The 288,358-nt window shown below is 37.7% G+C and overlaps 2 protein-coding genes across 4 annotated transcripts; one reads left to right on the forward strand and one right to left on the reverse strand.

Annotated features, from left to right (window-relative positions):
- The first annotated feature begins 51,187 nt into the window (after window positions 1-51,187).
- Window positions 51,188-121,456, forward strand: LOC149813237 (uncharacterized). Its single transcript, XM_089991976.1, has 5 exons — window positions 51,188-51,321; window positions 63,249-63,367; window positions 92,949-92,999; window positions 93,673-93,724; window positions 120,854-121,456. Exons 2-5 carry the CDS (start codon window positions 63,251-63,253, stop codon window positions 121,045-121,047), a joined length of 414 nt encoding a protein of 137 aa, XP_089848102.1. The 5' UTR covers window positions 51,188-51,321; window positions 63,249-63,250; the 3' UTR covers window positions 121,048-121,456.
- A 1,128-nt stretch (window positions 121,457-122,584) lies between these two features.
- Window positions 122,585-231,112, reverse strand: LOC149813238 (protein Dr1 homolog). Of its 3 annotated transcripts, XM_089990748.1 has the most exons (7): window positions 230,895-231,112; window positions 191,200-191,424; window positions 173,626-173,698; window positions 173,401-173,490; window positions 171,347-171,441; window positions 122,979-123,047; window positions 122,585-122,887 (listed from the first exon to the last, which is right to left on the reverse strand). In XM_089990748.1, exons 4-7 carry the CDS (start codon window positions 173,483-173,485, stop codon window positions 122,732-122,734), a joined length of 405 nt encoding a protein of 134 aa, XP_089846874.1. In that variant the 5' UTR covers window positions 173,486-173,490; window positions 173,626-173,698; window positions 191,200-191,424; window positions 230,895-231,112; the 3' UTR covers window positions 122,585-122,731. The 3 variants fall into 3 exon arrangements, with proteins under 3 accessions (XP_089846874.1, XP_089846873.1, XP_089846875.1); XM_089990747.1 differs by lacking the exon at window positions 173,626-173,698; XM_089990749.1 differs by lacking the exons at window positions 173,626-173,698; window positions 191,200-191,424 and having other exon boundaries at window positions 230,895-230,911.
- Window positions 231,113-288,358: the final 57,246 nt, after the last annotated feature.

Consider the following 288,358-nt stretch of genomic DNA (forward strand, 5'->3'; position numbering starts at 1 on the left):
TTTGAAAATCAATTTTGAAAAGTTTAAACCTCGAAATCTGGATTGACAATTTTAAAAATCCGGAGTTCTGGATCTCAAAATGACATGTTGTGCAGTGAAATGATGCAAAGCGTTCATGCAATGCTATGCAAAGACATGTTCTATGAAATGTCATTCTGAATTTAGGATTGGAAATTCTAGCTTCTTGTCAGGAATGGGATTTTGAAAATTTGCAGTTTGAACATGTCTCTGAACCTAAATATAGAAATTTTGAGGCTCAAGAATGAAATTTTAGACTTTCTGCAAGGTCTAATCTTGGAAAATGACCATTTTGCCCTTCATTACATATGAAGAACTAAAATATGATGATTGAGGGCGATGTCAAGAAGGTGAGTGAAAATTTGGGGTGTTTACATGGGTGGAGTACAAATACTTTTTGTAAAAGAAGTAAAGCATGAAGAGATGATAATAGATAGTTCTTTAGGCCATGATATAACAGATGATATAGTAAAATTTTACGTGAGATATAATAGAGTGTACAAAATCTATGATATATTAAATGATATAGTAAAAATTTATGTGAGAACATAGCAACTAGATCTTCTAGAGAAAGGTAAAAGAACCAAAATAAACATTCGATTTTAACTATTAATTTGAAAAGCAAGAGTTCTCATAAACTAATATGTTTTCATGTTGAAGGTGAATCAATTATTCGTAAGGGAAGTTTTCACAAAAGGACAAAAATAATAAAGGGGTTATGAGATGAGTGATGTGAACAATGTTATGATTGCTCTTAATATAATTAGTTTTTATGGATATGAGTGAAAGGAGATAGGACAAGAAGTCATAATGGATGTGTACTTGACAAGTTGAAAGACGTAAAGAATGTGTCTTATAAGATTTTTAAAGTATACGTGAATATGGAAATCTAGTTTGACTAACAAAAATCGATAAAAAAAAACTTTTAAAATAAGATTTTAAGAAGTATTATAATAAGTGTGATTAATTTATAAATCACTTAGTTTGCATATTCCTAGTTCTCTTCTAATTTGTGTAAAGTCTTCATGTTTCAATGATTTAGTAAAAATGTCTGCTAACTGTTGATTAGTGGGTATGAATTCCAGTTTAATTATATTGTTTAAGACTTGTTCTCTTAAGAAGTGTTTTCTTATTTGAATGTGCTTAGTTCGTGAGTGTAAAATAGGATTCTTAGATAAGTTTATCGCACTAGTATTATCACAGAAAATAGTTGTATTTTCAAAATTTAAACCAAAATCTTTTAAGGTTTGTTTCATCCAGATAACTTGTATACAGGCTAGGCTAGCAACAATGTATTCGGCTTCAGTAGTTGATAAGGATACACAGTTTTGTTTCTTACTTAACCATGATACAAGTGAGTGCCCTAGCATATGACATGTTCCACTTGAGCTTTTTCTGTCAGATTTACTTCCAGCAAAGTCAGCATCGCTGTATGAGATTAAATCAAATGTAGATGATTTTGAATAGAATAATCCAAAATCAACTGTGTCTTTTAAATATCTCATTATTCTTTTTACAGCCTTAAGATGTGATTCTTTTGGATTTGACTGAAATCTAGCACACAAGCAAACACTGAACATGATATCTAGACGGCTAGCAGTTAAATAGAGAAATGATCCTATCATACATCGGTATACCTTTGTATCAACAGACTTACCATCTTCATCTTTGTCCAAATCAGTAGTAGTGTTCATTGGAGTTGTTTTTGAAGCAGTTGAGTTCATGTTGAACCTCTTCAGAAGTTCACGAGCATACTTAGATTGATTGATGAAAACTCCATCCTTGGTTTGCTTAATATGCAGTCCAAGAAAGTAGGTGAGTTCTCCCATCATACTCATTTCAAATTCTTTCTGCATGGACTTAGAAAATTCTTCACAAAGAGTGCTGTTAGAAGATCCAAAGATGATATCCTCTACATATATTTGAACAATTAGGGTATGATTATTCACTATTTTTACAAATAATGTAGAGTCTGCTTTGCCTACAGAAAAACCAGTTTTTAACAAAAAAAATTTAAGTCTATCATACCAAGCACGAGGTGCTTGTTTTAGACCATACAGAGCACGTTTGAGTTTGAAAACATGATCTGGATATTGTTCATTTTCAAATCCTGGAGGTTGTTTTACATAAACTTCTTCATTTATAAAACCATTTAGAAAAGCACTTTTAACATCCATTTGATATAATTTGAAATCCATATAGCTTGCATATGCTAAAAACATTCTAATAGATTCAAGTCTAGCAACAGGAGCAAATGTTTCATCGAAATCAATACCTTCCTCCTGGTTGTATCCTTGAGCTACTAGTCTTGCCTTATTTCTTATAACATTACCTGTTTCATCTAGCTTGTTTATGAAGATCCATCTTGTCCCAATGATTGGATGATCCTTTGGTCTTGGTACAAGATCCCAAACTTCATTCCTTTGGAATTGATTCAGTTCTTCAGTCATGGCTAGCATCCAGAACTCATCAATGATGGCTTCATCAATCTTCTTTGGTTCAAGTTGAGAAATGAATGTCATATTTGCAATCCGTTCTAGCTGAGCTCTAGTCTGAACCCCCTTTGTCAGTTCTCCCAAAATCTGCTTTTGAGAATGATCTTTGATATCGACAAAAGTTCTTTGATGATCATCTTCATTAGACTTAGCTGTGTTATCTAAAAATAAATCTGTACTTTCAACATCATCATCGTTAGTTTGCTTATGAACAGATTGATCAATAGATTCACAGAAACTAACATGCATAGATTCTTCAATAGACTTAGAACACTTATTGAAAACTCTGTATGCTTTACTATGACTTGAATATCCTAAAAATATGCCTTCAATAGATTTTGCATCAAATTTATCTAGGCTGTCTTTTGTGTTTAGGATAAAGCATTTACAACCAAAGACTTTGAAATAGTCTATTCTTGGAGTTCTGTCATAGAATAGTTCATAGGGAGTTTTATTTAATAAGGGTCTAATGAGAACTCTATTTGTTATGTAGCATGCAGTATTAACAGCTTCTGCCCAAAAAGATTTAGCAAGATTATTGTGTTGGAGCATAGTTCTAGCAGATTCCTGAAGGGTTCTATTCTTTCTTTCTACTACACCATTTTGAGGTGCAGCTCTAGGAAAGGCAAAGTTATGAGAAATATCATGCAAGTTACAAAATTTTTCAAAAAGTTCATTTTCAAATTCTCCTCCATGGTCACTACGGATTTTAACAATAGAACAAGATTTTTCATTTTGTAATTTTTTACATAAAATTTCAAATTGACAAAACGTATCACTTTTGTTTTTCAAAAATATCACCCAAGTAAATCTTGAGTAGTCATCTACAATGACAAAAACGTATTTATTGTGATTATGACTAGCTACCCTAGAAGGACAAAAAAGATCCAGGTGGAGAAGCTCTAAAGGTCTTTTGCTTGAAATGATATTTTTTGATTTGAAAGATGATTTAGACAGTTTTCCTAATTGACATGCATCACAAAAATAATCCTTTTTAAAAGATATTTTGGGTAACCCACGTACTAACTTATCTTTAGCTAATTTAGACATGTATTTAGAATTGACATGACCCATTCTCATGTGCCATAGATGTTGAGAGTCATTATTAGCTATGAGGCAATGTTCTGTGATGTTTTCTAGGTATAGTTCATATATATTATTTTTTCTTATACCTTTTAAGATAATATTTTTGTTGGTGTCTGCTATAAGACAGGCATTATGATTAAAGCTAACATTATAACCTGTATCACACATTTGACTAATACTTAGAAGGTTATGTTTTAAGCCTTTAACCAGGAGAACGTCTTTGATAAGAGGTTTATCTATATTTCTAATATTACCAATACCTATTATCAAACCTTTGTTGTTATCTCCAAAGGTGACGGTTCCTCCTTCCTTTTTATGAAGAACAGCAAAGAGGTCTGAATGTCCAGTCATGTGTTTTGAACATCCACTATCTAGAATCCATCTGTTCTTCTTATTTGGAGCCTGCAAATCATCAAGTAAAATTTCTTTTTGGTACCCAATCGGGTCCCTTTTTGTTAGACCTTGGAACCCATATCCATTTGGATTTGGGTTTGTCTACAACCTTAGAGGAGTTAAAAAAATTAACTTTATAATACTCCTTATTTGGTTCAGACGACCTTTTCATAAAAGTGATCTTTTGATTTATACAAGAAGGCTTGTTGAAATGAGAGTAGCCAATACCATTCTTGTAGAAAGAGACTTTTTGAGAAGATAGGAGTTTATCCAAGTTCTCTTTTCCTTTAGTAAACTTGAAAACCGTTTTCATAAGGTTTTCAGTTTTACTTTTTAATTCTAAAATTTCTACTTGCAGATTTTTAGTCTTGAAGCTAGTAGATAAGATTTCAGAAGTAATAAGAAGATTTTTCTTTTTCAACTCAGAGTTTTCACTACTGAGTTTTTCATTTTTCTAGGAAAGCTCTAAATTTTCAGATTTTAAAGTTTTATTTTTGAAGCTTAATTTTCTAGATTCTTCAAATAGTTCTTGAAAAGCATCTAGAAGTTCTTCAAAGGAAAAATCAGAAATTTCACTTACAGAGCTTTCGTTTGCCATGAAGCACATGTTTGCAGTTTCAGCTTCATCATCACTTGACTCTTCACTGGTGGATGGTTCTGAGTCATCCCATTGAGCATGCAGAGCCTTTTTCTTGAAGAACCTCTTCTTTGGTTCCTCGGTCTTGGACTTTCTTTTGAGAAGGGGACAGTCACGCCTCAAGTGACCTGGCTTATTACACTGATAGCACATGGGATCTTCCTTAGGATCTTTTCTTTCCTTGTGCTTGTTTGGAAGCCGGTTCCTTCTCATGAAGCACTGAAATTTTCTGGTTAGTAGCGCAATTTCATATTCTTTATCTGAGTCTTCATTCTCAGATAGAGCTGGGAAAGCTAGAGTTTTCTTTATTGGTTGTTCTTCTTCCCTTCTTTCTTTCATGTGGACTTCATAGGCCATAAGATTGCCTATTAAGTCGTCCAGAGTAAGCTTAGATAAATCTTGAGCTTCTTCAATAGCTGTAGTCTTTTTCTCCCAATCAGTTGTGAGAGATCTCAAGATTTTCTTCACCTTTTCGGTCTGGGAATATGTTACACCCAGAGATTTCAGATCGTTCGTGATGTTGGTGAATCTGGTAAACATCTCTGTGATGGGTTCATCTTTGTTCATTTTGAACAACTCATATTTTCTGACAAGAGATGAGATTTTGGCTTCTTTTACTTTGTTGGTTACTTCATGAATAACCTCCAAAGAATGCCAAATATCATATGCAGATTCACATATAGATATTCTATTGAATTTGTTCTGATCAATGGCACAATATAAGGCATTCATAGCCTTTGCATTTAGGTTTGCCATTTTCTTTTCTTCATCAGACCATAAGTTATAGTCTGCGGATGGAGATGTGTATGGATGCTCAACAATTTTCCATACAACAAAATCTATGGATTTGAAAAATATAGTCATTCTGCACTTCCAGTATCCATAGTTGGAGCCATTGAAGAAAGGAGGACGAGATGCGTGTTGACCTTTAATATCACGAGCATAAGAGGTAGATGCCATTTGTGCTGGAAGACTTGTTATGTCGTAACCAGCAAACCTGCTCTGATACCAAATGAAATTCCACTAGAGGGGGGTGAATAGTGAAATACGATAAAGATCGATAAAATAAAATAATCAGGCAATAAGGCACAACACATAAAACACAGAGTTTATACTGGTTTGGTCAATACCCAGACCTACATCCAGTCCCCAAGCAAACCACTTGAGTTTTCCACTATAACATCTGAGTCACCGGATAAATAGTACAACACCCTCTTCCTCAGAGGTCTTCTTCTCTCAACAGAGAAGGGGCACACCCTCTTCCACAGAGGTCTTCTTCTCTCAACAGAGAAGGACAACACCCTCTTTCACAGAGGTCTACTTCTTTCAACAAAGAAGGAAAACAGTGAATAACAGAGTTACAATACTTCCTATAGAACCTTCAGAATGATATGAATGCACGAATGAAGAATTCTCAGAATGTTCTGTTTGTCACTCAGAGGATACTCTTTGTCAAAGAGCTGGACTTGACTTTTTCTCTTTTCTTTCTTTTCTTTTTCTCTTTCTTTTTCAAGGCTCTCTTTTCAAATATCGAATAGGAATTTTTCTCGTTGTAAGCTCACATGTCCATTCCATTCCCTTTGAATAGTTTATTTGAGTGTGTTTATATAGCTTTAAAAAAGTAGTCGTTATATTTTGAAATCGTAGCCTTCTTGAGATGTGAAATGATATGTCATTTCAAAAACATCTTTAGAGAAATTCGAAAAAGTCTTTTTTCATAAAAGTAAAATATAGGGTACACTAGTCGTTGTAAATTTTTTAGGTAATACATATTTTATGTAAAAAGTCTATTTCTTACAATAGTACATTGAACGTTGGATTGTGGTTTTGTCTTTATCTTATTTAATGATTTGAGGTACATAAGTACTTCTTTACTTTAAATGAGTGTAAGTACAATGAGTGCTTTGAGATATTTATTTGTACATAGTCATGTCAAGTGTTTTCTTTATGTTGTGGTTTTCAAAGTCTTCAGAGAGAATGTGGACTACAAGAAAGTCGACATTCTTGAGAAGGATATTTTAACAAGGATTTCTTACTGGAGGTATTTAATTGCTATACAAAGAGAATGATGACTTCAAGTAAGTCGACATTCTATGGATTTGTAAAAAGGTAACTAGAGTCTTCTCAAAACCTTTAGCCGATTTTCATGTTTTGTCTTTTACCCATATTTGAAATCATTTCTTTAAAGAAGGTAACTAGAGTCTTTTTAAAAACATATTATATTTGTTTTTCTTTATGTAGCCGATTTTCTGTTTTGTCTTTTTACCCATATTTGAAATCATTTCTTTAAAGAAGGTAACTAGAGTCTTTTCAAAAACATATTATATTTGTTTTTCTTTATGTAGCCGATTTCATGTTTTGTCTTTTTCCTACATTTCTTTTCATGTTGTCTTGTATATGATGTAAGGTACAATTATTACATTTTAAAATCATGTCAAAATACCTTTTTTCATAAAGGGTTGTAAGAAGGTACAATTATTAGTTTTCAAAAAGGAGCTTTTTGAAACTATCGTATACTTTTATGATATAGTTTTTATGAATGAGTATGTAATATGCAATATGCATGTTCCTGAAGGTTCTGTTACATATGACTCTAAAGAAAAAAAATCTTCATCTTGAGGTAGCCGATCTCTTCAGTTGATCTTTAGGAATGCATGGCTCATCAAGCTTTTTCTTCAAGGAGTATGTTTGCACTAGTTGTACTTGAATAGGAAGTCTCCATCCTTTTTGGGTGAGATATCCTTGCATCAAATACTCGTTAGATTTATGGCAAAACATATTCAGTCATAATATAACATTTTTCAAGAGGACATATTATCATATCATATAAAATCAAATACGACAGTGTATCATATTATGTGACATCAAAACAGAGTTTCTCAACAAAGGTGCATGAAAAGAATTACCCCATGCATGACTTGGAGTTGGCAGTAGTGGTCTTTGCATTGAAGATTTGGTGCCACTACCTTTATGAGGAACAGTTTGAGGTTATGTCTGATCACAAGAGTCTCAAGTACATATTCACGCAGCATGATTTAAATTTGAGGCAGTGTAGGTAGTTAAAGTTCTTGAAGGACTACGATTTCTCCATCGCTTACCATCTTGGTGAGGCGAATGTGGTGGCAGATGCGCTTAGTAGAAAGGCGTCGGTCACAACAGCTAGCCTAATTGGACGCAGTTGAGATCTGGTCGATGAGTTCGTCAGATGGCAGCCTTTTGTGGATGACTCCAAATGCATCCTTTATGCAGGGATGCAGGCATGACCAGAGATCATAGATCAGATTGAGGAGTTTCAATCAGCCGATCCGGATTTTGAGAAGTTATGCGAGAGTGCCCAAAAGCCAGAGACACAGTTTCGCTGAGGGGAGGATGAAACCATCATGTTCGGAGACAGATGGTGGGTTCCAAAGGCATTGCAGGAGGAGCTGATGAGTGAAGCTCACATGTCTAGATATTTCGTTCACCCTGGTTCCCCCAAGATGTTTAAAGATCTTCAGAGGACTTAGTCGTGAAATGGGATGAAGCGGAACATCGTGGAGTTTGTGTCCCAGTGTCTCACCTGTCAGCAGGTGAAGATCGAGCACTAGAGACCTGGTGGACTTCTGTAGCCACTTGAGATCCTAGAGTGGAAATGGGATGACATCTCGATAGATTTTATCATAAGGTTGTCGAAGACCCGATGACAATGCGATGCCATTTAGGTGATAGTAGATCGTTTGACAAAGAGTGCCTATTTTCTTCCGATCAAAATCAGTCAGAGCTTGGTGTGATCATCGCAAAAAAAATTCCTTTCTCTCTCTTATGGTTTCTCTCTCTTCCTTCTCTTTTCCTTTTCTAGCCAATATTTTCCTTCTTTTTGAAGGGAGTAAAATAAAAGAAAGAAAAGAAAGAGAGTAGAGAAAAGAAAAAAGAAAGAGAGAAGAGGAACTATTTTGCGCGGTCTCACTTGACCTTAATTTTGAAAATATTTAGCAAATAACTCGCCTCCGTTTTGAAATATATTGCAGGAAAAAAATGGAGAGACGGGATTTGCTCGTCGGTACGAGGTTCGACCATTCCTGGCGCCTTTATCAGGGGTAATCGAACCAAGGATCGAATCTATGCCTTTTGCTTTGCCTAAATATAATCTAAGAATTTATTCTAACTCTAAATGCACAAAGAATCATACTTGTGCAATGCAAGGATGTATGCTCTTTTGAAAAGAATATTTTCAGAAATTTCCAAGTATTCTGAGATGAACTTGGTAAAGGAGTGAAGAAATGATTGAATCTAACTTAGAACTTGAGATAGATCAGAGAAGTTCCAAGTTGAAGTAAATCAGAGTTTGGAAAAATAAATCTTGACTTCGAGAAAGAATGATTTAAAGCTTTGAAATAAAGTTTCAAAGTCAAAAATGGACTTTGAATTTAATCATGGATTTAGGAGAAGAAGATGAAGTTTTGAAGTGATATTGAATTTGAATCTTATAATGGATCTGAGAGAATCAAATGTATTTAAAAATAGAAATGGATTTAGGGAGTTCAAATGAGATCTGAAAATGGACTTGGATTTTAAATCCAGATTTTGAAGTGGAATTGGATCTTAGAATGGATTTAAGATCTGAGATCCGATGTAAAATTGGGTTCTGGATCCTAAGATAGATTTGGATCTGAAGTCTGAGATCCAATGTAGAGTTGGACTCTGGATCCTACAAGGAAATTGGATCTGAAGTCTGAGATCCAATATGAATGTTGAATCCTGGATCCTAAGATGGATTTGGAGTTGTTAAATTCAGAAGATGAACTTCCAAGTTTGAATTGAACTTTTAAAAAAATGAAATTTAGAATTTGAATCTTGAATATACAAATGAATTTCAAAGTCAAATTAGACCTTGAATTTTGAAGTTTGAATTTGGAATTTAGAAGATGAATCAAGAATCTCAAAGTTAAATTGAACTTTGAGTTTGATTGGAGTTTTGAATATAAAATGAATTGGAATTTCAAAGTCAAATTGAACTTTAAAATCTGATTTGAATTTGAATATAAAAAATGACTTTGAAATCTCAAAGTTAAATTGAATTTTGAAAATGAAAGGATGAATTGGATTTTATAAGAATTGAAGATAGATTGAGGAAGATATTTACATCACTTGGAGTTTTTGAAAAAGGAATTTTGAAAATATGATGCAGTTCTATCCTAAATGATGAATGATTTTAAAGAATTTTAAAATTGGATTTTGAAAATCATATTTCATTCTTTACATGAATTGAAATAAGATGGAAAATATAATACATCCTTGACTATGGTCATTGAATGTATTATATAATAATCTGTATTTAAATTCAGGTGAAGCATAAAACATATTTTTGTGCTTTTATAGAGTTTAAAATGAAATTAACTCTCAATATACCCTGACTATGGCCATTGGTATATATTTTAAATCAATTTTAAGTTAAACTCTAATAAAAGAAGGAAATATTTGAAATATATAATGATTTTTGAAGAGGATCCAGTGTAGATCAGTGTTATTTTATAAAAGATAAAAATCCTAAGTTTTGTTTACATCCTGACTATGGCCATTGATGTAAATCATCAACTTAGGATTAATTACCTTTTGCAAAATGGTGCACGTGCCATTCGTGTTTCACCATTGTGAGATTTTGGAAAACAAGCAATCTATGATATTTACAATGCTCATTCATTCTATCTAGAAGCTGGAAATGTAAATTCTCATTAAGACCTAATTTATTACAATATGTAAAATTGAAAATATAAGTTCCCAAGAAATGGCATTTTCCACATATTCCCTGCAAAAACATTTAGTTAGTATGAATATAGAAAAGAATTTGCTCATATATGGATTTCAAAGATGCTGATGGTGAAATGCTCATATATCGAGATATTTATGATGAAAAGGAAAAAAAATGATATATGTATACATGCCTATGTGTATACGCATTTATATACATAGGTACGTGTATATATATATATATATATATACATATATAACATATACAATACCTTGAAATAAGAAGAATGAGAATTGGGTATACACTCATACTGTGTTGCTGAATTGAACTGTTCCAGTTTATTGATATTTTGAATAGACTACAAAACAACTTTTCCAAAACATATTCAAAGCTGATTTTATGACGAAATGGATCTCAACAGTTGAAACAGTAAATTGCAATCAACTTATTATAATAAGGTAAATCAATAAATCTTAGTAATGAGTCGAATTGCAACAAATCTATCTTTACGACTGGAATTCTGCAATTAGTAACATTTATGAATGGACCTCGATAACATCAGCGAGTTTATCTTAACAGTACTAACAAATTGACTCTAATCAGCACATCCAGGTGCTTGTGCAGTGACATGGAAGATGAATGTTGGGATGGGGTTGTAGCCACAGGGTGCTGAGATGCAGCCAGTTGCAGCAGCATTCTATATTACAATAGGTGACCAAATGGAATTACAGTAGTGTGCACACACTACTGTGGATATCAAAAGTGTAATCATAGTAAGGCCTAAAATATTACTGTGGGTGACAGCATGGATGCATGTTGCTGTGTAACAGATGCAAAAACATACAATATGTGGCTGGAATGAAGGTGGGGTTGATGCCATACTGTAGCCGTGGAATGCAATGGTGACACAGGGTGCATGTGTAGTGAGTGGTGTGAGCTACAAGCACATCTCAAGAGAATCGACTGCTGCAATCAATTCAGATCAGTTGGGATTTCTATAAGGTAATTTTATTGTAGTCCAACTTTACCTTGTGGGAACCCATATTTTAAGATTTAGCCATTAGAAAAGGTAATCAGCAGTAAAAGAACTTCTGCAAATTGATTGTAACGAATGGACAACATACCTCAAGTGAAATAGCAGAGATCAATAGGAAATGACTTGATATGTATTGCCAGGTGAAATGCAAGCTGCCATGTTATGATGTTATGATAATGCCTTTAACATCCTGACGCCATACCTTACCTTGTTATGCAGATATCAACACAACAATCAGAACATATATAAATTATAAATAACTTTGAAAACTGATTCTTTGGAATCGCCTGCTCTAATCAATAATTCACAAGCACGGTGAATTGGCTTTTATCATTATCCAGATATAGCAGAAATCGAGGCCGATATTCAATCTGGACTATGCATCATGAGCCATGTTATCTTCAGGCTTGCAGCATCCCTTTCTTCGACGTACCTGACTTATTGATCCTCTATCGACAAGGTTAGTGGATATGATCACTAAGAGACAGCGGAAAAATCAACTATAGTGAGCTCTCCAGGAGGTTGAGGAAAATTTAATCAAGTTTGATTTGCAGATAATATACAAAGTACCGACATTTAGACTAATAACATGATGAGCAGTTCTAATATATTAGCATTGGGGAAAGTAATGCAAGGTGACGTAGACCATCAACCAACAAATTCACTGCACCCGAGTGAACTCAGAGCCTTAGATTTCAACAATTTTCATTCAGAAAATATACCGAAAAAGGAAAAAGGCTTGTGATATAGGTTGTACCATCATGCTGCAATCTAAAGGGACATGAGTAGGTACTTGAAGATTTTCTGTGTCAGTTGCAGATTGGACCTCTACAAATTCAGAGCTTAAGGATCTCACTGTTAACATATTTTTCAATTTATCATTTTTGGTATTGAACTTACCAGCATCCAAAGGAAATTTACTTACAGCATTAAGAACATGAGCAGGTTCACTGTTCTTCTTTATAAATTGTATCCAGCTCGACAAAATTCTCCTACTGCCTGACAGCAAGCTCTAGTCGGTTAACATTCAGAAGTCCATGGTTTCCCTGGATAGAAAAGGAATATGACATCTCCTTGGGAAGTGTGATGTCAACAAATATTTCTCGAGGCCAATGCTTATTGGCATTCTCTTCAAAATAAAGATTGACGCGATAATCAGATCTAGCATAAAACTGAAGTGTCAATGAAGAAAACACGTTATATCCCAAGAACATCCCAAAATAGTTAAGAAACTAAATAGGGTAGATGTTACCATTATCATGCATGAAAGACATATTACTATGACCTAATTTGCGATCCTCGATTGAGAAATTGATAGCTTCGACTATCTGACGCAGGGAATAAGTAACAAACATAAATGATGGTAAGATCATAATACAATCACTCAAGCCTAGAGGACTGAATCACACAGATACACAATTGTAAACAGGGGAGGTAATATGATACATAATGCTGATAAGAAGCAGACAATATTTATAAAACAAATAAAATGTTGATGATGATGTTGGGTGAGTTTGCAGAGGGAAACAAGATTTATTAATGAAATTAAGAGACACATTGAATAAAATGAAAGATCGTAACCTAGATTTTATGATAGAGCTAGATGACAAAGAGATTGGTGTCTCTGTGAATCGGGAATCACTAAGGGAACATCCATAGCCTGGTTTTCTTTATGGCATTCACCCTGCATGTTTCCTTTTATATCTCAGTTGACGAAACTTCAAACTCAAGTTTCAATGGGCTCACAAGAAAGGTTCAAACCCACACGAAAGTGCTGAATATGACAGAGTGAAGGGGGGGGGTACATGGCACTAATATACAGGAATTGTGTATATTTTTAGTGTGTTTAGAAGTGATTGAATAGGCATTAGGGCGATGTTCTACATATGAGGTATTTAGTGGAAACTCAATATCTTTGACCTTCTACATGCAACTATATACAAGGGTTATGTGAAATGATGAATGCAACACAGAGTATTGTATAATGCAATATATATGAATACAGAAATGTGTAGATGTTGCTGAATCTAAGTGTTGTTGAACATTGCAGCTGGTAACAATGAGGTGCAGAGGCAGTACCTGATTAACAATAAGTGAGGAGTGATGTAGAAAATGTGTAAGTGGCTTCAGAAATCAAACAATTGCTAGCACATGACAGTTTCTTATTACTTCAATTTGCCACCAGAAATCATATTCTTGGCATCAACCCTGCTTTCCTCGGGATCTATAAATCGAGAATCGTGGCTGCCACACAACAGGGGAAACCAATAATTCAGTAAAAAGCATTTCAGTTATTTGGGAAAGTATAAATTAAGGACGTATCTGGAAGAAAAAGTCCTCCCAATTATGCCCAGGTTATTGTTAGAGAGAAGGTCGTCCACTACATCAATACCTACTTTGCTTGCAATGCCTGAACATTTATGTAGAGCTCCATATGACAGCCGAAACCATGAGATCTTCAAGGGAATCTGGTGTGACATACACATGCGGGAACATACTGGTATATACAGATATATGCTCCTGTACACGCAATCTATTGACCATTTATTGTTTAATAAGATGATGAACCAGGAACTCGCGCACAGATGCAAATCACATCTTATCCAGTCTCTTAAAAGGCTGATAAATCTTCCCATATACTTATTGCTAATAAAATCATAATAGTGCAGGATAAAGCAAATGGCGACACAGGGGAAGTAAGGCTATCGGAAATCCATATTACAATAGATCAATATCTAATAGCAAGTAAACAAGCATGAACGCAATACAGAGAATCAGAGAACAACCAAGAAAAGGATATAACTAAAAGATCAATCGAAGGTACACATTAGAGTAAATAAGGAGAAAATCTAAGGTAAACAGGAAGTCAAATCATAACAGGCCATCCAACCGATCCCGAGCAAAGGCAAAACCAAGGAGCGATAATCAACACCTATACGGAATGTTTGTGCCGTATTGATCCTGGATGCAGAATATTCATACAATGAATGAAAGTAAAAGAATGATATATTGATTACCTCATCGATATGGATATTAATGCATGATGGCCAGGGTTTATATAATATGATGATGAATGGGAAGTGAAAGGAATGAAGGAACGATGTTACACAATCTTTGACAGGGAAATGTCGGATGGATGCATATGCGAATTCCATGAATCAAAGGTATTATCAATAAAAATGGTGAAGGAAAAGGAAAACAAAGGGACATTAAATCTAAACAATATAAATCGAGATCTACATTTGTACAGATTGAAAGAAATCGAAAAAAAAAACTGTACACAAATGTTGGGATTTCTTATCTCGTTGATATCACCATATGTAGGCCGATTCTGCTACATGCAGCTCGGCACTACAACGGAGGCTTTAGAAAGTTTATTCGGAGTTTCGAAATGACAACAAAATAAGTGAGAAAGAAAAGAAAAGAAAAAGAGATTTAACTCACCTCGGCTTCAGAAGATATGCGGATCAGAAAGAGGCGATTCCTCCACTCGTTGTTGTCGGGTGATGTTTTAAAGGAGATGAATGCTAACCTGCAATGGAGGCACCGTAGAGGGGATTGATGGCAGCTGATGGCAGAAGAAGCACAAAAGGTAATGGATTCAGAGATGGGGAAAAGAGGTGAAGGCAGAGGGGTCGAAAGCGGATGGAGAAGAAGGAAGAAATGGGGAGATGAAAAGGCGATAGTGAAGAAGGAAGGAAGATGCTGTGGTGAAAAACGGATGATCCTTGAAGGTTTGCCTCTGCCGGTTCTTAAAGAAGAGGAAGAAGAATCTCGAAGGGCTTCGGTTGTAGATGGGTGGAGGAGAGAGAAGTTGTTGCAGATTAGTGGTCGAGAAAGGAGGCGGTTGGTGCGATGGGCGAAGCCGAGAGAGAGTTTGAGGAGAGGAGCCATGGAGGAGTGCGGCTGAGGGTTTCGAGAGTGAAAGAGAGGGGCGTGAGAGAGGCGTTGTCTTCCTTATTTGAAAACCCTAAAAAGTTTTACAATGGGCCACTTTTATTTTTAAGATTTTACAAAGAGAGGCTTTTTTTAATATATTTTTGCTAAAAAGGTATTTTCATGAAACTCGATTTTCAAAAAAAAAGTGTTTTAAAAAAAAAGATTGTTTTGCAAAAATGATGGTTTTCAAAAAGAGGTTTTTAAAAAAAAAAACTAGTTTTTTGTTTCTTTTCTTATTTTGCATTTTCCATTTTTTTGTATTTTTTTTGAAATAAAATCTTAAAGTTTTACGGGAAAACAAAGATTAAACACTATTTTTTTGTATTTTTCTGAGAAATATTTACAAAAGTATTTTTCTGAGAATTTTTGACCATTTCGGGGAAATTTCTTCAGAAGAATGGGTTTGGACCCGAGTTTTGAGAAAATGTTCGAGTCTTGGAACTCGAATCAAGAAATATAACGCAATAGATCCAAACGGATGCCCGATGGACTGTCCGAGCTATTTAAAAACTAATTTTGGAATTTTCTGTAATTTTAATTTAAAATTTGGATGATGAGACTCGGATTTGGATCTAGACAATGGATCCAGATCTGAAATCAATTTAAACATGTAAAATAAACTTAATTTCAGTAAAATTTGAGAAATGAACTGGAATTTTAGATTTAAAAATGACTCATTTGCTCAAAAATGAATTTAGGGGCAAGAAGAGAATATTTAAAAGATTTTGAAAAATTTGGGGTGTTCACAGATGCCCCTCTTTGCTACTAAGCCGGTTGAAAGCCGAGCTTAGTGGCAAAGAAAACACTCCAAATTTTGAAAAATGCCCCAGTCAGCAAATCTGAACTGGGTGTGGAAGAATTATGGCTTTTCAGGCTTAAAACCTTGTCCTGAATTGCTTGGGGGGACGAAATCCTTGACAATGATATGACTGAATGATAGAGATGAGGAAATCGTGGTGGGACTTTGGGTGAAGATCCCGAAATGATGAAAGGATTTCGATCAAGTCTCATGAATGAGGCGAGATCAGCTTTTTGGAATGACTCAGGCTTAGCCCTTAACCTGGATGGGACGGAGATATATCAAGATAACCTGAATGGGGAAAGGAATATATGAGAACCTTGATGGGACATTTTTGGGAAAATGCCTCGTGAAATGAAGCTCGAGTAAGATCCTATCCTGGATGAATATACAAAGCATGGATTCCTCGATGGGAAGAACCAAGATGGGACTGGAGGAAAACATCTCGTCGAAACGAGGGAAACTCGTTGGTACGAGATTCAGATTTAACCAAAACCTAAAAAAGGAAGATACCTTGAGGTACGAGGTTCAGGCTTAACCCTTAACCTGAAGGGGACGACCAACTGGAATCCTCGAGTGAAGAGACCAGGATAGGACCTTCGGAGTTTAAACGAACAAATCCGAAAGGGGTTTGCGAAAGGAGGAAATGGGGTTCCCTAAAGCTTGGAAAAGGGATGATCTTGGGCGTCTCATGGCTGAGACTGAAATAGCTTTTGAATTTAATGACCTCTCGCAGGAAGTGCAGGTTTTGACCCTTAACCTGAGTGGGAACAACCATACGGATTTCTCAAAACCGTGATGGGACAGGAGAGATACTTCAACTGAATGGGGTAACTCTTCTGGAAGATATAAACAATGCTAGGTTGCACCAAAATGGATATTGAATATTTATTTCATTCTTAGAATATCTAGAAAATTTTGCCAATAAGATAAATTTATAGTTGACTTCAATGCTTGAAAATGTTCTCATGTGTGCAAAGATATTCTCTCTTTTACCTAGAGTATTTCCTCCAACGAGGTTAACTTCTTGGTTTTAAGAGTCAAATTCAAAGTTTTTAGCGGTGATGATTTTCTTCAAGGAAGCTATCCATTTCCTCGGTATGAGAAGAGAAGAAATATTCTCAATTTCATAAAAGCAAGTAGTGAAAGGATATTGATAAAAGAATTTCGCATAAGAAAAGATGACTTCTGACAATTTCGGCAGTTTGATATCTGGGTGTTTTCCCATGATGATCTTTCTTTTGCACTCTTTTTGAGTCATTGAACTTTTTCGGGCTTTTTACATCATCCTTCATTTTGGAGATGTCCTAACTTTTCTTTCTTTTTCAGGGAAGGGTACGTCACAAACTCCTTCATCTTGGAGATGTTCTGATCCTTCATTTATCTCAGGAACTATATTGAGGATATTGGCTCAAAAAGGTCTTTTAGAGGATAGCAGAAATCAAATATCATTTAGGGTTTGTTGGTAGGTTCATCACACTCGCCTTCATCTCGACGGTGATCTGAACTTTCCCTGGAAGGATCCTTCACAAATTCCTTCATCTCGGTAGATGATCCAGATCTTCTTTGGCCTCGGGGTCCTGCTCGCCTATTCGTCTTCATCTTGACGACAATTGAGAGATCCCTTTTGCCGATATTTGATTGCAGCTTTAGAAATGAATTAAGTGGATTCTTTTTGTAGCTTAGGATATTTCCACTGTCTGATTGCCAGAAAATTGTCTTTAAACACGCGCCATAGTCATGATCAATATCAATTCGGTTCTGGCTTTTCAACATCATCGAATATTTCTTTCGCCAATCATACCGGGGAGATTTCTTTCATCCTTTTGGTTGATCAACAGGGAAAAGATTTGAATTTTATCCCTTATTCGCAAAAAGTTTCACCTTTTTTGGAAAGAATACTAGAGGTAACCTGAGATGATTCTTTTGTGAAGTAAGAATATTGGAATCAACAAATACTTTTAGCAAATTGGCAAAGTTTTCAAGGATCCTTTGTGAAATAATCTCTCAATATAAATTTTGCCGAAACCTTGAGTTGAAACTTGAGAAGGAATATTTAAATTTTTGTTTTGACAGACCAGCTCGAAAGCAGGATTTTTTTTGGGAAGTACCAGCTCGAAAGCAGGATTTTTTGGAAGCACCAGCTCGAAAGCAGGATTTTATTGCCCGACCAGCTCGAAAGCAGGATTTTTTGGAAGTACCAGCTCGAAAGCAGGATTTTATTGCCCGACCAGCTCGAAAGCAGGATTTTTTGGAAGTACCAGCTCGACAAGCAGGATTTGATTGACCGACCAGCTTGAAAGCAGGATTTTTTGGAAGTACCAGCTCAAAAGCAGGATTTGATTGACCGACCAGCTCGAAAGCAGGATTTGATTGCCCGACCAGCTCGAAAGCAGGATTTGATTGACCGACCAGCTCGAAAGCAGGATTTGATTGCCCGACCAGCTCGAAAGCAGAATTTGATTGACCGACCAGCTCAAAAGCAGGATTTGTTTGACCGACCAGCTCAAAAGCAGGATTTGTTTGACCGACCAGCTCGAAAGCAGGATTTGTTTGACCGACCAGCTCGAAAGCTGGATTTTGATTGACCGACTAGCTCGGAAGCAGGATTTGTTGCTTGAAATAGTAAAATGATTGTCATTGATAGAATTGTGACCCGAAGGTTTGAAAAATGATGGATTTTTGACGAGATTGTAACCCGAAGGTTTGAACTTTTGATATGCATTGATGAATTTGTAACCCGAGGGCTTTGAAGAGGATAGATGTGAAATGAGATTGTAACCCGAAGGTTTGAGATTTAATAGACGTGAATGAGATTGTAACCCAAAGGCTTGAGATTTTGAGAGATATAGATAAAATTGTGACCCGAAGGCTTGAAAATGATATGCTTTGATGAAGTTGTGACCCGAAGGCTTGAAGATGATAGACATTGATAAAATGGTAACCCGAGGGCTTGATAATGAAAGACATTTGATGAATTGATAGACATTTGGTGAGAATTTAGGATATAATAGACAATGATTCAGGTTTATCCCTTAACCTGAAAAGGAAGAGGGAGATTTTTGAGGATATACTTGAGACTTGAATTTAGAAGAGATATGACAAGATTTATGATTTATGATCTAGGATTTAGATGGACCAGCACATTTGGCTGTATGCGGTCCAATTTTTAGGATTAACCCCTCGGGAAAAAGAATAAAATTTAAACAGATAGAAGGAAAATAAAATTTTGATGAAATATTGATAAACAATGGAGAAAATTTTGAGGGAATTTATTTACTTTGTAAAAGAACTTTCACAAGTAGCACTTGTTGCTCCTATGAGTTTCTCAGGATTATCCCTTGTTCTACGAAAGAATACCTCGAATGTCGAGGTTCAGGTTTATCCCTTAACCTGAAAGGGGAAAGAATAGAATTTAAGAAAATTAATATAAATTTAGAAAATCAATTTGATGAAACTTGTATTTGCAAAAATGAATTCTCATAGGTAATCATTATTGCCCCTATGAGAGGTCTCAGGATTATCCCTTATCCTGAATGGGAAAAACAAATTTAGTGAAGGGAAATTGATATAAATCTAGAAAATCAATAAGGATTGATAAAACTTGTATTTACAAAAGAATCCTCATAGGTAGCGTTATTGCTCCTACAAGGGGTCTCAGGATTATCCCTTATCCTGAATGGGAACAAGAATTCAAGGAATTTTAATAAAGAGAAATTGATATAAATTTAGAAAATTAATGAAGGTTGACGAAACTTGTATTTACAAAAGAATCCTCATAGGTAGCGTTATTGCTCCTACGAGGGGTCTCAGGATTATCCCTTATCCTGAATGGGAAAACCTCGGACAACGAGGGTCAGGTTTATCCCTTAACCTGAAAGGGTAAAAATTTGATAAAATTTAATGGAATTGAGGAAATATCGATAAACTTGATAAAAACATAAAATTTAACTGAAAATTTATAAGATTTGAGAAAAAGGAGTTTTTCTGATCCTGCCTGCATATGGGATCTTGAAGGGAAAATGTTTATTTAAAAGATAGGTGAAAAACCATTTTTTGGGAAGAAAAGTCCATTGTAAGGAGAATGATCAGTGTGAGATCTGATCCTTTTTAAAAATCATCATGAGAGATCATCATGAGGTTTGATTTCAAAAATAGTGGTTTTTTTTTTAAAAAAAAACCAATTTTGAAAGAGAAAACAAACATGAGGTGATGATCTTGAAGACAAATGGTTTTCAAAACCTAATTTGGAAGAGGAAAATCAATATGTTATTTTATTTAAAAGGGATTTAGATAAAAAAATATTTGAATCTTTTGAAGACTTTTGCAGAAATTTTATGATTTTGAAAATAAATGCCCCATCGTGGCGAAGGATAGAAGTATTTGATATTAACAGATACGAAGAAAATTGACATTTCATTGATAGGAAATATTGATAACAATGATTAAAATATTTACAAGTTTGTTGACCAAAGGTCACAAAAGACTGGGAGTGAGTTGTCCCTATTAGGTGACTGAAAAAAAGAGAAAGCAGAAAAATATTGACATGGTTCGGGAAGCTAGGCCAGGACGGGTAGCTACTCTTTTTCTTGATCTTCCACCAGCAGCTTTTTGTCAATGCAGTCTTGGACGATGTTTTTGAAAACAAAGCAATGCTCGATGTCATGACCCATCGCCTGATGGAATTTGCAAAATTGATCTTTGAACCTTCCCATAGTCACAGGAGGATCTGCTACCTTGGGAAGTTTAACCATCTCTTTTGTTGTCATATACTCAAGAACTTCCTCAAGTGTTTGCTCTAAGGGGGTAAACTCACGATCATATCCCCAACCGTCGTGCTTCGGCTTCCATTGAGTCTTTGATTCTAACTGGATGTTCGAGGGAGGGGTGTTATTCTTCCTGTTGATCCCATTCTCTTGACTGAAGCAATCGTCTCTACCTGACCCGCCAGTGTGGTTCTTTCTGCCACCTCTTTTGTTTTTGCCATTGTTGTTATTAGCGGAACTGGTGGAGAAGGTGAATTTGGTTTTCTTTTTCACGTCCTGACTGCCTCCTGCCAAAGTGAGGCCATGATAGGTTCCATTCTCTAATCCCATTTCGAGCCATTCGACTCGCTCTATTAACTTGATGAAAGATTTAGACAGAGAAGTGGAGATGAGACCCTTCAGAGTTTGAGAGAAATTGTTCAAAATTATTGAGAGTGCATGCCCTTCTGATATCGGATCCTTCATCCTGTTGCAAGTAGATCTCCATCTATGAATGAAATCTTTTGCCTTCTTATTGTCATTTTGCTTTAGGTTGAAAAGATGGTTGAGGGTAGGCGGAGCCTCAGTATTGAAGAGAAACCTTTCGATGAACAAGTTGATGACTTTGTCAAATTATCGCAGTTCAATCGGGTTGATGTGGTCGGCATACCATCTTGCTGCAACTCCCTCCAGACTTCGTGGAAAGAATAGGAATAAAGCCCTATTGTTCTTCTTGAATCGGTTGCACTCGACGAAAAATGTAGCCAGATGAGCCTTGGGGTTGCCGGTCCCATCAAACTTTATGAATTTACGAGGAAGATCTTCCCAGTTGTCATCTCCTTCTAGGCCGTCATAAAAATCTGCACCGGTATAGACCTTTTTGCCTTTGTCCTGGGCTTGTAAGTCTTTGATTGCACGAGTCATTTCTCTCATTTGCTCTTGCATCGGATCTTCTGCTGGGATCTGAAACTTGGTCTTGCTTGTCGACTCGTGCCCCTCATGGACTTTCTTGGACCGATACAAGGGGTTGTGAAAATATGTCGGTTGCTCTTCCTCTGAGTCCTCCTTTGCTGACTCTGAAGTGCTGTCATACTGAACTTGCTTCTTGCTGACTTTTCCCTTGGCTTTTCTTTTAGAAGATATTTTCTCAGGGTTTTCCTCAGTCTGTTCAGACATCATTTTGGCCATCACTTTCTGAAACAACTTGTATGTAGCTGAATCAACATTGCTTTCTGCTTCTTGGCCCTGCTGCTTGGATGACCTGATGGAGTTCATTTCCTCTCCTTGGTTGTCGCTTTGCTGTGGCACTGTTTCTTTTCCAGTCCTCGTCTGAACCATGATGAAATGTCAATGTCCTCTCTGAAGGTAAGAATGGGATATTAGGAAATTTTTTTTTGGAGGAAAATTATGATAAAGGAAGAAATCAAAGTCTGATGATGAAAATATCCCATTACGAGGGATCGGGTTGTCACCAAAAATTCATGACAACCGCACTGTTTTTTCTGAAAAAAAAGGATGAACAAATATTTAATTTTGAAAGGGACATATCCCGACAAAAAAATTTATTTTATCACAAAAGAGGAAAAAGAATTTGAAAGAGGATATCAAAGACAAATTTGAAGAATTGCAGGCAGAATCAAAGAATTTGAAGAAATCAGAAGAATAAAGTAAAAATACACCTGGGTTTCAAAAGAGGAAATTTCGAATAATATATACCCAGGGTTTTGGAAAATATAAGGAAGATACAAAATATCATACAATCACAGATATACGAACAAGGATGTACAAGCAGCATTCCTTAAAGCTGATTCTATATGCAATATTTTGAAATGGCTGATAGGACCTTAATCCTAACTCTAAGATTTATATCATCTGATTCCAATCAAGGTATGCCGATATACTCAAGCCGAAGCTTGAAGTACGTGGCATATAAGATATCTCTTCGGTTCTAAGGTAAAGGCTTCCCAACATCCTTGAGCACCTACCGATATACCTCGGACTATGGCCCTTAGGTACGTGGTAGGGGGCGCGAACCCAAATAAGTGGTCCAGTTGTGAGGCTCTCTCCCGAACTATGGTTCAGTGAGACAGCCCAGCAACGTGAAGACCGGGACAAATATAGGTAAGGATTTTTTCAAAAACATGATCACAACCAGAAGGCTCTAATGTAAGTCCTAAAGAGATAGAATTTAAATGAATAGAAGCATACACTTGCATTCAATCCCTAGAATTGAGGAGAGTTGTATTTCAACTTAAATCTAATGTGAACATGGATATAATCTCCTCAATATGGTCCTACAAAACCATACTTAGATCCTATATGCAATGATGTCAGCTTTAGGACAGAGTCTAGGCTCCTAAGGTTTGCATGGAAAATATAGCTGACATAGAAAGAATAAAGACTTAGATGATATTAAAGCAAAGCAAAGGCATAATTCGACCAGACGAAGACGTGTCCCATCTCGGTCGCCAAAACTGTGATCATCGCAAAAAAATTTCCATTCTCTCTCTTGTGGTTTCTCTCTCTTCCTTCTCTTTTCCCTTTCTAACCTCTATTTTCCTCCTTTTTGAAGGGAGTAAAATAAAAGAAAGAAAAGAAAGAGAGTAGAGAAAAGAAAGAAAGAAAGAAAGAGAGAAGATGAACTATTTTACGCGGTCTCACTTGACCTTAATTTTGAAAATATTTAGCAAATAACTCGCCTCCATTTTGAAATATATTGCGGGAAAAAATGGAGAGACGGGATTCGCTCGTCGGTACGAGATTCGACCGTTTCTGGCGCCTTTACCAGGGGTAATCGAACCAAAGATCGAATCTATGCCTTTTGCTTTGCCTAAATATAATCTAAGAATTTATTCTAACTCTAAATGCACAAAGAATCATACTTGTGCAATGCAAGGATGTATGCTCTTTTGAAAAGAATATTTTCAGAAATTTCCAAGTATTCTGAGATGAACTTGGTAAAGGAGTGAAGAAATGATTGAATCTAACTTAGAACTTGAGATAGATCAGAGAAGTTCCAAGTTGAAGTAAATCAGAGTTTGGAAAAATAAATCTTGACTTCGAGAAAGAATGATTTAAAGCTTTGAAATAAAGTTTCAAAGTCAAAAATGGACTTTGAATTTAATCATGGATTTAGGAGAAGATGAAGTTTTGAAGTGATATTGAATTTGAATCTTAGAATGGATCTGAGAGAATCAAATGTATTTAAAAATAGAAATGGATTTAGGGAGTTCAAATGAGATCTGAAAATAGACTTGGATTTTAAATCCAGATTTTGAAGTGGAATTGGATCTTAGAATGAATTTAAGATCTGAGATCCGATGTAAAATTGGGTTCTGGATCCTAAGATAGATTTGGATCTAAAGTCTGAGATCCAATGTAGAGTTGGACTCTGGATCCTACAAGGAAATTGGATCTGAAGTCTGAGATCCAATATGAATGTTGAATCCTGGATCCTAAAATGGATTTGGAGTTGTTAAATTCAGAAGATGAACTTCCAAGTTTGAATTGAACTTTTAAAAAAATGAAATTTAGAATTTGAATCTTGAATATACAAATGAATTTCAAAGTCAAATTAGACCTTGAATTTTGAAGTTTGAATTTGGAATTTAGAAGATGAATCAAGAATCTCAAAGTTAAATTGAACTTTGAGTTTGATTTGAGTTTTGAATATAAAATGAATTGGAATTTCAAAGTCAAATTGAACTTTAAAATCTGATTTGAATTTGAATATAAAAAATGACTTTGAAATCTCAAAGTTAAATTGAACTTTGAGATTGAAAATAAAATTGAATTTTGAAAATGAAAGGATGAATTGGATTTTATAAGAATTGAAGATAGATTGAGGAAGATATTTACATCACTTGGAGTTTTTGAAAAAGGAATTTTGAAAATATGATGCAGTTCTATCCTAAATGATGAATGATTTTAAAGAATTTTAAAATTGGATTTTGAAAATCATATTTCATTCTTTACATGAATTGAAATAAGATGGAAAATATAATACATCCTTGACTATGGTCATTGAATGTATTATATAATAATCTGTATTTAAATTCAGGTGAAGCATAAAAACATATTTTTATGCTTTTATAGAGTTTAAAATGAAATTAACTCTCAATATACCCTGACTATGGCCATTGGTATATATTTTAAACCAATTTTAAGTTAAACTCTAATAAAAGAAGGAAATATTTGAAATATATAATGATTTTTGAAGAGGATCCAGTGTAGATCAGTGTTATTTTATAAAAGATAAAAATCCTAAGTTTTGTTTACATCCTGACTATGGCCATTGATGTAAATCATCAACTTAGGATTAATTACCTTTTGCAAAATGGTGCACGTGCCATTCGTGTTTCACCATTGTGAGATTTTGGAAAACAAAGATAAAAAGCGTGAAAACAAGCAATCTATGATATTTACAATGCTCATTCATTCTATCTAGAAGCTGGAAATGTAAATTCTCATTAAGACCTAATTTATTACAATATGTAAAATTGAAAATATAAGTTCCCAAGAAATGCCATTTTCCACATATTCCCTGCAAAAACATTTAGTTAGTATGAATATAGAAAAGAATTTGCTCATATATGGATTTCAAAGATGCCGATGGTGAAATGCTCATATATAGAGATATTTATGATGAAAAGGAAAAAAAATGATATATGTATACATGCCTATGTGTATACGCATTTATATATATATATATAACATATACAATACCTTGAAATAAGAAGAATGAGACCTCAATAACATCAACGAGTTTATCTTAACAGTACTAACAAATTGACTCTAATCAGCACATCCAGGTGCTTGTGCAGTGACATGGAAGATGAATGCTGGGATGGGGTTGTAGCCACAGGGTGCTGAGATGCAGCCAGTTGCAGCAGCATTCTATATTACAATAGGTGACCAAATGGAATTACAGTAGTGTGCACACATTGTTGTGGATACCAAAAGTGTAATCATAGTAGGGCCTAAAATATTACTGTGGGTGACAGCATGGATGCATGTTGTTGTGTAACAGATGCAAAAACATACAATATGTGGCTGGAATGAAGGTGGGGTTGATGCCATACTGTAGCCGTGGAATGCAATGGTGACACAGGGTGCATGTGTAGTGAGTGGTGTGAGCTACAGGCACATCTCAAGAGAATCGACTGCTGCAATCAATTCAGATCAGTTGGGATTTCTATAAGGTAATTTTATTGTAGTCCAACTTTACCTTGCGGGAACCCATATTTTAAGATTTAGCCATTAGAAAAGGTAATCAGCAATAAAAGAACTTCTGCAAATTGATTGTAACGAATGGACAACATACCTCAAGTGAAATAGCAGGGATCAATAGGAAATGACTTGATATGTATTGCCAGGTGAAATGCAAGCTGCCATGTTATGATGTTATGATAATGCCTTTAACATCCTGACGCCATACCTTACCTTGTAATGCAGATATCAACACAACAATCAGAACATATATAAATTATAAATAACTTTGAAAACTGATTCTTTGGAATCGCCTGCTCTAATCAATAATTCACAAGCACGGTGAATTGGCTTTTATCATTATCCAGATATAGCAGAAATCGAGGCCGATATTCAATCTGGACTATGCATCATGAGCCATGTTATCTTCAGGCTTGCAGCATCCCTTTCTTCGACGTACCTGACTTATTGATCCTCTATCGACAAGGTTAGTGGATATGATCACTAAGAGACAGCGGAAAAATCAACTATAGTGAGCTCTCCAGGAGGTTGAGGAAAATTTAATCAAGTTTGATTTGCAGATAATATACAAAGTACCGACATTTAGACTAATAACATGATGAGCAGTTCTAATATATTAGCATTGGGGAAAGTAATGCAAGGTGACGTAGACCATCAACCAACAAATTCACTGCACCCGAGTGAACTCAGAGCCTTAGATTTCAACAATTTTCATTCAGAAAATATACCGAAAAAGGAAAAAGGCTTGTGATATAGGCTGTACCATCATGCTGCAATCTAAAAGGACATGAGTAGGTACTTGAAGATTTTCTGTGTCAGTTGCAGATTGGACCTCTACAAATTCAGAGCTTAAGGATCTCACTGTTAACATATTTTTCAATTTATCATTTTTGGTATTGAACTTACCAGCATCCAAAGGAAATTTACTTACATCATTAAGAACATGAGCAGGTTCACTGTTCTTCTGTATAAATTGTATCCAGCTCGACAAAATTCTCCTACTGCCTGACAGCAAGCTCTAGTTGGTTAACATTCAGAAGTCCATGGTTTCCCTGGATAGAAAAGGAATATGACGTCTCCTTGGGAAGTGTGATGTCGACAAATATTTCTCGAGGCCAATGCTTATTGGCATTCTCTTCAAAATAAAGATTGACACGATAATCAGATCTAGCATAAAACTGAAGTGTCAATGAAGAAAACACGCTATATCCCCAGAATATCCCAAAATAGTTAAGAAACTAAATAAGGTGGATGTTACCATTATCATGCATGAAAGACATATTACTATGACCTAATTCGCGATCCTCGATCGAGAAATTGATAGCATCGACTATCTGACGCAGGGAATAAGTAACAAACATAAATGATGGTAAGATCATAATACAATCACTCAAGCCTAGAGGACTGAATCACACAGATACACAATTGTAAATATGGGAGGTAATATGATACATAATGTTGATAAGAAGCAGACAATATTTATAAAACAAATAAAATGTTGATGATGATGTTGGGTGAGTTTGCAGAGGGAAACAAGATTTATTAATGAAATTAAGAGACACATTGAATAAAATGAAAGATCGTAACCTAGATTTTATGATAGAGCTAGATGCCAAAGGGATTGGTGTCTCTGTGAATCGGGAATTACTAAGTAAACATCCATAGCCTGGTTTTCTTTATGGCATTCACCCTGCATATTTCCTTTTATATCTCAGTTGACGAAACTTCAAACTCAAGTTTCAATTGGATCACAAGAAAGGTTCAAACCCACACAAAAGTGCTGAATATGACAGAGTGAAGGGGGGTACATGGCATTAATATACATGAATTGTGTACATTTTTAGTGTGTTTAGAAGTGATTGAATAGGCATTAGGGCGATGTTCTATATATGAGGTATTTAGTGGAAACTCAATATCTCTGACCTTCTACATGCAACTATATACAAGGGTTATGTGAAATGATGAATGCAACACAGAGTATTGTATAATGCAATATATATGAATACAGAAATGTGTAGATGTTGTTGAATCTAAGTGTTGTTGAACATTGCAGCTGGTAACAATGAGGTGTAGAGGCAGTACCTGATTAACAATAAGTGAGGAGTGATGTAGAAAACGTGTAAGTGGCTTCAGAAATCAAACAATTGCTAGCACATGACAGTTTCTTATTACTTCAATTTGCCACCAGAAATCATATTCTTGGCATCAACCCTGCTTTCCTCGGGATCTATAAATCGAGAATCGTGGCTGCCACACAATAGGGGAAACCAATAATTCAGTAAAAAGCAATTCAGTTATTTGGGAAAGTATAAATTAAGGACGTATCTGGAAGAAAAACTCCTCCCAATTATGCCCAGGTTATTGTTAGAGAGAAGGTCTTCCACTACATCAATACCTACTTTGCTTGCAACGCCTGAACATTTATGTAGAGCTCCATATGACAGCCGAAACCATGAGATCTTCAGGGGAATCTGGTGTGACATACACATGCGGGAACATACTGGTATATACAGATATATGCTTGTGTGCACGCAATCTATTGACCATTTATTGTTTAATAAGATGATGAACCAGGAACTCGCGCACAGATGCAAATCACATCTTATCCAGTCTCTTAAAAGGCTGATAAATCTTCCCATATACTTATTGCTAATAAAATCATAATAGTTCAGGATAAAGCAAATGGTGACACAGGGGAAGTAAGGCTATCGGAAATCCATATTACAATAGATCAATATCTAATAGCAAGTAAACAAGCATGAACGCAATACAGAGAATCAGAGAACAACCAAGAAAAGGATATAACTAAAAGATCAATCGAAGGTACACATTAGAGTAAATAAGGAGAAAATCTAAGGTAAACAGGAAGTCAAATCATAACAGGCCATCCAACCGATCCCGAGCAAAGGCAAAACCAAGGAGCGATAATCAACATGTATATGGAATGTTTGTGCTGTATAGATCCTGGATGCAGAATATTCATACAATGAATGAAAGTAAAAGAATGATATATTGATTACCTCATCGATATGGATATTAATGCACGATGGCCAGGGTTTATATAATATGATGATAAATGGGAAGTGAAAGGAATGAAGGAACAATGTTACACAATCTTTGACAGGAAAATGTCGGATGGATGCATATGCGAATTCCATGAATCAAAGGTATTATCAATAAAAATGGTGAAGGAAAAGGAAAACAAAGGGACATTAAATCTAAACAATATAAATCGAGATCTACATTTGTACAGATTGAAAAAAATCGAAAAAAAAAAAAAATTGTACACAAATGTTGGGATTTCTTATCTCGTTGATATCGTCATATGTAGGCCGATTCTGCTACATGCAGATCGGCACTACAACGGAGGCTTTAGAAAGTTTATTCGGAGTTTCGAAATGACAACAAAATAAGTGAGAAAGAAAAGAAAAAGAGATTTAACTCACCTCGGGTTCAGAAGATATGGGGATCAAAAAGAGGTGATTCCTCCGCTCGTTGTTGTCGGTGATGTTTTGAAGGAGATGAATGCTAACCTGCAATGGAGGCACCATAGAGGGGATTGATGGCAGCTGATGGCAGAAGAAGCACAAAAGGTAATGGATTCAGAGAAGGGGAAAAGAGGTGAAGGCAGAGGGGTCGAAAGCGGATGGAGAAGAAGGAAGAAATGGGGAGATGAAAAGGCGATAGTGAAGAAGGAAGGAAGATGCTGTGGTGAAAAACGGATGATCCTTGAAGGTTTGCCTCTGCCGGTTCTTAAAGAAGAGGAAGAAGAATCTCGAAGGGCTTCGGTTGTAGATGGGTGGATGAGAGAGAAGTTGTTGCAGATTAGTGGTCGAGAAAGGGGGCGGTTGGTGCGATGGGCGAAGCCGAGAGAGTGTTTGAGGAGAGGAGCCATGGAGGAGTGCGGCTGAAGGTTTCGAGAGTGAAAGAGAGGGGCGTGAGAGAGGCGTTGTCTTCCTCATTTGAAAACCCTAAAAAAATGTTTTACAATGGGCCCCATTTATTTTTAAGATTTTACAAAGAGGGGCTTTTTTTTAATATATTTTTGCTAAAAAGGTATTTTCATGAAACTCAATTTTCAAAAAAAAGTGTCTTAAAAAAAAAAGATTGTTTTGCAAAAATGATGGTTTTCAAAAAGAGGTTTTTTTTAAAAAAAAACTAATTTTTTTGTTCCTTTTCTTATTTTGCATTTTCCATTTTTTTTTGTATTTTTTTTAAAATAAAATCTTAAAGTTTTACGGGAAAACAAAGATTAAACATTAATTTTTTTGTATTTTTCTGAGAAATATTTACAAAAGTATTTTTCTGAGAATTTCTGACCATTTCGTGGAAATTTCTTCAGAAGAATGGGTTTGGACCCGAGTTTTGAGAAAATGTTCAAGTCTTGGAACTCAAATCGAGAAATACAACGCAATAGATCCAAATGGATGCCGGATGGACTGTCCGAGCTATTTAAAAACTATTTTTGGTATTTTCTGTAATTTTAATTTAAAATTTGGACGATGAGACTCGAATTTGGATCTGGACAATGGATTCAGATCTGAAATCAATTTAAACATATAAAATGAACTTAATTTCAGTAAAATTTGAGAAATGAACTGGAATTTTAGTTTTAAAAATGACTCATTTGCTCAAAAATGAATTTAGGGGCAAGAAGAGAATATTTAAAAGATTTTGAAAAATTTGGGGTGTTCACACTTGGAGAGCTTGGTCGATCTCTATGTGGATGAAATTGTTAGACTTCACAAGGTGCGGCATTCGATAGTGTCAGACAGGATCCGTGTTTTACATCTCGATTCCGGCATCAACTTCAGAAGGCTTTAGGCACTACATTGAAGTTTATTACTGTGTTCCACCTATAGACGAATGGGCAGATAGAGTGTGTAATCCAGATGCTCGAGGATATGTTGAGAGCATGTGCTTTGGATTGGGCAGGTGATTGGGACAAGTATGTGAAGCTTGCAGAGTTTTTGTACAACAACAATTTTCATGTCAGTATTGGCATGGCCCTGTATGAAGCTCTGTATGGCCGACCATATAAATCTCCGGTGTGCTGGGATGAGGTTGGAGTGAGAGCAGTGGAGTCTCCAGAGATCATTCAGCATTATGCAAACCAGGTACATTTAATCCGGCAGAGATTGATTGCAGCGTAGAGCAGGCAGAAGATCTATGCCGATTAGCAACGAGGGAGCTCAGTTTTGAGGTTGCCGATCACGTGTTCGTTCGGATCTCACCTACAAAGAGTGTCTTTCAGTTTGGAAAGAAGAAAAAGTTGAGTCCTCAGTATGTGGGACCCTTCGAGGTTCTTGGACACGTTAGGGAGACTGCATACCGAGTAGCACTCCCTCTTCAGTTTTCGTAGATCTATGATATATTCTATGTCTCGATATTAAGAAAGCATGTACCTAACCTCTCTCATGTGATTCACTCTGAGGTCATTGAGGTACAGCCTGACTTGACTACAGAGGAAATGTTAGTGGAGTTTGTGGATCATTAAGAAAAGACGTTGCATAATAGGATGATTTCGTTCGTGAAAGTGCGTTGGCAGCATCACGGGCTGGATGAGTGCACTTAGAAATCTGAGGCAGATATGCGTCAACACTACCCACATTTATTCAGTATGTTCTAATTTTGAGGACGAAATTCTTTTAAGGGGGTAGGGATGTAATATCGTGTATTTAGGTACTTAGTCATTTTATAATTTTGACAAAAATTTGGCTAAGTCTGGGAGAAAAATCATTTGAGAATCGAATTTTAAACTAAATTCTTTGAGCCTCGGCTTGACCCATGTCTCATCGATAAGGTCGAGGTGAGCCAAACTAAACGTGAGAAAAAGTTTTAGTTTTGACTTTTAAATTCAAGCAAAAATTGAGCAAAATTTAGGTTATTTTTTAGCAAAATTCAGAATTTTATATTCATGTAATATGTTGTTGGATGCGTCTCAGAATTCTGAGCGCAACGTTGTTTTACTTTTCTGAATTTGGGTTCTGGTTGGTCCAAAAACCATATTTTTCTAAAATTTTGAGCAGTTTATCAAAACAGATCCAGAGTTGAATCGGATTGGATCCAATGCATAAGATCCGAATTATTATTGATTTGGATCTTATGTAGGACCCACTTTAATCTGGATTTAATCCAAATCTTGATCCATTTTCGTTTTGGGTATGGGTTTGGATTTTTGGATCCAGATCTGAATCTAAATCCAATCCCCATAATTTTCCAGCTTTAAATTGAATATAAAGCTTTATTTTGAGGTTTAATAAGGTTGAGAAGCCTTTTGGGTTAATTTGGTAATTTTTGAAAGTTTTTAGATAATTTTAATTAATTAATAATTATTAATTAAATAAATAATATAATATAATATAATATAATAGCTGAATTTTATTTTTGGGGCTGAGTAGGACTCTTTAAAAGAGTCCTTATTCCAGCTTAAGAGAGGTTAGGAAAGAGTTTTAAAATGATTAAAAGTTTTTGTTTTGAAAAGTCAATATTTCGTAAGTATTTCAAAGAAATTAAGAAACTAAAAGAAAGAGAGTTCCACCTTTTGGGAACTCTCTTAGAGAGGGCTAGAGAAAAAGAAGGGGGGTGTCACCCCCTCTCCCATTCATTATACACAAGAGAAAAAAAGGAGAGAGAGAAGGAAAAAGATAAAGAAAGAGGAGAGAAAAGAGAGGAAGAAGAAGAAGATATTCTCTAGCCATCCAACCCTTGATCCATCATTATTTTTCTCTTTACCTTCGATTCAAGCAAAGGTATGGGTCCCTTCTTTTGATATGAGTGAGAAATTGATTACCGATTTGATTCTCATGCTATCCTTGGTGAAAACTATGGTAGAAGAATAGATCTATGTGATTACTCAAAAATAGCCGAAAGCGGATTCATGGATTCCTCTTCCATAGATGCGTTTTGATTCTTTAAACCCTTTTGAAACTTTATTTTCTGTGTATAGTTATTTTTAGATTAAATCATAATTTATTTCATGGTAGGAAAGGGTTCTTTATGTGTTTACATGCTAATGTAGTTGAGGCATGAAAAAACATATGAAACCCATGGTGTAAACATGCATAACTGGATTGAAAAAAATTTGTACGTGCATCTATTTTTCTCTTGAAATTTGTATGGTATAGGTACACGCATGTTGAGTCATCAATTTCTTTTATATATATAAATATATAAATGTTTAGGGAGGGGTTTTGCAGTCGAGCCACTGTGCCAACCGAGTTGGGCCCGGCTGGCTAGGTCTGGCCTGACCTGGCAATGCCTTGACAGGCCTGCCAGGTTCAGCTTAACCGGTTCAGCTGGCTTGGCAAGGCCTGCCAGGCCTAGTGTGCACGTAGGGGCCCAGCCGAGAGGGCTCGAGTGGGCAAACACCTCAAAAAAAAAATTTGTTAGCCTTTGGGGTTGTCAGCCACGTCCTGGTAGCACATACACACAGGCCCGGGCTGGGCCTGTGCATGGGCTGTCAGGCCCAGCCGACAAGGTTGGTTGGGCTGGCTCAGCCAACCTGGCTTGGAAAAGGCTTGCCTGGCCCTGTCCGGCCCTTGGGCGGGACTGGGATTGGTTTGGTAGGGTTGGTCAGACCCGACCCAGCTGACTCAGGTCAGCGTGTGTGTGTGTGTGTGTGTGTGTGTGTGTGTGTGTGTGTGTGTGTGTGTGTGTGTGTGTGTGTGTGAAAATTCTATATGGTCTAGCCACATTTGGTCATACCTGGAGAGTGTCCAAGTTGGGTTGACAGGCTTGATTACCTGGCTTGTTCGGGCCATATGAGCCAAGCCGAGTGAGCTCGGTTGGGTAAGTGTGTTTACAAAAAAACAATAACACAGTATTGAGTACATGCACGTTAACCTCCAGAATGTGTTATGAATGAAATTGGATACATGCTAAGGTCAAAAAATTCATGTGCTTGACTAATTATGATATGCTCACGTAAAGTGTTATTTCAAGCTTGCTTTAGTGTACCTATACACCTAAAAATTTTGTAGGTGTGCGTGTGTGCAAGAATGCATTGACATGAATATGAGCATGAAGTGGATATGTGCACTAGTCATAAAGATATGAATTTGCAAACACATGGATTGCATAAAAACATATGCACAACCGACCACACTAATGTTATTTCACATGTACTTCAATAATGAATACATGCACATGAACGTTATATTCCATGCACATTGAACTGGTATATACAAATGTACATTGAGAATGTGTGTGATTTAGTGCATGTATGGCTTATTGCTATGGTTGTTGCACGTGATGCATCGATGATCCAAGTGAATCATCGCAGGCTTGGAGAGCCTCGGGCACTAGGTGCTCCATCCTTACTTTTAAATGCATTGCAGAAATCATATTTATTTTTATTTCATTGTGTTTACATTGTTCTATGTGTTTCCACGGGTGGGAGTCCCGTAATGACTCTCGTAGGGGTAGATGCGAGCTTTTTACTTTGCTTTTGCATGCTGAATTGCAAAACTTAATAATTGGCTTTTAATAAAAATACAATGAATAAGAACAATGTAATATATATTCTGAGATCTCCCATCAAAAGAGTGGGCATTTTACATATTTGGTTTTGGGGGACCACGAGGATACAAAAACTCTGTGTGCTTTATTTATTACCCCTAAACCCGATATTGAGGTTCTTTCTCCTGACCATGATTTTATGGAGAGTTTGTCACTTGATTTGAGGGTGGTATGTTAGACACAGTTGTTGTTTTGGTATACCAAGAAAGTGACACTATTGGATGTGGAGGTCCTTAGTGTCCCGATATTAGATGTGAAGGTCTAATGTTCTAAAGGTGATTTGGTATAGGGCTAAGTTTGAAACTCATTAATAAAATACAACTTGTGTACTAAGTTACCCTGAGAACCCTACTTTGAAAGTGCAGTAGGATCAAGGCAACGAGCACTAGAGGGGGTGAATAGTGCTTTTAAATATCGTCTGCAGAATTTTGATGGATTTTGCAATTCGCAAAGCAATCATACAAAGAACACAATAATTTATCCTGGTTCGGTCTTTCCCGACCTACATCCAGTCCCCAAGCAATACCAGCTTGAGATTTACACTATCAACCTTATATAACTACAAGATCATACAGACCAAATCTGGTTCCACTTCCAGCAACACACCTACTGAAAGCAAACAACTCCTTAAAACCAAGGAGTCCTTCCTTTTACATAAAATTGAAATAAGTAACAACTTACAAAACAACCTACGAGCCATTCTTATGAATGCAAATGAGATGCAATAGGCTTTTGAGATTGTTAAAATACTCTACTCACGAATTCACTGTCTCTCAAAGAAATTTGAGTGAAAAACTTGAAGTGAAAAATATCACGTGAGTGAGAAAATGAATATGAGTGAAAAGCAAAGAGTAATTGATTCAAATTGACTGAATTGCAGTGCTTTTGAGTGTAAAATGCACTTATATTTATAGTTAAAACATTTCATACATTGAGGGTATGAAAGGGTGTCAAAACAGTTCATTTTGAACTATCAAAACATTTGAAAAATGAAAAGACACGCCTTTTTAAAGTTTCAGAAAAAACGGCAAAATTAATCGACTGGAACAGTAGTTAGTCGACTAATAATTAGCTATTAGTAGACTGACAGTTATCGTCGGTCGACTGATCTGTTAATCGAGCCGTTTGAAAATCTGAAGTTTTGAAACTTAGTCGACTAGAGAAAAGTTAGTCGACTGATAATATCATCAGTAGACTGAAAAACCTTTCAGTCGACTGCTGCTAAAATTTTTTGAAAAACACAAGTTATGTCTGGTCGACTGATAAAAGCATTAGTCGACTGCTACTAAATTTTCAGAAAACAGATGTTCTGTCCAGTCGATTGATAAAACATTCAGTCGACTAAATTGATAAAAATGATATTTTGTTTAGAAAATTTGACGCGAAAGGATTAGTCGACTGGTGAGTCTATTGGTCGACTAATAAACACGAAAATTTAAGAAGAGTTTTCTAAAAAGATTTTCATGAAGGGTTCTTTTAGAAAAGTTTTTCTAAAGACTTTTTAGGTGAAATGCAACCGAAATATGCACTATAATTAAGGCTCTTACAAGAATCTAAGACATTAAATAAATTTTATATTTGCACACAAGTCTTCAAAGATTCTTCATCGAATTCTTCAATGTTTATCATTTTTCTTCATTGCCTTAGCTGAAATGCAGTTGATTCACTTGCTCATCATCAAAACCCTGTACTTGAAGTATCATGTACGACTTCATTGTCGTAACAATCTCCCATTTTTTTATGATGACAAACTTAATCAAAGATGAAGCATTTAGATGCATAGATGGAGATTTTATTCCCCCTATCAATATGCTGCAAAACATTAAAAGTTAGTACATTCAAAGCACATATATCACATATTGATTGGTTTGCATTTCCATCATTACTTCATGCATTTTTAAAACTTTTTCATAAATGCAATTTTCAATGCTTTCTCATGATGTAATTTCCATGTCATAATGCAATATTCAATTTCTATCTTTTTCTCTTAATTTCTCATTTCTCATGCAAGGTCTATCTTTTTCTCCTGCAATTTTCATGCATGTGTCTACCAAATTCTATCTTTTTCTCCCCCTTTGTCATAATAAAAAAGAGTAAGGGCGGAAATAGTATAAGCAAAATGTAAATTCAAGTTCAAAATATTACAACTCATAAAGTATCAAAGTTCAGTAAAGACAGAAAACAAAGATCAGAAAAGTGAGTTAAGTAAGTCCTTGATTGCAGTAATATCTTTCTAAATCGAAGAAAGTTGTTGAGTCACATCTTCACGAAAAGTGTGTTGATGCAGCTCCAAAGCTTTCAGTTGCTGCAAAACTTCATCATTGTCTTGACTAGTAGAAAATTTCTTTCATTTTGCTTGAGATGAAGGTGTCACAGAAGATGGTGAGGGTTCAGAAATTGATGGTTCAGATGGTTCAGTTTGATCAAAGTTTAAAGGAGGCAGATATTTGATTTTCATTCGTTTAAAAATAGTTTGATCAAAGAACTCCTTTTGCTCAATATATTTTTCATTGGTTTAGGGTACTTTGAAATATCTAAAAATACGAGTAAGAAGACATCCATACGGAAGAAATGATTTTTGTTTCCACGAATTAGTAAAATACACATTGGCTCAATTTACAGAAATATTTTCAAATAAGACATAAAGAGTTGTAGAAAGATTTGTGGAATAATAATCAAAAGAACCAGTTTTAAGTAGAACATTATGGGCAAGGATTCGTCTAGCAATGCGTGCACGAGTTTGAAGATTAGTATTTTTGAAAGGAGGACAATGAGGTGCACCGGGAAGAAGAATTTGTTCAAAAATTCTTTCATCATTAAGTTCAATAGTATTGAAAAGAGTATCTGAAGGTGGAATTTCTAGGATTTGTCCAAGCATTTTAGAATCAAACTCAATTTCAACATCGCGAACAAGAGAGGAAAGAAATCCAGTTTCATGATCAATTTGTAAATTTATGTAAAACAAGTGGATCAGAAAAGGATAATGAAGGGGGTTTGCACCGGCATCAAAAAGATGTGAAATACCTAAAAATAATTCTCTGATTTTGTAACGAGAAAATAGGTGAAAGAGGACATTTCGGCCTGGTAAAATAGGCAGTGCAGAAATCGATCCAAAAGTATCATATAAAAGAGGATTTCGGAGTAATCTGAGAGAAAATCCGTGTCTTACTGGAGGTGTAGTAGGAGGAGAACCTTGTGCGGATGCAGTCTTCTGACGAGGCATGGTTGAAACAGATTTACCCAAAAAAAATTCAGTTGCAGAGATTAATTGATCAACACAGTCGTTGAGAAGAACAGTTGAAGATGGTGTTGATGTCGGCTTCCAAATGACGTCTGGCAGGAGGAAGATATCTGTCGTCGTGCAGCAGAAACACTTTATGCAGAGTGAACGATGTGCCTTCAAATTCGTTGGTAGTGGCCAAAATAAGCAACAGTAACAACCCACTGAAAAGGGATGTCGATTCTCCACAGATTTTAGGCAAGAGGGAAGAGACGAGGAGGAGTCCGCGGTGGATGACGACAGGTGAGAGGAAACTGACACAAGGGGATTCCGGCGAGGACTAAAGAGGCACCGGTCACGGCAAGAGGATTTCGGCGAAAAGTCAAGAGACTCCCTGTCACGGCCAGAAGATTCCAACAAGGAGAGGTTCGAACGGCACTCCGAGGGTTTTTCGGAAGAGAGAGAGGAGAGAGAGAGAGGGTTTCGTTTTTCAAAGGGTTTCGTTTAAGAAAAACAAAAAGGTGCGTAAAAATGAAACGATGCGTTAAAAACCAAGGGGTATCGGGTCCTTTAAAAAAATTTAAAAATATTAGTCGACTAGAATTTTATCGGTCGACTAATAAGGTGCGATTCCTTTTAAAAAAAATTAAAGCATCAGTCGACTAGAAATTTATCGGTCGACTAATATGGTGCGATTTTGAGATTTTGTTCAAAAATCAGTATTTTATAAATCCAACAACGAGCAAATGCCTAGTTCTCTCCTAATTCTCATAAAATCTTTATTTTTAAGTGGTTTAGTGAAGATATCGGCATGTTGTTCTTTAGTGGATATAAAATTTAACGAAATATCTCCTTTTAACACATGACCTCTTAAGAAATGATGTCTAACTTCAATATGCTTAGTTCTTGAGTGCTGAACAGGAATTTTCGAAAGATTTATAGCACTAGTGTTATCACAATAAATAGTTGTTGTGGAGTAATTCAAACCAAAATCTTTTAAGGTCTGTTTCATCCATAGTACTTGTGAACACGCTTTAAAACATAACATGTTGTATTTATTGCTTCAGCCCAAAAGTATTTTGGTAAATTTTTATCTTGAAGCATGGTTCTAGCACATTTTTGCAAAGTTCTATTCTTTCTTTCAACAACTCCATTTTGTGGAGCCGCTCTAGGAAAAGCAAAGTTGTGAGATATATCATGTAAATCACAAAACTTTAGAAAAGATTCATTTTCAAATTCACCACCATGATCACTACGAATTTTAATAATAGATGTAGATTTTTCATTTGTAATTCTTCTACAAAGTTTGGAAAATTCAGAAAAAAGCATCATTTTTGCTTTTTAGAAAAATCACCCATGTAAATCGAGAATAGTCATCTACTATAACGAAAGCATACTTGCTATCATTCAAACTTTGAATTCTAGATGGTCCAAATAGATCTAAATGTAAAAGTTCAAGAGGACGTTTTGTTGAAACTATATCTTTTGCTTTAAAAGAACTCTTGATTTGTTTTCCCATTTGGCAAGCATCACATAAGTGATCCTTCTTATATGGTATTCTAGGTAGGCCTCGAACAAGATCATTCTTGGATAACTTGAAAATAATTTTAAAGTTAACATGTCCAAGTATCTTGTGCCATAACCATTGAATTTCATTTGAAACAATAAGATATTTTTCATTAAAAGTGGGTAACTCATCTAGATAAAGTTCATACACATTGTTCCTTCTTTTACCTTTAAAAATGATCTTTTTAGATTGAAAATCAGAAATTAAGCATAAATCATGTTCAAAAGAAACAAGAAAACCTTTATCACATAATTGACTAATGGATAATAAATTATGCATTAAACCATCTACTAAAACAACATTTTCTATCACGAAAAATTTTGGATTACCAATGTTACCAATACCGATTACTTTTCCCTTGTTATTGTCACCAAAGGTGACAGTTCCTCCATCCTTACTTTGGAGAGTGAAAAATAGCTCCGGCCTTCCAGTCATATGTTTGGAACAACCGCTGTCCAATATTCATTTGCTCCTTATTTTGTGTACCTACAACAAAATTAGAAGATAAAGCATTTGACCCCTTTTTATTTTCAGGTCTATGAGAGTTAGTCTTAGGAACCCATATCCATTTGGATTTTGGTTTCCTTTGATAATAAATATTCTTTCTATAAAAAGATTTAGCATTTCTAGAGTAATCATGTCTAGGCTTATAAGCATTATAAGTTCCATGATTAGATTCATTTCTATTATAACTAGAAAATTTAGATCTTTGAACAAATGGTTGAGAATATTGTCTTTGATTCTTCACCACATAGTTTGGTCTATTTTGAGTATCAAAGAAGCTATATCCCAATCCGGTTTTATTAACCGAGCATCTTTGAGAACCAAGAAGTCTTTCTAGATTCTCTTAACCATTTGTGAATTTGGTCACTATAGAAAGAAGATCATTTGATTTTTCTTTTAGACTAGTTATTTCTTTTTGTAAGAGATTGGTTCTAATTCCAATTTCTTTTATCTCAAATGCTTGACAAGAGTTTTCCATCTTGAGATCTTCTATCTCTTGAAGTAACACTTTGTTTTGAGAGTCAAGCGTTGAATTTTCAGTTTTTAACTCTTTGTTTTTAGAACTTAGACTCTTAAATTTAGCATATAAATCATTGAATGTTTCTAATAAATCATCATAGTTAAATTGACTTACTGAATCTTCTTGTGCTACAAAGCACATGTTGGCGACTTCTTCATTTGATTCTTCATCGGAAGAGAAGTCACTATCATCCCAACATGCTTGAAATACCTTTTTCTTCTTGAATTGGTCCTTGGGCTTGATTTTGAGAATAGGACAATCTTTCTTGATATGTCCTACCTTTTTGCAATTAAAGCACTTGACTTCATTTGGATTGGAAGAATCTGCTTTCTTTACCTTTCTTTGAAATCTTCCCTTTTTGATGAATCTTCTGAATTACCTTGTAATGAGAGTAATATCTTCATCTTCATCATCTTTTGAAATTTCAGAGTCAGAAGTAGCCTTAAAAGCAAGAGATTTCTTCTTGGGTTCTTCTTCTTGTTTGTCTTGAAGTTGAACTTCATATGCCATTAAGTTACCAACCAAATCTTCAAGAGTGAGAGTGTTTAAATCATTTGCTTTCTCAATAGCTGTAGTTTTTCTCTCTCATTCAGGAGTTAAACACCTTAGGATTTTTCTGACTAAATCCACTTGTGAATATTCTTTTCCAAGGGATTTCAGAGTGTTAGTGATATCGGTCATTTTTGTTACCATGTCTGATATAGATTCATTTTGCTTTATTTTAAACAATTCAAATTTATGAACTAAAGAAGCAATTTTAGATTCCTTTACCTTTGACGTACCTTTGTGAGTCACGAGAAGAGTATGTCAGATTTCATTTGTTGTAGAGCATTAAGAGATACGATTGAACTCTACCTTGTCAACGGCACAATACAATGCATTCATCGCCTTGACATTAAGTGAAGCAGTCTTCTTTTTTTCATTTGTACATTGACTGAAATCAGTTGATGGCATTTGGTACTTTTCTGAAACAACTCTCCAAATTTCGAGATCCATGGATTGCAAGAATATTGTCATTCTCACTTTCCAGTATCCATAGTTTGTTTCATCGAAGAGAGGAGGACGAACATAGGAGCATCCTTCTTTGTGCTGAGATGTTGTAGTTGTCATGCTAGATGATGGTCAAATCAAAATAATAGCAAACCTGCTCTGATACCAAATGAAAGTGCAGTAGGATCGAGGCAACGAGTACTAGAGGGGGGGTGAATAGTGCTTTTAAATATTGTCTGCGAAATTTTGACGGATTTTGCAATTCGCAAAGCAATCATACAAAGAACACAATAATTTATCCTGATTCGGTCTTTCCCGACCTACATCCAGTCCCCAAGCAAAACCAGCTTGAGATTTACACTATCAACCTTATATAACTACAAGATCATACAGACCAAATCCGGTTCCACTTTCAGTAACACACCTACTGAAAGCAAACAACTCCTTTAAACCAAGGAGTCCTTCCTTTTACAGAAAATTAAAATAAGTAACAACTTACAAAACAACCTACGAGCCATTCTTATGAATGCAAATGAGATGCAATAGGCTTTTGAGATTGTTAAAATACTCTACTCATGAATTCACTGTCTCTTAAAGGAATTTGAGTGAAAAACTTGAAGTGAAAAATATCACGTGAGTGAGAAAATGAATATGAGTGAAAAGCAAAGAGTAATTGATTCAAATTGACTGAATTGCAGTGCTTTTGAGTGTAAAATGCACTCATATTTATAGTTGAAACATTTCATACGTTGAGGGTATGAAAGGGTGTCAAAACAGTCCATTTTGAACTATCAAAACGTTTGAAAAATGAAAAGATATGCATTTTTAAAGTTTCAGGAAAAACGGTAAAATTAATCGACTGGAACAGTAGTTAGTCGACTAATAATTAGTTATTAGTAGACTGACAGTTATCGTCGGTCGACTGATCTGTTAATCGAGCCGTTTGAAAATCTGAAGTTTTGAAACTTAGTCGACTAGAGAAAAGTTAGTCGACTGATAATATCATCAGTAGACTGAAAAACCTTTCAGTCGACTGCTGCTAAAATTTTCTGAAAAACACAAGTTTTGTCCGGTCGACTGATAAAAGCATTAGTCGACTGCTGCTAAATTTTCAGAAAACAGATGTTCTGTTCAGTCGATTAATAAAACATTCGGCCTACTAACTTGATTAAAATGATATTTTGTTTAGAAAATCTGACGCGAAAGGATTAGTCGACTAATGAGTCTATTGGTCGACTAATAAACACGAAAATTTAAGAAAAGAGTTTTTTAAAAAGATTTTCATGAAGGGTTCTTTTAGAAAAGTTTTTCTAAAGACTTTTTAAGTGAAATGCAACTGAAATATGCACTCTAATTAAGGCTCTTACAAGAATCTAAAACATTAAATAAATTTTACATTTGCACACAAGTCTTCAAAGATTCTTCATCGAATTCTTCAATGTTTGTCATTTTTCTTCATTGCCTTAGCTGAAATGCAATTGATTCACTTGCTCATCATCAAAACCTTGTACTTGAAGTATCATGTACGGCTTCATTGTTGTAACATACTTGACCTCAGGAATTTTTACCCGTTTGGTGTATCCGCGGGCAACAGTAATTAAAAAGATAAATTTAAATTATATGCATTTGATAGGGCATGCATATGGAAAAGAATACTTTAAGAAAAAATAATAAAGTGTTCATGCATTGCACATAAGTCATGCATTTTCCTGTTATGCATTAGATCATGCATATTTACTTATTCTCTTAATTGTTAAATGTTGGTGAATGCATAATTTATTCCCTAAAGCATGTTAAATGTCTTTGTTACTTAAATTGTGATCCATATTATTTATTAGTGTTCTCTCATGCTTAGTAATTGTTCTCTACTGCATGAATGCTTAAATTGAATTATGAATTTGTCATAATTGTATTCCTCTAAATTATTGCATAAAATCTTGTTTGTATTCTTTATGCTCATTTATTTCATTAGAGGGATTCGTACACAGAATTTCTTGGATTTCTGACACCCTACTTCTGTGATTTTTCGTAGCCGCAAGAGATCAGTGATACCGACTAGCTTCTGGTAGAGCTATGAGTGTCACACTTTTGTTGAACAGTTTACAAAGGGACATCGTGACTCAATCTTTTTCTTTATTTACTTTTATGTCATTAAAATAACTGGGATATGTCTTTTATAATTATTGTTAGATACTCTTTCTTTCATGATTAATAAATAATGTGTTGCTACAATTTAAGATGATAAATATAAGATCTCTTGTGGTGTGTTTAGCTATCCAATTGAGAGTGAAACTGTAAAGGCCCCGGGTCTCTGAGAATATTTCTGCAATTGATAAAAAAAAATCTGCATTTTTAAGGGGTATGAGTTAGGGTCGTTACAGCAGGTCTTGCTCCATGTTTAGTTTTTTTATACATCGCAAAAATCCACTTAATGTTTATTGAACTAATTGCATTGTTCTATGTTGCCACGAGTTGTGTTCTCGTGATGAATTTCGCTTGTTGATTTACGAAATATATGTTGTTTTGCATGTTGATTTATAAAATAAAGAATTAAAATAAATCATTATTTTAATAAAAATAAAAAAAATATATAACAATGTAATACACGTTTTTCCTAGATGTTCCTTCTTTAATATGAGAATCCTGGATTGCGGTTTTGAAAAAACGTGAGGATACTAAAACTCTGTGTGCATTTTGTGCCCTTGAACCCAACTAGGTGGTTCACCTCTCAGCCACAGTTTTAGAGAGATTTTGTCACTTTGTTTGTGGGTGGTGTGTAGACACAACTGTTGTTATTGGTATACCCAGAAAGTGACATCAATGGATGTTGATTTCCCTGGTATTCTGATATTAGATATTAATTTCTAATATCCAGATGGATGGTGTTGATTCCTAATATCGGTCAAGGGCTAAATGTGAGACCCAGTAATAAAATACAATTTGTGTGCTAAGCTACAACTGAGAACCTAATTTGATATCGAATATTATTATACTTGTTTTAAGTATCCACTGATTATGGTAATAAAAAGATAAACTAAATTTGTGTGCATTTAATAGGGGCATGCATATAAAATAAAACTCTGATAAAAGATAATAAATTACTCATGCATGTGCATTGATATCATGCATATTTCTATTATGCATTAGAACATACATATTTACATGTTCTCTTGTGTTATTTTAATGGTTGCATGTTAATTGCTCCCTAATGCATGATAATAATTCTCTAATGTATGATAAATGTTCACTGTTGTTTTTATAATTGTTCCCTATTGCATGAATGGTTATTTGAATAATGATTTGTTATAATTGTATTCCTCAAAAGTGTTGCATGAATCTTATTTATGTTCTTTTTACTCATTTGATTAATTAGAGGGACTCATACACAGGATCTATGATTCTGACACCCTTATTTTTATGTTTTTCACAGCCTCTGAGGCCTAGTGAGGGGACCTGCTATTACAATGAGCTATGAAGGCTACATGATTGCTTGATAGTTTTACTCAAAGACAAAGTAACTTCATATTTTTGGTCTATTTATATTCATTTGCACATGTTTTAAGACTCTATGCTTTTAATTAATAAAATTGGTTTGGTTTGGATTATGGTAATGTAAGATCCTTTGTGGTTGTGGATTGGTTATGACTCTAAAGGCCCTTGGTCTCTGGGAATGATTTCGTAAATGTTTAAAAAAAATATTACTTTTTAACGGGTATGAGTTGGGGTCGTTATACTTTCAGCCACTTTGCATGTGAGTGGTGTTGTTGAATCAACTGTAGTTATTGGTATACCAAGAAAGTGGCATCTGATGTACTTGATGTCACGACATTAGGTGTTGATGCCTAATGTTTCGATAGATGGTGTTGATTCCCGATATTAGTTGAGAAACAAGTGTAAAACCTAGTAATTAAAATATAAATTGTGTGTTGAGCTATAACTGAGAACTACCTTCAACCTCAAAAACTTTGTCCATTTTTTAGTATCTTTGAGTTATAAGAAAATATGAAAATTTAAAATTTGTGTGCATCTAATAGGGACATCCATGCAAAAGTAACTCAGATAAATAACTTAACAAGTTATTCATGCATCATTTATCATTTAGCATTAGTTTCATGTATTCCTGAATATTTGATTTAGCATGATATTGTTCAATGCTTGTTTAAACACTAGAATGGTAAGTTAGTTCTGATAAATTATTGTCTATGATTTTCGCTTAAATTTGTACATGATTTAATTTATGATATTTCCTTATTGTTGAATTTTTAGAGCAATTCATACGAGGACTTCAGTTCATACCCATTTTTTAAAATTATTTTTCAAGCACAGAGGGTCAGTGACGAGAGAGACTCACTGGCTGGAGGACTCGAGGGTGTATGACTTGGTGGCCCGGGTTCTGATGTCCATGGGATGAATAGAGTTGATTTTTGAATTTTGAACTTTCTTGAATTATTTGATTAAATAAATAAAGTTTAATTCATTGTTTTGAATTGACTTTATGTTTCGAATGGTTGATGGAATGGGTATATTAAATTTGTGATGCACACTTAGTCCTTGAGAGGTTTTCTGCGATTGTTTCAAAAAAAAATTTATATTTTTCGAGGGTCAGTTTGGGGTTGTTATACTCTATTTCTCTCTAAATCCCACCTCTCTCTTTAAGGACATCTCTCTCTCTCTCTCTCTCTCTCTCTCTCTCTCAAGGGTTTGACCCTCTAACTCTATCACATTGGTGAACAAGACCTTTAGTAGGTCGAGTCCACTAATCTACAACTCAAGGTTTAAGCATTCCAAGCTCATGCCAACCCGAGTTCCCCAAGGTCTGCACCTACTCAATTCGAAACCTGGTGGATCTGACATCAACCAACTCAGTCCCTCCTCTCAAGTAAGTCAACTTAGTCTGTGGCCTATCCCAAACCTAAGTGGGAACCTAACTAAACTCATCTAAGCCTACCTGAATCCCGTAAAACCCAAACAAGTTGTTAGAATTCTAAAATTTATGTAGCTCTAACCGCAACGAATCTAAGCTTGCAATTTGAACAAACTGTTCCTCAGGGGGTCCTTAACTAACCGTTCAAGTTTCATAATTTATTGAGCTTTTTGTATGAAAAACTCAAATTTAGAACTTGGGTATGTTTGTCCTTGTCCTTGTCCTATTTTGTCTAGTTCATCTACTTTCAAAAATCATATCTTCTTGTTCCTGTATTGCCTACCCTTGAAATTTGGACAAAATAAACCTCGTTTAGGGTGTTCAGAATCATCCCTCTAATTTTGGAATTTTCTTGTGGCACCATTTGAGGGTTTTTATTTTTCTCCCTAAACCTGTCAAATGCTCATATCTTGTTTACCTGTGTTAGCCTAGTTGACCCAGCTAAGCTTACCCATGCCCAAAATTTTGTACCCTATGCCCGAACATATATCATCTTCCAAGGATTGATCTACTATCTTATTATCCACACCTCAAACTCTTAAAGATCCTTCTCTGATCCCCCTCAGAATCCTCCTGTGCACTATCCAGCTCAACCTCAACCTTTGGTTGAACATCCAATCCAGTTAAAGGACCCTCACTCTCTTCCACTTTTTGAGGACCCTCAACATCAATCTCCACTTCAATATCTCTAACTTCTCTATTCTCCACCATCTCCTTCACTTCAGGCTTCACATCCTCCCCTTTCTGATGTACCTCTTCTGCCCGTTATTATTGTTCCTTTCCCTCTATTATACACACTGATGCAGAGCATCTAGAGACAGAAGCGGATTTGGATCCCAATCCAAATATCCAGACCCATTCCGGACATCGCTACCCAAGGCGATCCACACGCTTGCAGAACATCCGTGGTCCTAGTGGATCTCCCAGTTAGTTGATGCTCATCATGATCCTTTTATTGCTTTGATTCTATTACGGAATCATATTTTTGGATTTTACTTTATCAATAGTTATTTCATGTATTTTTTTTTATTTTTTTTAGGAGCCGGATTCTACGGATCCGGATAATTCTGGTACCCTGTAGGATCTTTTTGTGGTACTAGAGGGTGTATGGGGTCCAAGGGTAGTTTTTATTTTTTCGCAAATTCGCTTCTCTCTTGGTGTTGGTGCAAGATCCAATTCACAGCCTATTTGAATCCGGATCTTGATTCGTCTTCATGAAGGGGGTCCTAGGTGGCACCACTTTAGTGTGGTCCATCTTGGACCTCATTTGAATTCATGTTGACCAGCCCAAAGTCAAAAATGGACTGTTGGTGGAGTTATTAGCATTTGACAAAATCTAGGCTTGCACACTCATTTTTGGTTCAAAGCTTGGGAAGGCCAAGGTCTCTTTATTGTGGCTCTTCCCAAACAACTTAAGCCCTTAACTAGGGAGGTAGTCCAAGGGGTAGGGGGTCTTGTTCAATTTCAAAATTAGTAGTGTGGCTGGTTCTAGAGTGAGAAAAAACAAGTTTTTGGTGTGGTTGGTGCTAAAAAGAAAGCTATCTTGGTGTGAAAGAAAAATCGAACTTCGTTTTTGTGTGGAAGGTGCTCTTGTGAAGAGGTTCTATTCGTGGTGGCTGTTCTAAGTTTGATCGTGGTGGTTGGTAATCCATTCCTACTGTTTGTGGTTCATCTTGTGGCATCGATTGCTTCCCAACGACGACCATTATCGATTTCAGCCCGGATATCAACATTGATTCTTCGTTCTTGTCCTTTACTACCTTGATTCATATTTGCTTGCAATTGTTCATGTTTTATTGTTGTTAAGTTGTATTGAATCATTAGAGAGTTGCAAATACATGCTTAGAGGAGTTTTATATTAAAATTTGTCTTCTTTGGTCTTAAGTTCTTTCGGATTATTGTTGATGTGTGTGAATGAACTCGGGTTCTTTCAAAAGGACCAAATCGCTGTTACGAGATAACAGAAAAGTCCCTGATAAAACATCCGTATCAGACTCAATACTAAGCAGATTGTCGTGTTATTCAGCTTTCTGGAAAGCTAAGAAGATTTCCTACAACTTTGTAGTTGAAAAGTTTCTGAGATTAGTTCATTTGAACCCCTGAATCTGTCTGTTAAAGTCTCGGTCTGATAGTCATCCACTGTCACCAGTTTGGTTCAGAACCAACTTAATAGTGTTCAGTATTTTCTGATTATCTGGAGATTCTCTTAATGAAATTTCGATTTTTTTGATTCTGTGGAATGTTATAATCTAGACCTACAACTTTAATGTTTTTGGTTTTGATTGAATCGTTGCTTAGTTGTCTCAAAAATATTGATCTTTTCTGCTACTGTCGAATCTTTGAATTTTATTTTCTGAAACAATAACTCATATTATTCCGAAATTCAAAAATTCGTAAAAGACTGTAGAAAATTCCAAAAATTGCGATCTTTAGTGTTCTGGAAAGGTCTTGATCTGACCTTTATTTCGTCAGTTGTGAGTTTGTCCAAACTTCAACATTTAAAGGGTCAAAATTCTCTTCAAACAGTCAACCCCTGAATTTTGATAATCTGTGTTGGACTTGTTTAGCAGTCCCGGTGTCAAGTCCGTGGAGCAATCGTTCTTGCTCCGAATTCAGTATTTTTAGATTTGTTGGAAAGCTGTGCAAATCACGCACAACTTTTATTTGGATCTCCTCTGTCGAAATAGAGCGCACAGATCCCAAAAATCAATTTTCCAGAGTTCTGTCTGGACTCTATATCATTTCAGCTTCCGCATGCGTTTGGATCTTGGATCGTGGATCGGTGTGTACCGAGTCCACCGTAGCATTGCATCACACACTCTCCATCTCTATCTCATCATTGCCACTACAGGTGGTTGCGTCTTCACCTTCCTCTAACCAAACATTGAGGTTAGCAACAACCTCAAACTGAACCAATGGCTTGAACTTCTTCACCACTGACTGTGCATATGAGTTTCCTTCCCCCCTCTCTATTTAGATGCTTTTGGAATGGTAGACATGAATTTGGCAACAAACTCCTCAACCTTTTTTTAACTTTAACCGTATATTTGGGCCACATTAAAGGTGTTAGATGTTACTTATTTGAGCACATATTTTTGGGTTTCAACTTATTGATGCTGCATTCTTTATGAAGAATGTCAGATACCCAGGTTTTTGGCCACAAAACAAGGTCCCTCTTTGCCCCCTTGTCAAGCCTACCTTGTATTTCATAATAGAAGTATCACCAAGTGTTTAATTTTTTTTTTTGGCTTTTCCTGCTATGTTCCAACAGTAGCACATAGTGTGAGTGTGGACCCATTCGAGTCAGTCTCTTCAATCAAACAAACGGGCAATAGAAATATAAAATAGGCTATTAAAAAAGCATTAAAAACAAACAAACAGAATAGACTAATGAAAAAAAAAACTAAAAAATGATGCAAGTGTTTCCTACTCATGGTTATAATACAAGATATGCAACATATAAATTAAATTCGAGGATAAAGACATACAAATCATTAAGAAAACAAAACGACAAATGAAAATTCACTGACAGATAATTTAAACAAAGAAAAAAATAAATTATACTATTGAACATGCAAGGATAACTTGAAAACCATACAATACTTTCATAAAAGAACTGACTCATGCCAATGTTTTAGCTATTTATTGATTCATGTCATTGTTTCAAAAAAGTAATTGATTCAACTGTTAAAGATGTGCTTATAAAAAAAACTCGCCGTAGATGATTATAAAAAGTTGTCGACAAAGTGCCACCGTCGATGAATCATAAAAACTAGGAAAATTCATAGGCAAGTCATTCCTAAAATTTATAAATGTTTGGGAACTCAATAAATGAGTCAAAACATTCACATATAGAGCAAATTCATAACGACAAAATGCGAAGGTTAGTGACATTCACTAAAATTATATGCGAATGTCACCACACATTTGCGGACCTCTTTGAAGATCATTTATTTAAAGGAGATTCACATGGTAGCCCATGAATGTCTAATATATATGCGAAAGTAATACCTTATTTGCAGAAATAGACCAGAGTGCGAAGGTCGAGGACATTCATAAACATTAATATGAAAATGTCAACATACATTTGTTGACCTCTTTGAGGTTCAGTTACTTAAATGAGATTCACATAGTAGCTTGCGAATGTCTTGTGTGTATATATATATATATATATATATATATATATATATATATATATATATATATATATATATATATATATATATATATATTTGTGAAAGTACACAAATTCTAGTAACAGAAAGTTCATAAATTTGGTTATATGAACTTTGTGAGGTTTGCAAAATCATCGTGTGAATGTACTTTTTAGTAAGAGGTTGCGAGATTGGGACATCATGCTTATATATCGCACAAACCTCGGAAGATTCGCTCGTGTGAAAGATAAAAAGGTCTTAAAAAGTCAAGCATTTACGAATTTGGACATGGACAGATTTAAAAAATTATAGGGCATTACAGAAAACGTGTAATTTTCCCATGTAATGCGGTCATTTTCTCTTTATAATTGAGACTACGGCACCAAAACCTTTGAGGCGGTGCGACTCACAGGTCCAGGTCCTGGACAAAACACCATGGTGTGTCTAGATGGCATTTGTCTAGCGAGTCAAATACAGAGTCGTTTGGTTGGTGAACAAATCCCGTGTAGAAACAAATGGTTCTAAAATCTTTTGTCCCTCCGGTGTTGGAACAAACACTGTTCAAATTCGTGCGGAACAAATGGCAACGTTTTGATCCAAAAAAAAGCCCATTATTCCGAACGTGTTTGTCGCACACAGGGAGGTGCGACTTTTGTGTGCGGAACAAAAGAATTACCGCGATTTCTCCACCTCTCTCCCCGTTTCCTTTCACGCGAGAGCAGCACGGGCCTTCCACTCGAGCTCTTGCCGCTGCAACTCGGATCCATCTTCGGCGTCACTCACAGCCATATCCGGTGTCGGGCTCCGTCTCCGTTCGGTGAGATCTCTCTCTCTCTCTCTCTCTGTCTTTCTTGGTTTAGTTCCTAAGATGGTTGTGATCAAGTTTGGGCGAAGTTAATTGTTTCAGCAGATAAGGGTAGGTATTCATGATTGTTGGAGTAACCACCAACATAAATTTCGCAATTCCGACGAAAGCTCACCGTCCATCGCTTCACCCACCAGCTCCGTTTGCTGCTCCAACCGAGCACTAATCTGTCACCTGCACTATGAAAAAGATGTTTGAACGATGTGCGCCATGTGTTTGATGTGATGATTTTGTGAGATGTTATATTCTGTGCTGCCATTGTTGATGAGTAAGCTAAATTTGAGAGGGTCGCAGTTTTTTGTTTGGATTTTGCAATCGACTTTGGGGGAATGTGAAGTTGCATTCCAACCGTTTGTTATAATGTCTGAAAGAGATGGTAACCGATGTAATGGCCTTATCCGAACTCCGTTTAAAACACCTCAACAAATGAAACTTTGATTTTATTTGGGATGCTAACAAAAAATTGATCATTTGTAAATTAACTCAGAGGAACATACTCCAGTCAATCATGTTGAATAAAAGAACTTGGTACTCTTATTTTGTATTTTTATGTATGTCTGTAATTGCAAGGACTTCCTTTTTCAAATACCATGCATTATATCCTGGACAGTGTGGAGGATACTCAAGAGTAGGGTGTGGTGCAAGGCTATCATCAATTGAGTACTTTGCATGGAAGAAGCAAACATAACAAAAACATGAATATTAGTGAAGTCCATAATCTGCATTCGCACCAGCTATTTGCTCACAACATGAGTAACAGTCAACATGGGGATACTCTGGCACATCTAATATTGCTATTTTTCATTTTTTTTGTAGCGATAGAATTGAAAATTTTGACATCTACATGCATGCTCATTTCATGCATCTCTTGAATAGTCCAAGTACTTTGGAAGTTGAAATTACACAGGTATGCATGGGTTTGGAAAATTGCTTCTCGAGCATCTCTATTTCAGTTATCTTAAAGAAAAAGAAAAAGAAAAAGAAAAAGAAAAAGAAAAAGAAAAAGAAAAAGAAAAAGAAATTCAGAAAGATAAATTTTGAGAAATCATTTTCCTAAGTGGAGTACTACAATTCAAGAAGATGATAATTATGGTTTCCCTACTTAAATCAGGTTTGCACCATAGTCACAAATCTTGGGAAAATATTGGTTTAGGAAAAATCCCTCAAATCTATTTTTTCTCAGAAAAATCTCAAGATATGATTTTATTCGGGATGTGTTACTGTTTTTTCTTTTGAGGAATTAAAAATTGTTTAAGGAATTAAATTATTTTGAGGAATGTGTTAGTATTTTTTGGCAAAAATTTCTTGTCCAGAACAAGTAGTCTTTTTAGTTCAAAGTTCAAACAAAGATTTATTTCTTCAGGACAAATTGTCTGTCAACTCAAACATAGGACAAAATCTGGTTAAGGATAGCTTGTTCAGGACAAGCTTGTCTTAGCACAAGCTTATCATGGACCAGTTGTCCTGAACAAACTGTTCTGTGAATCAAACACACCTTAAGGCTCTTTTTGGGAGCCGGTGTTGGAGATGAGATGAGAGGGGTGATGAGAGTGGAGAAGGAAAAGGTAGATGAGGTTGAAGTTGTCAACTACATCCTCGTGAGGATGTAGTTGAAAATGGCCCATCTTACACTCAACACCATTCTCATCTCCCAAAACAGGGATCCCAAACACCTGTGGGAGTAGGTGGTATTAATTAAACCCTCATTAAATATCATCTCCTCTCCCATCTCAGGCTCCCAGAGTCTGGTCTGGGTTCGATCTGTTGACACCCTTATTTAACTCCTAACTCCCTTCTCCCCGTACCCATCGTCCTTTTTCCCACCGTCTTCTTTCTTGTTCTTCTCATTCATTTGGTCAGCCTCACTGAGGAGGCACCCCAACTTCTGTGTTTCTGCTCACGAGGTAATGACGCTCCAACAAGATACAGTTTTGCATTCAGTGGAACCAAAAAACAGTAATCATTTTTGTGATTCTGAATAGAAAAGCTTCTGTTTTTTTATTGGGAGCTGTTGGTTGCATTCTACATAAACTCGTTCCAGGAATTACTGTCTAAGTTTTTAAAAGAGAGAAGGTGATGGTCCACCCACTAAATGGTCTATCCACTTGTCCTTCACTTCAAACTTCGTATGTAGATGTACTTTTTTGGCAAATCTGACTGTATGTATGTGATCTCCATGGTTGAAAACCTACAAAGTCTCTTGGATCAAACTTTTTTGATGTGTAGGTAGGATTTTGCAAGAATTTAAAATTCAATGGTTCTGAAAAATTCTACGATATAAACTCCTACTAACTACGCATAAAAAAAGGTTTGATCCAAGAGTCTATTTGTAGGTTTTAAACCATGGAGATCACATTCGTATGGTCAGATTTGCCAAAAAATACATCTACATATGAATTTTGAAGTGGAGGACATGTGGGTGGACCATCCCCCTTCTCTTTAAAAGATACCTATTTGTTAATCTAATGTGTTATGGCTTCCTACGCTGTATTTGTGTATCGGATGAAAGCCATGTTATAGCCTTTATCTGTGATGATTGTGAAAATTGGGATGTGTATTGGAAAACTTGTTTGTTCACTTTGAGGTAGAAAGTCTGGACAATATTCTTGGTTGTTAGTTTTGTCTTCTTAGTTGAAGTTTGTGCTGCTGTATTGATTCAAAAGTTTGTTTACATTACATGGTTTTGAGTTAAGTTTGCAGCTCTGCTTTCCTGCATTTTATCCATGTTAGATCTCCTTTGCCATCATTTTAAGGTTGGTAGGGGGAAAACAATTTGCCCATGTTGGATCTAGTTCAGCCATAAACTTATTCTAGTTCCATAGTTTATGTTCATTGTAGCAGGAGGACTACTGCCTGTCAACTTCTATTAAAGTTCTTAGGTAAGCTAATGTCGGCATGCCTAAACTACTTGAGGATTGCCATTTTTAACCAGAGTATTGGCAGGCCAAACATGTGAAGAGTTCTTAAGCTTTGTTTGTTGAGACTTGCACTAGATTGGTCTAGAGCCTGGTGTTAGATTAAGACTAAGTCAATAGGTGGTTTCAATATGTTTCGATAACATAAGGAAAATTCAACTGATTGTAGCTATTGATATTGGGGTCTTCACTAATTCAATCTGGTATTTTCTTTTCCTCCTGAAGAAAGCATACTAGGTCATAGACTTGATAATTTGGCTAGCTTTGCAAGCATATGAATATGTTCTTTCCAAATCTTTTATTAGATGTGGACATTCTTGCAGAACATAATTTTGTGCAAATGCTTAGACATGGAGCCATCCCAAGCCCGTTGTATAGTCATTGGTCATGCCCATTTCCTAAATGTCCATTTGAAATTTTAAGAAATCTCTATTTTTCTTGGCTAGGATTTGAGATTTTGTGTCCAATCCTTCCACATGGGTGATTCTTCTAGTGCAACAATTGATATACAAATATCAAGGGAGTACTGTCATCAGCTTTGGATAGCAAGAGTGTTTCTTAATCTCCACTGAAGTCCATGACTGATTTTAGGCATAGTCGGTCTCGGCAAGGCAAGTTCTTGCAATAAAATAGGTTTAGTTGATAAATCTCAGGAATAAATTGATGCTTATAATTTTCTTAAAATATAAAAATAGCAGAAATAAGTAATAAAGTAACATGTTTAAATAATAAAATGCACATATAATAAGAGAAATAAGAAAAACATATTTAAGATATAGAAAAGAAGTAAAACAGTAAAAATGACTGATAATACCATGATATTATCGCAATAATATTGTGGTACATAAAAAATTTTGATTTTTTCAAAATATCATGGTATTTGCCTTTAATTTCATCTTATGAATTTACAGTGATATTATCGTGATATTTTCAAAATATCTCCTATATATGTGACTATGATTTTAAGTTGATTGGATTCAGATTGTGTCAGCCTGTCAGGTCTGATCTGGATTATGGGGGAGGTTCAAGTGTCCAACCTTTTGTTCATGTACAGAAAATCATCACTTAAGTATCCCATTTACATTGGAAAAAAATATTCTATAATATAGAAGCTCACATATAGAATATGTGATGCCCAAATTCCCCATGCGCATAAACAAGTCAATCTTTGTCTAGATTGAGTCAAATTGCTAGCTGGAGTGCAAAGAAGTTGTATCTTAACCAAGGATCTTGGGTTTTGGTTTGAATGCCACAAGGGGCTATTCATTAGCTTGTTGAAAGAGACAAGAAAAATGTTGTCAGATTCATGTTTAGATCTAGAAAATGATTCATTCGTGTATGGCATTCAATTTATATTGAACATACAATTTAGTTATGATCCAATGGTCTAACCTGATCTTTCCTCTAGCTGCAGTGGGTTTGCCCAACAGAATTGAATTAGTATTTGTAAAACCATACAATAAATAGGAGTTAGGAAGGAATCCTCATCAAGTATAAGCTAGAGATCTTATTTCCTAGTAAACAGATGAACATGACTACAGATCGTCTAAAAATAAAAGTCTGGTTTTCATTTTTCTCCTGAACATCTTAACTTTGTGGTTCTTACATATGCATATCTTTAAAACTTTATGTTTTTGGAAAAGGGATTCATGATTTCATATGCGAAACAACCAAACTCACTTTATGAAAATGTCCATTTTGTGATCTTTTCAGACTTTCCATAGGTGTCTTAGCATCAATATTATATGAAATTTATCCCTTTTTTATAGAAGTGCTTTAGTTTAACTGTCACTTGTAATGTAGGGATGGGCAAAATTTGGGTTTTGGTTCTCTTTGTTTTCCTGGTTCTTTTTGATGTCGTTGATGCAAGAAAAATGGTGAATGTTAGGGACTTATGAATTTGGGGACATGATATGAACATGATTTTATTTGAATTATTACTGCTGATTGCTGTCAAAAGATTATATTTTAAATACAAGTTTTTTGGTGGTTATTTCCTTTTATTTTGTTATTTTGCTGTCACTAATTGAAAGATCGATTCTTCAAATGTGAGGCTATAAACACTAGGTTCTAGTTTATGTGCACTGCACCATTTTCTGTATAAGTGAAGAACAATAAATAGAATTATACATAATCTTGATCATATTATTATTGTATGTTATCAGTATTGATGATGCAAAACATGTTTAGAGTTTTGAGATACTTGAGGAGAAGCCTTTAGAGTTCTTTTCTCATATGGCATATTTTATGATGTAGTTGTATGTTTTCATATGTGGATTTATCTAGCTTCTTGATTATAGAAGGTCTATTTTAAGACATTGTTTATTTGTTGGGGGATATCTATCCCTTGGCAAAGTATGCAATAATATGTAGTGTTGAGGTCATAGTGTCAAGGCAAAGTATGGGGATACGAGACTTGGATTGTTCGAGGGATTGAGGTTTAAGTCAGTATTGAGTGAATTGACCATGAAGTGACTCTAAAAACTGTTCTTTGTGGTTATACCAAGGCAGCTATAAACATTAGTTTAAATCATGTCTTTCTCGAGCACAAAGCACATTAATTGTAACGCCCCAAAATCCAAGACTTGTAACTTTCTATGAAAAGTTTGAAAGCTTCGTAATAATTCGTTTATCAGAGTTTTTAAATAGTAATTCAGCGGAAATTGGTGTTTAAAATAGCAAGTCAATGGACCTTGGGCGCATTACAACGCAAACTTCTCTTCACAAACATATTTGAAACTCCATATATTTAAGAAAACAAATGTAATTTTTAATAGTTTAAGACTTGTACAAAAGAGAGATTTTCAAGAAAACCTTTATGCAAACTTACAAAAATGTCCTTATGAGCGAAACGTCAGGGAAAGAGTCTAATCTTGATCTCATCACGCCATCGTGCTATCATAGTCCGAAACATCACCTGCTCATAAAATGGGTCAGTTTCACGAAAAACTGGTAGGTGCACAAGTGAGACAATGTGGAACTGAAATAAACAATTATAAAAAAAATTGAGTTATATCTAGCATGTGCAATAGACTATGCTAACATGAATAATTGAGTATGCAAACAAATAAAGGTTTTTGATGTGAGCAATTAACTATAAAATCCAGTGAGCTATCAACTATCACAAGAAAAGAGTTCACTCTACACAAGACATAATTTCACAGCAAGTAAATACATTAATCATAAGGTGCAGACAATTGCACAACAAACGGTTTATAATCTATACGCGGTAAGCAATCACACGGCAACAGTTATATTAATCACAAGATGTAGGCAACTTATAAGACAAACAACTACATTAGTTCTAATTGTAAATAGTTCGTAGATTACGAATTGTAAGTAGTCACATTCGTCATAAGAGACTCAAGCCAACAAATGCTACATTACAACAAACACGAATAGTTCAACCAAGTAGTAAAGTAAGTTACATGTATCATATTGCAACTAGCATAATGCTATTATCATAAACATTTAACTAGTACGAGCAACTAGTTATTACTAGCAAAGAACTAGTGTAACACTACAACAAGCGTGTATAATTCAATGAATAATATACTGAACTATAGAGCAAACAAGCAAGTCATGTCCCAACACTCACATCTCAAATAATGTGAATAGGTTAACTTATGTTTCGATATTAACTGGTCAGGCGGGTACACATAATGTACGATTCGTAGAAACAACTGAGACTAATCTGAGAGTATATTATGTCATGTATTTTAGATACCCCAGGTAGCTAGCTGAGTCCGCTCCTAAGGGGACAGCCAGTGACCAAGAGAGTAAATCCCAAAAGGCATAAGTGACCCGTAGATGCATCCAAACTTCTGCAGAAGTGGTCTGAAAACTATCTTTTGTAGACCATTTCTCTTAACTCTAATGACTGGGAAAGCAGAGTCTTTTGCCCAAAATAGCTATTAATGACCTGTCCATCAGAGTTTTGTACCATCCCGTTCTCTCTGTTGGCGGGAGTCAGCGGGTCGAATGGGCACGATGGAGGTTTCTTAACCGCCGCCTCATTCTACTAGCTCTGGTATGCTAGACCCACTCGAGCATCTTGCCTGTGAAGGTGAAACCATCACCATTAAGTGATTTATACGCACCATTGCACGTTCGAGGTAACTACACATCTCTCATCCTACTCACTGCAATACGCAACATACCTGTTCAAAAGTACAACCACGATGAGAGGGGAACTTATTGTGAGAGTGAAAACGTCACCATTTTGTGGTCTCAAACACATGCCATTGCACGTTCGAGGTAAACATAGACCTCTCATCCTACTCATCATAGTACGTAGCGTACTTGTTCAAAAGTATAACTACGATGAGAGGGGTATGGATATCTCAAAGAAAACCCCAAACAATACTTTGTCAAAAATACATTATGTAACCATTCAAGTTCAAACTTGTCATGCTCTGGTCCTTTAGACTGTCATGAGCCTCTTGTCTGATAGGTGATCATCAACATTACATGATTAACAATAGTGTGCAAAAACAAGCTTCGAGGTTACCACAGACCTCTCGTCCTACTCCTCGTAGTCCAAACATATCGTACATATCTATATCTAAAAGTAAGAGAGGGGCATGGATTTCTTAAAACATCGCCGGCCTCCATCAGTATAATCTTGCAAAGGAAGTGACAAGACAACCTAACAAGGTCTTGCAACAGAAGTGATACAACAAAAATCTAGTGATGGTGTAGGTCCCTCAGTAGGACCCTAGCCCAACCCATGCACAAGTCCCTAAACAGGGTTATCTGAGCTGCATCGAAAACACGAACCGAAGTTGTAAACACTTCTCCCAAATACATCGACTTGGGAGATCCAACCGCTCGCTCGCAAAAGACTTTCAAAATCCGCTTTACAAAACTATTCATTTTAAAAATAGGTTTGCACCTAAAAATCATCTTTTTTGAGAGAACCAAAGTACATAAGTGTGCGTCGTGTCTTTTAAAACAAATAAACGAAATGAAATACGCTCAAGCTGCACTTAAGTGTAAGTCAGCGAAAAGTGAGCTCGTGCACAATACAGTGTGACAGTAAAGTGCGATCGATCCTCAAAGTGCAAAACTATGTGTCGAGCACAAAACCTCGTAAACAATGCACAAGGTACGAAACCATACCCCAGCTAAACAACCATACAAGCAAGTGAACACACAAGACAGTGCACAAGGTACGAAACTGTACCTTGGCTAAACAGACAGGCAAGCAAGTAAATGCATAAGGTAGTACACGAGGTACAAAACCGTACCTCAGCTAAACGAATGCATAAACAAAGTCTATGCGCAAAGCATGGCGACAAAGTCGAAGCAGTAAAACAGTAACATAGGAATCAAATACATTCGAAAGTAAGGCAGAATGTAAGGACAAAAAGTAAGTGCAAAAAGTAAATACAAAAAGTAAGCCTGGACACATAAAGCGCGGCAGCAACAGAAAGTAAGTGCAAGAAAAGTAAAATAGGAAATAAAAGGCCTAGGCGCATAAACCGCGAGGCAACAGAACGAAAGTGCAGAAATTAAAAGTGAAAGGTAAAAAGCCATGGCGCATAAAGCGTGGGGCAACAGAAAGAAAAATGCAGAAATTAAAAGCGAAAGGTAAAAAACCATGGTGCATAAAGCGTGGGGCAACAGAAAGGAAAATACTGAAATAAAAAGCAGAAAGTAAAAGCCTAGGCACATATAGTGCGGCGACAACAGAAAAGTAAAGTGCAAAAAAAGTAAAGCGGATAAGGATCGCGAAACCATGTCTTTGAGTTAAATGCATACATATATAGATATACGTATACATATTGTCCTTAGTCTTTTCTTTTCTCATTTTAAGTTTTAAGTGCTTAATTTAGGTTCGTGCATTGTTCTTTGCACAACTTTCTCCTACCTTGGGGAGTTGCGGGTCCTCGTACGCTTGCGAGCATAAATACATAAGGGCTCGGCCACAGGGCACGAGCGGCTTCATCGTGCAACCTGAGGGCCGGCGGGTTTTTCAGCGTAATGGTCGATGATCGAGGTTGGAGGCCGACGATGATGGAGGCGTCGATCAGAGGAGGGGTCTAGCAGAGGGGCTGCCAGACTGAGTGAAGGCAATGGGTCGTCGGCGATCGTCGCCGGAGCCTAATGCAAAAGAGGTGGAGTGAGAGGGAAATGGTGCTGGGGGAAAAGTCGGGGTAGCAGGGAGAGAGAAAAAGACAACGAAGGGGGGGAGGGGTTACCTGTGGGGTACCCGACTCAGGGGGAGTTCGGGGACGACACAGGCGACGACAACGGTGCTGAGACTTCCTTCAACGGGCGAAAAGGGACGAAGGAAGGAAAGGAGGTGGTCGACGATGTCGGGAACGAAGGGTGCCAGCCAGGAGGGCGCCAGCGAAGCCCCCCGGAGCGGGGGCAGCGACGACCGACGGTCGGACGGGAGGATGGAGTGGGGCGTCAGCTGAGGCCACTGGCGCGTGAGGTCGGACGGGAGAGGAGAAAGGAAGAGCATGGGAGATGAGAGAGCATCGCCGACGGCGGCGACGGAACGGAAAGGCGATGAGAGAGAGAGAGGCGGAGAGGAGAGAGGGTGTGGCGAGGGGTTTTGCCCCTCGCCCGCCTGAGCTTGCGTCTTTTAAAGACGCAAGCTTTCAAATTTATGAGAAGCCGGGTCCGGGTCGGGCTCGGATCTGAGTCCGACACGGTGGACCAACCTCGGCACGTGTCTGACACGATTTTTTTTATAAGAGGACTTTACATTAATATCGGTTGCCAGTTTGTTCATGACAAAAGGATGTTGAAAAATCCCTACATCTGAATTTAAAGTTGCCAATGCTTTTACAAAGCTTGTCCCCAAGACTTATCTATCTCTTAAGCAAGTTGGATGATTGGCATCTTTAACTCAACTTAAAGGGGTGTTTTTATAAAGGTTGTTTGTTTGAATTTTGGGTTGACTGGTTAGGAAGAAATAGTGTAGATTTGAAATCCTTTGTAAGGGTGAAATAGTTGTTATCCTATGTAACATAGACAATCCATGCACCTGCCGTACCCATGTCGGCACGGCTTGACATGGGTACGAGTATTGGACACAGTACGGGTTCATGTTTGGTGGTGTCGGGTCCAACTCTGACCCAACCCAACATGAGCCAAATAACACAATTTTTTTTGTGTGTTTTGACCTAGGTCAAAGGTCGGGGCCATTTTGGTCCCCACCTTGACCCCGATAAACCCTTCCCCTGCTCTCGTTTTTCCTCATTTTCCACCCTATCCTCTTCCCTCCTCCACGATTGGCTGCAACACTCCTCTTGCCGACCTCTGTCCCACCTCCGGTGGGTGGTGAAGAGGTAGGATTTGAACCATCTTTCCTTATTTTTTTCATTTTAAGGTTTTTTCATGAACAACAAGGGAAACCCCATGAATTTTCATTTTAGTGGTTATTTTTCCCAAAAAATCATGGGATTTACCTATTTTTTGCGAGAAACTCCTTTTTTTGGGTGTTTTTTTTCTAGGGTTAGAATGAGGGTTTAAGGTTTATGAACCCTTTTCCTTTTACAGTGAATATTTTTTGTTTGATTTATTGATTCTAGTCTAGGGAATGCGTACTTATTTTGTATTTTTGTTGGTTTTTGCATGAGGACCTGATTTTGGTGGGCTTTTTTTCCCCAAACCCAAGGTGGTTAATAAAGAAGATTATATTCAGTTTAAAATTTAAGTGTATACTTTATATTCAGTTTGTATTTGTTTTACATTTTTAATATAAATGTGTACTTTATATATTTCAGTTGAAAATTTAGATATAAATTTTTATTTTATATTCAGTTTATAAAAGTTTATACTCAATTTCTTTTGATGTCAGTTCTTGATTTTCTCATGTGTGGTTTGTTGATTTATTCTTATGTGGTCTTTTTGGTTTGAATTGTCAGATTGTTGTTAAATGTTAAATTAATTTATTATTGTTGGAATTTGATTCTTTAAAATTTGTATTTATGTGAAATATGTTGTAATATGTGTATTATATATATATATATACACACACACACAGAGAGAGAGAGAGATGGGTAGGTGCGAAATTGATAATGCTAAATGATAGGTGCTAAATGGTTTTTTCTGCCCTTCCGGTGTTTTTTTGCAGTTCCAACCCAATAAATGTATTGGGCATGGTTGATTTACGAGGAATCCACACCTGGATCATGTGTTTTCGATGAAAAAAATGATATTTGGAGACTCGAAAATTTACAAAGATTTTGGACCATTGATTTTTCGAACCTTATAAAAACCCACCCATGTGTCGGAATCGAATACTTCGAGAGCTGATCCCTATAAAATCAAGTACATAGATCACATCTGTACGGTCAGAATTTAAAAATAAATAAAAAAAACCCTGAAAAACTCATTTAGCATGTATCATTTAGCACCTACCCATTACTCTCTCTCTCTCTATATCTCTCTCTCTCTCTCTATATATATATATATAAACTGTGTCCCCGTACTCACATTGTTTGGAATTGCTGTATCGTACCCTCCGTACCTGCATCCGCACCTGTACCTATGTGACATAGCTGTTATCTTTCACTCTTACTAATTTAAGAACCCTAGCAATGTCAAAAAACACCATGGACTAAATAGATAGAAGACTTATCTTTGTTGGTTATCACTCAAATGGCTTTGTTTCTTATTGGAGTTGTTATCTTCTTAAAAGTTTTGCAAAATTTATAGCAGGAGAATGTGTTTGATAATTTTGTAACAAGGTTGATTGTGTAAAACCTGAAGCATCTGGTGAAGTCATTATTGATGTTTGATAGTTAGACTACAAGTTTAATGAAGTTTTAGTCTTTATGTTATCATGGATGAAACCCTTTGATTGGTTGCAGGATCATTCATTTGTATGCGACACCGTTTGTTTCCACAAACATAAGAAATTTTTTGACTTGGGCATGGCTACAAAGTTGTCCCTTTCTTGGCTACTGTTGCATGATAAAAAATATTTGGTTTATTATCCTACAGGGATGGAGACTGATTTCAAGCATAACAGAAATGTGGAGGATGAGGAGTATGTCTTGCTTGATCTTGAAAATGTTTGTTCACAAGTTGATATTTCTCCCAATTTACCATATGTCTTATCTGTAAGTGTGGACAAGTTTATATTTCCCCCAATGTACTGCCATATCTGTAAGTTAAGCATGAGACTTGCTGTTGCTTTTCTTGTTTATTTCATAGTTTCCCATGATGTTGATGCTTCCCTAAAAATTTGCTTAGTTATGTTCTCCCATTCTACTTAGATATTTATTTTATTAATCAAACTTTACATTGCCCAGAATTTAGGACCCTGTATTAATCTACTTTGGTGGATCAAAGTGACTTTTATTGGGCTTGATATATTTTTCGTCATAAAAATTTGGTATCCTATAGGAAGATAGTTCACTTGGTTGATCTCCATGAATAGGACATTAACATGGACAACTTACTATCAGAGGGATAGAAATGTCAAAAACTACTTAAAGAGGAATCTTGCAAGCTACAGAAAGGATGCTAAGATGCCATGGCATATTTGTTGGTTATGAGGTGCTGGGCACCCACGTGGTCAAGGGGTGAACATTGGAGATAAAGACATCCCCACATCTCGTGTTCAAATCCCACCATGGGTGTCTCCTGTGCGTAAGCCAAAGCAGTAGGCTCCCTGGGGGCAGGGGTTGACTTAGGTTTTATGTCACTGGGCATGGCAGCCATAGCTCGGCAAGACATTCCAGCATGTCAGGTCTCTCTGCCCGGCATCAGTTTTCCTGTAATAAACAAACAAGAAACAAGGAAAAAAAATTCAGCAAGGGTCGCAAGACACAAATAAAGTGCATCCTATTATCCTCTAGCAGGAGACACAAAGGAACTTCTATTGGCAGCATCTGCTGGTTTGAATCTGAAGCAGGATGAATGATGAACCTGGTATATAAACTTGAAGGTGATAAATCACATCATAGGTGGCATTCATAAGTTTTTTGAACTAGTCTTGTATAGAGGTAGAAATAATGTAGTTACTAGAGACAAGACTCCTCATCTGGTCACTCTTATTGGAACATATATTCATTTGTTTCATTCTAAATCTCTTTTTCTCTCTACCAAATACTATTTCTTGATATATAAAGGAATTGTCTTTGTTTGCCAACTTATTAGAAATTTTTGCCTTGTATGTTTGTGAGGATGATCTTTACACAGGAAAAATGTTCATTGGTGGAGAATAATGTGGGAATATATACATTCAAATATATGTCTATCTCATAGTTGAATTCAAAATTCAATTCTAATGCAGTCATGTCTCATGTTTGTGTTTGGATAAGCCAAATATTTGTCTTTTATGACTCGAGGATCCAAATCCAGATCCAATATCTAAATTCTCAATTTAGATTCACATTTACAATATTTCAAATCCGTTTTAGTTTTTGTAATTCATTCAAGTTCTAAATCCTTCTATTGGCACCGTTTCCTATTTTCATTTGATGCTTGGGATTATAGCTTATGTGATTGTTATCTAATCTAACTCTTATCTATTGCACTTATTATCTGAAGTCCATGCATGTAATAGATGCAATCAAAACCTCTAATATGAAATAATCTGGTTGAGAACCCCAAAGAAGTCCATCAGTTCACAGCCTATTTGTAAGAAAAGCTGCAACTTGAAAACCTTAGACCACAACATTTTGGGGGCACCGCTAGTAAAGATGAAAGATTGCCCTACTTCAGTGATATGCTATGTGTAACACCTCAAAATCGTGGACTTGAAACCTTTTATGAAAAAGGTTGAAAGCTTTGAAATCAATCATTTATCAGAGTTTAAAACAAAAGTTCAGCGGAAGATCAGGTTCAAAACAGCAAGTCCCTAGACCTTGGGCGCATTACAACATAAATGCAGACTTCTCCTTATAAACCGATTTGCAACTCAAATATATATTTTATTGAAATGAAATGAAGAACCAAGTTTTGGTAATACAGTTTTAGAAATCCAGAGTTCTAATCAAAATAGATGCTTTCAAAGAGACTTTATACCACATCTATCAAAAGTGTCCCCAGGAGCGCAACGTCGGGAAAGGGCATTGCCTTGAGTGCATCGCGTCATCGTGCCATCGCAAGCTGTCTCAACCTGTCCACCACCTGCCCATGAAATGAGTCAGTCTCACAACAAACTAGTAGGGGTGCAAAGGACAAGAAAGAACAAAAGTTGCAATAAGTAAGATAAACGCTAGCTCAAGCAAGAACTAGCAGATCTAACCAAATGTGCTGTGGAGTAAGCGAAGCTCTAGTAAAGCAAACAACTACACACAAGAACATGAAGGATCAGAGTGCTAAACAAACAACTATAGCAATCCCACAGATACAATAGGGGAAGAGTAACTAACTCTATCCACCAGTCAAGCAAATCAATTGCATAAAATAAGTATTCATAACACTCGTAATACATACAAGTACCATTATATGGTTCAGTCGATCAGCCAATAGCTATAATAAGCAATCACGTAGCAGTTATATCACAATATACAACAACTAGCATAATGCTAGTATTATAAGTAATTGACTAGTATGAGAAGCTAGTCATTCCTTAGCAGAACTGCGCAAGCAGTTTAACCAACAAGGATAACGCCTCGACAGGCGTACCTAGCTCAACGAGTAGCATACCGAACTACCAAGCTAACAAGCAAGCAAGCAGTGCACGTCACAACATGCATATCTCAAGATCATGTGTGTAAGTTATATCTTGTCTCATTATTGAGCAGGCCATTGTGGCTACGCACAAGGCAAAACGTAGAAACAACCGAGATCGATTCGGGGGTCCATTATGCTATGTATTTTATTATACCTCGAATGACTGACTGAGTCCGCTTCCTAAGGGGACGGTCTGTGACCAAGAGAGTAAATCCCAAAGGCCAAAACAAAGGCCCAATGGATGCGCATCCGTACTTCTGCAGAAGTGGCCTTAAGGATTTCCCCTAACCTCCGATGACTGGGGAAGGTCAGATCTTTGTCCGAGATTGCCATTAATGACTGTCCATCGGAGTTTTGTACCATCCATCCTCTCTCTTGATGAACCGTCCCGAATGAGCACGACGGAGGGTTTCTTAACCTTCGTCCCATTCTACATGCTCTGGTCTTTCAACCCAATCGAGCATCTTGCCTGTGAGGGCGCATGATTATTATTTAGGTGAATCATACATGTCATTGCGCGTTCGAGGCAATCATACACCTCTCATCCTACTCACCGCAGTACGCAACATACCTGTTCAAAAGTACAACCACGACAGAAGGGGGTCAACTCATAGCGAGGGTAGAATCATCACTCTTGTGATCTCAAGCACATGCCATTGCATGTTCGAGGCAGACATAGACCTCTCATCCTACTCATCGTAGTACGCAACGTACCTGTTCAAAAGTACAACCACGATGAGAGGGGCATGGATCTCTCGCAGGAAATCCCAACACTTCTGCTTTACAGAAGTCTACAGTGAACTCATTCAAGTTTCAACTTATCGTGCTCGGGTTCTTTTAGACAATCGCAAGCATTCTGCCTATTAGGCGAATATCAATATAACAGGATTAGCTTAATGTGTCAATACACGCTTAGAGGTTACTACAGACCTTTCGTCCTGCTCTTCGTAGTCCAAACATATCGTACATGACTAAGGGTACAACTACCAGAGGGAGAACATGGATCCCTCGTAAGAGATCCAACAATACCTTCGCGACGGAAGGCGCTACAATCTTGGTTGAATCAGAAAGCTTAGAAACTAGGTCTTGCATCAAAGGCAAGGTAACGCCGATCTAGCGTTGGTGCAAGTACCTTGCTAGGATTCTCGCCCTACTCGTGCACAGGCTTCTAAACAAGGCTATCTGAGTCGTATCGAATAGGCGAACTGAGGTTGTAACACACCTATCCCAAATACATCGATTTGGGAGATCTGACCGCTATCTCTGCTTTACGAGCTATACATCTTGAAAATAGGTTTGCCCTAAGACGATGTCTTTGGAGAACCGAAGTGCATAAGTGTGTCGTGGCTTGTAAGACAAGTGAAACGATATACACTGTAAACTCGAAGCTGCACTCTGGGAGTGCAAGCTGATAAGGGACAACCCCGTGCACATACTAATACAATGGCAAATCGAGGGGCAAGACTCGATGGGCGAAGCCGCACCGCGAGGGTAGAACGCTAGAGCTCCACACGAGGTTTGAGATTATACCTCGATCATCAAAACACACAAGCAGGCAACTACACACGTAACTCACGAGGTATGAGGTCCTACACTGACTACGCAAGTGTAAAGGACGACTCACGAGGCATGGGGTTGCACCTCGATTAAACGATAAGCGTAAACAAGTAAAGAAGCATACGACAGAGATAAGAATACATGCACGAATGACAACAACAAGGTAAGGACGAACACAAGCAAAAGGCAAGTGCAAGCACGACAATACAGGAAAGTAAAGTACGAAGAGTAAAGCAAGAAGCAAAGCCATGGCGCATAAAGTGCGGGGCAACAAGTAAATGCAAGAAAGTAAAGTGCATGAACATAAAAGAGGACCAAGATTGCATCCTGGAGAACAAGGCAGACATAAGCAAGTAAATGCCAGGGCGCGAAGCGCGGGGCAACGAAAAGTAAAGTGCGGGAAAGTAAAGAGGACAAGGATCGCGAAACCGCGTCCTTGAGTTAAAAGACATGAAATGTAAAGACAAGAATGGAAAGCCTAGACACATATAGTGCGGCGGCGACAGAAAGGAAAGTGCGAGAAAGTAAAGAGGACAAGGATCGCGAAACCGCGTCCTTGAAGGTAAAGACATACATATATATATTATATGTATACATATATCGTCTCCTTTTAGTTATCTTTCTTATTTTACCATTTATCAGTTCATTGTCCTTTCACGCAAGAATCCCCTACCTTAAGGGGTTGCAAGTTCTCGTACACATGCAACGTAGGCAAGCAAGAGCTCGAGCCACAGAGGGCGAGCCGGGTTCACCGTTCATCCTGGAGAGCTTAGATCGTTAGCATATGCCGTAAGATAAACCAGAAGCCACAGACGCAGCAAGGCCTCCTGCCTGCAGGAGGCAGAGGCAGGAGCTTCTGCATCCCGCAGACAAGGGTGCCAGAGGCAGGGGCCTCAACCCTGGTTGACAACAGCAGCAGATGCAGGGAGCAGGAGCTCCCTGTCTGCCGGCACAAAGAAAGGCAGGGGAGGGAGCGGAGGCTCCCCGCCACCCCTGTCGCAACAAGGCAGGGGGGAAACACCCCCTATCAGAATAGGTTCACGGACAGGGGCACCGCCCTGCTAGGAACGCAAACAGGCAAGGGCTCTGCCCCTGCCGGCAGCAAGAACAAGGCAAGGGGCAAAGCCCCTTGCCGGAGAACAAAAGAGATGCAGGGGGCAACCCTCTGCTCAAAAACATGAAAGTTGGGGGGGCTTCGCCCCCTGCTGGCAAAACGCGGGAGGCAGGGGGGTAGAACCCCCTGCCGAGGAGTAACAGGCGAGCAGGGGGGCTCTGCCTCCTGCCGGGATAACAACGGAATGCAAGGGGCGCCCCCTGCCAAAAACAAAGCAAAAGCAAGGGGGCGAAGCCCCCTACCGAGAACGAAACAAAGGCAGGGGGCCTCGCCCCCTACCGAGAAACACAAGGCAGGGGGCGAAGCCCCCTGCCGAACACAGGATGGGGGTAGGGGGCAGAGCCCCCTGATAGACGACCCCAAGAGGCAGGGGTGAAACCCCTGCCGAAAAAACAACAGGGGGCCCAGTTCCCCTGTCGACCCACTGCAAAAAGGCAGGGGGGGGGGGTAACCCCCTGCCGACAAGAGGTGATAGGGGGCTCAGTCCCCTGTCGACCTACTCTATACAAAGGAGAAAGAGAGGGGAGGGTTTATACCTCGGAAGACCACGACCACGGGGGAGTCAGAGAAAGAGGGGAGAAGCTGAGTGGAAGGGGCGTCGACAGCTCCGACAGCTCCGACGTCGGGGGCTCTGGCGCAACCCAGGAACGAAACGTGAGGAGAGGGGTGGCCGACAACTCCAGCGCAGTCGGCAGCCAGTCGGGAGGTCGACGACAGAAGGAGAGTGGCGACGATCGTTGAGAGGGGGCGTGTCACCGATGTCAGGTCGGGGGCCGTCGGCGGTGGCAGAAGAGGGGAAAAGTGCCTCACGGCGGCAGAAAAAGGGGATAAGTGGCTCACCGGAGCTGGATGCTGCCGACAACGCCAGTCGTCGGCTGACGAAGGTCGCCGTCGATGGCCGAGGATGTCGGCTGCAGAAGATCACCGACGGAACTCTCGGGCTCACCGACGACAGGAGGCTGGTGAAGAGAGGAGACAGTGGTGGTGACGCTTGCTGGCGGCGGAAGGGGGGGAAGCGAAGAGGTGGTGGCCGCCTGCGTCGATCGCCGACAACCGAAGATTGCCGATGGCTGAAGGGATGCCGAGGACTTCGATCGTCGGCAGCAGCAAAGGTGGAGGGTCAGCACCGAGTTGCCGGCGTCGGCTCGAATGTCGCCGGGAGGCCTGCCGAACGGAGATGCTCGCCGGCGTCTCCAGTCGCCGGCGGCAGCGTGAGGGACAGAGCAGCTGAGAGAGAAGGGGCGAGGGGTTCTGCCCCTCGCCCGGGACGTTGTGTCCTTTTAAGGACACCGACTTCTTGAGAATTCGAGAAGCCGGGGTGCGGGTCGGCTCTGGCTCGGGTCCAGCCCGGATCCGGGCCCGACACAGGGGTTCAGACCCTGACTCGTGTCCGACACGTGCAGGGCACGTGTCTGACACGATTTTTTTCCACGGGCTTTTACACTATGTTCTCCCTCTGCTACTCCATTTATTGGGGAGTATCTGAGCACGAAAACCATCTTCTATTCCATTGTCCATAAGGAATTGAGCAAACATAATGGATGTGTATTTTCCCTCTCAATCACAGTGGAGAGTATAAATATGCTTTTGGAATTTAATCATCTATTCTCAACATAGGATTTGAATTCTTTAAATTTGTTAGAATCATTATCCAATAAAAGTTTGTTGGGGGATCGAGTCCCTCTATTTGATTCACATTAGAGCCACAAGGAGGAGTTTATTTAGGTTATGTTTTCAGCACATCTCATCACCTAATCCATGAGGAACCAAAAGTGTAAAGACCCGGATCCAGGTCGCAGCCCCCCCCCCCCCCCCCCCGTGGTCTATTTAAACCCCCACATGGCAGGGTTTCTTTTTACAAAACCCGGAGCCTCCGAGCCTCTCCTCTCTCTCATGCCGACTCCCTTTCCCTCCCCGACTCTCTTTGCCCCCATTGTCACTCTCTCTTTCCCTCGCCGGAACCTCGACACCCCTATCTCTCTCGCTCTTCTCTGCTAAACCCACACACCAGCTCGTCGAAACCCCCTTATCGGAGCCTCTCTTGCCGATAAGTTCTCTCACACTCTCCCTCTCTCTTTGTGAACGACAGGGGGTGTTGCCTTCCTGTCTTGCCCCTCTCCTTCCACCTCGGCAGTCATGGCTCGACCATTTCCCCCCATCTCTCTATCTTTCTCGGCTAAACCCTCGACGAGAGGGGTTTCGTTTGAAAACACACCCCGACTGTCTGTCTCTCCCCCTCACCCCTCTGTCGCTGACAGGAAGACGCAACCCTCCTGCCCTTCTTCCTCTCTTGCGCAGGAACTGAGCCTGGCTTGGCTGTGGATTGGCCATGCATGGTAGGCCCGACTGAGCTGAGCTCGGTCAAAATCGAGCCCAATTCGATTTTTCATCTTTTTTTATTTTGGGGGATCAAATCCAATCGAGCATGGCTAGGCCAAGGGCTGGCCACTGCCTTCGACAGTGGCCCAACCACCTTATGACCCTGACAAGCCCCCTTTTTTCCTTGTTTGGCTGGCCTGACAGCTGACTCGCCCTCCCCCTTTCTCCTCTGTTGGCCGGAAGGCAGGCGCCACCTACTCCTGGTCTTTCACTTTTATGGTAGTCGGGCGGCTCACGAACCGTTATAACGCCCCAAATTTCAAACTTGCAAACATTTTCAGAAAAACAGGCAAGAGACTATAAATATCTCTTTCCTTCAGAGTTTGTTTATGAAATCAGAGGAAGATTTTTCTTTTGATAAAGCATAAGGCAAGCTGACAACTTTGGGCACGTTAGCTAAAAGAACCAAAACTCACGAGATTCGGATATCCGAAGGAAAAATCTGATACAAACCCATATCGTCCAGGACGCGAGCTAAGAGCAGGAAGAAGAAGTCTTGAAGCCATCTTGCAATCGCGCCATCGCCCGTAGAGTACCTAATCATCACCTGCTGTGATCATCGCAAAATTTTTCCTCTCTTTATGGTTTCTCTCTCTTCCTTCTCTTTTCCTTTTCTAACCTCTATTTTCCTCCTTTTTGAAGGGAAGAAAATAAAAGAGAGAAAAGAAAGAGAGAAGAGAAAAGAAAGAAAGAAAGAGAAAAGGGAAACTGTTTTGCGCGGTCTCACTTGACCTTAATTTGAAAACATTTAGAAATTTAACTCGCCTCCGTTTTGAAAATTCGCGGGAAAATGGAGAGACGGGATTCGCTCGTCGGTACGAGGTTCGACCGTTCCTGGCGCCTTTACCAGGGGTAATCGAACCAAGGATCGAATCTATGCCTTTTGCTTTGCCTAAATATAATCTAAGAATTTATTCTAACTCCAAATGCACAAAGAACCATGCTTGTGCAAATGCAAAAATGTATGCTCCTTTTGAAAATTGATTTAGAAATTTTCAAGTATTCTGAGATGAACTTGGGAGGGAAGTGGAGGAATGATTGAATCTAACTTTAGAACTTGAGATAGATCAGAGAAGTTCTAAGTCTTTGAAGTGAATCAGAATTGGCAGAATAAATGAGAAAGAATGACTTGAAGTTTTGAAATGAAAGAAAATGAAGTTTCAAAGTCAAAATCGACTTTGAATTTTGGATTTTGAATTTAGAAAAGGAAATGAATACTTGAGATGGAATTGAATTTGGATTTTTAAGTTTGGAATGGATCTGAGATAATCAAATGGTATTTAAGAATGGAAGTGGATTTAGGGAGTTCAGATGAGATCTGAAAAATGGAATTTGGATTAGAATTGGGAATGAAATTGGATCTAAAGATGGATTTAAGGTCTGAGATCTGAGATCCGAGATAAAATTGGGTTCTGAATCCTAAGATGGATTTGGATCAGAAGTCTAAGATCCAACATGTGATTGAATTCTGGATCCTAAAAATGGAACTGGATCTGAAGTCTGAGATCCAAAATTGAAACTGGATTCTGGATCCTAAGATGGATTTGGATCTGAAGTCTGAGATTCAATGTAGAATTATATTCTGGATCCTAGAATGGAAACTTGGACCTGAAGTCTAAGATCCAAAGTGAAATTGATTCTGGATCCTATAGGTAAATTGGATCTAGAGTCTGAGATCCAATATGAGTGTTGAATTTTGGATCTTAAAATGGATTTGGAGTTAAAAAGAGGAATCAAGAATTTCTAAATCTGATTTGAATTTGGGAAAAGGAATTTTTTAGAATTTTGAATTTTGAATATATAGATGAATCCCAAAGTCAATTTAGACTTGGGACTTGAAGCTTGAAATGAATCAAGAATCTCAAAGTTAAATTGAACTTTGAGTTTGATTGGAGTCTTTTGAAAATGAATTTGAAATTTCAAAGTAAAATTGAGCTTTGAAAATGAATTTGAATTTGGAAATTTTGAATATGAAATGAAATTGAAATCTCAAAGTTAAATTGGACTCTGAGATGGAAAATGAAATAGAATTGAAAAAGATGAATAGGATTGAAGATTGATTGAAGAAGATATTTACATCACTTGGAGTTTTGAAAAACTAATTTTGAAAATATGATGCAGTTCTATTCTAAATGATGAATGAATTTAAAGGATTTTGAAATTGGATTTTGAAAAGCTATTTTATTTTTTGGATGAATTAAAATAAGATTGAAGATATAATACATCCTTGACTATGGTCATTGAATGTCTTATATAATAATCTATATTTAAATTCAGGTGAAGAATAAAACACATTTGGTGCTTTTATAGAATTTAAAATGAAATTAACTCTCAATATACCCTGACTATGGCCATTGGTATATATTTTGAATTAATTTTTAAGTTAAATTCTAATAAAAGAAGAAGATATTTAAGGAAAATATGATGAATTTTGAAAACGGATCCATTATGGGTCCAGTGTTGTTTCGTAAAAGATAAAAATCCTAAGTTTTGTCCATAGCCTGACTATGGCCATTGATATGGATCATCAACTTAGGATTAATTTACCTCTTACGAAATGGTGCACGTGCCATTCATATTTCACCATTGTGAGATTTTGAGAAATAAAAGAAAAAAATGCATGAAGAACAAGTAATTCATGATATCTACAATGCTTATTCATTCTATTCTAGCACTTGAAATATCGAATTCTCATTATGATTTAACTATCGCAATATTGAATTAAATAAAGAATTTCTAAGCTAAGAAGAGAATTGTATTTTCCATGTATTTCCTGCAAAATACTTGGTTGATAAACAAAAATGGGAGGGAATTATACACATCACCTAGATCTCAAAAGATGCCAATGGTAAGAGAATTTGCTCATCCTTATGACAAAATGATATACACCTACGTAAATACCTGAATATATATTATATATGCATAGATTCATATATGTACATATCTATATATGTATACCACTTATATACTTTCCATATAAGTGGATGAAAGTGGCAATGCTGTAAGCAGGATGGTGCTTTTGTCAGCAAACAATACCAGTGAATGCCGTGAGATAGACCACAATTAGGATTAAAAAAATGTGAGCATGCTGAGGCATAATACAGGAAGGGTGTGACCTGATAATGAGTGGATCTAGGCAGAATGAACCGATCCAGAGAGAAAAAAAAAAACTTTTAGCTAACCCATCAAACTAAGCTCAGTCAGCCATATTGAAGTGATCCTACTTGATGTGTTATGACTTTAGAAATGTGCAATTACATATAGTGAGGATCAGTTTTTGCTATATATATATATATATATATTTTTTTTTTATCAATATTTATTCTCCCTGTCCTGAGGTGGGAGCTCAAGAGCTTTATGCAGCATTCAGACTTGACATAGCGATGGTGTGATGGACCTAAATAAATCTCATGACAGACGTTTTACAGAGAAAAAAAGAAATCTTCTACACAATTCATGGGAAAATTTAAGCAAATTTCTACAACTGGAATTCAAATTAGATCGAGCAATTGATAAAATGGATGCTGGAAAGGAAGAAAAAGATTTTTTTTTTTTTTTCAAACCTGTATAAGCTGATGTGGATAGGAGGATTGCTGGCAACCTGCAATGAATCAATACTCACTCAATCAGAAATCAGTTGGAAATAATATCGACAAGCTGAGTTTCTATAGTGACAACAGGTGGGGTAAAGTATCATGGAGGGACCTAAATGTTATCATTGATGAGTATATCATGTGGTGAAAGTCAAAAATTCAGATGGTGGAAATGAAAGAGAGCCTGTTACTGCGTTAAACCAGTGGCGCACAGTGGTGGAAAAGATGGTGTTGTGCATGAATAATGTGAGCTGGGCAGTGAGGAGATATGTGCTGGGAATTAGTGTTGAAACACAATGCTGGCAGTTGATGGGCGATAAAGGAGTGAGTAACAGGTGCAGCAGTGTAGTGGGGGTGTGGGGGTTTGTATAGTGGATGATAATGATATGTGGGAAATTATTGTTGTGAGCCTACAGGATGAGGTTACAGCATGAAGGTAATGTAAATAATATTATAGCAGATAGGGAGTGACTGAAAAGAGTAATGTGCATAAGCTGGCAGCTGGGAGATGCTATTTGCAAGCTAAAAAAAAGAAAGAAAAAAAAAAAAATGAAGGGAGGGATTATGAAGGAAACTAGAAATAGCTGTAGGTGGTAGATTGGGTGAAGATCCACTTAGATGAGTATCACTTATACTTAAGAAGGAAATTTCAGTTACCATGCAATGATGCACGAATCTGCCAAAAAAAAAAAACAACAACACAGGATGAGATATATATATATATAAAAAAATGAGGCACCTCTGATCTGATCCACTATTTGGTTTCTGTTATGGTGGTGACCAAGCCAAATGTCGGAAACCACCACCAGCATCTATAAGCTCCCTTAAGAAATCAGCACAGAGTCAACCTTTTTGAACAAGGCACAACCATCATTCAACACCAAAGCCCCCCCTCCACAATCCAGCAGTCAGGACTAGGAATGCAAAGGAAACTTCATTCATTCAGATTCTACTTAGAAACCTGTCTCGGGTCCCAAGTTTGGAATTGATCACATTGTTTGTCTCTTTTCTACTAATTCAATAAAAAATTGGCAATCACCGGGTCGATTTGAGAAATACTAGAAGGATCCGGATGGTCCAAGAGATAAATATAAACGGGAATTCATGCTGCTCTGCTTTCACTGGCCCTTTTGCGACTCGCAAAGACATACCAGAATATCCTTATACCTACTAGTGCATGCCTCTAAAAGATCCACTGTTTATGTCTACTATGAATGGTTGATGCTCAGAGAGTTCCCATGATATCCAATAAAGACGAACATGTGCATGATATGAGCAAACATGGACAAAAATGGCAAAAAAAAAAAAAAAAAAAACCATAAAGCGAACAGTGAGCATGATACTGCAGGGATATTACACGAGTATGTCGCTTAGACCAGAAAGGCTTTTCTAAACAGAATATAAAGCAATAGATCCTGATTTCATTACATCAAACATAGGGGTGAGATGGAATTGTCTAAACAGGATATGACGTTATCTTCTCCTTTCTATAGTACCACCTATAAAAAAAAAATTGACTCAAAATTCCACACTTTCCAGGAGATTTTAGATGAAGAGTTGGCCAAGTCCGGCTGAGATTTACCAACAGTATTATCATGACGAAAAATGACTCTAATGAATACATGGAAAAAGCTAACAACAAAAAAAAAGAAAAAAAGAAAAATTATATATATTCTTATCTATTACAGAAGTGCATATCAGTCAGTGAACTATTCTCTTTGCAGCAAGAAATTAACATGGAATAATGTAGAGAGAGAGAAAGAAAAGAGAAAGAAAAGAAAAATAAAAAAAAATGGAACGCAAGATGTAAGCTTAACTAACTATGACATGCCACAGAGAGCTATGCTAGAGCGATAAATCAGGAAATATACCTCGTAAGGGTTAAAATTTCGGATCAAATTAGGAATGATCCTTCCAATGACATTAGTCATTGTGCCATGGGCAGTGATCCAGATTTCTGAGGTATTACCATTGCACTGAAAGGATTATCGACTGCTACCTGAGATAGCTTGCTCTGATAATATCCTATGCATGTAAGAGCAACATTTTAACCAGAACTGGGAACATCTTCAATCATTCCTTATTCTGTTGTTTAACACACATCTTCTTGGGACCACAATCGCACGTTATAGGATCTCTACTGAATACGCATAGCCGGCTCTATCCTTTCTTAACACACATTGGCACACTCAACCTTAAACCCCTCAATCAATCAAAAGTAAGAGATCTCGAATTCATCCCTAAGAATCCGACGATCTCAAACAAAAATTGAACACACGATGAAGAATCACAATACCTCTTTACACCAAATTAGGTGAACACATTAAATAAGCTTTAAGAAGTATCGAGAGAGAGAAGGATTTTTGCTGAGAATCAATCACACAACAAGCACTGTTGTGTACTCAGATTCACATAGCAAGTTGGTGTTTTAGAATTAGGTTCCCACTATGGACTGATCTCAGTAAATCGATTTAATCATTTGTTGGCATAACCCGGTAGGGCAATTTTGGCTGATCGACTCATCAAGGGATCCTAATTGACCTATTGATTTAATCTCAGATTTGCAGCAGTAATGAACTAGCATGAGCTATAGGTAATGCAAGGTGGAATGTTGTTGACGACCTTGTGGCCCATGCAGGGTGTATCAGAAATAGAATAAAAGCGACGATACTGGACCGAGAGAAGGAAATTCACAGAAAAGAAGTCGCAATAAACAGAGATGTTCAAATAAAATCTCAGAAAATCAAATTAGAAATCAATCAGGATAATAAAGGCCCTATACATATAGCCTCAAATGCTATGAGCACAAGGGCGACCTCAATGTTGCAATGTGTATCATCAAGACTGCAATAAGCAGATCGATGATACAAGGTTGCTTTTGAAATAAAGCAAAAGGAAAAAAAAAATGTGAAGGATTAAAGAAGATACAGCAAGGGAGATAAAATAGATGAGGGGGGGGGGGTGGATGACTTACCTTTGATTATCACGGCTGACGGGTTTTTTTTTTAGAAAAAGAATTCTTCGATCCTTCTTGAGAAGAGGAATTCGGATGGTTTGCAGACGTCTTCTCTGGTTACTGTCGCTGGTGATGAAGGGTCTTTGATCAATCAAAAGGAGGAGGAGCGCTAGGAAAAGGTGAATGGGGATCGCTGGAGGTTTGCTGGATGGCGATTAATGGATGCCTGCGCTCGACGAATGGTAATTGATCGCAAGGGGCATAGGGAGCACGTGAACCACCGATGCTTTGCTCACTCCCTTGCGTCCCTTTTATAGAGAGGGGGCTTCTGGAATGTGCTATGTGGCTGGCCGGGGGAAGCTTCGTGAAGGTGGGGGAAGTTGAAGATGATGTTGGCGATCAAGGGTTGCCCTGAAGCAGAAGGGGGATGAGCGGTTAATGGAAACGGGGCGTGCGAAGCCGTTGCAGATGAAGGGCGAATGGAGGCCATGGGGGTTTCGAGAGGGGGTCTCGCACATGGGGGAGGCTTGGTGATGGCGGGATGGAGAGAGTGGCTGAGGAAGGAAAGCGAGTTAGGGTTTTCAAAAACCCTAACTCGACCCTCAAACCTCGAAATTTAGTTTTTCCAAAAACAGGCCTCCTTTTCAGGTTTTTCTAAAAAGATGGTTAAAGGTGAGTTTTTCCTAATTTCTTTGGTTTTTTGCATGATTTTTTTCATTTTTTTTTGTATTTTTAGGATGAAGTCCTAAAGCTTTACGAGAAATCAAAGATTAAAACCAATTTTTTTTTGTGTTTTTGTAAAAATATTTACAAAAGGAAATTTTTCTGAGAATTTTAAATCTATTTTGAGAAAATTTCTTCAGAAATGGGTTTTTGATCCGGATTTTGAGAAAATATGGATTTAAAGTACTGGATTCGGATCCGGAGTTGATTTTGAATTATATCAATACGAATTTTAATTTCGAAAATCTAAAGAAATGACTTGATTTTCTCAGAAAACGGGTTTAGGGGCAAAAAGGGTCATTTTTATAAAATCTTTTGAAAAATTTGGGGTGTTCACACCTGCACCCATAGAATGGGTTAGTTTCGCGAAAAACTAGTAGGTGCACAAGGGAGACTACAAGAAACTAAATTAAGTACATTTAATTCAGTAGGCTACGCAGTTTAAAGCATATATGCAGTTAAACAGGTAAGCAATGCAAGCAGGTGAATAGTGCAAACGCGTAAGTAGTACAAGCGAATAAGTAGTGCAAGCGAGTAAGGAGTACAAGCGAGTCAGCAGTGCAAGCGTGTAAGCAGTGCAAATGGGTAAGTAGGGCAAATAGTAAGCAGTGCAAAGCAAGTAAGCAGTGCAAAGCAAGCAGCGCAACTGACAAACGCAGCATACGATTCAATTGATCGTAGGCTGTGAACCACCATGCAACAAGCTTGTCCTCGTTCCTAGAACGAGGTCTCTGCATCTAATCACCATTAAGACATCGTTTGTCGCTCACTGCTTCTAACAAACGCTTTATCCTGGACAACCTTAATCTATTCTCATCTCTCAAAGTCTTACGCGGCTAACTGTCACCGGTTATGACGTACTAAGGCGTCATACTTTCTCAGAAAAGCTCACCCTTCCGTAGAAGGTCCAAAACATGATCACTAACTCAAATCGCTAATGATCTGATTCTCACACCTGAGTCAAGCATGTAATCATGCTAAAACAGAAAGCCAAAACTATGAATTCATAGTTGGCTATCACAAACAATCTCAGAAGATCGTCACAGCTCACCATAACTTTTTATGGTAAGCAAAAACACAAGATCCACATCGGATCGCTCGGTCCGGGAGATATACGACCTGACAAGGAATTACTGCCTAGAGAGTATACCTGATCTTGGACCATACACTTCCTCAGAGGAGTTCACCGACTTCGCGGTTACCCATTCGTGGACAGTGTACATCCTCACAGAGATTCTACTGCTCTAGCCGGGTCACCTGATCTTGATCATACATACCCCCACAGCGAAACCTTTGGGAAGCGGGTCCCCAACAAATGCCATATCCAATGAAAATCATTGTGATACACGCATCAACACAAATGACCGCTCTCAAGGTCGATAGCCACAATATGGGCACAAACATGCATATCAGCAATATGCATCGTATCACTTCACCTAGAAACATATAATCCTACGCATCGTGTTATTGCCACAAGGAATATTGCAATCCTCAAATAGGCCCTCAAAGCATGTATAAACGACATATGAGAACGCACAAATATGGCAATTCAGTTGATTCTATGGGCGAAGGGTAACTAACTCTACCCGTCAGCCAAACAAAACAACTGAATAAGACAAGCACTCATAACAATGCTCGTAAAACATATAATTACCATAAAATAGCTCAGTCCATCAACAAGTAATTAAATTAATCGTAAGGCATAAACTATTACATCACAAGCCATTCATAAGCAATCATACGACAACAGTTATATCGCAATATGTAAGCAGCTTATAAGACAAGCGGCCACATCAATCCTAGTTGCCACCAGTTCGTAGATTACAAGCCGTATGCAATCACATCAATCATAAGAGATGCAAGCCAACAAGTGCTACGCTACAATAAGCACCAAACAGTTCGACCAAGGGATAAAGCAAGTCGCATGCTAATATGTAGCAACTGGCATAATGCTATTATTATAAGCATTTAACTAGTATGAGAAGCTCCTTATTACTCCGCAAAGAACTGCGTAAGCAGTTTAACCAACTAGAGTAACGCCTTGACAGGTGTGCACAGCTCAACGAGTAACATACTGAACTATCGAGCAAGCAAGTAAATTAGTAGTGCAAGCGAATCAGTAGTGCAAGCGAATCCGTAGTGCAAGCGAATCTCACGACTCAACGACCAGTGTGAACAGACCTTATGTTTCGATAATTACGAACCTGCGGGTACGCGCAGGAAAAACGTAGAACCAACTGAGACTAGTTCGGGCGTCTGTTATTCTATGTATTTTTAATAACCCGAATAGCTAGTTGAGTTCGCTCCAAAGGGACGACTTTAGCCGAGAGAGGATTCCGCAAAGGAGGCTGTGCCACGGACGCATCCAACTTCTGCAGAAGTGTTGAGCTAACTAATGTAGCCCCTTTCCCCTAACTCCAATGACTGGAGAGGCCAGATCGTTGCCCGTAGGGTGGTTGTTAACAACCTGTCCATTAGAGTTTGTACCGCTCTGTCCTCTCCCTTGACAGACACATAGAAGCGAATAGGTACGTTAGGGGTTGCTTAACTAACGACCCATTCTATGCTGTGGTCTTTAAACCACTCGAGCATTTTGCCTGTGAAGGCGAATGTGAGGTCATTTATGTGATTACAACATTTTGCATTTAGCGTTGTTTGAGGTCGCACGACCGTCTCATCCAATCATCGCAGTACTAGACGTGTCGTGCACGTCTACAAGTACTTTAGGATGAAGGGGGTATAACTCCTCAATAGAAGCCTTAACAGGAGTGTTTCACAAAGATGTAAAGTTTATCAACTGTACTTTATCTTTTGAAACAGCAGTAACGTGTGCCAACATTATGCATGTGATTATCTCGAATCACATCCGCTATCGGGGTATCTACATGCCTCGCATGACTCGATACTGGTCTCGATAGACGGGATACAGGTTTCTTAACAGAACACCCGCTAAGAAGTTCGCTCGAACCCCCAATTCGGGATTACTCGAGATAAGCCAAGAAGGCGAGCAAAACCAGCCAGTCACATCCTTCCAAATGCTTCGATTTGGAGTAGTCTTTGATGCTTTTGCGCAGCTCCCTAAAATCTCAAGTCGACTCTGCAGGACTGCGCACATGAAGAGTCAGGATCCTTGCGAGGTATCCCTCTCCTTAGACGAGGATTTGTCGCTCGCTCCCGACTGACTCTTGTCGCAAGAGGGAGAGTGGTAAATGCCCCTTGCATCCTCCACGAGGATGCCTTTAAGGCATACACAAAGAGCAAGAACCTGCACATCATCTGCAATAGCAAGGCAATACCAACACATATGCAAAAGCAAGAGCCTAGGCGCAAAACGCGACGACAAAGTAAAGGCGGTAAGCAAAATTGCAACACAACCCTCGGCACAACACGCAACGGCAAGTAAAGACTGTAAACATGAGTGCAACGCCAAACCTTTGCGCGATGCACAACGACAAAGTAAAGAAACTATAAGCAAGAGTGCAACGCAGAACCTTTGCGTGATGCACGACGGCAAAGTAAAGGACAAGGATCGCGAAACCGCGTCCTTGAGTTAAATGCGTACTCATATAAATATATATGATATATATATGCATATATATTTATTTAATTGTCCTTTTTAGTTAATTGAACTTAATTCAATTGTTCAAGTCTTCTGTGCAATCTTCCCTTACCTTTGAGAGTTGCAAGCTTGCTTGCGTCTGCGAGTGTAAGCGATGGACGGCTCAGGTCGCGGAGCGCGAGCATGATCCGTCGCACGAGCTGCAAAAGTGACGATCTTAGCAAGCTAACACCAAAATAGAAGGTCAGGGGCACGGTCGTCGTCCTGACATAAAGGAAGCAAAGGCAGGGGCATCGTGCACATGCGCACCTGCTATAAGCGCAAAGAGCAGGGGCAAGGCCACGAGCCCCTGCTGACATGCTGTCAGCAAACAACGGGGAGGCAGGGTTGCGCCACTGCCTTATGAAGGCACGAGGAATGCCGAAGCGTCGCCCTGCTTGCCAGAAGAGCAAAGAAGTGAGGCCCTTCCCTGCAAGCCACTAAGGGGGAAGCAGGAGGTCGCACCTTGCCTTTCAACAACGAACGGAGGCCCGCCTGATGCCAGGGAAAAGCGAGGCGAGGGGGCTTGCCCCGGCCTGCCGAAAAATAGCGAAGGCAGGGGCGATGCCCCTACCTAACGAGAAGAGAGGCACAGGGAGGGCTCAACCCCCTCCCCTGCTGTAACACGAAGTAGGGAGGGGACTCAGCCCCTCCCCTGTCGATCAAAAGGGCAGGGAGGGGGCTCAACCCCTCCTCTGCCGTAACCGAGAGCAAGGAGGGGGCGCAGCCCCTCCCCTGCCTAAAAGGGAGCAGGGAGGGGAGCTCAGCCCCTCCACTGCCGATCAAAAGGGCAGGGAGGGGGCTCAGCCCCTCCCCTGCCGTAACAGAGGGAACAGAGAGGAGGGGGCCGAGCCCATCCTCTGCCGTAACAGGAGGCAGGGAGGAGGGGCTCAGCCCCTCCCCTGCCGTGACAGAGGGGACAAAGCCCCTCCTCTGCCGTAACAGGAGGCAGGGAGGAGGGGGCTCAACCCCCTCCCCCCCTCCTCAACTGTATCGGAGAGCAGGGAGGGGTGTCGTGCCCCTCCCTTGCTAAAAGGGGGCACAGGGAGGGGATTTGACCCCTCCCGTGACCACAGAGAGAGGTGAGGGAGAGAGAGAAGAGACTGAGAGGGAAAAGAGGGGCGTACCTGGTGGTCGCCGGCGGCGGCAGCAACGGAGGGGGGGTATCCGGCGAGAAGAGGGAGCTCCTCTGGGGAGGCTGCCGGAAGGTGCTTGTCGGAAGGGGGGGGGGGGGGGGGGGGGGCGTCGGCGGCGATGCTCAGCAACGCAGAGAGGGAGTCGGTCGAGGGAGACAGACCGAGAGAGGAAGAAGGGGGGCAGGGGTTCTCTTTGAAACCCCTGCCTCGCTGTCTTCAAAAGACACGGGTGGCGGTGCCTCCCTTTCGGGTCCGGGTCCGGATCCGACCCGAATCCAAACTTAATTAATTTTTTTTCCAGTTTATTACAACCGTTGCCGCCACCAAGATGGGTGGGCCCCACGACTGTTGCCTTTAGCGCAACAGAAGCATGGTGGGCCCCACTGCCACTGCCGCAGCTACCTCGTGGTTTATGTGCTACCCTTTTTCAGAGTTTAAAATAACAGTTCAACGAAAAATGGTGTTTGAAATAACAAGTCAATGCACCTTGGGCACATTACAGGCGAACTTTCCTTTACACAACGGATTTGTATCTCTGTACAATCATTGAAACCCTATAAATTCAAAACGAGGTTTTTAATAATTAAAGTTTACACGAAAAGAGGAATTTCAAAGAAACCCTTATACAAAATTACAAAACGTCCTCAGGAGCGGAACCTCAGGGAAAAAGTGGGATCTTGATATCATCACGTCATTGCACCATCGCTTGTCGTACCGACCTAATCATCACTTGTATCCCATGAAACATGTCAGACTGATAAAAATCTGATAGGTGCATAAATATCAAAATTTAGAACAAAACTAATATATGCATTGTTTCTTTCGTGATGTGTAGTTCAGAATGAGCAAAAAGCAAAATAAGCATGATAATCTTGTTTCGATATTAACTGTCTTGAGGGTATGCACAGGAGAAATATAGAAACAACTAGACTCCCGGGAGTTTGTTATTCTTTGTATTTTGATATCCTGGACAACTAGTTGAGTCCGATCCTAAGGCGACGGCAAGTAACCGAAAGAGAATTTCTCAGCGACATTTGTGGCAAGGGATGCATCCAACTTCTGCAGAAGTCCATGGGATCTACCACCTGGGATAATTTTTGGTAGCCCCGTCCCCTAACTCCGATGACCGGAAACACCGAGTCAATTGCTACTTGAGGAGCGTAGTTGTTAACAACCTGTCCATCAGAGTTTTTGTACCATCCCATCATCTCTCTTGATGAAACTAAAGAGACGAATGAGTATGTCAGGTTCTATTTTAACTGACAACCCATTCTACATGCTTTGGTCTTTCAAACCAACTCGAGTATCTTGCCTATGAAGGCGATCATCACCATTTATGTGATTTCTTTTTCATCATTGTGCATTTGCACGCTACGAGGTTATCATAAACCTCTCATCCAATCATCGTAGTACTAACATGCTGTGCATGTCTGATAGTACCATTACGATGAGAGGGATATCGACTTCTCATAAAGAAACCCCAACATTATTTAGAAATCTCAAAGTCCCATGCTTTAGGTCGGGAATATTCGACTCATTTCGGATACCAAAACAAAGGACTGAACATACGTATCACATGAAATGACTGAAATACCCTTCATGGGTATTTCAGTTTACATATATAGGGAACTATATATCTACATATATATATATATATATATATATATATATATATATATATATATATATAATACAAATGAATACAAATGGCATATACACAGTACATTTTAACACATAATAGGTACACTAAGGATATACCTAAAGTAAAAAAAAAAATACAAAAATTACAAATAAAAAAAAAGTACCAATAAGTATACCTCAGTAAGTACAACACAAAAGATACATTTATTATAACAGCCTCCCTCAAACTTATGGTGAGTAACCGGCTATGTAGTCAAAAGCCCCGACTAAGCACCACTAGTCCACCTAGTTGGTCTAGGCGTAAGTAAAATGCCTAGGCTTTGCAATTCCTAGGTGGGTATTTTAGAAGGTACAAATTTTGCCGACCAGGCACCGACTAAGGCGCCTAGTCGGCGACTAAGCTGCTTTCGTCTAGGCATGAGGGCAGTTTAGTCATTTATTATTCTTATATATATTTTGTTATTTTTTGTATATATATGATTATGTGTATGTCCATGTGTTTGTGTGATTTGTTATGTGAAATTATGAAAACATGCTTAGTTATTATATATATGTGTGTCTGTGACTTTGCTTTTGGGTTTTTTTCTGTGAAACATTGAAAGCATGCACAATTACTTTTAATTGATTATATTTTTTATATGTGTGTTAGTTTGTTTTTGATGAATTTTTCTATAAAAGCTTGAAAGCATGTTTAGTATTATGAATTATGTAATATGTTATTTATATATGTAAAAGCATATTTAATGCACATAATAATGAATGAGAGCAATCTCATAAATCATAATCCATTAGGATTCACTCACAACCTAAAATGGGTTTAAGCACAAAGGACCAAACAACAATCTTAAATATATATATTATATATATATATATATTATCAATGAAATGCACATAAGATGCATGAAAATTTTTCAATAAACATTTTTTTATACAAGGAAAAGCAGGCAATGGAAAATATTAGAAAATACATGCAGGGATTTAAAAATCTCACATATAATAAATCATATTAAACGAAATAAGATTTGTAAATTTGAACAACAGTTTGCTCACTAAAAGCAATTTCCTTTTGACCTCCAACTCAATATCTTCAAAATTCAATTATATCAGCATGTAAGAGATCAAACACAAATGTCAGCAATAACCAAGCCAGTGACTATGCACCAACAATACCGGCTATCTAAACTGACAATAACAACCAGTTACAACCATAAAAGGTATCCTTATCCTTACAAATGATTATAAAACTGTAAACAACATCGGTTCCAACGGGTGCAGATTACTCACCACACTGAAACAAAATCTCTTATTCAAAGGAAAAATTACTCAAATAAGAAGGGAGAGTGGAGAAAACAAGAGAGGTAATAAAATTGTAATGAAGACCAACTGATGTGAATAAGTAAGAATATTTGAAACAATATTCAAAGCAATACATTTTGCAATAATATGAGATTTAATCCATAAGGACCAATATGATCACAAGCAAATAACAATTGAACCATCACTAACAAAGATCGTACAAGCATCAAATAAACAACAAAGGCCAAATAAGCAATTGAGTGATACAACTCACTCATAGAACCAAAGGTCAATCAACTGTCAATCGCCAAAACAAGTGTCAATACGACACTCATAAACTTGGCAATCTATACTGACAAGAAGATAGAGGTGCACACATAACTGACCTCAACAACTAACTCTAGCTTCACAACACCAAATTGCACACATAACTCACCTCGAGAAGGCCAAACAATAGAAAGGTGATGGACTAAACCAAAACCAAAAGAAGGCAAGAAAAAACACGGAAATCAATTTTCAAAAAGAGAGGTTATAGACAAAAGCCGAAAATCAAATTTCAATGATACGAAGCAAATCACTTAAATCCTCATGATAGACCATAAACAAGACATACACAAGTTTCACAAACCTTATGCAAGCAAAGGCAATCCAAGATGGATATGGACATGAGAGAAGTACTCACAATCCCACAAGGTCAAAAACATACCAATGAGAAAGTAATTGTTTTGTTAATCAAGGATGCTCACAAAAGAAAGTTCATAATTAATCCATACAAGACGTAATGAAATAATCTTTAAGAGAGCAATAAGTTAAGGCCACTAAGGCAAAAACACATGCCACACAAAAGCTGTGAAAAATTAATGGCACATAAATATGCATAGAGACTTGCATTACACAAGCACATGTGCATGTGTAGATGTAATATCTTGTAATTTCTCCTATATTTTTAATCTTATAAATAAATTTTTTAATGAAATAATTATATTTATATGTCTGGAATTGAAAATAATTTAAAGAGACACATATATGATTATATATGGGCTGACATCAATATGGATTTGGATCTGGTCCAGGATCCATATTGCCTAAAGACCCACGTATACATATATCCGTATATAGGGGACTGACGTCAATACGGATCTAGATCTGTACTAAAATCCATGTACACATATATACAAATAAAGGGGTTGGCATCAATATAGATCTAGACATGGTCCAAGATCCATATTGACCAATACTCATGAATATATATATATATATATATATATATATATATATATATATATATATATATATATATGGGCTGAAATCCGAGTGGATTTGGGTCATGGGTCCAGCCCAGACCCATAGCCCATCTATAATTCCTTAAAATAAAAGAATGAATTTAAAACTTTAACATATATATATATATATATTAAAAAGGGGGTAGTTAAGTTAGGGAAGAGTTCTATGTCAAATAGAACTATATCCCAAAAATAATTAGAAGGCGGGGGCCGTCACCCCCTAGAAGGATCCCCTCTTCTATAAAGAGAGAGGCTAACCCTCTCTCTCTCAAAAACATTGGAAAAAAAAATAAGAGAGAGGGCTGAGCTGGAAAAGAGAGAAAAGAAGAGAGAAAGAAAGAGAAAGGAAGAAAGAAAGAGAGGGAAACCATGCTCTTCGCTTGCTTTGATACCGTTCTACCTTCTTTTCTTCCTCTTTTCGCGTATTTACAACAGTAAGGTATGAGTTCTTCTCTTTTTCCGATAGAACGAGGGTTTAACATGAACTAAATCTCGTAGGTTTAGGGAAAAACAAGACTGCGATTTTCTTGTCTTGAACTTGAGGTTTTCTTTGATTTTCAGCATGCCTGCGATTTTTTGCATGCATAGAATACGTATTTTCTATATTCTTGATGTTCTTTCTTGATTTTCAGCATGTCTGATTTTTTTTTATAATTATAGCATGTATTTCTTGCAGTCTTGATGTTTAGAATTGATTTTCAGCATGTCTACAATTTTCTGCACGATTATAGCATGTAGTTTCTGCAGTCTTGATGTTTGAAATTAATTTTCAGCATGTCTGAAATTTTCTGCATAATTATAGCATGTATTTCCTGCAGTCTTGTGGTTTTTGTTTTCTTGACTTACAACATATCTGCAATTTTCTACATGATCATAACCTGTATTTTCTGCAATCTAATATTTTTCTTGCTGTCTGCGATTTTCTGCATGCTCATAACATGTATTTTCTGCAGTTTAATGTTGTTCTTGATGCATGCGATTTTCTGCTCATGTGCTGTCTGCGTTCTTGATTAGATTCACAGCACAGAACATGTAGATACATGTACTGTCTATGTTCTGGATCAGATTCACAACACAACATATATGTATATACATGTCAGCGTTCTGGATCAGATTCGCAGCACATCATATATGTATATACATGTCTGCATTCTGGATCAGATTCGCAGCACAACATATATGTACATACATGTTTGCGTTCTTGAGCAGATTTACAGCACATAACCTGTAAACACATGTGCTGGCTGCATTTTTTAATAGATTCACAGAACATAAAATGTTAATACATGCATTGTCTGCGTTCTTGGATCAAGTTTCTTAGCCGAATATGCATGTATATATTGTCTGCGTTCTTGGATCAAGATTCACATCCGAATATGCATGTATATATTGTCAGTGTTCTTGGATTTGATACGCAGCAAATTATACATTTATAGATATGTCTGCGTTACATACTTTCTGTGTTATGCTATCTACGTTATGCTATTTGTGTTATGCTGTCTACGATGTGCTGGCTGTGTTTTTTAGCAAATTTGCACCACAAATCATATCAGTATATGTGTTGTCAGTGTTCGAACATGAAATTTTAATTAATTATGTGTGTTTTATGTTCACTGGAAAATCTTGCAATGCTAATTTATTGTGGTAATGTCTGATCTAGTGACGGGCCGGTTGAGGGTCGTGAGCATGTGTTGCTTACGAAATAATAAATTGTGATTCTTGCATTGAAAAACAAATTTTCAAAATTTTTTTCTCAATTAATTACACTGTTGAATGAAAAAAGGGCAAGTGCCCAAAATTTGTTATTGCATAATAATTTGCATAATTGTTCTTGTATAAAGAACCCTAAATTGATTAAGAATGGTAAAACAACCAAACAATGCAATAATTTTCTTCCGCGGTGTCCCTCTGAAAAGGTAGAAACCTTGGATGACGGTCATGGGAGACCGTGAAGATATTAAACATCATGTGTGTTTGTTGTCCTCAAGAACCCGATGTGTGTTTCATGTTCCCAATTATGGTTGTAGGGAACTTTCAACCACTTTGCCTAGGCGTGGTGGTGTTGACTCCGCTATAGTTATTAGTATACCGAGAAAGTGACGTCAATGGTTGTGGATTTTCATTGATGTCCTAACATTATATAGATTCTTAATGTTTCGATGGATGATGTGGATTTCTGTTATTGGTCGAAAAACAAGTGTGAAACCCAGTAACTTAAAATACAATTTGTGTGATAAGCTACCACTGAGAACTGCTTTGAACCTCAAGAAATTGTACCCGTTTTGAGTATCCACGAGTTGTTAAGCAAGTAGACATTAAAAATTGGATGTACATTAAGTAGGAATATGCATGAAAAAAAAATTCGATTAATGAACTTAAAAGATATTCATACATGTTGCACCAATTCATCCATCTCTAAATGTTTGTTTTGGCATGATATTCTTATTTGCTTATTTGAAATGCTTAGATGGTAAGTTTATTCTGATGTTATGTTACCTGTGAATCCTCTTAAATTTATGCTTGATTTACTTTATGCTATTTTCTTACTGTTGAGAATTTAGAGGATCTTGTATGAGGACTTCGATTCTTACTCGATTTTTAAAAAAATTGCTTTTCAAGTACTGAGGCTCCGTGATGAGGGGACTGGTAGGCTGGAGGACTCGAGGATTATGGTCTGGTGGCCCGGGTTCTAACGTACACAAGATTGGTTAGAGTTGATTTCAGAATTATTTAGAACTTATTGACATTATTTGAATTAATAAATGAAGTTTCAGTTCATGGTTTAAATTTATTTTATGTTTGAAATGGTTAATGGGTTGTGAATATTAAATCTCTAATGTGCTCCTGTTCTTTGGGAGGTTTTCCATAATTGTTTAATTTTTTTTTTGCATTTTTAGAGGGTTAGTTTGGGGTCGTTACAGTACAAGACATAACTATGCAAGTGATATGCCTATAGAACAATCACATGTAGGATTCTCCAAGAGAATGCAAACATATACACGAGAAAAAGGCGAATTTCTAAGAACTTCGAAGAGTTCTAACACAAGAAAGGCATGCATAAGAGCAAGTTTGATAATGAAGAACACAATTCGTAATAAATGAAATAACTTTACTTTGATGAACATCTATGGTATTACTATGTACAAAGGTTGCCGGACTAGGAAGCGGAAGCGGGAAACAATACAAGAAGCAGAAGCGAGAAGCGATGCATTTTAAAATGTATAGGAAGCGGGAAGCGAGGAATAAAAAAAGAAATATAAGAATTTAATGGGAATCAAAATGAAACACAAATAAAAACTAAAATAAAAGTGACAAATATTAAATTTCATGTTTTTTTTAGTGTAAGAATTAAATTTTTAACAAAATCTAAAAATGATGGCTACCAACTTAGAGAAAGAACGTGGAGGTGAGTGATAAGAGTGAGAGAAAACACATAAAACATAAGAAAAGTTGAGTAAGAGAACATATAAGTTGAGTAGATGAAGCGCGTGGAAAGCATATGAGAAGCATGGGGGAATCAAGGTTTTCATCAAGTTTTGGAAACAAGGAGTATCATGCTTCCGAAGCGAGTTTCCGGGAAGCGAGCTTCCCGCCTATCTAAGAAACTTCAAGTAACTCTGCTATGTACCAAACTTAAAGTCATAATGACACAACATGAAAAACATACAAATATAATATTTTGAAATACACAAAGGACAACATCCTATGGAGAAACATATGCATATATAGCAATTTGTAAGAAATCACAAGGAGTCAACAAAAAACTTCAAATAAGGTACTAAAATACCCAAAACAATAATAAATACACATTTCAAAGGGACAAGTCCATACAAGAGACATTAAAATAGAGTTCAACACAATACACCATTAAAGAGATTTTGCACAATGAGTAAGAACATCCATAAAATATTAATCCAATAGACGAATACTCTAATGTCTTCAAAAATCATGATTTAAAGAAAACTTTTAAAAATAGTTTGAAAACACAACCATTTTTAACACATTTTTTAAAGATCCATAAAATTTTTTATGCTCAATGCATGATACAAGAAACAGCCACAATACTGCAAAAGGATTTTGAAAAATATCATAAGTACATCTTAAAGGAAAGATAAAAAATAGGATACATACCGAAAAATGAGAACCTTGAATCCAAGCCATATATCAATCAAGTCTTCCTCACAAAGCACGGACTTAAAAAAAATACCAACAACAAATTTCTTGGCTTTGATACCATGTCACTAAGTGGCATGGAACCCAAGATACAAAAAAATTATACCAAATCCTATTAGATAAATGAAACCTGAATACCATGGCACAATGCATTTGGATATAGACATCACATAGACAAAAGTAGGAATCAAGAGTAGAGAATAAATAATTTTACTAATAAATATACAAAATACATTTAATCCTCACTACAAACACACTCATACACACCTAAACAGCCCATCACGCTCTCACGTACAAATGCACACACCACCCATATTTATAGGAAGAAGGAGAGGAAAGAAAAGAGAGAGACTAGCCCAACGGCTAGTTGGTCAGCCGAAGTTTACCAACAAAATAAATAAATAATACTAAAAATTAGTTATTTTAAATAATGACCAATAAAATTAAAATTCCTATTTCACCCCTACAAGTGTAATTTGAGTATACTCAATCTAAAGACCAAATACCTATACCTAATAGGTACACCAAGGATATACCTAAAATACAAAAAGAATACAAAAATTACAAATACAAAGAAAGTACCAATAAGTATACCTCTTTAAGTACAACACAAAAGATACATTTATCTTAACAGACTGATCATATATTCCTTTGATTTTATCAAGATACTCCAAGACAGACTGCTCTCCCTTTTTGCATTCAGTTACTTCTTTCTTCAAGTGCATGGCATTATATTGCAAGTGCTGAGCATAAGAATCCTTTAACTCATCCCAGAATTCTTGCACAGCCAGAGAGATTGACAATTTGAGCTAATGTATCCTCTGAAGGAGTAGAATTAGGCTAGCCCAAGAGGCCCTGGTTCTTTGACAACCAATCATCATAAGCAGGACTCTGAATAATGACCTTATGCTTCTTGTTCTTTGAGTCTACGTCCTCAGAAGTGATATGATCAGGTGGTGACTTCACAGTACTATCTATGTTGCTTGCAAACTTCATTTGCCTTATGTAGGGAAATACTACCTCATAGTTTAAATTTTAAAGAGCACTTTTGATATTCACTTTAGGGAAAGTTATGGATGGAAAAGGAACAAAATTAGAAAAAGAAGTCATGCTGAAAGAAATTTCATATTAACCGACTGAAAACAAGATAACACACAAGTTTAGTTTGGACCCTAGTAATGTCAGAAAGCACCCAACATGCATAATTCATTTTATTAAACAAAAATACAATGATTTTATGTAACCATTTTCATGATTATTTAGGAAATGGAACTTTTGTGGCTTTCAAATCCTGTCTTTGGATCATGCTTCCCACTGTCTGTGGCCACTTATGCCACACTTTTTTTTCTGAATCAAATTCATATTGTATATTTTTCTTGCCATTTGAATGGTTTGTATAACATTTCTTTACACTCCTTTTATCTTGATGCTGAGTGGTCATGAGGTGCATGCATTTTGATCTATTTGCATGTTATATGTGGTAAATTTTCTTTTCCTTATAAATCTTTTTCAGCGTATGCTTGTTTCACATGTAGAATTCTAATTATCCTCTCATTTCTTGTTAAGGGATTGGACACAGTAAATCCAGTGCTAACTATTGGTGATAAATTGACATTGGTGAGTTGGCCTATCGTATGCTTCTTTGTTTCTCTAGTTATGTTGTGTGTGTGTGTGATATGCTTCCTTGTTATATGTTTATATATAAGTAGGATCTTCTAAAACAGTGTGAATTTTTGTTGGATATGATAGTACTGAAGTCTGAATGCTCTTTATCTTGTAGAAAGTTTCCAATAAGTCCATGCTTTTTTGAAAATGAAGCTGTTTCCAATCCTCTCTTGATTTATCTTCCTTTTCCCAATGTGTTGCTGCAGAAATTTGCTGCACTGCAAACTGTCAGTACTATGGTTAGCTTTGGATGTACAGATTCCTTCTCACAAAACGCTTAAGCATTTCAGCATAGATGTCTTGTTCTTTGGTGGTTTAACTTTGTCCTTCTCTTCCTTTTTGTGCTTAGTCGATAATTTGGTACCTTTGCTCTATTTTTTAATGTTTTAAAATTTCTGGGTGTTTGTTTATTGGGACAGTGTTTTCATTTAGTTTATGTTGTTTTATGTTGGTTTTTATGTATTTTTCATTGAGGGTATATTTGGTAAAGACTTGTCCAATCACCTACCATTATTGCTTGTATTTATATCATCCTTAGGTTTTGTTCTTGCCCACCGCAAAGTGTTATTGTACTAGAGGAAAGATTTGCTGAAAAGAAATTTGCTATATATTTCTTCTATCACAGATAGGAGAATACCAAGAAACAATTGGAACATGCTTCATATTTTCAGACAGTGGTAAGTCAGCACATCTTTGTTTATCCTTAGTGTTTTTCCCATGAATTGGTGACTGGTTGATGTCATGTTGTAAAATGTATATTGTGTTTGATAAAAATACAAGGCAGAGTGGCACAGGTTTGCATTGACCAAGGACCAACATGATGCACTCCATGTTTTACATTTTATGATGCTTGTTGGCCTGTCCTATGCCTCGATATGGGGTTCATATTACAGTTTGCCTGAAAAGTAAAGACCCTGAGTTTTTATAAACACCTAATTTCTTATAATTATTTTAGATTATGCATTTACTTTAATGGTTGATTAGTTACCAGAATACATCAGCATTTCCAGAGCTTCTTTTACAACCCAAAGTTTCATTCTCTTGTTTGGGTAAGTTTTTTTTACATGCTTTCTTTTCTTTTCTTCTTGGAGTTTCTCCAGTTATGCTTATGATGTTATCATTGTTCTTCTTTATTGTATTTTGGTGAAAGGACTTAGATCCTTGTGTCTAACTTTTCTGTGACATTTTCTTTAGCTAATTCCTTTTAATTATTTGTTTAACTTGCCCTATTTTTTTATTTTTATTGTCTTTAAAGTTAGATCTGTTCTGGAATTTATGTTCCGCTCCTATGATTTGAAGATGTATGTTATGATCCAATACCTATTTTATCTTTTAGGGTGCATGATGTGGTAGACGCTTCTTTTCATTTGTTAATACATTTCCTCCTCCCCTGCTTTAGATCTTAAAGTGGTTATATTTTTTCTTTAGATCCTTTTTTCTCTTTGGAAGTGCCAGTAGTTCTAGTTTTGAGGTGGAACGGCAAAACAACATAGGATGCCTCTTTAAACTAGTCTAGAAGAGATGAAAAAGTTGGTAATGGAGTGGTCTATATAGCCAGAAAAAAACAATCATGATAATGTGTACATTACACATGACCCTTCACCATGAAGACCAAGAGATGCCATCACTAGCCCAAATGTGTATGGCACATGCCTGTATATTGGTTGTAGTTAGGGGTGGCAATTTCTGACCCGACCCGCCAACCCGCTTCTTAGGTGGGTTCGGGTTTGGCTTAAACGGGTTTGTGTCGTAAACGGGTCGACCCGCTTAACCCGTTTATTAAACGGGTCAGGTTCGTGTTAGGGGTATGCCAACCCGCCAACCCGTTTAATAAACGGATTAGGCAGGCGGGTCATGCCATTGATCCAAAACCCAAACAAAACACCTCAGCATCATCCTACCCTAAACCCTACACACAAACTGCCCCCTTTTGTGGCTCTCTCTCACTCTTTCTCACAGAATGATCACCTCTGCCAGATGCCCTCTCTCGTCTCTCCCCCTTGCCCTTCCCTAGCTGCACCCCTAACCCCAACCATCACAGACCCTCCACCGTCGTCCTATGCAGGTCGAGGCGGCTCGAGTCAGAGACCCTCAAGGCCGAGCCAACCCCCGTCTTCTCCACCGTTCGATCCTTCGCTCCTGCCACCATCGCTAACCTCGGTCTGGGCTTCGACTTTCTCGGCTGCGTCATCTCGGGGCTCGGTGACCACGTCACTGTCGCCGTCGATCCCTCCGTCTATCACGTCCGCATCGCAATCGCCGCCATCCACGACGCCCCCAGGCTCACCCTCGACCCGCTCCACAACTGCTCGGGGATCGCAGCCCTCCGGGCCCTCGGTGTCCGGTCCGTCGGCATCTCGATCTCGTTAGAGAAGGGGCTCCCTCTCGGCAGCGGCCTCGACTCGAGCGCAGCCAGCGGCGCCGCCTTTGCCGTGAACACCCTCTTCGGCGGCCGACTCTCCGGCCTCGACCTCGTCCTCGCCAACCCGTTTACCCGAACCCGACCCACCAACCTGCCCGCTAACCCGCCAACCCATTTACCCAACCCGACCCGTTTATTAAACGGGTTAACAATGTCGTGTCGGGTTACCCGTTTAATAAATGGGTTGGGTTCGTGTTTGCCACAGCCGACCCGTTTAATAAACGAGTCGGGTTTGAAAAGAAGTCATTTTTGGTTCTCTAACCTAAGTCGGGTCTGGACCCGATTTCTGTAATGGATCAGATCCAAATCCAAAGTGATGAATGTCTGTTGTAAATATGTATATTATTAGAGGGTATTTTAGTACCCTAAAAAGGTTATGTATTAGTTATATATTAAACCTCTAATACAATGAAAAACATGCTGGAATCTATTGACGAGTTTTGCAGCCTCTTCTCGTTTTTCTCTTTCTTGCACAGGTGAATGTGGAGGTCTTCACTTTCCATCATGGTATCAGAGCAGCGTTGAATGTTGGGCCTGAGATTGCTTATCAGAAAGATCGGCCCTATCCAACTCCAACTCAGCGTGCGTCTTCTTCCTTTTCTCCCTATTCTACTTCGGCCCTGGTAAGAACCCGACTTCTTTTCAAATCTGGTAACCCGACCTCTGGATACGTCTCCCTCTTCTTTTCAAATCTGGTAACCCGACCTTTGGGTACGTCTCCTTCTCTTTTTCAAATCTGGTAAAAAAAAAAACCTCTCAGCGTGTGTTCTCTTATCTTCCTTTCTGTTTATTTTTTTTTTACTCTCAGTGTCGATGTGTTCTTATCTTCTTCAAAACTGATTGTCCTATAATCAGTTAACTGATCCCAGAGGTGATTTTTGTTCACTTAAATCTGCGTATTCAGTCGTTAAGATTAATGCTTGTGGTGTTTCCTGTTTTTTTTTTAATTATTAATTGTCCTGTTTCATGTTTATCAGATCTGAAACCACTTCCACATTTGATATTCATTATTGAAATGCTTTAAGTCTGGATACTATACATTCAAAGATCAATATTGTGCTGCCACAGTTTGCAATATTCTGTTTCCCTTTTTCACATTCCTTTGTGAGATATTCAGGTCGTGTCTTGAAAACTGTTTAATCAGTTACCTATCTGGTCATACTCGAGTATAATAAGTCTGTTTAAAAAAAAAAGGCAGGATACTCGGGTGACTAAATTTTTGTTTGATTCAGACTCTTCTTTTCATTTTTCTTTGCCAATGGACTCACCCTTCCCACAGTCAGGCCTTTCCTCCAACTTCCTTAGCCAATTGGTCTCTGAAAAGCTAAATAATTCCAACTTCTTGACTTGGAAAAGGCAGATTGTTCCTTTTATAAGGAGCCAGGATCTATCTGGTCATCTGGATGGATCAATCTCAATCCCTCCAGAATTCACCTCGCAGGAAAAGACAGACGATAAAGGAGCACAATCTATCGTTCTTCTCAAAAATCCAGATTATGTCGCTTGGATGAAAAGGGATCAAGCATTAGTGGCATACATCACATCAACACTCTCACAGGAATTTCTTGTTGCCATTTCCGATGATTGTTCAGCCAAAGAGTTATGGGACAAGTTAGTTCAGACATATTCACAGATCTCTGAAGCAAGAATTGTGTTTCTCAAGCGAGAATTTCAAATGTTGAAGAAAGATTCAATGTCTATTATGGAGTACCTGAATAAAATGAAAGGCATTGCAGATCAGCTGGCTATTGTGGGATGTCTCGTCAGTGATAAAGACAAAGTGCAGCAAACCTTGAGTGGATTAGGGTCGGACTATCATGTTTTGGTGACATCCTTGTTGTGTCTCCCGAAACTTCCAAAATTTGAAGATCTTCGTGCAAAACTACTACAGTATGAAATGACCCTGAAAAGGTTCTCTGAGGACACCCATGTTCATTCAGGAACTCAAGAAGTGCTGGCCACGAGACTGACTTATGGCAGAGGCAAAGGAGGAAATTCTTTTCGAGGAAAGAGAGGACAAGGGAGAAATGTCCTTGGTGGTCGTGGTATCCTTCCAACGCCCAATATACAGGGACAAAGGCCTATTCCTACCTGCTTCCTATGCAATAAGAAATGACATATTAAGGCAAATTGTTGGTTCAATCATCAAAATAAGGGAAAAACTCTACAAACAGAGGCTAAGAAGGATGGAGAAGTAAAAGAGTTGTTATTGGCAACTTTAGCAGGCTTAAATATGAAACAAAATGATAAAGGCATTTGGTACGTCGATTCCGGAGCGGCAACACACGTCTCAGGTGATGCGGGTAAACTCTTAAATCTTAACCCTTATGTTGGTAAGAGTAGCATAGTCACAGGAGATGGTTCTCATCACTCCATCTCACATATTGGAAATGCCATTATACCCATGTCCAAGTCTTCTCTTAATCTTTCAAATGTTATTCATGCTCCTAATATCCAGAAGAACATTGTTTCTGTCTAAAAAATTGTTGATGATGTTAATGCCTCAGTTGAATTTACTCTCTCTTCTGTTTATGTCAAGGATCTTTGCATGAGGGAGACATTCGCTGAGGGAAAGAGACGAGGCAACATGTACATCTTCCAAGAAGATCCTTCATTCGCTGTTCATTCTGCCGATTCATCCTTGAAGCCTCAATATTCGTCTTTTGTTCCTTCTAAATATGTGTTTGCCATATTTGAATGTAATAAGCCAACTCTTTGGCATAGTCGTTTGGGTCATTGTGGTCGTCATTTTATTGAAAAACTTGTCTCGAATAATTTCATTCCTAAGTCCAGTCTGGGTTCAGAAGCCAGTGAAATAAAATGTCCTAGTTGTCATTTATGTAAGAATCATGTTTTGTCTTTCAAATTAATTAATAAGAGAGCTTCAAGGCCTTTTGAGACCATATGTTCTGATGTTTAGGGCCCTGCCCCATTTGCTTCTGTTTCCGGTAGCAAATATTACCTCATTTTCATTGATAGTTATTCCCGCTATACTTGGATATTCTTCATGAAACATAAATCAGAAGTTTTTGGATTGTTTCAAAATTTTCATTCCTTTGTCAAAAATCATTTCTCTACCAATATACTCAATTTTCAATGCGATGGAGGAAGGGAATTCTCTTCCAGTGATTTTGTTAGTTTCCTTCAATATAATGGGATAAAGAGAAGAGTGTCTTGCCCACATACACCTCAAGAGAATGAAATTGCAGAGAGAAAACATCGACATATTGTTGAGAGTGCAATGAGCATGATGCACGAGACTAATTTACCTATTACTCTATGGACAAAAGCTTTCCACTCCATAGTTCATGTGATAAATCGATTGCCCATGACCATTTTAGAAAATAAGTCTCCTTTCTTCTCTTTATTTGGAATACATCCTGACTACCATGAATTACGTGTGTTTGGATGTGTTTGCTATGTTCACATTGACAACTCATTGAGAAATAAGTTTCAGGACAAAGCATTGAAATGCAGGTTCGTGGGATATGCTGAAGACTATAAGGGGTATAGGTGTTATGATCCATTGAGCAAACGCGTCAAAATATCGAGGAATGTCGTTTTTGACTAGATGAACTTTGACAATCAGCTCGTTGATCCAAGTTCTCATATTGCTAGTTCAGGTCCAAGTGTTGAGGTGTACGATCCATGGTTAAATTCAGAACTCTTCTCCAATGCTAGAGAAGATTGTCCTGCAGATTGTAGCCAGAAGGAAATATGTCAGGAGTCATCAAATGTATCCCAAACAGAAGAGGTTACCACACAAAACTTGGAGCCAGTAAAGTATAAAGGTATTGTATACACCCGGCGAGAAAAAGAGCAAGAGCCCTCATCTTTTTCTTGTGATAATGATTCTGGTCCTTCTACTTCCGCTCCACATATGTTGGACAACATCAGAAGATCCACGCGGGCCCGACATCCGCTTGACAGGTGGGTTAGTTATAAAAAAATTTCATTGGATTTCAATTGTTCCTAACATCCATAAATAAAGAGGATGAACCCCTCACATTTTATCAAGCTGCAAACTCTAGAAGATGGATCGAAGCAATGAATGAAGAGATGGAAGCTTTACATGAATGTGGTACCTGGGAAGTTGTGCCTAGACCACTAGATAGGAATGTAGTTGGGTCAAGATGGGTATACAAGATAAAATATAAACCAGATGGGAGCATTGAATGGTATAAAGCTAGACTTGTAGCCAAAGGGTTCACACAAGAACAAGGACAAGATTTTGATGAAACCTTCAGCTCTGTTGTTAAGATGGAAACCATTCGTATTGTGTTGGGTCTTGCCATTGAACATGGATGGACGTTAGCCTGTTAGATGTTAAAAATACGTTTTTACATGGGGACTTAAAAGAGAAGGTCTATATGGAACAACCCATCGGGTATGCAGAACGAGATGCCAATCATTATGTATGCAAGTTGAAAAGAGCTTTATATGGATTGAAGCAAGCTTCTCGGTCCTGGTTCGAGAGTTTTTCGTTGGAAATACAGAAGCATGGTTTCTCTCGGTCTCTTCTAGATCACTCATTATTCATCTACAATGAACGAGATGTAACCACTCTTCTGCTAATATACGTTGATGATATTATCATCACAGGGAACTACAAAAGCCATATTGAGGAAGTAAAGAATATATTAAATCAGAGATTCAAAATGAAAGATCTCGGTGATCTGCGATATTTTCTTGGAGTGAAAGTTGATAAAACGTGTGATACACTTACTCTTACTCAACACAAATACACGATGGATATTCTTAGTAGAGCAGGCATGAAAGATTGTAAGCCATTGGCAACTCCAAGCATCGTCCATAAAAAATTGAGTTCTAAAGAAGGGGATCTATATAAGGATCCCACTAGATATCGCAGCATCGTGGGCATGTTACAATATCTGACCTTTACCAGACCTGACATAGTCTATTCGGTGAATCAAGTATCTCAGTTTATGCATGAACCTCATACATCGCACATGGAGGCAATTAAGCGAATACTTCATTATCTAAAGGGTATAGTTGGTGATGGGCTGGTGTACAGGAAAAGTGAATTAAATAAAGGTGGCCATGAAATCATTATATATGCTGATGCTGATTGGGCGGGTGACCCAGATGAATGACGGTCTGTATCTGGTTATTGTAGTTTCATTGGATCCAACATGGTCTCTTGGAGTAGTAGAAAGCAAAAGGCAGTCGTTAGGTTAAGTACAGAGGCTGAGTACAGATCGATGGCTGCTGCGACTGCTGAGGCTATGTGGATAATGTTAAATTATGTATATATAAATATATATATACATATACTTATATATATATACATTCGTATATATATATATATCTATAAGTATATATACGTATATATGTATATATACATAATAATATAGTCTTTTTCTGTTTTGTATAAACCAAAAACCCGATAGGGGTGTTTTGGTAATTCCATTTGTACTTTTTGCTTTTTACCTTTTTTCTTTTTTTCCCTTTTCTTTTTCCTTTTTTATTTTTGTTGTTTTTACTTTTTGGGACCATAAAGGGGCCCCACCTATCTAGTCGTTGGGGCCCCAAAAGTCATATTTATGACCGTTGGGGCTCCCAACGATTAGAAGGGAGCCCCCTTTATGGTCCTCCTTTAGTGCTCTCCTCCCCTATATAAAGAGGAGGTTCCCCCTTGTAAATGAATGGGTTTTTACACCCTTCTCTTCCTTTCTTCAATAATATCCAACTTATGACTTTAAGTCATTTTCTATATTTGTGAGTTTTGTGTGTGCACATTTGGTGTTTGTGTTCTTGGCTCTAGTAGTCACTCTTAAAGAGTGACTTTTTGCTCTATTGGTGCTTCCGCCTCTTTTCATTACATGGTATCAAAGCAAGGTTGGTGATTGGGCTTTTCTTTTGTCACCTTGGAACGCGTGCCTCTCAAAGTTTTGAAGAAAGGAAGTATATTTGGTGCCGATGGAACGTGACTCTAAAGTGGAGCTTTCTTTTAAGCTAAATGGGTCCAACTATCTCATGTGGGCCTCCGCTATGGAAAATCATCTAAGAGGTAAGAAACTTTGGGGCTTTGTTATGGGAAGTACTCCCGAACCCTCTCTTGTTCTTACAAAAATTGAAAATGAAGTTGAAAAAGCTTTAGATGGTGATGAGCGCATCAAAGCCATTAATGAACATCAATCCAAAATTGAGGATTGAGAAAGTAACCATGCCAAAATTTTGGCATGGTTTATGAACAGTGTAGACCTTAAAAATTGTGCTAATATTGCCAAATTTAGAAGAGCCAATGAGGCTTGGTTTTTCCTTAAGGGTATGTATACCCAAAAGGATCTTGCTCGGCAATTTTTTTGTCAAGAAAAAATCTGTTCCACCAAACAAATGGATATGAGTGTCCGAGACTATTTTAGCTCTCTAACCCCTCTTTGGGATGAGCTTGCCCTTCTTGAGCCTAAATGGGTTGCTCCACAAGATATTGAGCTAAGAAGGGAACAAATTGAAAATGAGCACTTTTTTTAATTCCTTCATGGACTTCGCCCGGAATTTGAACAAGTGAGGGCATCTCTTCTCCATAGAAGCAAAGCCCTACCTATTGAAGATGCCCTTGCCGAGATATGTCAAGAAGAAACTCGACTTGGCTTGAGCATTAAGAGTGATGAAGTTTTGGCCGTTACTAGGCCCGGATCGAATGTTAAAGCATATAGACCTCCCCACTTTAACAAAAATAGCAATGGGCCTAGAAAGGGAATTATATGCCACTATTGTAATGAACCGGGGCACATTAGACCGGTTTGTCCAAAGCTTAAAGGAAAGGTTGCCGCGGTTGGAGAAAGTTCTCCAAAGAAGGAAGAAAGTACCAAAGAAGGAGATATCAAAGAAACTCTTAATCATATCTCCGAAGTTCTCCAACACCTTCTCAAGTCTTCTCCTTCAACATCCGGAGCCGTCATCGCATACTCTTCATCACCTCCAGGTATGTGGATTCTAGACTCTGGTGCTTCTTTTCATATGACATCTCATAAAAACTCTCTTTCAAATGTTGTTTCCGAACCCATGTCTTCCTATGTTTCAACGGCCGATGGAACGTCATTGAAAATTGAAAGTATTGGAACACTTGACTTCAAAAATTCTCAAAATTTTTTCGTTCCTAAAGTAAGAATCGTTCCGAAAATTAATTTAAATCTCTTTTCCGTTTCCCAAATCACCGATCATGGATGCCAAGTCTCTTTCTCACCTAAAGATTGCACCGTGCAGGATCTCCAGTCAGGGAAGCTGATTGGGCAAGGCCATAAAAGGGGTGATCTCTATTTTATGGACTTTTTGACGCTTCCATCTAAGTCATCTTGCAATCTTGTTAAAGACAAAAGTATTGGAATTTGGCATGAGAGACTTGGTCATCCAAATTTTGTAAAAATGTCTCTTTTCCCTTTTTTGAACAATACTTGTAAAGACAATCACATGACTTGTAAAGATTGCATTTTTGGGAAATCTAAAGCTACTTCATTTCCTCAAAGAAGTTACTTTACCACTCGACCATTTGAACTTGTTCATTCCGATGTGTGGGGACCCTCCCCAATTTTATCTAAAGGAGGCTTTTCATATTATGTGGTTTTTATTGATGACTTCACTCGATTTACGTGGATATACTTCCTAAATCGCAAATCCGAAGTCTTCTCCTTTTTTATAGAATTTCATGCAATGGTTAAACATCAATTTTTGGGAAATCTATCTATCCTTAGGTCCGATTCGGGAGGTGAATATATGTCTAATGATTTTCAAAGCTACTTAAAAGAAAATGGAATTTGTCATCAACGTTCTTGTCCCAACACTCCGCAACAAAATGGTCTTGCGGAAAGAAAGCATAGGCACATAATAGAAACTACAAGAATATTATTGATTTCAAAAAATATCCCAAAATCCTTTTGGGCCGAAGCGGTTCTAACTTCAACATATCTCATCAATAGAATCCCTTCATCCTCTTTGAAAAAATCTTTCTCCATTTGAAAAACTTTACAATATGTCTCCCGATTATAAAAGATTAAGAATTTTTGGATGTAAATGCTTTGTTTTAACTCGCAAAAATGATAAACTTTCTCCTAGGGCTATTGAATATATTTTCTTGGGATATGGCGAAAAACAAAAAGGATATCGATGTTTTGACATACTTAAGAATAAACTTTATATCTCAAAAGATGTCACATTCCTTGAAGAAGAAAATGACTTTTCGCATCAACCAAATGAAAATATTGACTATTCTTATTTGACTTGTTACCTCAAGAAAACATCATAGATGATCATGTTGGTCCTAGTGAACCTCTTAATGAAGATCTTGTTGAACATCCAAATAATGATCAAAACTTAGAAGAAAATGCTTCAAGACAAATACAAGTCTACTCTAGAAGGCATGAAAGAAATCCTCCTTGTGCCCTTGAAAGATTTTCTCAAAGTGAGTCGATAGAAGAGACCTCTCAAAGAAGATCAAATCGCATTCCCAAGATACCAAATAGATTTGTTTCTTATGACTCTTTTTCTCCTAACTATCGAGCATGCCTACTTACTCTTCACTCCTTTCATGAACCATCTCATTACAATGATGCTAAACAATATGCTCATTGGAATGAAGCTATGAAACTTGAACTTAATGCCCTTAAAAGGGCGCAAACTTGGGAAATCATTGATCCTCTCAATGGCAAGAAACCCATTGGATGTAGATGGGTGTTTAAAGTAAAAACTAAGAGTGATGGTTCATTAGAAAGATATAAGGCTAGGATGGTAGCCAAAGGATATGCCCAAGAGTATGGGGTAGACTATGATGAAACTTTTGCCCCAGTTGCTCGAATGACTAGTGTTCGAGCCCTTATTGCTATAACTTCTGTTAAAAAATGGCCAATCTTTCAACTTGATGTTAAAAATGTCTTCTTGAATGATAATTTAAATGAAGAAGTTTATATGGAACCGCCTCCAGGTATGAATTTAAATGGAAAAGTTTTAAAATTAAAAAAGGCTTTATATGGACTTAAGCAAGCTCCTAAAGCTTGGTATGACAAGTTTAGTAATGTATTAATCAATTTAGGTTTTTCTTTTTGCTATACTGACACTGCTCTTTTTGTTAAAAGGACAAGTGACTCCATTATTATGCTTCTGCTGTATGTTGATGATATGATCATCACTGGGAATGACAAAAAGGGAGTAAATGATGTTAAGACTATGCTAAAAGATACTTTTGATATGTCTGACCTTGGTTATTTGAGATATTTTTTAGTAATTGAAGTGGCTTATTACGCCCGAGGATACATCTTATCTCAAATGAAGTTAGCTGCAGAAATCTGTACCAAATCAGGAATATCTGATGAAAAGAAAGTTGAGACTCCCGAAGTTATCAATGCGAAACTAAGACTTGAAGATGGTGTTCTTCTTGAAGATCCAACTCCCTACCGTCAATTAATTGGATCCCTCACCTATCTATCCATCACCCGTCCAGACATAGCTTATGCGGTTCATGCAGAGAGCCAGTTTCAGCACACACCTACTACGGTTCATATGGCGGCCGTAATGAGAATTGTGCGATATATCAAAAATACCATCTCCAAGGGACTCTTCTTATCCTCTTCCTCATCTCTTGAATTGACTGCTTTTACTGATGCTGACTGGGGAGAAAATCCCAATGATCATATCTCAATTACAGGTCTTTGTATTTTTTTAAGTGAATCTCTCATCTCGTGGAGATGCAAGAAGCAGCAGAAGGTCTCCTTATCATCTACTGAAGCTGAATATCGGGCTATGACGATGACAACTATGGAAATTGTTTGGCTCAGAAGTCTCCTTGGTGACATGGGCGTCCCCATTTCCACTCCCACCAAGCTCTGTTGTGACAACAAGAGTGCGATATACATTGCCAGCAATCACACCTTTCATGAGCGGACCAAGCATATCGAAATGGATTGCCATTATGTTCGAGACGAATATCTCAAAGGGACCATCACATTGCCGTATGTCACTTCAGAGTATCAACTGGCTGACTTCTTCACCAAGGCGCTCCCAACTCCACGATTCATGTTTCTTCTTGGCAAACTTTCGGTCTTCTCCCCGTAAAGTTTGAGGGGGCATGTTAAATTATGTATATATAAATATATATATACATATACTTATATATATATACATTCGTATATATATAAGTATATATACGTATATATGTATATATACATAATAATATAGTCTTTTTCTGTTTTGTATAAACCAAAAACCCAATAGGGGTGTTTTGGTAATTCTATTTGTACTTTTTGCTTTTTTTCCCTTTTCTTTTTTTCCCTTTTCTTTTTGTTGTTTTTACTTTTTGGGACCATAAAGGGGCCCCACCTATCTAGTCGTTGGGGCCCCAACAGTCATATTTATGACCGTTGGGGCTCCCAACGACTAGAAGGGAGCCCCCTTTATGGTCCTCCTTTAGTGCTCTCCTCCCCTATATAAAGAGGAGGTTTCCCCTTGTAAATGTATGGGTTTTTACACCCTTCTCTTCCTTTCTTCAATAATATCCAACTTATGACTTTAAGTCATTTTCTATATTTGTGAGTTTTGTGTGTGCACATTTGGTGTTTGTGTTCTTGGCTCTAGTAATCACTCTTAAAGAGTGACTTTTTGCTCTATTGGTGCTTCCGCCTCTTTTCATTACAGATAAGACATCTCTTAACAGAGATGGGAGAACCGATTGTTCGTTCACTCCTGTTGTGTGATAATCAAAGTGCCATCAATGTCCTTTAACCCCATCTATCATAGTCGAGCAAAGCATATTGAGATTGATCAGCATTTTGTCAGAAAGAAGGTTGAAGAGAAAGAGATTGAACCTATGTTTGTGCGAACTGAAGAGCAAGTTGCAGATATATTCACTAAAGGACTGACAAAAGACAAATTTTGATTTCTAAAAGGCAAGTTGTTCATGGTCCAGGACCATGCACAACTTGAGGGAGGCTGAAAAGAAGTCGTTTTTTGTTCTCTAACCTAAGTCGGGTCTGGACTCGATTTCTGTAATGGATCGGATCCAGATCCAAAGTGATGAATGTCTGTTGTAAATATGTATATTATTAGAGGGTATTTTAGTACCCTAAAAAGGTTATGTATTAGTTATATATTAAACCTCTAATACAATGAAAAACATGCTGGAATCTATTGACGAGTTTTGCAGCCTCTTCTCGTTTTTCTCTTTCCTGCACAGGTGAATGTGGAGGTCTTCACTTTCCATCAGGGTTCGTGTTGAGGTATGCTGACCCACCAACCCGACCCGATTGCCACCCCTAGTTGTAGTCAGTATGAATTGGTTAAAGAGGGTCACTTTGGTATTAAATGTTTGAAGTAGTACCCAGGGTGCACATCCTCACTACAAGGCCAAAGCAAGGGGGAGATGTTCCCAGTGGGCTGGATGGATTGCTCGTAGGTTTTACATTTACAAGGGGCACTTTGTGAAGGGATGGTTGAGGTCTACAAGGGGGCGTGCTTATGAATCCATTCCGAAGCATCCTGCATGGGTAGTTTCCTTCATTATCACAAAAAAAACACTAATTTGGCTACCGAGACCAGCAGTACCCAAATTTGCAAAGGGTTTGTGTAGTAATTAATGCATGCTTTATCATATATATTACAAATCTAGGAAACTTCAAATAAACCTATGTTAGCTAATATATAATGTTTTATATATTCATACCTGTAAAAAGATATCCAATGCCAATCTAAAGTAAAAACTCGTTGATTTCTTTTATTTAAAAGACAAGCTTACGAAGCAATAATAAAATATATTCTGTCACATGGGTGCGGGTGCGGCACTTTCAAAAACCTTGGGTGCGGGGGTGCGGCAGGGCAAAAATGTATATATATATATATATAATTTTGAAGTTTTAACGGTTAACATTTAACAGTTAACATTGTCATAATATCATTCATCATGCATGCAATATATCAACCTAAATATCAATCAAATAAGTAAAACAATTACATAAATCAACCTAAATATCAATTAAATAAGTAAAGCAAAAAAGAACTAAATTACATACCAAAGTATATCTCGATGAAGTAATGGATCTTAATAATTTTCTTCTTCATCATCAAATACATCATTAGAAGGAATACTGGGCTCAGCTAAATCCATGTTTGTTATGTTGAAATCATGCTCTTCCTCGAAGTCACACTCTTCTGGGTTTACATTCTAAAATTTGAAGGTTTCTTGTCTGCGTTACAAACCCAATTTGAACTTGTTAAATACAATACAAGTATATTTAAATGAAAAACTAAGAAATAATCAAATAACTAAGAGAGCAAATTAGTACCTGTATTCATCATTGGTTGACGAAAGTAATCGAAGATTTGAATGAACATGTACTAAATCCTCTACACGCTTGCTGGTGAGTTTATTTCTCTTCATGTTGTGGATTTGAGAATATGTGCTCCAATTTCTTTCACAACAAGATGAACTAGCATGTTGCGATAGCAATCTTAATGCAAGACGTTGGAGAAGAGGTGTTTCTGATCTAAATGTTAACCACCATGTGATTGGATCTATATTACCCTCTTCTCTCGCGAATAATGTCGGTCCATATAATCTCGAAGATGAAAATTTTTCAAACTCTTGTGTGACTTGATGTAGAAGATATGCTTCTGAAAAAAGTTGTCATTACACATATTTCTATCTTGATAGCTCTGGGTCTAAATTTGGAGGGACACGACCAATACCACCAGCCCGCCACTTATTTGCATAATATTTTGGATTAAGAGAATGTGTCATGCAATGCAAAGGAGTGTTGCTCTTATCCCATCTTCTGACTAAAATTGAATGAATATGATTAAAAAACTCTGAATCATTCAATGCAGGATTTTTTTTCATGCTTGAAAACTATAACTTGTATTTTTTCAATCATATTATCCCACATTTCATAAACTCTGTGAAGCATGGGCTCATCCTTATCAACTTCTCTTAACATTTCTCAAATAGGTTACGTAAATTTGAAGGAGGTATACCACTCCGTCCCAAAACTCATCATCAAGAATGAATTTTTAAATTTCTTGAGCCTTGATATCATTATCAACACGATAGAATGTCCAATTTTCATCAGTCACCATGTTAATCAAAGCATTCTTCAATCTTTTAATCCTCTTCACCATCACAATGATGGACGCAAAACGTGTTTCAGCGACCTTCAACAATTTCAAGTCAGAATGCCTATTAAATATAGCATTAGCACGATGGTGGTTAACAACAAAATTCCTAATGCTTTTGACATTTCTTTCTAAATCTTCAATTCATGAACATAAAGCATATGCTTATGAATTTTCTTCTTCTTTGGGGTTGTAGATGCTCTTTAGGGCCAGATTTAAGCCCTGTGCTACACAGGGAGTCCAAAAAATATGAGGGTACTCACTCTCCAAACTCAACGCTGCACTTTTACAAACTGGAGCATTGTCTGTAATGATTTGTACCACTTTCTGATCACCTACTTCTTTTATGACTTCTATAAACAACTTCTTCAAATACTCTGCATTTTTATATTCTCCAGATGCATCAACTGCTTTCAAGAATATTTGGTCACTAAGCGAACAAACAATGAAATTGATCAGTGGACGCCTTTGAATATCTGTTCATCCATAAAAAACAATAGAAACTCCATTTTGCTCCCATGAATATTTTTTAATCTCCAGCAACCTCTCTACATTTGCCCTCTCTTCTTCAAGAAGTGTAGTTCGTATTTTTTCTGAACTTGGAAGCACATAGTCACTCAAATTACAATTTGCCAAGGATGTTACTAAATCCTTCTAATAAGGATTTCTAGCCGCATTAAATGGGAGTGAATTAGAATAAAAATACCTCCAAACTTTTCTATCCAATTCTTCTCTTTCATATGTATTGAATGTTGCTTGTATCGTTCCTCTACCTCCTACGTTGACTTTTTTTTCAGCATCTTCTTGGTGGCTTGCAAATGGCACACTAACTGCACAAGAATCGACCATTGTCTTTTTCTTCTCGTATTCTTCTTGTATTTTCTTGTATTGTCTTTGCATTGCCTCATCAATTTTTCTGCATCCTGAAATGTCATGTTTTGGTATCTTCAACAAATGAGCCTTCACTCTTCTGTAAAACCCAACAAAATCTCTTTTGCAGAGCTTGCATCAAAATCTCTTGTTTCTACCACCTCCTTCTCCAGTTTTTGCAAGATTATCTGCATGTACCCATAGTGGCCCTGCATCATCAATCCCACTACAACTATCAGCAAAACTAGCAGCAGAACTCACATGTTGGGATGAGGATGACGCAAGTCCTTTCCCTTTGTTCGTCATTTTTATCCTGAAAACACAAAAAAAACTATATTCAAAATTTTAAATCAATTATACAGACATTATCTTGATATAAAAATATATATAATAAAATCAGGAGCAAGTAGGGGGGATCTACCCCTCCCCTGCCAAAAACAAGGAGGGACTCAACCCCTCCACCAAAAACAGAGGGAGCAGAGACGGGGGCTCGACCCCCTCTCCTGCCGAAAACAGAGGGAGCAGGGGGGGCTCAGCCCCTCCCTTGCTGACCCAACAAGAGAGCGAGAGGGGGGGCTCGACCCCTCCCCTGAAATAAAAGGGAGCAGGGTGGGGGGCTCGGCCCCTCCCCTGCCGAAAATTGGGAGGGGCTCAACCCCTCCCCTGCCGACCCCACAGAGAGCGAGAGGGGGGCTCGGCCCCTCCCCTACCGAAAACAGGAAGGGGCTCTGCCCCTCCCCTGCCGAAAACAGAGGGAGCCAGGGGGGGCTCAGCCCCTCCCCTACCGACCCAACAAGAGAGCGAGAGAGGAGGGGGGGGCTCGGCCCCTCCCCTGCCGACCCAACAAGAGAGTGAGAGGGAGCAGGGGGGATCGGCCCTTCCATTGCCGACACAAGAAGAGAGCAAGAGGGAGACAAAGGGTACGTACCTACGACAAGGGAGAGGAGGAGCCTAGGAGGTGGCGTCAGGAGGAGAGAGCTCGAGCTGAGGTGCGCGGGAGAGGAGAGGAGACCTGCTCCCTCCTTTTCATCGGGTTTATTTTTATTTTTATTTTTAAAGTCTGAAACATGGACAAAAATGACCCTGTGTGCGTTGACCGCACCCACGGTCGAGTTGACCACACCCGCATCGCGTCGACGCGGGTGCGGCACCTGCTTTGTCGAGTCTCTGTGACATAGAATATATTTATATTATCACAAAAATATGTGAAAATTCTAACATTGAAAAGCTATCACTATCTTACAAAAAAAGGTTAATAACCAACTAGTGTCATGACATGGAATTGGGATTCTCATGATCATGAATCAGAATTCCTGAGGAATCAGTTTTCCTACTTTAAGCAATTCTGGTAGCTATGGTTCTGTCTTCCTTACTGGAAGTGGAATAATAACAAGATGATCGGGTTTGAGGCATCATTATTAGCTTTTTGGGCTAAAGTCAAAGCCTATTATATAAGTTGTAAAAGAGCCTTTTGAAAAAGTGGTACGTGAAAATCTCTATAAAAAGAGATTTGTGTATAAACACAATGCTAGAAACACGAAGTGTGCACAAAGGAGAACTCTCACAAGTGCACAAAGACACGGATACAAATGCACAAGAGCATAAAAAATATCAACTTCAATATATTAGGTCCCAAGAGGGGCTTTACAAAAGCATTAAAAGGCTAGAGGGGGATCACCTTTATATATACACAAATGACACGGGGGGGGGGCTCCAACGGTTATAAATATAACCGTTGGAGGGGGGGGGGGGGGGGGCTCCAACATATATGTTGTGCCCCCCCCCCCCATATTACAATATGAAAAAATAAAAATAAAAAAAGTAAAAAGAAAGAAATAAAAAATAAAAAGAGAATACAATCATATTCTCAAATGAGAATATGCGTAAAATGATAGAAACACCCTTATCGGCTTTAAATACATATTTATATATATACTTAGATAGTTACATATACATATATATACTATATATATATATATATATATATTTATATTTATATTTATATATATCTTTCTATATATATGAATATATGTAAAAAGAACATTACATTTTAACACCCCCCCTCAAACTTAGGGTGACATAACCCAAAGGTTGTCAAAAAGGAAGTTAAATCTTGGTGAGCACAGCGCCTTGGTGAAGAAGTCTGTCAGTTGATATTCTGATGTAACATAAGGAAGGTCAATGGTTCTTAAATATTCTTCACAAACATAGTGGCAGTCCATTTCGATATGCTTTATGCGCTCATGAAATGTGTGATTTTTGGCAATGTAGATTGCACTTTTATTATCACAACATAATTTTGTGGGCCCTAAAACTTGAATATTCATATCTTCCAACAAACTACGAATTCAAGCAATCTCTATGGTGGTAGATGCCATGGCTCTATACTCAGCTTCGGTGAATGAAAGCGATACTTTCTATTGCTTCTTGCATCTTCAAGAAATTGGTGATTTCCCTAAAAAAATACAAAATCCAATGGTGGAGTGACGGTTATTGGGGTCACCTTCCCAATCAGAGTCAGTATAAGCAATTAAACTTAATTCAGAAGAAGATAAAAATACTCCTTTGTTTATTGTACCCTTTATGTATCTGATGATGCAAAGAATGATGCTCATATGAGTTGTAGTAGGTGCATGCTGAAATTGACTGACAACATGTACTGCATGAGCGTAATAATGCTGGGATATGTTAGGGATCTAACCAATTGCCTGTAAGGTGTGGGATCTTTTAGAAGAATCCCATCATTAATTTTCATCTTCGAACCCACAATTTCAGGAGTTTCACAAACCTTGTCATCTGTGATTCCTGATCTGTCAAGGATCTTACAAGCAAGTTTAGTTTGAGACAGAAAGTAACCTCTGTGATAAAAAGCAACCTCTATTCCTAAAAAATGTCAAAAACCCTAAGTCTGACATTTCAAAGTTTGAAGTCAAGATAAATTTAATACTTTTGATTCCTTTAGAATCATCTCTTGTTATCAACATATCATCAACATATAACAGTAATATAACAATTCCTGCATCAGATTTCTTAACAAACAATGCAGTGTCAGTATAGCATGAAGAAAAACCATTTTCAATCATTGTATTGTTAAACCTATCGTGCCAAGCTTTGGGAGCTTATTTTAAGCCATAAAAAGCTTTACGAAGACTAAGAACTTTATTTTTAGGAATTTCCATACCAGGTGGAGCATTCATGTAGACTTCTTCATTAAGGTCACCATTTAAAAAGGCATTTTTGGCATCCATTTGGTAAATATTCCATTTTCTAATGGAAGCAATGATGATGAGACATCTGACAGTAACCATACGAGCTACTGGAGCAAATGTTTTTTCATAGTCAATCATGTATTTTTGATTATACCCTTTAGCTACTAGACGAGCTTTATACCTTTCAAGAGATCCATTACTCTTGGTTTTGACTTTGAACACTCATCGACATCCTATAGTTTTCTTTCCACTGGGAAGCGTTTGAAATTCCCAAGTATTGGCTTTCTTAAGCGCTTTGAGTTCACTTTCCATGGCTTCTCTCCATTCAATACATTGTTTGACATCTTCAAAAAATTTCGGTTCAAAATATGAGTGAATAACACTTAAGCAAGCCCGATATTTAGGAGAGAAGGAATCAAAGGAAACGAATCTAGAGGGAGTTTTTCTAGTTCTTTCGATTCTTTTAGGATTTGAATCATGTGTGGAGATAGATTCGCTAGGTTCACTATATCGCTCAATAGCACTTCTAAAGGTGCGTCTATCTCTATGAGTATAAGTGATAGGGTCTTTAGATATATTTTCTTCTTGAGAGGTAGTAGGGTTAGAATTATTGTTGATTTCAAAAACTTCATTGTCACTATTATATGTTGATTCATCATCAACAACAACAACAACAACTACGCCTTCATCCCAAAACAATTGGGGTCAGCGATATGAACCAAAAAAGAAATTCATTTTGGGTCTTCCACATGAATCCTTTTCCTCCAATCATTTCTATCCAACGCCATGTCCTCAGTGAGGTTCAAAGCATTCATATCCTTTCCTATCATCTCCATCCAAGTCTTCCTAGGCCTACCCCGACCTCTTTTAACTAATATATTTTCCCATTTCTCCAACCTTCTAACTGGAGCATCATTAGGCCTTCGCCGAATATGTCCAAACCACCGTAAACGATTCTCTCGCATCTTATTTTCAATGGGTGCAACACCTACCTTCTTACGTATCTCTTCGTTCCGAATCTTATCTTTTATTGTATTTCCACACATCCATCTAAGCATCCGCATCTCAGCTACACTCATTTTTTGAATATGATGTCTCTTGGCAGCCCAACATTCCGTACCATATAGTAAAGCGGGTCTAATAGTCGTCCTATAAAACTTTCCCTTCAACCGCAATGGCATTCTACGATCGCACAGCACTCCAGTAGCACTTTTCCATTTCATCCACCCAACCTTTATCCTATGATTTACATCTCCATCAATTTCTCCATACTTTTGAATGATGGATCCCAAATATTTGAAATAATCATTCACCGGTATATCTTGCTCACCAAGCTTCACTACACTCCCATCACTACTTCGTTGCTTACTAAACCGACATTCCATATATTCAGTCTTACTCTTACTCAACTTAAAACCTCTAGCTTCCAATGTCTGTCTCCATAATTCTAACTTAGCATTAACCCCAGCTCTAGACTCATCAATCAAAACAATATCATCAGCAAACAACATACACCACGGTACATTTTCTTGAATTGATCTCGTAAGCTCATCCATCACTATCGCAAATAGGAAAGGGCTTAAAGCAGATCCTTGATGTAACCCAACCGTTATCGGAAAATTGGTTGTCACCCCTTCACAAGTGCGGACATTGGTTACTACTCCTTCATACATATCTTTAATTATACTAATGTACTTGAGAGAAACACCTTTCTTCATCATTGTCCACCAGAGAACGTCCCTAGGTACTCTATCGTATGCCTTCTCTAAATCAATAAAAACCATATGCAAATCTTTGTTCCTCTCTCTATATCTTTCAATAAGTTGTCTAAGAAGATGTATAGCTTCCATAGTTGATCTTCCAGGCATAAAACCAAATTGATTCTCCGATATCATGACAACCTTCCTCAACCTAGACTCAATCACCCTCTCCCAAAGTTTCATAGTATGACTCATGAGTTTTATACCACGATAGTTTGTGCAATCTTGTATATCACCCTTATTCTTATATAAAGGCACCAAAGTACTCTTCCTCCACTCATTAGGCATCTTATTTGTTCGCCAAATCAAGTTAAAAAGATTTGTCAACCATTCTAAACCTTTCTCTCCCAAGCATTTCCAAGCTTCGATAGGTATACCATCTGGGCCAACTGCCCTTCTTGATTTCATTTTCTTCAAAGCCTCTGCAATTTCTTTCTTTTGAATCTTGCGCATGAAGTCACGATTTATCTCATGAAAAGGAATGGAGAAGTCTCCAAGATCTTGAGCACGACTATCATTAAATAGCTTATCAAAATAATCTTTCCATCTCTCCTTAATCTCCTCATCTTTGACTAAAACCCTTTGCGTTTCATCTTTGATACATCTAACCATACCCAAATCCTTCGATTTCCTATCTCTCATCTTTGCAAGCCTATAAATATCCTTCTCGCCTTCTTTGGTATCCAACTTGTCATAAACCTCCTTATATACCTTAGCCCTCGCGTTTCGAACAACTTTTTTAGCTTCCTTCTTTGCTATCATATACTTCTCCAAATTCTCATTATCACGACTCTTACTTAGATTTCTATAACACTCTCTTTTAACCTTAATAGCTAATTTGACATCCTCGTTCCACCATGATGTATCCTTACCTAGTGGTGCACCGCCTTTAGACTCACCCAATACCTCCTTAGCTACTTTTCTCATACCACCCGCTATCTTATTCCACATTGATTCTGAATCCTCCTCGAGACACCAATCAACTTCCTTAACTACCTGCTCTACAAACATTCCTTGTTTAGCTCCTTTCAGTGCCCACCACTTAATTCTAGGATCTATCCTATGTCTATCCCTTTTGTGGCATTGTCTAATTCTAAGATCTAAAATTAAGACTCTATGTTGTGTAGCTACACTTTCTCCTGGTATAACCTTACAATCGATGCAACAACCCCTATCTCTCTTTCTAAGTAGGAAAAAATCTATTTGACTCGTATTAACCCCACTTTTAAATGTTACTAGGTGAGACTCCCTCTTCCTAAACCAAGTGTTTGCTAAGATCATATCATAGGACAAACAAAAATCTAAAATCCTTTCTCCACTTTCATTTCTTTCTCCTATACCATAGCCTCCATGGATATTCTCAAATCCATCCCTACTAATGCCTACATGTCCATTAAGGTCACCGCCGATGAAAAGCTTTTCTCCATAAGATGTCTCTTGTACTACTCCATCTAAATCTTCCCAAAATTGATGCTTAATGGAATCATCTAAACCTACTTGAGGTGCATAAACACTAATAATATTAATAATATCCGTACCTAATACTAATTTAATAAGTAAAATTCTATCACCCTTCCTACGGACCTCAACTACATTATCTATAAACTGACGACTCATAACAATCCCTACTCCATTCCTATTCCTATTTATTCCTGTATACCAAATCTTATATCCCCAAGGTTCTATCACTTTAGCTTTCTCACCTACCCATTTGGTCTCTTGAAGACATAAAATATCAATCTTTCTCCTACACATAACATCTACTAACTCTACAAACTTACCAGTTAAAGACCCTATGTTCCAAGTGGCTAACCTAATTTTATGGTCTTGGACTAACTTCTTTACCCCCACCCGTCCAACAAAGTGAGGGAACCCTTGCCTATTTGACACCACACCTGGGCGCCGGTGTGACGCGTCGCTTCTGGGCGACGACCTAACAACCCTTGCACATTTATCACTGCCTCCGGGCCTAGAGAGTACAGCGCGTCGCTCAGTAGGGAACGCCCCAACGAAATTCTCATATTGGTTCATTTTCATAGGATATGACAAAGTTTTTATGCTGGCTGTCACAGGCCTACCGCAACCCTCCTCCTTTATCCGGGCTTGGGACCGGCAGTGTATAACTACACAGGCGGAGTTGATTCATCATCACTAGAGATATATCATCTTTAGATAATAGATAAAAAAGAAATGAATAATCGACATTTTCTAAATGAGATTCATTCTTTTCAAAACCACTATCATTTTCCAAAAACGTTACATTCCTTGAGACATAACTTATCATTCTTAGTATCATAACATCGGAACCTTTTTTGGATTTCGGAATAGCCAAGAAAAGCACAATGAATGACTTTTGGTGAGAGTTTATCATTTTTATATGTAAGGACAAAACACTTACAACCAAAAACTCTTAATCTATTATAATCGGGTTCTTTTTCATATAGAGCCTCAAAAGGAGAAATTTTGTCTAAATTTTTGGATGGAAGACGATTAATAAGATAAATGGAAGCAAGAGCTGCCTCGGCCCAAATTTTTTTTGGAATACTTTGGAAAATAAGAAGGGTTCTAGTGGTCTCAATGATATGCCTATATTTCCTTTCGGCCAAACCATTTTGTTGTGGGGTCTTAGGATACGATCTTTGATGGACAACACCATAGTCTTCAAGATATTTTTTAAATTCATTAGAGAGATATTGACGTCCGAAATCGGTCTTAAATATCTTTAAATTACTATTAAATTGATTTTTGATCATCATATGTTATGATTTAAAACATGAAAAAACTTCATGCTTATGTTTGAGAAAATAAATCCAACAATATCGTGAAAAATCATCCACAAAAATCACATAATAGGCAAAACCTCCATTGGATATAACGGGTGTCGGTCCCCAAACATCCGAATGAATAATTTCAAAAGGTTTAGTGGTAAACATAGATATTTGTTCAAAGGCATACTTCTCATTTTTTCAAGAATGCAATTATTACAAGAGAAAGTACTTTTACAAAGATTTTTAGTAAAGTCCAAATAGGACAACTTGGTGATATTGGGATGACCAAGTCTTTTGTGTCAAACATTTATGTCTTTATGTTGGGCCACATTACAAAATGGGGTTTTTGGAATTTGAAGAGAGCCCACATAGTATGTCTCCCTTCCTAGAGCCTTTCCGAATCAACCTCCCGGACCGGTGATCCTGTATTAAACATTTATTAGATGAGAATTGAATGTCACACCCAAGGTCCGAGAGTTGGGAGACGGAAAGTAAGTTCAAATTCAATTTTGGTATAAATCTAATTTTTGGAATAAAGAAGTTTTGGGTTTTAAAATTTTTAATTCCCTTAATTTCAAGAGAAGTGTCATCCGCGGTTGAAACAAAAGATGGTGACAAACTTTCAAAGTATTCGGAAAGAGAGGAAATGTTTGGAGACATATGAAATGAAGCACCGGAATCTAAAAGCCAAGAAGTTTTACCTGGAGGGGACGGAGTAGACACGGCGTCACCGAAAATAGCTCCCTTAAGAAAAGGTTGAAGAGCTTCTATAATTTGATTTAGAGATAGAGCTCCATTTGTAGATTCATTTTTTTGTGGTTGAGATGTGGTGGCCATTGCTAGTAATTTCTTTCACTTAGGAAAACCAGTTTAATATGACTCAATTCTTTGCAAAAGTGACACAATTTTGCTATAGTCCCTTCTTCCACCTTAACCACCTTGATTTTGGCTTTTAAAATAAGGAGGTTTATATCAGAGTTACAGGAAGCGCCTAGGTAAAAGGGGAAGCACGCTTCGGAAGCGCGAAACGTCGCGCTTTCAAAGCATGAGGGAAAACGTCCCCCTTTTTTGGGAAGCGTGCTTCCCTTTTATAGGAAGTATGTTTCCCTTTTATGGGAAACGAGCTTCCCATTTATGGGAAGCACGCTTTCCCATTTTTTCCATTTTTTTCCCTTCCCCCTCGCTTCCGGTTCGCTTCCTAGGTCGCTTTCGGTTCGTTTCCTAGGTCGCTTCCGAGACGGTTCAGAATTTTCTTCTAAGTGGTCCCACGTTTTCCTGCTTCCTAAATTTTTGAAAATGCCTCGCTTCCCGCTCCCGCTTCCTCGACTGGTAACTCTGGTTTATATGTCCTTAAGTTGTTCTCAGGCCTAAAAACGACATTAGCTCCATCACACTCATCTTGATTTGTGGGCATTACAAGAACACTTGGATTTTGCTTGCTAATGCCCATACGAGTTTCCTCTCTACTTAATTTAGTAATGACATCTTCAAGAGAGGGAGAAGTGAACGAGGATAGGAGAGAAAATCTAATTTGCTCAAACTCGGGCCTTAGCCCATTCAAAAAGTTGAAAAAACGATCTTCTTCTAGTTGCTTATGACGAAGCTCTATGGCTTCTCCACTCCACTTAGGTTCGAGCATAGCAAGCTTATTCTAAATGGAAGAAAGTTTGACAAAATATTCTCTTATAGTCATCTCTCATTGAATAAGGGTTAGCGCCTTCTTTTGGAGGTAATACTTCTGAAACAAGTCTCTCGAAGTGTACATCTTCTCAAGGTACTCTCATGCTTGAGAAGTCTTTTTAAACTTTATGATATTGGCGTTGATTCTAGTCTCAACAGATGAGAAAATTCATGACAAAATCTTGAAGTTCTTCATTTCTCACTCATGTTTTTTGCTATATTCTTCAAGAGTCTTCGTTCTTTCATCTTCCTCAAGAATTTTGATTTCACCTCTTTCAACCAAAGTAATTTTAGGCTCCGGTTTCGGAATCGAACCTTGAACATAACCTCAAAGCCCTTTTCCTTTAACATGGGCTTCCATATTTCCGTCTCATACGTGATAATTGGAGCCATTGGCTTAAAGCCAAGAGAGAAATGAGTCTTTTTCACTCATTAGAGAAATAAGATGAAGGAAAAAATAGGTACCACAAAGATATTTTAACTCTTGTTGTAGTAATCTTCTAAAATATTTGATGATAATCACAAAAAAATTGAAGGCATGCTTTTCAAGGCACTCAATATTGTGAAGAATCACAAGATTTTCTTTTCCAAGCAACCTGGCTCTGATACCATGTGAAAATCTCTATAAAAAGAGATTTTGTGTATAAACACAATGCTAGAAACACGAAGTGTGCACAAATGCACAAAAGAGAACTCTCACAAGTGCACAAAGGCATGGATACAAATGCACAAGAGCATAAAAAATATCAACTTCAATATATTGGGTCCCAAGAGGGGCTTTATAAAAGCATTAAAAGGCTAGAGGGGGATCACCCCTATATGCACAAATGAGAAGGGGGGCCTCCAACATACACGTTGGAGTCCCTCCAACGGTTATAAATATAACTGTTGGAGGGGGGGCTCCAACGTATATGTTGTGCCCCCCCCCCCCCCCCCCCCCTCTATTACAATATGAAAAAACAAAAATAAAAAAAGTAAAAAGAAAGAAATAAAAAATAAAAAGAAAATACAATCATGTTCTCAAATGAGAATATGCGTAAAATGTGTGAAATGACCGAAACACCCTTATCAGCTTTGAATATATATATATATATATATATATATATATATATAAAGAACATTACATTTTAACACCTCCCCTCAAACTTAGGGTGATATAACCAAAAGTTTGCCAAGAAGGAAGTTAAATCTTGGAGAGCACAACGCCTTGGTGAAGAAGTCTGTCAGTTGATATTCTAATGTAACATAAGGAAGGTCAATGGTTCTTAAATATTCTTCACGAACATAGTGGCAGTCCATCTCGATATGCTTCGTACGCTCATGAAATGTGTGATTTTTGACAATGTAGATTGCACTTTTATTATCACAACATAATTTTGTGGGCCTAAAACTTGAATATTCATATCTTCCAACAAGCTACGAATCCAAACAATCTCTTCATCCAACAATAGGATTTTGATCCATCACAACCCAGTTTGGCGCTAATGGTTTGTAATGGTTATCACTTTATGTTCTTCATGTTTGTCTCTTTGCAAATGAAATCCAGAGATTGTTTGTCCTTTTCATGATATCGGGTTGGAAAAATTCATCTTAGCAGCAACTATATATTGTGCCATAATAAGTACTGCATGAGGAAAAACCACTAAACTAATAAGATAAATATAACGTCCATTAGTGGAATTTAAACTTTGAACTCAATTTTATGTCCCGGCTATCATTTGGACCGTCCTATTCCCAGTTCTTTCCATAACACAGAACCTGCCAACAGGACTCTGGTGGCGCTACCATGCATTCTAACATTTGCTTCTTTTTTTTGTATGTGTGTGGTGTGAAATGAACCTTGGATGTTTCTGCAATTTTAGGGCCATGCTTCTTGATCCCCTTTGTATTAGACATCATGCGGACAATGTTTATTCGCCCTTCCCCTTTGCTGCAATGTTTTTATTTTTTGCTTTTTGTTTATAATGGTGTATATCCACAGAGGAAGAGACAACGGTGATGCATGAGGAAACTAGACCATCTGATGCAAACCTTTTTACTGGGAACTGCATGGTTGATCGCATTCAAAAACCACCGAGACAAGTCAAGACCGTTTGCAAGCTTCACAAAGTTCTCAAGTTTCAGCTCCAAACTGACAGTAATCTCAACATGTCAGCACATGCACGAGCTAAATAGTCTTCTTGTCTAGTATTACATGATGGAAAAAGTTAACGCTTGTGTATGACTTGGGATAATGTATCTGAAAAATTCCACGTATTCCTTGCCTTGCATCGGTCCTCTAAGATATTGGACGGATAGAGGACTTTTAAAATTCTAAATGGATTTTTTTTCAGTAGTTTGTTTGGTTTAGAACAAGGTAAGTAATATTGATATGGCTGCTAAGTTGATAAATTTTCTCAAATTTACTAGTGCGACATGGTAAATCCTCTCATCTTTTCCAACAATGAATTGATGATTTATTTCATCTTCAACCATGGATAATTAGAAAGATTACTGTGGTTCGCTGATATGTTATTAGTTTGACTCTCTCATGGATTAGTTGTAATACTCATCAATCAATTAGAAAAAGTATTGTATTTTCCAACGTTTGAATGGCTAAGAGTTATTTGGTGACAACTTGCATGGCAGATTCAACAAATTGTTTGGTATCATAGTTTTGTGCTAAGAATAAACGCGTGGTTTTATTACATCATTTTCTATATTGTGCAGAGTTGTTGGCGCTATAAATTATGTAAGATGCAGTAAATTTGTTTCATTAAGATGTCTTAGTCTGATTGCTGGTTACATTTCTAAGAGAACAGTTGCATCAACGTTATGAAGTGTAGATATTCTTTTGGTCCTTCGATTATGCAAACCACTCCAAGTGTCATGTACGGTATGGTGCGGGTTGCTGACACGGTGAAAGTGCAGTATGGTGCCATTGTAGCGAAGCCATGTGAAGCTTTTTTTTATTTGATTCACGAACCGGGGATTAAGACCTTCCTCAACTATGCATTTACTGAGGTTTGAATCTACCCCTCAATCTGAGGGTTTATCTTTCCATAGTATGCATTCTGCATCTGAACTGTACAAAAACGGTTTGCAGCCAGAACCATGTGAATCACGGTTGCAAAGCTGCTTTTGCATGTTTCTTATGAGTAGCGAGAATCCTTTATGGTATGGGAGCTCGTAATATCATTTCATTGAGACTATTTACATATAAAGAAGCAAATATCTGAGTGCACACACACACAGGTGGTTTGCACTAGAGTTTAGGCTATGAGGCCGACAATCATTGGAGTGGATAGTAGGAAAATGTCATATTTATGCAACAAGAAAATGTCATATAGTCGAACTCTGGTTTGAAGACAACTCAAAAAAGGCTGAAAGCTGGTATTCTGTGAGGTTAGTTTTGATCAACGAGATTTTTCTTCGGCTGCTTGTAAGTTTGCCTGGAATCCAAAGTCTTACTTGGACCAATAGTTCCTGGTTAAACTTGTGTTGTGAGGCAGGAGTAAGTTGTTGGACCTTAATTGTCTTAGATTGATTGGGCACTTTGATGTAGTAAGGTTCATAATCCATGGTCGGACGATATGGATGGACTAATCAATTGTGAATTGAGAACATAATTCAACAAATAAGATTGGCAATAACCAAAAATAAGGCAAGCAATGACAACTTCCATCCAGATAATAGAGGAACAAAAAATAGCCGACAAAGAACACAAGCCAGAAACATGAAATACATTTTTCCTTTACACATAAGAATGCCATTACATACAAATAATCCTGCTGATCGACAACAGCAACACAACTTAAGCCATAAATGGCACTCTGAGTGCAACCATCATGACACCTAAACATTTTATAAACTGAAGGTACTAGCTATCCTGATTTGTATCAGGTTCGGACTGTTTGGGAATGTTTGTCCCGTTCATCCTTGCACGAGCCTCAGCAAACATCCTCTGTTGCTCTGCCAAGGCTTCTTCCTCAGTCATCTCAGCTCCACTGCTCCATTTCCCAGCTTTCGGTGAGTCCTGTCAAGTTAGAATTTTAGATATGGAGGCAATTCAGGGCATCACTACTTACATCAAAAGAGGACATCATGTAACAGCAAAGAATACGCACCAGTGTCTCAAGCTTATGAAGTTCATATGCAGCATAAACCTCCTCAATATACTCTCCAAAACCAAGTACCTGCATGTATAATTTTTAGTTAAACCACATTGTCAGGTCACAACAGAAAACACCTGACAATACAGTGTTGCACCCAGTGACAAAAGTTTAGACTGAAAATGATGACAAACCTTTTTCTTGTTAGAAGTCTAATTTTTTTATTTTTCTCATGTTTTTGTCAGCAAGAGGCTAGAAAATATACATGGTATCAGAGCTTGGATGAATGCCATCAAGAAACAAGGGAAGGAATGGATCAGCTAGTCACGTCACACTTGGCCTAGTGAGAAGGGGTTGGTGCTTGGTAATTTTGCTTTCATCAGTACGAGTTTAGAAGGTTTATTTTGATTTTTGTGATTTCACTCATGATGACATGTTTGATTTCATGAACTGCCATACAATTAGCATCTGCCCAATAAATTTTAAGTACATGACTTGAGAGTAAAAGAGCCTTGGTGGTTTCAAGAATATGTTAATTCTCTTTCTACAACCCCATTTTGCTCAGGTGTGTAAGAGGAAGACTTGTGATGAGCAATCCCTTTTTCCTACAAGAAATTTTGGAACATATGACTAAATATTTTTCCCCTGAATCTGAGCCAAGAGTTTGAACCTTAGCAGAAAATTGTTTTTCAATCATCAATTAGAATTTCTTGAAGATCTTAAAAAGTTCATTTCTATTTCTCATAAAAAATCCATGTACATCTTTTACAATCATAAAAAAAGGTGACAAAGTAAGAAGAACCATCATTAGACAAAACTAGTTAGAGACCCTACAAATCTGAATGTACAAGATCAAAAACTCTATCAAGCTCTACTTTTGTAGACTCAAAGGGTAACACATGACTCTTCGCTAACCTACAGCTTTCACATTCTTTTACCTAAACTAACACAAACACTTTAGACCCACTAAATCTATTTGAGAACTCTAGGTACTAAAGCTTGGAACTAGAGATGTGGCTAAGACGCTGATGCCATATCATAGACTCATCTAGAAGCTGTCCAAATCTTCTCTATGAACACATATTCAGCCATTCTAGACAATACAGATCCTCTCTAATATGACCAATCCCAATCCTCCTTGATAGTTTGATCATGCAAAACACAATCAATATGAGAGAATATCACATTCCAATTGAGTTCAATTAATTGGTCAACAGAAATAAGATTCATAGCAAGAGAAGGCACATGATGAACTTGAGGAATATTTAGTTTACCCCTAAGACCAAATGCAGGAGTAATGGATCCAACCTTAGCAATGGGTCTGGAGGAACTATATGCAGTGAGAATAATGCCACTACAAGGGTGACAATTGGCTAAAATAGATTTATGAGCAATCATGTATTATGAAGACCCGAAATCTATTAGCCAATAAGAGAAACTATCAAAGATTTCTACCTAAACAGACCTCGAGAAAGAGTGGAATAAAATGTTGGGATCAGTGTTGTTAAAATCATGCTTCAAGGCACAAAAAGTGCGCCTCGCCTTGTGGTGAGGGCCCTTTGGCCTTGAGGCGCACATAAAAAGCGCAAACCAAAGAGGTGCACACCTCATACGCTATGAGGCACACATCTCATGGCAAGGCATGCCTCAGCTTGAGGCATACGCCTCATTTTGTTTGGGTCAAAGCCCCCATTTGACCCGGGCCTCCCCCCTCTCATCTCTCACTCTCATCTCTCGCCCTCTCTTTCTCGTCTCTCACCCTCCTCCCTCTTGTTGTCTCCCTCTCTCTCTCTGCCGAAAGGAGGAAGAAGAAGGCCTCATCCTCTCTCTCTCTCTCTCTCTCTCTCTCTCTCTCTCTCTCTCTCTCTCTCCACACACACACATGCAAAACAAACACATGCTATGTCCTTGTTAGTCCACCGACATTATTATTGTTCATCAAGTTGAAAATTAACATTGTTTTGACAGCTAACCTTTCTAAAAATTAACATTTCTCCATCCCTCTGAACTTTTTTAACCACTCAAGGGATGAACCACGTAACCAGCTAACCTTTATAAATTATATATGATGCAATAATTTTGTTATTCAAATAATTGCCATAATATTCATATCGGTTGCATTTCAAGTTTGCTTTGTTCTATATGTTTTCTTGTGAAAGTCGCTTAAATGTTTCTATTTCATCTCTTTAAGTGACAATCTCAAATTCATTTGATATGCATCTGGATAGATATTAGATATTCATGCGTATGATATGCACAATTACAAATTGATCAATTTAGGATCAGATTTATGTATAACAACAACAAACAACTACGCCTTCATCCCAAAACAATTGGGGTCGGCGATATGAACCAAAAAAGAAAATCATTCTGGGTCTTCCACATGAATCCTTCTCCTCCAATCATTTCTATCCAATGCCATGTCCTCGGTGAGGTTCAAAGCATTCATATTCTTTCCTATCATCTCCATCCATGTCTTCCTAGGCCTACCCCGACCTCTTTTAACTAATATATTTTCCCATTTCTCCATCCTTCTAACTGGAGCATCATTAGGCCTTCGCCGAATATGCCCAAACCACCGTAAACGATTCTCTCTCATCTTATTTTCAATGGGTGCAATGCCTACCTTCTTACGTATCTCCTCATTCCGAATCTTATCTTTTATTGTATTTCCACACATCCATCTAAGCATACGCATCTCAGCTACACTCATTTTTTGAATATGATGTCTCTTGGCAGCCCAACATTCCGTACCATATAGATTTATGTATCAACTTAGAAAATACATATTCCAATTAGAATCATGTACATGATCATCTTCATGTACGTAAATCGGCTATACAAAACTTTTTCAAGAGCTGATCAGATTCGTTTACATGCTCAATTTCATGTACTCAAATCAACTATGTGGCAAATTTAATGTACACATCAGATTCATGTACATGTATCGACCCATTATAGAATATCAAATACAGGTCAGATTCATATACATGTATCGACCAAACAGAAAAAGATTTGCAGCTGATCTGATTCATGTATCGACCAAACAGAAAAAGATTCGCAGCTGATCTGATTCATGTACATGTATCGACTAGTCACAAATATCATCGACTGGGCTGATTCATGTACATGAACAAGTTCATGTACAGACATATATAGCATTCAGCTGGTCTACTTCATGTACATGAACAAGTTCATGTACATGAATCGGATCAGCCAGACACATATACCATTCAGCTGAATAGAAAAAAAAAACTAATTGCTGAAAAATAATTTATAAATAATTGGTATGATCCATGTACATGATCAGATTCATGTACATGGATCGGCCTGTCATATGTAAACATCTTCACAGCTGGTCTGATCCATATACATGATTAGAATCATGTACATGGGTCGACCAGACCTGAATAATCAGGTAATTAGGCTAGTCTAATCCATGTACATGATCAGAATCATGTACATGGGTCGGCTAGACCTGAATACACATATAAACAACTAGTCTGATCCATGTACATGATCAAAATCATGTACATGGGTCGGCCAGGCACATGATTAACATGTCACAACTGGTTTGTGTTAAAACATATGTAATAATACCATAATACCCGATAGGGGTATTATGGTCATTTCACAAAGTACCCCATAGGGGTACTTATTTTGTTTCTCTTATTTTACTATTTTTTATTTTTATTTTTATTTTTAAATTTGTATTTTTTGGATACCGAAAAGGGGCCCCACAATGGAGTCGTTGGGGCCCCCAACGGTCACATATGTGACCGTTGGGGGCTCCCAACGACTCTATTGGGAGCCCCTTTGGTCTCCTTTTCTTATAAATAGGGGGAACCCCCCATGTATGTTGTATTACTCTTGAGAGCTCCTCTTCAATAATAGTGATATTATTTTTCATGTGTGTTGCCTTTTTATAAGGCCCTTTGTATATCCCTTAGTGAATTTCCTCTCTTGTGCTTGTTGCACTTGTCCGTGTGGGACATAGTGAATGCTTTAGCATTCTTGGCTTCTTCCGCTTATTTCATTACATGGTATCAAAGCCATACGATCTTCTAAAGGTAAAATCTTGTCTCTCTCTACTTCCTTTCTTTCTCACATCTTCATTGTGTAGCAATGGAAGTCAAGATCGATCTATCATTCAAACTCAATGGAAAAAATTACATGATGTGGGCATCCGCAATGGAGAATAATCTCAAAGGCAAGAAGCTTTGGGGTTATGTAATGGGAACCGTTCCAGAACCCCAACTTAAGCTCACAAAGATGGAAGGAGATCAAGAGAAAGTACTTGAAGGCGATGCTCGTCTCAAGGCCATTGAAGATTATAATCATCAAATGGAAGATTGGGAGAGCAACCATGCAAAAATCCTAGCATGGTTTATGAATAATGTCGAACTCAAGGTATGTGCAAATATTGCAAAATTCCGCCGGGCAAATGAAGCTTGGTTTTTTATGAAGGGTATGTTTACCCAAAAGGATCTTGCAAGATCTTATTTTTTGCAAGAAAAAGTGAGAACCACAAAACAAGGTGACATGAGCATACAAGACTATTATAGTGCTCTAAATCCTTTGTGGGATGAATTGGCTCTTTTAGAGCCTAAATGGGTATCTATGGAGGATGTGGTACTAAGACAAAAACAAATGGAACAAGATAGATTGTTTCAATTTTTATTTGGGCTTCGTCCCGAATTTGAACAAGTTAGATCCTCACTCCTCCATAGATCCACGTTTCCTCCCTTAGAAGAGGCTATTGCCGAGATTACTCAAGAAGAGACTAGACATAATATGGGTAAAAGCATTGATGAAGTTCTTGTCGTATCTAAACCCGGCAATCATGTCAAAACATACAAACCACCTCATTTTGGTAAGCAAGGGAGTGGTGGGAGAAAAATGATTATATGTCATCATTGTTATGAGCCGGGACATATTAAACCCGTTTGCCCAAAGCTAAATGGAGCATTCAAGCCAAAGGTGGCTTCCGTTGAAGAATCATCCACCAAAGAAGATGACGGCAAGAACGGGGATCTCAAAGATACTCTTGGACAAATTTCCTTGGCTCTCCAACAAATTCTAAAGGCTACTTCTTCCACCTCCGGTGCCGCAATTGCCTCATCATCACCTCCCGGTACGTACTCTTGGATTTTAGATTCCGGAGCTTCTTTTCACATGACCCCTCATGAAAATGCATTAACCAATGTGCACACCAATTCAAAAATGTCTTGTGTCTCTACGGCCGATGGAACCTTTCTCAAAATAAATGGTGTTGGAACTCTTGATTCTAAAAATGTTTAAAATTTTCTTGTTCCAAAAGTTAGAATAGTTCCAAAATTAAATCTTAACCTCTTTTCCGTTTCTCAAATAGCCGACCATGGATGTGAAATATCTTTCTCATCCCAAGGGTGCTTTGTGCAGGATCTCCGGTCCGGAAAGCGGATTGGGCAAGGCCATAGGAAGGGAGACCTTTATTTTATGGATAATTTAATGCTTCCAAATACCTCATTTTGTACTTATGTCCAAGACAAAAATATTGAAACTTGGCATAAAAGGCTTGGACATCCAAGTTACTCTAAAATGTATCTTTTTCCTTTTGGACACAAGTTTTGTAAAGAAAAAGATATCAATTGCAAAGATTGCATTTTTGGCAAAATGAAGTCTACTCCTTTTCCTATTAGATCCTTTGTGACAACAAGACCTTTTGAATTGGTGCATTCCGATGTTTGGGGACCATCTCCGGTTCTATCTAAAGGTGGTTATTCGTATTATGTTACTTTTATTGATGATTATACTAGATATGTATGGATTTATTTTCTTAACTTTAAATCGGAAGTTTTTAACTTCTTTAAAGAATTCCATGCAAAAATTCAAAATCAATTTCAAAGTCAAATATCCATTCTTAGATCCGATTCGGGTGGAGAGTACTTATCAAATGATTTTCAATCATATCTAAAACAACATGGCATTTGTCATCAAAAATCTTGCCCAAGAACTCCTCAACAAAACGGTCTAGCGGAAAGAAAACATAGGCATATTTTGGAAACCACTAGATCCTTACTCATTTCTAAAAATATTCCTAAAAATTTTTGAGCCGAAGCCGTATTAACCTCCACCTATTTAATCAATAGGATGCCATCTTCAAATTTGAATAATATCTCTCCTTATGAAAAACTTTTTAATATGACACCCGACTACAATCGTCTTCGGATTTTTGGGTGTAAATGCTTTGTTCTTTTACATAAAAGAGATAAATTGTCACCTAAAGCAATAGAATGTGTATTTTTAGGATATGGTGAAAATAAAAAAGGCTATAGATGCTTTGATCATAAAAACAATAAGTTATTTGTCTCCAAAGATGTAACCTTTTTAGAAGATGAAAATGGATTTGACATATTGGAAAAATCAAATGAAATTGATTATATGTTTATCAATGATCTTTTAAAAGATTCAAATGATGACTCTTTGAGTCATCCGGAAGTTTTAGAAAATACTCATGATTCTCATGATAATGATGTATCAACAACTAATGGTGACAATCTCCAAGTATACACTCGGCGTGAGGAAGCCCAACCTATTAGTGCTTTAGAAAAATTCTTGCGGCTTAATGAACCCCTAGAAGAAACCTCCCTTAGGCGTTCTTCTAGAGAATCAATTCCACCTAATAGGTTTGTCTCATATGAAACTCTTTCACCTAAATATAGAGCTTGTCTAATAGCCTTGCATTCTTACTATGAACCCTCCCATTATAATCAAGCAAAAAGTATACCTCATTGGGTTGAAGCAATGAAAGTTGAACTAGATGCTTTAAATAAAGCTAAAACTTGGGAAATAGTTCACCTTCCTCCAAATAAGAAAGTTATAGGATGTCGATGGGTCTACAAAGTCAAAACAAAAAGTGATGGTTCCCTAGAGCGTTATAAAGCTAGATTAGTTGCTAAGGGATACTCACAAGAATATGACATCGATTATGAGGAGACTTTTGCTCCCGTGGCTCGCATGACAAGCGTTAGAACTTTAATTGCGGTAGCATCATCTAAGAAATGGCCTATATTCCAATTAGATGTTAAAAATGCCTTTCTTAATGGTCAGTTGAATGAAGAAGTATATATGGACCCTCCGCCGGGAATCAGTGTTAACCAAGGTCAAACCCTTCGGTTATTAAAAGCCTTATATGGTCTTAAACAAGCCCCTAAGGCTTGGTATGATAGATTTAGTGCTATCATGTTACAATTGGGATTTCGCTCATGTTATACTGACACTGCTCTTTTTGTTAAACATGCAGGTAATAGTATCATCATCCTTCTGCTTTATGTTGATGATATGATCATCACTGGCAATGATGAAAGTGGTATTCTTAAAGTTAAAACATAATTTTGATATGTCTGATCTGGGTTTTCTCAGATACTTTCTTGGTATAGAAGTTGCATACTCTCCTCGAGGGTATATATTGTCACAGATGAAGCTTGCTGCAGACATATGTTCCAAATATGGGATTTCAGATGATAAAAAGGTGGAGACTCCCGAGGTTATCAATGCTAAACTACGACTGGAGGATGGAGTTCTGCTGGATGATCCTACGCCCTACAGGCAACTCATAGGCTCCCTCACCTATCTGTCTATCACCAGGCCCGATATTGCTCATGCTGTGCACTCTGCAAGCCAATTTCAGCATGCTCCTACATCTGTGCATATGAGTGCTGTGCTCCGGATCATTCGATATATTAAAAATACTTTGACTAAAGGGTTATTCCTATCCTCAATCTCTTCCTTAGATTTACTAGCTTATACTGATGCTGACTGGGGAGGAAACCCAAATGATCGAATCTCAACTACTGGCTTTTGTGTGTTTCTAGGAGATTCGCTAATTGGTTGGAGGTGCAAGAAACAGCAGAAACTCTCATTGTCTTCTACTGAAGCAGAATATAGGGCTATGGCAACCACTACAATGGAGCTTGTGTGGCTTCGAAGTCTTCTTCAAGATATGGGAGTCGAAATTACCGGTGCTTCGAAGCTTTATTGCGACAATAAAAGTGTCATCTATATTGCCAGCAACCACACCTTTCATGAAAGGACTAAACATATTGAGATGGACTGTCATTATGTACGTGATGAATATCTTCGTGGGACAGTTACACTGCCATATGTCACTTCAGAATATCAACTTGCAGATTTCTTTACCAAAGCCCTTCCTGCTCCTCGCTTCTTGTTCCTTCTTGGCAAACTTTCGGTCATTCCCCCGTAAAGTTTGAGGGGGGTGTTAAAACATATGTAATAATACCATAATACCCGATAGGGGTATTATGGTCATTTTACAAAGTACCCCATAGGGGTACTTATTTTGTTTCTCTTAATTTACTATTTTTTATTTTTATTTTTTTTTTTAAATTTGTATTTTTTGGATACCGAAAAGGGGCCCCACAATGGAGTCGTTGGGGCCCCCAACGGTCACATATGTGACCGTTGGGGGCTCCCAACGACTCTATTGGGAGCCCCTTTGGTCTCCTTTTCTTATAAATAGGGGGAACCCCCCATGTATGTTGTATTGCTCTTGAGAGCTCCTCTTCAATAATAGTGATATTATTTTTCATGTGTGTTGCCTTTTTATAAGGCCCTTTGTATATCCCTTAGTGGATTTCCTCTCTTGTGCTTGTTGCACTTGTCCGTGTGGGACAGTGAATGCTTTAGCATTCTTGGCTTCTTCCGCTTATTTCATTACAGTTTGATCCATGTACACGATCAAACTCGTGTACATGGGTCGGCCAGACACAAGAGAAACATGTAAACAACAGCTAGGCTGATTCATGTACATAATCAGAATCATATACATGGGTCGGCCAAACCGAATGATCCATGTACATGATAAGAATCATGTACATAGGTCGGCCAAACTGAATAAACATGATAACAATTAGCTGCTGAAAAAAAAAATAACATGATATTCAGCTGCAAACATGATACAAGTCAATCCAATAATAATCAGCAGGCTGAAATACACATACATATTTGTGTCCGATGCAAAATCATGTAATCAACAAGGCTGGGATGCATATGCATATTTAATAAACATGAGCAAGAAATCGGCAGTTTTAGAAACACATGCGTGAGTATGAAATCAGCACATCTAAATTACATGCATGTTTTCAGATGCATAAATAATAAAATCGACAAAATCTGAAACTCATGTATATTTTCATATGCATGCTCAAGAAAGTCGACAAATCTGAGAATATATATACATATATATTTTCAGTATGCATGAACATGGGAATTCGATAAATCTGGATATATATAGACATATATATTCAGTATGCATGAGCATAGAAAAATTGATAAATATGAAATATATATACATATATATACGGATGCATATACAGGGAAAATCGACAAATCTGAAATATATTTACATATATATCTATATATATTCATATTGCATGAACCAAGAAAATCGACAATCATGAAATAAATCTCTCTCTCTATATATAATCAGCAATATATATATATATATATATACATATTTTTTAAATCAGATTTCCCTTTTTCCCCTCTAAACTCATTCTTAAATCGATTTATATGACTCCCTTTCTCGAGCGAATTAAGAGGGAAACCGTACCTTGAATCAAAGTTACGAAAGATTAGAAAAAATCAATGGATGATACTTTTCTTCTTCTTCACTTTTCCCTTTTTGTTTTTCTAAACCACACGATTTTCACTTTTCTTTCTTTTTTTCTCAACTCTCTCTCTCTCTCTAGAACACGATTTCTAGAGAGAGAGAGGCTCTAGACCCCATTTTTATATATTGTTTAAACCTTCTAGAGAGAGGGTGATGTCCTCTCTAGATGATCTCTATTTGAGTAGAGTTCTATTAAATGTAGAACTCTACTTATCCATCTAGACATTTTTATCTATTACTATTTTATTTTATTTTATTTATTTAATATTCTTAAAGAATATTCCAGAGGGAGACGTTCCCTTTTGAAAGGTCCTCATGGGGTAGAGTTCTACCCCAGATAGAACTCTACCTCATCCTTAATCTATTTTAAAGGTAGTTTGATTTTAAAACTTTAAATGTACCTTAGTTTTAAATTTTCCATGGATCCAAATTGGATCAAAGATCCAAATCCATATCCATATCCATATCCAAATGGATCCCAACCTAGACCGGATCCTAGTCAATATGAATCCTAGACTGGATCCATGTTCGATCCAACCAACAAAAAGTTCAAAAATAGAGGTCGGTCATTTATTTAAAAATGCATTTTCGGGCCAACCGTAATCCGATTTCGAAAAAACAGATCTCCTACGAGATCTACGTCCCAAGGCGAATCTAATGGTGGTCTTAGCTAAATTTCGCTTTCGAATTTTGCCTAAATTTAACCTGAATTTCACTCAAATTTAAAGGTTAAAAACTAAAAAATTTCAAATTATACTTAACTCGATTAGCTCATATCAGTGGGTTCTGGGCCACGCCTAGACACGTCACCTCCATTTTAATCATTTTTTCATGATTTTATCAATTAAATATAAATATAAAAATTTAAAAGTTATCAACATCTAATGCCGAGACATCGGGGAAATCAACATCCACTGACATCATTTTCTTGGTATACCAATAATTACAACTGAGTCAACAACACCATCTCCAGGCAAAGTAGCTGAAAGCTCCCTAAAACTGTGGCCGAGAAGTGCACCATACATCGGGTTCTGAGACACAATCACACACGAAGTTTTAGTATTCTCACGGTCCCCACGACCGTCATCCAAGATTCCCACACTTTAGAAAGGACATCAAAGAAGAGATTAATTACACTGTTTTGATCTCTTTTACCATTTCAAATCAGTTTCAAGTTCTTTACACAAGAACCGTTTTGCAAATCAACATGCAAAAACAATTTCGAGCTCTGGCCCTCACAATTTAGCAGTGTAATTAAATTTGAAAAACCAATAATTTCCATAAAGTATTTTACAATGCATAAATAAAATCAACAACATTAAAGCAATGACTTACACAGGTCCGCAGTGGTTCGCACATAACCACTAACATATTTCAATAGGTAATTTATGCAAATTGCAAAATTTCAGTGAACATGAAGACACATAATTTTCAGACATGTTTACAATGCACATTCAAAACATAAAAAAAATGCACATTCAGCCAAGCACATACACATGTAAATAGATGCTTGCATACCACACCATTCATAACCAATTCCATGCATACAATCAACCAAACATGCATATAATCACAATCATGCAGTCATCTAATTATGTTTTAGATTCATGCATATGATATGCACAATTGCAAACTGATCGGTTTGGGATCAGATTCATATACCAAATCAGAAAATATATTTTTCTGATCAGATTTATGTATATTATCATCTTTATGTATATAAATCAGCTATGCAAAAAAATTTCAAGAGCCGATCAAATTTATGTGCATGCTCAATTCATGTGCACAAATCGGCAAAACAAAAAATAGCAGTGTGCTGGGCTGGTTCATGAACATGTATCGACTATTATAAAACTATCCACAACTGATCCGATTCATGTACATGATCAGAATCATGTACATGTATCGACCGATCACAACATATCCATAGCTGGTCAGATCCACGTACACGATCTGAATCATGCACATAGGTCGGCCAAACAAAAAAGTAATCATATCAGTGGCCAATTGATCCATGTACCTGATCAGAGTCATGTACATGGGTCGGCCAGTCATACATAATCATATCAATAGCTAGTTGATCCATGTACATGATCAAAATCGTATACATGGATCGGTCAGTCGTACATAATTAAATTCAGCTGGAAAAAAATAGTAAATAATTGGCCAGACATGAATTAAATTCAGCGGGGTTGATTCATGTACATGAACAAGTTCATGTACATGGATCGGCCAACATAAATATTCATGCAACTGGGCTGATTCAAGTTCATGTACATAGATCGGCCAAGCATAACAATCAGATCTGATAACAATCAGGGCAATGACCAATGGGATGGCTCTTGTTGCAGCGCCTGAAAACAAACCGAGCCTTCCCCTGTTGTTGTAAAACCCATTAAAAAAAAAGGATCCAGGTCAGATCCGACCCGATAACCCCCCTCCCTCGTGCTTATTTAAAGCATAAAGGGGGGAAGGGTTTCTCATTCGAAACCCCCCGCTTCCCTCCTCTCTCTCTCTCTTCTTCCGTCCTCCTCAGTTCACTCGAGGGACACCCAACGTCGGCGAACCCCTGTCCTGCAACCATCCCCCTTCCGACCTCCTTTCCCTCTTCGGCAGGCCTGTCGCCTAACCCCGACGCCGATGCTCGTCCCCTCTCGCCGACCCTCTCAGGTAAAGTCTTTCTCTCCCCTCTTCGCTATCTTCTTCTTCTGACTTCTTCTTTTTCCTTTTACCAGCAGGCCGACAAGGGCGACACCCCTGCCGCCTGTGTTTGACCGAACGACAGGGGCTTTTTGCCCCTGCCTCTCGCTTTTCGGCAGGTCGACAGGGGGCGATGCTCCCCTGCCGCCTATTTTGATCGGTCGGCAGGGGTTTCCAACCCCTGCCTCTCTCTCTCTCTCTTTTTCCTGGCAGGCAGGGGCTTCATCCCTGCCGCCTAAGTATCTCCGACAGGCAGGGGCAAAGCCTCTGCCCCACCTCTTTTCTCTTTCCTCGTGCACAACGGAGGGATCAAGCCCCTCCCTGCCCCCATGGTTCGTAGGGGAGGGGCTCGACCCCTCCCTATTTCTCTTTTTCGCAATAGGAGGGGTCGAGCCCCTCCCTGCTTTTGTTGGGGCCCGGGGTCGGGTTTGGACTATTAGCCGAGCCCACCCCTCGCCTTTGGGACATTGCAGGTAGGACCAGACTCGGCTTGATAGCCGAGCCCACCCTCACCCACTGTATTTTTCTTTGAGTTTTGTTCGTATATTCATACTTTGCTCTTTCGCAACTCGCACGACAGATCCTGCTCGTGCCCTGCGGCCTGAGCCCTTCGTTACTTACTCACGAAGCCAAGCGCAACCCCGAGACTCCCCAAGGTAGGGAAAAGTTGCGCAATGAACTTTGAAAGAACTGAACTAAGTTAAAACAATTAAATATATATATATATATATATATAGTAGTACATTTTTAAACTCTAGGACGCAGTTTTGCAATCCTTATCATTTCCTATTTTCTGTCATTTACTTTCGCCGTCGCGCTTTAGTACACAGGTTAATTTCCTTTACGTATTTATTTAGCTTGATACGCGGTTTCGTGTATTAAGCATCGCTTTCTGTCATTTACTTTCGCCGTCGCGTTTTAGTGCACAGGCTAATTTTCTTTACGCATTTATTTAGCTTGATACGTGGTTTCACGTATCAAGCATCACTTTCTGTCATTTACTTTCACCGTCGCGCTTTAGTGCACAGGCTAATTTCCTTTATGCATTTATTTAGCTTGATACGCGGTTTCACGTATCAAGCATCACTTTCTGTCATTTACTTTCGCCATCGCTCTTTAGTACACAGGCTAATTTCCTTTACGCATTTATTTAGCTTGATACGTGGTTTCATGTATCAAGCATCACTTTCTGTCATTTACTTTCGCCGCTGCGCTTTAGTGCACAGGCTATTTGCTTTTCTGCATTTACCTGCTTACACATTTGTTTAGCCGAAGTATGGTTTCGTACCTGGTGCATTGCTTTGTGCATTTACTTTGCTTACGCCTCTATTGTTGGCATGTTTATTTGGTTGAGGTACGGTTTCGTACCCCGCGCAACTTATGCATTCTTGCGCTCAATGCGCGTCTTCGCACTTTAAGGATTGCTTGAACCTTGTTGTCGCATTGCTTTGTGTACGCGCTCACTTTTCCTTGCTAACTTACACGTGTAAGTTTAGACTGAAGCGTAATCTATTTCGCTCGTTTGTTTTAAAATGACACGAGTTGCACTTATGCATTTTGGTTTTTAAAAAAGGATTCCTAGAGCGAATTAGTGTTCCAAATGCGTAGTTTTGATGAGCTGGTTTTGAAAGTCTTTGTTGTTGCGAGTTTGCAACCCAGTCTCTCCCGAATCGACGTATTTGGGAGAAAGGTTTTTACTACCTCTGTTTGCGTAACTTGGATAACTCAGATTTAGGAGCACGAACAAGTGTTTAGGCGGGATTCTATTGAGAAACCTGTATCATGTTTATCGAAACTAGTATCGAGTCATGCGTTGCATACGAATACTATAATAAACAGACAAGAGATCAATGGCAATCTCATAACATGCAAATAGCACAAATATTGTAATTTAGTTTCGAAAGATAATTCATATCAAAGGAATTTTTGCATTACATTACATCTTTGTGAAATTTGGTGTTGGGGTTTCCTTTTGAGAAACCTATACCCCTTTCGTCATAACGTACTCGTAGACATGTGGGTCATGTCAGTACTACGATGATCGGATGAGACGGTCATGCGACCTCGAATCGTGCTAATGGCACAATGCTATAATCACATAAATAGTGATAACTCGCCTTCACAAGCAAGATGCTCGAGTTGGGTCGAAAAGACCAGAGCATGCAGAATGAGTCTTCAGTTAAATAAAACCTGAAGCACTCATTCGACTTGTTGTTTCCTGTCAAGAGATAGGATGAGATATTACAAAAACTCCGATTGACAGGTTGTTAACAACCACCCTGTATCCCTAATCATCGGAGTTAGGGGACGGGACTAATAGAAATTACCCTAGATGGTAGATCCCACAGACTTTTGCAGAAGTAGGATGTATCCATTGTCTACGTATGCCTTTGGGGAATCCTCTTTCGGTCACCGACCATCCCCTTAGGAGTAGACTCAACTAGCTATTTGGGGTATTTGAAAATACATGGCATAGTAGACACTCGAACTAGTCTCAGTTGTTTCTATGATTCGTGTCTTGCGCGTACCCGTAAGCCAGCTAAGTATCAAAACAAAAGTTATTTTGTTCACACTTGTTTGTTGTATACTATTTGTTAATCATAGCATTTTACTTATGCTAATGAATTGCTTATATATTTTTTTCACTTGTATAAACTGATAAGCATGATAGAATTAAATCCATGTACTTAATTCTGTTTTATATTGTCTTATTTGTGCACCTACCAGTTTTTCGTGAAACTGACCCATTTCATGGGTACAGGTGACAAATAGGTTGCGAGACAGGCGATGACGCGATTGCGAGACGGTTCGAGATCCCACTGCTTCTACTGGCAGCTCGTGTCCTGGACTTTTTGGTTGTTGGCAAAGGGTTTTCTCAGGAAATCTTAATTTTGTACAACTTAAAGTTATTTATTTCTAATATAAATGGATTATTGAAATGTTGCAATATATGTGTTTGAAAATGTGGATTTTACGCTAACGCGCCCAAGGTTGTCAACTTGCCTTTCATATTTCAAAAATAAAAATTGTTTTCGCTGATTTGCTAAACAAAACTCTGTTAAGAAAAGAATTTTTCAGTCTTTTGAACTTTTTAAAAAGGTTTATAAGTTTAAAATTTTGGGGTGTTACAGTTGCTATCTAGGCTGAGGTCCACCCTGCTGAGTCCCATGTTGGTTTCCCTACTAGGTCCTTTGCCTTACCCCCATGCGCCTTGCCGCCCGCAGGTGGGTTCTTCCTCGCATTGCCGTTGTTGTTGCTCCTGTTGCCTCCCTTCTTCTGCGATCTACCATTGAACCGCTCTCATTCCTCGTTCAGAATGAATGCAAACTCTATCGCATCACTGAACGTGGTAGGACAACTCATCATCACACGAACCCGAAGACCGTCCACGAACGTACTTTGCTGCCCTTACCTTATCGTCAGCGAATAGGTTCGGGCAGTAGCGCTCCAAAATTTAGTGGTCTAATCCACCAAACTCATGTTCCCCTTAACCAACTCCAGGATCTGCTGATGCATACACTCCCGTGCATACGAAGGAAAATAGGCATCCAGGAACTCCTCTTTGAACGTCTCCCAGGGAATGTCCTCCACACCAGCGTACTTCACTCGTCGCAGGGTTTCTCACCACTTGGCATCGCCCTTCAGTCGGTACATGCCAAAATTTGTCTGCATGTCCTCGAGCACAAGAAAGACGTGAAAAGCTCTCTCTATTTCCTCGACCCAGTTCTCAGTTGCCTCTGCATTGGCCTTTCCTGAGAAGGTTGGCAGATCCAACCTCAGGAACTTCTCGAACATCACGGCATCGGGGTTCGGAGTAACCTCGGCGTAATCATTATCACAGCTAGGATGTTGAGGGCATTCGTGAGAAAGTCCCTCTACTCCTGCCAGTCCACTGAAGGGCAAGAAGACGAAACGCGGGCATAGATATACATCTATAACATAAAGAGTTATTAGTAAATTCGTACCCTAATCAAACCTACCCCTAAGGATTGATCCACAACAATCATAATCCTACAAACACAATAATTTTAATTCACACATATATGGAATTGAATAAAAGCATCCCTACAGTCAACAATATAAAAATTCAATAACTTCACAACAGTAAGGAAAATTTATAAAATAGCTCTTACCAATTATGTAGACTGCTTCTGGAGTACGAGTTGTGACTTTCTGGTAATGGTTATGACAAATCTAACAAGGCTCAAATTCCAACTCTGTCTTATACAAAGACAATTTGGTATCCCAAAATAATCCAATGCATAGTTTTAGCATCAAGCTCTGATACCAACTCTCTAACGACCCCAACGAATCCTCGTAAAATAGTAAAAAATAAATAAACAATTGTAAAAACAAACCCAAGGATAATCAAACTTTATTAATCAATAATAATGTCAAATAACTGAAACAGTAAAATCATCTGACATAATGAGTCAACCTGTCAGGGAACCCAGAACTAGTCACACAAGGCTCACAATCTCCAGCTAGCAAGTCAAACCATAACTGAGCACCTAGACCTGTAAAACAGTTTTTTTAAAACGGGTAAGCACCAAAGTCATAGTTTTTTTAAAATGGGTAAACACCAAAGTCCTTTGTACGAATTTCTCTAAACAATTAAAACAATAAGGAAATAGCATAAACTAAATTCATGCATAATTTCAGAGGAATATCACAACAACAATTCACCACAATCAACTTACCATTTAAGCATTTAAACAAGTATCATGTAAAACAGAATAAACATGAATGCATGAACTAATGTTGAAAAGTAAATATGCATGATTTAATGCACGTGCATGATTCAATGCACATGCATGAATAACTTATAAAGTTATTTATCAAAGTTGTTTTTGCATGCATGTCCATATTAAATGCACACAAATTTAGTTTTCACTTTTCCTTAAACCCACGGATACTCAAAACGGGCATAAAATTCCTGAAGTCCAAGTTAGGTTCTCAATTGTAACTTAACACATAATTTGTATTTTATTACTGAGTTTCATACTTGTTCCTTGACCGATATCAGGAATCTTCATCATCCATCGGAACATTAAGAATCCTCACATAATGCCGAGACATCAATGTAAATCCTCAACCACTGACATCACTTCCTTAGTATACCAAAACTACACTTGAATCAACAACACCCCCAGGCAAAGTGGCTGAAATCTCTCTAAACTGTGGTCGGGAGGTAAACCACCATATCGGGTTAAGGGGTACAATCGCACACGGAGTTTTAGTATCCTCATGATCCTCCATGACCGCTATCTAAGATTCTCACATTTTAAAAGGAACATCAAAGAAGAGATTAATTACACTGTTTGATGTCTTTTACCATTTAAATAAATTTCAAATTCTTTACACAAGAACCGTTTTGCAAATCCTGATGTAAAACCAACTTCGAGCCTTAGCCCACATAATTTAACAGTGCAATTAATTTAGAAAAACCAATAATTTCTAGAAATAAATTTTGCGATGCATAAATAAAATTAATACAATGGAGCAACAGATACTCCTAATCTACACGGCCCACATCTGACCACAAAAGTATCTACAAAGTGATTTATGCATCTTTTTGCAAAATTTTAGTGAGCATGCAACACACCTTGTTTCAAAAATATATTCATAATGCACATTCAAACACATAACATAAATGCACGTAAAGTCAATTGCATACGCATGCGAACAGATGATTGCAACACACACTATCATGATCAATTTTATGCATAAACACCCAAACATGCACATGATCATATGTATGCAAACATAAAAATAAACTTCAGATCCATGCGTATAATATGCACATTTGCAACATGGTATTTGAATGCATAGGCATGCAGAATAAAATCACATCAGATATATCACCCTTCAGTCAACATGAATACGGGTTTGAACATGGCAAAATTGTTCAGATTAACACCCAACACGCTGCCAATCTGATCAGATTGCAAACACCAAACACATTGCCAATCTAATCAGATTGCAGACACCCAATTCCAATATAATCGGCAGTCTGGTCAAATTGTGCATGCTCAAACCGTGGCCAATCAGATCAGATTTCATATGCAAAAACAATGACAAATCTGATCAGATTGCACATGAGCAAAATAGTAACAAGTCTAATCATGATTGCAACTGCACAAACCGTGTCAAATCTGATCAGGTGTGTCAAATTTGATCAAAATTACACACTAAACACAATGGCATATCTGAAACCAATTCTAAAAAATAACATACAAACAGATTTACAATCAACACTAAAGCATCTTTGTCAAGCCTACTAACAGTCATCGAGAATAACGTGTAACCAAGACTGATAACAGTCATCAAAGAATAACATGTAACCGAATTTGATAACAGTCAATGAAATAACATGTGATCAGATTTAACAACAATCAACGAATTATCACAATATTCGAATATGATAACAGTCATCAAATTAATCCTATAGATAACTATGATAACAGTCCTCAAAATACATATAATCAGATCTGATAATAGTCATCAAAACAATACATAGTCAAATCTAATGACAATAATCAAATACAATATAATTTGATCTCATGACAGCCATTAAGAATGCCAACCAAATCTGATGAAAGTCATCAAATACAACATAATCAGATCTTATGGCAGTCATCAAGAATGACACATAATCAAATTCGATATCAATTAACAAACCAGCATGTAATCAGATTTGATAACAGTCAAGAAAATGACATAAAATTAAATCTGATAAGAGTTCACAAGATAACACAAAATCAGATTTGATAACAGTCATCAGAACTGATGACAGACATCAAAATACATAATCAGATTTGATAACAATCCACAAAAATAACCTAAAATCAAATTTGTTAATAGTCAACACAATAATAGAAAATCATATTTGATAACAATCAATGAAATAACATGAAATCAAATCTAATGTTATTCAAATTAACATAATCAGATTTGATAACAATCCAACAAAATAACGTGTAGGCAAACCGGCAGAGACAGTCATCAAAAGTATCGCAATCAGATTTGATAACAATCATCAGATACAACATATTGTAAAATCTGATAAGAGTAATCAAATCCAACATATAGTCGAATCCGTTGGCAGTCAACATAAACAACCATATAGTTAAATCTGATCCAAAAAATAAATAACCTTAAGCAAATCAGTAGGTCTGATCAAACTGCATACACATAGCCATCGGCAAGTCTGATCAGGCTGCTGAAACACAACATGATGGCAAATCTGATCATGCTCGAATCGGCCAATCAGATCAAAATTGATCCAAACAATATATATCTATTTTCTTTTGAACATGAACAAAAAAGATCAACATATGCCAAAATCGACAGGGCCATATATATATATATATATATATATATATATATATATATATATATATATATATATATATATATATATATATATATATATATATTCAGCATAAAAGGGTTATATAAAAAAATCGACATGTATTTCTTACGATATGTATACCCAAAAATCAATAAAAGTTGAACACAAGCTTAAACAGGGAAAAATCAATGGCATGCTTATGTCAAACCTAAAAAATCGACATAGACATGAGTATTTCAAGATTTAGCACACTAGGAAAATCAAAATCTCAAGAAAATGCATGTATACATACATATTTTTTAATCAGATTTCCCTTTAGCAACTAAACTTACACATGAACCCAATTTAAACATGTTTTTTCCCGTAAGAACCTAGAGAGAAACCCGTACCTTAATCGGATGTAGAAAAAGATCGAAAAAAGGCCGATGTAGGGTGAGAACACATTTTCTTCCTTTCCTTCCTCTTCTTCTTCTTTTCTTCCTTTCTTTTTTTTTCTCTTTCTTTTCTTTTCCCTTTCTTTTTCCTTCTCTCTCCACCAACGAGTTTGGGCTCTCTCCCTCTCTTTCTAGAAACATGAGTTTCTAGAGAGAGGGGAAGACTACCACTTTTTATACTATGTTATCCTCTATTTTTATTTTATTATTTTAATTAAATTTTATCTAGAGGGCGATGTTGTAACGCCCTAAATTTCAAACTTGCAAACCTTTTCAGAAAAACAGGCAAGAGACTAGAAATATCTCTTTCCTTCAGAGTTTGTGTATGAAATCAGCGGAAGATTTTTCTTTTGTTAAATCAGAAGGCAAGCTGACAACTTTGGGCACGTTAGCTAAAAGAACCAAAGCTCACAAAATTAGAGTATCATAAGGAAAATCCGATACAAACCCAAAGCGTCCAAGACGCGAGCTAAGAGCAGGAAGAAAAAGTCTTGAAGCCATCTTGCAATCGCGCAATCGCCCGTAGTGTACCTAATCATCACCTATACCCATAGAATGGGTTAGTTTCGCGAAAAACTAGTAGGTGCACAAGAGAGACTACAAGAAACTGAATTAAGTACATTTAATTCAGTAGGTTACGCAGTTTAAAGCAGATATGCAGTTAAACAGGTAAGCAATGCAAGCAGGTGAATAGTGCAAATGCGTAAGTAGTACAAGCGAATAAGTAGTGCGAGCGAGTAAGTAGTGTAAGCGAGTCAGCAGTGCAAGCGCGTAAGCAGTGCAAATGCGTAAGTAGTGCAAACAGTAAGCAGTTCAAAGCAAGTAAGCAGTGCAACTGACAAACACAACATACGATTCAATTGATCGTAGGCTGTGAACCACCATGCAACTAGCTTGTTCTCGTTCCTAGAATGAGGTCTCTGCATTGAATCAGTATCAGGACATCGTTTGTCGCTCTCACGACTTCTAACAAACGCTTTATCCTGAACAACCTTAAACTATTTCAATCTCTCAAGGCCTTACGCGGCCACCTATCACCGGTTATGACTCACTAAGGTGTCATACTTTCTCAGAAAAGCTCACCCTTCTGTAGAAGGTCCAAAACATGATCACTATCTCAAATCGCTAACGATCGGATTCTCACATCTGAGTAGTCGGCTATCACAAACAATCTCAGAAGATCATCACAGCTCAACATAACTTTTTGTGGTAAGCAAAAACACAAGATCCACGTCAGATCGCTCGGTCCAAAAAATATACGACCTGACAAAGAATTACCGTCCTAGAGGGTATACTTGGTCTTGACCATACACTTTCTCACAAGAGTTCACCGTCTTTGCGGCTACCCGTTCGTGAACAGTGTACATCCTCACAGAGATTTTCCACTCTAGCCGGGTCACCTGATCTTGATCATATATACCCCCACAGTGAAACCTTTGGGAAGTCGGTCCCCAACAAATGTCACATCCAATGAAAATCATTGCGATACACGCATCAACACGAATGACCGCTCTCAGGGTCGATAACCACTAATACAAACAACAAGATCAACGCCAGATCACCTGGTCTGGGAAATGTATAACCTCACAAGGAATTCCGCCCTAAATGGTATACCTGGTCTTAGACCATACACTTCCTCACAGGAGTTCACCGCCTTTGCGGCTACCCGTTCGTGGACAATGTACATCCTCGCAGAGAATCTACCACTCTAGCCGGGTACTTGGTCTTGATCATACAAGCCCTCGCAGATAATCCTTTGGAGATCAGGTCCTCGACAGACACCCTACTCGGTGATACATGCATCAATAATCGACTGCTCCATATAATATGGCTCAGTCCATCAGCAAGTAATTAAATTAATCGTAAGGCATAAACCATTACATCACAAGCCATTCATAAGCAATCATACGGCAGTAGTTATATCATAATATGTAAGCAGCTTATAAGACAAGCGGCCACATCAATCCTAGTTGCCACCAGTTCGTAGATTACGAGTTGTATGCAATCACATCAATCATAAGAGATGCAAGCCAACAAGTGCTACGCTACAATAAGCACAAAACAGTTCGACCAAGGGATAAAGCAAGTCACATGCTAATATATAGCAACTGACATAATGCTATTATTATAAGCATTTAACTAGTATGAGAAGCTCCTTATTACTCTGCAAAGAACTGCGTAAGCAGTTTAACCAACTAGAGTAACGCCTTGACAGGCGTGCACAGCTCAACGAGTAGCATACTGAACTACCGAGCAAGCAAGCGATCGACAAGTGTGAACAGACTTTATGTTTCGATATTACTAGCCCACGGGTACACGCAGGCAAAACGTAGAAACAACTGAGACCAGTTCGCGCGTCTGTTATTCTATGTATTTTCAATAACCCGAATAGCTAGTTGAGTTCGCTCCTAAAGGGCCGGCTTTAGCCGAGAGAGGATTCCCCAAAGGAGGCAGTGCCACGGATGCATCAAACTTTTGCAGAAGTGTTGAGCTAATTAATGTAGCCCCTTTCCCCTTAACTCCAATGACTGGGGAGGTCGGATCATTGCTCGTGGGGTGGTTGTTAACAACTTGTCCATTGGAGTTTTGTACTGCTCTGTCCTCTCCCTTGACAGACACATAGAAGCGAATAGGTACGTTAGGGGTTGCTTAACTAACGACCCATTCTATGTTGTGGTCTTTAAACCACTCGAGCATCTTGCCTGTGAAGGCGAATGTGAGGTCATTTATGTGATTACAACATTTTGCATTTAGCGTTGTTAGAGGTCGCACGACCGTCTCATCCAATCATCGCAGTACTAGACGTGTCGTGCACGACTACAAGTACTCTAGGATGAAGGGGGTATAGCTCCTCAATAGAAGCCTCAACAGGAGTGTTTCACAAAGATATAAAGTTTATCAACTTTACTTTATCTTTTGAAACAGCAGTACCTTGTGCCAACATTATGATGTGATTATCTCGAATCACATCCGTTATCGAGGTATCTACATGTCTCGCATGGCTCGATACCGGCCTCGATAGACGGGATACGAGTTTCTCAACAGAACACCCGCTAAGAAGTTCGCTCGAACTCCCAATTCGGGATCACCCGAGATATGCCAAAAAGGCGAGCAGAATCAGCCAGTCACATCCTTCGAAATGCTTCGATTTAGAGCAGTCTTTGATGCTTTTGCGCAGCTCCCTAAAATCTCAAGTCGACTCTGCAGGACTGCGCACACGAAGAACCAGGATCCTTGCGAGGTATCCCTCTCCTTAGACGAAGGTGTATCGCCAGCTCCCGACTGAACTTGTCGTAAGATGGAGTGTAATAATCGCAAATTTTATATAATTACCTAGAAACTTTGTGTATATACATATTTTATAATTAGCATGATTTGGGCCTAGGATCCGTTACCCGAATCCAAAAAGAAATATATATATATATATATATATATATATATATATATATATATATATATATATATATATATATATATATGGGTATTAAAGTATAATAGCAAATAAACTTCTCGAATCCATCGTTGGACCCAAGTGGATCCAACCCATGGATCCACTATTATTCACGCGACCCGGATCCACATTTTTTTAAATCCTCGGATCCAAATCGCTACCGGGTCCAGCGTCGCGGTTCGGACTCGGACCCGGCCCACACCCTGCAAAAGGAAACGAGTGGAGGTTAAAAATAAAAATAAAGGGGCAACCCGATAGGGGTTGCCCGATAAAAATGCAAGGGGGGGGGGGAAACCTTCTCCCCCGATATATAGGATGTTAGGGTTCAGCTGAACCCTAACACGCAAAGAGTATGGGAGTTGGGGGAGATCGCAGCCGTCGGGAGGAGGAGGAGCTTCCTTCCTTTTCGGGTGGCCACCCTCCTACAAAAGGGGACCCCCGAACCTCTCTCTCTCTCTCTCTCTCTCTCTCTCTCTCTCTCTCTCTCTCTCTCTCTTCTGCATCTCGTCTCACCCTCTTTCGGTCTTCATCCTCGGATTTGCGTGAGTGGCAACAGTGCACCGACGCCGACCGACCTCCCCTCGTGACTGCCGCAACCTCCTCGCCGGATAATGGTAGGTTACTGTGCTTATTTCTATAAGTATTTCATGTTTTGCGGGGGGGGGGTTGCTACCGGACAGTCAATAAGATCGGAGATTTGGGGGAGACTGTTTTTTTTAACCGATTGGGTGTTTTGCTTGAAGATTCATCCTTCATTCTCGGATTAGTTATTTTGTCCGAAATTTTGATGGAAAATCTATCTCCTTCTTAATCAAAAACCCTAGTTCGAATTGGGTTTTTCTTGACATTGGTATTGAAAGCCCTAACTAAGAGTCTGTGTGTCTTTTTCAATCCTTTCAAGTCTGAAATGTGTATGACTGTTTCAAATTAGGTCTGATATTGTGTTGAATCATCGCTGAAATCATTTTGGATACTTAAATGATGAATACTGCATGCCTTCAATTAATAGTTTCGTTATGTGTAGCATTCATGTCTTACTACAGTGTGCAACTGATATGTGTATGAGTTATTGACTTTACTAATTGAACCTGTGGGAGAACTTAACAGGTAGCTGCTTTTGTTTTTGGGTCCAGCCGAGTTATCTTGATCACACCATGGAGGAATGTCTAGCTGTTGTTATTTTTGTTTTTGTTCTGTATAATACAACATGCTGTATTTAATGAACTGAAATGTTAAATAATACTTAGTTCATATGGCTGAACAGTGTCTAGTTAGGTTTATTGGTTTCTTGCGTAACTCAACATGCTATGCTATACTTAGTACAGTAAATGGCTGAACCGATAGTTATTGTACATGCTGTATTTAATGAACTGAAATGTTAAATAATACTTAGTTCATATGGCTGAACAGTGTCTAGTTAGGTTTATTGGTTTCTTGCGTAACTCAACATGCTATGCTTTACTTAGTACAGTAAATGGCTGAACCGATAGTTATTGTACATGTTGTATTTAATGAACTGAAATGTTAAATAATACTTAGTTCATATGGTTGAACAGTGTCTAGTTAGATTTATTGGTTTCTTGCGTAACTCAGCATGCTATGCTATACTTAATTATTCAAAAAAAAAAATATACATTGTAATGACTGAGTGATCACTACATTGAATTTCCTGTGTTGTATAACTGAGATAGGCAGATTAGGTTACAAACTCTATTATTTTCGGCCTGCATTGTGATGCACATCAAAAGGTTATGTTTTGGCATATTGGCTATAGACACTGCATATGTTAGTTTCGACAATTGTAAATATTTCAAGATCTTTAGGAGATGCCTACTTCCCTTTTGACATGTTGTAAATAGTAGGCATAGAAATCTTACGTCCCTATTAATGAACTATCAATAGTGGGTTTGTGAATGTGCCAATTATCATTTTAGTAAATTTTATCACCATTGATCCTTATAAAGGGCCGAGCTAAGTTAATGAGGATTCAAGTCAAAGAGAGTTGTAACCATTCTTTTAGTTTAAGAAAACCATGGTAGTGATTGATGAATAAGAGTAAATTTTCATTTATGTGAAATTGTTATGGTTTAAGGCTGGCATGCGAACCACCAAGCCTGGTACTTGAAGGCTTTACCTTGGCACTCAAGTTAAAAAGGTTAGTACCCACATAAATTTTAACATTCGTGCTTGACTGGTTTAAAGGCACCGGAGCACCTTGGGTGGGTTATGCAATCAATATGACAAAGGATTGAGATGATTCTATACCCTGGGTAAATTGACTAAGGTTGGGAATTCTACTGCCGTGGTAGTAGAAGGAAGTTGGGGAAATGCCCTGTACTTCGGAAAATAAATTAAATAAAAAGAAGTAACACACTCAGTTTCGGGCTTACCTTGGACAGGGTAGGTGGTACAAAACTTCGGGGACATGTGTTTATTATTCGAGCGTTAAGCGACTCGTTAGTCCCAGTCCTCGGAGTTGGGGGACCCGGACTACCAATTTGTCCTAGGTGGTAGCTCTTTGTTCTTCTGCGAAAGTTAGGGATGCATCCTGTTTTGGTTTTGGCCTTTGGGAGTTTCTCTCGGTCACTGGCCGCTCCCTTGGGATTTTCAGTCTCAGTTAGAATGTTCGGGTTAATAAAATACCCTCGAATAAAATACCCCCGAACGTTCTCTTCTGAGATGGTTGCCTTGGCCCGCGTGTACCCGTGGGATAAGAAAAGATAAACATCAATTAAAACAGTTAGGTATCACTGTGATGGAGTCATTAAAGAGACATTTGCATATTCTTTCAGCATGCTTTATATTCGGTGCTTATGATGAAACGACATCCTAAACTGTGCAGATATGAGATAATTGAATACATATTATAGATGTTATGTATGTTCCTGTTAGTGCTGGTACAAAATATGTTTTAATTGCCTAATACCTTGCTTAATTGTTGTAGTGCATAAAAGGCTTTACTTGCTTAATTATAATTGTTGCAAGATCTATTTCTCTACTTATATATATGTCTGTTATTGCTATTGCACCGACTTCTTTATGTGTTTATGTATAGGCTGAAAATCAAACATGACACCCACATCACATACCTGATACATGATCTACTTGCAAGAGTAATTACAGTTTTCCTACTTAGACGTGGTAGTCTAATTCCTATCATTTTCAGGCTCAGAGTAGTTCTATGAGCGATGCGGGATGAGGCGCTGACCAAGACTTGATCTACTTGTTCTCTGGCGGTCCTACTTTCTTTCGGATTGGAATTTTTATGTTGAGACTCATAATATGAAAACTCTGATGTTGGATTCTATTATTATTGAAATAAAAATAAATGGTGTGGTTTGCTTTTACATGCCTGTATCGTTCTGAGATGCTTAACCCTGGAATTATTAGTTGTTTCCGCTTTTAAAAAAAATCCTCAAAAATCAAGGTTAAAATTTTGGGGCGTTACATGGAGAGTGGTAAATGCCCCTTGCATCCTCCACGAGGATGCCTTTAAGGCATACGCAAAGAGCAAGAACCTGCACGTCATCTGCAATAGCAAGGCAATACCAACACATATGCAAAAGCAAGAGCCTAGGCGCAAAGCGAGACGACAAAGTAAAGACTATAAGCAGGAGTGCAACGCAAAACCTTTGCACGATGCGCGACGGCAAAGTAAAGACTGTAAGCAGGAGTGCCACGCAGAACCTTTGCGCGATGCGCAACGGCAAAGTAAAGGACAAGGATCGCGAAACCGCATCTTTGAGTTAAATACGTACTCGTATAAATATATATATATATATATATATATTTATTTATTTATTTATTTAATGGTCCTTTTTTAATTAATTGAACTTAATTCAATTGTCCAAGTCTTTCGTGCAATCTTTCTCTACCTTTGAGAGTTGCAAGCTTGTTGGCGTCTGCGAGTGTAAGCGATGGACGGCTCGGTTCGCGGAGCGCGAGCAGGATCCGTCGCACGAGCTGCAAAAGTAACAATCTTAGCAAGCTAATACAAAAAATAGAAGGTCAGGGGTACTGTCGTCGTCCTGACATGAAGAAAACAGAGGCAGGGGCTGCGAGCCCCTGCTAACCTGCTGTCAGCAACCAACGAAGAGGCTGGGGGTTGCACCCCTGCCCTCATAAAGCGAGGGCAGGCAGGGTTGCGCCCCTGCCTAACAAAGTAGAAGAGAGGTAGGGTCAAAGCCCCTGCCTATCAACAACGAACAGAGGCAGGGGGCTTCGCCCCTGCCTAACAAACATGCTAAGAGGGAGGCAGGGGGCCTTGCCCCTGCCTGTCGAAATACGAATAGGTAGGGGGCAAAGCCCCTGCCTGATGCCAGGGAAAAGCGAGGTGAGGGAGCTTGCCCCCGCCTACTGAAAAACAGCGAAGGCAAGGGATCGCCCCTGCCTAACGAGAGAAGAGGCACAGAGAGGGCTCGACCCCCTCCCCTGCCGTAACAGGGAGGGGGCTCGGCCCCTCCCTTGCTGTAACAACGAGCTAGGAGGGGGCTCGACCCCCTCCCCTGTCAAAACAAAGAGCAGAGAGGGGGCTCATCCCCTCCCCTGCCGAACAAAAGGGCAGGGAGGGGGCCCAGCCCCTCCCCTGCCGTAACAGAGAGCAAGGAGGGGGCTCAGCCCCTCCCCTGCCTAATAGGGAGGAGGGGCTCGACCCCTCCCCTGACGTAACAGAAGCAGGGAGGGGTCGTGCCCCTCCCCTGCCGAACAGAGGGAACAAAGAGGGGGGGGGAGGGGGGGGGGGGGGGGGGGGGGGCGAGCCCCTCCTCTACCGTAACAGGAGGCAGGGAGGAGGGCTCGGCCCCTCCCCTACCGTGACAGGCCAATCGATAGGGGCTTTTGCCCCTGTCAATCGACGAAGGGAGAAGAAAAGAAAAAGGGGGAAAAAGTAGGAGGCGGCGTACCAGGGGTCGCCAACGTCGGCGTCGGTCGCAGTGACAGTGATGGCGGCGGAGGGCTCCAAGCTGGCTCACCGGAGAAAGGTGGTCGTCGGTGGCAGCAGCATAAGAGAGAGAGAGTCGGGAAGAGACGAGAGGCGGTGAGGGGAATCGGGAGAGAGACGATGAGGGGGGGGGGGGCGTGTTTGAAACCCCCTGCCTCGCTGTCTATAGAAGACCCGAGGGAGGCGGTGCCTCAATTGGGTCCGGGTCGAGTCCGGGTCTGGATCTGACCCGAATCCAAGCCAATAATTTTTTTTTTGTTTTACAGATGTCCCCTCTAAAGCTCTCTATTAGAGAGTAGCCTCTTCTAGATAATCATTTATTATTAATTATTTTATTTTATTATTTGTTTAATATTTAATTATTAAATATTATATTCTAAGAATATTCCAGAGGGTGTCGCCCCCCTCTGGAAGTCTTCCTATAGTAGAGTTCTACTCCAGGTAGAACTCTACCTACTCAAATTAAATTTTAAATTGATTTTAAAGTTTTAAATTGGCCATATATGTATTTCGAATCTATATCCAAGATCCAAAACCCATATGGATCTCTACCTGGACCAGGCCCTAATTAATATGGGTCCTACACCGGATCCAAATTCATATCAACTTGGATCCAACGAGACAGATTCAATTCGATCCAAATAAGAAAAAAGTAAAAATAGAGACGGGTTATTTTTGAAAAACGCGATTTTCGGGATAACCGTAACCCGATTTCAAAAAAACAAGGCACCAACGTTCTCAAAATTACAAGATACATCTAACGATATACATACTTGATTATCGCCTCCAAATTTCGCCTGAATTTAACCTAAATTTCACTCGATTTTTGCTCGAATTTAAAGGTTAAAATGAAAAAGTTCTCAAATATTAAGTCTCATTTTGGTCTTGTATGTGGGCTTTGGGCCACGCCCAGACCCAGCTAACATCACCTATATTTAAAGATATTTTCCAATGATTTTATCATTTTCATTAAACACAATTAAAAAATCAATTTTTTTGAATTTAAAAATCATGGCAAAATACACGATATTACACAAAGAGAGCCAACGAAGATAGTTTTTAGATCTACATAAGCCAAAGGCCATAGCACGGACGACATCTCCAGCATAAATGCGAGGATGTAGGAGGGTGGTGCGTAGTGATTTTCTGCTTGCTGCACATTTTAAGCTTCACTTTAGCGCATGCCTGGCATGTATCATGAACAATTTGACTCTCAGGACCTAGCAACGGGTCAAAAGGATCATGTGAACTTCAGGTAGGACAAGGAAACGTTCATTCAGCTTCTAAAGAGCTGTTTCTTTGTTCCCTATGGATATGTTCGTGCTTGGCAACCAAAGCTCAATGCCCACGAAGGTGCAGGTGGACTTCTTGGAGAAGAAATCAGTGCACAGAGCTCCCGCATTGCCACAGTGGTGGCTAGGATCATGCTTGAATTCCACAACTTGAGGATGAGGTGTGTGTCAAGGGGAGGGGAATTGTTACAACCCTCTAATCAACTAGTCAAGTCAAGTCTTGTGAGAGTCTAGTGCAGAGAGGTCTAAGGGCACATATATGCCAAATTAAGAAAGAAATTGGAGGCTGTCCTCCCTCTAAAAGAATTGCAAATTCCATCTTCCTTTTTCTGTCCTCTACTCTTGTTGTGAGTTGACCCTGGGTCATAACACTCGAGCCAATGTATGATCCATAACACTAATGAATGAATTTCTGGAGGGGCCGGAAACCCATGGGATTATCACCCAAAAAAAAAAACTGTCCCCTTAATGTTCTGCTTGAGTGCATGTGCCTTGTGGGGTTCCCATTAGGTACTAATGTTAAGCACAGGAACGATAATGACTTGGTTGCTAATGTGGGACTGCAAGGCTGCCAAGTCTCCTTGTATGTGAGAGACTTAATGTAACGACCCCAACTAACCCTCACAAAATAGTGGATTTTTTTTTTAAACAATTGTGAAAACTCACCCATGGATCCGGGGCCTCACAGATTTAATATACCAAACCACAAACCATAACGTGCATTGAATCAAATGAAGAACAAATCAAACTATTAATTCAATAAAAATGTCAAATAGTTTAGGATAACAAAAATCGTCTATCTCAGTAGAGCACCCTATCTGTAACCTATGTCACAGGGACTTGGCAAAACAGATGCCGCACCCACGTCGACGCGACGCGACGCGGGATCGCGTGCGGCACCGGGTGTGGTCAACACGACCCTGGGTGCGGTCAACGCACCCAGGGTCATTTTTGTCCACATTTTTGGGCGAAAAAAAAAATTTCCCCCCGATGAAAAGGAGGATTAGGGCAAAAAAATTTTTTTGCCCTAATCTCTCCTCTCTCTCCCCTTGAGCTCGAGCTCTCCCATCGCCGCCCCAGCGTCGCCGCCTTTAGAGCCGCCGCCCCCAGCTCCGCCTCCCAGACTCCTCTCGGCTATTCCTCTCCTTTCGCAGGTATGTCTCTCACTCTCTTCTTGGGTCGGCTGGGGAGGGGCCGAGCACCCCCCCCCCTCTCGGCCTCTTGTTGGGTCGGCAGGGGAGGGGCTGAGCCTCCCCTGCTCCCTCGTTTTTCGGCATAGGAGAGGCCGAGCCCCTCCCCCATCTACTGTCAGAGGAACACGTTTTTATTTTTTATTGAACTGTACATTATTTTAACTGCAATTGTTACAAGTCAGCCAGCAAGACAGCCTCTTGTCAGAGGAACACATTGAGGGAGCTAAATCTTTTTTACAATGGGATCTGGAAGAAATGGTTGTTTCCTTGGCATAGTAGTTAGACATAGATATGACGAACATGGTCGCTGTATGCAAACCAATTAACTCAGCAGTGTGATCAGTTTATTCTCACGCATTCCGCCCAGTTAATCTGGTTTCTCAGCAAGGGGAGAAGATATGGTGAATGGACTGCTTCACGTCAGTGATGCTAATCTTTTTTCCGCTAGTCCCTTCTTTAACCTACATCCCCAAATTGAACATGTAAGAAAGTATCTTCATTAGTTCCATGTGTGTGGAGTACGTGAGTTTATGACAATGTTTATTGTTAAATGTTAAACTGTTAAAACTTCAAAATTATATATATATATATATATATATATAATTTTTTTTTTACATTTTTGCCCCTGCCGCACCCCCGCACCCGGGTTTTTTTGGAAGTGCCGAATCCCCGCACCCGCACCCGCACTCGCTCCCGCACCCGCACCCGCACCCATGTGACATAGTCTGTAACGCCCCAAAAATCGTGGACTTGAAACCTTTTATGAAAAAGGTTGAAAGTTTTGAAATCAATCATTTATCAGAGTTTAAAACAGAAGTTCAGCGGAAGATCAGGTTCAAAACAGCAAGTCCCTAGACCTTGGGCGCATTACAACCAAAAGCAGATTACCCTTTACAAACCGATTTGCAGTTCAAATATATGTTTTATTGAAATGAAAAGAAGAAACAAGTTTTGGTAATACAGTTTTAGAAATCCAAAGTTTAAACCAGAAGAGATGCTTTCAAGAAACTTCATACCACATCTATCAAAAGTATCCCCAGGAGCGCAACGTCAGGAAAGAGCATTGCCTTGAATGCATCGCGTCATCGTGCCATCGCAAGCTGTCTCAACCTGTTCACCACCTGCCCATGAAAATGGGTCAGTCTCACAACAGACTAGTAGGGGTGCACAGGACAAGAAAGAACAAAGGCTGCAATAAGAAAGATAAACGCTAGCTCAAGCCGTAACAAGCAAGACTAGCAAATCTAACCAAATGTGTTGTAGAGTAAGCAAGGCTCTAGTAAGGCAAACAGGTACGTACAAGAGCAATAAGGATTATAGTGTTAAACAAGCAACTATAGCAATCCCACAGATATAATAGGTGAAGAGTAACTAACTCTATCCACCAGTCAAGCAAAGCAATTGCATAAGACAAGTATTCATAACAACACTCGTAATACATATACAAGTACCATAGGATGACTCAGTCCATCGACAAGTGATTACATTAATCGTGAGGCACAAGCTATTGCATCACAAGCAATTCATAAGCTACACAGGATAAGCAATCAACTAGTATGAGAAACTAGTTATTACTAAGCAAGGAACTGCGTAGGCAGTTTAACCAAGGGTAACGCCTCGACAGGCGTGCATAGCTCAACAAGTAGCATACCGAACTACCGAGCTAACAAGCAAGCAAACAATGCACGTTACAACACGCATATCTCATGATCATGTGCATAAGTTATATCTTGTCTCATTATTGAGCAGGCCGTTGTGGGTACGCACAAGGCAAAACGTAGAAACAGCCGAGATCGATTCGGGGGTCCATTATGCTATGTATTTTATTATACCCCGAATGACTGACTGAGTCCACTTCCTAAGGGGACGGCTAGTGACCAAGAGAGTAAATCGCCAAAGGCAAACAAAGGGCCCAAAGGATGCGCATCCGAACTTCTGCAGAAGTGGCCCGAAGGATTCCCCTAACCTCCGATGACTGAGGAAGGTCGGATCTTTGCCCGAGATTGCCATTAATGACTGTCCATCGGAGTTTTGTACCATCCATCATCTCTCTTGATGAACCGTCCCGAATGAGCACGACGGAGGGTTTCTTAACCGCCGTCCCATTCTACATGCTCTGGTCTTTCAACCCAATCGAGCATCTTGCCTGTGAAGGCGCATGATTATTATTTAGGTGAGTTATACGCGCCATTGCGCGTTTGAGGCAACCACACAATTCTCATCCTACTTACCGCAGTACGCATCGTATGTAATAACCTTAATTTTTGACAACTAATTATTTAGGTTTATTGGAAAATACAGGTACTTTTCTAAATTTGGGCCTTGGATCCATTACCGGATCCATAAAAGAATGCGTAAATAACCCACAATGGGGTATTGAAACTATACTTATAATATTTAAATAAATAATTAATAGTATTAAAAAATAATAATAATAATAATAATAATAAAAATAAATTTTAGTGTGGGGATCCACTTGGATCCAACTTGTGGATCCACATTGCAGTTAAGACGTACGAATCCAAACTGCGGGCAAACCACGGCTTCACAATGCAATTGGGACCCGGACCCAAACCCGAGCCACGCTCCATTACGGTTAAGTAACAGAAAAAAAAAAACCCTTAGACCCGGGTCGGACCCGACCCGGATCCGTAACCCGGTAGGGTTTTTAAACCCGATATCGGGTTGCAGCTTTTAAAATGGGAAAATAAGGCAAGAATCGTGCCCTAGGCACGATTCCTGCAATGCCAGAAGGGAGGTTGGGGGTCGGCAGGCGTAACCGAAACCCCGCGCCTCTCGGCGAGAGGGGGGGTTCGGCAATAAAAGGAAGGTGGAAGAGGGGGGTCTCACCCTCTTCCCTCGTCTCTCCCGTCTCCCTCTTCCCTCATCTCTCTCTCTCTGTCAGTGTGCGTGCGCCGGAGGCAGGGAGGTCGCCGGCGAACTTTGGCCACCAGCCACCACCGAAGGCCACGGCAGCAGTGAGGAGCGTCAGCCGCGGCCCTGCTTTCGCGATTGCCGTCGTTGATCGCCGGAAAAGCTTCAAGAAAATAGGTACGGTGCTTCTAACGAATTTGGGTGAGGGATCGAACATGGGTTCGATCCCGTGTGAGGGGTTTGAGGGGAGCCTCCAGGGAATGCTGTCGATGGAGGTATTCCCTATGTAAAAAAAAATATATACTGTGCATTGAGGGGTGACAGGCCCAGCCGAACTTCTTTCCAGAATTTTCACCAGATTTATCACCAAACAGATAAAATCATGAGAAATAGCCTCGCTGAGACATAGCCGATACCGATATTTGTGGCTGTGATAAATATAGCGAGAGAGTCTATGGTTGCTAGGGTAATGGACATCTGTTTTACCAAATTTCCTATGTACTTGCATACTTTTACCTTCCTAGAGCATGAAATTTCTAAGATAGTTAAATGAGATTTGGGAGGTGAATCAAATTCTGTCTGGTCACACATGATCTAGTGATTCACTAGAGAATGAATCAGTCCAGTTGCTTGTCTAATATCCAAATTTGTTGAAAACATAAATAGGTGGTTGCATGGTCAATTTAGTGGTATTTTTTTTTACCATTTCTTAAAGGACAGTTGATGCAATTAGATAATTCAGAATATGCCATGTATAGAGGCAGCTATTTTGAGAAGAGAAAAAAATGAAACACCGAAAACTCAGTAACTCTTGGGAATTAGAGGAAATTGGCCTTAATATGGATGCACCACATGCCTGATGATTATACCTGCAGTGATGATATGCACATAAAATTCTTGACTATTTAAAAGTTATTTTTCATGTTATTCAAAAAAAAAAAAAATTTATGGTCATACTAAATTTCTAGATAAGTGGTTTAGGTTGTGTAGGCTAACGTGGTATAGCTTGTTTCTTGTGATGGATCAAACTTGGAGCATTTTAACAACATAGAATTCCTTGTTTGTTTTAGAGTGCTTGTGCTGGTCATCCACGTAGACTGATGTTTTAAAAAAAAAAATGTGCATGATAGCATGTTTTCAGCTGTACACTTATTATCAATTGTGGTTGCTTGTGTGTCTAGCCTTGTATGTTCATTTCATTTTTTTTTTAGGGGAAGTCTTGTATATTCATGAAAAATGCTTATATGTGATATTTCTGCATGTGTTGCTTTCATGAGCACGTAATTGCAATAGAAATATAAAAAAATTAATGTAACATGTTTGTTTTAAACTCACTTCATGGATCTTTATTTCATTTGCACTCTCTTTATGGGTTTTCACAAGTCATTGATACCAGTCTTACGCTAAATTGTCAAGAGTTTTCTCTAGAACTTATAAATAAGTGGTTTTCTTGAAAAAAAAAAAACTCAAAAGAGCTTTCATCAGAACATGCTTGAATCTAGTTGATAGCATGCTATAGGCAAGAACTGTCTTAGGACCTTGGGATTTGGAATGGGGAGCAATCTTCTTTATGTAGAAGTGCAACTGTGATCTCCGAATTAGTTTCGGTCAAGTTTGGATGTGTAGGTATTCACACCCAAGTTTGAGCAATAACCAACTTGATTCGTTCCTGATGTGGGCATGGTAATTTCAATATGTCATTATTAATTATAATGAAAGTATGCATTCGGCTTCAGTAAATTCAGGAAGGATTAGAGCATTCCTGGCTCTTTAAGTTCTGGAAAGAAGTTGTTGAGTGGTAAATTCTAATATCTATCCAAAATTAACTGTACATGGTATTGGGTAATCAAATGCATATTGTACTACATTTCTCTTGTATTCAAAACCCTGCTATGATGTATGTCTTATTGTTTCAAATGTATGAATGAACCTGTACGCTTGATTATTGTGTGAAACGGTACTTGTACACTCACACACTCAAAAGGAGACATGGATTCGGTTAATGCCCATATGTGATGTAGGTAACACACACATATTGAAAATGCATATGAATGAATTATGACATGCATATGTTTGGGTTTATGATTGCATAAGTGCACATGCTTTTGGCACTTTGGCCTAGTGTTATGAATGAAACACTAATTTGGTTTTATTATGTGATGCACCGATGGCCTAATTGGACCATCATCGGCCTGGAGAGCCGTGGGGTTGGTTTTCTTTTATTTATGTTTTTAAATACATCACTTAAACCACATAAGATGGTTTGGCACATTACTACACTGTTCTAATGGTTGATACGGGCTGGAGTCCCGAATGGGTCCCTGCAAGAGAGGATGCGGGGTTTTCACTTTACTTTTGCATATGTGTTGCAACCTTAAAGAAATGAACTTCAAATAAAAATAATGAATAAGAACAGTGTAATATACATTCTGGGATATCTCATCTGGAGTATGAGAATCTTAGATATCCGGTCTTGGGGAGACTGTGAGGATACAAAAACTCCGTGTGCGTTGTTGCCCCTGAACCCGATATTGAGGTTCTTCTCCTGGCCACGGTTTTAGGGAGAGCCTGCCACTTTACCCGAGAGTGGCGTGTTAGTCACAGCTGTGAGTTTATGGTACCAAGGAAGTGGCACTTGTGGGCATGGGGTGTCCCTTGTGTCCCCGACATTAGATGTGGAGGTCTAATGTTCCGATGAATGGTGTTGTTTCCTGATATCGGTCGAGGGCTAAGTTGGAACCCAGTAATAAAATACAAATTGTTTGTTAAGCTACCTTGGGAACCTACTTGACCTCGGGGTTTGTACCCGTTTGGTGTATCCGCGGGCCACGGTAATTAAAAAGAGGAACTTAAAGGTGTGTGCATTTAATAGGGCATGCATATGGAAAGATGAAACTTAAATGAAAGATAACAGAAGAAATCATGCATTTTTCTGTTATGCATTAGATCATGCATGTTTGAATCATTCTTGATATCATGACATGATTTGGTATTAGCATATGATTTACTTCTTGAAATCATGCTGCAAGGTTTAATTATTTAGTTCCTGATATATGTACTGATTTACTATTCTTGACCGGTGAGCACATGCAATTATTGATAGTTATGGATATTTAAATGTTGCAAATTTTATATCTGTACTCACTCAAATCACTGCATAAAATCTTATCCATGTTCTTTCTCTCACCTGTTTTCTTTAGAAGTAGCTGTGCTCAGAATTTCGGTTCTGACACCCTACTTTGTTGGTTTTTCACAGGTAATGGTGAACAGTGAAGTTGGACATGCATCTGGGGATGGATGAGTTCATACTTGGATTATCAGCTTCAGTAGAGGATATAGTGGCTCTTTCTTTTGTCTTTTAGTTCTTTTAATTTCTGCAATTGTTACTTTACTTTCAGTTGAAGAAAACCTTGTCTTTGAAATTTTCTTACTCATTAATAAAAGAGTTTTAGTTGGTTGATATGGATGATAATTGCAACTTCGTTTGTAGTGGATGGGCTATCCAACTGAAATTGGAACTGTGAGGACCCCAGGTCTCTGGGAAGGTTTCCGCAACTCTTAGAAAAAAAAAATATTCCGCATTTTTAAAGGGTATGGATTGGGGCCGTTACATCGTACCTATTCAAATGTACAATCACGATAGAAAGGGGTCAATCCATAGTGAGGGTAGAGACATCACTCTTTGTGAGAAATCAGATATGGGAGTCACCTTACTATCGTAGCAAGAGATGGAGAGAGAGGTAAGAGGGAAGAGAGAAAAAAATGTTGGGCGGCAATGATATCTTCTCCCCTTTCCATTGATATTTATATGTTGTACGAGTGGTACAATACAGTACAATAGTACAATACAGTACAGTATGCTGTACAATACAGTACAATAGTACAATACAGTACAGTATGCTGTACAATACAGTACAGTAGTACAATACAGTACAGTATGCTGTACAAGTGGTACAATACAGTACAGAAATATATTCATTTACATATACATATTTAACAGCCTCCCTCAAGTTGAGGATGATCTTCAATCATGCTCAACTTGCCCTTAAGTAACCAAAATTGATGACTAACCAATCATTTGGTGAAGATGTCTGCTACTTGGTCTTCTGATCTGACATACGAAGCCTCAATTTCTTCTGTTTCAATCTTTTGTCTAACAAAATGCTGATCAATCTCAATGTGCTTCGTGCGACAATGATGAATAGGGTTAAAAGAAATATTAATGGCACTTTGATTATCACATAAAAGCAGAGAGGAAGAAATAGGTTCATTCAACTCTTGAAGAAGATGCCGTACCCAAGTGACATCAGCTGTCCCTGCTGCCATTGCCCTGTACTCTGCCTCAGTGCTGGATTTAGCAATGGCCTTTTGTTTCTTACTACTCCAAGTGACAATATTTGGGCCAATAAAAACACAATATCCTGAAACCGACCTACGCTCATCAGGGTCCCCACCCCAATCTGCATCACAATATGTAAGTAAACGGTGTCCTGTAGTGAAGCTTTCATCTTTGTGATAGAGCAATCCATCTCCAATAGTCCCTTTCAGATATCTGAGAATACGCTTAATACATTCCATATGACAATCAGTGGGAGCATGCATAAACTGAGATGCTTGATTTACAGCATAAGCAATGTCAGGTCTTGTAAATGTAAGATATTGCAACATACCAACAATGCGGCGATATAAAGTGGAATCATGATATAATTGGCCTTCTTTTGCACTAAACTTATGATTTAAGACAGATGGGGTGCTGAGAGGTTTACAATTAATCATACCAGTGGTGTGAAGAATGTCAAGAGTATACTTGTGTTGACTTAGAGTGAGTCGATCATCTTGTCTATCGACTTCAACTCCCAAGAAGTATCGCAATGGGCCTAAGTCCTTCATCTTGAATTTGGCCATGAGTAAAGACTTGACCAAGGCAATATGTGCATCATCACTCCCAGTGATAATGATGTCATCAACATATATAAGAACCCAAGTAGTAACATGATCATTCTTATACATAAATAAAGAATGATCAAGTATACTCTTAGAAAAGCCATGCTGCTGAATTTCCATGGAGAAACTCTCAAACCAAGACCGAGATGCCTGTTTTAAACCATAAAGAGACCTTCTCAATTTACAAACCCATGTAGCTGCATCATGTTCACTATATCCAGGAGGTTGCTCCATATACACCTCTTCCTTCAAGTCCCCATGTAGGAACGCATTCTTGACATCCAACTGGCTAAGAGACCAACCATGCTGAAGTGCCAAAGTGAGGATCACACGAATGGTGCCAATTTTGACAACAGGGCTAAAAGTTTCCTCATAATCTTGCCCATATTGTTGTGTGAATCCGCGTGCAACAAGGCGAGCTTTATATCTTTCAATGCTACCATCTGGTTTACGCTTGATCTTGTAAACCCATTTGGAACCAACAACATTTCTATCAACAGGTCGAGGAACAATATCCCATGTATGACATTCATGAAGTGCTGCCATTTCTTCGTTCATAGCTTCAACCCAAGCTCGAGAATGGGCTGCCTGATGGAAAGTAGACGGCTCTTTCTCTTTGGCCACATTGGTTAGAAACAACTGAAAGTCAAGAGAAAAATTGTTGTAACTAACCCAACGATGGATAGGATGCCTTTCACGTGTGGATCGTCGAAGAGGGGGAGCCTCGTGAGATGGAGTTGAAGGGGCTCCTCGACGGGCATAAACAAAACCTGAAAACCGTGAAGGTGCATCCTGGATGATGGAGTTGTCTGCTTCAAACTGAATTGGTTCATCAACAACAGGATCTCTGATAGAGTCATATAGCAAAGTATCACAAAGCCATGGATCATAAGTAGTTTGCTCATATACCTGAGAAGTATCACAAGTGCTGAAATGGTCATCATCAAAAACAACATTTCTAGACACCTTAATCTTACCCAAAATAGGATTATAACATCTATATCCTTTATACCCATCGGCATATCCCAGAAATCTGCACTGAACTGCTCTGTCCTGAAACTTGTTACGTAAAGAATGATCCACATGGACATAACAAATGCATCCGAAAGCATGCAAATCATCATAAGAAGGGTGAGAACCGTGAAGCAAATAATGAGACTGATCTCCTAATAATTCCATAGGCAACTTGTTAATGATATGCACTGCAGTGTGAAAGGCCTCAGTCCAAAGAGAGAAAGAAATATCAATATTGTGCATCATACTTAACGCGGTTTCAACAATATGCCGATGCTTACGTTCTGCTACTCCATTCTGTTGTGGAGTGTAAGGACAAGAGGAGTTACGTGTGATGCCATGGTCCTTTAAATATTCACTAAAATCATGAGATATGTATTCTCCACCACCATCACACTGGAAATAAGTGATATTTGAATTGAAAAGGTTCTGAACAAGAGCATGGAATTGTTTGAAAAGTTTGAACACTTCAGATTTAGATTTCATAAAGTAAATCCAAGTGTAACGAGTGAAAGAGTCAAGAAATAACACATAATAACGAGAGCCAGATAGAGATGAAACAGGAGCTGGGCCCCAAACATCAGAGTGAATAATTTCAAATGGCTTGGAAGCTCTGATACCATGTGAGAAATCAGATGTGGGAGTCACCTTACTATCGTAGCAAGAGATAGAGAGAGAGGTAAGAGGGAAGAGAGAAAAAAAATGTTGGGCGGCAATGATATCTTCTCCCCTTTTCATTGATATTTATATGTTGTACGAGTGGTACAATACAGTACAATAGTACAATACAGTACAGTATGCTGTACAATACAGTACAATAGTACAATACAGTACAGTATGCTGTACAATACAGTACAGTATGCTGTACAAGTGGTACAATACAGTACAGAAATATATTCATTTACATATACATATTTAACACTCTTGTGATCTTAAACACATGTCATTGCATGTTCGAGGTAGACATAGACCTCTCATCCTACTCATCGTAGTACGCAACGTACATGTTCAAAAGTACAACTACGATGAGAGGGGTACGGATCTCTCGCAGGAAATCCCAATACTTCTGCTTTACAGAAGTCTACAGTGAACTCATTCAGGTTCCAACTGATTGTGCTCGGGTCCTTTAGACAATCGCAAGCAATCTGCCTATTAGGCGAATATCAACATAACAGAATTTAGCTTAATGTGTTAATACACGCTTAGAGGTTACCTTTCGTCCTGCTCTTTGTAGTCCAAACATATCGTACGTGACTAAGGGTACAACTACAAGAGGAGGAACATGGATCCCTCGTAAGAGATCCAACAATACCTTCACGAAGGAAGGAAGGTGCTACAATCTTGGTTGAACTAGAAAGCCTAGAACTAGGTCTTGCATCAGAAGTGATGCAACACCGATCTAACGATGACCCAAGTACCTTGCTAAAATCCCCGCCCTACTCGTGCACAGGCTTCTAAACAAGGCTATCTGAGTCCACAGGCTTCGATTTGGGAGATCCGGCCGCTATCACTGCTTTACAAAGTTATACATCCTTGAAAGTAGGTTTGCACCTAAGACGATGTCTTTGGAGAACCGAAGTGCATAAGTGTGTGTCGTGGCTTGTAAGACAAGTGAAACGATATATACTATACACTCGAAGCTGCACTCAAGGAGTGCAAGCTGACAAGGGACAAACCCGTGCACAAACCAATACAATGGCAAATCGAGGGGCAAGACTCGATGGGCGAAGCTGCACCGCGAGGGTAGAACGCTAGAGCTACATACGAGGTATGAGATCATACCTCGATCATCGTAACGCAGCAGGCAACTTACGCAAGCAACTCGTGAGGTATGAGATCCTATACTGACTACGCAAGTGTAAAGGATGACTCACGAGGCATGGGGGTTGCACCTTGATAGATCGATAAGCTTAAGCAAGTAAAAGAGCCTACGACAAAGATAGAATACATGCACGAAGGGCAACAGCATGGTAAGGACGAACACATGCAAAAGGTAAGTGCAAGAGCAAGCACGACAGCACAGGAAAGTAAAGTACGGAGAGTAAAGCAGAAGCAAAGCCATGGCGCATAAAGCGCGGGGCAACAAGTAAATGCAGGAAGTAAAGTGCAAGAATGTAAAGGAGGACCAGAATTTGCATCCTGGAGAACAAAACAAACATAAGCAAGTAAATGTCAGGGCACAAAGCGCGGGGCAGCAGAAAAGTAAAGTGCGAGAAAGTAAAAAGGACAAGGATCGTGAAACCGCGTCCTTGAGTTAAAAGACATGAAATGTAAAGACAGGAATGAAAAGCCTGGGCACATATAGCGCGGCGGCGACAAAAAGGAAAGTGCAAGAAAGTAAAGAGGACAAGGATCGCGAAACCGCGTTCTTGAAGGTAAAGACATACGTATATATATTATACGTATACATATATCATCCTCTTTTACTTATCTTCCTTATTTTAGCATTTATCAGTTTATTGTCCTTTCACGCAAGAATCCCCTACCTTAAGGGGTTGCGGGTCCTCGTACGCATGCAGCGTAGGCAAGCAAGAGCTCAAGTCACAGAGGGCGAGCTAGATCCACCGTTCAACCTGGAGAGCTCGGATCGTTAATATATGCCATATTAGAAATGAGAAGCAAACGCAGCAAGGCCTCCTGCCTGCAGGAGGCAGATGCAGGAACTCTGCATCCTGCATACAAGGGTGCCAGAGGCAGGGGCCTCAGCCCTGTCTGGCAACAGCAGCAGAGGCAGGGAGCAGGAGCTCCCTGTCTGCTAGCATAAAGAAAGGCAGGGGAGGGAGCAAAGACTCCCTGCAACTCCTGCCGCAACAAGGCAGGGGGGAACACCCCCTGTCAGAACACAAGACAGGGGCGCAGCCCCCTGCCGGCAGCAAGAACAAGGCAAGGGGGCAAAGCCCCTTGCCGGAGAACAACGAAATGCAGGGGGAAAGCCCCTGCTCAAAAACAGGAAAGCAAGGGGGCTTCGCCCCCTGCCGGCAAAACACAGGAGGCAGGGGGACAGAACCCCCTGCCGAGAAGGAACAAGAGAGCAGGGGGGCTCCGCCCCCTGTTGGGACACAAATGCAGGGGGAGCTTCATCCCCTACAGGCAGGCACAAGGACAGGGGGACAGAGCCCCCTGCCGAGGAGCAACAGGCGAGCAGGGGGGGCTCCTCCCCCTGCCGGGACAACAACATAAGTCAGGGGGCGAAGCCCCCTGCCGAAAAACAAGAGCAACGACAGGGGGGCCTCGCCCCCTGCCGGCAGGCACAAGGACAGGGGGACAGAGCCCCCTGCCGAGACAGATAGAGGCAGGGGGTGGAGCCCCCTGCCGACAGACTCCCAAAAAGGAAGGCAGGGGAGGGGTTAACCCCCTGCCAACAAGAGGTGTCGACAGGGGCTCAGCCCCCCTGTCGACCAAACCAAACACAGAAGAGGAGAGGGGAGAAGAGGTTTATACCTCGAACGACCGCAGCAACGGGGGAGAAGCTGAGAGGAGACAGTGGCGATTGACGGCGAGTCGCCGGCGCTCGACGACTGCAGGGAGGATCGCCGGTCGTCGTCGGCTAATGATGCCGGCTGCGAGTCGTCGGCGGCTGAAGGGGAGACAGTAATGGTCGGCGGCTGGGGATCACCGACACTCGCTCAGAGGGTGGGAGGCGATGAGGAGAGAAGAGAAGCCGAGGATAGGGCGTCGTCAGAACACGAAGGTTGTCGGCGGCTTCTGCCGCAACCGGGACAAGGGTGGTGGTCGGCGCAGTCGACAGCAGACAGGGGGAGTCCTGGAGCGAAGCTCGGAGGCACGATCGGCAGTTGCTCTGGTCGTTGGTGGCCCCAGGGGAAGCGACGGAAGCGAAGAGGTGGTGGTGTGCTCGAAGGTCGTCGGCGTTGATCGGCAGGTCGTCGGAGGTCACCGCCCTCACAGCAAAAAGAGAGGGAAGAACGTGGTCGTCGGCGGGGGATCGTTGGAGCTTGCGTCGTCGGGAAGCCAGCCGGACAGAGAGGTGGCCGGACGGAGCTGCTCGTCGGCGTCTCCGATCGTCGGCGGCAGCGCGAGAGAGACGACGCAGATGAGAGAGAAGGGGCGAGGGTTTTGAACCCTCGCCCGAGACGCCTGCATCTTTTAAAAGACGCAGGTTCTCGAGGATTCGAGAACCCGGGTTCGGGTTGGGCTCGGGTCCGATTCGGACCCGGATCCGGGCCCGACAAAGCGGCCCAGACCCCGACACGTGTCTGACACGTGCAGGGCACGTGTCTGACACGAGTCGGACACGATTTTTTTTTCCACGGGCGTTACACTATCAGAACCCAGAAATCAGTCACAAGGCTTACAGTCTCCAGCCAGCTAGTCAGGATATCATTGAGCATATGTGCATGTAAAACAGTTTTAAGAAAACGAGTAAGAACCAAAGTATTTTGTACAAATTCTTCTAAAAATCCAAACAATAAAAGAAATAACATAAACAAATTCATGCATGAATTTCAGAGAAATACCACAAGCAATAACTTACCACAATCAACTTATCATTCAAGCATTTAACGAAATATCATGCAGAAACTAATATCAAGAGAAACACAATAAGCATGAATGCATGAACTAATGTTGAACAGTAAAAATGCATGATTCAATGCACATGCATGAATAACTTATTAAGTTATTTATTAGAGTTGTTTTTGCGTGCATGTCCCTATTAAATGCACACAAGTTTAATTTTTATTTTTTCTTAAACTCGCGGATACTCAAAACGAGCACAATTTTCCGAAATCCAAGTTAGGTTCTTAGTTGTAGCTTAACACACAATTTGTATTTTATTACTTATTCCTCGACTGATATCAAGAATCAACACCATCTATCGAAACGTTAGAAATCATCATCTAATGTTGAGACATCAGGAAAATCAACATCTATTGAAGCCACTTTCTTAGTATATCAATAACTACAGCGGAGTCAACAACAACACCCACAGGCAAAATGGTTGATTCTCCCTAAAACCGTGGTCGGGAGGTGAACCACCATATCAAGTTCAGGAGCACAATCGTACATGGAGTTTTAGTATCCTCACGATCCCCGAAGACCGTCATCCAAAATTTTTACACTGTAGAAGGGACATCAAAGAAGAAATTAATTACATTGTTTGGTCTCTTTTACCTTTTCAAATAATTTCAAGTTCTTTACACAAGAATTGTTTTACAAATCAACATGCAAAGCCAATTTCAGGCTCTAGCCCACACAATTTAACAGTGTAATTAATTTTGGAAAACTATTAAATTTTCGAAAATAAATTTTGTAATACATAAATAAAATCAACAAGTGGAGCAACACATGCTCCTGGTTCACATCTAACCAGCAACACACTTCAAAAGTGATTTATGCATCCTTGCAAAATTTCAGTGAACATGCAACACACTCATTGTTTCAAAACATGTTCACAATGTACGTTCAAACACATAAAATGAATGCACATGAAGTCAAATGCATACGCATGCGAACAGATGCTTGCAAAACTCATATCATGATCAATTCCATGCATAAATAACAAAACATACATACGATCACAATTATGCAAACATCGAATAGATTTTAGATTCATGCGTATGATATGCACAACTGCAAGTCATTCAAATCAAAATCATGTTTATGTATCATTTAAGAAAGAATTCATACATCAATCTTAAGCATGTACATGAACAAATTCATGTATTAAATCAACTATGCAGAAATTTCTTTCGAGCCAATTAGGGCTGATCCATGTACATGGGTTGACCAATGCTAAAAGATACACATTTTCAGCATGCTGGCTGATCCATGTACATGATCGTAATCGTAATCGTAATCATGTACATGGGTCGGCCAGACCACCATAAACTATATGTATAACATGTACAACATGTTGGCTGCACATCAGATAAAGCTGAAACATATAGTTATTTACAAATGCATGAGCATGTATTTCGACTAATATAAAACAAAATAATGCATTCAGATGCATGAGCATTCTACTGGCAGATCTAAATCACAAATCAAAACAAAACACATATTCGGCAGAACTGGACCAGACCTGCCTAATGATTACACTCGGCAGATCTTATCCACATCAGTGCACCCAAACTTGGCGAATCTGATCAGATTTACGCACTTATGAAACTCGGCAAATCGGATCAGATTTGTATACATATAAAACTCGACAAGTCTAATCAGATTTGCATAGATAAGAAACTTGGAAAGTCTGATCATATTTGCACAATAATGAAACTTGGCAAGTCTGATCATATTTGCATACTTAAGGAATTCAGCAGGTCTGATCAGATTTGCGTATAAATGAAGCTCGGGAGATCTGATCAGACTAAGAAAAATCAGCAAATTTGAACACACACACACACACACACACACACACACACACACACACATATATATATATATATATATATATATATATATATATATATATATATATATATATATATATATATTAGGTATGCACAAGATTTCAACAAATCTGAACTACATTAAATTTTCAAAAACATTGCTAAAACAAAATTCATCACATAAGGGTCGTATGCACATGTTCAGCTGTAAGATTTAAAAAAAAAAAGTCGACAGGACTATATATATATATATATATATATATATATATATATATATATATATATATATATATATTCAGCATGTAAGACCATTGAAGAAAATCGACATGTATATTTAGCTACATGAACATCAAAATCGACAATCCAAAATCCCATGCATATTTTTAGATAATCAACAACAACAAGACCAACCAAATCTATAGCATGAACATATTTTTGATGTATGAACCATGAACTCGGTAATATGCATGTACAACAATCAATACAGTCGATGGGTTTGAATATATATATATATATATATGTTTTCAAACACATGGAATAGGAAAAATGGCATTTATGTGAACGAATATATAAAATCGACAATACACACACACACACACACACACACACACACACACACACATATATATATATATATATATATATTGTTTTGAAATCAGATTTCCCTTTTCCCCTCTAATACCTGTACATTAATCGATTTAAACATATTTCTTCCCGTAAGAACTTAGAGAGAGACCCGTACCTTGATCGAAATTCAGAAAAAAGACCAAAAAATCGAGGGATGTTTGAAGAAAAACTGGTTTTTTCTTCTTCTCCTTATTTTCTTTCTTCCTTCTCTTTTCTCTCTTTCTTTCTTTTTTTCTCTCCTCACACAATTTTGGGGTTTTCCCTTTTTTCTCTATCTCACTCTCTCTCTCTAGAACACGAGTTCTAGAGGGAGAGACCAACATCCTTTTATAATTTGTTTTAATATTTTATTTTTATTTTTTTTCTAAGTTGATCTAATCTAGAAGTGGGTGACGTCCCCTCTAGAAGACCTTAATTAAGTAGAGTTCTACTTCGTGTAGAACTCTACACTACCTTCTATATTATCCCTTTAATTAATTATTTTATTTAATAATCTAGAGAATATTCCAGAGGGTGTCACCCCCCTCTGGAAGATCTCTATGGGGTAGAGTTCTACCCCAGGTAGAACTCAATCTCATCCTCCTTTAATTTAAAGTTGATTTTAAAGTTTTAAATTGGCCATGGATGAATTTCGGATCGAGCATATGGATCCTAGTTGGACTTGATCCTAGTCAATATGGATCCTAGATTGGGTCCAGATCCATATTAACTTGGATCAAACGAAACGGATCCAGTCTAATCCAATCCAGAAAAAAGTCAAAAATAGAGGCAGGTCATTTTTTAAAAATACAATTTTCGGGAAAAAACAAGCCACCAACGCGATCAGTATTCCGAGGCACATCAAGCGGTGTACAAACCTAAATTTCACCTCCGAATTTCGCCTAAATTTAACATGAATTTCGCTCAATTTTCCCTCGAATATAAAGGTTAAAAATGAAAATTTTCTCAAATCATAATTGGCTCAACTAGGTCTTGTCAGTGGGCTCTGGGCCTCGCCCAAACCCAGCTAACGTCACCTATAAAATCAACTATTTTCCCATGATTTTATAAATTGAATTAACTATATAATTTAAAAATGATATTTATCGCTTTTAAAAAGCATGGAAAAATACACGATATTACACTTAAGCATCACGTGTCATAAGTGAGAGAGATTTTGGCCCGTCACAATTGCTTAGGCACTAGCATGCTGCATTAGTTGGCAATGACACAAACAAATGAAAAATATCACTGCCCAAAAGTATGGGATTGCCAACTTGTATCCAAAAAAAGCCTCAATCCTGATCCACAAGGGGTGCCAGGAAGGGAAGGGTTACACACACACACACGCACACACGGGGGGGGGGAGAGAGAGAGAGAGAGCATATTACCATGATATTCCGTTATTACTCCCATTTCCATTACCACCATGTATGGTTTTTAAAGGATTATAGCACAAAAACCAACTATATATACATATAGAATTCTCTCCTAGTAGGATAGCCTTGAGATAGTCCATAAACATGAATAATAAATTACACCAGAAGTTGTCTAGAACTAACCTCTAATGCTTTGAGAACATGTTCAGGTGCAATTGTTCTTTTTTCCTCCTTACTACATACTTCATTAGATTCAGAGGAGATGAGGTTGATGAACTCTGCATAACAAGAAATATCAAAAAATGTGTTTTAGCTCCAGTGGGGACTAGTTTACAAGCTGTGATAAAGAACATAATTTTTGCATAAAATAAATATCCTATGACTTAAATCAGAACATACAGAATCTTTACATGATCTCCTGATCATGAAAAAATGAGATTTACTAAGTATAGCAAGCAGCACACTGATAAAATGCACAACTCCTAAAACCATGGTTACCTAAAAAATATCCTGAATAATTATCCATTTTCCTCTCCAGCTTTCAAGGCAAATGAAAATAGCAAAAGGAGAAAAAGAAAGTTGTCGACAACTTACAAAAAGAAAAAGCTTGGCAAGATCAAGGAGACATTCAATAAAAAATAAACATATTAAAGAAGAATGATTGTCCAAGTTTGCATGAGTTAATCATAGACCATTCTGCAACTCTGATTTGGATAAACCAAAGGATGCACAAAAACAAAAAGTGGCATCCAGCCATAAGGTTAAAATGGTATGACAGGATCGCCTCCTGTACATTAGTGAAGCATATCCAATTTATTTATTATACCACTGCAATCTAAACCATTATATCTTACTTTCATTGGATAATCAAGCTGGAGTTAGGCAGTCCTTGTCAGTACAAGCAATTAAGATTTATGTTACAAATTGTTTGGGCAAGGAAACCACTCGGGGGGTCTATTGGCTACATACTATCAGCTCCCAGCACACCCAACTTGGCCAAGTTCTTGACCGCATAATTATGTCTTATGAGACCAACAACAGCCAACAGTTGACCCTTATCAAAACTATTAATTTCTTAATCAAGTGTGGATGAAAGTTGGAAGGCTGTCTTTTTTAGTGCTGATGCATTTGCATATCTAGAGGATTCAATAATTACTTATTATGTCAGGAATCTCTTGTATAATTTCTTTCCACAATGTCCCTTCTTGATCTTCGCTTTTCTAATGAATGCTTCATCCAGCTGCGATGAAGCAAAACCAGAATGATCCCGAGTCACGAATCCAATTGTCCATACCTTTGTGTGCAAGCTAAATATCAAAACTTAAATCCAGTTGCACGGAGGAGGTATACATTTAGCAGTGTGAAGCCTCTTATGCAGTCACGATTTGCTCCTCTCATGATAGGAACGATCTTTCTCTAACTGCATTCAACATATCAATCACGATCACATTTTCTATTTTGAACTCATTGAAAAACTGCAAAACCAATTTATTCCTCTTTCCCATAATCACAGTGAGCTGAAAGGAAACAAACCAAGTTGAAATATCCGGCCTCATCCCCAATGATTCAACTGTTCCATAATGTCTCCCTTCAGAAATTATTTTTTCTCAAAATGTTGAACCACTCATCTCCCAATTCTGGATGCCATTCTACACTGCGAAAATAGGTGAGTAGATGATTCAGCATTCTTCCTACATAGGAACAGTCAGGCTATGTTGCATGGACTCACCTAAGCACCTCCATTCATGGAAGGCTTACAACTATTAAATCACAGCAGCACTACGACTCACACAATTGTAATTTATGCAACAATTTTAGGGCCTTACAAGGCAAACAAATCTCCTGTATCAAGGTAATGCTTCTTAAGTTTATAGAAGGACAAGGAAAACAAAGAGAGAGCACTTGAGGAAACCATTAAAAATGTTATAAGACCAATTTTCTGCTTTTAAACATCTATAATGTTTGTAATGTAACAAAAGATTTCAAGTTCTAAGTTGTTAGGTAAAAGAGAAAAGGCAAATTAAAACTTCAAAATACCAGGTCTCTCCATGAATTAAATAGTTTCACCAAAACACATTGAGAAAATGAAATAACATTTGAAATTAAATTCAAAGAAACAAGTCTCAACCAGCTGAAGTTGATAAAACCTCATCATTTATGTGAAAAAAAAATGCATTAACACAAGTAAAAAAAAACAGTACATTCTTCTCTAGTCATTTGGTCATCATTAATCTCACCTACGCAACACTCGACAAGAAGATCCTGTGCATCTCTCGCAACACGAACATCTGGTGGCAACATCTCCTTTATTATCTTAAACATAGTTGCTGAAAGTAAGAATAATCCCAACATTAAGGTTAACTACTTGAAAATTTCATCAATTTCCATGCCATCACTAAGAAGAAATTAAATAATCCTGCAAGCAGAAATTGTAAACTATGAAACAAAAGATGTTGAAGTACTAATGCTTGCTCCATGGAGAATTAGAATTGCCACTTTATAGTTATTGCATGGTGGCCATCAACTTGGCCGCACCTAAAGATGCATTACGGAAAAGCAAACATAAGTACCATAAATAAGATTTACTTTCATCATAGCAAACAATGACTCCAGGACAAAGGATAATTAACTGTCTGACCTTTTATAATGAAACAAAATGGAGCACATATATACAAAGTAGTAATCTAGAAACCAATTTAATATAGAATACTGAGAGGCATATGGTTACAATAATTCCTGAGAAAGAAAAGATATTCAGAAGTTTGCAATGGAATTTTGGTTTTATTTGGGAACAAAGAAACTCTAGGATGTTATGCTGGGTTTTGCTACAAAAGTTGCCAGTGGTCCATAGCATGATTTTACTTATTTATGTTCCACCATGTTCTGAATAGCCCATGTCTGGTTCATTCTATCGGCACTCTATTCTTCTATTTAGTCCCTTTCATGTTTTTTATTCCATGTTGTGGGTGAACTAGGAATACAAATGAGATTCCCAACTAGAAGGGAGCAATATCCCATGAATTATACACTTGCAACCCTACAAATAAGTATTTTGTTTGATATCTAATCTGTATGTAATGATCTCAACAAATTCAGCTTATTATTTCCTTTTCCTGTTGAAGAAAGAGCTATTTTCTTTAGGTTAAAATAATCTTCTTTTCACATTCACATGCACATCCAATAAAGGTTCACAATAAGCACCAGAGCATAAATGTGTATAAACACACGGATCCGTACAAACATGTACATAATAATCTAATATGTATTTCCCAGGCAACTTTCTTGAAGCTCACAGAACACACATACACATGCGGGCGCATGCATACACACATACATGAACACAAACACATGCACATACACACACATGTGCATGCACACACACACACACGGAGTCTAGAGAATATAAATTAAAATAAATGCATGTGTGTAAGCTTTATATCAATGATAAAAGATTCGGCTTAAGCAAGACGCTTGGTTGATGCATCCTTCAAACATTGTCCTAACCTCGAATTTCATCAAATCACTAAAATTTTCTTATTTTTTAAATGCAAAAGAATGAATAAGAAAAAGTATAAACATAGCAACAACACGGTTTGGTGACAGTTTTGCTATTAGAATTTCCAAGGAAATTAAAGTACTATCAACCTCCTGGTTCATTGTTCTTCTATTTGGATGTCATACATCTGTTCTCTATTCACAATGGGATCTCATTTGTGAATAATCAAAAGCCGTCCACCTGGCTATCCATAACAATTTGAATTTTGGGAGCAAACAAGCAGGAGAACTACCCTCTAAACATTGGACTAACTAGGATTTTGAGGGTCATTTTACATCTTCTGAAAACAGCATTCAACTCCTTAATATTTACAAACCTTCCAAATTTCAAATCTAGTTAGCAGCTAACAAATCAAAATTTATCCTCCCTAATATATCAAAAAAAAAAATCCAAACCATTAGGGTTTGTATAGGTGTCGTATTGACCCGGGAAAGGGGAAACAGTGAAACTATAACTCTATAAGCGACAATACCTATTGGCAATTATCCCGGTTGTAACTTGCAACAGACAAGAGAAGACTTGTTGACTAATATTATGGACATGTTTTCATTGTGGGTCAGAGCTTCATGGAATGGAGAGCTCCATCAATGGAAGGATTGTCCAACCCTTAAGAGTGCATTGACCTTAAGGAGAGAGGGTGGTTGCGTGGGGAAGTTCCTCGAAAGTCTTTGTTTACATTGTCAACATGGATCTGTGAAAGGTGGCATTTTTGTGGGAAAAGCATCACTTTCCATGATATAAAAAGAAGCCGTTTACTATCGGAAGGAAAAAGTAAACGACCATGCATGCAGCATGCCAAATTGATAACTATAACATAAATACTCAAAAGCTGCATCAATATGCCTGGGTTATCACAAACAAATGATACAGACTCTCTACTACAATGACTCGACCTACGGTGCCAAACATCAACATCACTATATGCTTTAGATAAAGCCAAAACCTAGGGCTTCTTCATCGAACTGTCTATGGCATAAAGTCTTTTCACGCTGTGATCCCTTAGCATAAATAGCCCTCGTTGACATGCCTTTCAAGAAAACATAATTAAGGTCAAGTAAGAAAGTGAAATTATTCTCATACACTGAAATGAGATTCCTACACATTCTGAATAGTATTTAGATCTTCAAAAAATTCAAGATTCATAGCACAAATGTAAGTAATATAATATATCATGCCATTACTAGTAATAATGGTGTTTTTACCTATATAAGGACAACATTGAAGAACAAATTTGAGTTACCTGTCACATAGTTTGCAGCTCCACTATCCATGAACAACTTTGTGGGCAATTTTAGTGTTAGACCTATGTCAAATAAGTGCGGGTGTGGGCATGGGTGTGGGTGCGAAGGGTGCGACAGCAGTTTCAAAAAACTTGGGAGTGGGGGTATATATATATATATATATATATATTTTGTGTGTGTGTGTGTGAATACGTATTTAAGTGTACATTATAGAGATAACTGTACTCCGTTAGGGTTAACTGATCCCAATTTTGGACAGAAATGGATCCCAGTGTAGTTGACTGCACCTGACACTGCAGAAGCCGTATCCAAGTGTCGAACTCACACGGACGCGGGTGCAATGCGGGTGCTTTGACCTTTTAGAAGAGTCCATGTTACATAGTGTTAAGACTCTACATGGAAGTACTCAGGACAGCAACATTATTCTTATGCTCAACTGTCTTAGTTAATTCTCATAGGTGGAATTAACATTTGAATTGTATGTTGTGTGCTGCGTGATCATGCATAATTTATACACGTTGTATGCATGATTTTGTGTGGAATGAGCATTAAAAAATCATGTTTGATTAATGTTTGGCGCGATCCTGCAGGGCACTTATTGATTTCAATTAAATAGAAAAATAAATAAGTGTTGACCCACTTGAATGTTTTAGCAAAATTCAGTTTTTACTAACAGGATTTTTTTTAGAAAATAGTTTTGAAGACAGAGGCTTTATGAATTTGTTGAAAATTTTGAAAGTGTTTTAGAAAAATTTTTTAAACACTTCCAAAACCTAATTAGAGCCTATAAATAATAGAGATTAGAGAGAAGGGGCGTCTCTCTCTCTCTCTCTCTCTCTCTCTCTCTCTCTCTCTCTCTCTCTCTCTCTCTCTCTCTCTCTCTCTCTTCTTTGTTTTCCCTCTTCTTCTTCCTTTCTTCCCCTTTTCCTCGCCGGCTTCTTCTTTTCTTGTCAGGAGGTGATGCGTGACGTGCGAACATCATGGAAGACCGCTCTGTTCTCCCCACTCCGTCGGAGGCGACCACAAGTACGTCTCTTCTCCCCCTTCTCTTTACATTCCTGCATGTAAAATAGGTTTCTGAATTGCTGAATGCATATAGTTTTTAGATATTGCATATAGAAACTTTTTGGTTTTCAGCATAGAGGTTAGTGTTCTATTTGATTTAGTTTTTTTATTAGTTTCCTAAAGAAAATACAAAAAAAAATCTATAAATAAAAAATCAGATATGCCATCATCGGCAGACCTGATCTGTCAATCCTGAGCAACACCAGCCCAAATCTGATCTGCCAGCGCAGATCCGTTCAGCAAAATAGATCAGGCCAACCGGAGTTGCCGAACCCTGATCCTATCAAATCAGACCAATTCAGTTTAGTTGTATACATTTTTTAGGTCTGATCTGCCCAGACCAATCTGCAGCTAGCCGATTCAGGTCTGCCTAGCTGCAGGCCGAAAAATTTATCGCTGGACCTGATCCAATTACAGCCAAGCAGGCCCGATCAGATCTGTCTTTAGATCTGATCGGTCCCCAGCCCTTCCAGCCGAATCTGCCATATCAGGCCGAGCCGATCTGAGCTAGAGATAGCTTTGATCTGTCAGATCTGATTGGATTAAGTCTAGTCCATATTTCTCTAATCTGCAGATCTGACCCGCTATTGATCAGCCTGTGTTTTCTGGTTTATTCAATTCAATCCAGCAGATTCAATCTGCGTTTTTTGTTGCAATCAGACCAGCTTACTATCTTTATTTTTTGATAAAGTTTGCTGCCCACAGTATCACAAGCCCAATCGGGTCAGACTCGGCTAACGTTAATCACAACCAGACTTGGTCTGATCCACGGCGTAACCAGCATGACAGCACGCAGATTGGGCCCAGATCACGTCAGAGTTATAGCCACTGTAAGTACTATTTGATTAACAGATCTACCAATCGAATAGCCTTTACAATCAGCGCAGATCGTTCTTTACAGATTATTTTTTTAGATTGCTGAACTGAATAAAAAGCGGGTGAGTAAGGATTGGATTCGGTCTGCACGCCAGGCCAGAACAGAATTGATAAAGTTGTTCGGATTCAAAAAAATAAATTAGAAGCATGGCTGGTTTTCATTTCTGCTTGCTAGATGAATCTCTTTAGTTCGTCTTGTTTTCTTTAAGGTTTCATTGAACTTTAGTCGAAAATTTGATTGCCTTTAGAATTAGTTATAATTAGAGTCTTGTATTTTTTTAGATTTAATCTTTACTTTTTGCAAACTAACATTGTCTAGATTAAGAAATCTAGTTGGTTTGTGTGTTTTGTGGTTTTTGTGTTTTGCAGGTGGGTTCACTCTTGTTGACGAAAGCGCGATAGCGAGGGATGTGCCCGTACGAACAAGGGAAGCTAAATCGCGAGCGAAAAAAAGCCCTGCAGATTTTCTCTTCTTTATTTTTATTTTTTAGGGCCACTGGCCAGTAATAATTTTTATTTTTGCTCGAACCTCTGTAATAGGGTAGCACATTTTATTTACATTTGATTCAAGGTAAAAAAGAGTGTTCTGTGTGGAGTACAAAAGTTATAAACACGTTCCCTGAGTTCGACCTGGACTTCACCACTAGTGTGAACCGGTAATTTAAGATTTGATACATGGTTTGCACAGACAATTTTTAATGAAAAATCTATTTTAAAATACTTTCAAGAAAAGTTGCATCACTGCGATTTAGAATTAGGAAATCTGCTTTGCTCAAGAAAAAAAAAGGGAGAATTAGAAGATTCACTACTAGCATGTCCATAATACTAACACATTCATATTTCCTCTTTGGTCCATATTAGGTGTTGCTGGAAAGCCTATGACCACCATTCCATGAAATCATCACCCACAGTCAGCAGCATTACTATAATGATTTGCAAAACCGAAATGGTTCTCACAAGCATTATTATACTTGTATTGTCCTTTGTTAGCAAAAGGAACTCTTCCTCTGCCTTGACTAGACATTAGTAGTGAAATAACACATCCTGACTGTTAGTCTTCTTCTCAAATAAGCTCTTGTGCTGAAGTAAACGAGGGTGCAATACAATAAAGGTAGGATAAAGAGGCCTAATCAAAATGCTCATGGCAAAGCTCCTAACCTTCTCTCCAACAGCACAGGGTAAAGTACTATAATTATTTGCAAAACCGAAATTGTTCTCACAAGCATTGTTATACCTGTATCATCCTTTGTTAGCAAAAGGAACTCTTCCAATGCCTTGATTGGACATTGTTAGTGAATAACACATCCTGACTGTTAGCCTTCGTTTCAAATAAGCTCTCGTGCTAAAGTAAATGATGCTGCAATACAACAAAGGTAGGATAAGGAGGCCTAAACAAAATGCTCATGGCAAAGCTCCTAACCATCTCTCCGACAGAGCAGGGTAAAATAATTTTTTTGTTTGAATTTGACACTGGCTATTGTATCTTAAGTAGTCAAAAACGCTAGTTTACACCTAAGTGCCAGTCCCTTAAAAGGCCTAGTCGACACCTAGGAAAGACTAGTCAACCTAGTTAGGACCAAAAATAGAGAAAATAAAAAATAATAATTACAAAAATTCTTAAAATAAATAAAAAAATATATTAAAAACAATTTATGAAGCTAAACAACTAAAACTAAAAAAGAACATATAATTCATGAACAAAGCTAAACAGTTAAAACACAATCATTTGTAACATTCAAATCCACCTAATCACATTTGCTTAGTTGCATCACCTAAAGACCCTCAAAAGAATATAAGTATTTAAAATTAAAAATAAAAAACTTGAAACCTTAAATGTTTCAAAATACATAACCAACACATGATTATAATGTTTTAAATATCAACAACAACAACAACAACTACGCCTTCATCCCAAAACAATTGGGGTCAGCGATATGAACCAAAAAAGAAATTCATTTTGGGTCTTCCACGTGAATCCTTTTCCTCCAATCATTTCTATCCAACGCCATGTCCTCGGTGAGGTTCAAAGCATTCATATCCTTTCCTATCATCTCCATCCAAGTCTTCCTAGGCCTACCCCGACCTCTTTTAACTAATATATTTTCCCATTTCTCCAACCTTCTAACTGGAGCATCATTAGGCCTTCGCCGAATATGTCCAAACCACCGTAAACGATTCTCTCGCATCTTATTTTCAATGGGTGCAACACCTACCTTCTTACGTATCTCTTCGTTCCGAATCTTATCTTTTATTGTATTTCCACACATCCATCTAAGCATCCGCATCTCAGCTACACTCATTTTTTGAATATGATGTCTCTTGGCAGCCCAACATTCCGTACCATATAGTAAAGCGGGTCTAATAGTCGTCCTATAAAACTTTCCCTTCAACCGCAATGGCATTCTATGATCGCACAGCACTCCAGTAGCACTTTTCCATTTCATCCACCCAACCTTTATCCTATGATTTACATCTCCATCAATTTCTCCATACTTTTGAATGATGGATCCCAAATATTTGAAATAATCATTCACCGGTATATCTTGCTCACCAAGCTTCACTACACTCCCATCACTACTTCGTTGCTTACTAAACCGACATTCCATATATTCAGTCTTACTCTTACTCAACTTAAAACCTCTAGCTTCCAATGTCTGTCTCCATAATTCTAACTTAGCATTAACCCCAGCTCTAGACTCATCAATCAAAACAATATCATCAGCAAACAACATACACCACGGTACATTTTCTTGAATTGATCTCGTAAGCTCATCCATCACTATCGCAAATAGGAAAGGGCTTAAAGCAGATCCTTGATGTAACCCAACCGTTATCGGAAAATTGGTTGACACCCCTCCACAAGTGCGGACATTGGTTACTACTCCTTCATACAAATCTTTAATTATACTAATGTACTTGAGAGAAACACCTTTCTTCATCATTGTCCACCAGAGAACGTCCCTAGGTACTCTATCGTATGCCTTCTCTAAATCAATAAAAACCATATGCAAATCTGTGTTCCTCTCTCTATATCTTTCAATAAGTTGTTTAAGAAGATGTATAGCTTCCATAGTTGATCTTCCAGGCATAAAACCAAATTGATTCTCCGATATCATGACAACCTTCCTCAACCTAGACTCAATCACCCTCTCCCAAAGTTTCATAGTATGACTCATGAGTTTTATACCACGATAGTTTGTGCAATCTTGTATATCACCCTTATTCTTATATAAAGGCACCAAAGTACTCTTCCTCCACTCATTAGGCATCTTATTTGTTCGCCAAATCAAGTTAAAAAGATTTGTCAACCATTCTAAACCTTTCTCTCCCAAGCATTTCCAAGCCTCGATAGGTATACCATCTGGGCCAACTGCCCTTCTTGATTTCATTTTCTTCAAAGCCTCTGCAATTTCTTTCTTTTGAATCTTGCGCATGAAGTCACGATTTATCTCATGAAAAGGAATGGAGAAGTCTCCAAGATCTTGAGCATGACTATCATTAAATAGCTTATCAAAATAATCTTTCCATCTCTCCTTAATCTCCTCATCTTTGACTAAAACCCTTTGTGTTTCATCTTTGATACATCTAACCATACCCAAATCCTTCAATTTCCTATCTCTCATCTTTGCAAGCCTATAAATATTCTTCTCGCCTTCTTTGGTATCCAACTTGTCATAAACCTCCTTATATACCTTAGCCCTCGCGTTTCGAACAACTTTTTTAGCTTCCTTCTTTGCTATCATATACTTCTCCAAATTCTCATTATCACGACTCTTACTTAGATTTCTATAACACTCTCTTTTAACCTTAATAGCTAATTTGACATCCTCATTCCACCATGATGTATCCTTACCTAGTGGTGCACCGCCTTTAGACTCACCCAATACCTCCTTAGCTACTTTTCTCATACCACCCGCTATCTTATTCCACATTGATTCTGAATCCTCCTCGAGACACCAATCAACTTCCTTAACTACCTGCTCTACAAACATTCCTTGTTTAGCTCCTTTCAGTGCCCACCACTTAATTCTAGGATCTATCCTATGTCTATCCCTTTTGCGGCATTGTCTAATTCTAAGATCTAAAATTAAGACTCTATGTTGTGTAGCTACACTTTCTCCTGGTATAACCTTACAATCGATGCAACAACCCCTATCTCTCTTTCTAAGTAGGAAAAAATCTATCTGACTCGTATTAACCCCACTTTTAAATGTTACTAGGTGAGACTCCCTCTTCCTAAACCAGGTGTTTGCTAAGATCATATCATAGGACAAACAAAAATCTAAAATCCTTTCTCCACTTTCATTTCTTTCTCCTATACCATAGCCTCCATGGATATTCTCAAATCCATCCCTACTAATGCCTACATGTCCATTAAGGTCACCGCCGATGAAAAGCTTTTCTCCATAAGATGTCTCTTGTACTACTCCATCTAAATCTTCCCAAAATTGATGCTTAATGGAATCATCTAAACCTACTTGAGGTGCATAAACACTAATAATATTAATAATATCCGTACCTAATACTAATTTAATAAGTAAAATTCTATCACCCTTCCTACGGACCTCAACTACATTATCTATAAACTGACGACTCATAACAATCCCTACTCCATTCCTATTCCTATTTATTCCTGTATACCAAATCTTATATCCCCAAGGTTCTATCACTTTAGCTTTCTCACCTACCCATTTGGTCTCTTGAAGACATAAAATATCAATCTTTCTCCTACACATAACATCTACTAACTCTACCAACTTACCATTTAAAGACCCTATGTTCCAAGTGGCTAACCTAATTTTATGGTCTTGGACTAACTTCTTTACCCCCACCCGTCCAACAAAGTGAGGGAACCCTTGCCTATTTGACACCACACCCGGGCACCGGTGTGACGCGTCGCTTCTGGGCGACGACCTAGCAACCCTTGCACATTTATCACTGCCTCCGGGCCTAGAGAGTACAGCGCGTCGCTCAGTAGGGAACGCCCCAACGAAATTCTCATATTGGTTCATTTTCATAGGATATGACAAAGTTTTTATGCTGGCTGTCACAGGCCTACCGCAACCCTCCTCCTTTATCCGGGCTTGGGACCGGCAGTGTATAACTACCAACCATGGTGCCTCCCCACCTAGGTACTTGCTACGCACCTAGGTGCTCCTAGATGGTAGACTTGTGCCTAGGTAGCCTAGGTAGCCTAGGAGTCCTAGGCAGGATTGTGACTACTAAGCTTGTATCATAGCCAGCTAATCATATATGTATCAGAATTGTTCACAGGAGATAAGAGGGAGAGAGAGAGAGAGGGAGCAATTCACGAAAGGTTGGGGCGGCACTTCAATGCTCGACCACCAAAACCCTAAGCATTATAAATTAGAAACATATACATATTACAATAATGCCATTACTGAAAACCTATTTAACATGTGTACATATAATATGGATCTGGATCTAGATCCAGATCCATACGCATATGCAATGTTGTATTCTAACACCCTCCCTCAAGTTGTACGTGATTTTAGAGCATGCACAACTTGCTCTTCAATAGCCAAAATTGACGTCCTGTTAATCCCTTGGTAAATAGGTCTGCCACTTGATCTTCTGTTCGAACATGACGTAGTTCTATCTCCTTCATCTCGACTTTCTGCCGTATGAAATGTTGATCAATCTCAATGTGCTTCGTTCGGCTATGCTGGATAGGATTACATGCAATGTTTATTGCGCTTTGATTGTCACATAAAAGAAATGATCGAATAATTGTCTCCCCAAGATCACTCAATAAGTGTCTAATCCATGTGGCCTCTGCCGTGCCTGCAGCCATCGATCTGTATTCAGCCTCTGTACTCGATCGTGCCACTGCCTTTTGTTTTCTGCTGCTCCAGGACACTAAATTGTGCCCAATATAAACACAGTATCCAGAGACAGATCGTCTCTCATCTGGATCCCCTGCCCAATCTGCGTCTATATAAGTGATGAGTGTATGTCCTCTATGCAGATTATCGTTCTTGCGATAAACAAGTCCGTCTCCTACAGTTCCTTTTAAATAGCGTAGAATGCGCTTCACAGCTTCCATATGACCCTCCGTTGGAGCATGCATAAACAGGGATACCTGATTGACAGCATAAACTATATCAGGTCTGGTAAAGGACAAGTACTGTAACATCCCCACGAGACTTCTATACGTTGTAGGGTTGACACAAAGATGACCATCTTCAGAGCTCAGCCTTTGATGTAATACACCAGGAGTGCTGACTGGTTTGCAATTTGTCATCCCGGCTCTTTCCAGAAGATCAAGAGTGTATTTTTGTTGCATGAGTGTCAATGTGTCTTGTTGTCTGTCAACTTCCACACCAAGAAAGTACCGCAACTCCCCTAAATCTTTCATCTTGAAAGTTTTCATTAAAAACTGTTTCACGTCTTGCACATGACTATCTGAGCTCCCAGTGCTCACAATGTCATCAACATATATAAGAAGAAGTATAACAATGTCCGCCTTTTGGTAAAGAAAGAGAAAGTGATCCAGAGAGCATCTTCTAAAACCATAACTCTGAATCTGCATAGAAAAACTTTCAAACCAGGAACGGGACGCTTGTTTCAACCCATACAAAGATTTCCTTAGTTTGCACACCCAGGCAATAGGATCCTTCTCAGCATAACCAGGTGGTTGCTCCATATATACTTCTTCCTTTAAAGTTCCATGCAAAAATGCATTTTTAACATCCATCTGGCTAAGGCTCCAACCTTGATCGACTGCTAGGGATATGATAATACGAATAGTACCCATTTTGACTACAGGACTAAAAGTTTCGTCGTAGTCTTCACCATATTGTTGTGTGAATCCTCGAGCAACAAGTCGCGCCTTATATCTGTCAATACTTCCTTCAGGCTTATATTTTATTTTATAAACCCATTTTGAGCCAACTACATTCTTTCCTTCTGGCCGAGGGACTATTTCCCAAGTCTGGCATTCATGAAGAGCTTCCATTTCTTCATTCATAGCTTCAGTCCAATGACGGGATTGAAGAGCTTGATTAAAACAAGTGGGTTCATCCTGTTTTGTGAGCTGAGACATAAACAACTGGAAATCAAGAGAGAAGGTCTCATAACTCACCCATCGTTGAATAGGATGCTTAATGCGTGACGGCCTTTGAGCCGATTCATTGGCGATGCTTTCCTCCACATTCCTCGGCTCTGTATTTTTGCTCCGTCTAGTGTATATTTGTCCAGAGAAACGTTCTACTGGGGGTGGCTCAACTGGAGATAATTCAACATGCATTTGTGAGTCATTCAATTCCCTACTCAAGCCAAAAGAAGAGCAATTTGTCTGACATGTTTCTCCTGTATTAGCAAAGAGGTCTGCGCTCATCCATGGATCATATACTTCTAATTCTCGAGGTGGCAACACTGCAGAGTCATTGACCTGAAAATTTTGTTCGTCAAAAACAACATTTCTGGAGGTCCTAATGCGTTTTGTAGTAGGGTCATAGCATCGATAACCTTTGTATTCATCTGCATACCCAACAAATCTGCACTTGACAGCCTTATCCTGAAACTTATTTCGCAGAGATGAATCAATATGTACATAACATACACAACCAAAAACACGCAGCTCATCGTAAGAGGGATGTTGCCCAAATAAAGTATAATAGGGAGATTTCCGATCCAAAAGTGTCATAGGAAGACGATTTATGATATGAACAGATATGTGAAAAACTTTTGTCCAGAGACTAACGGTCACATTGCTATCATGTAACATGCTCATCGCGCTCTCGACAATATGCCTGTGTTTCCTCTCCGCAACCCCATTTTGTTGAGGAGTATGAGGGCAAGAAACCTGTCGACTTATTCCTTTATCCCGAAGAAAGGCAATAAACTCGTTCGATGAATACTCTCCTCCACCATCACATTGTAAATGCACAATATCACAAGCAAATTTTGTTTTGACCATCGAATGGAACTCCCGAAATATTTAAAAAACTTCATACTTGTGTTTTAAGAAATATATCCAAGTATAACGGGAATAGGAATCAATAAAGACAACATAGTAGTGACTACCAGAAAGAGAAGGAATAGGTGCAGGTCCCCAAACATCGGAACAAATAATCTCAAATGGCTTTGAAGCTCTTTTATTGATAATATGAAAAGGAAGGACATGGCTTTTGCAGAGTTCGCATGAAGAACATTTATTATTATTATCAGAAGATGAACATAAACTAGATGCTGGAAGGAGACCATCGGATACAAGATTTTCAACGAAACCTCGACTACAATGTCCCAAACGACTATGCCAAATATCTGGCTTATTACAATGAGATGAATTAAAAACTTTCAATGAAGGAAAAAACAAAGACTCTGAAGGCGAAGACACTGAAGAACGCTTGGACGACTTCAACTGGAGGACTGGTACTGAGGGTGAAGACACTGAAGAAATCTCCTTGAAGACGTACATGTTTCCTTGTCGCTCCCCCTTAGCGAACGTCTCCTTCGTTCGTAGATCCTTAACATAAACAGAAGAGGGAGTAAATTCGACGGAAGAATTCATATCGTCAACAAGTTTAGCTACAGAAACAATGTTCTTTTTAATATTAGGAGCAAGAAGAACATTGGACAAGTGAAGTGAGGACTTTGACATAGGGATATGTGCATTGCCAGTATGACTAATGGAGTGATAAGTTCCATCTCCCGTAACTATACTACCTTTTTCAAAATAAGGCAATAAGTGAGATAACTTACCCGCATTACCCGTAACATGTGTGGCGGCACCTGAATCAACATACCATTCGCCTTGTTCATTTTGCTTGATCGACATCTGTGACAATGCTGATAACAAAAGTTGTTGCACATCTGTGGATGGCACTTTTGTGTCCACAACAGTAGCTGATTTATTCTCAATTTTGTTTATTTTTCCTCTATTCTGTAGATTGAACCAACAATCAGCTTTCACATGTCCTCTTTTGTTACATAAGAAACAAGTGGGCACTCTCCTCTGATTCCCTGTATTAAAGGCCCCTGAAATATTAGGTGTAGGCAAGATACCACGTCCTCCCTGCCCGAAACGTCTGCGCCCTCGACCTCCTTGATGCCCTCCATTCCCTCGTCCAAAACCTACAGAAGTGTCCATGGCCAAAACTGAATGAGGACGAGATGATTCATTTCCTTCTGCCCTTTGCTTCATAATCATCTCATGCTGGAGAAGTTTCGCTTGTAGGTCGTCAAAAGTGGGCAAGTGAGGAAGGCAGGATAAAGCTGTGGTAAACATGTCAAAATCAGGACCCAATCCATTGAGAAGTTGTTGAACTTTATCTTTATCTGCAATAGCACTTCCAGCAACAGCCAATTGATCAGTAATACTCTTCAAGCGACCTATGTATTCCATGACTGTCATGGAGCCTTTCTTCAAACTTTGAAATTCATGTTTTAAGTACATAACTCGGGCTTCTGATATCTGAGAGTATGTCTGAGACAACTTACTCCACAGATCTGCCGCAGTGCAATCATCTGAAAGAGTAACCAACACTTCTTGAGAGAGTGTTGACGTAATATAAGCAACCAAAGACTGATCCCGCTTCCTCCAAGCTGTATACTCTAGATTCTTAATAGAAATGGTAATTGTGTCGCCCTTCTCATCTTTGGTTTCCTGCAAAATAAGCCGTGGTGGTATAGAAACTAACCCACCCAAATGTTCATCGAGATCCTGACTCCGTATAAAAGGAAGGATTTGCCTCTTCCAGGTCAAAAAATTAGAATGAGTAAGTTTTTCAGTAACGAGCTGACTCAAGAAATTGGCAGAGGGACCGGATGACGAAGAGAAGTCCATAGCAGTGAAACGATGAATAAGCAAACAAGATGAATGGGAAGAAAATAAAACAGATTTTGAGAACACTTAATCAATCAGTAAACTTTGAATAAGGCATATACTTGTACTACCAAAAATGGCGCACAAAGAACACTTAAAACAACAATAAAACAGTCGTTGGTGTTTAGGAGAAGATTGAACCAACACAGGTCTGAAAAACCAGTCGTTGGTGTTAAAAAAAATTTGCAAACACAAATCTGAAAAACAGTCGTTGAATGAAGAAGAAGGTAAACAAATACCAATGAACGATGAGCACGCTGAAAGGAGAAGGGAAAAAGGTATCAAATTTCAGAAGATGAAATTTCAGATTCAGAAGAAAAGAGAAGATGTCACCACGATCTGTTGATTCAGGATGAAGAACATTCACCACGATCTGTCAGAACTTCTGTTACGCTGGGTTGCTGGGTTGCTGTTCACGCTTCTCACGCTGGAACTTACGTTGGGTTGCTGTTCACGCTGGGCTTTGAAGAACCTTCACCACGATCTGTCAGAAATTTTGTTACGCTGGGTTGCTGTTCACGCTTCTCACGCTGGAACTTACGCTGGGTTGCTGTTCACGCTGGGCTTTGAAGAACCTTCACCACGAGCTCTGATACCATATCAGAATTGTTCACAGGAGATAAGAGGGAGAGAGAGAGAGAGAGAGAGAGAGGGAGCAATTCACGAAAGGCTGGGGCGGCACTTCAAAAGCATTATAAATTAGAAACATATACATATTACAATAATGCCATTACTGAAAACCTATTTAACATGTGTACATATAATATGGATCTGGATCTAGATCCAGATCCATACGCATATGCAATGCTGTATTCTAACAATATGTACCTTATCTTACTAAGATACTTGGAGACAAACTTCTCACCTTTCCTGCAAGTCAACACGCAGATTCATCACATTGACTTAGGACACTTGTGCAAAAGAATTATGCAATTCCTTTGACAACTCTGCCATGTTCGAAACCTAATAACTCATGTAAGAATCTTATCTAATAATGTGAAATTAATCCAGCCTATGAGACCTGTCCTTAGCAAGCCAGGCCCCCGTAAGCATGATTAGGAACCATAAAGTTTCAGCCCATCTTTATTTTTGTCTGAGAAACATACTTAAAAGGCGGTGATGTTCCATCTATGTGACAAGACAACTTCATATATTGGATACAGGGCACAGCAGTCCCATGCCACAATAGAAAATTGTAGGTCAATTTAACACGAACTTCTGAGAAGTTTATATAAGAAGACAAAGATGAAATCATTGATCAAATCGAAGAAACAAATAAGAAATCAACCAAGATAGGTGTCAAAGTTGTTCAGAGAAGAAGATCCAAAATCATAGCTTCAAACTGCAGAAGATGACATCAGCAAATGTATGCCTGACATCAGCAGACATATGGTGCACTAGATGGAACTATGGAAGGTCTATCACTGAATTCAAGAGATTTATTTATTTATTTATTTGTGTCCACGTATCTGAATTTTTAAGGCTCACTATGTCCGACATCAATGCTCATGTCAATGTTTAGGTATAGGTTACTTATAAGTTTCTCTTAAGGGATTTGGAGGATATATATAATAGTGGCAGATATCGGCGCGCGATATTATCACTGTATTTTCAGCAAACGATATTATAGGTAAAATATAGTGATATTTTAAAAATATCGCCAATTTGATAATATAGTGATATTATCACAAAAATATCACGATATTCTCGTGATAATATTGGGATATTATCAATTATTGTTACTGTTTTTATTTATTTTCTACATCTTAAATGTGTTTTTCTTCTTTATTTTGCATTTTTTACTTACTTCTTTTATTATATATGTATTTTATTATCTAAAGATGATATTTTCTTGTTTTTGTTATTTTTATATATTTTTTATTTTTTTAAGACCCAAGATTTTTTCAAGATTTATCACCAAACCTATAATATTGCGAGAAATAGTCTCGCTAAGATATAGCCGATGCCGATATTTGTGACTGACATACATACATAGGGTTAATATTTGCTACCCTCGTGGGTAAGGAACCCCCTAGTAAAAAACTAGAATATTTTAAAAAAATTAATGTTTTTTGGACATCTGACTCTCCAGATGTGATCCACATGTTTGGGTTAGTAGAAATCGGTATTTGGATCATGTTATTCCAGTGTGTATGTAAGATTTTACGGGGGTTGAAAAATCAACGGCCTACAATGTACCAAAATTTCACACCTAATAAAATTGCATTTTACGTCGAAAAACTACAATCCAAGAGTTGATTCCTACTATTTTGACTATTATGAACGTATCCATGGGGTCAGATTTGGTCAAAACAACCCCCCTCTGTTCATATTTAAATGTTAACAATGAGAAGAACCACCAATGATCAGATCCGACCCTAGCCCATAATGAAGCACGCAAGTGTTTTGAGTAAGGGGCAAGATAGGAATCATTTTTAATTTCCTAAGAGTGGAAAAAACATTAAATATTTAGACCATCTGACTAGTAGCATGGAAGCAGGATGTGAAAAAAAAATGTATGATAGTGAACACTTTTCACCCCCATCCCTTCTTTTACTTCTTTACTCCACTCATCGCTTTTTGAACAGGGAAGTCCCAAACCAGGGTTACCGGAAGCGCCTAGCTAAAAGGGGAAGCGCGCTTCCCCGAAGCGCGCTTCGAAAGCGCGGAACGTCGCGCTTCCGAAGCGTGGGGGGAAGCGTCCCCCTTTTTTGGGAAGATCGCTTCCCTTTAATGGGGGACGTGTTTCCCTTTAATGGGGGACGCGCTTCCCTTTAATGGGAAGCGCGCTTCCCATCACGCTTCCCCCTCGCTTCCTCCACGCTTCCTCCACGCTTCCCCCACGCTTCCCCTGTTTTTTTCAATTTTTTTGTATTTTTTATTTTTATTTTTATTTTTTTCGCTTCCCCCTCGCTTCCGAGACGCTTCCTAGGTCACTTCCGAGACGCTTCCTAGGTCGCTTCCGAGACACTTCCCGAATCGCTCCTAAGTGGTCCCACGCTTCCCCCGCTTCCTAAAATTTTGAAAGTGCCTCGCTTCCCGCTCCCGCTTCCCGTATCGCTTCCCGCTCCCGCTTCCTCAACTGGCAACCATGTCCCAAACAGTCTATGTATATCTACTGTTTGTGAAGGCATGAAAGTTTGCAAGTGTGTGCATCCCATCATGCATCTAATGAAATTTCTAAATTTTAGTTCAATAGAATTGGATCTCATAATTTAAGTTCCATATACAGATTGATAAACATTGACAACAAAGTTTGCATTCAGCATTATATCTCAATGCATCGATATAAAAAACAAAGCATTATGTGAACAAGGCAAAAATTGAAAGTCATGCTCAGAAGATAAAAGTTATAAAAATAACAATCATGGCATAAGACGACAAAATTAGGAAGCAAGACACTAGAATGCAGATATACACTGACGCTAGCTAGTATCACATTACTGACCTTTTGGAAGTGAAACGTCCTCCTTTGTCTTCCCCACAATATCCATCGAAGTATTTCTTAAACAATCTCTGAACTGAGGAAACTTAGGGGGGACAAAGCACCTTAAGAAGTAGAGCTCTGTGATATCTAAGCAAGCAGATGAGAAACTATAGAAACTCCCCTTGGAAAGGAATCCCCAATATGGGTCAAACACCAAGCAGCATCACTATGTAAGACACCAAAATCCTGCATGATTAGTAGTTCATCAGAACTCAAGTATATATATATATATATATAGAGAGAGAGAGAGATGAGTAGTAGCTCCTAAACAGTTTATGTCCTAAACGCTTCTAAAAACCATAGTTGCATGGTTGTTTTGCTTAATCGTCACTTGCAGATGCTTTCATCATTCATGCCGAATTCATTATACTGAACTTCACAATTGGTCGCCCCATGATTCATCCAAAGTACAAGACAAGAATAAACACAACCCCGGCAATCAAAATTTTCCTCCCAGAGAGAGAGAGAGAGAGACAGACAGAGAGACGTTATGCAGGAAAATTAAAATGTAAAAAATAACAAGAGAAAGCATGGGTTTCGAAGTGACATAAAACTCACTTCATTTGTGAGAGTTCGGAGTCAATCTGAGATGTGAAAAGATCCAACTCAGAAAAACCATTGAAAACCCCAAGCAGACAACTCCCCACCATCAAGTAGGACCAGAGAGAGAGAGACGGCTTATCTCATTTAATGAGGAAACAGAGGATGTGGCTCCTAGGTTTGGTTTGCACGAACTCAGCCTTAGGGGTTATTAGACCATGTCAATGGATCAGATTTTTTCCGACTTCGTTTACTCAGATTCAGTAACTATATCCGATTACAATTGGATGCGGATATGGCTTTGCTTTTTCTACTCCATCTAATGAATATCCGATTTTGATGGATATCCGAACACAATTACATGTAACAAAGCATATTTGGTATAAGCCTTTCACCATCAGAGTCTCAATCCAAATCCATTTAAGCAACATCTGATTAGTCGAATCTGGTATTGGCCACATCTGACCTGAATCCAAACTGTTTACATTTTTAGGCCTGGCCATTGGGATCAAGTTCAATCATGCATACTGGGCCCTGAGCCTGCTTCGTCTGACAGGATCATGCTAAGCCTGCTAACCAACCTTTTATAGATCCTGTATGCTGAATTAGAGCATGCTTGCTTTGGTCAAATGGGATGAGCCATCACACTTGAGAAAGTTCGTCATAAGAGTGAATCAACTTTCTCAAGCTTCAAGCATTCTCAAGTGAGACCACAATCACAACTTGCATTTTCTCATGCTTGTAAAAAGTTCAGTGTTATTGTGATTTGCACTCATAGGATCTTGAGGAAACCTAATTTGACAAGGCATTGCAAACCTGACAGAAGAGTCTTTAGAATCAAAACTTGAATTAGTAGTAACTCATAGCCACCAGTTACATGAGGTGAACCGAGCTGAGCCTGAACCTAGGCAGTTTAAGATTCCTTGGCTTAGTATTAAGTTCGGTTTGAGCCAGTTGTTCAACCTCAACTACCAAGAGAAAAAAGGGAACATGAGCATCTAATTTATGACTTTTCTTATTTAGACCCACCCAAGTTTCAACTCATTAATCTTAAGATGTTAAAATTAAACATTATACATCTAATCTAAATCGTTTGACTAAAGATCAAAGCAACTAGGCTAGGAATCTCCTAGTTAGAACTCATAGAGGGAGGTTGTTGTTAACAAATCTGACCTCATGGATGTGTTAAGAATGGTCAAAATAGTAGAAATGGACCATTGGATCATAAATATGATTTTTTGAAGGTTAAAAATTGGGTATATTGTATGCCATTGATTTTTCAAACCTTGTAAAATCCAACATACACATCAGAAAAACATGATCCAAGGGTCAGTTTCAACTATTTTGACCAGATGTGCAAAAAAGCTAAAAAAAATAATAAAACATGAATTTTCAATAGACGATTCCTTACCCACAAGGGTAGCAAATATTACCCCATATATGTATAGGGAGAATATATGGTGGTGCATTTTCTTGTTTGTATGGATCTAGCCACTATATATGTATATGTATATATATATATATATATATATATATATATATATATATATATATATACTATCGAAGGTAACATGCCATGAGAAACTTTTAAGGCTCATGACCGTTGGATTTAAACTTGTGTTGGGATGTGGTTTGGGTGCCTATTAAATCGGCAACAACATTACTCAGGTTCAAGTGGACCACACAGAAAAGAAAAGGCGCCAACATTAAAAAGAAAAGGGGTCACTATGGAAACAACACCTCTTCCCATCTTCGGTCAGTGAAGTTCGGCCCTCTCTCTTTGGCCGACCCTTCTTCTTAACCCAACACCTCTCTCTGGTTTTTAGGTTAGGGTTTCTTTCTCTTCTCTGCCAATGATCCCCTAAGGGAGTTCACCAAGGATAGTGTTTGTTGTGAGAGGAGATGCCACAAGTCTGATCAGAAAGGTTTTGATTGTCCCCCACATGATCAGAGTTTCTCCTATATTGGTGTAAAGAACAAAAGAGCCTTCGATTACAAGCAAAATGTACACCAAAAACCAAAATGGACAAACACAAAAGTGGTCACTATGGACACACTCACAAATCCCACAAAGGGTACACACAAAGAAGGCTCAAGAATAAAATAATATTTTATTATGTCCCTCAAGTATGAAAGAAGCATTCTTTGAAAGGAGGGGGAACACCCTTTCATATACAAGATAAGAGGCCCAATATAGCCATAGGAGTTAGTCCAACGGCTAGATTTCTAGTCCTTGGAGCTAGTCCAATGGCTATAATTCTAGCCGTTAGAGCAAGTCCAATGGCTAGAATTCTAACGGTTAGAGCTAGTCCAATGGCTAATCAATTCTTGACTTGACCAAAAATCAAATAAAAACAAAAAGGATAAAAATTACAGAAGAAACAAAAACAAAGTATATACAATACATATATATGTATATCATTATGTATACATGTACACATTATATATCTAGATTTTAACACTTTTCCTCAAACTTACAGTATAACAACCGAAAGTTTGCCTAAAAGGAAGTGAAACCTAAGAGTAGAGAGAGGTTTGGTGAAGAATATCAATTAATACTCTGATGTAACATAAGGCAGATCAATATTGTCATGTAGATACTCCTCTCGTACATAGTGACAATCTATCTCGATATCTTTGGTGCGCTCGTGAAACGTACGGTTGTTGATAATGTAAATCGCACTTTTGTTGTCACAACATATTTTTGAAGCTCTTGTTATTTGAATTCTCATATCTGCCAGCAATCTCCTTAGCCAGCCCACTTCCATTGTGGTAGTGGCTATGTCCTTGTATTTGTCTTTCGTTGACGACAAAGAGACCTTCTTTTACTTCTTGCACCTCCACAAAATTAAGGATTCACCTAAATATACACAAAAAACCCGTTGTTGAGTGCCTGTTATTAGGATCAACTCTTCAGTCAGCATCGATATTGTAATGAAATGAAGATATAAAAAAAAGGAAATATATAAATAATATATATATATATAATTATATATACCTATACATTTATGTATATACACTTTTTAATACCCCCCTCAAACTTACGGTACAATGAGCGAAAGTTCGTTTAAGAGAAAATGAAATCTAAGAGCGGTGAGAGGTTTGGTGAAGAAATCTGCTAATTGGTATTCTGATGTAACATAAGGCAGATCAATGGTCCCATGTAGATACTCCTCTCTGACATAGTGACAATTCATTTTAATATGTTTGGTGCGATCATGAAATGTTCGGTTGCTGGCAATGTAGATTGCGCTCTTATTGTCACAGCAACTGCGTGAGGCTTTTGTCACTTCAACTCTCATGTCAGTCAGCAGTCTTCTGAGCCAGACTACCCTCATCGTTGTGGTGGTCATGACTCGGTATTCAGCTTTGGTTGATAAAAGATAAACCTTCTGCTACTTGCACCGCCACGAAATCAAAGATTCACCTAAGAAAACACAAAAATAAGTGGTTGAGTATCTATTATTGGGATTACCTCCTCAGTCAGAAGCAATCAAATCTAATGAAGATGAACCAGACAAGAAGAGGCCTTGAGAAAGAGATGACTTAATATATCTAATAATACGCAAAACTACTCCAATGTGAACAAAAGTGGAAGCGTGATGAAATTGATTAGTTGTGTGTATAGCGTGTGCTATATCAGATTTAGTAATTGAGAGATAAGAAAGTGCTTCAATAAGTTGTCCGTAAGGAGTGGGATCTTCAAGAGTTTCTCTATTATCAATTCGCATTTTTGTGTCGACAACCTCTGGAGTATCAACTCTCTTATCATATGTGATTCCGGACTTGGAAACAATATCAAAAACAAACTTAGATTGAGATAATAAATAACCTCGAGAGGAATAAAAAACTTCAATTCCTAAAAAATATCTTAATAAACCTATATCAGTCATTTCAAAATGATTTTTAAGAAGCTTTTTAATATTTTCAACTCCCTGTTTGTCTCCTCCGGTGGTGATCATGTCATCCACATAAAGAAGAAGAAGAAGAAGAATACTTGCATCAAAAATCTTAACAAACAAAGCAGTGTCAGTCAGGCAAGTTATAAATTCAATATCGACCATAACATGACTAAACATGTCATATCAAGCTTTTGGTGTTTGTTTAAAACCATAAAGAGCTTTTTCTAAACGAAGAGTTTTACCCTTATGAATACTTATACCAGGTGATGCCTTCATATATACTTCTTCAACTAGGTTTTCATTGAGAAAATCATTTTTGACATCCATTTGAAATATAGGTTATTTTTAACAGAAGTTAAGGCTATTAAGGTCCTAACTGTGGTCATCCTGGCAACTTGAGCAAAAGTTTTTTCGTAATATATATCATACTCTTGGGAATATCCCTTGGCCACTAATCTGGCCTTATATCCTTCAAGAGTTTCACCTACAACCTATAGGTTTCTTTCCTTGTGAAATATCTTGAATAGTCCAAGTGTTAGCTTTTCTAAGGCTTCTAATTTTGCCCTCATGGCTTCTACCCATTCAATATGTTCTTTGGCTTGAGCATAGGATGAAGGTTTTAAATACGAGTGTATTAATACAATGAATGCCTTATATTTGCGAGAAAAAGATTTGTAGGACACAAATTTACTGGGAGGTTTAGAGACTCTAGATGACCTGTTTTGTACTTCTAAATATTTTTTTATTGAGAAATAACGGTGGATGACTGTTTCAAATATTTGGGATCTATCATTCAAAAGTATGGAGAAATTGATGGAGATGTAAATCATAGAATAAAGGTTGGGTGGATGAAATGGAAAAGTGCAACTGGAGTGTTGTGCGATCGTAGAATGCCATTGCGGTTGAAGAGAAAGTTTTATAGGACGACAATTAGGCCCGCTTTACTATATGGTACGGAATGTTGGGTTGCCAAGAGACATCATATTAAAAAAATGAGTGTAGTTGAGATGTGTATGCTTAGATGAATGTGTGGAAATACAATAAAAGATAAGATTTGAAACAAGGAGATACGTAAGAAGGTAGGTGTTGCATCCATTGAAAATAAGATGAGAGAGAATCGTTTACGGTGGTTTAGACATATTCGACGAAGGCCTAATGATGCTCCAGTTAGAAGGATGGAGAAATAGGAAAATATATTAGTTAAAAGAGGTCAGGTAGGCCTAAGAAGACTTGGATGGAGATGATAGGAAAGGATATGAATGCTTTGAACCTCACCGAGGACATGGCATTGGATAGAAATGATTGGAGGAGAAGGATTCATGTGGAAGACTCAGAATGATTTTCTTTTTTGGTTCATATCGCCGACCCCAATTGTTTTGGGATGAAGGTGTAGTTGTTGTTGTTGTTGTTGTTGTGTATGGAAGATTAGATTTCCTACGTTTGGAGTATTGCAAACAATTGATGTCCCTATGGGTTTGCTATTCATTAATCATATTTTGTTCTATATCTATAATATCTTGACCATCATCAAGGTCACATTCATAGTCATAACTATCAGACTTTGAAGTCAAATCTATCATAAAGGAATACTCAGTTAATTCATTGGCCTTTTCAAAATCAAAAAACTTTTCTTTTCCAAGAAGGATACATTTCTTGACACATAATTTTTCATTTTTAATATCAAAACAACTACAACTTTTTTTATTATATGCATAACCTAAGAAAGCACAAGGAATGGCATGGAAAGAGAATTTATCATTTTTTTTAATGAAAACAAAATATTTGCATCCAAAAACTCTTAATCTAGAGTAATCAGAAGTTAATTTAACAAGTTTTTTAATTAGGGTTATATTTTTCAAAGAAGGAAATGGCATTCGGTTAATGAGATAGGTATGTGAGGGCAAGATCTTTGATCTGTGATGCTATGTAAATTGAGATAATCCTTAAATTCTTTTGACAAAAATTCTCCTGAGTTGGTGTGAAAAATGGAAATATCATTTTGAAATTCATTTTTAATCATTTTGTAAAATGTTTGAAAATGCAAAAAAAAACTTCGGTTTATGTTTAAGTAAATCCAAGTACGCATAGAAAATCGTCAATAAAAATTACATAAATGTGTATCTGCCTTTTAATATGACTGGTGTGGTACCCCAAACATCCGAATGTATTAACTCAAGTGGCCTTAGATGAAACCAGTGTTATTAAAAGCGCGCCTCAAGGCGCAAAAAGCGTGCCTCAAGGCGCAAAAAGCGCGTCTCGCCTCAAGGCGAGGGGCTTTGTGCCTTGAGGCGCAAGCATAAGGCGCAAAAGCCCTGAGGCGCACGCCTCATACGCCTTGAGGCGTACGCCTCAGGGTGAGGCATACACGCCTCACCTTGTTTTGGTCAAATGGGGGTCAAAGCCCCCATTTGACCAAAAAAATAGGGTTATTTTGTCGGGGCCCCTCATTATCTCATCTCTCTCCCACCTCCTTGCTTGTCTCCCACCTCTCGTCTCCCCCTTATCTCACTCTCTGCTCTCTCCCACCTCTTGCTCATCTATCAACCTAAGAAGAAGAAGAAATAGAAGACGAAGATTGCTCCTCTGTCAGCCTCGTCTATGAACCTCTCTCCTTTGTCAGCCTCTTCTCTCCTATGTTATTGCATGCATACCTATGTGACAGTTTATAGATTAAACGAGATTTCAATAGAAAAAAGTTACAATTTATAGATTTCAACGAGATTTCAATAGATAAAGGTTGATTCAAGCTCTTTGCAGCATGGTTAGCAAACTCGGTGAGTCAGCTCGTGACTTGCCTGAGTTGGATCGAATCGATCCCTAACTGAGTTAAAAAACAATATCTTAGTTAGGGACTAAACTCGTCGAGTTTGCTAACCCCAAGGTGTTTTGCAGCTGATATATTACGATGACAGAAGTTGGAGAAATAGAGCATGTGTATTGTGTTGAGTCTGTAGACATAAGTTAGATTCTTTAGCAAATTCAGTTGATGCAATATAAATGACATGATATACTTTTAATATTGATTTTCACTTACTAGATATACATATAAATATAACTCCGCCTGTGTATAACTGTTTAGTTATACATTGCCGGTCCCAAGCCCGAATAAAGGAGGAGGGTTGTGGTAGGCCAGTGACAGCCAGCATAAAAACTTAGTCACACCCTATAAATATGAACCAATATGAGAATTTCGGTAGGGCGTTCCCTACTGAGCGATGCGTTGTACTGGAGGCAGTGATAAATGGGCAAGGGTTGCTAGGTCGTCACCCAGAAGTGGCGTGTCACACCGGCGCCCGGGTGTGGTGTCAAATAGGCAAGGGTTCTCTCACTTTGTTGGACGGGTGGGGGTAAAGAAGATAGTTCAAGACCATAAAATTAGGTTAGCCACTTGGAACATAAGGTCTTTATATGGTAAGTTTGTAGAGTTAGTAGATGTTATTAGTAGGAGAAAATTTGATATTTTATGTCTACAAGAGACCAAATGTGTAAGTGAGAAAGCAAAAGTGATAGAACCTTGAAGATATAAGATTTGGTATACAGGAATAAATAAGAATAGGAATGGAGTAGGGATTGTTATTAGTCGTGAGTTTATAGATAATGTAGTTGAAGTCCATAGGAAGGGTGATAGGATTTTACTTATTAAATTAGTATTAGGTACGGATATTATTAATATTATTAGTGTTTATGCACCTCAAGTAGGTTTAGATGATTCCATTAAGCGTCAATTTTGGGAAGATTTAGATAGAGTAGTACAAGGGATATCTTATGGAGAAAAGCTTTTCATCGGCGGTGACCTTAATGGACATGTAGGCATTAGTAGGGATGGATTTGAGAGTATCTATGGAGGCTATGGCATAGGAGAAAGAAACGAAAGTAGAGAAAGGATTTTAGATTTTGGTTTGTCTTATGATATGATCTTAGCAAACAATTGGTTTAGGAAGAGGGAGTCTCACCTAGTAACATTTAAAAGTGGGGTTAATACGAGTCAGATAGATTTTTTCCTACTTAGAAAAAGAGATAGGGGTTGTTGCATCGATTGTAAGGTTATACCGGGAGAAAGTGTAGCTACACAACATAGTCTTAATTTTAGATCTTAGAATTAGAAAATGTCGTAAAAGAGATAGACATAGGATAGATCAGGGTTACCGGAAGCTTCTAGCTAAAAGGGGAAGCGCGCTTCCCCGAAGCGTGCTTCGGAAGCGCGAAACCTCGCACTTCCGAAGCGTGGGGGGGAAGCGTCCCCCTTTTTTGGGAAGCGTGTTTCCCTTTAATGGGGGACACGCTTCCCATCATGCTTCCCCTCGCTTCCCCCACGCTTCCCCCTCGCTTCCCCCACGCTTCCCCTGTTTTTTCAATTTTTTTGTATTTTTTATTTTTTATTTTTATTTTTTTCGCTTCCCCCTCGCTTCCGAGACGCTTCCTAGGTCGCTTCCGAGACGCTTCCTAGGTCGCTTCCGAGACACTTCCCGAATCGCTACTAAGTGGTCCCACGCTTCCCCGCTTCCTAAAATTTTGAAAGTGCCTCGCTTCCCGCTCCCGCTTCCTCAACTGGCAACCATGGGATAGATCCTAGAATTAAGTGGTGGGCACTGAAAGGAGCTAAACAAGGAATGTTTGTAGAGCAGGTAGTTAATGAAGTTGATTGGTGTCTCGAGGAGGATTCAGAATCAATGTGGAATAAGATAGCGAATGGCATGAGAAAGGTGGTTAAAGAGATATTAGGTGAGTCTAAAGGCGGTGCACCGCTAGGTAAGGATACATCATGGTGGAACAAGGATTTCAAATTAGCTATTAAGGTTAAAAGAGAGTATTATAGAAATCTAAGTAAGAGTCGTGATAATGAGAATTTTGAGAAATATATGATAGCAAAGAAGGAAGCTAAAAAAGTAGTTCGAAATGCGAGGGATAAGGTATATAAGGAGGTTTATGACAAGTTGGATACCAAAAAGGGCAAGAAGGATATTTATAGGCTTGCAAAGATGAGAGATAGGAAATCAAGAGATCTGGATATGGTTAGATGTATCAAAGATGAAGTGCAAAGGGTTTTAGTCAAAGATGAGAAGATTAAGGAGAGATGGAAAGATTATTTTGATAAGCTATTTAATGAAAATCATGCTCAGAATCAATAAAAGATAAGATTCGAAACGAGGAGATACGTAAGAAGGTAGGCATTGCATCCATTGAAAATAAGATGAGAGAGAATCGTTTACGGTGGTTTGGACATATTCGGCGAAGGCCTAATGATGCTCCAGTTAGAAGGATGGAGAAATGGGAAAATATATTAGTTAAAAGAGGTCGAGGTAGGCCTAAGAAGACTTGGATGGAGATGATAGGAAAGGATATGAATGCTTTGAACCTCACCGAGGACATGGCATTGGATAGAAATGATTGGAGGAAAAGGATTCATGTGGAAGACCCAGAATGATTTTCTTTTTTGGTTCATATCGCCGACCCCAATTGTTTTGGGATGAAGGCGTAGTAGTTGTTGTTGTAGATATATAAATATATCAAAACCACAGGCTTTAGATGCTTCATAGATGTATACATGTTATTTTCATCTAAATAATTTATGCAATTGTGATTGCTGCATATTTGGTAGAGTGTTTTAAGTTGTTGATACACATTTGAGTATTTAGGTCTTTTTCCTTTGTTGTTGAATGATTCAGCTCCATCAGAATGATTCTATAGAACTGTAAATGTTTTTTTATTTGGATTTTGATAACACTTATGCTTCGGTTTTGCGTCAGTTAACTTCATTGCTTGTTGAAATTGGATTGAACACAGAAGAGGCCCATGCTTTCTCTATTACATATGGCTATTCTCTGGATGTTTTTTTAGCTCTGTTTTTTTTTCCTGCAAATGCGGCAAGAGATCAATTTAATTTAGTGGTTTCTTAGATACTTATGTAGATCAAGTTGTTGCATTAATGTTACTTTTACTGTTTTACATGTTAATCTCATATTTTTTCAGTATTTATTTGAGATTTTTTAGTTCTTGCTGGTTGTTGCTTCACCAATAAAGCACTTTTTATTTATTTATAATTTTAGATATTTTTTATAGTTTTTTTTAAGTTTTCAAAAAAAAATTGAGGCTTACGCTTTACACCTCGAGGCTTACGCCTCGCCTTAGATTTTGGTGGAGCGCCTCGCTACGCCTCAACGCTTTTCACAACACTGGATGAAACAAAGGTTCTATCATGAAATGGTAATCTCTTCAAATCAAATCCAAAAATGGTAGATGAAAAACTTGGACTGAATATAGTGCAATCATATGCACATGCAATTATATGCATCATTAATATAAGCAAGCTATATAGAGAGATAGCTCAATCTAAATTGCAAGTCTACTATGAGACACTCAATGCCATTAAAGAGAACCAAAACATATATAGAGATTTTCAAATAACGATATAAAAACCAAGTGCATACACAAGTACAATTAAGAATTTTTTAGAGTTTTGAAAATTTTCAAAATTTCCTATTCTTTTTATTTCAAGAGATGTATCATCAACTGTGAAAACATATGACACACTTGAATTGTTATGACATTCGAACAAACTATTACTGTTTGGGGTCATATGAAAAGAATCACTAGAGTCACACGATTTTAGAGAAATCCCGCCACTTTGTCTGGAGGTAGTGTGTAGACACAACTGTTGTCATTGGTATACCAAGAAAGTGGCATTAGTGGATGTTGATTTTCCTATTGTCTCGACATTAAATGTTGATTTCTAATATTCTGATGGATGGTGTTGATTCATGATATTGGTCGAGGGTCAAGTGTGGAACCCAATAATAAAATACAAATTGTGTACCTAACTTGAATTTCAGAAATTTGTTGTACCCATTTTGAGTATCCGAGGGTTTTAATGAAAAGTGTAACTAAATTTGTATGCATTTAATAGCGACATGCATACAAAAGAAAACAGTGATAATAACTTAATAAGTTATTCATGCATATGCATTGATATCATACATATTAATTGTTCTGCATTAGTTCATTCATCTTTACATGTTCTCTTACAGGTGATATATTGATCGTTGCATGATATTGTTCTCAATTGCAATAATGGTTATTTGAATTATGAAATTGTTGTAGTGATGTTCTTCTAAAAATGTTACATGAATTTGATTTATGCTTTTTTTGCCCATTTGAATTGTTAGAGGAATTCGTACGCAGAATCTATGATTCTGACACTATGCTCTTTATGTTTTTCACAGCCTCTGAAGCCTAGTGATGAGATCGACTGTCATAGGGAGTCTATGAGACCTGCGTGACGGCTTTGACATTTTGCTTTGAGACAGTGTGGCTTCATTTTTATTGATATTTATTTGATTAATGTTCTTAAACTTGAGTTATTGATGAATAAAGTTATTTTAGTTGGTTGATGGTTAATGTAAGATCCCTTGTGGTTTAGATTGTGTTATGTTTGTAAGGCTCCGGATCTCTGAGTATAGTTTTCGCAATTGTTTAAAAAAAATATATTTTCACTTTTCAACGAGGATGAGTTGGGGTCGTTATAACTATGGACACACTCACAAATCCCACAAAGGACATTATATATTTACATTTTAACAATGGGACACATTGATCCCTCTTCAATCTTTCCCGCTCTCTATGCTCTTGTTGTGATCCTCTGGTGCAAAATCTAGATGTGGTTTGTTAGGTTCATCATGATAATCTTCATCCTAATCAACAATATCATTATTGGATCTGGTTGGCTAAGGTCATTTAACTTGATTTGCTTATCGATCGTCAGATTCAAGGGTTTCTTTACATTTTCATGATGTTGCTGTTGGCCGGATTTGGTATGCCATTTTTTAGGTTGCTTTTCATGTAATTTGCTAGTTATGATCAATTATGGTGTTGTCTCAATTCAGAAGCTTTCTGAGTTTCATTTCTTGACCAAGGTAGATTTGATCAAACTTCCAATTTTGGGAATCAGATTTCCTTCTTAAATTATGATAGAGTCAGGCTGCACCCATTAAATCATGTGTAGCTTAACTAGGTTTGAACCTAGAATCCTAATGAACTGATTAAAATTTCTGCTGCTATAATAATATTTTTTATTTTTGGAAGCATCACATCAAGATATGTAACTTATTTCAACTTAGCTAGACTTTGAATGATCCGGTGATTTCTATTTGTTAGAGTTCCTTAAAAAAATTCCTTTTAAAATGTTATGTTATTTCTTTCATTTTTCAAAAGATTCTCAATAAGATGTTTCTATGGATTAGAATAGTGTGTGTGTGAGTGTTTCCAATTCACTATGGATGGGCCAACATCTTTTGTTCCTTTAGTTTATACATGTTCATCTTTCTCTCTAACCTCATTATGTACTTCAGTCTTCAGTACTGTATAGATTATTTATCTTTGCCTTAGCGGGACACAAACCACCACATCTTAGATCTGCAGACCTTGGAAATATAAACTAACGAACAATTAGCATATGTTGTAAACTATGTCACACGGACTCGGCTAGGGGGTCAACGCACCCGCGTCGACACGCCCCGACACGGGTGCGGTTTCGGACACGGGGCGGACTCGGTCAACAAGTGTCAGACTCGGTCAACGCACCTGGGCCGAGTCCGTCCACTTTATAGACTCGGTCAACTTTGACCAAGTCTATAAAGGTCCATGTTTGAAATTCATTTTGGACTCGAGTCGGTCCAGATCCGAACCCGACCCGAATCCAAAATGTTATCGGCGTCAGGGTTGAACCCTAAAGAGGGGCTTACGACAGGGGGAGGGGAGCCCCCTGCCTCGTTCTTGTTTTCCGACAAGGGGCGGAGGCCCCTGCCATAGTTTATTTTTCGGCAAGGGGCTCCCCTGCCACAGATCTATTTTCCGTCAGGGGGCTGCCCCCTGCGTCGGATATGTGTTCCGGTAGGGGGCTCCGCCCCCTGCCTCGTTCGTGTTTTCCGACAGGGGGGGGGGGGGGGGGCGAAGGCCCCTACCATAGTTTGTTTTCCAGCAGGGGGCTCCATGCCTCAGATCTATTTTTCGGCAGGGGATGGAGCCCCCTGCCTCGTTCGTGTTTTCCGGCAGGGGGCTCTCCTGCCTCAGATCTGTGTTTGCTTTCCCTTTGACGCAGCGGAATCGTGTCCCTACTCGATGTTAACAGCTCAACTGCAAGGTTCCTTGTGCATCTTGCCAGAGAGCTTGCACATGTTTGTTTGCACGGTTGGTGCCTTTTGGGTCTTTGTGTTTGCTTTCCCTTTGCCACAGCGGAATCGTGCCCATTACTCGGTGTTAACAGCTCAACTGCAAGGTTCCTTGTGCATCTTGCTAGAGGGCTTGGACATGTGGTTTGGCAGGCCACACTGCAGCATGCGCTTGCATGCGCTTCTTGATGCGCACAGCTGCGGCACAGACAGTTGCGGTTGTGGCACGTGTTGCTCACTATAACCACAAGCAGTTTTTTGGCAGGGGGCGCCTCTGTTATTTTATGTCAGGCACACAGTGAGGGGTGGAGCTCCTATTTCTATGTTTTTGAAGTGTTTATTAACTTTATTTACGTATTTTCTTTTCACTTTTCACTTTTCACTTTTCACTTTTCACTTTTCACTTTTCACTTTTCACTTTTCAGATATAATGGCGAGTTCTAGTGGCAGTGTCAATACAGTTGGTTCAAGTTCTAACCCTGAATTAGAAGTTTCTCAACCACTTTGGAGGCTTGTGACAAAAGGGATAAAAGCTACTGGTGGTGGTGGGAATGTGCAGTTTCATTGTAATCTATGTAAGAGTGCTTTTACGGGTTCTTATACGCGTGTGAAAGCACATCTTTTGTATATTCGTGGTCAAGGAATTAGGGCGTGTTCTGGGGTTGACAAAGACTTGTTAAAGCAATTAAAGAAAGAACAAGAGGAAGCTGAAAAGAAGAAAATTGCATAGATGAGAAGTGATTCGATTAATCTGCCTTTTTCTATTGCTAGTGATGTACAAGAAGAGCTTTTGAAGAAAAGAAAGATGAAAAACAATAAAACAATACAAGCGTCATTCAAAAACATGGCAAGAGCAGAAATTGATAAAAAGATTGGTCGATTCTTTTACTCAAGCTCAATTCCTTTTAATATAGCTAGAAGTCCATACCAGAAAGATATGATTACATATTTGGCTAATTGTAATTTGAGTGGTTATGTGCCTCCTAGTTCAAAAGAACTAAAAACAGTCGTTCTTGCAGAGGAAAAAAATAGAATTGAAGACATGTTAGAGACCAAAAAATTTGTATGTAAACGACATAGAGTGTCTATTGTTTCTGATGGGTGGACTGATATACAAAGGCGACCACTGATATACTTCATTGCTTACTCACTTCATGGGCCAATCTTTTTGAAGATTGTTGACGTATCCGGGGAGTATAAAGATGTTGAATATTTAAAGAGATTATTTATCGAAGTGATAAAAGAAGTGGGTGAAGAAAGTGTGGTGGAAATCATTACTGACAATGCTCCAGTTTGCAGTTGTGCATGAATGAATTTGGCAAGTGAAGATACATATTCACATATTTTTTGGACTCCTTATGCAGCACACAGTTTAAATTTGGCACTTAATGTAATGAAATATGCGGAAAAGAAATGTATGTCCTACAATGGACATTCACACATAGAAATCAAAGAACAAGTCCAAAAGAGGACATACACAAAAGCCAATAATGGCTAGAAAGCATAAAATCTTATAAATGCACAAAAGGGCTTGAAGAAGCCACACTTTACAAAGGGGGAGACCCCACTTATTTATAGGCAAGAGAGGAGTGAGGAAGAGTTAGAGAAAAGCAAGAGAGAGGGACCATTGGGAGTCCCAACAAGGAGTCGTTGGGCTCCCAACGGTCACAATTGTGACCGTTGGGGGCCCAACGACTCTTTGTTGGGGCCCCCAATGGCTGTGCATTAAATGCATAAAAAGAAATAAAAAAAGACAAAAAAGAAAAAGGAAAAAATAGAAAAAGAAAAAGGAAAAAAGAAGAAAAGGAAAAAGTCTAAAATGCCCCTATTGGGCGAGATTACGAAACTACCCCTTATCGGGTAGTGAATGAGAACTATATTATATATATATATATAAATATAGGTATTACATATATTTTAACACCCTCCCTCAAGCTTTACGGGGATACAACGGAAAGCTTGTTGAGAAGAAACATGAAACGAGGAGCAGCAAGAGCTTTGGTGAAAAAGTCCGCCAACTGGTACTCGGATGTGACATAGGGCAGTGCTATGGTTCCTTTTAGGTATTCATCTCGAACATAGTGGCAATCCATCTCAATGTGTTTAGTACGCTCGTGGAAGGTGTGGTTGCTTGCAATATAGATAGCACTCTTGTTATCGCAACACATCTTCGAAGGAATTGAGATGACGATGCCCATATCACAGAGGAGACTTCTAAGCCACACAAGCTCCATGGTTGTAGTGGCCATTGCACGATATTCCGCTTCAGTTGAGGACAATGATACTTTATGCTGCTTCTTGCATCTCCAAGAAATCATAGAGTCACCTAGGAAAACACAAAAACCAGTGGTTGAGACTCTATCATTGGGATTTCCTCCTCAATCAGCATCTGTATAAGCAATTAAATCAAGGGATGATGAAGAGGAAAGAAAAACTCCCTTAGTTATGGTGTTTTTAATATATCTGACAATTCTTAAGACTGCACTCATGTGCACAGTTGTAGGTGCATGTTGAAACTGACTGACGGAGTGAACTGCATGAGCTATGTCTGGCCGAGTGATGGATAAGTATGTCAGAGACCCAACGAGTTGACGGTAGGGAGTAGGATTCTCAAGAAGTGTCCCATCTTCCAGTCTCAGCTTTGCATTGATAACCTCAGGGGTTTCTGTCTTCTTATCATCCGAAATTCCAGACTTGGCACAGATGTCAGCAGCAAGTTTCATCTGAGAGAGGATGTACCCTCGAGGTGAATATGCAACTTCAATACCTAGAAAATATCTTAAGAAACCAAGGTCAGACATGTCAAAATTTTCTTTTAAAATTTTTTTAATATCATGGATTCCTTGCTCATCACTTCCAGTGATGATCATATCATCAACATATAGTAGTAGAATAACTACAGAGGACCCTGCACTTTTCACAAATAACGCAGTGTCAGTATAACATGAACGAAAATTTAAGCTAGTCATTACAGTACTAAATCTGTCATGCCAAGCTTTTGGAGCTTGTTTTAACCCATATAGTGCCTTTTTTAGTTTAAAAATTTTGTTTTCACCAATAGATACTCCTGGTGGAGGATCCATATAGACCTCTTCACTTAGTTCGCCATTAAGAAATGCGTTGTTAACATCCAATTGATAGATAGGCCATTTTTTAACGGATGCAACCGCAATAAGAGTCCTAACACTAGTCATTCTAGCTACGGGAGCAAAGGTTTCTTCATAGTCTATTCCGTACTCTTGAGCATATCCTTTGGCTACCAACCTAGCTTTATAACGTTATAATGACCCATCACTTTTAGTTTTAATTTTGAAGACCCATCTACATCCAATAGACTTCTTTCCAGTGGGTAATGAGGTTATTTCCCAAGTTTTAGCCTTTTCAAGGGCACTAAGTTCAAGTTTCATGGCCTCAACCCATTGAGGAATGTTTTTGGCTTCATTATAGTGTGATGGTTCATGATAAGAGTGTAATGCAATTAGGCATGCCCTATATTTAGGTGTTAGGGACTCATAGGAAACAAACCTATTAGGAGGATTGGAGATCCGGCTAGATCTCCTTAAAGAGGTTTCTTCTATGTTGGAATTTTGAGAATATTTTTCTAAAGCGCTAATGGGAGTTTCTTGACCACGCCTAGCATAGGTTTGAATGGACCTATTTTCAACATCATTACTTGCATTTTCAACATTACTAAGAGGAGTATCCTCTAAATCATTAGGAACATCCTCTTCGTGAGGAGTCATATCTTCTTGAGAGAGAAGATCAAATAAGAAAGCATATTCGCTTTCATCAATATCTTTATTTTTCTCAAAACCGTTCTCATTTTCTAAAAATGTAACATCTTTGGATACATATAGTTTGTTGCTTTTGGGATCGAAGCACCTAAAACCCTTTTGATTTTCTCCGTATCCTAAGAACACACATTCGATAGCCTTGGGAGATAACTTATCTCTTTTATGTGTAAGGACAAAGCACTTACACCCAAAAATTCTTAACCTATTAAAATCGGGTGTTCTTTCAAAAAGTTTTTCATATGGAGATATATTTTGTAGGGATGAGGATATCATTCTATTTATCAAATAAGTGGAGGTTAAGGCGGCTTCGGCCCAATAGCATTTTGGAATTTCTTTGGAAATAAGAAGAGTCCTAGTGGTTTCCAAGATGTGTCTATGCTTTCTTTCGGCTAGACCGTTTTGTTGGGGAGTCCTAGGACATGACCTTTGATGACAAATTCCATTGGTTTCCAAATATTCTTGAAATTCATTTGATAGATATTCTCCACCGGAGTCGGATCGAAGAATGGAGATATTAGTTGAAAATTGATTTTTGACAATCATATGAAATTTTTTAAAGAAGTTAAAAACTTCGGATTTTAGATTGAGAAAATAGATCCACACATATCGAGTGAAATCATCAATGAAAGTAACATAATATGAGTATCCTCCTTTTGATATGACCGGAGAAGGACCCCAAACATCCGAATGAACTAATTCAAAGGGTCTTTTTGACACAAATGTTCTCTTTGGAAATGGGGTGGATTTCATTTTTCCAAAAATACAACTCTTGCAAACAAAATGTTTCTCATTACAAAATTTCTTTCCAAAGGGAAAGGAGTACATTTTTTAGAAGCTTGGATGTCCAAGTCTTTGATGCCAAGTTTCTATATTTTTATCTTGGACATGATTACAAAATGAGTTAGTAGGAAGTTTCAAGTGGGTCATGTAGTAGAGATCTCCCCTCCTATGGCCTTGCCCAATCCGCTTCCCGGACTGGAGATCCTGTATAGAACAATCCTTGGTTGAGAAGGAGATTTCACATCCATGATCACATATTTGGGAGACCGATAAAAGATTTAAATTAAGTTGAGGTACTACTCTTACATTTGGCACAAAAAAATCTTTTGAAAAATCTAAGGTTCCAAAACTTTTAACTTGTAAAGAGGTACCATCGGCGGTAGAAACAAAGGAATTTTTGGAGTTGCTACATACATTGGATAGTCCATTTTCAATAGGGGTCATATGAAAAGATGCTCCAGAGTCAAGGATCCAAGAAGGCGTACCTGGAGGAGAAGAAGAGGCAATGGCGGCTCCCGAAGTTGATGGCGACTTGAGTAGAATTTGTAGTGCTTTGGATAGTTGAGCAAGGGAGAAGGACTCTTTCCCTTTCATTGTCTCCTCCTTCTTTTGTGGGATTTCTTCAATAATAGCAACTTTACCTTTTGGAGGTTCATTTATCTTTGGACAATTAGGTCTTATATGACCCGGTTCTTGACAATGATGGCAAATGGCTTTCCTATAATTGCCATTATAGTTATTTTGCCTCCCAAAGTGTGGAGGCTTATATGCTTTCATATGATTGTCGGGTTTAGACACGGCAAGAACTTCATCTCCTCCTTTAATCATGCCAAGACGTGTTTCTTCTTGGCATATTTCGGCTATGCCATCTTCCAATGGAAGTGGTTTGGATCTATGAAGGAGGGAGGACCTAACTTGTTCATATTCGGGCCTAAGCCCATGTAAAAATTGGAAAAAGTGTTCTTTCTCCATTTGTTCTCTCCTCATTTCAACATCTTCACTTGATACCCATTTGGGTTCAAGAAGGGATAGCTCATCCCACAAAGGGCCAAGAGTGCTATAGTAATCTCTTACACTCATTTCACCTTGCTTAATGGTACGAATTTTTTCTTGGATGAAGAATTGACGAGCAAGGTCTTTTTGGGTATACATACCTTTCATAAAGAACCATGCTTCATTTGCTAGGCGGAATTTAGGAATGTTGGCGCAAATCTTTAACTCCACGTTGTTCATGAACCATGCAAGAATTTTTGCATGCTTACTTTCCCAATCTTCTACCTTGGATTGGTGATCTTCAATAGCTTTCATGCGAGCATTTCCTTCTAGAGCTTTTTCTTGATCACCATCAATTTTCGTAAGTTGAAGTTGAGGTTCCCTAATGGTGCCCATAACGTATCCCCAAAGCTTTTTACCTTTGAGGTTGTTCTCCATGGCGGCGGCCCACATCATGTAGTTAGTACCATTGAGCTTGAAGGAGAGATCAATCTTTTGTTCTCCTTCCATTATATAATCAAGAATGGAGGACAAACAAAGAGAGATAAAACAAGACAACTAGCAATATGAATCAAGAGCACAACCAAGGCTCTGATACCATGTAATGAAATATGCGGAAAAGAAATGTATGTCCTACAATGGACATTCACACATAGAAATCAAAGAACAAGTCCAAAAGAGGACATACACAAAAGCCAATAATGGCTAGAAAGCATAAAATCTTATAAATGCACAAAAGGGCTTGAAGAAGCCACACTTTACAAAGGGGGAGACCCCACTTATTTATAGGCAAGAGAGGAGTGAGGAAGAGTTAGAGAAAAGCAAGAGAGAGGGACCATTGGGAGTCCCAACAAGGAGTCGTTGGGCTCCCAACGGTCACAATTGTGACCGTTGGGGGCCCAACGACTCTTTGTTGGGGCCCCCAATGGCTGTGCATTAAATGCATAAAAAGAAATAAAAAAAGACAAAAAAGAAAAAGGAAAAAATAGAAAAAGAAAAAGGAAAAAAGAAGAAAAGGAAAAAGTCTAAAATGCCCCTATTGGGCGAGATTACGAAACTACCCCTTATCGGGTAGTGAATGAGAACTATATTATATATATATATATAAATATAGGTATTACATATATTTTAACACCCTCCCTCAAGCTTTACGGGGATACAACGGAAAGCTTGTTGAGAAGAAACATGAAACGAGGAGCAGCAAGAGCTTTGGTGAAAAAGTCCGCCAACTGGTACTCGGATGTGACATAGGGCAGTGCTATGGTTCCTTTTAGGTATTCATCTCGAACATAGTGGCAATCCATCTCAATGTGTTTAGTACGCTCGTGGAAGGTGTGGTTGCTTGCAATATAGATAGCACTCTTGTTATCGCAACACATCTTCGAAGGAATTGAGATGACGATGCCCATATCACAGAGGAGACTTCTAAACCACACAAGCTCCATGGTTGTAGTGGTCATTGCACGATATTCCGCTTCAGTTGAGGACAATGATACTTTATGCTGCTTCTTGCATCTCCAAGAAATCATAGAGTCACCTAGGAAAACACAAAAACCAGTGGTTGAGACTCTATCATTGGGATTTCCTCCCCAATCAGCATCTGTATAAGCAATTAAATCAAGGGATGATGAAGAGGAAAGAAAAACTCCCTTAGTTATGGTGTTTTTAATATATCTGACAATTCTTAAGACTGCACTCATGTGCACAGTTGTAGGTGCATGTTGAAACTGACTGACGGAGTGAACTGCATGAGCTATGTCTGGCCGAGTGATGGATAAGTATGTCAGAGACCCAACGAGTTGACGGTAGGGAGTAGGATTCTCAAGAAGTGTCCCATCTTCCAGTCTCAGCTTTGCATTGATAACCTCAGGGGTTTCTGTCTTCTTATCATCCGAAATTCCAGACTTGGCACAGATGTCAGCAGCAAGTTTCATCTGAGAGAGGATGTACCCTCGAGGTGAATATGCAACTTCAATACCTAGAAAATATCTTAAGAAACCAAGGTCAGACATGTCAAAATTTTCTTTTAAAATTTTTTTATTATCATGGATTCCTTGCTCATCACTTTCAGTGATGATCATATCATCAACATATAGTAGTAGAATAACTACAGAGGACCCTGCACTTTTCACAAATAACGCAGTGTCAGTATAACATGAACGAAAATTTAAGCTAGTCATTACAGTACTAAATCTGTCATGCCAAGCTTTTGGAGCTTGTTTTAACCCATATAGTGCCTTTTTTAGTTTAAGAATTTTGTTTTCACCAATAGATACTCCTGGTGGAGGATCCATATAGACCTCTTCACTTAGTTCGCCATTAAGAAATGCGTTCTTAACATCCAATTGATAGATAGGACATTTTTTAACGGATGCAACCGCAATAAGAGTCCTAACACTAGTCATTCTAGCTACGGGAGCAAAGGTTTCTTCATAGTCTATTCCGTACTCTTGAGCATATCCTTTGGCTACCAACCTAGCTTTATAACGTTCTAATGACCCATCACTTTTAGTTTTAATTTTGAAGACCCATCTACATCCAATAGACTTCTTTCCAGTGGGTAATGAGGTTATTTCCCAAGTTTTAGCCTTTTCAAGGGCACTAAGTTCAAGTTTCATGGCCTCAACCCATTGAGGAATGTTTTTGGCTTCATTATAGTGTGATGGTTCATGATAAGAGTGTAATGCAATTAGGCATGCCCTATATTTAGGTGTTAGGGACTCATAGGAAACAAACCTATTAGGAGGATTGGAGATCCGGCTAGATCTCCTTAAAGAGGTTTCTTCTATGTTGGAATTTTGAGAATATTTTTCTAAAGCGCTAATGGGAGTTTCTTGACCACGCCTAGCATAGGTTTGAATGGACCTATTTTCAACATCATTACTTGCATTTTCAACATTACTAAAAGGAGTATCCTCTAAATCATTAGGAACATCCTCTTCGTGAGGAGTCATATCTTCTTGAGAGAGAAGATCAAATAAGAAAGCATATTCGCTTTCATCAATATCTTTATTTTTCTCAAAACCGTTCTCATTTTCTAAAAATGTAACATCTTTGGATACATATAGTTTGTTGCTTTTGGGATCGAAGCACCTAAAACCCTTTTGATTTTCTCCGTATCCTAAGAACACACATTCGATAGCCTTGGGAGATAACTTATCTCTTTTATGTGTAAGGACAAAGCACTTACACCCAAAAATTCTTAACCTATTAAAATCGGGTGTTCTTTCAAAAAGTTTTTCATATGGAGATATATTTTGTAGGGATGAGGATATCATTCTATTTATCAAATAAGTGGAGGTTAAGACGGCTTCGGCCCAATAGCATTTTGGAATTTCTTTGGAAATAAGAAGAGTCCTAGTGGTTTCCAAGATGTGTCTATGCTTTCTTTCGGCTAGACCGTTTTGTTGGGGAGTCCTAGGACATGACCTTTGATGACAAATTCCATTGGTTTCCAAATATTCTTGAAATTCATTTGATAGATATTCTCCACCGGAGTCGGATCGAAGAATGGAGATATTAGTTGAAAATTGATTTTTGACAATCATATGAAATTTTTTAAAGAAGTTAAAAACTTCGGATTTTAGATTGAGAAAATAGATCCACACATATCGAGTGAAATCATCAATGAAAGTAACATAATATGAGTATCCTCCTTTTGATATGACCGGAGAAGGACCCCAAACATCCGAATGAACTAATTCAAAGGGTCTTTTTGACACAAATGTTCTCTTTGGAAATGGGGTGGATTTCATTTTTCCAAAAATACAACTCTTGCAAACAAAATGTTTCTCATTACAAAATTTCTTTCCAAAGGGAAAGGAGTACATTTTTTAGAAGCTTGGATGTCCAAGTCTTTGATGCCAAGTTTCTATATTTTTATCTTGGACATGATTACAAAATGAGTTAGTAGGAAGTTTCAAGTGGGTCATGTAGTAGAGATCTCCCCTCCTATGGCCTTGCCCAATCCGCTTCCCGGACTGGAGATCCTGTATAGAACAATCCTTGGTTGAGAAGGAGATTTCACATCCATGATCACATATTTGGGAGACCGATAAAAGATTTAAATTAAGTTGAGGTACTACTCTTACATTTGGCACAAAAAAATCTTTTGAAAAATCTAAGGTTCCAAAACTTTTAACTTGTAAAGAGGTACCATCGGCGGTAGAAACAAAGGAATTTTTGGAGTTGCTACATACATTGGATAGTCCATTTTCAATAGGGGTCATATGAAAAGATGCTCCAGAGTCAAGGATCCAAGAAGGCGTACCTGGAGGAGAAGAAGAGGCAATGGCGGCTCCCGAAGTTGATGGCGACTTGAGTAGAATTTGTAGTGCTTTGGATAGTTGAGCAAGGGAGAAGGACTCTTTCCCTTTCATTGTCTCCTCCTTCTTTTGTGGGATTTCTTCAATAATAGCAACTTTACCTTTTGGAGGTTCATTTATCTTTGGACAATTAGGTCTTATATGACCCGGTTCTTGACAATGATGGCAAATGGCTTTCCTATAATTGCCATTATAGTTATTTTGCCTCCCAAAGTGTGGAGGCTTATATGCTTTCATATGATTGTCGGGTTTAGACACGGCAAGAACTTCATCTCCTCCTTTAATCATGCCAAGACGTGTTTCTTCTTGGCATATTTCGGCTATGCCATCTTCCAATGGAAGTGGTTTGGATCTATGAAGGAGGGAGGACCTAACTTGTTCATATTCGGGCCTAAGCCCATGTAAAAATTGGAAAAAGTGTTCTTTCTCCATTTGTTCTCTCCTCATTTCAACATCTTCACTTGATACCCATTTGGGTTCAAGAAGGGATAGCTCATCCCACAAAGGGCCAAGAGTGCTATAGTAATCTCTTACACTCATTTCACCTTGCTTAATGGTACGAATTTTTTCTTGGATGAAGAATTGACGAGCAAGGTCTTTTTGGGTATACATACCTTTCATAAAGAACCATGCTTCATTTGCTAGGCGGAATTTAGGAATGTTGGCGCAAATCTTTAACTCCACGTTGTTCATGAACCATGCAAGAATTTTTGCATGCTTACTTTCCCAATCTTCTACCTTGGATTGGTGATCTTCAATAGCTTTCATGCGAGCATTTCCTTCTAGAGCTTTTTCTTGATCACCATCAATTTTCGTAAGTTGAAGTTGAGGTTCCCTAATGGTGCCCATAACGTATCCCCAAAGCTTTTTACCTTTGAGGTTGTTCTCCATGGCGGCGGCCCACATCATGTAGTTAGTACCATTGAGCTTGAAGGAGAGATCAATCTTTTGTTCTCCTTCCATTATATAATCAAGAATGGAGGACAAACAAAGAGAGATAAAACAAGACAACTAGCAATATGAATCAAGAGCACAACCAAGGCTCTGATACCATGTAATGAAATATGCGGAAAAGAAATGTATGTCCTACAATGGACATTCACACATAGAAATCAAAGAACAAGTCCAAAAGAGGACACACACAAAAGCCAATAATGGCTAGAAAGCATAAAATCTTATAAATGCACAAAAGGGCTTGAAGAAGCCACACTTTACAAAGGGGGAGACCCCACTTATTTATAGGCAAGAGAGGAGTGAGGGAGAGTTAGAGAAAAGCAAGAGAGAGGGACCATTGGGAGTCCCAACAAGGAGTCGTTGGGCTCCCAACGGTCACAATTGTGACCGTTGGGGGCCCAACGACTCTTTGTTGGGGCCCCCAATGGTTGTGCATTAAATGCATAAAAAGAAATAAAAAAAGACAAAAAAGAAAAAGGAAAAAATAGAAAAAGAAAAAGGAAAAAAGAAGAAAAGGAAAAAGTCTAAAATGCCCCTATTGGGCGAGATTACAAAACTACCCCTTATCGGGTAGTGAATGAGAACTATATTATATATATATATATATAAATATAGGTATTACATATATTTTAACACCCTCCCTCAAGCTTTACGGGGATACAACGGAAAGCTTGTTGAGAAGAAACATGAAACGAGGAGCAGCAAGAGCTTTGGTGAAAAAGTCCGCCAACTGGTACTCGGATGTGACATAGGGCAGTGCTATGGTTCCTTTTAGGTATTCATCTCGAACATAGTGGCAATCCATCTCAATGTGTTTAGTACGCTCGTGGAAGGTGTGGTTGCTTGCAATATAGATAGCACTCTTGTTATCGCAACACATCTTCGAAGGAATTGAGATGACGATGCCCATATCACAGAGGAGACTTCTAAGCCACACAAGCTCCATGGTTGTAGTGGCCATTGCACGATATTCCGCTTCAGTTGAGGACAATGATACTTTATGCTGCTTCTTGCATCTCCAAGAAATCATAGAGTCACCTAGGAAAACACAAAAACCAGTGGTTGAGACTCTATCATTGGGATTTCCTCCCCAATCAGCATCTGTATAAGCAATTAAATCAAGGGATGATGAAGAGGAAAGAAAAACTCCCTTAGTTATGGTGTTTTTAATATATCTGACAATTCTTAAGACTGCACTCATGTGCACAGTTGTAGGTGCATGTTGAAACTGACTGACGGAGTGAACTGCATGAGCTATGTCTGGCCGAGTGATGGATAAGTATGTCAGAGACCCAACGAGTTGACGGTAGGGAGTAGGATTCTCAAGAAGTGTCCCATCTTCCAGTCTCAGCTTTGCATTGATAACCTCAGGGGTTTCTGTCTTCTTATCATCCGAAATTCCAGACTTGGCACAGATGTCAGCAGCAAGTTTCATCTGAGAGAGGATGTACCCTCGAGGTGAATATGCAACTTCAATACCTAGAAAATATCTTAAGAAACCAAGGTCAGACATGTCAAAATTTTCTTTTAAAATTTTTTTAATATCATGGATTCCTTGCTCATCACTTCCAGTGATGATCATATCATCAACATATAGTAGTAGAATAACTACAGAGGACCCTGCACTTTTCACAAATAACGCAGTGTCAGTATAACATGAACGAAAATTTAAGCTAGTCATTACAGTACTAAATCTGTCAGGACAAGCTTTTGGAGCTTGTTTTAACCCATATAGTGCCTTTTTTAGTTTAAGAATTTTGTTTTCACCAATAGATACTCCTGGTGGAGGATCCATATAGACCTCTTCACTTAGTTCGCCATTAAGAAATGCGTTCTTAACATCCAATTGATAGATAGGCCATTTTTTAAAGGATGCAACCGCAATAAGAGTCCTAACACTAGTCATTCTAGCTACGGGAGGAAAGGTTTCTTCATAGTCTATTCCGTACTCTTGAGCATATCCTTTGGCTACCAACCTAGCTTTATAACGTTCTAATGACCCATCACTTTTAGTTTTAATTTTGAAGACCCATCTACATCCAATAGACTTCTTTCCAGTGGGTAATGAGGTTATTTCCCAAGTTTTAGCCTTTTCAAGGGCACTAAGTTCAAGTTTCATGGCCTCAACCCATTGAGGAATGTTTTTGGCTTCATTATAGTGTGATGGTTCATGATAAGAGTGTAATGCAATTAGGCATTCCCTATATTTAGGTGTTAGGGACTCATAGGAAACAAACCTATTAGGAGGATTGGAGATCCGGCTAGATCTCCTTAAAGAGGTTTCTTCTATGTTGGAATTTTGAGAATATTTTTCTAAAGCGCTAATGGGAGTTTCTTGACCACGCCTAGCATAGGTTTGAATGGACCTATTTTCAACATCATTACTTGCATTTTCAACATTACTAAGAGGAGTATCCTCTAAATCATTAGGAACATCCTCTTCGTGAGGAGTCATATCTTCTTGAGAGAGAAGATCAAATAAGAAAGCATATTCGCTTTCATCAATATCTTTATTTTTCTCAAAACCGTTCTCATTTTCTAAAAATGTAACATCTTTGGATACATATAGTTTGTTGCTTTTGGGATCGAAGCACCTAAAACCCTTTTGATTTTCTCCGTATCCTAAGAACACACATTCGATAGCCTTGGGAGATAACTTATCTCTTTTATGTGTAAGGACAAAGCAGTTACACCCAAAAATTCTTAACCTATTAAAATCGGGTGTTCTTTCAAAAAGTTTTTCATATGGAGATATATTTTGTAGGGATGAGGATATCATTCTATTTATCAAATAAGTGGAGGTTAAGGCGGCTTCGGCCCAATAGCATTTTGGAATTTCTTTGGAAATAAGAAGAGTCCTAGTGGTTTCCAAGATGTGTCTATGCTTTCTTTCGGCTAGACCGTTTTGTTGGGGAGTCCTAGGACATGACCTTTGATGACAAATTCCATTGGTTTCCAAATATTCTTGAAATACATTTGATAGATATTCTCCACCGGAGTCGGATCGAAGAATGGAGATATTAGTTGAAAATTGATTTTTGACAATCATATGAAATTTTTTAAAGAAGTTAAAAACTTCGGATTTTAGATTGAGAAAATAGATCCACACATATCGAGTGAAATCATCAATGAAAGTAACATAATATGAGTATCCTCCTTTTGATATGACCGGAGAAGGACCCCAAACATCCGAATGAACTAATTCAAAGGGTCTTTTTGACACAAATGTTCTCTTTGGAAATGGGGTGGATTTCATTTTTCCAAAAATACAACTCTTGCAAACAAAATGTTTCTCATTACAAAATTTCTTTCCAAAGGGAAAGGAGTACATTTTTTAGAAGCTTGGATGTCCAAGTCTTTGATGCCAAGTTTCTATATTTTTATCTTGGACATGATTACAAAATGAGTTAGTAGGAAGTTTCAAGTGGGTCATGTAGTAGAGATCTCCCCTCCTATGGCCTTGCCCAATCCGCTTCCCGGACTGGAGATCCTGTATAGAACAATCCTTGGTTGAGAAGGAGATTTCACATCCATGATCACATATTTGGGAGACCGATAAAAGATTTAAATTAAGTTGAGGTACTACTCTTACATTTGGCACAAAAAAATCTTTTGAAAAATCTAAGGTTCCAAAACTTTTAACTTGTAAAGAGGTACCATCGGCGGTAGAAACAAAGGAATTTTTGGAGTTGCTACATACATTGGATAGTCCATTTTCAATAGGGGTCATATGAAAAGATGCTCCAGAGTCAAGGATCCAAGAAGGCGTACCTGGAGGAGAAGAAGAGGCAATGGCGGCTCCCGAAGTTGATGGCGACTTGAGTAGAATTTGTAGTGCTTTGGATAGTTGAGCAAGGGAGAAGGACTCTTTCCCTTTCATTGTCTCCTCCTTCTTTTGTGGGATTTCTTCAATAATAGCAACTTTACCTTTTGGAGGTTCATTTATCTTTGGACAATTAGGTCTTATATGACCCGGTTCTTGACAATGATGGCAAATGGCTTTCCTATAATTGCCATTATAGTTATTTTGCCTCCCAAAGTGTGGAGGCTTATATGCTTTCATATGATTGTCGGGTTTAGACACGGCAAGAACTTCATCTCCTCCTTTAATCATGCCAAGACGTGTTTCTTCTTGGCATATTTCGGCTATGCCATCTTCCAATGGAAGTGGTTTGGATCTATGAAGGAGGGAGGACCTAACTTGTTCATATTCGGGCCTAAGCCCATGTAAAAATTGGAAAAAGTGTTCTTTCTCCATTTGTTCTCTCCTCATTTCAACATCTTCACTTGATACCCATTTGGGTTCAAGAAGGGATAGCTCATCCCACAAAGGCCCAAGAGTGCTATAGTAATCTCTTACACTCATTTCACCTTGCTTAATGGTACGAATTTTTTCTTGGATGAAGAATTGACGAGCAAGATCTTTTTGGGTATACATACCTTTCATAAAGAACCATGCTTCATTTGCTAGGCGGAATTTAGGAATGTTGGCGCAAATCTTTAACTCCACGTTGTTCATGAACCATGCAAGAATTTTTGCATGCTTACTTTCCCAATCTTCTACCTTGGATTGGTGATCTTCAATAGCTTTCATGCGAGCATTTCCTTCTAGAGCTTTTTCTTGATCACCATCAATTTTCGTAAGTTGAAGTTGAGGTTCCCTAATGGTGCCCATAACGTATCCCCAAAGCTTTTTACCTTTGAGGTTGTTCTCCATGGCGGCGGCCCACATCATGTAGTTAGTACCATTGAGCTTGAAGGAGAGATCAATCTTTTGTTCTCCTTCCATTATATAATCAAGAATGGAGGACAAACAAAGAGAGATAAAACAAGACAACTAGCAATATGAATCAAGAGCACAACCAAGGCTCTGATACCATGTAATGAAATATGCGGAAAAGAAATGTATGTCCTACAATGGACATTCACACATAGAAATCAAAGAACAAGTCCAAAAGAGGACACACACAAAAGCCAATAATGGCTAGAAAGCATAAAATCTTATAAATGCACAAAAGGGCTTGAAGAAGCCACACTTTACAAAGGGGGAGACCCCACTTATTTATAGGCAAGAGAGGAGTGAGGGAGAGTTAGAGAAAAGCAAGAGAGAGGGACCATTGGGAGTCCCAACAAGGAGTCGTTGGGCTCCCAACGGTCACAATTGTGACCGTTGGGGGCCCAACGACTCTTTGTTGGGGCCCCCAATGGTTGTGCATTAAATGCATAAAAAGAAATAAAAAAAGACAAAAAAGAAAAAGGAAAAAATAGAAAAAGAAAAAGGAAAAAAGAAGAAAAGGAAAAAGTCTAAAATGCCCCTATTGGGCGAGATTACAAAACTACCCCTTATCGGGTAGTGAATGAGAACTATATTATATATATATATATAAATATAGGTATTACATATATTTTAACACCCTCCCTCAAGCTTTACGGGGATACAACGGAAAGCTTGTTGAGAAGAAACATGAAACGAGGAGCAGCAAGAGCTTTGGTGAAAAAGTCCGCCAACTGGTACTCGGATGTGACATAGGGCAGTGCTATGGTTCCTTTTAGGTATTCATCTCGAACATAGTGGCAATCCATCTCAATGTGTTTAGTACGCTCGTGGAAGGTGTGGTTGCTTGCAATATAGATAGCACTCTTGTTATCGCAACACATCTTCGAAGGAATTGAGATGACGATGCCCATATCACAGAGGAGACTTCTAAGCCACACAAGCTCCATGGTTGTAGTGGCCATTGCACGATATTCCGCTTCAGTTGAGGACAATGATACTTTATGCTGCTTCTTGCATCTCCAAGAAATCATAGAGTCACCTAGGAAAACACAAAAACCAGTGGTTGAGACTCTATCATTGGGATTTCCTCCCCAATCAGCATCTGTATAAGCAATTAAATCAAGGGATGATGAAGAGGAAAGAAAAACTCCCTTAGTTATGGTGTTTTTAATATATCTGACAATTCTTAAGACTGCACTCATGTGCACAGTTGTAGGTGCATGTTGAAACTGACTGACGGAGTGAACTGCATGAGCTATGTCTGGCCGAGTGATGGATAAGTATGTCAGAGACCCAACGAGTTGACGGTAGGGAGTAGGATTCTCAAGTGTCCCATCTTCCAGTCTCAGCTTTGCATTGATAACCTCAGGGGTTTCTGTCTTCTTATCATCCGAAATTCCAGACTTGGCACAGATGTCAGCAGCAAGTTTCATCTGAGAGAGGATGTACCCTCGAGGTGAATATGCAACTTCAATACCTAGAAAATATCTTAAGAAACCAAGGTCAGACATGTCAAAATTTTCTTTTAAAATTTTCTTAATATCATGGATTCCTTGCTCATCACTTCCAGTGATGATCATATCATCAACATATAGTAGTAGAATAACTACAGAGGACCCTGCACTTTTCACAAATAACGCAGTGTCAGTATAACATGAACGAAAATTTAAGCTAGTCATTACAGTACTAAATCTGTCAGGACAAGCTTTTGGAGCTTGTTTTAACCCATATAGTGCCTTTTTTAGTTTAAGAATTTTGTTTTCACCAATAGATACTCCTGGTGGAGGATCCATATAGACCTCTTCACTTAGTTCGCCATTAAGAAATGCGTTCTTAACATCCAATTGATAGATAGGCCATTTTTTAACGGATGCAACCGCAATAAGAGTCCTAACACTAGTCATTCTAGCTACGGGAGCAAAGGTTTCTTCATAGTCTATTCCGTACTCTTGAGCATATCCTTTGGCTACCAACCTAGCTTTATAACGTTCTAATGACCCATCACTTTTAGTTTTAATTTTGAAGACCCATCTACATCCAATAGACTTCTTTCCAGTGGGTAATGAGGTTATTTCCCAAGTTTTAGCCTTTTCAAGGGCACTAAGTTCAAGTTTCATGGCCTCAACCCATTGAGGAATGTTTTTGGCTTCATTATAGTGTGATGGTTCATGATAAGAGTGTAATGCAATTAGGCATGCCCTATATTTAGGTGTTAGGGACTCATAGGAAACAAACCTATTAGGAGGATTGGAGATCCGGCTAGATCTCCTTAAAGAGGTTTCTTCTATGTTGGAATTTTGAGAATATTTTTCTAAAGCGCTAATGGGAGTTTCTTGACCACGCCTAGCATAGGTTTGAATGGACCTATTTTCAACATCATTACTTGCATTTTCAACATTACTAAGAGGAGTATCCTCTAAATCATTAGGAACATCCTCTTCGTGAGGAGTCATATCTTCTTGAGAGAGAAGATCAAATAAGAAAGCATATTCGCTTTCATCAATATCTTTATTTTTCTCAAAACCGTTCTCATTTTCTAAAAATGTAACATCTTTGGATACATATAGTTTGTTGCTTTTGGGATCGAAGCAACTAAAACCCTTTTGATTTTCTCCGTATCCTAAGAACACACATTCGATAGCCTTGGGAGATAACTTATCTCTTTTATGTGTAAGGACAAAGCACTTACACCCAAAAATTCTTAACCTATTAAAATCGGGTGTTCTTTCAAAAAGTTTTTCATATGGAGATATATTTTGTAGGGATGAGGATATCATTCTATTTATCAAATAAGTGGAGGTTAAGACGGCTTCGGCCCAATAGCATTTTGGAATTTCTTTGGAAATAAGAAGAGTCCTAGTGGTTTCCAAGATGTGTCTATGCTTTCTTTCGGCTAGACCGTTTTGTTGGGGAGTCCTAGGACATGACCTTTGATGACAAATTCCATTGGTTTCCAAATATTCTTGAAATTCATTTGATAGATATTCTCCACCGGAGTCGGATCGAAGAATGGAGATATTAGTTGAAAATTGATTTTTGACAATCATATGAAATTTTTTAAAGAAGTTAAAAACTTCGGATTTTAGATTGAGAAAATAGATCCACACATATCGAGTGAAATCATCAATGAAAGTAACATAATATGAGTATCCTCCTTTTGATATGACCGGAGAAGGACCCCAAACATCCGAATGAACTAATTCAAAGGGTCTTTTTGACACAAATGTTCTCTTTGGAAATGGGGTGGATTTCATTTTTCCAAAAATACAACTCTTGCAAACAAAATGTTTCTCATTACAAAATTTCTTTCCAAAGGGAAAGGAGTACATTTTTTAGAAGCTTGGATGTCCAAGTCTTTGATGCCAAGTTTCTATATTTTTATCTTGGACATGATTACAAAATGAGTTAGTAGGAAGTTTCAAGTGGGTCATGTAGTAGAGATCTCCCCTCCTATGGCCTTGCCCAATCCGCTTCCCGGACTGGAGATCCTGTATAGAACAATCCTTGGTTGAGAAGGAGATTTCACATCCATGATCACATATTTGGGAGACCGATAAAAGATTTAAATTAAGTTGAGGTACTACTCTTACATTTGGCACAAAAAAATCTTTTGAAAAATCTAAGGTTCCAAAACTTTTAACTTGTAAAGAGGTACCATCGGCGGTAGAAACAAAGGAATTTTTGGAGTTGCTACATACATTGGATAGTCCATTTTCAATAGGGGTCATATGAAAAGATGCTCCAGAGTCAAGGATCCAAGAAGGCGTACCTGGAGGAGAAGAAGAGGCAATGGCGGCTCCCGAAGTTGATGGCGACTTGAGTAGAATTTGTAGTGCTTTGGATAGTTGAGCAAGGGAGAAGGACTCTTTCCCTTTCATTGTCTCCTCCTTCTTTTGTGGGATTTCTTCAATAATAGCAACTTTACCTTTTGGAGGTTCATTTATCTTTGGACAATTAGGTCTTATATGACCCGGTTCTTGACAATGATGGCAAATGGCTTTCCTATAATTGCCATTATAGTTATTTTGCCTCCCAAAGTGTGGAGGCTTATATGCTTTCATATGATTGTCGGGTTTAGACACGGCAAGAACTTCATCTCCTCCTTTAATCATGCCAAGACGTGTTTCTTCTTGGCATATTTCGGCTATGCCATCTTCCAATGGAAGTGGTTTGGATCTATGAAGGAGGGAGGACCTAACTTGTTCATATTCGGGCCTAAGCCCATGTAAAAATTGGAAAAAGTGTTCTTTCTCCATTTGTTCTCTCCTCATTTCAACATCTTCACTTGATACCCATTTGGGTTCAAGAAGGGATAGCTCATCCCACAAAGGGCCAAGAGTGCTATAGTAATCTCTTACACTCATTTCACCTTGCTTAATGGTACGAATTTTTTCTTGGATGAAGAATTGACGAGCAAGGTCTTTTTGGGTATACATACCTTTCATAAAGAACCATGCTTCATTTGCTAGGCGGAATTTAGGAATGTTGGCGCAAATCTTTAACTCCACGTTGTTCATGAACCATGCAAGAATTTTTGCATGCTTACTTTCCCAATCTTCTACCTTGGATTGGTGATCTTCAATAGCTTTCATGCGAGCATTTCCTTCTAGAGCTTTTTCTTGATCACCATCAATTTTCGTAAGTTGAAGTTGAGGTTCCCTAATGGTGCCCATAACGTATCCCCAAAGCTTTTTACCTTTGAGGTTGTTCTCCATGGCGGCGGCCCACATCATGTAGTTAGTACCATTGAGCTTGAAGGAGAGATCAATCTTTTGTTCTCCTTCCATTATATAATCAAGAATGGAGGACAAACAAAGAGAGATAAAACAAGACAACTAGCAATATGAATCAAGAGCACAACCAAGGCTCTGATACCATGTAATGAAATATGCGGAAAAGAAATGTATGTCCTACAATGGACATTCACACATAGAAATCAAAGAACAAGTCCAAAAGAGGACATACACAAAAGCCAATAATGGCTAGAAAGCATAAAATCTTATAAATGCACAAAAGGGCTTGAAGAAGCCACACTTTACAAAGGGGGAGACCCCACTTATTTATAGGCAAGAGAGGAGTGAGGGAGAGTTAGAGAAAAGCAAGAGAGAGGGACCATTGGGAGTCCCAACAAGGAGTCGTTGGGCTCCCAACGGTCACAATTGTGACCGTTGGGGGCCCAACGACTCTTTGTTGGGGCCCCCAATGGCTGTGCATTAAATGCATAAAAAGAAATAAAAAAAGACAAAAAAGAAAAAGGAAAAAATAGAAAAAGAAAAAGGAAAAAAGAAGAAAAGGAAAAAGTCTAAAATGCCCCTATTGGGCGAGATTACAAAACTACCCCTTATCGGGTAGTGAATGAGAACTATATTATATATATATATATATATAAATATAGGTATTACATATATTTTAACACTTAAGAGTATATGCAATCCATCAAAAAATGATGCACATGCACGTGAAATGTGTTTATGGATTGAGAAAATAGAGCATGATGTTCGAAATATTAAAAAATTTGTTGTAAACCATCATCATACACTTTTTATATTTAATAGGCATTCTGATCTCATGTTACTGAAAGTTGCTGAAACTTATTTTGCTTCTCTCATTGTTATGATGAAAAGAATTAAGCAACTCAAGAATGCATTGATGATGATGGTGGCTGATCAAGATTGGGATTTTTATATGTTAAGGCTCAAGCTATCAAAAAATGCATCTGTGATGATTTTTTGTGGGATAAAATTACATATTTTGTTGAATTTACAAAGCCTATTTAAAAAATGTTAAGAGAAGTTGACAGAGATATACCCATACTTCATAGAATTTATGAAATGTGGGACAATATGATTGAAAAAATTAACAGTATCATTTTTAAACATGAGAATAAAGATGTTACACTTGATGATTCTGAATTTTACAATCATGTACATTCAGTTTTAGTGAGAAGATGGGATAAAAGCAATACACCTTTGCATTGCATGGCACACTCTCTCAATCCAAAATATTATGCAAAAAAATAGTTGACAACAGTTGTTGGTCGTGTTTCTCCAAATGAAGATCCTGAGATATCAAGGAATATAATGATATGTTTAGGAAGACTTTTTAATGATCTTCACATGTTTAAGGTTGTAAATAGTGAGTTTGGAAAGTTCTCTACCGGGAGATTTAATTCTTTAGCAGCAAAGAATATCCACTTAATTGATGGGCAACATATGAATCAGAGACACCAAATCTGCAACGTCTTGCAATGAAGTTGTTATCCCAACCTGCTACATCATCGTGTTGTGAAATAAATTGGAGTATATATACTCAAATTCATAACATTAAAAGAAACAAACTCATTAGTAAAAGAGCGAAGGATTTGGTTTATGTTTACTCTAATCTACGATTAATTTTTCGTCGCACCAAAGATGAGTATAGGTACTTTTTTTTCTTTTGTATTCAAAGTTCGTATTTAAATATTTGTATTCAAAGTTTGAAGTTAGATACTAAGTTAATCATTTTTTTATGCAGTTGTGGACCATCCAAGTATTAGGATGTAAATCCAGAAGATTTTGACTTGGAGGGAGAACATGATTTGCATACTCTCAACATGGACTACCTCGACCCTGTTCTTCCTTCTAATTCAGACGATGAGACAGATTTATGATAAGTTTTGTTGTTTATCACACTCACAAGCTTCTTTATGTGTTATATTTTGGTAAGTTTGTGTTGTTAAGAATTACTTTTTTATTTTTGCTTTAAAATTTATAATCTTATTATTAATTTATTGTTATATATATAATTATATATATTTTTTAAAATATATATATAGCTGAGTCCCCGTGTCCAAAAATTTTGAAATTGCGCCGCACCCGTGTCGCACCCGTACCCGCACCCGTGTCGCACCCGTACCCGCACCCATGTGACATAGGTTGTAAACTTTGTGGAGGAATCACACTGAGAGTCCTATCCGCAAGAGGATAAGATAATGTGCAGCATAGATGTAAGGTAGACAGAGGGGGCATCTTGTGGAAGGGTGATCTGGGCCTATTCCACAAGTGTTTAAGCCCATCATACATAAACAGATTCATGAAAATTAACCAAATGAAATAATTGTGCTCCTCAAGTCTAAGAAGCACACAGTGTCATTATATTGAGAAAATTTTTGTAGGCATTGGAGGTTTTGTAGGCACTAGAGGTTCTAGTTATGTCATAAGGTTACAATAATGTACATGAAGATAAAATCAAGCTAATTGAAACATGCTGGACACTTGCTACTGCGAAGGCCACTTTGTAAGAATAAAAGAAAATTTTTGTTCTCTTTGGACAAGAAAAGGCCTAATATTGGAAACCAAAGAATGAGAGAGTGAAAGTAATATCAGTTGAACAATAGAATTTCTTGCCATTAATCAGAATACATAAATGGAGAAACTGATTTGATTGCTTATGATAAATTTTGCACCTTGTATCTCTTAATTATTCTCCTCTGTTATTTGCAACTTCTTGGTATAATGAATAAGTTAGCTGATTCCAAAATGTAAAGATTGGCCTTTTTTTTTTAAATTAGCTGCCAATTTGATTATCTCTTAATTTGTGATGGCAGGTAGAATTGAGTTGATTATTTGGCCAGTGAATCTACTACTTAGCAGCTTTTGTAGTGTTTGGAGAAGTCAGATGACAAGCTCTATTGCTTCTCACTTGTACATTCGTGTTGTGAAATAGTGACAAGAGAAAAATTTTATAGTTAAGATTTGCAATTATTTTCTTTTTACAAGCCCTTTTTTACAGAATACTGAAACATATGATACAAAACATTTCAGAAATCAGTGAGAAAGATTTATTTGTGATGAGGTTCTCAACTTACTTAGATAACTTTTATCGTGGTTCTTTATTTAGGTTTGACTAAAACAATCATAAAAAATGTTGTGGCTTACTGGTGGTTTAGCACAGGTTTGTAGATGGGGAATTTGTGCGCCTGTGTAAAGAATCCTATTGCCAATGTTAATATGTGGAAATGTGTTATTTCCATGGGCCCCATATGTGGTATTCATAGGATCTGTTTTCTGCAAGGAAAGTAACCCCCAAATCCATGGGATGCTCTTTGTTTCCGCAAGGAACCTCCTGCATGTGTCATGCATTTTAAGATCAGATTGTGAATCTATAAACCGACATTTTTTGTTTGTTGAAGAAGCTTGGGAGTACCCACATCAACATCATTGCCTCATTGTAAAATAGGTGGTTTGGATTGCACCAACTGGAAGATACTGCAATACAAAATGTGAAGCCTTCTAAGCATGCCTTTTAGTTCGTTACACTTGGAAGCATTTTCCCCTTGGGCAATGATGTTGCAATGCCTATGGGAGACCGCAAGGACCAGGTTTATCAAGAATTATTGCAAAGCCTTACTTGTAATTAGGGTTTAGACCAAGGTTACCAGACTAAGAAGCGGAAGCGGAAAACAAAACGAGAAGCGAGATATTTTAAATTTTATAAGAAGCGGGAAGCGATGAATCAATTTAAAAGCACAAATAGGAATAGAAAAGGAAGTGACATGGGATTGAATGGGAAGCAAAATACTAATCAAATGACACAGAAATAAAAACTAAAATAAAAATGATGATTCTTAAATTTTATAATTTTGTAGTGTAAGAATTAAATTCTTTTCCAAATCTAAAAATGAAGATTTCGAAGTTAGAGAAAGTACATAAGTGAGTGGGAAGTGTGAAAGGAAGCACATGAAAAACATGAAAAGAAGCATGACAGAAGCACATAGGAAGCATGTAGAGAAGCAAGAAAAAAACATGTGGAAAGCATATGAGAAGCATGGAAGAATTGAGATTCCCATCAACTTTTGGAAGCGAGGAGTTTCACGCTTCCGAAGCGAGTTTCTGGGAAGCACGATTCCCACCTATCTTGTTTAAACTAGCGTTGTAAATGGGTCAGATTTGTGTTGGGTACCTGACCCAACCCAAGGTTGCCAGACTAGGAAGTGGAAACGAGAAACGAAAGCGCAAAACGATGTATTTTAAAATGTATAGGAAGCGAGAAACGAGGAAGAAAAAAAACAATATAAGAATTGAATGAGAATCGAAATGGAACGCAAATAAAAACTAAAATAAAAGTGAATATTCTTAAATTTCATGATTTTTTAGTGTAAGAATTAAATTTTTAATAAAATCTAAAAATGACGACGGTTAATTTAGAGAAAGCAAATAGAAATGAGTGAGAAGCGTAAGAGGAAACACATAAAAAAATATGAAAAGTAGAGTGAGAGAACATATAAGAAGAATAAATGAAGCGTGTGAAAATCATAGGAGAAGCGTGAGAGCATCGAGATTCTCATTAAGTTTCTGGTAAGCGGACTACCCACCTACTAAGAAGCTTCCGGTAACTCTGACCCAACCCAAACCCGAATTTTCAGGTACGGGCATAAAATTATTTGGGTTGACCTGAACTTCACCCGAGCAATATGTGGGTATGTACTATGATTTTTACAGGGTACTCAACCCGATTGAAGTGTTTTATATGTATTTTGTGAACTTCTAAAATTATGCGAATACAAGTTTGGAATTTCATTTTAGTAACCTAGTAAAACCAGAACCTAACAATTTGTTATCTGTGTGGGTTTGGGTAATACCCTAATGGGTCGGGTACTCGACCCGTTGACAAACCCTAGTTTGAAAATATTGGATACACTATACATCTAAACTTTAAACTGCAAATCCAAGTCTTAAAATGGATTTAATTTTATAGATCAGACTGTGTACAAAGCAAAATTGAAGGTTCTTGGATCATATCATATTGGGGCTATCCATCAGTAGCTGAACAAGAAAGGGATGGAATGGAATAGTTGGATGGTAAGGTTGCAGTGTCATATTGAAGGTTCTCGGTTCATACCCTACTACGGCTATCCTCCTTGCATTAATGAAAACCACCGTGTGAACTGGACATTTCCAACCATGTAGATGTGTTAGGCATGGTGAATTTGCTAAGAATCAACTGCTGGATCGTGTGTTTTCGATGAAAAAATACCATTTTTTTATGCTTGAATATTTATGAAGATTATGAGCTGTTGATTTTGAAGCATCAAAAAATCTTGTTTACGCATCATAATCGGATGATTCAAAGGCTGGTCCTTATAAAACCAAGCATGTAGATCACATCCGTACGGGATCACTGTTCACCAAGTTTTCCCAAACCGCAAATAGAATAACAAAATCGTGTATTCGTCAACAAAGGAGGAAAGAAATCTTACACAAAAACTGAGATTTTCCACAGTAAGAAGAGAAAGAAACGAAAAAGACAATACTAAACCAGTATACAATTGCCAATCTTACAGAACCTAAGTTTAGGAGAGACGAATCACAAAGACAAACTCAACAATCTTCAGCAAAGAACGGTAGGGGCTCACATGCAACAAATGTTTAGGGTTCCGATTTTTTTACCTCAAAGGGGGCACAAACACAGTTGATCAAGGGGTGGTCGCCGGAATGAAGGGGGCTGGTGTCACCAGAACCACGGAGAATCCGGAACGGAGGGGCTGCTGTCGAGGCCGTGGAGAAAGAGAGAGGAGACGGGGAGGATGGGGCTCGCTGGACGCCGGTGGGTTTGATCCGGTGCGGGTGGTGACGGGGCGGATGGTCAGCGGGGGAGAGAGCTCGCAGAAGAGAGAGCGTTCTGTTGGGGAAAGGAGAAAAAAGGTTTTTTTATGCAAAATAGTCCCTGCCTTGTCAGATTTTACAAATTGGTTCACAGGTTTGCAAGCTAACCATGGTTATATATGAAAAAAAAAGAAAATTTTACACAAAATTTGATTGACTTTTTACCTATTTACAAAAGTACGCCTAACATTTACAAATTTACAAATACCCTACCCCTACTTGAGGTTAAGAAATTAATCCAATGGTTTTTACACTGGTTGAACTATGTTTTAACATGATAAAATTATTTTATTACCTATATTTGTTCGGCGGTGACCTTAATGGACATATAGGCGTTAGTAGGAATAGATTTGGAAGTATCCATGAAGGCTATGGTATAGGAGAAATAAACGAAAGTGGAGAAAAGATTTTAAATTTTTGTTTGGCCTATGATATGATCTTAGCAAACAATTGGTTTAGGAAGAGGGAGTCACACCTAGTAACATTTAAAAGTGGGGTTAATACGAGGCAGATAGATTTTTTCCTACTTAGAAAGAGAGATAGAGGTTGTTGCATCGATTATAAGGTTATACCGGGAGAAAGTGTAGCTACACAACATGGAGTCTTAATTTTAGATCTTAGAATTAGACAATGCCGCAAAAGGGATAGACATATAATAGATCCTAGAATTAAGTGGTGGGCACTAAAAGGAGCTAAACAAAGAATGTTTGTAGAGCAGGTAGTTAAGAAAGTTGATTGGTGTCTCGAGGAGGATTCTGAATCAATGTGGAATAAGATAGTGGGTGGCATGAGAAAGGTTGTTAAGGAGGTATTGGGTGAGTCTAAAGGTGGTGCACCGCTAGGTAAGGATACATCATGGTGGAACGAAGATATCAAATTAGCTATTAAGGTTAAAAAAGAGTGTTATAGAAATCTAAGAGTCATGATAATGAGAATTTGGAGAAGTATATGATAGCAAAGAAAGAAGCTAAAAAAATAGTTCGAAACGCAAGGGATAAGGTATATAAGGAGGTTTATGACAAGTTGGATACCAAAGAGAGCCAGAAGGATATTTATAGGCTTGCAAAAATGAGAGATAGGAAATCGAGGGATCTGGGTATGGTTAGATGTATCAAAGATGAAACATAAAGGGTTTTAGTCAAAGATGGGGAGATTAAGGAGAGATGAAAAGATTATTTTGATAAACTATTTAATGGAAGTCATGATCAGGATCTTGGAGACTTCTCCATTCCTTTTCATGAGATGAATCATGACTTCATGCGCAAGATTCAAAAGAAAGAAATTGCAGAGGTTTTGAAGAAAATGAAATCAAGAAGGGCAGTTGGCCCAGATGGTATACCTATCGAAGCTTGAAAATGCTTGAGAGAAAAAGGTTTAGAATGGTTGACAAATCTTTTTAAAAAGATTTGGCGAACAAATAAGATGCCTAATGAGTGGAGGAAGAGTACTTTGGTGCCTCTATATAAGAATAAAGGTGATATACAAGATTGCACAAACTATCGTGGTATAAAACTCATGAGTCATACTATGAAACTTTGGGAGAGGGTGATTGAGTCTAGGTTGAGGAAGGTTGTCATGATATCGGAGAATCAATTTGGTTTTATGCCTGAAAGATCAACTATGGAAGCTATACATCTTCTTAGACAACTTATTGAGAGATATAGAGTGAGGAACAAAAATTTGCATATGGTTTTTATTGATTTGGAGAAGGCATACGATAGAGTACCTAGGGATGTTCTCTAGTGGACAATGATGAAGAAAGGTGTTTCTCTCAAGTACATTAGTATAATTAAAGATATGTACGAAGGAGTAGTAACCAATGCCCACACTTGTGGAGGGTGACGACCAATTTTCCTATAACGGTTGGGTTACATCACGGATCTACTTTAAGCCCTTTCCTATTTGCTATAGTGATGGATGAGCTTACGGGATCAATTCAAGAAAATGTGTCGTGATGTATGTTGTTTGCTAATGATATTGTTTTGATTGATGAGTCTAGAGTTGGGGTTAATTCTAAGTTAGAATTATGGAGACAGACATTGGAAGCAAGAGGTTTTAAGTTGAATAAGAGTAAGACAGAATATATGGAATGTCGGTTTAGTAAGCAACGAAGTAGTGATGAGAGTGTAGTGAAGCTTGGTGAGCAAGAAATATCGGTGGATGATTGTTTCAAATATTTGGGATTTATCATTCAAAAGTATAGAAAAATTGATGGAGATGTAAATTATAGGATAAAGGTTGGGTCGATGATATGGAAAAGTGCAACTAGAGTGTTGTGCGATCGTAGAATGCCATTGCGACTGAAGGGAAAGTTTTATAGGATGACTATTAAGCCCGCTTTACTATATGGTACGGAATGTTGGGCTGCCAAGAGACATCATATTCAAAAAATGAGTGTAGTTGAGATGCGTATGCTTAGATGGATGTATGGAAATACAATAAAAAATAAGATTCGAAACGAGGAGATACGTAAGAAGATAGGCATTGCATCCATTGAAAATAAGATGAGAGAGAATCATTTATGGTGGTTTGGACATATTCGGCGAAGGCCTAATGATGCTCCAGTTAGAAGGATGAAGAAATGAGAAAATATATTAGTTAAAAGAGGTCAGGGTAGGCTTAGGAAGACTTGGATGGAGATGATAGGAAATGATATGAATGCTTTGAACCTCACTGAGGACATGGCATTGGATAGAAATGAGTAGAGGAGAAGGATTCATGTGGAAGACCCAAAATGATTTTCTTTTTTGGTTCATATCGTCGACCTCAATTGTTTTGGGATGAAGGCGTAGTTGTTGTTGTTGTATTACCTTTAGTTGTCTTTTTTTTATATATACACAAAGAACCCCCCCCCCCAAAGACCTAGTCACGCTGACTCTGCCACTGTCCTGACAGCATAAAACTCTACAGTTTTACCCCTTGCCCTTAGGGAGTCGCCCTGCTTCAGCTTGCGCAAGAGGGTGGCACCCATGGGATTTGAACCTAGACCACCTACCTAGCGGCTTAAGCCCCATCCCACGGCCCCAAACTCCTTTGGGGCTTCTCTCTCTTAACAATGGTGTTTGAACCCTATATGGTTTCCTGGCTACAACCATTACCTCAATACAAACATACAGCAACCCTCGATCAATCGTTAGACTCTCCCTCTCTCAAACAATAAGCGATCAACATTCTGGCAATGATCTACAAGGTCTATAGTATTGGGCAACAAAATCAAGAAAAAAAATTGTTAGGAAAAACCCTTATTCTAACAAGAATGGGGAAAATACTGATAGCTCTCCAACACTAAACTAAAATGGAAGATGAACAACCAACTGGGGCTCGGCTTGTCTGGTAGGAGCAGCTAGCTCACGTCACCTTGTGTTTTTTTGTTTTTAAGAGAAACTTTATGGTTGTCCTCTATCACCTCCTCTTTGGTTCTTTGTCTCCTTCCTTGCTTGCTTGACTACATCTTGGTGGGCAACCACACGGTTTCAAAACCCTAGCTAATTCCCAAAGCCTTCGTTTCTGATATGCCGTTGATAGAGGACACAGTCCAGCTACGATGAGAAGAGATGGCTTAGCCCTAAGGGGAAAGATTAAGAGACTGGAAAGGTAACTCTGGTAGGTCTTTGTAAATTTTTAAAGGCTAAGCGTGCTTTTGAAAATAGGTCAATAGTCAGGCGTATTTTGTAAGTTTTTTACAAAAATAACTATTATACTCTAGTAAGTTCTCCCATTTTCCAAATTAGTGCTTGCTTTATTTGTTTTTTTGAAAAAGTGGCCCTCAATAAAAGTAGAAAGTCATTTTTTTACTCACTTTTCGCAAATTAGTCCCTGTCCTATTCATTTTTTTGCAAAATGTTCCTCCCATCAGAGCAAAACAATCAATGTGTCTGCTCTCAAACGGCTGTTAACTAATTTGCAAGGGTTAATAAAAAGGAGGAAACCAATTTGCAGAATCTGAAAAGAAAGGGATTAATTTACAATTGGCCAAAAAGACTAGGACTATTTTCAAAATCCCAATAAAAAAAAAAGTATACATGAGTTGCATGTGGGACCGTGCAATCATAATTACATTTGACGACCCACATGCATTTAGCATACATGGCATAAAAGCCCATTTTGCAGGGATACTATCCCATCCTATATTGATACATGTGCCTGTTTTTTGTGTGCGCACACACCTGCACACGCATGAACATGCATCCTAAGTGAGTCCGCCTCTTGAACTAGATCCACTACTCTCTCTCTCTCTCTCTACCCAATTCTCATCCTATAGATCATAAGGGCATGTTTCAAAGCAAAAAAAAATCTCATTATAAAAGAAAAGTTTGCTTATGAGAAGTTTTAATATGATGATTTTTATAAATGAATTTTTTTGCTCATTTGTATAGCATGAGATTAATGTGAAAAAAATGGTTGACCTATCATGAACTCTCTATTTCATTTTTCTAAAGGCTTCTCTAAACAGCCTTGTGGTTGTGGGAGTGTATTGTGTGTTCTCTCCCAAAGACGCATTGTTTGCTACAGTGCGTGTTCGGGGGTTCGAATGAGCGCCACGTATATAAGCACATGGGGCTCGTATCCCTGTGTGTGTCGGCATCACTTAGCATCGAAGTCCGGTGCGGTTCCAAAGACTTAAGTACTCTTTCCCGCCATGAAACGACGATTCAAGAAAATGACAAAAATGTCTTCCATCCAAAAAAGAAAAACGACGATTCGAGAAAAGGATAAAAATGTCCTCCATCCAGAAAGTCGAGGATAATGTTAACTCTTCAAAATCCAAACATTCCATTTGCACCATCTACTATAACAGGAGCTCCCTTTGATGACACACTCTTTATCGTCATCTGCTGCCACTGGAGCACCCTTTATCATCGTCTCGAGTCCAGGTTCTCGCTTTGGTTTTCAGCTTGTGTTATAACACATTGTCGCCTTCTCATTCCTGCCTTGTGTTACAAAACATTCCCAGGTTCGTTCCTACCTCGTGGAGATAATTATAAATCGATCGATTGGTTCGATCATTAGTGGGCATCATAGGGGCATTTGTCGGCCATCTCTTTTTACAATCTTCGCTTCTTCATTTTTGTTAGGCAGTATGAAAAAAAACAATGACGCACAAACATTCCAACAAGTGCCATTAAGGCGTCGTGAGTACCTTTACATGTCATCATGCTATTGTTGAAGAATGTATGTTGTCATGAGTGCCATTAAGGCATTGTTTTGTTATTGCAATGGGATCTTGTCTTTTCAACGGTTTGAAAATTTAAGATATTTGTAAGACACTAAGACTTGTTGACAAGAATGCTTGTTTACAGATGCGAGGAAGGGCCTCTACCCCATTCGGTATCATTCATTCACTCAGTATATGCAATATATCACAAATCGCAGTTATAGTAACATACTACCGATTTGTGAGATATTGTTTTGTTTGTTAATATCGATTTGTTAGCTATTATGTTGAATTTTTGTATCGATTTGTAATATATTTTGTCATATGTATATTGATTTGTAAGATATTATGTGTTTTGTAGTGTCAATTTGTAAGCTATTATGCTGAATTGACGTATCAATTTGTAATATATTATGTGATATGTATATCGATTTGTAAGATATTATATATTTTCTAGTATCAATTTATAAGATATTTGTAGTATGATTTTAAAACGTGTGTGTGCGAAAATATATTGTTGTGTGCTTACAGTGGTGATTTGCGTATTCAAATCGCTGCTTATTTAGCAATTTCTATTGAAATCACTTAACAACGTCATAGATATAATTAAATCGTTGTCACGTGAATCACTATCGTTAACACACATATGCGATAAATCATTTCTTTTATTGGCATGGTAAATAACAACTCGATGCATAGTATAAGCAAATAACAAATCGTTGATGCTTTTATACTGTGATTCATTCAATTGTTTCTTTAACTTGCTTAATTAATCAGTATCTGTTGTTATATGCATCTTGAATAAATCATAGTAAATGTATGCACTGGCTAACACAAATTGATATCTTGCTTATGACAGTGGTGAGCTTATCATCTGGTTGCAGTGAAGATGATGTATCTCAATCATTGAAAAGTTATAAAGAAGTGAACGTATGTACTAATGACGCACCTCAAGAAGTGAACATGTGCACTAATGATGCACATGATAAGAAGGGTGCAGGCATTGGATTCACTCCTAACTTGAATATTTCAGCAGAAGAAATGCAATTCGATAATGAGACAGACGATCATGACAGTACACTTGATAAAGGTGCAGGCACTAGGAATGTACATGATAGTACACTTGACTCTGTTCTCATAGAAAGAATGCAGTTTAATACTGAGGAAGCTACATATAAATTTTACAATGATTATGCCTTAAAACTTGACTTCAGTGTTAGAAGGTATTCTTGGTTAAAAAATGCATAGGGTGTCATGGTGAGAAAGACATATGTTTATTCTAAGGAAGGTTGAAAGAAGTCAAGTGGAAATACAACAAAGAGCAAGCCAGATTCAAGATGTAGATGTCCAACGAGAATGGTGTTAAGAAGACTTCTGAATGGAAAATATGTAGTTTGTATTTTAATCAGTGATCATAATCATGATTTAGCAACTTCATTTATGACTCCTATGTTAAGGTCACATCGTAAAGTAACTAAAGTGCATGCTATAATTACTGAAATAGCTGATAACGCCAGCATTGCACCAAGGAAGACATACAATTTATGTGTGCACATAGATGGTGGTCGCGAGAATGTGCCATTCACACCTATGAATCTAAGAAACCACTTGAGAAGGAAGATGGCAAATAACATGAAGAATGGAGAAATATGTTCTTTGATTGATTACTTACAGAAAAAACCAAGCATTGACCCTCGTTTCTTTAGTGCAATGCAACTGGATGAAGATGGATATGCTGTGAATATGTTTTGGACAGATTTAAAGTCAAGAAATGATTATAAATGCTTCAATGATGTGCTTGTTTTTTCTACGACAGTGAAGATTAATATTAAATAGTGGTCATTTGCGCAGTTTGTCGGAGTGAATCATCACTCACAAAGTTGTATATTAGGTGTCGCTTTTTTGTATGTCCAGACCAAAAAAAGCTTTAAGTGGTTGTTTAGAGTATTTATATAGGCAATAAATGAGAAGCAATCTGAAGCTGTACTTACAGATGGTGATCACGCAATTGTGGTTGCAGTATCTCATGTATGGCCAGATGCACATCATCACCTATGTTTATGGCATATCTTTCAAAATGTAGCAAAGAACATAAGACACATATTTAATCAGAATACAGGGTTTGACAAAAAGTTTACAAGGTGTGTACTTGAGAGCGTAGACAATGTCACATTTATGTTTGATTAAGAGGAAATGATTAAGATGTACAACCTTGAAGACTGTGTGTGGTTACAAAATTTATATGCAGAAAAAGAGAAGTGGACATTGGCATATGGAAGACAATACTTTTGTGTAGGTATGATAATTACACAAAGAGTTGAATCTATGCATGCCACACTGAAGAAAACTTTGTATTCATGTTTAACAATGTTTTGCTTCATGAAACAATATAAATTATTTGTAGACGGTTTTAGATAGAATGAGCTTGAACAAGATGTGAAATGCTTCAATACACACCCTATAACTTTGGGCATGAAAATATTGATGCGACCTGTAGATCTGTATACACTAACTGTATTTGAATAGATTAAGAAGGAGGTTATACAAGTCATGAATTATAATATAGAAAAACGCATGCAAACCGAGAATATGCACAAATACCATATTGTATGGGAGGGCGAAGAGCATCCGAAAATGCAAGAAGCACATGTTACATACAATGTTGACAACGGAATAGTTGAATGTATGTGCAAAATGTATGAATTCAAAAGCATTTTATGTCATCATGCATTAAAGGCAATTAATTAAGAGAAGATATAAGAAATACTTGAGTCATATATAATGCGAAGATGGACGAGACAAACAAAGATTGAACTACTGGATACAAATAATGTCATTCAATCTGGTGTTGATGAGAAGTGTCACATAGCCTCCCGTTACCAACAACTATGTAGGTCACTTATGCATATTGCAGATTTGGCATCGAAAAGTGAAGAAGCCTATGTATGCATGAGAAAAGTGTCAAGGGAGTTACTTGAAAATGTGCAGTTAATTCACCATCAGTCTGTTGCAGCTTATGAAGAGCAGTAAAAAAAAATGAGAGTGAAGAACGAAGGTGAAAATCATTCTTCCCTTGACACTCATGAGAAGTTGCACCGAAGAGTAAATATCATCTTCAACAAGTCAAGAGTCAACATTGTAGATTATGATGAAAAAATTCACCTAACAAAGGGTATTAAAAGAAAATTTGTCTCTGATCGCAGTCATCAGAGCACAAAAGGTGCACTAGAATTGGTTGGCAAGAAAAGGTCTAAGAAACAACCAACCTCTAAGCAAAAGCAACTAAGTCCTTCGCATAAACAGATATGTAATACATTATATTGTTTTCCATGTAAATTGCATTACATGCAGCTTATCAATATCTAACTTGTGTAATTTTCAACATGCAACAATACCCTACAAACATGCACTACAACGTTGTAACCTTCAATGCTCCCGACCAGTTTTTCTGGAACGATAACTTCAGTTTTATAAGTCTTTTGGTATGTAATCAATGTTCGGAGGATGTTTGTATTTCTTGTGAAACTTAATGTAGTGTCTTATATTGTTATGTTTTATGACAAAATCAGATCAATTCGAAAGTGAGCTATGAAACACATGAATCGCGTACAAATTTTGTTTAATAATGTATCTTTCACATGTATAAATCATTGTAATATGTATCATTCACATGTATAAATTATTGTCTCATTTAGCCTATAGAGCTATAATTTTGATACCGTAGGTAAATCACCGTTGTTTAGTGCTTATACCATTAGTGAAAATCATTGTCTCATCTAGCCTTAACATATACAAATTGCTATATATATATATACTGTAGTTGAATCGTTGCGCAAAAAGTTATTCTGTAAATAAACTGCTTAATTTTTACACCATTAGTAAATCACATGTATATTGATTTATTTGGTATATAAATCGTTATACCATGTAGTGTTCTATCACGATCTACACAATGATGTCTATGTCGGCCACAACTGGATGAAAATCACAATGTGCATGAGTACAAATCGCGATAAAAGTGCACAAACAAATCATTGTCTTGTCTAGCCTTCAAATATACACATCGTTGTACAACCCAATCCAATCACTCCCCCACCTAAACCCATAAATACAAATCGATGTGAAATTCAATAAAAAAAAATCTAGGTAAATTCGACATGATTTACAACATGATACCGATTTACGTTTTATTCAAAAATAATATTTTAGTAACAGTTATAAATCGATGAGTAAATCGCGATATTATATATCGATATCGTTCATAAAGACAAAAAAAGATATAACGTTGTCGCGGTAGCTTCTTAAATACAAATTGATGTTATTTATAACCACATTCATTTACCAAAAATATGAGTATCTAGTTACAATACATCATGACCAATGGTTTAGCCATGAAACGGTTTACACAATGTCTGATTAATAAATGGTCGAAAAGAAAAAAATAAACAAAGTCACACGATGTATAGACTTAGTAAAGTACAAATCAAGAATAATTCAACGATACAAATCGAGGTAACTTTATAAATACAAATTGATTTCGTTCATAAAGACTATCAAAGACATCGTTGTCGTAGTAACTTCATAATTATAAATCGATTTCGTTCATAAAGACATATCGTTGTCGCGGTAACTTTAAAACTACAAATAGATGTGATTTACAACCACAATCATTTACAAAAAAACCTAGTCTTTTTTTACATGACCATAATGGTTTGGCTTAGATAAAATACATGACCATAATGGTTTGACTTAGATAAAATACATGACCATCATCATAAAAAAACAGATATCATCACCAATAGGTAATTATCAGGATGTCTAATTGTATTTATGAAGTAACTGCGATAACAATATGTCTTTATTTGTCTTTGTGAACGATATCGATATGTAATATCGCGATTTACTCATATCGGTTTGCAACTATTACTTAAATCGATTTATACTTTACTAAGTTTAAACATTGTGTCGATTTGTGTACATGTGCGTAAAACCCTAATATTGATCTATATAAAACCCTACCCGACCTGACCCGTTGTCCAGATCTAAAACCCTAATCTATTTAACCTCTCTTCCTCTTTTCCGTGGCAGCGCAACTTCTTCTTCTTCTTCTTTTTTCTCCTCCGCCTTCTTCTTCTTCTTCTTCTTCCTTGTATTTTTCTATCTTCTTTGTTCTTCTGTGTTCCTTCTACCTATGCTTGATAGATGGGGTTTGATGCTGATAACGTAGTTGTTTTACACTGTGAGAAAAGATTTGTATAATCTTTGATGATGATTATGGTGGTTATCTTCTGTGTATACATCGATATATTCATGACATATACGACTATGACGTATTTGTCATAAAGTATATCGAAGTTTATACATAATATAATGACCATAATCATCTTCGATCGTTGCCGCCATACTGAAGCAATCACATATATTCTGCATGATAGACAGAGGGCAATGCTGATGTCCATCTATTTGATCTATTCCTACTATCGAACCCTTCATTGTTCATAAACCATACTTCATACTTGGAAAAATATCTACCTAATTTTCGATATACTTCATAATAAATATGCTACAGTCGTGCAAGCTTCATCTGCTTCACGTGTTTGTATCACATACATTCTGCAGCTTCGTTCCTACATCATAAAAGTGATTTATCATGTAGCTCATCAGCTCCTTCAAGGGGACAGTGCCTGAGCTGAAGTTTGTGAAGCATATTCTCAAGAGTGCACCATTGCTAGAGTCTCTAAGCATCAACCTCAGTTTGAGGAAAATGGTGCAGTGGCCTGTCATTACTAATGAGCTCATTTTCTTGGAGAGGATATATCATCAGCTGCACATAGAATCGCTTTGCAGCAGGAAATGAACTCGACGATGAACGATATGGATGTTTTGGTGATCTCTTCTGTAAAAATGGGAGTCTAAAAGATAGATATGCGTTTGACAAAAATGTCCTCCCATAAATAGCTTTCCACATTCCCGCACCTGGATTGCATTAGAAGCATATCATTATTTAGACGTGGGTTTCATACTGATGATAATATCTGTTTTCTTTGATGATGATGGACATGTATTGTATCTAAGCCAAATCATTGGTCATGATGTATTGTAACTAAATACTAATATTTTTTGTATATGAATATGGTTGTAAATCATGTGGATTTGTAGTTACGAAGTTACAATGATAACGATATGTCTTTGTTTATCTTTGTGAATGAAATCGATTTATATTTAGTGCCACCAAACAAATCGTTGTAATGTTTAGCCTTCGTAAATAAAAATCGTAAAAGTGATTAGCGTTGTGTACAATGTTAATTATGATTTGTTTTTACGATTTTCCTATTGCAATATACACAATGATTGATTAAAGGTTCAAACAATTTGTACGTATAAAGGCTATGTGCTATCGCAATTTGCTTGACACCAATTGGCTTGCAACCAATTATAATTCATTATGTCACGTAACATTTTATGATTATATAATTCTTTCTATAACAGATCGCAAATTATTTTTCATAGAGGAATTGTCCGATCACGACATGTACATCCACATACATAAAGTGGAAAAGATTTGTCCTATCCCGATTTGCTGTTACGGGCTTTGTCTATGTCAACGATATGTTCTATAGCGATTTGCACAATGACTGCTTCAATGGTACAAATCGACATCCCGTTTAGAATTAGTAAAGTATAAATCGAGGTAACTTCAACAATACAAATCGAGTTAACTACATTACAACAATTTGTTTAGTGGCACTAGTGTTTTACACTTATTAAAAAAAAATACATTGTCCAGGACTAAAACCCTAGTCTATTTAAAAAAAGAATACATTGTTTAGTGGCACTAGTGTTACATTGATTTGTACTTTACTAATTCTAAATGGAGCGTCGATTTGTATCGTTGAAGCAGTCATTTTGTAAATCGCGATAAGAAATATCGTTGATATAGACATAACCCATAAAATCAAATTGTGATAGCACGTAGCCTTCATATGTACAAATCATTTCATAGATACATCATGACCAATGGGTTGACTTAGATACAATACATGACCATCATCATCGAAGTTAAAACATCATCATCAAAGAGAACACAGATGGTTTGGCTAGATACTCCATCGCTTTACAGTTACAATACATCATGACCAATGGTTTGACTTAGATACAATACATGACCATCATCATCAAAGTTTACACAGAATATGCCATCATCATCATCATTGAAGAAAACATAGATGTTTTCATCCTCGAAGTATATGTCAGCATTTCACCTGACATGCCATTTAGAATTGATCTAATGGTCAAGCACGTCCAAGGCAACGAAGAGGTACCAAATATGGCATATTTGTCATGAAGTATATCGAAGTAGACAGAACAAATCTATCCTCGGTTATCAACATCACCCCCGTCTATCATGCACAAGTAGACGAAACAAAGAAAAACAAAGAAGAAGAAAAAAGAAAAAGATGAAAAAAAAATATAAGAAGAAAAAAAATAAAGAAGAAGAATAACAAAGAATGACATAAGAAGAAGAAGAAGAAGAGGTACACGTGCGTAAAACCCTAATATAGATATGTGTAAAACCCTATTCTATGTAAAACCCTAATCTATGTATTAGAATCATTATACAAGATAGTGTCTTATAGCGATTTACAAAATTACGTCTATGTCAGAGACAACGATTTGCCTTTGTTACGAATAACAGTCCAACTTATTTGCGTGTTTAGTAAAATTGAAATTTTATTTCAACCCAGAGAGATTTATATAATTTATATACACAGTCTTACAAAATATATAAAATTTGTATATACCGCTACAAAATCTGTTAGAAGTCTCTGTACATCATATTACTTCTGAGGGGTCGCGTCGTTCGTTGCCTTCTAGGTATTCTTGCTGGTTGAGTTTTTTTCTCTTCTGCAATTAGAAACTCCATCAATTTTTCAGATAGTTCTGTGCAGAATCCAGGTATATCATCCTGCAACAAAAAGGTAATGTGACACCAATATATAAATTGAGTCTTCAATAATAGAGGATAATAAAACATGTTTAAGTGTAAAACATACAACATTAAAATTAGTTGAAATATTGATAGGACAAATCCCTAAACCCTAATCGCTCGTAAAAGTGATTATAAAATATCATTGACATAGACATAGCCCGTAAAAACAAATCGCGATAGCATGTAGCCTTCGTACGTACAAATCATTTCAACTTTTTATCAATCATTGTGTAAATCGTGATAGGTAATCCGTAAAAGCGAACATATCATTCACATAGACAAAGCTCGAATAGGCAAATCGCAAAAGGATATTCAAACGGATTTGGTGGGATGACATTCATTTGATTGAATTGATGGGTTTAGATGGGGGAGTGATTGGATTGGGTTGGTTGTGAGACCCATTTAGCTCTCATCAAATCCAAACACAATCTAAACTACTATGTATATATATAGACATGGATACACATTTACATACACATATATATATATATATATATATATATATATATATATATATATATATATATATATATATATTTTAAGTACGATCCATTTGGAATTTAGATAGATGCAAAACTTAAACCCCAAACCCCAAACCCTGAGCCCTAAACCCTAAACTATTACAATTTACTTATATCAATTTTCAACTGTTACAAAAATATTATGAATGAAACAGTAAAATTGATTTACAACTGTTACTTAAATCGGTCTCGAGTTGTAAATCAATTTGTATTTACGAAGTTATCTCGATTTATATTTACTAAGTCTAAACATCGTGTCGGTTTGTGTACATGTGCATAAAACCTTAGTATATGTAAAACTCTAATATAGATATGTGTAAAACCCTATTCTATGTAAAACCCTACCCGACCCGACCTGACCCAACCAAACCCGTGGTCCATGTATAAAATCCTAATCTATTTAACAACTCTTCCTCTTTTCTGCGGTAGTGCAACTTTTTCTTATTCTTTTTCTTTTTTTTTCTCCTCTGCCTTCATCTTCCTTCTTCTTCTTCCTTGTATACATCTATTTGATCTATTCTTACTGTTGTACCCTCCATCGTTCACAAATCATCCATCGCAATTAGAAAAATATCTGCCTAATCTTTGATATACTTCATGACAAATATGCTACAGTAGTGCGAACTTCATCTTCTCCATTAGTTCACATAGAAAAGGGAACTAACAACTGAAATTATCACTATGTGCTGCAAAAAAAACTTGCAAAGAGATAAGGACCTCCATTGGTAGATAGATTTGCCTTCTATCATTCCCAGTGACTAGCGAAGGCCACTCAGTAAACTAAAGGTGCTTTCCATACTTCTCTCTAAGGTGACTACCATCCTTTGCAGTTAAAAAAATATCTGCCTAATCTTCGATATACTTCATGACAAATATGTTAGTCGTGCGGGCTGCATCTTCTCTGCCTGTTGCAATTCATACCTTCGATATACTTCAGTTCTGCCTCAAAGCTTTCTGTACTAGCAATCGAAGCACATCACCATTTGGATGTGGGGTTGATGTTGATGTTGATGTATGTTTTCTTTGATGATAATGGTCATGTATTATATCTAAGCCAAACCATTGTTCATGATGTATTGTAACTAAATACTCATATATTTTGTAAATGAATGTGGTTGTAAATCAGGTCAATTTGTAATTGTGAAGTTACCGGAACAACGATATGTCATTGTTTGTCTTTGTGAACGATGTCAATTTATATTTATGAAGTTACCTCAATTTATAGTTTACTAAGACTAAATATCGTATCGCTTTGTTTATTGTTTTTCCTTTTCGCCTTTTATAAATTGCATTGCACATTAATTAAATTAAAAAATGTCATTTCATCTACCTTTTACAAAAATAGTCAACGCGATAGGACGTATCAAGCAAATCACGATAGCACGTATCGTTACAGTAAAATCAATTTGCAACTACGTCTCGATTTGTGGTTTACTAAGTCTAAACATCGTGTCAATTTATTTATTATTTTCTTGACATATCATTCACATTGACAAAGCTCGTAATAGCAAACATGATATGACAAATATTGTTATATTATGAAACTTAAATTCTTTTGGTTATAAGTCGATTTGTATTTATCAAGTTAACTAGATTTATAGTTTACCAATAAAAATCATGTCGATTTGTTTTTTCTTTCTCTTTTTCATCTTTTAGCAGTCATTGTGTAAATCGCATCACAACCAAATCGTTAACATAGACAAAGCTCATCGACGCAAATTGTGATAGGATAAATCGTTACAGTGAAATCGATTTGCAACTGTTACTTAAATCAGTATCAAGTTGTAAATCGATTTGTATTTATGAAGTTACCTTGATTTTTACTTAATCTAGTCTAATATAGATCAGTGTAAAACCCTACTTGACCCGACCCGTTGTCTAGGTCTAAAACCCTAATCTATTTAACCTATCTTCCACTTTTTTGTGGCAACGCAACTTCTTCTTCTTCTTTTTTCTCATCCGCCTTCATCTTTATTTTCTTCTTCTTCTTCTTTCTTGTATTTTCTTTCTTCTTTGTTCTTCTTTGTTTCTTCTACCTGTGCTTGATAGATGTGGTTTGATGCTGATAACATAGTTATTTCACGCTGTGAGGAAAGATTTGTATAATATTTAATGATGATTATGGTGATTATCTTCTGTATATACATCGATATATTCATGACACATACGACTATGGCGTATTTGTCGTGAAGTATATCGAAGCTTATGCAGAATATAATGACCATAATCATCCTCAATCTTTGCCGCCATACCAAAGCAAACACAAATATTCTGCATGATAGACAGGGGGATGCTGATGACCATCTATTTGATCTATTCCTACTGTTGAACCCGTCATCGTTCGCAAACCATACTTCACAGTTGGAAAAATATCTGCCTAATCTTCGATATACTTCATGACAAATATGCTAATCGTGCGGGCTGCATCTTCTCTGCATGTTGGGATCCATACCTTTATCTGTTTTCTATACTAGAAAGCTGGATTTCATTCACACATGGATTGCACTCGAAGCATATCACTAATTGGACATGGGGGCGATGCTGATGATGATGTCTGTTTTCTTTAATGATGATGGTCATGTATTGTATATAAGCCAAACCATTGGTCATGATGTATTGTAAATAAATACACATGTATTTTGTAAATGAATGCGGTTGTAATGGTTGGCCAACATTTGTTGCATGTCATTCTTTGTAATTTAAAGAATTTTTGGTGTTCAAGTATAATGGTAATTTGGATTTTGATGTTAAGATATTTGGTAGAAGTGAATGTCAAAGGGCAGCTGCATATCTTGGTAAAAGTGGCAGGGTGCATGAGACAGAGAAGGATGCAAAAGTTCTCTATAATCCACCCAGAGATCCTTCAAGTAGCTCTTATACGTTAGGCGGAACACATGAGAACAAGTCTTTGCATAATCAAGAGGTACAAATGTGCTGCAAAAAAAACTTGCAAAGAGATAAGGACCTCCATTGGTAGATATATTTGCCTTCTATCGTTCCTAGTGACTAGCGAAGGCCACTCAGTAAACTGAAGGTGTTGCTGCTGCTGCTAATGATGATGTCTGTTTCTAAGCACACCACTATTTGGACGTGGGGTTGATGCTGATGCTGATGTCTGTTTTCTTTGATGATGATGGTCATGTATTGTATCTAAGCCAAACCATTGCTCATGATGTATTATAACTAAATACTCATGTAAATGAATGTGCTTGTAATATATCGTTGAAGTTGACTCGATTTATAGTTTACTAAGTCAAAACATCGTGTTGATTTGTTTATTGTTTTTCCTTTCCACCTTTTATGAACCAGTCATTGTGTAAATCACGATAGGACATATTGTTCACATATACAAAGCTCGTAAAATTAATTCACGATAGGACAATCGGTATCAAGCAAATCGTGATAGCATGTATCGTTGGAGTGAAATCGATTTGCAACTAAGTCATGATTTGTAGTTTACTAAGTCTAAACATCATTTCAATTTGCAACTAAGTCATGAATTATGGTTCTAAGTCGATTTGTATTTATCAAGTTACCTAGATTTTTACTTCACCAATAAACATTGTGTCGATTTATTTTTTCTTTCTACTTTTCACCTTTTATCAGTTAGTGTAAATCGCGACAAGACAAATCGTTGTACATATATTGTATCTGAATCGTTATACCAGATATTGTCCCAGAGCGATTTATATAATGATGTCTGTATCTTTGAAGTTAACTCGATTTGTTCTTTACTAAGTCTAAACATCGTGTTGATTTGTTTAATTTTCTTTTCTGCCATTTATGAATCAGTCATTGTATAAATCGCGATGGAACATATCGTTCGCTTAGACAAAGCTTGATTATTTAATGGGTTTTGGTGAGATGGCTGTACAGATCGTGATGGAACACCTTTTTAAAAAACAAATCATGATCTCTTATAGAACTAGTTGCAAGGCAATCCGAATCAAACAAATCATGATAGTACGTAGTTTTTATACATACAAATCATTTCAACCTTTTATCAATGTTTATATAAATCGCATTATGAAGACAACTCATAAAAGTAATTCATAATTTATGCAATACACAATGCTAAACGCTTCGATTTTTTTTATGAAGGCCGAACATTACAACAATTTGTTTAGTGACACTTGTGTGTTATGCTTATTAAAACAAAATATACATTTATAGAATGTCACTTTACAAAAAAAAACTATAGAATTACAACAAAGAATTATAGAAATACAACAAATAAATATTGGAATAAAAAAATCATATAATGTTTATTCAGTGGCACTTGACGACTCAGATGGACTATGACATACAAATCGTTTCTTTCTTTTTCTTGGTGGACTCTCTTTCCTCAGTGGCCTCTTGGTTCCCTCGATCTTATTATAAACATTGATCATCATTTCTACCAGTGTATCATATTTTCTTCCCAAATTCCTCACCTGTTTTTGTAACTCCTTATTCTCTCTTTCCAATATCTCCAACCTTATGACAAAGACTATCTTCTTTTTTGTGAGTTGTGTTCCCTCCTCATCGTGTACTGCAACTGAGGGAATCGTTGTTGTAGTCGGAGGGACATGATGGGGGACAAGAGGGACACATGGGTTTCCAACATTTTCACGTTGCTTATTCTCAATCTCTAGATTTTGACGCATGGGTTCCTAATATCTTTTAAAATAGTTGGGGTCATATTGTCGTTCTTTATAATCATACGTTATGGCACAAACACCTCCTTTGTTCCAGCTATCCACTTGTTCCCTGAAGCATTCATGTCAATTCACGTTTCTGGCCCCACCACTTTTTATCTTCCTTTTCACTTCCACAGGCTGCTTTGGGGTAGACTCTCCCAAGCCAGCTTGTAGGAGAATTCGACTACCATGCTGCAACTCAGCTTCATAATTGCTAAACAGGCAAATATTGGAGCTAAACAGTCTCGCAGCCTCAGCAACAACCTCTTGGTCTTCGTCATCCCCATCTTCATACAGTCTCCACACAACTTGTACATTGAAGATTATGGTTTAGGTATAGACATAATTATTCATGCTAATGAATGCTAAATATTAAAATGATTTATAATAACGAGTGCTAAATATATTACAATGACTGTTACTAATGAGAGTTTTGTATTAAAATGATTTACACTAATGAATGCTACATATTACAATGATTTATAATAACGAATGTTAAATGCTAAAACAATAACGCTTTATACTAACGAAGAAAAAATCCTACAATGATCATTACTTAAGAAAGCTAACGATTACAATGATTTACGATAATAATTTGTACTAAGGAATACAAAATCCTACAACGATCATTACTTAAGAATACTAATGATTACAATGATTTACACTAATGAAAGTTAAATGTTAAAACAATAACGATTTGTACTAAAAAATACAAAATCCTGCAATGATGATTACTTAAGAATGTTAAACATTAGAATAATTTGTACTAAGGAATACAAAATCCTGCAACGATCATTACTTAAGAATGCTAACGATTACAATGATTTACACTAATAAAAGTTAAATGCTAAAGCGATAATGATTTGTATTAAGGAATACAAAATCCTGCAACGATCTTAAGAATGTTAAACATTAGAACGATTCTATGATTACATAAGAATGTTAAACATTTCAACGATTTATACTACTGAATGATAAATGCTGAAATGATTGTAAATAATTTTAAACCATTTACCTCATTTAATTGCAGACCATCTAAAATAAACTTAGTATTATCTTGCTTTACATTTATTCTAGCCCACCGACCGATCTTTGGAAAACCATAAATCGTAGGGCCACACTGAGGACGCAAGGTGACAATATGCTCCTACAACCAGACCTGTAAAATCAATATATTAGTAAGACTATAACCTTCAAAGATCTTAGTCTGCAACTACCAAATATGTAATAAATAATTACCTGGACAAATGGCCAAAATCCTGTGACAACTTTTGTACCATTACTTGCACAGTAAAGTTGATTATACAAGTGTGCGAGCATAGCAACACCCCATGCATAGTTGTCAGCTTCATCTAAGTCTTCCAAGAATTACAACCATAGGTAACTTATCATCGAACCAGACAAATCAGAAAATAAAGACCAAAAAAATAAAGAAGGAAGCCGCACAACTCTTGGTCAGCTCTTTCAGATGCACATGTAGTGGACCGACCTTCCCATTTATTATGGAAAGAATAAACTTTCATCAATGTGGAATTGCTTCTACTAGAAATACATTGTCTTCAGTCCTCCATCGACATTTCTAGAAGGGTCGTGCACTTCTCCCTTGAGGTATAGTTTGAATCCCATAATAGTACAACACTTTTATGACATTTAAGACCTGTAATTTGTGCCACATCTTCTAGGGTCATGATGATCTCAAAAGAATCAAACTGGAATGCGTTCGTCTTATTATTCCACTTATTTACCAGGTGAGTCATGGTATTCTAGCATGTTTCAAAAGAATGTTGGTTCAGAAGGCTGCAAAGTGCATATTTCGTAATCAATCATTCTGATATTAACTCAGTTGTCCATACCACGACAAAACTATAGGCCACTGACACCGCCCTTTGAGCTTTTCACCTGGTGCTCTACTTCTTTTGTGACCTCCTTGTAACACAAAATAACATATTATTCGTATCAAATCAAAATTAGTCTCATTTGTACTTCTACACGTCGTTGTACACAGTAATCACTATAAATAATAATCATTGGATACTTGATACATAGTAATCGCTATCACAGTAATCGCTATACATAATCATACCTATAACAACAGTAATCGCTATACATAGTAATCACTATCACAGTAATCACTATACAATAGTAATCGCTATCACAATAATTGCTATACATAGTAATAATTATCACAGTAAATCATGACAAACATGATCGATTTACGTACCTTGGTCACACTTTTCTCCTCGTTATGCCCTCCCTCTATCCTCTGCCTTTCTTCTTCCTTCCTTCGCTCCTTCGGCTCCCTCCTCTGCTTTTCAATTTCTTCCTTCCTTTTCATTTCCTTATCTTCCTCCTCCTGCTTTTCCCTTTCCCTTCCCTTCTCTTCCTTCTCCTGCTTTTTCCTTTCTCTTTTCTTCTATTCCTCCTCCTACTTCTTCCTTTCTCTTTCCTTATCTTCTTTGTCCTCCTCCTTCCTTTCCCTTTCCTTCTCTTCCTTGTCCTCCTTCTTCTTCTACTTCCTTCGCCTTTCTTTCTCTTCCTCATCTGGATGCTTCTTCCTTTGCCTTTCCTCTTCCATCTTCATCATTTTCCTTTTCTTCTCTTCCTCCTCCTTCTTCTTCTTCAATTTTCTTTCCTTCTCTTCCTCCTCCTCCTTATTCTTTCTTTGTCTTTCCCTCTCCTCCTCCTTCTTTATTTGCCTTTGCTTTTCATTCTCCTCCTCATTCTTCCTTTACCTTTTCCTCTCCTCCTCCTTTTTCCTTTTTCCTTTGCCTTTGCTTTTCATTCTCCTCCTCTTTCTTCTTTTGCCTTTCCCTCTCCTCCCCCTTCTTCCTTTGCTTTTCCTTCTCTTCGTCATCCTTCTTCTTCTTCATTTTTAGTTCTTCCCCATGCTTCCTTTACTCTTCAACCTTAATATCTGATGGATAATGCTCCGCATAATACAATTCTAACGCTTTATCCCTTTCTTTATCATTCTCAATCTTTATTATATTTTGGTACCTTTCATAACACTCATATAGATGGGATTGGCGGATGATTTCAGTAATAGTCATGAAATCGAACGATGAGGGATTTCTTGTCTAACGAGTTTTAGACATTGCTAACCTGCACAACATATAAACTTAACCACATTATTATATGTTACAACCACCCCCCAAGTATATAATATTACAAATTATCCCATTCGTTAAACAATCACCAACATTACAAATCATCGCAATATTTGGCTTCATAAGTAAACATCGTTATAAGATTTAACAAACTTAAGTACAAATCGAGGTAACTTCATAAATACACATCGCTACTGCTTTAAATGTATAAATCGTTGATGCTTCAAACTTAAAAATCATTGTAGAAATTACAACCTTCATAAGTACATATCGTTGTAACGTGTGGGCTTCATACATAAACATTGATGTGCGATTTATCAAATTTAAGTACAAATCACGATAATTTCATTAAATTGTTACTGCTTCAAATGTATAAATCGCTGCTGCTTCATAAGAACAAATCATGCTAACTGTTTTTCGATGCCTAGAAGGTGGATAGGTACAAATCGATTTGTTTCAGTATGAAAATAAGTGTTATTTAGCATGAATAATACAACCAGTTATAAGATTTAACATTCAGATTTACAAATCAATTTGTTTGCATAATGAAATGTTACACGAAACTCACCGAAACGATACGAGTTTTGGTAATCCGATAGTAGAGGAGAAACACCCAGAAGGTAGACGCAACCGATGGTGGCAATGATGTTGCCACTGCGTAGACGATAATAAAAGATGCTATGATAGCAGTAGACGATGACAAAGGGTGCTCTGACAACAACAGATGACGACAAAGGTTGCTATGACAACAGCAAACAATGATAAAGGGTGCTCCGGTGGCAGCAGACGATGACAAAGGATGCTCTAATGGAAGCAGACGATGGCAAAGGAGGGTCCGGTGGCAACAAATGTCAGCAAAAGGTGCATCGTCAAAGGGAGCTCTTGTTATAACATATGATGCAAAAGTTTACTGCTTAGGGCAAAAACAGAACATTTGGACTTTGAAGAGTTAACATCATCCTCGACTTTATGGATAGAGGACATTTTTGTCCTTTTCTTGAATCATCGTTTCGCTTTTCTAGATAAAGGGCATTCTTGTCCTTTTCTCAAACTGTTGTTTCATGGTGAGAATGGTGGGAAAGGGTAGTTAAGTCTTTGCAACCGCACTAGACTCTGATGCTAAGTGATGCAGATACACATAGGGATACGAGCCCCACATGCTTATATACGTGGTGCTCATTCGGACCTCTGAACACATACTGTAGCAAACAATGCATCTTTGGCGGGGAACATATAACCCGCTTCGTGTGGTTGGTGTCACATACGTTGATGTTGACAACTTTGAATGGGTTCAACAACACCAGCTTGAAGGCTAGCATAGATGACGGGTTGCACAAGGCCATGAGGCTCAGCAGCAACGCCCTCACGATCTTCACCGAGATCCCATCCATCCTATCCAACTTCCTGTTACAAACCACCCCAGATCTGATCTAGAGAAGCCAACCCAGGCCCAACCCAGAATATTTTCCCCAGTCCAGGATCTAACCTAGTGGTAGCAGCCCAACCTATTCGGGACTCTATATTAATTATCAGAGTTTACCCTAGCCTTGAGTCCTACTCATGCTAGGACTATGGTGGAACATCTTCTTGGAATCCCATCCATAGAAAGACTCTGGATATACACTTTTTCTTAATTTCTCTTTTTGTTCTATAAATATGCATGTATAGTTTTTTTATTATTTAATAAAATTTATTGAGTTATACCTCTAAATTTTGTTCATGATTCGTGTGTGTGATTACTCCTCGAGGAAAAGATTTTGCACTCTTATTATCATCACAAAAATTTTCCCCCTCCCTCTGCGAGAGTGAGAAGAAATGATTCTGCGAGTCAAACTTGACCAAAGTTTTGAAAATTGGTTTTGAAAATTACTCACCTCCGTTTTGAAAATTTGCGAGAAAATTTCGTGGAATGGGATCCGCCTGTCGGTACAAGGTTCGACCGTTCCTGACGCCTTTACCAGAGGTAATCGAACCAAGGATCAAATGTGTGCTTTGACTAAGTTAAATTATCTAAATTATGCTCTATTTTCCTAGAATGCACAAAGAGTCAGGCATGTGCTATGGAATTTTGAAAAGAATGCACATTTGAGAAATATGATGTTTGCTTTGGAAAATTGAGATGTACTTTGAAAATGACTGGAAAAGTGCTTGAAAATGAAATTCCTAGGAAAATCATTGAATTTTATTGGAAATCAGAAATGGTATTGAAAAATGTCTTTTAAAGAGAAAATTGATTCTCAGGAAACCTTGGATTCTAAGAAAATCGATTTTGAGATTTGGATTGCTTTTCTAAGGAAATGGATTTGAGAATCTTGAGAAAATTAGGAAGTTCATTGGAAAATGATTTTTGAAATGGAAAATGAATTCTCAGGAAAATCAGATCTTTGAGAAAATCGATTTTTGGAATTTGGGTTTGAAATGAAAAACAATTTCTGAAGAAGATTTGAGAATTCTGAGAAGCCAACTTCTAAAATAATTCAAGGAACTTTGGAAAAATCGATTTTGGGATTTGAAAGTAAAATTGAGAATGTGGAAATCTTGGAAAATCTTGATTTGAACTTGGGAAATACTTTGCAATCTCATTTGTAAATTCAGAGTTTTGAGAAAATCAAATCCTGAGAAAGACTTGGAAATTTTTGGAAAAATTGATTTCTCTGAAATGGAATTGGGAAAAGAGTTTGAAAATAATGCAAATTGAATGAATGAATATGAATTTGAAAGATAATTCTTTGAGGAATTGAGAAAATCTTTTTGAGTTTTGAGAGATGCAGTGCATTTTTGAAATTAGCCTAAGAGTGTAGGCTGAATGTGACTAATACGAAGATCACAAATCTTGGTTTTCTTCATATTCTGACTATGGCCATAAATACAAATCTCACCAAATTCGTGAACTCCCTAAGAGCTTGTGCACGTGCCATTCGTGTCAACCATAGTGATTTTGGAAAATGTGCATATGCATCATACATCAGATATTGAATTTTTCAGAAATCAAATTCTATGCAATGCAGTCCTATTTTAAGCTGAAAAGTAACTCCTATTCCAAATTATTACATCCCATATTACATTGAATTGAAATAAAAAAAAATAAAAATCTTCTTCCTGGATATTCCTGCAAAACTTGAAAACAATGTTAGCACAAAAATGTAGGTTTTTCTGAATTTATCCGAAAATATTAAAAATTATCAGATATTATTCAGATATAAACCCAAATTCATACCCCCCTTTGATATAAACATGATAAATAAGGAATAAATTTTGAAAATAAACTTGGAAATTCAAAATTGGAGTAAAAATAACTAAAATACCCCTGATGACCTTGAAATCAGGGTTTTCTAAGAAAATTCTTGTAAATTTTGGAAATTTGAAAATCAAATGAAAAATAATTAAACATAAGATGATGAAATATGATGATATGCATGAAAATTTGGAAAATTGAAGTTTGGAATTTCGAAATTGGGTCAAAATGACCCCAATAACAAGACTATGGCCTTGAAACCAGGGTTTTCTAAAATAAATTTTGCAAAAATGGGAAATTGAAATGCAAATGACATTAAAATTAACCCTAATATGACATGACATGCTTATTTACATGACAAAAACCTTAAAATGGCAAAAATATCACAAAATCTCAAATTTGATTTGATTTTTGCTTCTGAATTTAAAAGTAAACTAACATACAAAACAAATGAACTTAGAATTGAGCCAAATTTGGCATGGACACCTAGACTAACCCTAAAAATAGATTGAAGTTTGAATATATATATATATATTTATTTTTTTTAATGTGGAAAAGAACTAAAAATCCTAAAATTCAAGATTTTGCCTAAAATGCTAATTCTAAATTGGATTTCGGGTACTAAACTTCCATAAAAATTTCCTAAATTTTATGGGGGTGACAGAGGATAGTTAGACAATGATTTTTGCTTTTTACAAATTCTGGTTTTGACCTATGGTCGGAGCTGGACAGCTCTGGTAAGTCAGATCAAAATCCGGCGACTCTAGGATTTAGGGCAGACATACAGGTTTCGGAAAAAATTATGGGAAAAATAACAGACAAATGAGAAAAAAGATGAAATTCTGAGAAAATGTCCCTGACAAATAGAGGAAAATTTTCCCTTTTTAAAGCATTGAGATTTGGATTATGGTTTGATAGAAAGCATAGGGTTATTAGAGAACTGAATATCTGAAATTCTCAAACATAAGAATCTGGCAGACTGGAAAATTAATTCTGGGAAAAATACTTAGACTGTTTTAAAACTTCCCAAATTTTGGGAAATGACAGAGGGAAGGGCTAGAAACAACTTCCATGTTGAAAGTTTTGGCATACAGCCTATGGGTTGATCGAACACAGTGAGTTAGGGTCGGTCTATACCCTGACAAGGAAAAAGTGAGATTTTCCTAGGGGTCTGAGAAAATCGATTTTTGGCAGAACCTAAATCTTTCTGGAAAAATCTAAAAATTAACTAAGAAATAGTAAGTTCCTATAGAGACTCATGGTATTTTTTTTAGGGAAATTTAGATCGTTCATCTAGGAGATGTCAGAGGTTTTTGTCTGCTAAAACTAAATTTGGAATTTTGGGAGGGTTCAAAACCCGTTTTTTGTTTTGATTTTTCATAGAGTTTAAGGATCTACATTAATTCACATCTTAGGCAGGAAGTCAATAACCAACCAAGGAATTCACAAATAAATTTCTTAAGATTTTTTTGACAAGAAAATAAACATAAAATAATGGCTGGACTAACACTTGAAATAAAAAATCTATAAACTAATAAGCAAACCTTAATAAAACTATATTATGTAAATCATATGATTATGAGATGCTGAAATAAACCTAGATGCAAGATCTAATCATGGAAGTCACATGGAATGGATGATATGACCGAAAATAAACTAGGGGGTATGATATTATTTGATGCTAGCCATTGGTGGGAGATCCGATCCATTCATTTGGATGGATCTCTTCCTTTAGGTAGCCTTAACTATGATAAATCAAGAATATAAAACCATGAAATAGCCCCTGTTAGTCATACAATACCAGTTTCAAAACAGGATTCTCAATGAAATCGTTGAGAAATTGTAGAAGCAGGTATTTCTTTACCTTGGCAAAGGAGTGACTTGAAGAGATTGCTTGAGGGCGGTTGTACTGGCCGAAAGTTTTCCTTCCTTGTTGGAACTATAGCTCCTGTTGAAGGGGGGGGGGGGGTGCAGCGTGCTTGATGAAGTTTGATGATGGCTTGCTGCCACGGCTGGAGGAGATGCTGATCATCAAGGTCAGCTACCAAGAGGAAGCTGCTGTTAGATGCAAAGAGGGAGTTGTGTGATATCTCGTTGCCACGGTTGTGGTTGAAGCCAAGGTTTTGCTGCAGGGTGGAGATTATGCTGTGAGGAGGCTGCTACTTTGGTGGTGGTAACTGCAACAAAGTGGAAGTTTATGCAATGGGAAGAGAGAGGGCTGAGAAGGAGTTGCTAAGGGGGCTGGCGTGAGATCTTTTGTTTGTTTAAATTAGAACCTAAAACTTAGGTCTTGATGGAATATGGCTAAAGTCTTGAAAAAGGGTTAAAAATCAGAGAGGCTGGTTTATGTGAATGGGCCTCCTTATGGTGGCTGGACAATAAGGAAGGGTAAGAAAAAAAGGGGGAAAGAAAGAAGGGAAGAAAGGGAAGAAAGAAAGGAAAGAAAGAAGAAAAGGGAAAAAGGAAAGAAAGAAGAAAAGAGAAAGGAGGAAGAAGAGAAGAAAAGGAGAAAGGTGATAGGTGAGTGGGTTGGACCAAGGAGAGAGAGAAGGAAGGAAGAAAGAAAAGAAGAAAAGAGAAGGAAGAAAGGAAAGAAAGAAAAGGAAGAAAAGAAAGAAAGAAGGAAAAGAAAAAAAAAGGAAAGAAAAGAAAAAGGAGAAGGAAAGGAGAGGAAGAAAAAAGGAAAGAAGCGGAAGGGAGAGGGGGCTGGTCGACCCCTCTTGTGGGTCCCACCTCCAAAAAAAGGAATAATAATAAAATAAATAAATAAAAGAAATAATAAAATAAGGCGAAAGAAATGTTTATATATTTTTTTTTCTAAAAAAAATGCAGGTAGATAAGCCATCTCAGAGTGGTCTCACTTTCCAAATTTGAAATTCATTTTGAGAATCATAGAGGTAGAATGGTTTTTTTTAGAAAATTTTTGGACGAAACAAGCTATTTTTGGCAGTTTTTGAGATGAGCTCAAAATTTGAAGTTCAATACCTCGTTGCGAAGCAAGTCTAGTTTAGAATTTGAAAATTTAAGTTTGAAAGAAATCCAGATTGTTTTTCTCTAGAAAATATTTCTGAATTTAGACTCCTGGGGGTAAAAATGTTAATTTTGGAAACCCAGGGTTTGAAATTGATTTCTGAAAACTTTAAAAACTCAATCTGAATTGAAATTTATAAAACTGGAGTTCTAGACTTCGAAAATGGAATGAAATGTGATGAAATGTTATGAAATGCTGAGAAATGATACAAAATGATAAGAAATGACATGAAATGCTATGCGAAATGCAGACTCTGAATAAAGAAATTTGGATATTAGACCCTGATTGACACTTGTACCAGTTCAAAAAGTGTTAAAATTGATAAAATTGATAAAATTTGCAAAATGATTCAAGAAATGGTTTTCGGGTTCTACCGGACCAGAGTGACACTGACAATTGGGGTTTGAGCTGGATTAAACTGAAATAAACTGGATTGAGCTGGGCTCTAGGGTTTCAGAACTCAATTGGACTGACAAGACACTGACTCAACTGACCTTTCTGACTAAATTTTTAAGAAAAACTACAATTTTTAGAGAAATGATACAGAATGATCATTGGAGTGAAGTGAATTACGAACCAGAGCTGGGTTTGAGCTGGAACAAAGATCAATAATACTGAGATGAACTAAAATCGAAGCTCGAACACTATCTCAACTGACTGGTCTCAGCTCAATTTCAGCTAAATGAGCTGAAATGGGCTACTGGACACTTGAAAGTGGTTTTGAACTAAAACTGGAGTGCTTGAACACCTGGTGAGCTTAAGCTAGACTCTAGGGAATATGACTGACTGAGAATGACTGACTCAGAGACAATTGGTTTGGATTTGAGTGAGAAATGAGCTCATTTCTGAAGAAATGATCCTATTTTGGCAGGAATGATCAGAAATGGAAATGGTCTGTTCATTGTGAGCTCAGATGAACTTGAAATGACTGATATTCTAACTATCTTGAACTGACCAATGAGCTTGGATGACTCCGACTGACTGCGGGTCTGGGATGGCCTAGGGGTAAAATGGTAATTTTCTTAATAAAAGTGGGCAAAATGATAGTTTTCTGACACAAACTTGGGGTTGGACTCCTACACTGACCTAACAGGGTTGGCACTGCACGATGGTTGTGTTTAAAAATGAAGAAGGAAAATTTAGGGTGTTTAGAGATGCCCCTCTTTGCTACTAAGCCGGTTTAGGGCCGAACTTAGTGGCAAAGAAAAACACACCAAATTTGGGCTATTAAAATGCCCCAGTTAGAAGGATTTAACTGGATACACAAAAATTATCCCTGATAAAAATTATAGGTATGAAATAGAGAATAAAGAAGAAAAATTTACTTCAAAGAAATGAGATTCAGGTTTTGCCCTTAACCTGGATGGGACGGAAAATACCTCATGTAAAAATGAGGCTCAGGTTTAACCCTTAACCTGACCGAAAAATGAAATACCTCATCAGAATGAGGCTCAGATTTTACCCTTAACCTGATCGGGAAATGAAATACCTCATCAAAATGAGGCTCAGGTTTAACCCTTAACCTGACCGAGAAATGAAAATGATGGGATTCTCGAAAGAAGAACCCATGATGAAACCTTCGGACTTCTGCACAATGAATCCGATAGGGTTTTTGCAAAAGGATGAAATTGGGGTCCCTAAAGCTTGAAAAGGGGTTTGATTTTGGGCACCTTATTGCTGAGACTAAATAACTTTTGAAATTGATGACCTTTTGTGAGAAAATGATTTATGGCTTAACATCAAGCCGAAATTGGACTATCTATGGCGGGACAGTGGAGACACAAGGAAGTGTGTGAATCTGAGAGCCCAAGCGCTCAGATTATACCAAAGAAGGGAAGGAATCTTGAAAACTCCCGTTATCAAGTCCTAAAAGGGATAGCAAATGGTGTCAGGATTCGCCAAAGATGAACTTCAAGCTCTCACTTTACATCAGGATAGCCAGAAAATATTATCAAAATGTTGAAAATTATCGTTGATTCAAAATAATTGAAAGCGATGCACATTGTTTTGAAAACATTCCCTCTTTTCTCTCTAAAGTATTACCTCTGATTGGGCTTAACTCCGTAGAGTCAAGATTCGAATTCAAATTTCTTGCAATTGACTTTCTTTCAAGGTGGCTATCAATTTCCTTGATATGAGCGGAAAAGAAAGAATTCTTATTATGAAAGCAATTAGTGAAAATAATATTGATAATAGAATTTCACAAAATTAAAAAAGATTCTTAGCAAATTCGGCAGTTTGATATCCTGGGATTATTTTCTCATGATGATCTTTCTGCACCCTTTTTTTTTGGCAGGATTGGAGCTCTCTTGGGTTTTTAGGGATTACATCATCCTTCATTTTGGAGATGTCCTAACTTTTTTCTCTTTTTTTTTGGAAGGGTATGTTACAAACTCCTTCATCTCAGAGATGTTCTGATCCTTCTTTTCCTCAGGGATTATCTTGACGGTATTGGTTCTTTGGTTGAAAATCTCTTGATGATAGCAGAAATTAAATATCTTTAGGGTTTGTCGGGAGGCTCATCGCAGTCGCCTTCATCTTGATGGTGATCTGAACTTTCTTTGGAAGGATCCGTCACAATCTCCTTCATCTTGGAGATGATCCAAATCTTCTTTGGCCCCGGGGGTCTAACTCACATAATTCATCTTCATCTTGACAACAATTGAGAGATCCCTTTTACAGATATTTAATTGCAGCTTAAACGATTGAAGAGATATGAAAATTGAATAAACTTTTTTGTATCACCCAGGATATTTCGACTGCCTTATTTTCCAAGAATGATCTTTAAAAATGTGCCATTGACTGCGATCAATATCAATCACTTATGGCTTTGCGACAATATTGAATTTCCTTTGCTGGCCATATCGAGTATTTATTCTTCATCCTTTTGGTTGGCCAATAGAAAGATTTTGAATTTTGAATCCTTCTTTGCGAAAACTTTGTCCTTTTGGAAGTAATACTGAAGGTACTCTGAGGTAGAGTTTTTGGGCAATAAAGATTTTGAAATCAACAAATATTTAATGACAAATTGACAAAATATTCTTGAAATCCCTCATGAAAGCGAGCATCTGAAGTACAACTCAACGCGTCTATGACAAAAATTTTCTTCTCCTTTCCCTTAAGGAGAAGATTCAGAAATAGAAAATAGAAATTATTCCTCTCTTCTCTGAAGAGGAGGTGTTTGCAAAACGAACTTTCGAACAGAAATTAAGCTTTCATCAAAGCTTCCTAACATTAGGCTTCTCTTATGGAAATGGGGCCGGTAATGGCGAGGTCGGTAAATTTGGTCATGAAGGAACGAGTCCATCATACTCTCCCTGAAAAGAGGGTCCTTCATGATAAAATGGCCTAGTATGAATTTGGGGTCACAAGGAAAGTGAGCTTCCGTCGAAGCTCTACCTGAACTAAGGGTTCCTTGTGTGAAATTGAAAATTTGTTTTGCAAACGGTTCATAAAGACACGAGTCCCTTCAAACTCTCCCTAAAAAAGGCTAAGTGAACAAAGGATAGCATGCGAAAAGAACGAGCTCCCTCGAACTCTCCCTGTAAAAAGGGTCCTTCACAAGAGAAAATGATTGAAATTGATGTTGGTTGACCAGAAGGTCGAAATTGGAAATTGGGCAACCTAAAGGTCAAAATTGGGAATTTGAATTAATATAAAGATTGAATTCGAAAGAATGACCAATACATATACAAGAACTGGTAAAATAACCAGTGCGAGGTTAGATTTTGTAAAAAGATCAATTTGAAGATTGGATTTGGGAAGGACCTGTGCTAAACCGAATTTGGAAGGACCAATTCGAAGATTGGTTTTTGCAAAGGACCAATGCTAAACCAGATTTGAAAGGACCAGGTGCTAAACTGGGTTTAAAATGACCAATTCAAAGATTGGACTTTGGGAATGACCGATGTTAAATCAGGTTTTGGAAGGACCAATTCAAAGATTGGTTTTTGGGAAGGACCAGTGCTGAACCGGATTTGGAAGGACCAGGTGCTAAACTGGGTTTAGAAGGACCAGGTGCTAAGCTGGGTTTGGAAGGACCAACTTAATGGATTTTGGTAAAGGACCAATACTAAGCTGGGTTTGGAAGGACCAGGTGCTAAACTGGGTTTAAAAGGACCAATTCAAAGATTGGACTTTGAGAAGGACCGATGCTAAACCGGGTTTTGGAAGGACCAATTCGAAGATTGGTTTTTAGGAAGGATCGATGCTAAATCAGGTTTTGGAAGGACCAATTCGAAGATTGGTTTTTTGGGAAGGACCGATGCTAAACTGGATTTTGAAAGGACCAGGTGCTAAACTGGGTTTAGAATGACCAATTCAAAGATTGAACTTTGGGAAGGACCGATGCTAAACCAGATTTGGAAGGACCAATTCAAAGATTGGTTTTTGGGAAAGACCGATGCTAAACCAGGTTTTAGAAGGACCAGGTGCTAAACTGAGTTTAGAAGGACCAAGTGCTAAACTAGGTTTAGAAGGACCAGGTGCTAAACTGGGTTTGAAAAATGCTTAACCCGAAGGTTGATTTTGACAAGATTGGCAAAAATGGTTTTGATAAAGGACTTGACTCGTAGGTCGAAATTGAAAAAGATTGATGTTTTGAAAAGTGTTTGTTGGTCACGATGAGATATTTTCAATCTTCATCTTCATGACGACTTTTGGATGACTTTGTCGAGGTCTCAGGATTATTCCTTATTCTGAATGGGAAACTTAGGTTTGTCCCTTAACCTAAAGGATAAATGAATTCGATGCATATGGATGAAAATGAATGCGAATGAATGCATGCAAATGCAAATAAATGCAAATGTATGCAAAATGATGTAAATGAATGCACATGCGTGCAAAATGAGAGATTTGTTTGATCCTGCCTGCATACAGGATATTTTGAAGACAATTTTCAAAATAATGCCCCAGTATAATAGGGGAAGGAAATTTGGATAAAAGGAAGATAATTGACGTTCGAAGAATGCTCTCCGAAGATGACAAAGCGACTGACTTTTGATCGATTAAGGAGAGACTCTGAAGAGGGCCATTCTTCATGAAAGGACATTTTGCAGAGGAGGATAAAAAATGGCATCAAGCTCCTAAAGAAAATTGATAGTTTTATTAATGCATTGAAGAAAAAGTGACAAATCAATAAAAGATAAACAGGATTTACATCATCCCTTCAAAATAATAAAAGCAAGATGGGAAATGGGAAGATGCTGGCATTGTCAACTTTTTTTTTTTTAGTGATTGAGGAAAAGCTCGATCAAGACGACTGACTAGTATCCTTTTCATCTACCACAAGGATCTTTTTGTCAATGTAGTCTTGAATAATGTTCTTGAGGACGAAGCAACGCTCAATATCATGCCCCATTGCTCGGTGAAACTTGCAGAAATGATCTTTCCATTTCCCTAGGGCAGCTGGAGGATTGACAACCCTTGGAAGTTTGATCATATCTTTTTCGAGCAGGTATTCAAGAACTTCCTCAAATGGCTAATCTAAAGAAGTGAATTTACGGTCATAACCCCAACCGTCACGTTTTATCTTCTCTCGAGTGCTTGGTTTCTGCGGGAAACCAGAAGACTTGTCATCATGCTTGAGGGCATTACCCCTTTTGCTTTTTATGCCACTGCTATTATCTTAGCCTGTGGTGTTGGTTGCGCAAATAGCTCATACATTTCCTTTGACGTCTGCACTATTTTTTGAGAGCGTGAGGCTCTTATATACACCATTTTCTATCTCCATTTTGAGCCATTCAGTTTGTTCTATTAATTCTACAAAAGATTGTGCCGGGAAAGTGGAGATCAAGCCTCTTAAAGGTTGAGAAAAATTATTCAAGATGACCGACAACGCATGCCCTTCCGATATCAAATCCTTAATTTGATTGCAAGTGGATCTCCATTTATGAATGAAGTCTCTAGCCTTTTCATCCTCTTTCTGCTTCAGATTGTAGAGATGATTGAGGGTTGGTAGCGCCTCAGTATTAAACAAGAATCTCTCAATGAAAAGATTAACTACCTTGTCGAATTCCTTTAACTCAATGAGATTGATGTGCTCTGAATACCATTTCGCAGTTGTTCCTTCCAGACTGCGAGAGAAATAAAGGAAAAGTGCCCTATTATCTCACTTGAATTTGGCACATTCAACGAAGAACATAGCCAGATGTGCCTTTGGGTCACCAGATCTGTCGAATTTAATGAATTTCCTGGGGAGATTGTCTAGATTGTCGTCCCCATCCAGACCATTATAGAAGTCTTCACTGGTGAAGACTTTCTTGCCCTTGTCGCGGGCCTGCAGATCTCGAACTATCCTGACCATATCTCTGAATTGCGGTTGGTCAGAATCACTGACGGACTGATATTTAAAGTTGTGGGTTGACCCTTGCCCCTGAGTAGATTTGCGGGTATTTGCTGAGTCTCAAATTCTTCATCTGTGTCTTCCACTGATTCCTCTTCATCAGTTGTATCTTCATGCTGGATACGCTTCTTGGATATCTTTACCTGCTTCTTGACTGTGCGGCCCTTAGTTTTTTTTCTTGACCTGGGTCTGCTCTGTACTGGCTTCAACTTGCTCTGCCAGCATCTTGCTCATCATCTTTTTGAACATGACATACATTTGGGGATCAATGTCATCTTCAACCTGCTGGCCTTGATTTTTGCCTGATCGAGGAGAGTCCATTTCTTCTTCTGAGGCCGTTGAATACACGATGCCTTCTACTGGTGCAGTTTTCTTTCCTGACCTCGTCTAAACCATTAAATACCACGAACGCTCTCTGCAAGGCAAAGTTGGTGGTTAGGCTTTTGAGAGAGATTTTGATTAGAAGAAAATATTTGCTGAGAAATTTGGTAAACAATTGAAAGAATATCCCATTACTAGGGATTGAGTCGTCGCTGGGATTACGATAATTACGTTGTTATTCCTTCACAAAAAAAATAAACAACTGAAAATTATACCGTGTTACCTAGGCGAAGTCGTCAAACCAAGAATGAAAAATTTGAAAGATTTTTTTATTTATTGAAGGAAAAACATGATTGCATCAATAATAAACTTGAGAAAGAGGGGGCAGACAGACAATTTGCCACCACTCTTTATAATCAGTAGAGACACGAGGACCGGGAAAAAGTGAAAGAGTAACAAAAGAGTCTCAACCATATATGGCAGAATGGTATATTCCAGACCACTGTCCTGATGTAAGGTCAAACTCTGACATAACTCCTGATAACAGCCGCATCTCTACGCGCTTCTGTCTCTGAGAAAACTGTCGGACACACTGCTTCAGATGATAGTAAGCGCAGAAAAATGGACCAAGTAGCTTGAATCTCTTGCCGTATGCATAGGTGCATCTGGGAGGTGATAGTTCTCGATCAAAATAGTCTCACACTACTACTTCTTCCTGCAGATGATCAATCAGGAATCAATACCATGCAACTAGAAGGAGCTCCTTGCCATTATATCTGAACGAACTAGCTCTGGTTGACACATGTTGAAGGAACCAAGACTGAAGTGCGTAGGTACATCCCTCAACTAAAATGGTCTCTCTAAGCATGAAGCGAGTCAATCTTCTGTATAGAAAAGCAAGTGCGGCCATGGCTATCGAGAGACGGCTGGTCTGTCGACTTCTCCATCTTCTCAGAAGTTGCACTATTCTGACATCCACATAATTTTGTCTATCTAGAAAGAAAATGAGTCCCACAGTGCACAAAACCATTGCATGCTGAATTCTTTCTTGAGCAGTTCTGGATAACAAGCTGACTTCAGCGAATTTTCCATACTTTCAATAGATCTCGATCAGACTCACATATTTATTCCCGTTTTCTTTAATCAGTGGCCAAGACTTACACCCTGTCATGCGAGCTACAACATCTTTGGGATCCAGACCCTTGACATTGATAAAAAATTATTGTTCCAATGAATCTCCAGGCTGACCGGCTGGCTCGAGCAATCCCATGATCTCTGAAAATTCATCCATCAGCAGGGTCATCTCGCCCTATGGGAACTAGAATGTGCAAGTGCACGGATTCCACCGCTCTGCCAGTGCATCGATCAGATTGCCGTTGACTATCAACTTTCCCACTGCGGATGCCAGTTCCAACCCACAGTCGCTCAAATGGTCCAGAAACATACGGGAGAAGTTCTTGAACGAGGTATAGTACCACCGGGGAAAAAAAGGTCCAGTGCTGAGAGCTTGATGCTTAGGAAGACTTTGTCGCACCTCGTAGGAGATGCGACCCTAAAAAAAAACAGAGTCGAGCTGACTGAATGCCATTGGACTGAAAGATAGGAATATTGGAATTAGACTTTAGAAAAATACAATAATTTAGAAAATTGCAGGCATGATAAAGTGAAATGTTGAAAATTCAAAGTCCAAAGGAACGAAAGAATGGAAAATCACCTAGAGTTTTGAAGAAAAAGTGGATAATTTGGAAAAATCATCTAGGGTTTTTGAGAAAAAGGAGATATTTCACAAAAGGTGGAAAATGAGGTATTTTGAAAAATTGTCCAGTATTTTGAAAAAATTGGAGAAAATATAGGAAAATAAATAGGGAAATGAATATAATACACTGAAACACATTCTACACAAGCAATTATACACATACAACATTCTCTAAGAAGCTGACTTTAAATACATCAGTTTTGAAAGAGCTTTAGGATCCTAATCTTGACTCTAGGCTCAGATCAACTGTGTCCAATCAGTTATGCCGATATACTCGGATCGAGACCCAAAGTACGTGGCATATGATATTCAACTCCATTTCTAGGCTTGTGTATTTCCAATATCCTTGAGCACCTGCCGATATACGTTGGACTATGGCCCTTGGTACGTGGCAGGGGGGCGTTAGCCCAAATAAGTGGCCCAGTTGTGAGGCTTTGTCCCAAACTATGGTTCTGGAAGAGAGCCCAGCAATGTGAAGACCAAGTAGACATAGGTGGGGTGATTTTTGAAAACATGAACACATGCAAGCAAATCAGAAGGCTCTAAGACCTAAAGAGATAGAATTTTAAAAATTTTGAAGAAGCAAACATTGTTTTCATACAATTCCTAGATTGAGGAGTGTTGTATTTCAGACCTAAGTCTATGTGAGCATGAATAATTCTCCTCAATTGGTCCTACCAAACCATGCCTAGTCTATATGCGATCCATGTCAGCTAGGTTCAAGTCTAGGCTCCTACGTTCACATGATATCATAAATTAAAAGCTGACATTCCATAAAACACAATTTTGATAATTTGAACTAAGTCAAGCACACAATTGATCAAACGAAGACAGGCCCCATCTCGGTCTTCAAACCTGTTATCATCGCAAAAATTTTCCCCCCTCCCTCTGCGAGAGAGAGAGAAGAAACAATTTTGTGAGTCAAACTCGACCAAAGTTTTAAAAATTGGTTTTGAAAATTACTCGCCTCCGTTTTGAAAATTTGCAGAAAAATTCCGTGGAATGGGATCTGCCTGTTGGTATGAGGTTTGACTGTTCCTGGCGCCTTTACCAAGGGTAATCGAACCAAGGATCAAATGTGTGCTTTCAATAAGTTAAATTATCTAAATTATGCTCTATTTTCCTAGAATGCACAAAGAGTCAGACATGTGCTATGAAATTTTGAAAAGAATGCACATTTGAGAAATATGATGTTTGCTTTGGAAAATTGAGATGTACTTGGAAAATGACTGAAAAAGTGCTTAAAAATGGAATTCCTAGGAAAATCATTGAATTTTATTGAAAATCAGAAATGGTATTGGAAAATGACTTTTGAAGAGAAAATTGATTCCAAGGAAAACTTGGATTATGAGAAAATCGATTTTGAGATTTGGATTGCTTTTCTGAGGAAATGGATTTGAGAATCTTGAGAAAATCAGGAAGTTCATTGGAAAAGGATTTTTGAAATGGAAAATGGATTCCCAGGAAAATCAGATCTTTGAGAAAATCAATTTTTGGAATTTGGGTTTGAAATAAAAATCAATTTCTGAAGGAGATTTAAGAATTCTGAGAAGCCAACTTCTGAAATAATTCAAGGAACTTTGGAAAAATCAATTTTGGGATTTGAAAGTGAAATTAAGAATGTGAAAATCTTGGAAAATCTTGGAAAATCTTGATTTGAACTTAAGAAATACTTTGAAATCTCATTTGTAAATTCATAGTTTTGAGAAAATCAAATCCTGAGAAAGACTTAAAAATTTTTGGAAAAATTGATTTCTCTGAAATGGAATTCGGAAAAGAGTTTGAAAATAATGCAAATTGAATAAATGAATTTGAATTTGAAAGATAATTTTTTGAGGAGTTGAGAAAATTCTTTTGAGTTTTGAGAGATGCAGTGCATTTTTGAAATTAGCCTAAGAGTGTAGGCTGAATGTGGCTAATACGAAGATCACAAATCTTGGTTTTCTTCGTATTCTGACTATGCCCATAAATATGAATCCCACCAAATTTGTGAACTCCCTAAGAGCTTGTGCACGTGCCATTCGTGTCAACCATAGTGATTTTGGAAAATGTGCATATGCATCATACATCAGATATTGAATTTTTCAGAAATCAAACTACATGCAATGCAATCCTATTCTAAGCTGAAAAGTAACTCTTATTCCAAATTATTACATTCTATATTACATTGAATTGAAATAAAAGAAAATAAAAATCTTCTTCCTGGATATTCCTATAAAACTAGAAAACAATGTTAGCACAAAAATATAGTTTTTTCTGAATTTATCCGAAAATATTGGAAATTATCAGATATTATTCAGATATAAACCCAAATTAATACCCCCCTTTGATATAAACATGAAAAATAAAGAATAAATTTTGAAAATAAACTTGGAAATTCAAAATTGGAGTGAAAATGACCAAAATACCCCTGATGACCTTGAAATCAGGGTTTTCTGAGAGAATTCTTGTAAATTTTAGAAATTTGAAAATAAAATAAAATAAAATTAAACATAAGATGATGCAATATGATGATATACATGAAAATTTGTAAAATTGAAGTTTGGAATTTTGAAATTGGGTCAAAATGACCAAAATGCCCCCGATAACAAGACTATGGCCTTCAAACCAGGGTTTTCTGAAATAAATTTTGCAAAAATGGAAGATTGAAATGCAAATGACATTAAAATTAACCCTAATATGACATGGCATGCTTATTTACATGATAAAAACCCTAAAATGACAAAAATATCACAAAATCTCAAATTTGACTTGATTTTCGCCTGATTTTTGCTTCTAAATTTAAAAGTAAACTAACATACAAAGAAAGTGAACTTGAAATTGAGACAAATTTGGTATGGACATCGAGACTAACCATAAAAACAGATTAAAGTTTGAAAATCTATTTTTTTGTTATTTTTGCCTAAAATGCTAATTATGGATTGTATTTCGGGTACTAAACTTCCATAAAAATTTCCCAACTTTTTCGGAGTAACAGAGGACAGTTAGGCAAAGTTTTTTTCTATTTACAGATTCTAGTTTTGATCTATGGTCAGAGCTGAACAACTCTGGCAAGTCGGATCGGAATCCGTCGACTCTAGGATTTAGGACAGACAGACAGGTTTCGGGAAACATTATGGGAAAAATAGCAGACAGATGAAAAAATGGCTGAAATTCTGAGAAAATGTCATGACAAACAGAGAAAAATTTCCTCTTTTTACAGCATTGGGATTCAAATTATGGTTTGAGAGAGAGAGCAGAGGTTTATCAGAGACCTGGATCTCTGAAATTCTCAAACATAAGAATCTGACAGACTGAGAAATTAATTCTGGGAAAAATACTTAGGCTGTTTTAAAAATTCCAAAATTTTGGGAAATGACAGAGGGAAGGGCTAGAAACAACTTCCATGTTGGAAGTTTTGGCATACAACCTATGGGTTGATCAGACACATTGAGTTAGGGTCGGTCTATACCCTGACAAGGAAAAAGTGAGATTTTCCTAGGGGTCTGGGAAAATCGATTTTTGGCAGAATTTAAATCTTGCTGGAAAAACCTAAAAATTTACTGGGAAATAGTAGGTTCCTATAGAGACTCATGGTATTTTTTTGAGGAAAATTTGGATCGTTCATCTAGGATATCTCAGAGGTTTTTGTCTGCTGAAACTGAATTTAGAATTTTGGGAGGGTTCAAAACCCGATTTTTGTTTTGATTTTTCATAGAGTTTAAGGATCTACATTAATTCACATTTTAGGCAGGAAGTCAATAACCAACCAAGAAATTCACAAATAAATTTCTTAAGATTTTTTTAACAAGAAAATAAACATAAAATAATGGCTGGACTAACACTTGAAATAAAAAATCTATAAACTAATAAGAAAACCTTAATAAAACTATATTATGTAAATCATATGATTATGAGATGCTGAAATAAACCTAGCTGCAAGATCTAATCATGGAAGTCACATGGAATGGATGATATGACAGAAAATAAACTAGGGGGTATGATATTATTTGATGTTAGCCATTGGTAGGAGATCTGATCCATTCATTTGAAAGCGCAGTAGGATCGAGGCAACGAACACTAGAGGGGGGGGGGGTGAATAGTGCTTTTAAATAATGTCTGCAGAATTTTGACGGATTTTGCAATTCGCAAAGCAAACACACAAAGAACACAATAATTTGTCCTGGTTTGGTCTTTCACGACCTACATCTAGTCCCCAAGCAAAACCAGCTTGAGATTTCCACTATCAACCTTGTGTAACTACAAGATCATACACAGACCAAATCCGGTCCCACTTTCAGTAACACACCTACTGAAAGCAAACAACTCCTTTAAACCAAGGAGTCCTTCCTTTTACAGAAAATTGAAATAAGTAACAACTTACAAAACAACCTACGAGCCATTCTTATGAATGCAAATGAGATGCAATTGGCTTTTGAGGTTATTGAAATACTCTACTCACAAATTCACTATCTCTCAAAGGAATTTGAGTTAAAAACTGAAGTGAAAATATCAAATGAGTGAGAAAACAAATACTTGAATGAATATGAGTGAAAAGCAAGAAGTAATTCAATATAATTCTATTGAATTTGATATTTTTGAGTGTAGAATGCACTCATATTTATAGTTGAAAGATTTCATACATTGAGGGTATGAAAGGGTGTCAAAACAATCTATTTTGAACGATCAAAATGTTTGAAAAATGAAAAGACACGCCTTTTAAAAGTTTCAGGAAAACCAACAAAATTAGTCGACTGGAACAGTAGTTAGTCGACTGATAATTAGCTATTAGTAGACTGACAGTTATCGTCGGTCGACTGATGTGTTTATCGAGCCGTTTGAAAATTTGAAGATTTGAAACTTAGTCGACTAGAAAAAAAATTTAGTCGACTGATAATATCATCAGTAGACTGAAAAACCTTTTAGTCGACTGGTGCTAAACTTTTCTGAAAATACATGTTCTGTTCAGTCGACTGATAAAATCATTAGTCGACTGCTACTAAATTTCTAGAAAACAGACATTCTGTCCGGTCGACTGATAAAGTCATTAGTCGACTAATTTGACAAAAATGACATTTTATTTAGAAAATTTGGCGCGAAAGGATTAGTTGACTGGTGAGTCTATTGGTCGACTAATAAACACGAAAAATTAATAAAAGAGTTTTCTAAAAAGATTTTCATGAAGGGTTCTTTTAGAAAAGTTTTTCTAAAGACTTTTTAGGTGAAATGCAACCGAAATATGCACTTTAAGTAAGGCTCTTACAAGAATCTAAGACATTAAATAAATTTTATATTTGCACACAAGTCTTCAAAGATTCTTCATCGAGTTCTTCAATGCTTGTCATATTTCTTCATTGCCTTAGCTGAAATGCAGTTGATTCACTTGCTCATCATCAAAACCTTGTACTTGAAATATCATATACAACTTTATTGTCGTAACAATCTCCCCCTTTTTGATGATGACAAACTAATCAAAGATAGAACATTTAGATGCATAGATGGAGATTTTACTCCCCCTATCAATATGCTGCAAAACATTAGAAGTTAGTACAATCAAAGCACATATATCACATATTGATTGGTTTGCATTTCCATCATTACTTTATTTTCTAAAACTTTTTCAAGAATGCAATTTTCAATGCTTTCACATAATGCAATATGCAGTCTTTGTCTCATGCAAAGTTCTATCTTTTTCTCAATTAAGATCTATCTTTTTCTCTTAATTTTTCATATTTTCTCATGCAAGTTCTATCTGTTTCTCCCCCTTTGTCATAATAAAAAAAAGTAAGGGCAGAAATAGCATAAGCAAAATGTAAATTCAAGTTCAAAATATTACAACCCATATAGTATCAAAGTTCAGTAAGGACAGTAAACAAAGATCAGAAGAGTGAGTTGAGCAACTCCTTGAGTTCAGTAATATCTTTCTGAATTGAAGAAAGTTGTTGAGTCATATCTTCACAAAAAGTGTGTTGATGCAGTTCGAAAGCTTCCAGTCGCTGTAAAATTTCATCATTGTCTTGACTAGTAGAGAATTTCTTTCGTTTTGCTTGAGATGAAGGTGTCACAAAAGATGGTGAGGGTTCAGAAATTGATGGTTCAGATGGTTCAATTTAATCAAAGTTTAAAGGAGGCATATATTTGATTTTCATATATTTAAAAATAGTTTGATCAAAGAACTCCTTTTGCTCAATATATTTTTCATTGGTTAAGGGTACTTTGAAATATCTGAAAATACGAGTAAGAAGACATCCATACGGAAGAAATGGTTTTTGTTTCCACAAATTAGTAAAATACACGTTAGCCCAATTTACCGAAATATTTCCAAATAAGACATAAAGAGCCGTAGAGAGATCTGTGAAATAGTAATCAAAAGATCCAGTTTTAGGTAGAACATTGTGGGCAAGAATTCATCCAGCAATGCGAGCACGAGTTTGAAGATTGGTATTTTTGAAAGGACAATGAGGTGCACCGAAAAGAAGATTTTTTTCAAAAATTCTTTCATCATTAAGTTCAATAGTATTGAAAAGAGTGACTGAAGGTGGAATATCTATGATTTTTTCAAGCATTTTAGAATCAAACTCAATTTCAACATCGCGAACAAGAGAGAAAAGAACTCCAGTTTCATGATCAATTTGTAAATTTGTGTAAAACAAGTGGATCAGTAAAGGATAATGAAGGGGGTCTACACTGGCGTCAAAAAGGTGTGAAATACCTGGAAATAATTCTTTGATTTTGTAATAAGAAAATAGGTGAAAGAGGACATTTCGGCCTGGTAAAATAGGAAGTGCAGAAATTGATCCAAAAGTATCATATAAAAGAGGATTTTAGAGTAATCTGAGAGAAAATCCATGACGTGCTGGAGGTGTAGTAGTAGGAGAACCTTGTGCGGATGCAGTCTTCTGACGAGGCATGGTTGAAACAGATTCACCTGAAAAAATTTGCAGTTGCAGAGAATGATTTATCAACACAGTCGTTGAGAAGAACAATTGAAGATGGTGTTGATGTCGGCTTCCAAATGCTTTAAAAATGACGTCCGGCGGAATGAAGATGTTGTCAGGCGTCGTGGCAGAGAACCAATGCAATAAAAAAGTGAACGTTGTGCCTCCTACGAGCAAGATCGTTGGTAGTGGCCAAAATAATCGACAGTAATAACCGACCAAAAGAAATGTCGAGTTTCCACTGATTTTAGGCAAGATGGAAGAGGCGAGGAGGAGTTCATTTGCAAGAAGATGACGCGATGGAGGACGACAGGTGAGAGAAGGCTTCCACAGACGACATTGGCTGGAGAGGCACCCTGTCACGACAAGAGGATTCCGGCGAGGAAGGGTGCGACCAACACTTCGAGGGATTTTCGGAAGAGAGAGAGAGAGAGAGAGAGAGAGAGAGAGAGAGAGAGAGAGAGAGAGAGAGAGAGAGAGAGAGAGAGAGAGAGAGAGAGAGGTTTTTTTTTAAGAAGAGGGAAAAACGAATGGGTGTAAAAGTGAAACGGTGCCCTTTAAAAAAAATCGGATGTAAAAAAAATCCAAGGGGTATCAGGTCCCTTCAGTTGAAATTTAAAAAAATATCAGTCGACTAGAATTTTATCGGTCGACTAATAAGGTGTGATTCCTTCAATAAAATTTTTTAAAGCATCAGTCGACTAGAAGTTTATCAGTCGACTAATAAGGTGCGATTTTGAGATTTTGTTCAAAAAATTAGTATTTTATAAATCTAAAAATGAGCAAATCCCTAGTTCTCTCCTAATTCTCATAAAATCTTCATTTTTAAGTGGTTTAGTGAAGATATTGGCATGTTGTTCATTAGTGGAAATGAAATTTAACGAAATATCTTCTTTTAACACATGATCTCTTAAGAAATGATGTCTAACTTCAATATGCTTAGTTCTTGAGTGCTGAATAGGATTTTTCGAAAGATTTATAGCACTAGTGTTATCACAATAAATAGTTGTTGTGGAGTAATTCAAACCAAAATCTTTTAAGGTCTGTTTCATCCATAGTACTTGTAAACACGTTAAACTAGCCGCTATATATTCTGCGTCAGTTGTTGAGATTGACACTGAATTTTGCTTTTTACTAGACCAAGAGACTAAGGAATTTCCTAAGAAATGACAAGTTCCGCTAGTACTCTTGCGATCAGATTTACTTCCTGCAAAATCTGCATCACTATATGAAACTAAATCAAAGGAAGATGATTTTGGGTAAAACAAACCAAAATCTGAAGTATCTTTCAAGTAACGAAGAATTTGTTTTACTGCAGTTAAATGAGATTCCTTTGGATTAGCTTGAAATCTAGCACACATACAAATACTAAACATAATATCAAGTCGACTAGCAGTTAAGTATAATAGAGATCTGATCATACCTATGTAGATCTTAGTATCTACATTTTTACCATTTTCATCTTTATCAAGAGAAGTAGTTGTGCTCATAGGATTTCTTCTTGATTTTGATGAGTCCATCCCAAATCTCTTGAGAAGTTCTTTTGTATACTTAGCCTGGTTGATGAAGATTCCTTCTTCAGTTTGCTTTATTTGAAGTCCAATGAAGTAGTTTAATTCGCCGATCAAGCTCATTTCAAACTCTTTTTGCATAGCTTTAGCAAATTCTTTACAAAGAGAATCATTAGCAGAACCAAATATTATGTCATCAACATAAATTTGCACAATAAGAATATCTGAATCAAGATTTTTAATAAATAAAGTGGAGTCTACCCGACCAATGGAAAAACCAGATTGTTCTAGAAAATTTCGTAGTCTTTCATACCACGCTCTTGGTGCTTGTTTAAGTCCGTACAAAGCTCTTTTTAATTTATAGATTTTTTCTGAATATTTCTCATTTTCAAAGCCTGGAGGTTTCTCTACATAAACTTCTTCATTAATGTGTCCATTTAAGAATGCACTCTTAACATCAATTTGATATAACTTAAAATTCATGTAACTAGCAAAAGAAAGCATCATTCGAATTGACTCCAATCGAGCCACTGGTGCATAGGTTTCATCAAAATCTATGCCTTCTTGATTATAGTTTTGTGCTACTAGTCTTGCTTTGTTTCGAATGACTTCACTATTTTCGTCCAGCTTATTTCGGAAGACCCATCTTGTTCCAATTACTGGATGATCCTTTGGTCTATCAACTAGATCCCAAACACCATTCCTAGTAATTTGGTTAAGTTCTTCAGACATGGCCAAAAACCAAAATTCATCATCACAAGCCTCATTGATATTCTTTGGTTCTATTTTAGATATGAAAGCAATATTTGCAATATGTTGCAATTGCCTTCTAGTTTGAACACTACTCTTTATTTCTCCAATAACTTGTTCATGTGGATGATTGATAACTTCTTTCCAAACCGGTTGAAGAAGAATATTTTCTTGAGAAGTACTCTCTATCAAAGGTTCTTCTTGAAGTATTACTTCTTCTCCTTCTCTTAGAGGTATAACCTGCTCACAATTCTCATCAAATGCAACATGTAAAGATTCTTCAATGCAAGATGTTCTTTTATTAAAAACACGATAAGCTTTACTTCTAGAAGAATATCCAAAAAATATTGATTCGTCTGATTTTGAATCAAACTTATCAAGATTATCTTTGGTATTTAACAAGAAACATTTACTACCAAAAAGTTTGAAATATGAGATCTTTGGTATACGATTATAATACAATTCAAAACATGTTTTATGTAAAATTGGTCGAATAAGAACACGGTTTAAAACATAACATGCTGTATTTATTGCTTCAGCCCAAAAGTATTTTGGTAAATTTTTATCTTGAAGCATGGTTCTAGTACATTCTTGCAAAGTTCTATTCTTTCTTTCAACAACTCCATTTTGTGGAGCCGCTCTAGGAAAAACAAAGTTGTGAGATATACCATGTAAATCACAATACTTTAGAAAAGATTCATTTTCGAATTCACCACCATGATCACTACGGATTTTAATAATAGATGTAGATTTTTCATTTGTAATTCTTCTACAAAGTTTGGAAAATTCAGAAAAAGCATCATTTTTGTTTTTTAGAAAAATCACCCATGTAAATCGAGAATAATCATCTACCATAACAAAAGCATACTTGGTACCATTCAAACTTTGAATTCTAGATGGTCCAAATAGATCTAAATGTAAAAGTTCAAGAGGTCGTTTTGTTGAAACTATATCTTTTGCTTTAAAAGAACTCTTGATTTGTTTACCCATTTGGCAAGCATCACATAAGTGATCCTTCTTATATGGTATTCTAGGTAGGCCTCTAACAAGATCATTCTTGGATAACTTGTAAATAATTTTAAAGTTAACATGTCTGTTCTCGTCGCGAAATTTTTCCCGTCTTCCCTTCCTTGCGGAAGAGAGAAAGAGGAAAATGCTTTCGCGATTCAAACTTGACCGGATTTTGGAAATTGTTTTTGAAATACTCGCCTCCGTTTTGAAAATTGCGGGAAAATCCATGGGATGGGGCTCGACCTGTCGGTACGAGGTTCGACCGTTCCTGCCACCTTTAACAAGGGTAATCGAACCAAGGACCAAAATTGTGCTCGACTTAGTTAAATCATCAAAATCGTGTTCTATCCTATATGCACAAAGAATTCAGGCATGTGCTATGAGAATTTTGTAAAATGCAGTTTGGGAAAACATGATATATGCTTGGAAAATATTTGGAGTTGAAAAGAATCTCTCAGGAAAAAGATGAAAGTCAATTTCTCAGGAAACTGAGATGAAAAAGGGTTTTGAAATCACAGGAAAGTTCATAAAGGTGTGGGAAAATCAGGAATAGTTGAAAATCCTGGGAAAATAGAAGTGATTCTTAAGAAAAAGGTGAACATTTGAAAAGGGAAGCACTTCTCAGGAAAACTCGAACTTTGAGAATTTTCTTAGGAAAATGATGAAAACTTGATAGGAAAACTCATTTGAGAAGAAAAACTGAACTTAGGAAATTGAAATCCTCGGAATCTTAGCCTTAAAGCCCTTGAAATACTTGGAAATTGATCTTTGATTCTTGAGAAAGATTGGAAAACTCTTTTTAAAAATCTTAAGAAAATAACATTTTCCAGGGAAAATTATGGGAAAACTTTGATTTTGGAAATCCAACTTAGAAGTTTCTTGAGAGACTGGTTTCCATGGAAAACTGTGAAAACTTAACTTAGGAAAACCGATTTTGGAAAATCCTCAGAGTTTCTTGAGAAATCGATTTCTTTGAGAATGAAACTTTCTTAAGAAAATCATGAGAAAAGCAGATGATGCAGATGATTTGAATGAATGAATGCACATTGAAAGATTTTCTAAGAAATTTGTTGGAAAAATGTGTATTAAGCCAAAGTAAAACCTTCACATATTCTGACTGTGGCCATGAATATGTTCAGAGTTTATTTGGGTTAATTCACAATATTTTGAAAACATTGGAAATATGAGGTACATCTTTAAGATAGCCTAAGAGTGTAGGCTCAATGTGACTGGTAGAAAGATGATGGATCTGGGTCTCGTCCATATTCCGACTAGGGCCGTAAATATGAACTCCACCGAGTTCATCAACTCTCTAAGAGTTGGTGCGCGTGCCATTCATGTTCATCCACGGTGAATTTTGAAAGATTGTGATATATGCATCACAGAATCAGGATATTGCAGGAATCAAACTATATGATATGCATCCTAGTCTAAGCAGAAAATTAAATCTCTTATTCCAAAATTTACATTATTACATCACTAAATAAATGAAATAAATGGAAATAAATGGAAATTACAGACTTCAGCTCCTTCCTTTGAATGTCCCTGTCAAACTTGAAATAGAGTTAGCTCAAATATGTGAATTTTTCTAAGATTTTCTGACAATATCCAGAAATTATCGGATTTACCTAGATATAAACTCAATTTCATGCCTCTTTGATATAAATATAATTAACATAATATGAATGCGAGAAAATATGAAAATAAAGATTTGAAATTTTGAAATCATAATGATATTGACCGAAATACTAAACTCCTCATCTGAAATTACTAACAAAAGAAAAGTTGGTATAGAGTCCATCCCTCCTGCATCCAGTTTTTTTTTTTAAATAGGTATGCTGGGGCTGCTGTTCACAACTTGACCATCAACCCAGTCACACCTCATAAGGCTCCAACGGTGGCCAACCAGTATCCACATGGTGCAGCATCTCTAGCTGTCATGGTAGTAGGCCTCATATGTCGAGAGATTCAAGGTGGACAACTATCCGCCATGTAGAGATGCATAATGGAGTTCTTAGATTGAGGCATTTTAAATTAGTCAAGAGGCTTGGAGACATTGATAGCAAGTATCTTACAGAACTCATGGGTGCAAATTGCCCATTTGCTTTGAAGGTTAGGGATACTGGATTCTTGGTGAGTAACAAGGAGATGCTAAGGACTCAGACTGAAAGAGAGATTCTTCAGATGCTGGTTCATCCATTTCTCCCTACACGATGTGCTCATTTTGCCACTGACAAGCTCTTGTGTATTAGTGATGGAGTATTGTCCAGGTGGAGATCGACATGTTCTTCGGCAGAAGTAGATAGGGAATCGATGACCTTGTAATTTTGCAATAGGCTCTGTAATGGAGTTTTTATAAACAGAAATAGGGACACTTACTAGCTCATATCAGAAATGTCTGATCGATTTACCCTGAAAATTGAATTCATTTGCAGGCATGCTGCCTTTTGCAGATTTAAATTAGTTTCCCTTTTGAGGGAAATCTTGAGTTTTCGCTCTACCCATACTAAGCTAACAAAAAAGAGAAAAGAAACTAAATCATACGAATGAAAAGGAAAGAAACTGTGGAATTTAGAAATGAACCTAGATGCAGAGTATTAAAGCTTATACAAAATATGATAATGTACCCAAAATACTTAGAGGCATTATATTTTATTGTTGTGGGCCATTGGAATGAGAGGTTCGGCCCATGAAAATGGACGAACCATCTCATTTTCTTAGCCTGAATATAGAAATCCCCAAAACCATCTCCTTGGAACCCATTCGTTATGCTAAAACAAATGCCCATTCAAGATGCAGTCGTTCTTTCCAGTAGATGGCAACAAGGTATGCTATAATGAAAGATGGGCAAAGGGGAAAACAACATAGAATCACCTTACCGTGGGATTTTCTGCACCAACTGCATCCGTAACCAGCAGCAAAAGGGCTGGTTCTGCTTGGCTGAAGCAGAGAAGAGTGCTTCTGTCAATGGTGGATAGAGTCTTCAGAGGAAAGGAGATTTCAGACGATGGAAGGTCTGAAGCCATGGGTTTTTTCTTTTGCTGGAAGGTCTGGAGCCATGGGTTTTTTCTTTTGCTGGAAGGAAAGAAACAGATTAGTAATAGAGGATTCCAACGAAAAGAGGGAGAAGCTCTATTCGGCCTCTTGCTGGCTGATGGGAGACCTCCAAAAATCAGATTCGCCTTCTGCTAAAAGGAAAGGGGAAAAGAGCCTATGAGGGAAAGCTTCTGAAAAAACAAACAAAGAGGAGTCGATCTGGTAGACTTGAGCCCCCCCTTTCCAAAACGAACCCCCTTCTTAATAGCCAGCTCCCTTTCTTTCCTCCAAATCCGCCCCTTTTCCATCGGCTTTTAAAAACTAATTTTTGAAATCTATTTTTTTTTTTTTGAAATTTTTTAAAAGAACTCGCCGTTTTGAGGGGGGGACGACTCCCTTTTCTCCAGCAAATTTTTTTGAAAAGTTAGGTAAAGATAAAAAAAAAAAATGGGTTGAAAAGTAATAGTAATAAATGAAAAAAAAAAACAAAATGATAAAACGAATGTTGTTGTTTTAAGGTGGTGCCACCTAAGCTAGATTTGAAAACTTTTTGAAAAATTGTTTTTCTTGGCAAAGAGTTTTAGTGGGGTGCCACCTACGTGGGCCCACTAACTATTTTATTAAAATTGAGTTAAAAAAAAAGTTTTATAAATCAGTGCCACTTCCGCATGGGTACTATTTTGAAAATAAGGGAAATTTTTTAGAATTTGAGTGTGACCCCACCTCGAGGTGGGTCCCACATCATTTATTTGAAACCCGAGCCAAGTGAGATATATTTTGGAATTTTCACAATAATAGGCTAGTTTAGAAAACATGAAGTGAATTTTTGGTTTGATTTCAAAAGTTGGAAAAAAATGGTTTTTCAGGGCAAAATTTAGAAAGATGCGGAGAAATTCGGAGCCTTTTGTAAAAGTTTGAAATAAGGTCTTATGAATTTTGAAATTGTGTCCCCCTCTTTTCAACTGACGAAATTTTAAAAATCAATGTCAAAGACTATCCAGATCGTTTTCTTGAGAAAACTTTTGTAACTCGGGGTCCTGGGGGTAAAATGGGAAGAATTGGTAATTTTGAAATCCCAGGGTTTTAAAAATCAATTTTGAAAAGTTTAAAATCAAATCTGGATTGACAATTTTGAAAATCAGGAGTTCTGGATCTCAAAATGACATGCTGTGCAGTGAAATGATATGAAATGCTCGTGCAATGCTATGCAAAAGACATGTCCTTCAAAGTTGCCATTCTGAACTTGAATTTGAAAATTCTGACTTTTGGTTAAGCATGAGATTTGGAGAATTTGTAATTTGAAGATGTCTCTGAACCTAAATATAGAAATTTTGAGGCTCAAGAATGAAATTTTAGACTTTCTGCAAGGTTCAATCTCAGAAAATGACCATTTTGCCCTTCATTGATTCCAGAGAACTGAAATGTGCCGATTGAGGGCGATGTCAAGAAGGTGAGTGAAAATTTGGGGTGTTTACAATGTCCATGTCTCTTGTGCCATAACCATTGAATTTCATTTGAAACAATAAGACATTTTTCATTAAAAGTGGGTAACTCATCTAGATAAAGTTCATACACATTGTTCCTTCTTTTACCTTTAAAAATGATATTTTTAGATTGAAAATCATAAATTAGGCATAAATTATGTTCAAAAGAAACAAGAAAACCTTTATCACATAATTGACTAATTGATAATAAATTATGCATTAAACCATCTACTAAAAGAACATTTTCTATCAAGGGAAATTTTGGATTACCAATATTACCAATACCTATTACTTTTCCCTTGTTATTGTCACCAAAGGTGACGGTTTCTCCATCCTTACTTTGGAGGGTGGAAAATAACTCCGGCCTTCCAGTCATATGTTTGGAACAACCGCTGTCCAATATCCATTTGCTTCTTATTTTGTGTACCTACAACAAAATTGGAAGACAAAGCATTTGACCTCTTTCTATTTTTGGGTCCTTGAGAGTTAGTCTTAGAAACCCATATCCATTTGGATTTTGGTTTCCTTTGATAATAAATATCCGTTTTATAAAAAGTTTTAGCATTTCTAGAGTAATCATGTCTAGGCTTATAAGCATTATAAGTTCCATGATTAGATGCATTTTTACTAGAAAATTTAGTTCTTTGAACAAATGGTTGAGAATATTGTCTTTGATTCTTCACCATATAGTTTGGTCTATTTTGAGTATCAAAGAAGCTATATCTCAATCCGGTTTTATTAACCGATGTGAACACCCCAAATTTTTCAAAGTTTTGTAAAAATGACCCTTTTGCCCCTAACTCTAGTTTCTGAGAAGATCAAAGTGATTTCAAAGCTAAATTTCAGTTTTTCTTCAGATTTCTGGGTTAAATTCCACATTGATATATTCAAATTCAACTCCGGGTCTAAACTCAGTATTTTAAATCCAAATCTGAGCCCCCTTATCTGATTTCCAAAATAAAATCGCAAAAATACCAAAATAAAAAATAAAATGATTTTGAAAGGCTCGGGCGGCTCATTCGGCACTCTGTTGGATCCTCGGCCCTATATTTCTCAGTTCGAGGTTGTAAACCTCAAATATTTCTCAAAAATTCGGACATAAACCCATTTCTGAAGAAATCTTCTCAAAATAGCTTTTTAATTCTCAGAAAAAACCCCTTTTGTAAATATTTTATAAAAACACCAAAAAATTAGTTTTAACCTTTGATTTCTCGTAAAACTACAAAAAATAGAAAAATAAACTAAAAACCAAAAAAATCGAGAAAAGCTACAAAGAAAATGGATGATTTTCAAGCTTTTTGAAGCCATTTTTACCAAAAACCTCATTTCTTAAACATTTTTCAAAAATTTCTTAAAAGGGGAACCACCTTTTTGAAATAGGGAAAAATTCCAACGACCTCTTCCCGCGCGTTTTCCCCTCCTCTCTCCACCTTCCATCCTCAACAGATCCCTCTTATCTCCACCCTCAATCCTGAACGGATTTCTCTCTGGAACTTTCCCCTCTTCCTCTTTAAAGAGGGCGCACACAGAGGAAGGAGGGGATCGATTTCTTTTTCCATCGACTCTTTACTGGAATCCATCCGTTTTCCTCATCAAATATCCCTTTTCCATATCGACCATCGGGAAGCACCATCCGACGATCGACTGGAGTTCTCGCACCTCCCTTCTTCAATCAACTTGCCTCTTCTTTCAGCAGTAAAAGCCCTCCAGGGTAAATACGAAGCTTCGACTCCTCGCAAGACAGGTAAGAATCTTCTCTTTTTCTTTGGGTTTTGATTTGATTCTCATTACCCCAATTAACGCACTCTCTATAATCTCGATTTGCATATAGCAAATCGAGTTATAGATAAAGCAATATCAAAGGAATCGTGCATTCCAACAAATTTTTTTTTTTTTGCTCTCTTGTTTCGGTAATTCATTTTTTTTTGTGTTCATGCTAGTTTCGGTTTCTTCTTGCTATAAGTTTGTTCGGATATCATCACCTGTGTTCATTATAATACATACCAATTTTTTGATCGGATTCTGGTCTTTCATCCATCTTGTTAATTCTCCAGTTTACGTAAGTACATATGTCTGTCTTGCCTCTGTTTGATTCATTATTCGTTTGCATTTTTTTTTTCATATTACATTTGATTTTACCTGCAGCATACATTTTATTCTTTATCAGATAAATCAATTACAGTCATTGCAATTCAGCATCCCATCTGCTTTTAGCTATTTTGACTTTGTGGATTTTTTTTTTTTTTTAAATTTACTCGTAATTGTATCATTTTCCCTGTTTTTTTTTCCCTCAAGTGTTGGTTGAATGGTAGATGGATCGTTAGCAATGGTTAACGGATGGGAAAAGTCTTTCTGAGTATGGGTTTTAGGGGGGTTTTAGAAAATAAGATATTGTGTCCAATTCCATTTATCGGTTTATGTTGCCCAGAGAGAGAGAGAGAGTCGATTATCTTATTCCTTTTGTTTGCTTTCCTGCATCGTTTTTTTCCTTTCAGTTTGATTGGCCGATATAAGTAAATTTTCATTCTCGTTATCAATCTCCCATGTCAATGTTGGTTTTCAAAAATTACATTCAATCTCCTGTTTCCCACCACCCCATGCATCAGATTTGCTTCTTCTGTTCGTCCGTAACATCTACATAATGCTAAATCATCACCTGCTCCCCTGAAATCTCATTACAAATGTATGTTTATACTTAGTTATAAAGTGAATATATGCTCAGCCTTTGAAAGCTTATTACAGTACGTGGTTATGCTCTGGTATAGCATAACTGTACATTCCCATTCCATAAGTCCCAGGATTACTCTCTGCATGCACGTATATCTTCCTTGAATCTTGTCATAATGTATATATGCCCTCCTTCCAGCACATACGTCCCAGACCATGGGTTTCAGTTAATTTGTATTGCTCGGTCTATGTTTTCAGTGAAGGACTTAGGTGTTGATTCAGTTTGAGATAAAATGCTTAAGACAATAGGCACCCTGTTAATCTCTTATACCACTATGCCTTCACTCTAATTTTGTATCACATTGTAATTATACTCCAATCAAACCTCAACCATATTAGGTCATTCATATAATGGAATGAAGCTGTTGTTGCAGCTCAATCAAACTCTGATTTCACAATAATTTAGTACTCTTTCAGATCCAAGTATCACGTTGTGATTTCCACATGTTGAGGGGAAGAAATAAAAAAAAAAAATTCCCTGGTTCATTCCAGAATCAGAAGGGAAGGGCCATTTCCCCTGGTTCAGATCATGAATGAAATTCATCCATGATCCACTTCTTTCAATAAAGTTTCTTAGAATGGTTATGTCAATATAATTAAAAACTGGTTTTGGGACTCAATTCCCATTAGCCCTGATAAAAAAAATCTCTCCAAGCATCAGATTTGTCGATTGATCATCAGTATGAATATCCCTCCAAAAGGAGAATGACAAGGTTAGCATGCTGATTAAAATTGGAACAATAATGCTCTTTCATGTGTTTGTCCACTCAGGCCTACACTAACCTCTGTTCAAGTATAATGAGGGTCTTTTCCCTTCTCTCAACCCGCTGAAGCAAAGAATATGAATGAAGGTTAGAGAGGTCACAAGAGGATTGATGGAACTATAACTTGGTGTCTGCACTTACCTTCCAGCTTAAATTCCATCTTGCCTACCAGCTGCATACCTCAATGTTTATGGCACTGCATATCTTGTTCAGCCACCCCTGTACTGCTATCTTAGTACTGTCTTCACCTTCATACCATTATTGCAACACTTGCAGTGGTGCTCCCTGTTCCAGCTTGTCATCGGTGTACCCTTCTGCTGTGGTAATTTTTACCCAGCTCATTACCCCAGCCCACTCACTCACAGCAGTGTTTAAACATTGCTGTAATTTCCACACACTCACAATAGTGGTCACTGCAGTAAGAATTTCACTGGTTCACAGCAGTGCTTAGCATTGCTGTGATGTTCCACTACTACTATCATCCAGCTCCACCATTTGCAAACCATTAACTCATCTCATTTCTCAAGCCATATGTATCCATATATATAGATGCATATATATACCTATATACCTATATAACATATATATATATATATATATATATATATATATATATATATATATATATATATATGTATGAGTATATGTATCATTCTCTCTGTCTTGTCATTATTCATATGAACATTTTGTAGATATCCACATGATATGTGTAAAATTTTCTTCCTTTCTCATATTAACCCAGTTGTTTTGCAGGAAATATGAAAAAGATATCATTACTTGGGGCTGTACATCTGATTTCATCTATTGTAATAGTTAGATTGGAATGAGAATTTACATTTCCTGCTTTAGGTAGAATGGATGAGCATTATAAACATCATAAATTGCTTGTTTTCATGCATTTTCCCCTTCATTCCTCAAATTCTCACAATGGTGAAACACGAATGGCACATGCACCATTTCGTAAGAGGTAATTGATACTAAGTTGATGATCCACATCAATGGCCATAGTCAGGGGTGTGGACAAAACTTAGCATTTTTATCTTTTACAAAATAACACTGGATCCACACTGGATCCATTTTCAAAATTCATCATATTTTCCTTAAATATTTTCTCCTTTTATTAGAATTTAACTTAAAATTAACTCAAAATATATACCAATGGCCATAGTCAGGGTATATTGAGAGTTAATTTCATTTTAAATTCTATAAAAGCACCAAAAATGTATTTTATTCTTCACTTGAATTTAAATGTGGTTATTATATAATATATTCAATGACCATAGTCAGGGATATATTATATCTTCAACCCCATTCTTAATTCACTTAAAGAATGAAATAGCTTTTCAAAAACCAATTTCAAAAATTCTTCAAATTCATTCATCATTCAGGATAGAATTGCATCATATTTTCAAAAATTCTTTTCAAAAACCCAAGTGATTTTGAACATCTCTTCTTCAATTTCTACTTCAAACTCATCAATCCTATCTCCTCTTCAAAAGCCCAAATTTTGAGTTTGAAACCAAATTCAAAGTTCAAATTAATTTGGAAATTCTTGACTCATTTTCTAAATTCCAAATTCAAGTTTCAAATTCAAAGTCTAATTTGACTTTGAAATTCATCCTCAAATCAATTTTTGAAATTCCAGAAACCAAAGTTAAAATCTCAACTTGGATCCAGATTTCCAAGTATCAATCTCCACTTTGGATCTCGGGTTTCAGATCCAAATCCATTCTAGGATCCAGATTCCAATTCTACTTTGGATCTCAGATTTCAGATCCAATTCCATTCTAGGATCCAGAACCCAATTCTACATTGAATCTCAGATTCAGATCCAAATTCCAATTCTTAGGATCCGGAATCCAATTCTACTTTGGATCTCAGATTTCAGATCCAAAATCTATTCCAGGATCCAGAATCTAATTCTACTTTGGATCTCAGATTTCAGATCCAAAATCTATTCTAAGATCCAGAATCTAATTCTACTTTGAACCTCAGACTTTAGATCCAAATCCATTCTAGGATCCAGAATCCAATTCTACTTTGGATCTCAGACTTCAGATCCAATTCCATCTTAGGATCCAGAGTCTAACCCTATCTTGGATCTCAGATTTCAGATCCAAATACCATCTTGGATTCCAAATCTTGAATCCAATTCCCTTCAAAATTCCAAATCCAAATCCCACTTTAATTCCAATTCTTAAAATCAATTCCATTTCATTCCAGATTTCAAATCAAGTTCTCATTTCAAATCCTAAATTCAAAATTCAACTTTGAACTCTATTCAGAATCCAGATCTTGGATTCGGATTTCATCTTGAAATTCCAACTTTTAAATCAAATTCTATTTCTCAAATTCTATTTTAAATTTCCCACATTTCATTCTGATTTCAAAACTTCAAAGATAGAACTCAATTCCATTTCAAATATTCATCCAAATTCAAATTTCTAATTCAAAGTCCATTTATGACTTTGAAAAGTTCCTTTCTTCTCTTTTCTCTCATCTCAGTTTTAAGATCATTTTTCAAACCCAGATTTATTTTCCCAAAGCTCTTGATTATTCTAAAAACTTAGAACTTTAGATCTTAAGTTCTAAGTCAGAAATCATTTCTTCACTCTATCATAAGATTTATCTTAGAAACACTTGGAGATTTCCAAATCATTTTGAAAAGAGCATACATCCTTGCATTTTGCACAAACATGATTCATTGTGCATTTAGGCTTAGAATAAATTCTTAGATAAATTCTTAGCAAAAACAAAAGGCATAAAATTTGACCCTTGGTTCGATTACCCCTGGTAAAGGCGCCAGGAACGGTCGAGCCTCGTATCGACGAGCGGATCCCGTCTCCCAGTTTTCCCGCAAATATTTCAAAAATGGAGGCGAGTTATTTCAAAAATTTTCAAAATTAAGGT

Source organism: Nuphar pumila, chromosome 16 (assembly GCF_984573655.1).
Source record: "Nuphar pumila chromosome 16, dmNupPumi1.hap1.1, whole genome shotgun sequence".
In the NCBI taxonomy this organism is placed as follows: Eukaryota; Viridiplantae; Streptophyta; class Magnoliopsida; order Nymphaeales; family Nymphaeaceae; genus Nuphar; species Nuphar pumila.

Excerpts from the sequence above, each read along its gene's own strand:
- LOC149813237 (XM_089991976.1), top strand. The coding sequence starts at position 63,251 with ATGGAGACTGATTTCAAGCATAACAGAAATGTGGAGGATGAGGAGTAT. Across the intron at positions 63,368-92,948 it reads ATTTACCATATGTCTTATCT|GGATTGGACACAGTAAATCC; the intron begins GTAAGTGTGGAC and ends TTTCTTGTTAAG. Across the intron at positions 93,000-93,672 it reads TTGGTGATAAATTGACATTG|ATAGGAGAATACCAAGAAAC; the intron begins GTGAGTTGGCCT and ends CTTCTATCACAG.
- LOC149813238 (XM_089990747.1), bottom strand. The coding sequence starts at position 191,245 with ATGGATATTGTGGGGAAGACAAAGGAGGACGTTTCACTTCCAAAAG. Across the intron at positions 173,491-191,199 it reads GGACGTTTCACTTCCAAAAG|CAACTATGTTTAAGATAATA; the intron begins GTCAGTAATGTG and ends TCTTACTTTCAG. Across the intron at positions 171,442-173,400 it reads TCTTGTCGAGTGTTGCGTAG|AGTTCATCAACCTCATCTCC; the intron begins GTGAGATTAATG and ends CTTGTTATGCAG.